Below are 219465 nucleotides of genomic sequence, written 5' to 3'. Positions count from 1 at the left end.
CTATTCCCATTTTACAGAAGAGGAAAATGAGGCACAGAGAAGCAGCTCGCCAAGGTTACATGTCCAGTGATGTGTCTAGGTGTCAAGCGGGCCCTAACACCTTGTATCACACAAGGTCAAAGGAAGTGGAGTTTGGGGGCAGGACAGTCAAATCCAGTGTTCTGTTCATCCTCCAAACCAGAGACAGATCGTGTGGGCTCTGATTTCTGGGACCACAGGGAGCCCGTCTGGCAGGCACTTCTCCATCCAGTCCCACTGCTCTGTGCCTCCTCAGGCTTCTGCTGCCCTTTGAGCCTTTGCTTTCTACCTCCGCCTGCAGGGCAAGTGGCGCCCCTCCATCTCCAGACCCAAATCAGCTGGAGGAGGTTCCTCAGGAAGTTGCCTGGGCTCCTGGCCCCTAGCGGGGAGTGGAAGAGGAGATAAAGTGCAGGAGCTGGCCAAGGTCCGCAGACCAGGAGTCCCATTAAACTTCAAAGCTGTGGGGTAGGAGCCAAGCCCATCATTTGGCCTCACTGACATCCAGCTCACCCTGGTAGGCCTCTGTCTTGCATAGTGACAGGCTGCAGGCCTCTTCCAGCTGCTGCTGCCCGGACTATGCCAGAGCCCACTTTCCACTTTATGTGGTTGCAGCCCCTTTCCACCAAGAGGGAAGAGTGCGCTGGTCCTAGGAGGCCCACCTGACTGGCCGGGGGCCCGAGGACAGCAGCTCTGCAGCCATGGTGAATGTGATCTGACCAGGCCCAGCTCATCCTGCCTTCCAGCCTTTGCTTATATTGTGGCTCCATGAGGACTGCTGCCCTTCTCATTCCATCCAGCGTCCCCATCCTTCAGACCTAGCTCGTGTCAGAGAATGTGAGGATTCATGAAAATGCGTGAAAAGCGCTAGCAGAGTCTGACACATATTAAGCCTTAAAAAAAAAAAAGAGAGAGGTATCATCATCATCATTAACAATGGTAAACCGATATCCACAGCTATCTTTGACTTTATTGTGGATTTGAAGTTGGAAGATCTGGGTTCAAATCCTGACCTTGCCACTTCTTGGTTGAATACTCTTTGGGTAAATTGCTCAATCTCTCTTAACTAGAAAAGACGGATTCTAACACCCACACAGTGAACCCCACAGAGGGAGTATGAAGCTCGGATAAGATAAAGGATGTGAACAATATTTTGTAAATCACAGAACCTGCTACAAATGCTGGCATTTCCTTCCTTACCTCCACTGGCTCACAGGGAGCTCTGGCGCTGGTGAACCTCCTGCCCACACCATGTCTGTCCCTTGGGATGATCTCATCCCTGCTACTGGCCTAGCCTGCGGGTGGCTAAATCCATTTGTCCTTCTAGCCAACAAAAACAAGCGTGGAATTCTTTCAGAAGAAACTTTGGTTTCAAAATTAAGGAGGTAGGGACTTCCCTGGTGGTGCAGTTGTTAAGAATCCGCCTGCCAGTGCAGGGGACACAGGTTCGAGCCCTAGTCCGGGAAGATCCCACATGCCGCAGAGCAACTAAGCCCATGCGCCACAGCTACTGAGCCCACGTGCCTAGAGCCCGTGCTCTGCAACAAGAGAAGCCACCTCAATGAGAAGCCCGCGCACTGCAACGAAGAGTAGCCCCCGCTCCTCACTGCAACTAGAGAAAGCCCGCACACAGCAATGAAGGCCCAACTCAGCCAAAAATAAATAAATAAATAAAAAATTTTTTAAATTAGGAAGGTAAATGAAACCAAGAAAATGCAAAAGAAGAGGAGCAAGTGGACTTGCAAATACTAATGTCTCCTGCTATGAAGTCCAACCTCAGGGGCCAAATTCATTGTGAGCCCTGACCACAGGCCTCAGCCTTGCCTGGTGGATTTGGGGTTGAAAAGCACCAAAGAAAAAGAGAGCCCAGAACAACAGCGAACCACACTACACACACACACACACACACACACACACACACACACACACACACACACACACACACATGGTGGGGCTAAAACACACAGACCTTACAATGTTATGTGTCTGAGCCTCAAGGGAGTCCGGCCACCAAAGGTAGATGTCCTGAGAAGCTAACGAGGTACACTTAAGGCCCCTCACTTGCACGAGCCCTTTCCAAGTGTATGTATTTTTTCAAGGTCATAGATTTTATAATACTTGCTAAAGTAAGATTTTTTAACTGTAGTAGGTTTAGAACACTGTCTCCACCCCAGTTTCTCCTCTGTCACGCCTCCCTTTGTGTCAGTGGGGGGAAGTGGCTGTAGCATTTGGAGGTGTGACTAAGGGAATTTGAGTTGGGGATATATTCAGTTGGGTTTACTGTCATATATTCATTGGTTATGTTGGGAAAACATCCATTTGGGTCATATGTAACATTTATGTCATGTAATATATTTACTGCTAGCCAACCTGGTTAGAAATGGCTTTCTGGAATATTCCCACCGCACATTCTGGGGGTATTCTCACCTGATGCCGTGACAGGTGCAGGGCCAGAGCCTTATCACATCTGGCACCAGAAGTCTGCAGGCGGGAGGAGAGAAACAAGGGTTGAGATGGATGGAGCAGAAGCCAGTCTGTGAGAAATTCTTCCACTCCTCAGATGGTCAAAGCATATTGAGGTTTTCTGTTGCCTGAAGCTTATAAAATTTGGGGAACCTGCTTTAAGAAAAAGAATACAAAATTAGGTATGAATGAGAATATTTACTTAGAATAAGAAAAAGAATCACAAGTTACAAAATTTTAAAAAGCTAGTAAATACCACAAACATCACGAAGTCCAGAAAAATAATCCAGACCAGCATCTGGATGTGCCCCTGCCAGTGCTGTGTGTAGATCTGCCACTTCTCCTCTGATGGGATGTGGGCAGAGGGACAGTAAAGACAACTTCAGCTTACCCATTTAGGGTTCCCAGGAACGGAGAAAGGTGGCAATAATTAAATAGAATTTTATGCCATCTTTTGGCACCCTGTGCAGGCCCCTGGAGGGAGGACACAAACACTCCTGAAGCCAGTGGCTCAGACAGTTTCCTGAATTGAGGGCTGAGAGCTACAGGCCAGAGTCCCACGGCACTGGCCTTTGCCATGTTCAAATGCAGGGAGCAGAGATTTCCTCCAAGTTAGAAGCTACTGTGACTGATTCCTTAGGAACTTGGGAGGACCTGCCTAGGCCAGAGGGTGGCTCTGCAGGAAGACTGGGTCACACAGCTTAGGGGACAACTCCTAATGTTTACTTGGCACTTCCCTGTGTCTTAAATCGTGTCCCTCAAAAGCAGACCCTGCAACGAGGATTTGTGTGAAAGTGAAATTCTTAGGAGTCTTCACAGGAGTGGGGGAGGGAGACTGAGAAGAGAGAGAGGCCAAGCGAGGGTGTGATATCAAGCAAGAGGTCACGGGGTGGGGGAGGGCGGGGAGTGGTTCAGTGTGCAGGGAGCTTGGAAGATGGAGGCGTTAATACGCCTCACTCAGAGCCGTTGTCAGTTAGGTGCTGCCTGGGGCCCGAGGGAAGCAACTTCCCAGGCACTTCCCTGACCTCCATGCAGGCAGCCAAAGCAGGTTCCAGCAGCCTGGGACAGGTGCTGGCAGCGGGGGATGGGGGTGGGGTGGGTCCTGAAGTGATACAGGGACCTGAGGACACGTGGGCAGAGCACCGACAGCATACGCTATGCCCATGCCCTGTCTGCTGCTACTAACCACTTCAGCTTCCTGGTCCTTATCTGTGGTTTGTTATCACTACCAGTTACCATGTATTGATCTCAGTGACTCCTCAAAACAGCCCCATTATCGCCTCCACTTCATGGGTGAAGCAACTGAAGTCAGAGACAGCAGCTGTGACCTGCTCCAGGCCCTTCCTGGCTGCCACCCCAGGTCTTACCACCCCGTTTGCTTCCTTCAGGAGCTAAGGCACCCTGTCTGGTTTGTGCACCACTCCTACACACCGCCTAGTGCAGCATCGGCACGAAATAGGTGCTCAATGCATAAAGGATTCCAGAACAAAGGGCTCAGCCGGGGACCATGTCTCATGAAACAGCACTGTGGTGATGCCCCCTCGGAGCCAGCCCTGTGCCAGGGACTACAGAGTGCCCCTGGGGCCTGGAGCAAATGCCTCAGGGCAAAGGCAGCCCTGAGCAGAGGCTTGGAGAGTGCCAGGCTGATGGGCCCCAGCTGTATTCTGATAGCACCCTCATTCGCATCTGCAGCAGCATTTGTGAAATTGCCCTCTAAACAATTCCAGTCTCCTGGGAACGACAGCAGCCTATTTTGGGATGGTTTTCAGTGTGTCCCTCGAGTTCCCCCGAAAAGTTGTGTCACATTCTCAGCCTGTACATGAGTTTAACGTTAGTGTGTGGGACCATTAGTGGTCTCTGGAACGTGCCACAAGTGGTCCCAAGATCCTGCCTGAGAGCTCAGAGGGCTGTGGACAGCCTCATAAAGGAAAGTAAGGCAACTGGAGGTGGAGCCCATATCAACTGGATAAAGTATTTAGACTGTACACAAGCCAACGAAAAAGCACATTTGCCTTTGGAGGCTGTCTGAGGCCCTGCAGGGGTTGAAAGGGAAGAGCAGTGAGGACTATAAAACACCCCATTCCGTCCTGCTTGCAGTGACCGTGGTGCCCGGCTGTGCTGCCTCTCCCTGCTGCTGGAGTGGGTAGGGTCTGGGCCAGGAGGGAGAGAGAGATGTTACACTGAAGGGAACCTCAAGCTGGGGAGGGGCTGCAGCCGAGCTGCTCTTGCAGGCTCGGGAGCTCCAGGCTGGTTGCCACCTGCCCTCCCCAACTCAGACTAAATATCCAGCCCTGCGGGTAAGTGAGAAATTCTTGGCCTCAGTCTGCCCGGGCCTCCCTGGCTTAAAATCGCTTTCCTTCATGGAACAGGGGCTGCCGTCTGCCCTTGGCCTGTTCTTCCTATTCCTCACTCAGCGGGCTCAAGCTGATTGGCAGACTTATCCGAGCATGGAGGGTAGGGGCACTGCCCTTGGGAAGCAGCCAGGAAGAGTGAGGGAGTGAGATCCAGAGATTGAGCACAGACATGGAGTCAGAGACTGTCTGAGAGCAAGAGACAGGGTAAGACAGGCAGTGACATGAAGACAAAGAGATGGAGTGAGAGAAACAGAGAGAGACTGCGAGACAGAAAGAGAGACAGAAGCAGAGAGAGGCAGAGGAGAGGTGGGGAAACAGACATATCGCAAGGGACTGCCAGAGAAAGAGAAATGCAAATGAAGAAGAGAGAGAAGAGGGGGCAACAGCTGAGCAGACTAACTGGGCCCTGAGCTTGGGCTCCCACATCTGAGCGCAGCCTTGCCCATCAGCCTTCCGCAGGGACAGGAATGAGTTCTCCAAGGTGGGCCTTAGTGGATGGAGCGGGGACTTCCCACATCCCCACATCTGCTTCCCATCTGCATCCCACTCATGGTGGATTTGCATCCCCAGGCTTTTTCTCCAGAGCCACAATCCATTCAAAACAAACCTCGACTTTTCACTTGTAGCTGCAAATCCATGCAGAAATCTGCGGCTCTCTTGAGTTGTAGGGGGGCCCGCAGGGCTCTGGCAGTGCCAGTGCAGAACCAGGGAAGGGGAGGAGAGGCTGGAGGAGTGGAAGAGAGGTACTGGCCCCCTGGCTCTGACCTGGAGAGGACTTGGAGTCCACGCTGAAAGGCTTTTGGGAGGCGCCCAAGACCACCAGACCTCCTGGGCCCCTCCCCAGAGGCTGTACCTGCTGTGCTGGTGACATGGCCAGCTGTCCTTTCCATATCTAGGGGAGAGATACACCAGAGCAGAGCCCTCAGCCATCAAGAAGACTGACCACGTCAAAGCAAGATGCACAAAGTTCTTGATGAATGACACCTATATTAAAAAAAAAAAGTTTTAAAAGCTAATAAATGGGCTCTGTAAAAGAGTCCGGGCCCAAGCCCCAGCATCTGTCTCCTTCATGTCATTCTGTCATGGTAGCTACCTATCCTCTCCTGTCTCCTTTCTCTGCTCCTCCCTTCTCTGGGCGCACCCCCTCTAGGGCTTTTTGATCCTTCTATCATGTCACTCCAGTCCTACTACTGCCTCTCCTCATTAGTCCATTCATTTAGTCATTCACTCACTCATGCCACCATTCATTCAATAATTCACATATTCAACCACTGATTTCTTCATTCAGCGTTCCCTGAGCACTGCCCTAGGCTTACAGTCCAGTTGCTGTGGATTGAATGTTTGTGTCCCCCAAGAATTCATATGTTGGAGCCCTAATCCCCAGTGTGATGGTACTTGGAGGTGGGTTTGAGAGGTAGTTAGGTTTAGAAAAGGTCGCAAAAGTAGAGGTCCCATGATGGAATTAGTGTCCTTATGAGAAAAAGAAGAGACCAGAGCTCACTCACCCTCTCTCTCTGCCGTGTGAGGACACAGCAAGAAGATGGCCATCTGCAAACCAGGAAGAGGGCTCTCACCAGACACTGAATCTGCTGGCTCTTTGATCTTGGACTTCCCAACCTCCAGACTGTGAGAAATCAATTTCCATTGTTTGAGCCAGCCAGTCTGTGGTATTTTGTTATGGCAGCCCGAGCTGACCAAGACACCAGTCAGTCAAAGAGGCAAATCATATACTGAGTGAAAGTTAACAGGAGAGGGGTTAGAGGACAGCACAAGAAAAGTTGTAAGTCAAGGTATGATGATGAAGTAGTTTAGACAGCAAGTTCTCTAGAATTTTGGAGAAGGGAGATGCAAATTTTGTCAAAGGAATTGGAAGTTTGGGTTCCCCTGGTCTCCCTTAGGATATGGCTTCTACCAGGACATGGAGGGGGAGAGCTCCAACATCCTCAAGTCAGCCCTGAAGCTGCCCAGGCCTAGAGTTACAGGACGACCCCAGGGACAAATTAGGTAATGAAGGGGGACCTCCTAAGGTGTGAGTCTCAGTGCGACTCCTGAGGTTGCCCGCGGCGCTCTCCCGCTGACCATCGGGGACTGCGCAGGGCTCCCTCAGTCCTGCTGGAGAGGAGGGGCAGGGCCACAAGAGGCAAGACTGAAGGCTGGGAATTCAGCCAGACTTGCCTCCAAGGAGAGGCTTGGGCAGAAGAGTTTGGGGGGTGGGAGGGTCTAGGTGAGCAGTGGGGAGAGACTCCAGCTCTGGAGGATGGGGGAGGGAAGGCTGATTACTGCCCTGGGGCAGGGCTTTCCTGGGGAGGAAGCAGGGGTGGGTGGGCCAGGGGTGGGAAGCGGGATGGAGTGGAGATGTGGGGGGGGGGGCAGGGGGTGGTGGTTTACACCTGGGGACAAGGCAGGAGATGAAGTGCTCGGATTAGGAGCAGGGACTCAGAACAGCGTCCAGCTTCCTGCTTAGGCATCAGCTTTCTCGGGGATTGAAGTAAGCTCAGGACTTCCTCAGTAGTGAGTAGTAAAAGGGAATGTATTTGCTGTGTACCTGAAGAGTGCAGATTAGGACAGACTTCAGGCCCATTCTCGACATCATCAGGACTTGGTTTCCCTCCACTCTTGGCTCCACCCTATGGCAGTGGCTTATTCTCAGGCCAAGTCCCCTGCCCGCCGGCTCTTTGCTCACAGGTTCTAACCGTTAGGAGCCCCAGTGCAAAAGTCTCTCTGGTGCTGACTGGGTGTGTCCTTGCCTCAACCAATCCCCGTGGCTAAGACAATACAATGCTTTGATTGGTTAAGACCTCCATCCCATGATACCTTGGGGAAAATTACTTTCACCAGAAAAATGTGAATGGTTTTGAAACACAGTTGTCCCCAACCCCTCACTACTGTCTTAAGAAAGTATTGCAATCTCTTGTAGGGTTGGATTATTTTTATTCCAGGAGAATGTAAGCTCCATAAGAACAGACTTTGTCACTTTTGTTCAGTGTCGGAAACCCAGCACAACAGTGCATGCTACAATGCTCAATAAATAACTGCTGAATGAATTCACCGGGCTGAGTTAATTGCTGTAAACGCCAGACTCCTGGCTAGTGATTATTCAATGTTTAGTGTACCATAGACTGTTCTAAGCAGTTTAAACATTTAAACTCATTTAGCTATTACACAATTCAATGGCAAGTACTGTTATTATCACCTGCCTTTTACTGATGGGGAAATAGAGGCACAGGGAAGTTACGCAGCAAGTGGCAGACCTAGACTTCAGACCCAGGCATATGGTTCCAGCACATGTGTTCGTAAGCACTACCTCATCTGCTCGGTAGATGTGGAAAGTCCATGAGTTGGATTTTCAGGGCAGACAAATTTCCCAGACTGTAATTTCTACAGATACTGTTTCTTTTCTCTTCAGGTTAAAAGTTCCTTCAGCTTTCCTTGACCCTCATAGGGCAGTGGAAGTGAATGATTCTGTGGGACTTGGGAACAGTTCCTGTTCCTCCTTCTAGCTGAAAATTGAGTTGGATACAGCTTCCTAGTTGGGGAATCACAGAGGGGCTGAGTTTCTATACATGCACCTTCTTTTTCATTCTGTCATTCAGTCATTCAAAAAGATTTACTGAATCAGATGAGACTGGAACATCTTGTGGTGCTAGAAAATAAGGAAGTGTTTGGAAAAGGATGGGGCATGGCAGAAGGACAAGAAACCAACTTGTGGGAGTTTCCAGTGGGCGGAGCAATGTGAACAACAAAATAAAATAATAGTAAGACTGGATTATAACCCATAGAATAAAATAAGTAGCCATAGCCATGAGTCCCTACTGAAGTTAAAAAAAATATTGAAAAAAAAATGAGGAAGAAGGAACAGCTCTTCTTTATAGAAGAATTCCAATTAATAAATATAGAAGTAATGAGGGAAATACAAAGTCACCATTAGGCAAACACAATAGTAATAATCGTAGGCAAGATTCACCAGTGATGGATGCTAAAATCAGTGGGAAAAAGTTTGAGGAGAATCAGGACATTTGCATAGTTTCAAAAAATCTCCCCCTACCGAGATACTTACAAAGGGAAGGAGAGTAGTGATTTTTACAGTAGAGAAACAGTTGAGAAACCCGGCAGACACAAGCTTAACCAAGTGATCAAGTTTAACATCATCAGTAATAGACATGTCCTCATGTGATGAGGAGGGTCCAGCATCACTTCCGTGGTATTCTTACCCAAAATGAATAACCTCAATATAATCACAAGAAAACATCAGACATACTCAAGCTGAGAGACAGACTTAAAAAATAACTGAGGAGCACTCATCAGAAGAGTTAAGGTTGGGACTTCCCTGGTGGCACAGTGGTTAAGAATCCACCTGACAATGCAGGGAACACGGGTTCAAGCCCTGGTCCGGGAAGATCCCACACACCACGGAGCAGCTAAGCCCATGCGCCACAACTACTGAGCCTGCGCTCTAGAGCCTGCAAGGCACAACTACTGAGCCCGTGTGCCACAACTACTGAAGCCCGCACACCTAGAGCCCATGGTCCGCAATAAGAGAAGCCTATGTGCCACAACTACTGAGCCTGCGCTCTAGAGCCCGCAAGCCACAACTACTGAGCCCACATGCCACAACTACTAAAACCCATGCACCTATAGCCCATGATCCACAACAAGAGAAGCCACTGCAATGAGAAGCCCGCACACTGCAACAAAGAGTAGCCCCCGCTCGCCGCAACTAGAGAAAGCCTGTGTGCAGCAACGAAGACCCAATGCAGCCAAAAATAAATTAATTAAATAAATAAAATAAAAGAGTTAAGGTCATGAAAAACAAGAACAGACTGAAAAACTGTCACAGATTAGAGGAGACCAAAGAGACTCAACAACTAAATGCCACAAAGGGTCCTGGAACAGAAGAAGAACATTAGGGGATAAACCAATGAATTCGAAAAGGGTCTGTGGTTCTGTTAATAGTCTCATAACTCTGTTAGTTTACCCATGTTAACTTGCTCATTGTGCGATGACTACATAAACTGTGACCATTAGGGGAAGCTGGTGAGGGTATGTGTGAACACTGTACTATTTTTGCAATTTTTCTCTAAGTCTAAAATCGTTTCAAAGTAAAAAGTTAAAACATATATTTATCAAGCACCTACTTACTGCCAAGCACCTGGGATACAAAAGCTTACTTGTACAAAGATAACTCTGCGGGGGACAACTCCTGCTTCCAAGTAGCAGTGTTTCTCAAACTTCAATGTGCATTCAAATCCCTGAGGATCTTGTTAATAAACAGATTCTGATCCGATGTGTCTGTGATGAGATTCTACATTTCTAACGAGCTCCCAGGTGATGCTGTTGCCGCTGGTCCATGGGCCACACTTTGAGTGACAATGACTTGAAGTATAATAGGAGAGCAAAACGTGCACACACACGGCCACGATGAAAGCCGGACAGTACCTGTGTGGTGATGGCTGGAGGGCACGTGGGACAGGAGCCACAGGCTTCTCACATGGGTTCCTGTGCAGAGAAGGATCCTCCAGGCTATTCGCTCCTTCTGGCCTCAGCCTGCTTCTCAGAAGTATTGGCCACTTCTTTCCAGGCTGCCTCTGGCTGCAGCCTTTCTGGGCCAGGCCAGGCTGGAGTTAAGTGAGAAGGGACAGGTGCAGAACTACTGACACACTCAGAAATTCCGTCAACACCATGAGAGCCGGGCCTGGGCCTGCGGTTGCACACACGTTCCCAGTTCGTCTGCTGGCCAGCACCAGCGTCCCTTTCCCTGGAGCCGTCCTTCGGATCAGCCCCTAGGCAAGGAAGTGCTGTGGGACATATTGGATTCAATTCCATCCCCGCCCCAGCCCCACCATTTTTATAGCTTAAGTGAAGTTCGAGCTTCTCCCTAAAATTTCTGTGAACTCCTACAGACTTGCAGACGCACAGGTCCTTCTGCATTCATACTTGCTGGGGCAACCCTACCACAGTCATAGCAAAACAAAACAGCTTCCTCAGAGCAAACCGGTGGTCAGTGTGGAGATGACGGAGCAGGGGTGGGTCAATCTGACTCTGGCCAACCCTCTGCCAGGGCCTCCCAAGGGATCTGTTGCCGTCATTTCTCTCCATTCTGATGCTGGACTCTCCAGGCAGACCTCACAGGTTCCGGTTCATGCTCTGAATTCTTTCTTGGACAGCTAAGTTGGTCAAATGACACTACTTCAGAAGGGAAGCAATCCCTTGTGTTCTAAGGATGGGGGACCTCCTGAGGTTGCATTTTTGAGTCCTATGAGACTTCAGGGATCATCTTCCAGCTTAAAACATCTCTCTCTTTTTTTTAAATTGAAGTATAGTTAATTAACAATGTTGTGTTAGTTTCTGGTGTACAGCAAAGTGATTCAGTTATATATATATATATTATATATATATATATTCTTTTTCATATTATTTTCTATTATAGTTTATCACAGGATATTGAATATAGTTCCCTGTGCTATACAGTAGGACCTTGTTGTTTATCTATTTTATATGTAGTAGTGTGTATCTGCTAATCCCAAACTCCTAATTTATCCCCCACCCCTTTCCCCTTTGGTAACCATAAGTTTGTTTTCTAAAACACGTCTCTCTTTTGCTTTACCCATTTGGTCCTTCCTTCAGGATCCTGTAGGGCCCACGGCCTCCAGAAAGCTTCTTTTGACTACCCCAGCACACAACATCTTCCTTCTATCCCCTGTAATGTAATTTTATTGTCAGACGCATCATCAGAGGTGTAGAGTGTAGAGGTTTCTAGGGCAGGTTCTGGACTGAGTTGTCTGAGTTCAGATCTCAGTCCTGACATTTGGGAGTTGTGTGACCTTGTTACTTAATATTTCCAGGCCTCTGTTTCATCATCTGTAAAAGGGAAACAAAAACAATTCCTATCTCATTGAATTGTTATGAAGATTAAAAGACCTATCTCATTGAATTGTTATGAAGATTAAAAGAGGTAATGTATGTAAGCTACTCAGACTAAAACCTGGCATGCAGTAACTGCTCAGTAAGTATTACTCATTAATAGCTATTGGTATCAACTATTCAATCAGTACCTAATTTTATATTGTTTTGTATCAAGGGAATCAGGGGTAACTTGGTGATGTGATCACAAGAAGAGTTCTCTTAATAATAATAATCACTGGACTTCCCTGGAGGCACAGTGGTTAAGAATCCGCCTGCCAGTGCAGGGGACACAGGTTCGAGCCCTGGTCCAGGAAGATCCCACATGCCACGGAGCAACTAAGCCCGTGCGCCACAACTACTGAGCCTGTGCTCTAGAGCCCGCAAGCCACAACTACTGAGCCCACGTACCACAACTACTGAAGCCTGCACGCCTAGAGCCCGTGCTCTGCAACAAGAGGAGCCACCGCAATGAGAAGCCCGAGCACCGCAACGAAGAGTAGCCCCACTCGCTGCAAATAGAGAAAGCCCACGCGCAGCAACAAAGACCCAACACAGCCATAAATAAATAAATAAATTTATTTAAAAAAATAAAAATAAAAATAAAGCTCCACTCACATTATCTCCCAACTTCAGGAACCGTTGGTCCAATGATTAACCAATGAAATACTGTGGAAAACATAATGTGTCATGAGGGTAATTTGAAATAAAGGACAAGTGCAAATACAAAGGTTTTAATGTATTGGCTTGTTTTTGGTTCTGCTTTGTTTTGTTTTGGTCAGCGTAAGTTGGAACAGAGAACTGAAAGGTACAGATTTGCCAAGGTTTTTCCATCCTTCTCCAGGAGGAAAAGTGGTATGATTCTTTCCTGAGGCAGAGCTGCAAATCTATCAGATGGAGCAGAGGGGCCAACCTGAAACCCTTCGGTGTAGAATCTGGGTAGCTTCATCAAATCCCTCCATCAGACCTTAATGAGGCCCAGAAGCCAGAGGCCCGTCAGCTGGGAGAGTTGTGCCTACCATGCACATTCTCTACGATTAGGTGGTTAAAAGCAAAGGCTAGTTTGGCTCCCAGCTCCACTGCTTATAAGCTGTGTGACATGGACAAGTTGCTTAACCTCTCTGAGCATCTGTTTCCTTATTTGTGAAATGAAGCTAATAATATGTGTCTCATCGCGTACCCTTGAGGATAAAACGAAATACCATATATCAAGAGCATAGTGTCTGATACTTGGCATAACCAATAGCTATCCTTACTTTCCTTATCTTAGAACATGAAAACTGCTTTATAAACTCCTCTCTTCCCAGATTCTTGGCTTTTTATATTTTAATTTTGTTCTGTTTTCTTCTAAGTTTTCTAGATAAGCTCCTTTTTGAAAAATTCTGACCATGCCTTGGCTGACCTTTGGGAAAATGAACACTTCTACCCCTAGAACCGTGAGGGCTGCCCTTTGAGCGGTCACCATGGTGACAGCTGGAAACCTGTGGAAACTGAGGCAGGTGGTGATGGGAAACTAAGAAGTGGGCTACTTGGAATGGCGAGGAACATTTCAGATTCTGTTCTCTTCTCTCATGGGGATATGAACCTGTAGTCTTGCCTCCCCAACAGATGATAAACCCCTTGGTTAAAATTCTTAATTACCCTGTGCCTTGGTTTCTCCATCTGTAAAACAGGAATAATAATGATGTCAACTACATAGGGTTGTTATGGGGATTAAATGAGATAATACACATAAGTGCTTAGAGCCTGGCAAATAGAGTGTGCTCAAAAATATTCACTTTTCCTCTTTTACGGCGTGGTGATGCAGAGCATTGCTGGGCATACGGTGAGGTCCCTGAGTCCTGGCTTCCACTCCCAAGAGTCGGTGCTGTCTGCCCTGACTCCCTGCAGTCTGCCCGAGGTTCAGTCCCACCTTGTTGATCCAATTGGGAAATGATGTTGAAAGCAGGTGATGCTGTCTGAGGACTCTGAATTGTTTCTGGACCTTGTGTCAGCAGTGTTAAAGGGAGCCAGGTTACAGCCACACTTAACGAGGAAAACAGAAGCTAAGTGCCTGCCAGAGGGCAACGGAGCGTAGAACACCAGCCCTTCCTCCAGAGGAGACGCCGTCTGCCTGGGCTCTTGGCTGAGGTGTGTTGTGAGGTCTGACTTCCCTCCTTCTGTTTTCTTTTGAAAAGAGAATAACTTTCCCTACCTCAGGCCCTCACCACCCACTCTCCAGCCCAGCCTCTAGCTTGGAAATGGGGTTTAAAACCATGGCTAACTAAATGATAGCTAACTAAGATCGTTCTTTCGTTTCATCATTCAATCCTTTCTACAGTTCTATGAGGTAGGTCTTATTCTTTGTTGTTGTTGTTGTTTAAACTCTGCCTACTGGGGCTTCCCTGGTGGTGCAGTGGTTGAGAGTCTGCCTGCCAGTGCAGGGGACACGGGTTCGAGCCCTGGTCTGGGAAGATCCCACATGCCGTGGAGCAGCTGGGCCCGTGAGCCACAATTACTGAGCCTGCGCGTCTGGAGCCTGTGCTCCGCAACAGGAGAGGCCGTGATAATGAGAGGCCCGCGCACCGCGATGAAGAGTGGCCCCCGCTCGCCACAACTAGAGAAAGCCCTCGCACAGAAACGAGGATACAATACAGCCATAAATAAATAAATAAATAAACCCAAAAGTTAAAAAAAAAAAAAAATCAAACAAACAAACTTGGTTTAAACTCTGCCTACTGGACACCACCTCTTGGATGTCCCATTAGCACGTCATGGTCTAGAAGTATTCATCCCATTTTTACAGAAGGGGAAGTGGAGTCTCAGAGAAGTAAGTTGTGGTCTTCACTGAAGAGCACACAGCTAAAATGGGGAGCAGCTAGGGCTTGAAGTCAGGCCTCTGACCCCTGCTTCCTCGCTCCCCTGTACCTGCCTTCCTCCGGAGGAGGATGGCAGGTGCCCGATGCTCACAGAGCAGGAGGGAAAAGTGGGAAGGAAGGAGGCTGATGTGGCATAGTTCTGCCTCAGGCCAGCCTTGGCTGATGTAACCGCCTTCAGGCCCCAAGGGACTTCCTGCCCTACGGCGCCTCCTGGTCTGGCCTGGGTGTGACTGCTTCTGCCTCCTCCTCCATCTTCACAGCCTTCTCACAGGCCTGACTTGCTTGGGCTTTGGGCCCTTGAAGGGCTGCAGAGGGCTCGGCTGTGCCTTTGCTGCCTGGTCCTGCTGGGGGGCTCTTGGTCCAGCTGCTGTCTCCAGAGTGGTGGCTGCTTTTGGCTTCTGCCCCAGGAGCTGCGAAGGCCAGCAAGGGTCACCAGAGAGGCCAGACTCCGGGGTTAATTAGATGAGGACTGGCTGGATTGGGGCAGGAAAATCCCCACCTCAGCTCAGATCCCTGCCATGCACCCCTTTTCCCATCACCAGATTCTACTTCTACTTCCTTTCAGGCCCCTCCTCCCCGACGCCCTCCCCGAACCCCTCTTGGTGCAGCTCTGCAGCAAGAGCCAGCTGAATGCTTTCCTATCCAGCCTGTCTTCCCTGGTAGATGCCCTTCTAGGCCAGGGCAGTAGCTGTACAGGTCAGGAGGCGCCTCTGTTCCCCAGGGCTTGGGAAAATACCCCACATCTGACCCTGACCCCCGGGTGGAGAGGAATGTTGAGGCCGGAGCTTGAGTGGGATCTGCTGCCCTGGCAGGCGGCCTTTCCCTGCCTCGGGTTGAGTGATGGGGAAGGGCCCAGGGGGTCAGAGACTCTGGCAGCACGAGGGGATAGTTTGAGAGCCCCAGGGGCAGGCAAGGGACAAAATCCCATCCTTGGGGACCATCCCCCATGCCAGACGCTGGACTGGCTCTTGAGGCTCCTTCTTGAAACATTAAGATATGCAGTGTTCTTGGAGCCTGTCCCTAGATCACACCCGGCCAGTCTTCTCTCCAGGGAGGCTGGGATAGGTGCCCAGAGTTAACAGAGAGGACCCTGGGGGTGGATGACCATCAAGTCTCACTCTTCGCATCTGAAAATGGCAAGTAGGGCTGGGTTAGTGGTTTCCAAGCCATGTTCTGATAAGCTGTGTGGTTCCTCTGAGATGCCTCAGAGGCCACAAGTCAAGGGGCTGAGTGTGTGTTGGGGGGTGAGGAGGCAGGGGTGGGCCCCTTTTCAGCCAGAGCAGCTCCCCAGTTTCATTTTCATCCTTGAGCTGGCCCATGAGGCCCTGTGGTCCGGTCCCTGCATCCCTCTGTCTTCATCTGAGCTACCCTGCTCGCCTGGCTTCACCACAGCCATCTGCAGTTTCCTCTGACACAAGGGCTTTCTTGCCTCTGGGATTTCTCTTGTAATATGTCTTGTCTGGACCACCTTTTCTCTACCTCTTTGCTTATTTCCTATGCACCCTTCAGATCTCAACTCAAAAGTCACTTCTTTGGGGATGCCTTCCCCAACGTCTCTCAAGGCTATGTTAGGCCCCTTAGCTGCATACATCTTTTTCATAGCTCTACACCAATTGTAGCTCATTATTGAGTTACAATTATTTGTTCAACGTCTGCCTCTCCCAGCAGACTGTAAACTCACGAGGGCAGGAATCAGGTCTGTGCTGCTGCTGCTGTGCCCCCTAGCGCAGCGCCTGGCACACAGTAGCCACTCAGTAAATATTTGTTGAATGCTAAAATACTGCACAAAGGTTCTTGCTAATCTTCGAAAAAGTTTGGGAAGTGCTGACCTACAGGCTCCTTAGGCCTTGTCCAGTTTTGCATTTACATCTTGAAAACTTGGATGCAGTTACTTTCACCACCAAAATATTTAATGGGCCCCGCCACAATTAAAAACCTTACCTGGCCTTTTCTTAACTTCCAGGGTGCCCAGAAGGGAGTGATGTGGACTGTAACGGGAAGAAAAATAAAGGAATCCCAAGAAACGCAGGGCAAGAGCCCCTCCCCTCACCAGCATTGGAGAAGCAGGTTGGGGTGGGGAGGACAGCCATGCGCAGGACCCAGGATTGAGTCCCAGGGCACACGTGTCCCATATCCATCAAGCTGCCTTGCGGGGGAGGGGTGGGCAGCCCCTCAGGCCACAGTGACCACAGCTCTCAGGCCAGCTGTTTGCTTGCCTTTGAATCAGTGGCTGACCCCATGCTGTCCCCAGCCTGTTCCAAGCAGCTGGGGAGGCTTCCAAGCATGTCTTTTGCAGGCCAGATATGTGTCCACTGGCTGTGAATTCTTGCATGGAGAACAGGTGGGTGGTAATTATTCTAGCAGGAGCCTAGCGTGACTGGAAGCTAAGTAGACAATTCTGTCGAGCTCTGAAGAACAGAAAAACAGCATTCTTTCTCTGAGCTTGCTTTTATAGGGAGAGAGGAAGATGGAATCTAGGGCTGGAGCAAGAGCCTTGGTCCCCATGGCAGATTCTGGAGTGTCCTGCAGTTTCCTATACTCCACCCCATTCATCTCCCTCCTCTGTAAATAGACATGCCATGTGTAGTGAGCATCTGTTGTATGCATATGCCCAGCACTCCTCCTTCCTTAGATAACGGAAACTCAACTTTCCTTTGGGGAACTCTGCCTTGCCAATTCCAGGCATTTCTGGTGGGGCTGTCAGCCATGGGGACCCTCCCACCCATCCACCCCAAAGGGGGGGCACAGGACCCCACGTACGTCCATCAAACTCTCTCCTAGGGAATTTGAATCTGGGATGGAGTCGCTACTGACTACAGAAGGCAGTTAGCTTAGAATCATCCAAAGCCATCCAGCCCATGGGTTCCTGCCACACGGGCTCCCATAGCTGCCCTGGTCTCTGGCTTCCCAGGCCTGGCTGTTGATCACCTCCTTCAGGACCCTGTATCTTTCCAATAAATTCTTTTTCCCCAGTTAAGTTTACTAGAGTCGGCTTCTAGAACTTGCAGTCAAAGCTGATGTGTAGCCCATATTCTTGTACCTCCCTGCTTTTCTAGCCCCTCCCCTTCCTCTCAACCCACCTGCAGACCCGTTTTCACTTTCCACACCCTGAAAAACTTTATGCTGCCAACCATTTTCTCCTATCCAGGTCTGCTCTCAGGAAATGGTCTACACCCATCATTACATTTCAGAGTGAATGAAAACGTTGTCTTGCTCTTCTAAGAGAAGATGGATTTCCAGCCCTGTGTCTAAGTGTTCACTGAGTGCCTTTGTCTCTTGTTTCAAGAATGAGAGGTATTCATGAAGAGGTGGAAGAGATATTTTGGGAACAGAGTGGGCCTTCCCCCAAACACCCTGAAATGGGTCCTGACCACTTCTCGCTGGCACTCATCACTTGCATGCAGTGGGAACTGCCTTCTCCAGTAAATGCTTATATCTGCCCTCCACAAGTATCATGTTAAGTTTTGTCCCCACTGGAGTTACCTGCTTCAAGTGGTAAGATCTTGATTCAATGCAAATGAGCACCTACAGTGTGCAAGACCCTCAACCATTTGTATCCAGGATACAAACGTGCTTAGTTGTTGATGGTAGTCTTGTTGAGCAAACAGACTGCACCCCACCATGTCTCCTACAGGAGCCAAATGTTGTTGGAGAGCTGAGCTAATGGCCCTGGGACCACAAAGGAGGGAGGACGGCAGAGAGGAGGGGCCCACCATCTAATCCACGCGGCTTCTCTCTCTTGGTTTGTGTATAAATTAGGATTCTTCGCTTGCAAGCAACAAAAAGGACTCTGACTAATTTGTACATTAAAAAAAAAAAAAGGAGAAGAATGGGGTTACCAGAAAGATTTTAGGAGCAAACAGAATAGATATAAGAACTGAACAGATAAGTATCAAGAAGGTCAGGAATCTAGGCAGGGACGGGGCTCTGAGGCCCAGAAACTCCTTGGAGTATGTCTGTTTTGGGAGCTGCCATTGGGTATTCCAGTTATAAACCGTGTGTCTCTGGGTCAAATCATGAGAGAGAATCTGATTGGCCAGTTTGGGTCATGTGCCCCCTGGCAGGTATTGTAATTGGCTGCCCCATCAGAATGATCTAGAAAATGGAAGCACAGTTACCATTTAAAGGAAACGGAATGCTGATAGCAGAATAAGAGAGAGGAGGGATGCTGGGCAGATGAAATGACAAAGCTCTCCTTAGTCATAGGCTGGAGGGTGATACCCCTGTCTGCTGGATCCACCTTTAACTTGGGCTGTACCCACGGCAACCACAGGCTGAGCAAAAGGCTGTAACCAATGAAAATCATGTTGTATAGAGCAGACTCAGTTGCAGGTGGATAAACTAGAGACAGGAGGTGACTTGTCCCTGGTCACAGCCTCGGTTCTAACGGGCAGCCAGTGCTGATCGAGGAGCACACAGAAAGTCAGGCTGGACCCACAGGCTTCTGCCTCTGGTAGAAATTTTCCACGCCAGCGATGGAGTAGGGGTGAGGGTCCCTATAGACACCATTGGGAGGGGTCCTAGGACCCTGCACGGGAAAGGTTAATGTGGATGCTCCATAAATATTTGTCCAGCTGCCCTGGTCCCACCCTGGTGCTGGGGGGCAAAGTGGGCTCCCCCCAAACCTGTAGTGCCACGCCCAGGATCCAAACAGACACGCCAGCATCGAGTCCTCAGATCCTGGGCCCCTGCAGGAGTGACTGTGTCTGGGGCTGTGTCCAGACCCTGGCTCTGGTGGGGCTTTCTGAGCTGGCCTTGGGGCTCCCAAAGCGACCCTTCGTCCAGGGTCGCGGGACGGTCCACTGCAGAGAATGCCAGGCTCAGGCCTCTGTCTTGGTCCTGCCCCTCCCTGCTCAGCCTCGCCAGGTCCCTGCAGACCCAGACAAGGCCCGTCCCTCTTGGTGTTTACAGTCTGTGAATGCTTGTGGCCATTTCTGCCGCCCCGGCAGGGCTGGGAGGACTCATCCATCCTGCCTGCCCTTATTAAGTCAGTAGACTGTCAGATTTGCCTCTTTTTGGCTACAGCTGACGACCGCCCTGGGGCCTTTTCCCTCCCCAGCGTTGGCAGGGTGCCTCAGCAGCCCCTTGGCTCTCTCTCCCCCTATGCCACCGACGCTTGGCATCTTTCTAATCCCCTTTCCCCTAGGAGGTCTCATTTCAGCCTTAGTCGATCTGCCCTTACCTCCCAAGTCCCCTCTCTTGGAAGTTCCAGCCTCCAGCTTGAGAATTCAGGGTGTGGAGAGGGAATGGGCCCTGTTCCCACCCATTTGGTCCTCTCCTGTCCAGCTGGCATGGGGAGGCCCTTCCCTTTGCTGGCCTTCGCATGCTGGGCCGTTTCCGCCTGCTTCTAGCTCATTAGCGCAGGTACGCTGGGAGCCAGACCTGTCTCCTGCCCAACACTGAGCTCACAGCCTTGTTCCTTCCTGGGCAGCCCCTCCCTGCTTCCCTGCCCCTGCACCCTGGGCTTCCCACCCATTCTGGAGCACTTGGCACGTGGTGTGCCACCCTCCTCCCCTCCCCCACCCCCGCAGGTCCTCTCTCTCTCTCTCTCTGGTTTTCCCTGGCCTAGCTCTCTTTCCAGCATCTGGAATGGCGAAGCCTTTCTGCTTGGAGATCCTACGGATCTAGCCCAACCTTCCTCAGCCAATATGGAACCAGTGCAAAAGTCCACGGGCAGGTTTTGTTGGGGTGAACTTAAGAGGTCATGACTCCTAGCGCTGGATGGGACCGCCTCAAGCCATCTAGCCCTTTCCCTGTCTTCTGGAAAAAACATTAAAACCATCCTGATTCCTTGGCACTTTGGGGCAGTTCTCCTTGTACCTCAAAATGAACAGACTGCAGGCTCTATGAGGGGGCCTGGCACAAGGAAGATGCCCCACAAATATTTTCTGGACGAATGAATTGTGTCTGTTTTGGTGAACAGGCAACACCATAGCTTGTCAGATCCACTCTAGGGGCTGTTAAGAAGGATCCCTTCCCCTTCGCAATGGAATCAGAGTTCATGCTGGAGCAATGCCAGCAGCTACAGTCATGACCATAAGCAACCGGTGCCATGCAGAAGCTCCACACAGCTTTCCAAGTCCTTGAAAATAAGGCTCTTCCAACTTCTAGATGTTGGTTTTTATTTCTACACCATGGTGGCCATTCCTGGTGGGTAACGAAGACAGGGCATCAAAAAAACAAAGACCCTATTAAGAAATCTGCATTCAATTCTTCTTGAACTCACTCACATGTTGGGTCCCCAGCTCCCTTTTGCCCCTCAGGAGATGTGCAGATACATTTGTGTTTCATCACCTCCTCTTCTTCCTCCCTCAGGAACCCTCCACGTGTTTACCATGAACTTCATCTTGCATCCTCTCCCTCGCATATCTTACCTCTGGGGGTTGTTGGATGAGTGTGAGGGAGAGACACAAAGGCAGCACTGGTCCTCTCATAGCATCTCTCTGGCAGTTCAGCCTATTTCCTCCGGTCCCCCAGGATTACTCAGTTCTCTGCACTGACTTTGGTGAAACCTGCTGTTGTGTGACCACTGACCCCGAGCTAGCTCATGGCTCAAGGGAACTCTCAGTGGCTAAAGGACTCCTAGATCACAGCAGTGGGGTCCCTGGGGGTTCAGGAGGCAGAGCCACTCTGCCTTCCCAAAGATCAGCTCTCAATGTCTGAGATGAGGAGCCCAAGGCCAAGAGTGGAGAGGAGGCCTTGGGCAAAGAGAGGTAATGAAATCTTAGGGAAACCCTGGGCCTTTCATATACTGAGATGCTCCTTAGAAGTCTTCTTCCCGTGTAGAAGTCCTTTCTAAACGCCCATCCAGCCTCTCTCTGAACACTTCAGAGAGCACATCACTCAGCAATGGAATCTGTTCTGTTGTTGGCCAACTCTAAAAGCTGCATTTACTGTAAGTGGAAATCTGTGTTCACATGTTTTTTCTTGTTCCTGACTCTGGATATGGAACAACACTGTGAACCCTACTGTGACAGAGACAAGAAAATTAACCTTCCATTTTATGTGACATCTCAGTAGCTTTGACTACAGTTGGCCATGCTTTCCTTCTTTAAATCTTCTCTTTCCTTGGATTCTGTGCCACTTCCTCCTTCCACTTTGAATAATCCTTTACTGTGTCCCTTGCAGGATTATTCTCTTTCCCCCAACCTCAAAATACTAAACCCTTAACTCTTGAAAAATAACATTATTGACGTATATTTTGTAATCATGTAATGCACCATGTTCAAATTTACAATTCAATTATCTTTTTTAGCAAATTTACCAAGTTGTGCAACCATTACTAGAAATCCAGTTTAGAACATTTTTATCACCCCAATTAGGCTTGTGCTCATTTACTGTTAATACCACTCCCCCCACTCCCACCCCTGTCCCTTGAATCTATTTTCTGTCTCTATAGCCTTGCCCTTTTTGGATATTTCATATAAATGCCATCATACAATATATGGTGTTATGACTGGCTTCTTTCACTGAGCATAATGTGGTTGAAGTTCATCAATGTGGTAGTTGAAGTTCATCCATGTATTGGTAATTCACTCCTTTTTATTGCTGAATAGTATTTCTTTGTATGGATATACCAGATTTTGTCTGTCCATTCACCAGTCTATGGGCATTTAGACAATAGCTAACCTTTGGTTTTTATGAATAATGCTGTTAAGTCTGTATTATTCGTGTGTAAGTCTTTACATAGATATACTCTAACCCTTAACTCTTCTTACTCCTAAGGCAGTCTCTTCCAAATCCACAGTTCTAAAGCCCACACCCACAGCCTTTTTCCTCCTGGGCCCACAGTTAGAATACATTTTCCTTCCTTGTTGTAAGGTATGGCCATGTGACTGAGTTCTAGTCAATGAAATGTGGGCAGAGTAATGTTTGCCTCTTCCAGACATTGCCCTTAGAAAACCTGTGCTATTCTCCGCGTTTTTTTTCTCTCCCTTCATTTATTGGCTGAATGACAAGGAGGAAGAATCCCTACATTGGCACTCCATGATGGAAGGATCCTAGGGCCCTGCATGACCATGTGGATCAGAGCTCAACTTGACGTGAACAAAAATAAACTTACTTTTTTGGGGATTATTTGTTACTGAAGTTAATCTGTTATGACTAATGCAAACACAGAGCAACTCAATCCCTCTCTTACCTGATAATCCTGCAACGGTTGAAGATTGCCAGACTCTCCTCTAACAGGATTTCTCTTCTCCAGTATCTCAACTATTCCTCCTGGGTTATTTTTTATCTTCATTCAGGTCACCTTCTCCTAGACATACTTCAGGGTTGTGATAAGCCGTTTAAGACATGGCAGCAGAATTAAGCACAAAACGGTTATTGTGTTATAACAGCTTGGAGTACACTGTTACCCTCCCTGTACTGAGCCCTGGATTCTACCCAAGATGGCACTAGACCTTTTAGAAGTTTACATTGTTGGTTTATTTCACACCAATGGTTAACTAGGATCTTCCTTTTCAACAGTCTCTGCCCACCCCCACCCCCACCCCCAAAATAAGGTCATTTCACTGAACTGCTATCGAAGCAAGTGTCTCTCATTCTTTAATTATTGCCTTTTTTGGACTAAGACGCAAGACTTTTTCACTTATCTCTATTAAATCTCAATTTATCTGTATCAGTATAAATCTTGCTTCTATCCTCCAGTTTATCATTTATTCCTCCAGTTCTATGTCATGTGATAATTTAATAAAAAATGCTTTTTCTGACTTCATCCAAATTGTGAGAAGTCTTGCACAGGTCCCAGCCCTGCCTCATGTGCTACTATAGATCTCAATGACCTCCATCCATCCTTCAATGTGGGGAATAATTGTTTCCCCACATAATTGCCTTACGGTAGGCTCTGTATTTTTCCCAGCCTATCCACATTAAATATCACTTGAATTTCATTCAACTATCATTCAAAAACCTGACAAAATTTCTCTGATCAGGAACCCCATCCAAAAAAGGAAATGGGGTAGACCCTGGTGTGATTTAATTTTTGCAAACTTGGCTCTGGTAGTCATCACTGTGCCTCTTCCTCACTATCTTTTCCACCTTCTCTGGGCTGAGACTTGCCCTGCCTTCCAGACCCCACTCAGATAGAATCCTCTCTAGGATCTTCCCTGACCAATTGTCCCATATTCCCAGGCTGGAATGCTCTTCCCTTGTATGCACATTGCTCCCTGAGATTATCTCAGTCACAGCACTTACCATGATTGATAGGTGTTGCTGCCTTTCCTACTACACTGGACACTCCTTGAGGACAGGGACTAAGCCTTATTCTTCTTGGCAATGCTGATGCCTGACAAAAAGATGTTCAATAAATGATGGCTGAAATGCACAGGGCACTCCCCGGATTATCTGTTTGACATCAAGCCCATATGGCTTACCTCTCTATGGGGCAAAGCTATGAGGGAGGCTGCAGAGTGGGTGGGCTTAGATACGTATATTATGATACTCAGGCATGATGTAACTTCAGCAACATGAGCTTGTGGGATTATAGAGGGACCTGAGGCCCAGGAAGAGTGAGACTGGGGGACAGGAGCCTGACTTGGGGGCTGAGTCTCCAGGGGTCCAGAGAGAGGGGGGAATTCAGACAATAGAGGTACCTGGGGAAAGGGTTGGCAAAGAAGGGACATAGTTGGGTTGGTGGGTCATGGCATCAGGAGGACAGGGGCCAGGCAAGACTAGCTCTGTTGGCTGTTCCACAATTTCTATAAAAGAGGAGCCATGTTGGGGGACAGACTGGTTGGAGGGGATTGTTTTTAAGCATGGCAGATTCACTGGCTTCATGTTGATTGGTGGATCAACATGGAGATGAGGAGCATGCCACTTCCTCCTCACACAAATGACTCCTTGCAATTGACCAGAGGACATCAGTCTCAGAATTCTAGATAAACAGTCTGTCCCCTCCAGGGCCAGCTGGTGGCTTAGATGTGGGGAACGGGTCCTTCTTTCTGAGAAAAGGAGCTGACTAGAGCTAAGCACGCCATTAATTGACCCCAGCCTACCCCTCCAGCCTCATCTCCTTCCATAACCCCATTCCTATCCAAACTCCAACCACATAAGTTACTTGTCATTCCCCCTAGCAGCCCAGGCTTCATCTTACGTCCCTGCCTTTCCCTATGCAGTGCTTCTCCTTGGCATGTCTCCCCTCCTACATAGTGAACTCTCCCTTAGCCTTCAAGATTCAAGTCAAAGTCAGGGCTCTCTGAGAAATGCTCCCTAGCCAACCCCACTTGCATGGTTAGTGGTTTTTCTTCAGTGAGCCCGCCAGACTGTTAATTCCCATCCCACAGGCAGTGAGGATGTCCTACCCACCCCCAGTGCCTAACACAGTGTTTGGCACATACCAGGTGCTCAAAAAATGTTTGTGGAATGGGTAGGCCTCATGATGCCAGCCAAGCAGGCTAAGCATTAGAAGGTAAGCAGGAGCTCAGAGGCAGCTCAGGCAGCGAAAGGAACTCCAAGCCTCACCAACTAGTACACCTGAGAATGTCAGTACACATCTTGAGACTGAAATTGCAGGTGGCAGAATGCAGCAGCTAAATAGGGTGTGTGGGGCTTCCCTGGTGGCGCAGTGGTTGAGAATCTGCCTGCCAATGCAGGGGACACGGGTTCGAGCCCTGGTCTGCGAAGATCCCACATGCCGCAGAGCAACTAGGCCCGTGAGCCACAATTACTGAGCCTTCGCGTCTGGAGCCTGTGCTCCGCAACCAGAGAGGCCGCAATAATGAGAGGCCCGCGCACCGCGATGAAGAGTGGCCCCACTTGCCGCAACTAGAGAAAGCCCTCGCACAGAAACGAAGACCCAACACAGCCATAAATAAATAAATAAATAAACCCAAAGTTTAAAAAATAAATAAATAAATAGGGTGTGTGTGTCTGTGGTGTGTGTGTGTGTGTGTGTGTGTGTGTGAAAGAGAGAAAGAGAGAGAGAAAGAGGAGAGGGGGCAGAGAGGGAGGCCAGTCCTCTGTGGAGCAATGGCTCAATCAGAAAAGGGGACTGTTTCCCCTCAATCATCATGGACCCTTCTATGTTTCTTCTTCTTGCCATCTGGAAGAAGGGAGATGATGACAGCTTAACTCCAGTACACCCTCCCTGGCTCCCAGCCCCCTCCCTCCCCACCAGCGGCTTTGGCACTTGCACCTACCCTGTCAGAGACGCTCCCAGGCTCTGAGGCCCCACTGCTGACATGCACAGCCACTCTTGGCTTCCCCGGCCCAGACAGCCAAATAGCTCCCAGCTTCTTGAGGGAGTTGAAAGAGAAAGAGTTGAGAGGCCTGGGAGTCAGGAGACCCTGGTTCAAGTGCTGGGGCTGCCAGTAGCCAGTCATGTGACCTTGGACAAACATCTCTCCAGCTTTGGGCCTCAGTTTCCTCAACCGTAAATTGAAGGAATGGGCTGGCTGATCTCTCAGGGAGGTCCTCTTCAGGGTTCACATTCTGTGGATCCTGCAGTCCTTGGATCCACGCCCATCCCTTGTCTGTCTGCTCCTCAAATCAAAATCTCACTGTTGACAGGGAATTTGAGTTCATCCGGTAAAACCCTCTCTTTTATACATGAGGAAACTGAAGTCTGGGGAGGGCCAGGGGCACGACAGGGAGACACTGGGGGCATATGCAGGACCAGAACCAGGGTCTGTGCTCCCTGCTGTGATCTGACCTTGTCCTTGAAGGACTGACTTGTTCCCAAGCTGCCCGGAACAGGTTGATGCAGGGCACAGTGAAGCCTTGGTCTTCTTCAGGCAATCAGCTCAGGGCCACTGCCTTTTGAGCCTGTCAAAGAAGCCCACTACCCCTGGACCAAACTCAGGTCCAGAGACCTGAGCTTCAGCCCTCTCTGTGTTACTGACCAGCTGCGTGACCCCAGGCAAGTCATTATACCTCTTCGGCTTTATTGTTCTATGGTTATATGGACCCCCTTTGACTGTGAGCTCTCAGGAATGAGGACTTACCTGTTGTTTTAATCCCAGGGCATGGCTTTCAAAGTCAAGTGGCTTAGTTCCAATTTTCAAGAGAGGATCTTATTTGTCCAGTAACCAATGACGTATGCATTCAAATCAGACCACAGAAGTCTTAGGTACAGAAGTCTTAGGTCACTGACCAGCCAATGTAAAGGCTGCCCCGGGTCATGTGTTCATCCCTGGTCCGGGTTGGCTGTGGTCCGGGGTGTTGTGTTGGTAAATACAGTTGTATCTAGGCGCTGTGCTTTAAAGGACTACTACAACAATCTCTTGTTGGTGAGGAAACTGGCTCAAAGAGGTTAAGTCACTTTAGCCAAAGACACACAGCTGGTGAATGATCGTGCTGAGTGGCGCTCCAAAGCCCCGTGTATTTCCCACTTCCCCGGCACCTACAGCGGTGGACTAGTCATGCAGGGCAGAGTGAGGTACAGGAGTTCAGCGGAGGGAGCGAGCTTTCTGGACTTGGCGGTGGGGTTCTAGGAAGTCTTCTCGGAAGAAGTGGGAGTTTTGAGATGGGAGTTAAAGGACAGGCAGGCAGGGGTGGGAAGAACATCCCAGGTGAAGGAAATGGTGTGAGCCGAGGAATTTGGGTAAGGGGACACGGGTGGGGAAACTGGGGGGAATTCTGGGTGAGTGGGACTGTGTTATCTGCAAACAGGAGGGGAAGGGTATGAAACCAGCTTGGGTGCGGGGCCAGTAAGAAGTTTGGGCTCGATTTGTGACGTAGTGGGGAGCCATTGAAGATTGTTGAGCAGGTTTTGGCCTCATCAAACCTGTGCAACCAGAAAAAGGTATGATTCGTTGTTTACAAGTCTGTTTCTCCCTCACTGCTGTCTTCGGGCAGAGGTGGGGAGGAGTGGAGTGTTGCTGAGGAGGTGCTGCTGGCACCAGCATCTTCACGCCAGGACCTGAGGAGGAGTGAGAAGGGAGCGTGCGGTGGCCAGGGCTTCAGGGCTGGAGGTGGAGGGCGAAGAGGAGGGGAAGAGCCGGAGATGCCTTTCCTTCCTCCCTTGGCCATCAGCCTCCTCTGGCCTGAGGTCTGGTCTGGTGAGGCAGAGCACAGAGCATGCCTCTGCTGTCTGTGTGAGTTCCTGAGGAGTGAGATCTTTAATTTTTGTCTGCTGAGTCCCGATGGGCGAGGGGCCAGCCTGTGTTACAACCTCCCCGAGGCCCCTGGGCCAAGGCACTCAGACCAGAGTGGACGGAAACAAGGAATGAGTCATGTAGACTGGCTGGGGCCCACTGGCATCTGGCTGCACCTCCTCCTACCCGCCCCCCACCCCACCGAAGCCTGGTGTCTGTGCCCTGTCCTGGGGAGTTTGGGGGTTTGGGCCTGTCCCTAAGGTCTTGGGGTCCTAGAGAGAGGGGATGCAGGGCACCAGGGAAAACCTCACTGAGTATCCCAATTCTCAGTGTATAATTAGGGGAAAATGGACATCAGAAGGTGGTGGCAGAAGGTGTCAACCCTCTTTCTTTGTCTTGATGAAGAGTGAGCTGCTTATGGGCTTATTCTGGGAAAGACCCTACGGCAGCCCCTGTTCTCCGTCCCCCAAACCCCTATCCCTTGGGCTGTGAGGGATGCCGCTGTGTCCCAGCAGGAAGCCAGGTGGGGACAGGCTGGGAGACCCCAGCAACAGCCGAGGAAAATTGCTTCCTTCTCAACTTGTCCTCAAATTCCTGCCCAGCCGTGCCAGAATCCAGGATAGGGCTGCATCGTCCTTCAGCCCACAGGGCTTTCTCCCTGGGCATTTGGAAAGGATAATACAGTGTGTAATCTGTCCCTACCTGAATAACCCCCTCATCGCCAGGAGAGCGCCTGAAATCCCTGTGGTCTTACTGGGGGGAAATTAAAAGAAGGAGGCCTTCCGGGCTGCTCACATCATTTTCCTGCTCAGGTCTTCAGAGACTCTGCTCGGGGAGAAGTTATGCTTCAGCCCCCAGGAGTTCTAGAGGATGCCACTCCAGCCAGAGGCTGAAGGGATTTATGCAGGTAAATAGGAAATGTGGTCTGAACTTTAGCTAAATGCACAGAGCTTTCAGGTCAGCCCACCCTTGTATCAAGGATTGGAAATGAAGGGAAACGGAGTGAAATCAGTTATTTTGAAGAGCTGCCCATTCCACATCATTGCAGGACATCCTGGAGTGAGTGCAGTGTGCACAGCACGGACTTTGGAGCCGGTCAGAACTTTTAGTTGAATCCTGGCTCTACTCCTGGCTGTATGACCTTGAGCAAGAGACTTCACCCCTCTGAGTCTGTGAAGTGGAAATTACGATGCCTACCTCACAGGGCCACGTAGATGCTCTATCTGTGCTCTAAAGAGAAAAGCTGAGGGTTGAGATGAGCCTTACTCAGAAATGGAGAACGACTTGATGTAGGGTAAGCTTATTTCCTTCCTTCCCCTTGGTGAGAGGGAATCAGATTCACTGAAACTCCCCATGATGACTTTTGTCTGCCCTTGACCTAAAATAGACCCCTAGCTGTAAATAGGCCTGAGAAGAGTGGGATGTGCTTGATGGGGGCCAGCTCGTGACAGCGATTTTATGTGTCCATCAGCACAACCCTACACCATACCACAAAAGGCTGTGAATGCTTCTGGATCCCAGAGATCAGCAGCCAGAGGTGCGATTCCAGAGAAATGCTCCTCTGGAAGCTGGCATTTGTATAGTGTCTGGAACCAGAAAAACCAGGAGTGAATCCTAGTGTAACCAAGTACTAGCTTTGTGATTGTGGGTAAGTCATTTTACCTCTCTGAGCTTTCATTTCCTCTTCTGCTACATGATGAAATAATAGTACTTTCTTCAGAAGGTTATTATGAGGATTAAAGGAGAATGACTGTAAAACACTTAGCACAGTGCCTGGTACCTTTTAAAAGCTCCAGAAATATCAGCTGGCAAATGAAGTAGCAGTCACTGAACCCCTCCCATCACAGGGTAGATAGGGCTGGTTATCTATTTGCCCTGAAGGTGGGGTGGCAAGAAAAGCATCATTATCTCTATTTTCAGATGGGAAAATAGAAGCCAAGCATAGCTGAGAGCTGAGCTCACCGAAGACAGAAACATTCACTGCACCCGGAGGGGACAGTACTGGCAGACCAGAGCAGGGTGGCTGTGAGTACTGGGGGGTTGCCAGGCCACAGCGTCTGAGGTGGCGTGGTCTTGGCAGCCCCTGTGGGCCTTGGAGGCCTCGAGCAGGAGGGAGCTGGGGCCTTTTCATACAGCCTCCACCTTCCAGACTGGAGGCTGAGGCTGCACGATGCAGGGTCCCAGCCGCCCAGTCTCTGGACAAGGACGTTTGAGCCCGTGAGCTGCTCCCATCTGGAAGGCTGGGGGCCCAATCAACCTTCCTTCAGCTGTTCCGCCCACTGATTAACCAGGAAATGTGTTATTTGTTCTGAGCAGGGGAACAAGCTCTCCTGGGGAGAGGAATTCAGGACTGGAGATCCAATCACTTCCAAGCAAGAAAAATCCCTGGAATTCTGTCCAGAGTCTGGGTCTCAGCAAAGGGAGCAGAAATGCAGTCCTTGTTTTTGGCCCTTATTTACCAAGTTAGTTCAGGTTCTGGTAGCTCTCTGGCTGCTGGCGTTATTCCAAGACATGGGAAAGCAATGAGGTTGCCTTGAGTGTCTAGCAGACTGCCATCCCCTCTCATGGTGCACGTGTCCCGGCAAACCTTTCCCCACTGGAATCTTTTTAGCAGCCCCTTGGGACTCTCTCTGCAGGGTTTCCGGAGACGATTTCCCTCCCCAGACCCAAGGGGTGGGTTAGTTGGCTTAGCGACATTTTGTGCCTCTTTAGGGGAGAAGCGGGAATCAGAGGTAGGGAAGTGACACGTGGTGAGTCAGGGGCCTTGCTGGAAACGGTTAGCTCCCCTTCTTTTCCTAAGCAGGGAAGGGAGAGGGGGACAGAAGTTCTGATACCTATCCCCTGGGAATTGAGTGGTGGGCTAGCCATCAGGGAAGAGGCTGGGGAATGTGTGGTGGAGAGTCTTAGGTGGGGACAGCTGCAGAGATGGCTGGAAAAGGTACCATTCAATTGTCATGAGGGCTGCCGAGGCTCAAGCCCAGAGTGAAGGCAAGGTGCTGCAGTCTTAAAAGCTTGGGCTCAGGTGGCAGATGACCAAGGTTGGAACACTTCCTCAGCTGCTTATCAGCTGTGTGATTGTGGGCAAGCCAGTAACTATTCCCAGACTCAGTTTCCTCCTCTGTGTACGTGGAAATCACACCTCCTTTCTTTGGTTAAAGGAGCCAATTCACGTAGCATGCTTAGCACAGTGCTTGGATCATAGTAGACTCCATAAATTTTAGCAGCTTCAAAAAGGAAAAACAAACAGAAAACTCCACTGTTTATGGGATTGGAGATTCTGAAGAGCTGCATCAGCAGATCCCAGCGATTACAGGGAAAGGGAGTGACGGGCAGTAAGTGGGAGGCAGGACAGGAGGATGGTGCTGGGATGGGGGAGTAGGAGATGCCAGTCTTCAAAGTAGATTAGCCTGGCTGTGGGCCCCCAGGAGAACAGGGTGGGAATTTCCAAGGACCGCTTGTACTCACCAGGGAGTGGGAGGGGCGCCTAGAGGTGAGGGAAGTGTGTCTGCATGAGGGTTTTGGCTGAGTTGGAGCAGTGAGAGGCTGAATGGGCAGCAGACTTCCAGAAGTGCAGACGGAGGAGACAGAGCAGTAATAATGACTTGGACACGTGGGAGGAAAAAATAGGTCAGGGATGAAGTTGATGCCAAGGTTTCTGGCCTTGGAAGGCTCATGGGGATCTGAGGTGAGCGTTGAGGGATGAAGAGGAGAGATGCTAAAGGAACTGGGGAGGTAGTGGGGTGAGGAAGGGAGCCCGGAACTAAAGAACTGGGTAGATAATGAGGCAGGGAGAGGGAAGTGTGGAGCTGAGGTTTTCCCATAGCTGTGAAGGAGCAGTGTCTCAGGGAGAGAGCTGAGCATTCTGGGAATTGAGATGGCATTCATCCCAAAATGCAAGGTGCAGAATTCAAGGAGATCCTTAGGGCCATCCTTAAAGGCAGCAAGCACATGAACTTGGACCAGTAACTCCCACCAGGAACTCAGTTTTTCTCTCTGAAAATGGGTCTAATGATAGCAGCCCTCCCTACTTGATGGGATTACCCTGTCATTCATTCAGTTAGCCATCCATTGAACACGTATTTCTTTTCTTTCTTTCTTTTTTTTTTTTTTTAATATTTATTTATTTATTGGCTGTGCCAGGTCTTAGTTGTGGCACTCGGGGTCTTTTTTGCTGCATGAGGGATCTTCGTTGCAGCATGCGGGATCTTTTTTTTTTTTTTTTTTTTTTAGTTGCAGTATGTGGAATCTTTTTTTTTTTTTTAGAAATTCACGTTCTTTTATTTATTTATTTATGACTGTGTTGAGTCTTCGTTTCTGTGCGAGGGCTTTCTCTAGTTGCGGCAAGTGGGGACCACTCTTCATCGCGGTGCGCGGGCCTCTCACCATCGCGGCCTCTCTTGTTGCGGAGCACAGGCTCCAGACGCGCAGGCTCAGTAATTGTGGCTCACGGGCCCAGTTGCTCCGTGGCATGTGGGATCTTCCCAGACCAGGGCTCGAACCCGTGTCCCCTGCATTGGCAGGCAGATTCTCAACCACTGCGCCACCAGGGAAGCCCCCAGTATGTGGAATCTTTAGTTGTGGCATGAGAACTCTTAGTTGCAGCATGCAAACTCTTAGTTGCAGCATGTGGGATCTAGTTTCCTGACCAGGAATGGAACCCGGGCCCCCTGCATGTTGAGTGTGGAGTCTTAGCCACTGGACCACCAGGGAAGTCCCTGAACACGTATTTCTTGGCTGTCTATTAGAGGCAAGCACTGTTCTAGGTTTTGGGGAAACAGGGGTTAGCCAGGCAGGCAAGATATCTACTCCTTTAGAGCTAGCATTGTGGCTTGGGAAGTCAGACAATAATATTATAGGTTGTTGAACAGGATTTTTCATGTGGTCTTTGAATTTCTGCTGAAGCTGCAAAGGCTAGAACGATAAGGACTGAATGTTCTCACGTGCCAAAGAGAAGTACTAGGCATCTTACTAAAGGCAGAACCAGTTCAACAACTATTAAGATACATCCCTGGATTCCAGCCTACGAATAAAAAGGGATTGAAGAAAGTCATTGAGTCAGAGAACAGTTGCATTAGTAAGCAGGGCTGAGATTTCCCCTGAGGGTACTCCCCAAGCAAGCCAAGTGAACAGGGCCCTAAGAAAACCAGTCATAGAGACTGGGGGCCTCCAAAGAAGAGGAAACTAGCATGACTCCCCATAATTCTGCCTCCACTGTTGCTAGCTGAGGTGCTAGAAGCTGCAAGCACCCCAGTGCACCAAAGCACAGCAAGAAAGTTCTTGGGAGAACCCAACCTATGTCTTTAGGAATTGGGGATGTACATAAATGAAGAGGCTTGTGTGCATTTTCTGCCTGGAGAATTCTGACTGTGGAGACTGGCTGGAGTGGCCCTTATAGCAAGATGAGATGCAGCCAGCTCGCCACTGGTTTGCTGGCATGGACAGGCAAGTCCCATGGGGAGTAGGGGACACAGGGAAGATGTCCAGAGAGTGCCTTGCTATGGTAGTGCAGGGTGGAGGTCATGCAGAGAGCTTCCCAAGAACCCACAAATGTGCCCATGAAAGAGCCAGAGCTTGGCACCTGTCAGCCCAGGGCACCTGTCACACAGGACCTTACCGTTTTCCCCCAACACCTCTCCCCCAACCCTGATGTGGAGGAGCCACAGCAGAAAAGCAAGGTCAGAAAATCAGACCACACCCCAGTCTCCCTAGTACATGATCTTGAGCCAGGGGACAGGCCTGTGGAGGGAGAGGAGGGGTATTAAATTGGATACGAGATTGATTAAATTGGATGAGGTTTTGATTTGGACAGTACCAGACTTTTTAGTGCCTGGAAATTGGTCTTAATTATAGAAATGAAACTGTTCTTGTGACTAACGGCGATGCGCAAGCCAAGGACTCTGCTTGAGATGCCATTAAGGGTGGAGAAGAGAAATTCACCATAATATGGTTGAAGGCAGTGAGGGGAGAAAAATAGAGCTGTTTCCTGATTGTCCCTCTTCAGGTTCAGCCCATTCAATAAATCAGTTATACAGGTAAACAAACAATTTCAACTACTCTAGAGCAATGAAGGTGAAACAGGGTGATATATTAGAAAGTGATGACTTGGGAGTGGGAAGGCTGCGCTAGGTTGGGGGGTCAGGGATGGCCTCTCCGGGGGGTGATGTTTGAGCTGAGAGGTTAAGTGATGATCGTGTCCTGTAAACATCCTGGAGATGAGTTTCAGGGAGAGGGAAGTGGGCATTAACTTAGCCTGTTCAAGGAGTAGAGAGGAGGCCAATGCAGCTGCAGTGTGGTGAGTGCCCCAGCAAGAGGTGAGATAGAGCAGAGAGGGGGCCAGTCCTGCAGGGCTTTGGAGGCCAAGGTCAGGAGTTGAGGCTGTTTTTCAACAGTAGACTGGGTCTGTCCTTTGTGTGGTGTGGGTCCTTATAAACTGGTGCCTTCCTGCCTGCTGGGTCCCTCTGCCTCTCTAGGAAGCAGCAGGCTGCAGAAATGCAGGGGGCAGGTGGGTTGCTTGGGGGAGGCAGCCATGGTTGCCAGGCCTTTAGACTTTAGGGCAGGGGACCATGGTGTGAGTGACGAGCTGACTGTTGGGGGTACTAAGATGGGTGGCCGTTGGCATTCCAGCACCCCTGCCCTCTCCCTGCCAACACAAGAAGATGTGAGCACACTCACTGCATCAGTCAGAAGCTCATCGAATCCCGAGGGAGTGAGGGGCTGGATGGGAGTCTAGGGAATGGATCTGAGCCGCAGGCTGGAGGACTGGATTTCATTCACTTCTTGGACACACGCTGTCTCCTTGAGTGACCTTATTCCAGATCCTCCATGTTTATTCCCCTGTGGAAGAGAAGGCACCTCTTGTAGGATCCGCCGCCATCAACGCCTCAGGCCTAGGGTCGATCCTGACGCAGCAGGAAGGGGATTAAGATCAAGGAGCTAAGGCGGCTGGCAGCGACAGGTCTCTGCCGGCCGCAGGATAGCCAAGGACGCGGCCTAGTCCACTAGAGGGCGCGCGCCCCCAGGGGACCTTCCAGCGCTCCCGCGTCCCACGGCGGCGGAGGCAGGCGAGCTGCCCCGTGCTGCCCCAGCTCTAGCCGCACCCCCGGCCGACGCCCCCAGTGGCTCGGGCGGAAGCGAAGGGTCCGGGGCCCGGCCTTTGGGTCCTGCCTCTGTCATGCCGTTCTTGGTACCTCTCCTGACCTCCTTCAGACCTTCGAGGCTGCAGCCTTGGTCATCGAACAGGGAGTTTGTCCCTGAGGTTAGGGGCGGGCGATAAACTCTGGACAGGTCAGCAGTTCAGCTTGCCCAGGACAAGAGAAAGGTGCCTTGGGTGCCCCTGTCCCGGCAGGCGTCATCTCGCCTACTAGCCCTCCAGCCGGCCCTGCGTCGCCCCCAGCTCCTCACGGGTTAACACCGCTCGCCGCCCGCTCGCTTCCCAGTGCCAAAGTGGGTGTTGCTGGAATTCCTCTCTCCCTCTCCCGTAATGAGGGGGCTGAGCTGTCCCTCCGAGGAGGGGGCACGGTGTGGATAAAAGAGACGAAAAATCAGGGGGAGGTTTCCAAAAATAAAAGCCTCCGGTCCCCATTCAGGAGGCTACAGTGACGGGGAGAAGGCGCGGAGGTGCGACAGCGGTGCCCACCCAGCTAGAGACGGAGCGCGGCCGCCGGGCTCATTGCGCGCAGCCCCGGGCCGCCCCCGCAGCCTGGCCCTCGCTCCACGGAGAGCCTGGCCCGCAGTCTGATTCGGGGCCCCCTAGACGGGGAGAGGCGGGCCACCGGGAGGGGACCAGAGCGCAGCCAGAGGGCGGCCGGGCGCACAGACTGCGAGCCCCGGGGCAGTTACCCGCCCGCGCCGCTTTCCGGGCGCCCCGGCGCCATGAGGCCCCCAACCACCACCCGCTGCCCCAGGCGTCGGAACCCCTGGAGGAGCTTCTTGCCGCTCACCCTGGCTCTCTTCGTGGGCATGGGTCATGCTCAGAGGGACCCGGTGGGAAGATACGAGCCGGCTGGAAGGGACGCGAGTCGGCTGCGGCGCCCCGGGGGCAACCACCCCGCAGCGGCTACAGCCAAGGTGTACAGTCTGTTCCGGGAGCAGAACGTGCCCGTTCCGGGTTTGCCGCCCGCGGAGCGGACCCAACCTGGCTGGGGGAGCCCCAGCAGGCCCGCCGAGGCAGAGGCCAGGAGGCCGCCCCGCGCGCAGCAGCCGCGGCGAGTCCAGCCACCTGCGCAGACCTGGAGAAGCCGGCCCCTGCGCCAGCAGCAGTCCGCACCCCGGGCCCGGGCACCCCCGGCCCTCCCGCGCCTCGGGAGCGCGCAGCGACCGCGGGCTGCACGAGGGCGGCTAACGGGGTGAGCACTGGAGAGGGAAGCATGGGGGCTGGGGGAGCGAGGGCCGGTCTCCCGTACGCTCGTTCGTAGAGGGATGTGCAGGCTAGAGGAGAGGGCGCCGGGCTCCGCCTTTCATCCCTCTGTCCCCAGTACTGCGGGGAAACAGACCGAAGTCCCGGAGCTGGGGCTCCATCTGACCCACTCGCAAAGAGTTTGGAGGAAAGAGAAACACCACCCACACCCTTTCGTACCAGCTCGCCCAGACCCGACGTTAATCCTTTCGCAAGGCGCCAGTGCATTCGCCCGCCCTCCTCCCTCCCGCCTCCAACCGGTGCCTGCTGACGCCCGTAGCGGTGCGGGGATCTGAAAGGGATCGGGGAGAGGGCAGCGGGGTGGGCGTTCCACGCGCTTGAGGCCCAGGGGAAGCTGAGCGGGCTGAGAGCGCGGGTAGGTGGAGGATGCCGGGAGCGCCAGAGCGCGAGGGCAGATGCATCTCCAGGACGGAGGCTGGCAGCGAAGCCTGCGCGGGGGCACGGGTCTGTGGGTTGCGGCAGAGGTCGGCCTGGGCCCGCGGATGGCTGGACGTGGAAGTGGGCGTGGGGTCGGGGGCACTTTGGGCAGGAAGCCTGCTCGCGATGTGGCTGCGGCCCTGTGGGTCCGTGGGGGAGTGGGTCTGTGTGGGCCCTTGTGCAGCTAGGTGTCAGCGCGACTCGCGCACTTTGCAGGGCTAAGTCTCCCCCCTACCCTGAGACTACCAGCTGCTTGCCGGGGGCTCCCTCGCAGCGTGGGAGAGGCTCCCCAGTAACCCCCAGCCCTGCTGAAGATCGGCACGGCTGCGGGAGGCTCAGTCTTGCCCGAGTATGACAGGTGTCTCCAGAATGGGGGGCACTGGAGGCCCGGGCAGTGCGGGGCTGCGTGGGGACACCATCGGGGAGGCTGGGAAGGAACCTGGCAGCCCTTCTTGGCTTGGGCCCGATTTGCCAGGTGGGTTCAGTCCCCTGGCTCATAGCACGAAGGACACTGCAACCCCTGTTCTACTCCCGAGGATGTTCTTACTGCCTCTCCACTCGCTATTTTCCTAGGCTGCAGCACTCTTCTCCTGTGTTTCTCTGCTTAGAGAGACCTTCTTGACTACTCCTGCCCCACCCTCTCTCTTCCTTCACCCTGCTCTACGTTTCTTCATAGCACTTATTCCCATTGGACATATTATGTTTCTGTTTCTGTGTTTATGGTCTGGTCTCCCAGCCCACGCTAATGTAAGCTCTATGAAAAGAGAGGCTTTGTTTTGTACATTGCTGTGTCACCAGTGCCTAGAACAGTGCTCGTATATAGTTGCTGCTTGTTAAGTATCTGTTGAGTGAGTGAATGAATTCCCCGCGGCCCTTGGAAGGCCCAGCTTACGGCAGACAGAGTAGACCCGAGCACTGCCAAGTCGCTTACACAGAGGATCAGCCGGTGTTAATGGCCTGTGCAAGTGAATACATACTTCTTAAGAGCAAGTGTGCAGGGCCTGGGATAGGGGGTGGGGCCCCGAGACAAAGGCATTGTTCCTGCCAGGAGGGCAACTCAATTACTGCAAATCGAATTGGAGAAATGAACAGATATGCACTGGTGAACATGCTTTCTAGTACCAGAAGCTTCATGTTAAGCATAAAGGAATGGACGTTTGTGGCTGAGGAGCCCGGAGGAGAAGGAGGCCCTGTGAGCAGGAGCCCCTGGGGTTCGAGGGGCGGTGTGTGGGGAAGCAGAGGGGAGGTGGCAGGAGTGGGGTGCCGAGGTGTAGCACTGCCCAAAGACAAGGGCTTTTCACTGTTGTCACTGGCCTAGGGGCAGGACTGCACCCTGGTGTAGGGGAGCCACAGGGCTGAGGCTGGAGGCATAGGTTGAACCAGATCATGGAGGAGCTTATACCGTCAGCATTCGGGTGGGAGTTGGGGGGAGATGGGATAGTGGAGTGGGGGTGGGAGGGTGCACTATTCGCAGTTGTGAAATGAGGTGGTGATGAGCAAAGCAGATTGTCACCATGATAAGGCTGGTAGATGTACACAGGTGTGTAAGGACCTGGGCTGGGTGCCACCCACAAGCACTTGCCATATACAGGTGCACACATCACATCACATGCTGGGTTTGGCTCCTCCCCCAGATTATTTTCTGCAGCTTTGATAAAGGGTGGGTTCCTCTGGCACTCCAGCTAGCCACTCCAAGTCATCTGGGGAGGGGCTGAGTGGCAATCTTGTCCATTGGCTTCCTCTCCCCAAGTCCATTCTAGCTCATGGCTTCTGGCCAGGCTGGCCTCTCTGGCAGTTGCCTTGTGAATTGCTCAGGGCCAAGGACTAAGTGCCACCTGCTGGTAAAGCTTGGAATTGCATCACCACTACTGGGGATTCTTCATTCAACAAACGTTTGGAAGGTCTCCTATATGCCCGGCACTTTGCTGGACCATGGGGATACAGCAGTGGCCAAGACAGCCTCTGTCTCCGTGGAACTTGCAATGTTAGTGGGGTTTTATTGCACACAATGAAGATTTTAAGTGTGCACCAGGCACAGTGCTAGGTGTCTGGGACACAGTGTAACCAGAGCAGAAACAATTCTTGCACTATTGAAATTCACAGTCCACAGGAAACTTTTTAAGCCGTTGTTTCCCAGCATTCAGTGTTTCTTAAGCTTAGCCTCACAGCATACCACCTTCATAATATTTTCCTCTATCTTTTCCTCCTTGTTCTATTATTTTCTTAAATTTATAAACTATTAAAATAACAGGATTTTGTGTTTTATTTATTTTTAAGTATTTTATATTATGAAGTTTTATACAAACCTACAAAAGTATTGGAAATAATACAACTAACAATCCAGCTTTTTCAAACCTTAATATTTGGGCCTATTTTGCTTCTGATTTTTTTAGTCAAAATATCTTCTATAAATTTGTCTCTCTCTCTCCCCAGAGTTAACCACTACCTTGAATTTACCCATGATTCCAATCTATGTTTTTATACCATTACTACAGATGCATGCATCCATAACATACACAATATTGTTTTGCATATTTTAAACTTAGATAAGTGGTACTATGCTGCATTATCCCTCTACAATTTGCTTTCTCCAATCCTCATTAGATGTTTGAAATTTAACTACATTAATATAATCAGCCCAAGTTTATTCTTTTTTTTTTTTTTTTAATATTTATTCATTTATTTATTTTTGTCTGTGTTGGGTCTTCGTTTCTGTGCGAGGGCTTTCTCTAGTTGCGGCAAGCGGGGGCCACTCTTCATCGGGGTGCGTGGGCTTCTCACCATCGCGGCCTCTCTTATTGAGGAGCACAGGCTTCAGACGCGCAGGCTCAGTAGTTATGGCTCACGGGCCCAGTTGCTCCGCGGCATGTGGGATCTTCCCAGACCAGGGCTCGAACCTGTGTCCCCTGCATTGGCAGGCAGATTCTCAACCACTGCGCCACCAGGGAAGCCCAAGTTTATTCATTTTAATTGTTGGTTATTATGCCATTGTCTGAATATACCACAGTTTATTTATCCATCCTTCTGTTTTTGGACACTTAGATGAGTTACATATTTTGGTATTACAAACAGTGCTTGGCATTTTTCTACATAAATCCATTTTCAAGGACACTTTATATCACTATCATAAGCTGAAAATAGTACCACTTGTCATAAAGAGAAAACTGTAGGGAAACTGAAATGAAAACAAAATGTTCTCAAAGTCTAGTCAAATACCATTATCATAGGAAGTTCAGCCCTGTAGTTCTCCCTATTGGAAAGGGCAATTGGCAAGTGCTGGAGAGAGAACCAGGCATGAAGACCCAACCTCCGACAGGGATTTTTTCCCACTGATCTAATCAGACTAGAACGATCACTAAAAAGGGAATCACTAAAAAAAATAAAATAAAATAAAAAAATAAGGGAATCACTTTCTCGCTGTGTGATTCAGCATTGTTGCATGTTGTGATTATGGAAACGTCAAATACGGAACCGTCAAACTCCCTTTCCTACCAGAAGTGTGTTGGGAAACATTGGATTAAGTGAAACAAAGAGGTATTAAAAGTACACCACATGTCAGGCACTATGTTAGACTCTAGGGGCACAAAGAGGAATAAGAAAGAACCCTCAAGGTACTCAAGATGGAGACATACACCAACAGCCTGAGATAATCAGCGCTAAATGGTGTGGCGGCTGGAGAATGGGGAAGGCTGGGTAGATGTCAGGGGAGGTTTTACACAAAGGAGGTGACATTTGATCTGGAAGTCTTGGAGCGTGCCACGGATTTCAGTCGGCAAAGAAGAGAGGGAAGGCAGTCTAGGCAGAGAGAGCAGCTTAAGCAAAGGCATCAAAATGTGCCCACATACAGTGCAGCTGGGGGACAACAAACTTCGTATACTTGGAGGATCATAGTTTTGGTTGTAGGTGGCCATGGAGATAAGGGGGGAAGGGGGGCAATTAGACTCCACAGGCAGGAGGGGTCCGGTTGGCTTTGTAGAGGCCAGTGGAGAGCCTTGAGGCATCTATAACAAAGGACCAGTATGACCAGATTTGTTCCAGGTGGAACAGCAGCTGTCCTAGGCTGTTAGCCAGAGGGGTTGGGCAATGATGCTGGATCCTGGGCTAATGTTTGCTGAGTGGTGTGGCCTGGAAGGCTGGGCTTATATAATCTCTGAGTGGCATCTTCCAGACAGTCAGAGCCACTGAGTCGTTGGCCCCAGCTAGTCAGGCTCATTTGCTCTCTCCAACTAGCCAGAGCCCACGGAGTGGTCATCTCCCATCGGGCACCTCCCTGAGCCTGTACCCAAGACTCCGGCTGGGCTTCTGTAGCCCTCTCGAGTGCCCGCTTAGCCAAGCCCTGCCCCCCTGCTTGGCAGCTTTGATTCTGACCAGTTCTCACCAGGGCCCTGACGGCCTTGAGGGCTCTACCGTGGTCGGGCAGGGCAGGACGAGCTGCTGCCTTCCTACAGTCAGCTCCGTAGCCATTCTGAAGGCATCTAGGGTACCAGCAGGCTCAGTGGGCCTCCTTGAGCTGGGATCCACTGCATGACCTCTCAGCCAGGTGGGCCCCTCAGTCCGTGCTCTCTGGACTCCCACAGACCCTAGTTTTTAGAAAACTCCCAGGGCATGCTGTCTGCTTCCCTCTCAAAGACCTCTCAGGCATCTAAGAGGCCTTGTCACCACCAGAGGGGTAATGACTCACCAATGGGTGGGTAGTCCCCACTCCCGCCAGAGCACACACTCAGAAGCCCTGGCTGTGAGGACCAGCCCCTTCCCCAGAACCCAGTGACTTGGGCCCTGATGGGGAAGAGGCCTTCGGGGAACCAGGAAACCGATGAATGCAGCGGTCCAGAGAGGCTTCTAGGTGGCTGAAATGGCACAACCCTTGGCTGGGAGGACATTCTGGGGCCTCCCTGGGAGGCAGCTCCCCACAGCTTTGGGCCAAAGGGCCAGGAATGGGCCTCAGCTTTTTCAAGCTGAAGGAATTTATTTTGAATGTTTCGTAAGGTTTCAAAAACCACACAAGCTTTGGGGGCCACACAAATGTCAAACAAACTCCTAAGTGGGACCAGATGCCCACCATGCCGGCCACAAAGGTCACAGGAATGGCCCCCGGTCTGTCCTTCACCTCACTCTTGGGCTCCGTACCTCTGCTGCCCCGCTCACCCTGAGTTTCAGCGAGTGCTCAGTAGACAATTTCTGATGGTAATGATGGGGTCTGTGAAGCAGAGCCAGGCCCAGCCTGAGCTGAGGAGTCAGGGCCCCAGAGGTCTTCTCCAAATAGAGCCCTTCTCGGGAAGTCACCTCTGTCCAGGCATTTGGGTCTTTAGACTGACAGTCAGGGTAGGTGAAGGATACTGGTGCTGCAGGGGCCTCGCTCAACACCTGAGGGCAGAGTTTGGGTGAGTTGGGTGAGTGGCCCCGGTGGCAACTGCTGGTCAGTGTCTCCTGTAGGTGTCTCGGTGCCAGCACCAAGGAGTAGCTGGGGGAAGGACTATCTCCCACCAAGTAAGTTCCATCAGCCTGCCCAAGTAAAAAATGTGCTCGCCATGCAGAGCAGCTTACCCCGAGTCCCCAGCCCCATCTTCCTCCCAGCTTGCCACTTCCTCAGCTCCTCTTAAAGAGAAATTCTGGAGCTCCGGCTCCTTCTGTCCCACCCAGCGCTCCGTGGGACCGGGCACCAGCCTGCCAGAGGGCTAAGGCTCCTCCCAGTGTGCATTTGTTGGTAGGTGATGCATATGTATGTCCTTAAGGCTGTTTTGTGTGTGTTTTCCAGCTTCCCTTGGATTATCAGAATTTGTTGGCAAGGGCCATGGTGATAATTTTTTGGTGAGAGACCATGTGGAGTTGGAGCGTGACTTAGAGTTGGGTCAGCTGAGGTTTGACTCTGGCTCTGGCGTTTACTTATTGTTTAGTCTTAGCAAGTGACTGAGCCACTCTGAACTTGCTTTTTGATCATCTTCGTGATCCCTGTGCCAGTGTGTCAGGGGCTATACATCCTATCTCATTTAATCCTCACAACAACATTAAGCAGGTATTATTATCTCCATTGTACAGACGAAAAGAATGAGGCTTCCCAAGCTCATGCAGAGAATGGCAGAGTCAGGATTCAATCTTAGATGTGAAGGATCCCAAAGCACCCGCCCATGGGCCATGCGGCCTCCCTAGAGAAGGGGGACAGTGCCCGGCCTGGCAGAGTTCCCCCAGGCCCTGCCTGTAGAGGGTGGGACCATCAGAAGGGCTCTGTGAATAGTCCCGCTCTGAGCACCCTATGCTGACCCTGTTTTGGTGACCCCGCAGGAGGAATGTCTGCGGGGGACAGTGCTGCCCAGGATGGACAACGGCAAACAGTACCAACCACTGTATCAAACGTGAGTGCCTCCACCGCATCCACCCTCTCCCTCTCTCTTCCTTGAGCTGGGCGGGGCATGGGGACTCCAGAACCTGTGTGGGGAGCACAAGCGTCTTCCCCAATCTGCCTCCTGAGCAGGTAGCCCCTCTCCAGGGGGGAGGCAGTGGAAGAGAGGAGATTGAAAAATGCCTCCAGGGCATTCCCTGGTGGTATGGTGGTTAGGACTGGCGCTTTCACTGCCAAGGGCCTGGGTTCAATCCCTGGTTGGGGAACTAAGATCCCACAAGCTGCATGGCATGGCGAAAAAAAAAAAGGCTCCAACTGAAGATGACTTTTCAAATAAAATCCCCGCTCTTGTTTGTAAAGCTTCCTATATTCCCCACCTGCTTCTCCACTGTGTTGGGGCTCCTCCCCAACTTGCCCTGTGGTGCTCACATACCCCTGTGGTCTGCGGAACACACCTGGCCCCAGAGCCTCTGCATCGCACATTCCTGGGGGGACCACTCCTAGCGCTGTGCTAGGGGAATCCACCTCTGCTCTGGCCCCTGGCCCCTGGCGGGCATCCTACCAGGACGGTCAGATGAGGCTTTGATCCTGCATCTGGAGCAGTCTTCCTTTGGACCACTCCAGAGCCTGGCAGCCTGGCCCAGATGAGAAAAAAGAGGGTAGTCATCTTAGTTATGTGGAGACCAAGCAGTGAGGTAGGAAGAGCCGGGCTCTGTGCCCTAGCCTCCACTGGTGGCGCCCTCGGAGGAGGTGACAGCAACACGAGAGCCAGTAGCTACGCAGCACTCGCTCTGTGCAAGACTCACTTCACACGTCCTGTGGGGCGGGGAGAGCCACTCACCTTTTGGCATGTGAGGAAACTGGGGCACAGACAAGTCACGTGCTCAAGGTCACATGGCCTGGAAATGGCAGGATTTGAACTCAGGTAACCTGACTCTAGGGTCCCTCTTCTTAATCTCCACACTCTGCTGCCAGATATCTTACCTCATCTTTCTGGGCCTCACTTTCTGCATCTGTGAACTGGGGATGGCCGTGTACTACTGTTTCCTTTGTTACTCCTCCTCTACCTCCTATTACTACTACCACCATCACCTCTACCATTACTACTACTACTACTACCTCTACTACCATCACTATGACTACAGCTGCTGCTGCTGCTGCTACCACTACTACCACCATTACTACTACTACCACCATTATTACTACTACTACTACCACCATCACCACTACCCCTACTACTACTACTACCATCACTATTACTACAGCTGCTGCTGCTACTACCACTACTACCACCATTACTACTACTACCACCATTATTACTACTACTACTACCACCATCACCACTACCATTACTACTACTACTACCATCACTACTACTACAGCTGCTGCTGCTGCTACTACCACTACTACCACCATTACTACTACTACCACCATTATTACTACTACTACTACCACCGTCACCACTACCACTACTGCTACTACTACTACTACCTCTACTACCATCACTACTACTACAGCTGCTGCTGCTGCTACTACCACTACTACCACCATTACTACTACCACTACTACCACCATTACTACTACTACCACCATCACCACTACCACTACTACTACTACCTCTACTACCATCATTACGACTACAGCTGCTGCTGCTGCTACTACCACCACTACCACCATTACTACTACTACCACCATTATTACTACTACTACTACCACCATCACCACTACCATTACTACTACTACTACCATTACTACTACTACAGCTGCTGCTGCTGCTACTACCACTACTACCACCATTACTACTACCACTACTACCACCATTACTACTACTACCACCATCACCACTACTACTACTACTACTACCTCTACTACCATCATTACTACTACAGCTGCTGCTGCTGCTACCACTACTACTACCATTACTACTGCTACCACCATTACTACTATAACAACAACTACTACTACTACTAGCTAACAGCCGAGGATTTACTATATGCCCCACACTGTGCTAAGCTCTTCACATACATCATCTTAGTTAAGTCTCCCAATCCTATAACATGAGTATTTACTGATCATCTATCCTACCTATAGTCGAGGAAACTGAGGCTCAGTTTGGTTAGGAAACGTGCCCGAGGAGACAGTACTACTCCGAGTCCTGGAGCTGAGGCCTGGGGTGGGATTTGGGGCTGGAGATGAAGAGGAGGGCCCATAAGTTCTATTGAGCTTAGCAGAGAGTGTTGCTGAGGTTTGAGCTGAAGTTGGGAAGGGTGGCTTCAGAGTGGGTGGGCTTCTCCACAGCTGCCCAAGGGGTCTGGGCATGGGCCTTGCTCTGGCCCTTCAGCCCTGAAGGTTCTCAGTTTCCTAACTTTCTCATGACTTTCCAGCATCATTCTCTGCCAATCTGGAGTTTCAACACTGGAAACTCGAGGTTGGGTGAGTCTGCAGATTGTCAGAGTTGCCGTGCGTGTGCACCCTCGTGCCCTGAGCAGGGGGTGCTGCTCCAGCCGGCTGTCAGTAGCCACTCCACCCCGGGGGCCTCAGCCCCATTGTTTCTCTCCCCGGCCCTCCGCTGCTCCCCTGGTCATACCTGTGACCCTGGCACACAGGCTGGCAGCGCTTCTGGAGGAATTGCCAGTGGGCGTTAGCCTTTCCCACACGAAGTTGGCTTGCCCACTGAAGGTCTGTGTGCTAATTAGCTGGGCCCAGCGCTGTTTGCTTGTTGCTATTTTGCTGCTAATGAGCCTGATGAGAACCACGTGGGCAGTGGGGTGTTGGCCCTGGATGGCTAGGTCCTGAGCTCTGTCAAATATGGGGCTCTTGGTTCCACGCCCTGTCAGCTGGCTCTCCTGCTTCCCCCGTGGTTTGCGTCTCCCTATCCCCTCCCCACAGCTGCCCTCCTGGCTGAAGAAGAGGCTGCCAACGCCGGGGCACGCTCATGACTCTGGCCTAGTGGTTTCCCATATGTGGGGTGCCTCTCCTGGCCTGGCCGCAGGTGGGTAGTGACAGGGAGGGGTGTGTGACATCCCCCCAACTGCCAAGAATAAAGTCTAGTCCCAGAACAGTGTGGGGACTCAATCCATCCCCTGGTCTCTCCCAGATATCTGTGGGTCCAACTCACTGCCCATGCATAGCGAGTGATGGTCTTTGTCCCCTGGACCACTCCCGACTCCCACTTGCCCCTCTCACAGACTCCGAGGTTGCTGTAACATACCAGCCATCTCCTTGGCAGGCCCCTTTTTTCATCCCTGTCCAGTCACTGGACCTTGGGGACCCACTGTGTCTGCAGGTGTCCACCGCTAGAAGCCCAGCTGCTCTCTGCACCCTGGAGGGGTCTGGAGCTGCGCCCCCATCTCCTCCTCTGGTCTTGGTATCTGCCTTTTCTTCTGTGGCTTTGCCAGCTCTGGCACACAATTTATGTGTTTATGTATTTGGGGAGGCAGCTGACTGGGGCCTGCCAGCCCGCTCAGCTGAGGGGAAGCACTGCAGGGTGTGGGGTGCTTGGGTCCTGTTTACAGTTAGGGCTTTTGGAAGACTGTCCAGTCTTCCCAGACTGGCTCGCCCCAATGCACACACAGCCTTTGGGAGGCTTCTGAAGGCTCACACTGGAAGAGGATTTGAAGAATTCTTTGGCTTCTCATTTTATCTCGACTTCGATGCATGGGGACTGGGGCTGTTCTGGGGAGAAGGCTATTGAGGAGGGGGCTAGGTGGATTACCATCTTCCCCTCCACCCCAGCAGTAAGGCTCCAAGTTAAGAGCATGTGCTTTAGATTCTGGTGCCAGATTCAAGGAGTCATGGATTTGAATCCCAGCTCTGTGTTCTCAGGCAAGTGCCTGGCCCTCTTCCAGCCATAGCGCCTCACCTATTAAGTGGCTATGACAATCTTTATAGAGCTGTTTTTGAGAATTAATAATAATAACACACTGTAGCTCTTACTGTGCGTCAGAACTTTATTATTAATTTTTCATCCTCACAACAACCCTGTAAACTAGACTTGATCTTTATCCCCATTTACAGATGAGGTTAACTATTTGTCCAAGTCGTGCAGCTGGCAATCAGTAGAGCCTGGGTGTGAATCCAGGTAGCCCGCTCCAGAGGATAGGGCTTAACACCGTGCTCCTGGGAAACGAGCAAGTGTGTGTAGAGAGCCTGGAACATGGTAAGTTTAGTTGTTATTTTAGCCTAAATCCAGGAGGCTGTGCTACCTGCCTGGGTTTAAATGCCGACTCCATCACTTAGCTACAGGACCCCGGGCAAGATGCTTAAGCTTCCTGTGCCTCAGTTTCTTTTCCTGTGAAATATGACTAATATTAGTCCCTGCCTCAGAGAATTCTAAGGAACAAATGAGATAACTTAGGGCAAGTGTTTAGTTCAAGGCCTGGCATGTTCTGTGTGTTCTGTACATGTCTGGCCTTGATGTTGAGAGCAGGGACTGTCTAACAGCCCACAACATGCAGCACAGTGGCAAGTGTTCATTGGATACAAGGTAAAGGCTCAACAAGAATGTACTGAATAACACAGGGCCTTTCCCAGGCCTGTGCAGAGAAGTCCCCTTCTGCAGCCCCGGATTCATCAGCCCTTTTGGAAAACTCCCCACGGTGCTCAGGAGACCCTGGAATGGCCTAGGCATTTGTGCTTGCCTTTTAGTCCCAAGCCTGTGTGCGCATGGGGCCATTAGAACCACATGCCTTCTGGGCCACATCTCAGCGCTGTGAAGACCCTCATCCCTCCTGATCTGGGCTTCTCCTGGGCTTCCCTGAGGGAGTTCCCCTGGCCCACCCATTCCAGCCCGGTAAATGACCCCATCCCAAAGGGCAAGACTATAGCCAACCAACTTTGGAGCCAGAATCCCTGAGTTCAGAGCCTTGCTCCATCACTTACTAGCATGGTGATCTCAGGCACGTTGCTGGACTGCTCTAAGCCTCAGTTTCTCCATATGTCAAATGAGGATCAGAATAGCACCTGTAGTAGTTATAAGAATCTACAGAGGAGATATATGCAAAGAAATCGACCTCATAATGGGAAGTGCTGAACAAATGTTGAGGAAAAGGGTCAGGGCAGGGGTGGGATTTGCAGGTTCTTTACTGACTGGTTAGGAACTGCCAGGAACCAGAGGCTTGAGTCTACATATGGCTCATCTCTGGATGAACCATCCGATGAAACTCAATAGTTGGTGGGAGTGGTGGAGAGGAAAGTGGAAGGTGTTAAGGGGAATAATCACATGACTTCAGTGGAGACCCAACTAACATGAAGGGTACAGACCTAGCAAGAGACACTGCCCATCTCTCCCCTGACCATGTAGAGGTACCTTAGATCTTCCTGGTAAGCAGGTGTATGCCCCCAAGGCTTTTTGCTTAAAGGAGTATTTAGGAGATGCTTTTATCCAGGGGATCCTGAAGCCAGGGGCTGTATCCTGTTGATACCAGCAGAGTGCCTATTGGATACATGTTTGTTAAAGGACTGAGTGGGTGAATGATTTCACAGGTGACCTGGAGGTTTTCTTCTGCCATCCTCAGCTGCCTCTTCTCACCTCCTTGGTTGGCTTCTCCTCTTCTACCTAACATCTTGATGTTGGGCTGCCTCAGGACTTACCCCAGATCTTCCAAATCCCCCACGCAAAGAGGGGGCCATATGAAGCAAGCACAGCATTAATCAACCCCCCCCCCCACCATTATTGGGTACCAGTAGACACTGTGCCAGACAATTAACACGCAACAATAAGAGTGGCAGTGCTCACTCTGTGCCAGGGACCACGCTAAACCCTTCAACTCCCTTCACCCTGTGAGTGGCCATCACATCACTCTCTGTCCTGGCCCCCTCCTGTGTCCCTGGCTGCTGCTTCTCCTTTACCCAGCTACTAAACAGTGGGTTTCCCAGGACTGAGTTCTGGGTCCTCTTCTTTTCTTTCTCACTGCACTGCTCCTGGAATGATTTAATGCATTCCCAAGGATGTAAACATCGTCTCTGGGCTGATGACACTCAGATTTATATACATCTTCAGCCAGATCTCTCCTCCAACCTCCAGGCTCCTTTCGTCCTGCCGCCTCCTCGACATCTGCTCTTGATGCCTCCCAGCCACCCCCACCCCAACTTGTCCCAAGCGAGCGCATCGTTTCCCTCCCTCTGAGCCAATATCCCTGCCCAGGTCTTACCCATCCTGTTAAAGGCATCTCCATCTGTGTGAATGCTTAAGCCAGACCATTCAGGACACCTCCTCTTGCTCAGGCTTCTATCCAGTCCATCCCTGAGCACTGTTTGCTTTACTTCCTAAATCTCTTGAGAGTCTGTTTGCTTCCGGCCCCCCCCACCCCCTCCCCCCCGCTGGCTGCTTCTCTAGTCCTGGGCACCAGCACGCTCTCCTGGGTGACTGCTGCAGCTGGCTGACTGCTCCCACTGTCCCCCTTGCTCTCCAGTTCTTTCTCTGTAAATTAGATCATAACACATCCCTATTGAAACCTTCCTGTGGTGGTGTGTCCAGCCTCGTCTGTCAGCCCCTCGCTCACCAGATCCAGCCTGGGTTCCTGGAATGTGCTGCCCCCGGGCTGTTGCACATGCTGCCCTCTCTGTTTGCTTTTCCTGTCTCTTTATGTGGCTGCTCCCTGTCTTCATTTCCAGCTCCCCCTAACCACTCTGTCTAGAGCTGCCCCCAGCAGCCTTGTTATTCTGGATCCCAGCCCCTTAATTGTTTCTTCCATCATTCATATCCCAATTTCTCTTCCTCTGCTTGTTTTTTTGCTTGTTTTATGAATTTCTCTAAGTTGGAGGCTCCATGAAGAAAAAGACACTGTCTGTCTTGCTTACCATCCTAAGCAAATAGTAACTGTTGGACGCAGGACCATTTTCTAGACGCTGAGACTCACAGAGGTGAAGGAACTTGCCTGAGGTCGTGGGGTTGGAATTCAAATGCAGGTCTCTTTGACTATAAGGCTGCTCTCTCCTCCACACTTCTGCCCTCGCCTTCATTGAGTTGTAAATGGGAATGGTGTATTCCTTCCCTCTCAACCTTCATGGGTCCTGGGCACGGAGCTGGTGTGGCTGCAGAAGGGCTTGGATGGCTCCATGCCAGCCACAGAACTGTCTTCCATGCCCTGGAGCTGCTCCCCTGGAAAAGACTGGGTCCCCCGGCTTGTCCCTGATGGGGGCTGCTCCAGGACCCCATCTTCTCTCATCTCCCCGGCCTCTCTGGCACTGAGGCCTTTAAATCCCTGCCTCCTCCCAGACAAAGCCCTCAGGGCTGTGATGGGGATGGACAGGTGACTCGTCTGCTCTAGGGCAGGAGCTAGAGGCAAACCCAGGCCTCTGCCCTGGGCCACGAGCCCTGCCCAGTGGTCCCCTCCTCATGCCTGCTGGAGCCGGTGGGAATTGGGGCTGCTCTCTATCCCCAGCCCCTGGCCCCCAGCTGGCCCAGCATCTCGGTGTTTGTTAATGCAATTAGCAGGGCGGTCCATGCTGAGGGGCTGGGGCCAAGGTCTGACTCACAACCCTCCTTCCTCCCCTCCGGCCGCCAAACGGTAGAGGCCCTCTCGGCCTGCCAGACGGCGTCTGCAGAGCGTGCGCAAGGGGCCAAGAACGGCATCTTTCTCTCATTAAAGGCTTTTATGTGAACACAACTGCTATTTTGGAGCAGGGCGCTTGGCTGGCCCCTGAGCCCCAGTGCTGTTTCCAGCCATCCTGAGCTGCGACCCCAGCACAGCTGTGGTGGGAATGGGCCGAATCCTTGAGGACCTGACTTCTCCCACAGCCTGGGGGCTTGGGGCTGAGGTCGGGGCTTGGGGGACACAGCCCCTGGGCAGAGCTTGGGTGTGGAGAGGATGAGTCCTCGGTGGATTCTGAGGGTGTGTGAAGGCCAGTGAGGGATTTCCTGGCCTCGGGGAGCTCTGACATCAGGGTCCCCTTTCTGTGGAAACCAAAGGTCAAGGCTGTGGAGAAACAGCTCAGGGTCACAGGTAGACCCCCAGTTAAGTGAATTCCAAGGGCAAGCTGAGGCCTCCAGGTAGGGTTCTAAGGTGAGGGGGGGCCCGGGGGAGGGCAGCACTGAGGGTGGTAGGTGACCGTCCTGCCTAGAAAGGTCTCTGGGTGTGGAAGGGACAGGGCCCCATCCTGAGGGAGGGATCAGGTACTCAGTGGGGAGGTCCTTAGTGTCCCACTGACACAGAGTTTAGGAAAGACGGAGGTTTAATCTGAGGAGCAGCTGAGCTTCAGGTATGGGGGTGCGGGGCCCAGAGTCTAATCTGGAAGGTAGGTTCATCTCCCAGACAGGAGGGCCTGGTACTGGAGGCCTCGGAGGAGGGCACAGGCTTAAGGGGCCCACCCTAAAGTCGGTGCCTCACCTAATGGAATTGACGGAGGGAGACGGCACCTCTAGATCCCAGGAGAGAGAGCTGATGACAAAAGCCCTACCTGGCTGGGGTGGAAGGAGGTAGAGAGGGGACCGGGCTGTATTTAACACCTGAAGAGCAGCCCTGCCTCTGCACCACAGTGCTTGGGGTGTCTCTCTAACCAGGGCCTGCCTTGTCATTGCCTTTTCCTGGGAAAAACGTCATGGCAGAGAAGTTCAGAAGCCCTCTTGCTTCTGCCACTAGGTGTGTGGTTTTTTTGTTTTTTTGTTTTTTAACTTAGCATTGATGTCCTATACAACTTTCTGTGGAAACTTTCTGTGGAAATGTTCTATGTCTTGCCATCCAACATGGTAGCCACGAGCCGCATGTGGCTCTTGAGCCCTTGAAATGTGTGTGGTGCAACTGAGGAACGGAATTTTAAATTTTATTTAATCAATTTCCATTTCAACAGCCATATATAGCTCATGGCTACAGCATTAGACAGCATTGGACAGCACAGCTTTAGAGAGTACAAAGTACTTCCATGATCTCTGCTGAGACTCACACAACTCTTTGAGGCAGGAATTGTCAGACCCATTTTATGGATGAGACAGCTGAGGCACTGGTTGAGGTGTCTCAGTGAGACGAGACGCGCCCAAGGTCACGCAGCTGGGATGTGGCTGAGAGGGGGTCAAGCCAAATCTTTCTGACTCCCGACCCCATGTTCTTTTTGCTACCAAGTCGCTGGTCACAAGGGCTCTGAGTGGATGGTAGGAGCAGCCTGCATTGTGGGAGCTGTTTCCAGACTCTCCCCCAGGCCTGCCCATTGTGCATTCGGTCTCCTCCCAAAGGCAGAGGTTTTGTTCGGAAAATCTGAGCAAACCTCTGCTTGACTGTTTTGGAGCAGAGTGAAGGTAGAAGGGGCACAGCCAGGAGTGGGGGAGTTGGGGAGAATGATGCCTTCTATTTCTTGTTTCAAAGTAATTTCGGGAGATTTCTTTTTATTCCCCTCTCTTTTGGCATACTGCTACCTCCACAGAGCTGAACTCCCAAAGCTGAAACTTTCCACATGTCCAATCCTCAGTGAGAAAGATAGTGCCAGGGGAGTGTGGAGAAGCCAGGGCTCAGGTGGAGCCCAAATTATGAATGGCTAAAGGCTGGCATTGGCGAGCGGGCACAGGGAGGCTGGGAGCAGCATCACCTTCGGGCTCTGAGGATGCCAGCCCCTGACAGGGAGGGGCTGGGTGTGTCCTCGATGGCTAAACATGGACCTCGTGGCATCACGCTTGCTAACCTGTCACCAATCATCAATCACCGAAGACTCATTAAAGCCATATACCCCATCCTGTGTTGATTTCTCAAGTATAAGGCATGACCTCTGCCCTTGTGGGAAAATGGGAGGAATGAGGCTCCAAGAGCAAAACATGAAGACTGCCCAGCCTGCCATGGTTGGGAATTTTCTCTCTTAAAATTCCCACAGCACTGCATGAAACTGCCTCTCCGGGGTGCCTCGGCATTTCCTTCCTTGCTTTATGCAATACCCCTGCCATGGGGCGATTCTGCGATGGCTGATCCCCTTTCTGATACTTCAGTTTTGAAATCTGTGCTCATTTGACTTAGGAATATTTTGCTGCAGTTTCCTTTAACAAAAGGCACATGACCACTATCGCCCCGCCCCTCCTTCCCAAAGGGTTCTTTTGGATTTCACGCACCAGTAAATATCCCCAAACATCTTAGGTACCAAAGTACAGTAGCCAGCTTTTCCTTTTGCTAAGTGAGGATGTTAGAAAAACAAACTACCATTTGCCATCACCTTTAATTTTAAAAGAACATTTTAACACCAGAAAAGTAATAAAATAATAATCTCAAAATAAAAAACACTTTTTAAGTGGGGAAAAAATAGCATTACAAGAAACACAGAAAACTGTTTTTATTTTTCTTGTTTCATGGCAGACCAGTAAAAACTGTCCTAAGAATGGTGCCTTTCATAGATAGGCACTTGGAGCCACCATTTGGGGCCATTTGCGGGGTGGCTTTTGGGGGAGTGGAGAGAGAGGAGAGGAGTTTATGCTCCAATCCCATAATGCAGATGCTTGGCTCAGAACAAAACGCTTGAACACTGTAGTGAGGAAATCACTTCCTGCTGAGACTTATGAAGACAACACAGAGGAGGATACAAATGAAGTTGGTGAGAGCTGGCTCTGAAAACCCAGCACTTGGAGGCCCTTTCTTAGCAGACCTGGCCTCTGTGCAGTTTCATAAACGATTGGTCCAGAAAGCTTATCTTCCCAAACGGGTTTATTTCTGCCAACAAGTCTGACTGGTTTGGAAGCCTTTTAGAACTTTTATCAACCACAATATTACGTGCATATGTAAATGCCAATTTTATAGTTTCCCCCCAAACACCCACTTTCTGTGAGCTATTCATCATACCAGCCAAAGTCTGCCAACCCTTGTCCTCATTGAGGACCTAACCGCCTGAGGGCAAGGGGCTTCCATGATTCTGAGAACCCCCCCACCTGGCAGAGTTTCCTCCACCCAGGGACCAGCCTTGTTGTCTTTGTACGTCCGGCACCCAGTCTGACCGAGAGAGGGTGCTCACTAAATGTTTGCGGGTGTATTGGCGAATAAGGCAGAACCAGAAGTAAGCGAGTCTCAGGAAGACATGGGCTCGGCTTGCAGGATTTGGGGTCTTGGGTTTCTAGAGAGAGAAAGATCTTACTGTTGAAGTCAAGGATGGGCCATCCTTGGGGCCCAGGAGGGGAAGGACAGAAGCTAAACTGGTTTTGAAGGCTGTCTTAAGGGCAGGGACCACCCACGCAGAGGTAGAAGAGACACGGAGACTGGGAGGGGCTGTGTGACCTTCCCCTTGCCCATGCCAGGCTTTGCTGGCAGAGAGGTGTGGATCTGAGGGGCTGGGAGTGATGTAGCATCTGTGGTCCATATGGGAGACCACTCAGGCCCTCCCTTTCTACTCCCTCCCTAAAATAAACCAGGGCTGACACCTGTCCTGGGCAAACCTGCTTCCCCAGTGTTCGCTGGCCCTGGTTTGGCTACAGGGCTGGCCCCAGCAGACCGTGTCTCTGGTGGTGGTGGTGACAGTGGCCTGGCGGGTGGTCAGATGGGGGCTGACTCCGCTTGGGCAGGTGGAGTGGCAGCCAGGTGATAGGCCAAAATCCTGCCAAGGTGGCAGTTTGTGTTTGGGGAAGTGCTCAGGTTTACAATTCTCTCACACAGTCTGCTTACCTGGAGGCCTGGGGCTGCCAGGAAGGGATGCCCAAGCACTGAGGAAAATGCTCTAGCCTCAGGATCTAGCTCATGGTTGGAATCCTGCAGCGAGACCTATGATTTCCCCACTCTCCCCTGAGTAGACAGGCTGCCCTTGTTTGACACGATGCCCAATCTACTCATCCTTGCTGTCTCTGGTCAGCATCACCACCTCCAGGAAGCCTTCCCTGACTTTCCCTTCTTACCTCAGCCTGGGTTAGAGACTCTGGCCGACACTTATCACATGACCTATGTCCTGGCTTCCATGTGAAATAGGACACTCCTTGAGAGAGGGCTCCTCTTTACCACAAGCCTCACACCTAGTGAGTGCTCGGTTAATGTTCACTGAATGAATGCAGGAGCTGGTAAACATCCTCCCTCAATCTAAGATTGACTGTATGGGCTTTGGAGAGAGATGGGTTTGAGGGTCTGTGGTCTCCACCACCAGAGCCAACCTGGGATGTGCAGCTTCCCAGGCCAAGGGTGCATTCGGAGGCTGACTTGAAGCCAACAGATCCCTTTTGCTTCATCATCAGCTCCAGGCCAAGGTTTAGAGATGGTTCAGCCCTGCTGGGAGGTGGTGGGGTGGAAAGAGCTTGGGCTTTTCCATCAAACAGACCTGGATTGGATCCTCGATCCACCATTGCCTAGCTGGGTGACCTCAGGCACATCTTTTAACCACTCCGAGCTTCAGAGTCATTATTTGTAAAATGAGAATCATAATCACACTTGCTGTATAGGATTGTTTCAAGCTTAAATGAGACAGTGTATGCAGAGCACAGTTCCTCGCATGTTGTAGCACCGAACAGATAGTAGCTGCCATAATAAAAACAATATTGATTGTGTCATTGTTAGGCATATGCTAGGAGTTAAGGAGGCAAAGAGGTGTAAGGAACAGTCGCTGCACTTGAGGGTGCTGACCATATTAGTTAGGGAGTTGAGACACATACATAACAAACCCGTCACACTGACGCTGTGCAAGGTGAGCACTCGTCCTAGTTGTTCAGAGGAGGGAGCAGTTGCTGGAGGTGGGTCATCAGGGATGGCGAGGGGGCCTTGAGGGAACAGTAGGACTTAGGTAAGTGGAGAGGAAAGGGAAACAGCTCCAGGGAGGGGAAGCAGCACACACAAAGGCAGAGAGAAGAGGAAGCCACACCAGCAGGCCAGGTCCCCAGCTGGACAGACAACAAAAAGGGAGCGCTTAAGTATACGTACAGCACAATGTTGGGTGTTCTGCCGGGGGTGCCGGTGTGACGGGTCACTCAGTCCGTGATGGGTTGTCCGACGCTGACAGGCGACCCTCACCCTCTCCCTGTCTCTCCAGCCGTGTGCCAGCCGCCCTGCCAGAACAGGGGCTCCTGCAGCCGGCCCCAGCTCTGCGTGTGCCGCTCCGGCTTCCGCGGAGCCCGCTGTGAAGAGGTCATTCCTGAGGAGGAATTCGACCCCCAGAACTCCAGGCCGGCACCCCGACGCTCAGCCGAGGGGTCTCCCAACCTGCGCAGGAGCAGCGCGGCCAGAGAAAGCACCACAGCCAGGGCGCGGCCACCAGCACCACAGCGGCCGCTGGCCAGGTGAGTGCCCTCCTCAGTGGGGCCTCCGGTCAGGGGGCGCAGCCTCTCTGGAGGGGCTTCTCCCTGCGGCCCGTTTGGTGAAGACCCTGGTGGAGAAGGCCAGAGAGTCCTCCTTTTCCCCCTCCTGCTCTCCTCCCCTTCCCCTGAACCCACCAGAGGGGCGGCGAGCAGGGGAGCAGGTACGGGGGGTTGACACAGGCTCGGGCAGGGTGCACAGTGGAGGTGGGAGGGAAAATCTTTACTCTCCAGACCCCGGCAGAGAGCTGAGGAGGGCACATCCCTGGCACCAGGCTCTCTTGTTTCGAATCCTGGTGTTGCCACTTCCTAGGTGGGTGACCTTGGGCAAGTTACTTATCTCTCTGATTCCTCATCAGTAAGTTGGGGAAAATGGTGATAATCATAATCATGGTATTGTAAGGGTTAAGTTAATTAATATGAGGAAAATGCTTAGAACAGTGCCTGGCACATAGTGAACTCTATAAATGTTTCTCCTCCGCCTCCCCCTTCTCTGCCTGTGGTCCCTGTGATGCAGGAAGGACTCCTCTGCCAGAAAAAGCCCCTTCAGTTCGGTCACCCCCAGTGCTAACCTCTCTCCTCGGAGGGGCAGCTGGAGCATGTAGGGGAAGGGAGAAGATTAAAAAGTGGGAAGGGGTGTGTTCATGGGCAGGATTCCCTGGCCCGCTTGCCAGCCAACCTGGCTAGACATTTCCTAGCTCAGGACAGGAAATCTGAACTTTGTAAACTGGTCCATTTCTGGGGGCTGTGTTTTCCTTTTGGTTTTTCAGGTAGTTTTTCCATTCGCTTCCTACTTAGGAAGTTCTTTCTGAAATGTTTGAACCTTGTCTTGCTGAACTCGGGGGGAAAAAAGGATTTGCCCTCCCAGAGGAAGCTGGGAGAATCAGGGAGAAGAGGCTGACCTCGAGGCCAGGTCCCCAGTGGGGAAAGCTCAGGAGAGAAAGGAAAGGAGCTCAAGGTTGTCCAGCAACTCTGAAGGGGGAGGGGCGATGGGGGCCGGGGCAGACCAGGGTCTTGGTAAGGGGGTTTCCAGGGCCCTGGCCACCCAAACAAGCAGGTGGTTTCCGGGAGCAGCCAGGAGCAGAAAGAACAGAAAGATGAACTTGGGCCAAGGCCTAGGGAGCCCCCAAAGTTAAAACCAGAAGAGCCAAACTCTTTAGCCAAGGCCTTAGGATGCTGGGGCAGAGATGGGGGGGCAGAGCTAAGGGCCAGGTGGACAATGCAGGGGGCAGGGTGAACTGCCTGGAATTGGCTGTGACCAGTTGGGCAGGGCCTGAGCCTTGTTCTCATTGGTCCCGGCTCTGGGTCCAAGGTGGGTGGGCCTGGTGTGAAGGCACTTGGAGGAGCCCCAGAGGTGGCAGCTCCAGGGCCAGCCCCGGGGCAGGGTGGGAGCAGAGTCCTTCCAGCCTGGCTTTCCCCCTGCAAGCTCTTTTTTTGGCTTGTGGGATTCATTCGTTTTATAGTGCATTTATCCCCTGTGTGCGTGCACAAGTGAGTGTTGGGGGTGGTTGCTTGGCAGGTCATTCTGTTCCTTGTACCCTTGAGCCAGAACTCTTTTGACATCCCCTGCCCCATCTTCCCAGCCTATCCCGCTTGTATTTTTCAAGGCCCAGTCCTGCTTCCTCCAAAAAGCACCCCCTCCCTCATATCCGCCAGGCTCTGACCCCCTGCAGCGCACACGTGGCTCACACATCGCTGAGTCTGCAATCAGACAGTGTGGCCCGCGCCCTGGAAGGCAGCGCCTCCGTCTCACACTGGATTTCCCCACAGTGCCTCCTGCAGTCCCAGCTTGCAGGAAGTGCTCAATCTGCATTGCTTTCTGTCGCTCGCTCCCAACGGAAGACTTACCTAACCAAGGGCCCATTTGGCCCCGAACCCTCACCCTGCCCTGGAACCAAGGGCACCACCCTCAGTGGTGCTCCGAGTGCGGGAGGACGGGAGGCTCCGTGCTTCCCCAGTGTCACGCTTTTCACTCTGCCTCGGGACAGTCTGTGCATTTGCTCACTGGACCAGGAGCTCCCTGAGAGCAGGGACTACTGTGTCCTCCTCTTTCATGAACGTGTCCCTGGCACCTAATACCGCACCTGGTACCCTGTAGGTGCTCAGTCAACACAAGTTGAGTGAAGAAATGGACGAGGCTCGATGCTGGTGGGGAGGAGGCTGGGAGGGAAGGAGGACCAGCTCTGTGAGGCTTCAGTCCCCCGGCGAAGGTCTGCTGTGTGCGAGAGGCAGGGGAGGAGGAAGGCCTGGGGTGAGGTCTCCGGCCCACAGCAGGGCTGTCCTTTTTGAGCTTCACAGACTCCCTGGCCAGGGGCTACTGTGATGTTTTTAATGAGCTGCAGCCTCCAGGCCAGCCCAGTCTCTCTCTCTCTCTCTCTCTCCATGTCTCTCTCTCTCTCTCTCTGCCTTGGCGCCTCAATGCCATGAAATCTGGGAAAGTCCAAGCGGCCCACTGTTGGCCCAGCTGTGTTTTGCTTTGGGAGGCCAAATCCCACTTGCCTGGTGGTGTCAGACATTTCCTGTGAACTTGGCCAGCTTTCCCAAGCAGCCGCTGGACTCTCTCCTGATGGCAACTTGGACAGGCCCTTGGTGTCCAGATAAGGGAGTGACATAAATGCAGAGGGCATTCTTGGCGGGGGCGGGGACGGTGCAAAATGTTCAGGGAGGAGAGACATTCATTGCAGGGACTGGTGATGGCCAGAGGCCATCTTCAGGAGAGCACTAGACAGAGGCCAAGAGACTTGTGTCTCAGAAGGAAGACGAGAGGGAGGGGTCAGGAGAGTCTCGGGCAGCAGGCAGCACGCCCTACAGAGAGCCAGACGTGGATTGATGTTGTCCAGCTGCAGCCTGGACTGGCCGCGGGGGCCTGCAGACTCCCTCCGAGCCCGGGGTTCAGACTTCTTCCCCAGGCTGGGCAGACAGCCTACCCCACCTGTGGAGCAAGAGCGAGGCAGCTGGGGAAGGGCCTGGAGAGACTGGAGGAGGAGGTGGTTACGACAGTCGAGGACCAGCAGGCCTTGGAAAACAGTGCTTTACACCCGTGCTTCTCAGACTGAAACAGGCCTGCGAGTCACCTGGGAACGTGTTAACAGGCGGCTTCTGATTTGGCAGGTCTGGGGTGAGCGTCTCTAGCATGGTCTCTGGTGATGCCGATGCTGCTGGCCCGTGGACCACCCCTGGAGGAGTGAGGTTCTGAGCCTGGGCTTCGGATTCAGAGAATCCTGGAGTCCAAGTCTGGATTTACCAGCTGTGTGACATCAGGCAAAACATCCTAACATGTGCAAAATATCCTAACATCTCTGAGTCAATAGTCTCCACCTGGTAGGATTGCAGCGAGGATGAAATGAGACCATTTGAGTAGGACACTTAGTAGGGTGCCTGATATGGGTTAGTGCTCAATACGTGTTAGCCATCAGCAGGCTGGTTCTCTTTGCCATGAGGACTTGTGTGGCAAAAAGCAGACAGAAAACTGGGGTGCCTGTGTGTGTGGGTGTGTGTGTGTGTGTGTGTGTGTGTGTGTGTGTGTGTGTGCAGACCTGCTCTGGGGAGAAGTTAGAGCCCAGGCCCAGTCTCAGGGGTGGTGTGATCCAGCAGTAGCACCAATAGTGGTTTTTGGCTGGCTTGGCTGTTCCACCAAGACCATCTCACCAGCCCTATGGGGGAGGGGGGGAGGGAGGTGTCACAACAATTCTCCGAATGGGAGGGACCTCCACTGGGTTTACTCTAGGACTAAGGAGGACCTAGAGGTGGAGCCCCGGGGACATCCTCAGCGGGCTTGATCAGCGCTTGGACAACAAGGGGCCTGGAGGACAGTGTTGCGGTGGACAAGCGGGGCTGGGAGGGAGATGTCTGGGAAGCTGTGGGCCCCATGATCGTGGCTCTTAGCGGGCTGTTCCCTGAGAAGGCAGCTGGCGTCAGCCTTCTTTTTACTGTCCCCGTCGGTCTCTCCCTCTTCTTCTCGATCTCCTCCTCCCTGCACACCCCACAAATTTAGCTGCTTAAAACAATGCACATGTATTATCCCACAGTTCTATAGGTCAAACGTCTGACACGGGGCTCACCAGGCTAAAGTCAAGGTATCAGCAGGGCTGAGTTCCCGGAGGCTCTAGGGAGAATCTGTTTTCTTGCTCATTCAGGTTGTTTGTTGGCAGAATTCACTTCCTTGCAGTTGTAGGACCGAGGGCCTCACTTCCTTGCTGACTGTCACCTGAGGGCCATCACATCTAGAAGCCACCCACATACCTTGGCTTGTGGCCACCTTCCTCTCTTCAAAGCCAGCAGCAGAAGGTGAACTCTTCATGTTTTAACTCTGCCCTCTGCCTCCCTCTTCGGCTGAATCTCTCACTGACTCTTCTGCCTTCTTCCACTTTTAAGGGCCTATATGATTACATGGGCCCCCTGATAACCCAGGACACTCTCCCCTATTTTAAGGTCAGCTAATTAGCAACTGTAATTCCACCTGCAACCTTGATTTCCTTTTGCCATTTATATACATATTCAAAGGCATAATACCGGGGGACAAAGATCATGGGGGTCAGCCACATCCACACACTGCAGCCCACGCCAGCTGGGACCCTCCATCTGCAGTGTAATAGCTCCTCTTATCAAGGGCTTGCCACAAGGGCGGCCCTATATGGCCCCCAAAACCTTTCTGACATCTCCAACATCAGCTCTCACCACTCGCTCCCCTCATTCACTCTGCTTCTGCCACACTGGACAACTGGTTTTTCCTCAGATATGCTAGAGATGCTCCCACCTCAGGGCCTGCTGTCCCCCCTCCCTGGAGCCCTGTGTTCCTTTCCTAGGGCTGCCATAACGAATGACCACAAACAGAACGGCTTAAAACAACAGAAATGTATTCTCTCACAGTTCAGGAGGGCAGAGCCCAAAATTAAAGTGTTGGTAGGATTGTTCCTTCTGGAAGCTCCGAGGGAGAATCTGTCCTATGCCTCTGCCCTAGCATTTGATGGCTCCCTGAAATCCTTGGTGTCCCTTGGCTTGTAGCTGCATCACCCTAATCTCTGCCTCTGTCGTCACATATCGTGTGTGTGTGTGTGTTGGGGGGGTATTCTTTCTATAAGGACACCAGTCATTGGGTTTAGGGTCCACCCTAATCCAGTATAATCTCCTCTAACCCTAACTAATTACATCTGCAAAGACCCTATGTCCAAATAAGTTCATATTCATAGGTTGGCAGTTAGGACTTCAAGAAACCTTTTGGGGGATCGGGGACCCAATTCAACCTACATTAAACCCTCTTCCCAGATACACACATGGCTTGCTTCCCTCCCCCTCCAGGTCTTCGCTTCTCAGTGGGAACCCCACCTATGCTCACCTGATTTTACACCGCACACCCGCAAACACTCCCTACTCCTATCCAACTATTTTGCTCCATAGCACTAACGTCTTATGAATTTTACTTATGTATTTATTTCTTACCTCAGTAAAACCTCAGGCCCAGGAGGACAGGGCTGTAATCTGTTTTCTTTGTCAATGTATCTCCAGCACCTCGAACACGACGGGCCCAGAGTAGAGTGGAGTCAAGCCGGCTGAGGGCAGCTTGGCCCTCTCCCCGCGGTCTCTCCTTTACTCTCACAAGCCCTGCAGTGGGTTCCCAATGTCCCCACTCTGCTGACAAGGCTCCGAGGTGGGAGTGGCCGGCCCCTCGGGGGGCCTTTGTCAGTAGGGAGAAGGAGGAAGGGCAGGGGCACTAGTGCAGCTCCCGTCGCAGGCCTGGCCTCGGGGGTGGGCGCCGGGCCACTGGGTGCGGGTGGGTGGCATAGGACTCGCCTCCCCAGCAGGACCCAGCATCGTTCAGCCCCACGTCGTCGCCACTCGGGCCCTCGTGGGCTTCCCAACGTGTGACCTTTAACCTGCTGTGGCAGAGGGTGAGGCCGCAGTTTTCCTGCGGGAGTGCGGCCTCCCCTCACCCCCAGGCCTTGCCAGGCCACCTACAGGGGGTGCGGGGACTCTGCCCCGAGGGGTGGTCTCTGCCAGTCTGCACCGGGAGCCACCGCAGGGGGGACCCAGGCATCCTTCCTGACAGAAGGGCAAGCCATTTGCCCAGGAGATGGATGACCTAGAATCAAATGAGGTACCTGGGGAGAGGGCAGCAGGTGCAAGGAGGCGACCCCGGCGTGTGTGCCGGGGAAGCGCTGGGCTTTGGAATCAGGCAGCATTTAAACCCTCCGTGTCCTCACAAACTAGTCGTGCAAGTCGCTTCGCCTCACTGAAACTCAGGTTCTCTGAAGTGGGAAAGCTGATGCTCATCTCAGAGGGTGGTTGCGAGAATTCCCTGAAATAACGCACAGAGAGAGGTTAGTGGGGTGTCTGAAAAATGTGAAATGTCTTCCCGTACCTGCCTACTCCCCCATGCCTATGACAAATCAGTGAGATGCCCCGTTTGCCAGAAGGGATTTTCTTCTCCAACCCACAATCTGGGCTTATAGATGGGGAAACTGAGGCAGGATGAAGGTTGGCAGCTAGATGGTGGGCCTGCCCTGGGAACCCAGGAGATCCTGACTCTGGGCCGGTCTGAAGGCTTGCCGGGGTCCTCTGAGCCTTGCTCCAGCTGCGGCCACCTCCCTCCCACTCCCTTCCTCCGCCCTGGGCTCCAGCATGCTGCCACACGCCTTTGCTCGCGCCTCTGGGCCACGTAACCCCCTGTAGGCCCTCCCTCCTCCTCATTCCAGTCCCTCGGACCCAAGGCTATTCTCCGATACACCTGGCACCTGATGAGAGACCAACTCATGCTAGCAAATCTTGGAAAAGTCCCTTGTCCTCCCTGGGCCTCAGTTTCTATATTTGTAAATCAGAAGCAACAAGTGGATCTTCTCTGAGGTCGAGAGTTAATGGTCTCAGACTCTGGCCTCCAGCCTGGCCATTTTCCATCCCCGATGGTGGAATGTGCTTACTCCCCCTTTACCCACTTCCAAGGTCATTACAAGGACACGTGATGCCTTTCACCAGGGCAGACCTTAGCTCTCCCTGATGGTAAGCCTCAAGTCCCTTGGCAAGGCTGCAGTGGGGTTAATCAGCCTACATCTTTCATCCTGCGTCACCCCCTTCCTCAGGGCCACCAAGTGGTGCCTCTATGTTGGGTTGACTCAACCCTACAATCCTGACTGAGTCAAGCTTTCAGGACCTCCGGGGGTTGAATGCCTTCCTTCATTTTCTTTTCTTTCTTTTTTTAATCTTGTATTTTTCTGATTTGTTTTTATAACTCTGAGCCCCAAGCTTGCCCCCTGGGGTTTTTCTGGAATTCCCCAACCCTCAGGATCTTCACTATACTATTTTGAAAAGATTTAGCATCAGGATATCCAATTTGGTTTCCAAGCTAGGCCACTAACTAGCCTCGTGACCTTGGGCAAGCCACTTAACTTCACTAAGCCTTAATGTCTCTATTTGTAGAAAGGGAAGAATCATTCTTTCCTCTCTGGGAGGTTTCACCCACTAAAACAATGTGGGTGAAAGATTGCTTTGTGAACTGTAATGTGCCTTGCAAATGCTGGTTATTGCTGTTATTTTGCAGTCCTGACAGGGGCCTGGGATACTTACTTATGCCTTCTGTACATGCCTGGGTCACTTTCAGGAGCAGCTCCTCACTGAGGCCTTCCCTGACCACCTTTGTAAGGTTTTAACCTTAGAGTTAGCCTAAGCCACTGACCACAACACTAGGGGATGTGCTTCACATCATAGTCTCTGGGACGGGTACACCGCAGTTGTGCAGTGCACAACCCGTGCCACTGTATGTGGTGACCCTGAATCTGGCTCTTTCCCAGGAGGGAGATGTCTCCTATTTTCCTATCAGTTAATATTATAAACCCCCAACTTGAGGGTGCCCTCATCTGGTTCACTTTTTAATCTCCACAGTGCTTTCTATTTTCCGCTTCCTAACATAACGTATAATTAAATTATTACGTTTATTGTGTATTGTCTGTTTTTCCCCAAGTACAGTGTGAGCTGATTTGTTCACTGACATATCCCTAGCTCCTAGAATAGTACTCAATAAATAATGGTAGGCACTCAATAAATAAATAAACAACTATCTACTGAATGAGCATCCCTGTCACCATGTATCCTCTGTTGCTGCCTGGAGCAAAGAAAGCTGGTCTCAGGTCCCTTCCCTTCTGAGCTGACACTCAGCCCATCCCCTGGCATGTTGTTGATCAGGAAGGGGCTGTCCCAATCCTCCCAACAGGTGGGTACCTGCTTACCCTGTGCCCCTTGGTCTCGGGGGTCTGGAGCCAGGCAGGCGGAGAGCAATGCTTCTCTCCTGAGGGTGACTGGAGCACAGCCAGAGCAGGGCTTAGCAGACCCTTAGGAGTTCCAGGAGTCTGTCAGGGGATGCAACAGCTGTAAAGGGGTCTCCTCCCAGTTTCTTCTATCTCTTGGGCCTTAGAAGAGTCCCATGCCTGCTCTTCCCTGGGGCTGCGGGTTTGGAAGAGGGAGGGCTCAAAGGGGAGTAGTCAGAGGGAGTAGTCAGAGGCTCACTCATGGGCCTCCAGCCAGAACAAATGGAAAGGGTTTTGTTTTCCCAAGTCTGAAGTCACAGAAGCCCTGCTGCTGCTTTCTGAAGACAGTAGAAGAGAACTGTGTCTCAGCTGAGAGCTTCCTTCACCACCATGTCCCCCTCCCTGCTGTTTGCAGAGGGTTCTAGAAACATGGCCACTTTAAGGTTTGTGTAGGGTTCCTTGGCACTTAACCCCTGCCAGCCCCACCCATCCCTGCCCAGCAGAGACTGCTTGGAGTCACGGGGTGGGTCTGAAGCATTCCATTTCCACCGAGGAGGAGAAGGAGGCAGGCTGTGTGTGCTGGACCTTTCGGTCCCCGGACACACACCAGGAGATGTCTGTCACATTCATAGTCTCTATGACAGGTACTCCAAGAATTGTGCAGTGCACAACCTGTGCAGCTGTATGTGGTGACCCTGGACCTGGCTTCTTCGCAAGAGGGAAATGTCTCCCATTTCCCCCGCAAAGCATGTTGCTTCAGGCAGTCCTCTCCAGCTGGGTTTGGCTGCTGAGGCCCCTCCTAGGTTTCTCTGAAAGGGACGTGGACCTCTGGACTTTGTAGAGCATTAACATGCACCTCTCCAAACCACACAAATACCTGAGGCCCTCGGAGCTCAGGGCCACAGCTGGCCTTAGGGTACTTGTGTGTGAAAACAAAAAGACACAGGTTCTGGGTGGATGCAGTCTTGCAATGCTTTTGCTTTTGCTCTAGGCCGAGAGTGCCTGACAAAGGCTGTGAGGAGGGAGGGGCCGGTGTGCCGTCTCTCCAAGCAGCGGAGCCTGCAAGCCTCTTCCTTCCACCATGCTTGGCCCAGGGCAGACACTTCTGGGTCGAAGAAGAGGCCAAGCTCACGCCTCTTCATGCTCAAGGGAGAAGGGGGCCCAGGGCCTTCTAACACCTCTCCACTCCCCACGCAGGGCAAGTGGGCAGATTCCAGGGAAATGGTGTCTGCTTGCTACATACTTCTCTTCTCTTCTTCCCTCTCGTATTGAAGCTTGAAAGTGGACATCTGGCCTGAGGTGGCCCCGAAATCTCTGATGAAGACTGCCTGACTCCCTTTTCTAAGATCATCCCAGAACTGAGGATTCTCAGGACCCTCCCTAGGTTGGGTTCCAGAGAGGGCCTCCCTCCCAGCCCAGGCCTGGCCCCAGCCCTCTACAGATCTCTGAGATGAGAGCTGTTCACCTCCTATTTGCCCAGAGCCGGCAGCCAAGTGATGGAGAAGCCAGGAGTAGCTTCGTCTTCTAATTCTCCTTTCTCATCATCACCACCAACAGGATTTATTGGCTCTAGGCCTCGTGTAGGCGCTCTGCCCTCCTGGTTCACCCCACACCAAAGTCACCAGCTCAGTTACATGAGGCAAGTGGATGTTGCACAAATGCCTCTGGCCAGTTGTGTTGAGTCCAACGAGGGGAGGACAGATGGAGTGGGATGTGGGATGTTCCTGCCGCTGGGAGGGGGCAAGCTCCCAGGTGCGGAGGGCAGAGGGGCTCCCCATTCTCCCCACAGCCCTGATCTTAGCCTCCCCCGGTGGTTACAGTGAGGAATGTTTGGCTTACGATGGGTGGGATGAAGGTTGTGGTCGAGGTGACTTTCTAGTTCACAATAGGGTGGTGGTTCGGTTAGATTGGAGTGTAAGTTTAGTGTGGTGTTAGAACGAGGGTTCAACCTTAGGACTGTGGTTAGGGCGGGGCTAGTGTTACGCTGGAGTAGAATTTAGGACCGTGGGATTTCTGAGTGTGGTATAGTTGTTATTTTAACCTACCATTGATGGAGCTTTATTGAGTCAGCCGGCCCTACTGTGCAAAGCACTTTACAGGCACCACCTCACTTGATACTGGGGACCATACGGCATAGTGGTCATGAGTCAGACCTCAGCTTCATCTGATTCTGATGCTCCCCAGCCGCTTGACGTTGTGTGAATCTCTTCACTTCCATGAGTCAAAGTGGATAAAGCGCTGAGTCACATAGCTAAGGGCTCAATACTTGATAGCTGAGACTCTTTCCTTTCTGTATCAGTCAGGGTTCCAGCAGGAAACAGATGGCACACTCAGTGAGGACAATTTGATAAAGGGTCTATTTGCAAAGGTGTGGACAGGGTCAAAGGAAACAACAAGGGAAGCAGAGTATAGCGAAGCCCTTAGCCCTGCAGGTCTAAGAGACAAGGGGTCAGCGGTTACTGGAACCCAGAGTAGCTCCAGCCACAAGAGAGGACCACAACAGGGCTGTGACCTCTGGCAGAGGAATAGAGCCACCACTACCCACAGTGGCCCATCAGGAGGGAACTGGAGGATCAATACCTCCACTCCGTCTGCTGCCCTCTGCCCTCTTGCTGGGGTCCCCTGTGGGCTGAACAGGACTGGAAGACAGAGGGCGAAGGAGCCTCCTAAGGCCCAGAATGGGGCAGAGAAAGGTCCACAGAGGCAAGTGGAAGATCTCCAGCACCTTAACCAATCCTCACAAGGATCCTATGAGGAGGATACTCCACCAGGAGGAAACTGACAGGAAGGGCCATTCTAGCCCAGCTCCACTCAAAACTCTGGAACCTGTGCTTGTAGCCATTTTGCTAAGTAGCCCCGAGAGCATGTGAGCTCAGGCCAGTGCAGAGCAGCAAGCTTGGCGTGGGAGCTGCTGAGGACTGGGTCAGGCAACGCATCTTGTGTCTTTTCAGGAAACTCCAGAAAGCTGGCGAGAGCCTGGAGGAGTTGTTGGGGCATTAAAACGTTAATGTATACAGTTTCCAGCATCCGACAAAAAAAAGTAGTAACAATGAACATTTTGAGCTTGTGGCTGTACTGACCTAAGTCCTCTAGGATTTTTGTTTGAAAGGAAAGGTTAGGGAGAGATGAAGCCAGAAGGTAACGGAAAGACAGTCAATGCTCTTTTTCAGATGCCCCAGGGGGATGCCCATCCCATCCGGTTGCTTTGTACGGAACTGTGACTGCTCAGTGAATGTAGCCCTCTGGGGTGGGGTGTGTGTGTGTGTGTGTGTGGGAGAGAGAGAGAGAGAGAGAGAGAGAGAGAGAGGGTGGAAAGCTGTGCAGAGAGAACATGCCTCAAAAATCATAATGGAGATTTTTCAGGCCCTGTGAATTCTCCTTTTGAGCTCAAGGTTTTCAAATATGTATCAGGTTTCACCCCTTGTCTGGGATGCAGAGGAAGTGTCTGATTTATGGGTCCGGTAGTTTTTCCAGTTATGCAATCTGTAAATCTGCCATCAGTTAATTAATTTGCCACTGTCAGAAAAGGCACTGTAAGCTTCCCAGGTGAAAATCACTTTACCAAAGTAAAGTGCTATTATGATAATATTAATAAAAAAGGGACTGTGAAATGTATACTTGTTTCCACTTGTGGAATTAACTGAATCAATGTCTCAGCATTCCTCCTCCAATCACTGGCATGCACACATGTGCACACACACACCCCACCTCTGGAGAGGGGCTAAGGAGGAAGATTTAAGCCTTGCAGTGTAATCTCCCAGAAAAGGATTAGAAAGGGAAAATGGGTGAAATGCAAAGTTATCTGATGACTGAGGTTGTAAGATTGGCGGCTTAGGACCCAGAGGGGTGTGTCTGCGCGTCTATTTGTCTGTCTGTCTGCAGATGACATAGTGAAGATTGCTAAATGATTTCCAATAACAAGATATGAAAACACATAGTTCCTTTGTTAGCCACATAGCTGTGGTTTTGTGTCCGTGATTCAATGTGGAAGTGAGTAGCTGCGACAGGCATTTTGTGGGGGTTTTTTTCCTTCTTTTTTCTCCTAAAAAAATATTTATGAAAGGTCTAAAATTCAAGGAAGTCCACTGCTTTTTGAAAAGAAAAGAAATCCCCATTCCTTGCAAAATGAAGATCGCAAATCAAAACCTCTGGAGATACCATATTTCTGCTTCCAGCCAGTCGCCCACGCTCAGTTTCCTTCCGGAGCCTGGGATCCTCACTGCTACCTACGGTGTCCACCCCAGGGTGCACCCAGCCAGCGGGGGGGGGGGGGGGTGGCGGGAGGGGTTGCATCAGAGGCCTCTGGAGGGAATCTGGTACTCCAAGGGGCGGGGGTATCCTCTTGAGACCCCAGCCAAGCCACACCCTTGAGGAACAAACTGATTCCACATTTCTTTCTTTTTTTTGGAGGTTCTTGGGTCAAGGTCAGAGCCCATACAGCAGGCAATAGTGTGTGAGGGAGCAACTATGGCATAATTGATGTCTTATTGTTAGATAAGTCTGGGTTTGAATCTCAGCTCTGCCATTTAATAGTTATGCTGCCCAGAGCAAGTGATTTAACCTCACGAGCCTCAGTTTTCTCATCTGTAAGATGGGGATGCCCGCCACTAATAGAATTGTCGGGAGGATTTACTAACATATGTAAATGCATATACACACCTTTTAGGTGTCCTATGAATGGCACCAACTCTTATTTGTCCCTAGACTCTGGGGTTACTTGAGCCCTTTGTTTATAGCAACAGCGGTAACTGGAAACTCTGAGAGTTTCCCCAGACCACTTGAAGGTGTTTCTGGCTCTGGTGAGGTTTCCTATCTTAACCAAGGGTGAGCAGCATGTTGGGGAATGTCATCCACCAGAGGTACAGAGCTCAGGCCTTGAGACCCCATCCCAGCACCTCCCTGCCCGGTGGTGATAGTGGGCAAGTAAACAGCTTCTCTGTGCCTCAGTTTTCTCTTCTGTAAAATGGGGAATGATAGTTTTTATAGCATAGGTTTGCACTAATCAAGTAAAGCATAAAAAAATCACACTCTCAAGCGTAAAGAGCCTAGTAAAAATTTTTAAATGAAGTGCCTGTAGCAGGTATATGGCACATAATTGGTTGGTAGGTTTAGGATGAACGAAGCCTTCTCAGATTGGGCCCCCAGGTCTTTTAGAAATCTCCTTTTGTTTATGGTCCTGGGGAAGAGTTCCAGGCCCTGGAAGAGCAGGCTGGCTGAAGGCTGCCAAGACTTTGACCAGCCCCTGAGAAGTATATCCTTGACCCAGGCACCAGCTGCCTTTGTCTACAATGGGCCTGTCCGGGTCGGGTAAACTCATCTGAAGTCACAGGCCTGTGTTTGCCATCCTATAAGGCAGGCCAGCTAAGGTGTGTGTGTGTGTGTGTGTGTGTGTGTGTGTGTGTGTGTGCATGGGCACGCCCGCCCGCCAGGGGTTGGGGGAACATGCATGGAAGGAAGATGGGTCCCAAAGACCACAGGCTGGGAACTCGGGGTTCAAGAGGTGGGCGTCTCATGGCCCATTTGGTGGCGGTGAGACGTACCAAGTTCTTCATGGCTTTGGGAAGTGGTCCAAACTCAATCCCCTCAGCCTAAAGTTCTCTCCTCTGATCTGTAGCACTTTCCAGGTGCCCACACGCCCTGACTCGTGTTTTCTTTCCCTTCACCTCTTCACCTCTCCAACCACTTCCTTTTTTCACCTGCTTCTTTGTAACTCATGCAGCAGCAGCTTGTGGCGAGAGTGAGGGTGCAGTGCTGGGAGGAGTGTGATAGACCTGGTTCGAATCCTGGGTTTTGCCATTCGTGAGACATGTGAGCTAGGGCCAGAGACTTACTGTCTCTGCACCGCAAGTGCCTCACAGGTGCTGTGGGGATAGTGAGAGCCGCCTTGCAGGGCACTGGGGACCTTTCTAAAGTGATGTTTGTTCTGTGCCTGAGTTTCCGTAAACAGAGCAGTTACTTGAACCAGTGGGTGTGTGTGGAGTACTGTGGCTCCACAGACTTCACTGCCTCACCTCTGCCTCACCCTGGGGACCACAGATGCCCCGAGAAAACGTCTGGGGGGCAGGGGTGGGGGAGGAGAGCACTCTTGGCCAGGCAGCCGGGCGGTCAGGGTGGGTGGGAGCTCCAGGGAGGAGTTGTCCATGCTCGCCTTCCTAAGAGACCAATTTTAACCTTGTTCCTTCCTGGTAAAAACACCTTCCTTCAAGGCTTCCCTTTTATACATGAGACCCAAAGGATAAGGCTCTAAAGCTCAGACCCAAAGCATAGCTCTCAAGCCACGATATAGTGTAGGGGTTTAGAGTACAGGCTCGGGAACGAGATGCAGATGCAGGCCTCCTGTGTTGGATTCCCAGCTCTGTTAGTCATTGGCTCTGTGACCATAAGCAAGTTACCTAGCAACTCTGTGCCTCACCTGTAAAATGAGTATAATCATAATACCTACTTCCTCATATAATGATGATTAAATTAGTTTATATACATAAAGTGCTTAGAACAGTACCCGGCAAACAAATGTAGCTATTTGCTGTTATTTATTGTCATCCTTGGCCCCTCCTTTTTTCCCTTTAACCAGATACACCTCCTTACCCCCTGAACACCATCACCAGCACGTTCTTGGATTTGTCCCTTTGCACTCATGGTTCTCTCGGACATGGGAGGACTCTGTCCTCCCCATGCCTTCCTCCAGCTAACATCACACAACTTCTAGAAAGTCTTCCCCAGGCATCCAGACCCAGGGCTACACCTGCGTAGGGAGGCCTGGAGCATCTTGACCAGGCAGCTCACCTGACTACCTGCTGCTTTTCCACTCTTGGACTGTAGGAAACACTCACGTGCAGGGTCTTCTCCCAGGACTACTGTGCATGGGAGGGGGGGGGTGTGTTGCACCCTACACAAAGGTCAGGAGATGAATGGGGCTAAACTCTAGCCTACGTTCCGCTTGCCCAGCCCTGGCACCATGCTACATCAGCCTGAAGGAAGCAGGGCAGCCTCTGTAAACTGGCTGCCCAGGGCCCCTTTTCTAATCCACACAAAGGAACCAGGTGTGCTAGCCCTCCCCTGCTTCCTGCCTCCCTGCCTGGACTGTAAGCCCTCGGTGGGCCAGAGGCTTTTCCCTCCGTGCCCATGTGGGACCACGCACCATCTAGGTGCTCACAAGTGGACCTTGGAAGTGGTTAGATGATGAATTCATGACATCCAGGTTCCCCCACAAGCTGACAAGTCTTCCTGGGGGAACTTGGGGCCAAAGGCTTCAGACTGCTCATTGGCCCTGGATGGCTGTGGAGTGGGACCTGGCCTGGGCTGGGGAGACGGCTCCAGTGAGGCCAGAGCGCTGGGAGCCACAGAGTTCAATGTTCGACGTGATGACTATCTGGGGGGCGGCAGCTGTCTGCCCAGCGCTGTGATGACTCCGTGAAGGATATAAAGAGGGTAAGATCCAGTCCCCTCCTTTCCCCTCTGGGGGTCTGTATCCCTGGCCATCCTGCAGCCCTTTGGGTGGTCTTGCTGGGCCCAGAAGGAGTCAGAGGAGCTCCTGGAGGGGCCCTTTCTTTGTCTCCTTCCTGGCTGGAGGGAGAGGGCGATTGCTCGGTGGTTTGACACTTGGACAAAATGACACTTACGTAGAAAATGAGGGGCATTTCCTGGGGCCCTGGGCAGCCCTTCAGGGCACCTTCTCCTCCCCTCTCTGCCCCCTGAGTTGCCCTAGGTGTGATCCCAGTGCCTAGACAGCCCACTCCAGCTTCCCGCCCAGCACCCTGGCCCATCCAGGAGAGAAAAAAGGCAATGCAGAGTCTCAAGGAGCAAGGGCTTGGCGGCCCGTGAGGCAGGCCGCTCAGTGGAAAAGCGTTCGCAGTTGACCAAGGCATGAGGGCTCTGGAGGGTGGAGAAGCATGACGAGGCTCAGAGGGGTCTCTGGACACTTGGGACACTGAGGCAGCACCTACGTAATGCTGCTCTAGAGGTGGGGGCCAGGCCTCAGGCCCGGGCTCGGCGTCCCACAGACAATGCCCCGGACGTGCAGAGCTCCACCAGCCTCCGCCTCTTATCTGCCTGCAAGGAAGCGGGGTGCTGTGTTCTGTCCCCAGCTGCTGGGCGAGCAGAGCAGGGTGCGGTTCTGGGCAGGCGAGGCTCCCGGGTTCTGCCCCCTCCCCACCCCTCAGCCTGGCAGGGGCGTCCCCTGGGGTCTGTAAGCCCGAGCTCCGGACCTCTCAGACCTGGGTGTGGCCACAGAAAAAAGCTAAAGGCACAGACCTCAGAGCAGGGGGATATGACTCACAGGTGGCCGGCGGGGGCAGTTTTGGGGGGACCTCAGGCAGACCGGGGAGGCCGAGGGGGTCGGGCAAGTGGGCACAGCAGGACCGGCAGCAGGAGAGGTCTTGAGACACGTAGGGGAGGCCAGCTCTCCGCCCTTCCGGGAGGGCAGCAGGGTATGAGGGTCCCAGTGTTGGGGATGACGCAACTGTGTGCCAGGCAGCGGGAAGGGGCTGGGTCCCCCAGGACCGCCCCACTGAGCATGCCACCCCACTTGTCTCTCAGATGTCACGGGCCCAGAGCCCCGCCCTGAGCAGGAATGTCTGCTGCTTCCTTTCTGGCACGGGGTGGGGGGGTGGGGGGTTAGAGGCGGGGACCCAGCTCCTCGATCCCAAGGACAAGGTGCTCAGGCCTCTCCAGAGACCACCATGTCTCCAGGCAACCCTGGCTTTTTCGACATCCTTCCTCAGGCCATGCTGAAACCTGCTCCCCTGTGACCTGGTCCTGGGTCCATGTCTTCTGGAAATCCAGTCTCTTTCCTGCCACATCCTCAGGACAGCAAGGTTTAAAAGGGTGCTGATTCCCCTGGGCCAGGACAGTCAGGGAACCCACGTGCCTGGGGGCAAAGAATGCACTGAGGGTAGCCAGGGGAAACTTTTGACCACATAGCCAAGATAGACTTTCCGGGTTCAAATCCAGACTCCTCCATTTTCTATGCTGTGCTGTCCAACGCAGTAGCCATCAGCCACAAAGGGACTATTTAAATTTAATTTAATGTAAAACTCAGTCACACCAGCTGCATTTCCAAGTGCTTCCAAGCCACAGTGGCTAGCAGGTAGCATATTGGATGGGACAGACTATAGAGCGTTTCCATCGTCACAGGAAGTTCTATTGGACAGTGCGATTCTAGATGAATGACCTTGGGCAAGTCCTTAACCTCTCTGTGCCTCAGTTTTATTTTCTGAAAAAATGGGGTTAATAACAGTACCTAGCCCCTAAGGTGGCTGCGAAGATTAGATAACATATGCAAATAGAACAATTAATATACAGCACAGAGTTAGTGCTCAATAAATGTTCATTTTTACTGTCTAGGACAAGAGGGGCAGAGTTCAAGTCGTCCCCTCCTTACGGTGACACCTGGGAACCCACCAACCTGGCACCTCTGATACCCAGAGGCCGGGGAGTGATGGCTGCTGTCTTAGCCCAGCCTGGGCCACACCTGCTCAGGCCCCCAAACTATGCATCACCTAGAATCAGCAGGCTCCTCGCTTTGTGCCAAGGCCATGGTGTCCCCTCCTCTTCGCCCACCAAAGCTGGGTGCCCCCTTGTTCCCTGCCGGGGCAGGACAGGTTTGCAGCGGGGGCTGGAGCGTGATGTCTGGAAACACTACCTTGGGTCCCTGGGGATTAGGCACAAGGGCCACCTGACCGTGGTCTGGGCGTGAGGCCTGCCTGGCCAGCGAGGAGGAGAGAGGGAGCAGAGCTCTGCGAAGGCTTCCCCCTGCCTCTCCAGGACCCAGATTCTCAGGGGAGACTGAGCCACTTGGGAGGCGCCAAGGTGTGTTCACCTGTAATGAGCTGGGCCTGCAGTCACGGGAAGGCCAGGAGCAGGGATGGAGTTCAAGGAACGCCCTCCTGTCTTGGTGCTCTCTCCCTGTCCCCTCCTACCTCTCTGACATCTCCACAGCCTCTTCCTTGGTCTGCCCCTCAAGCGTTGTTGCTCCCCAGACCCCCTCCTCTGCCCTTATTTATTCTCTCTTTACTCCTGTATTTCTCAAAGTGTTTCGGTGTCAGAGCATCTGGCAGTCATAAGGAATACCATGAACTATCAATGTAATTAATTCCATGATTAGAGCTGGGAACAGTTTTACTAGCAGAAACTATGATGATCGTCTGTGTGTGCAAAATAAAAACCCGCTATAGGCACACGCACGTAGCCGTGTAGAGAGCAAGCTGTCAAGTGAAGTGTGATGGGCTGTTGCCACGTTTTCCCGTCAGTATTCCTTTTTGGCTTGCCATTTGCTTTATCGCACGCTAGCAGGCAAGCGGCACCAAAGGTTGGAGACAAATTTATGGGAGCAAAGCCTAACACGGAGACCAGTCTGTTCGTTAACACATTTCCCTCTTTGAAACTGGCAAGTGTCCAGAGCAGAGTCCAGCAGTGGAACTCTGAGTCGTGGTTTGTTATGAATACTCTCCCCGAGTAATATCATCCCTGCAGCCCCACCTCCCCACCAGGACTCCCTTGACTGTGTCTGCAGTCCCAGCCTCTCTCCTCAGTGCTACCTCCTGGGTATTTCTATCTGGAGATCCATCCTGAGGCACCAGCACTCACTATGTCCCAAACTGAGTCACTTCTTGGATCACTCCTTGAGATCTTGGCTCTTGGAATGCCCTCCACCCATTTGTCTAAGCCACAGCTGGGAACTCTCTATGTATTAAATATCCCTTGAATCCCTATCCTCTTCTTGGTCCCATCCTTGGTCCCTGCTAGCCTAGAGCACAGCCAAAGCCTTCCAGCTGGCCTCCAGCCCTCCCCTCTCTGGTCTATCCACCACCAGGTAATCTTTCATCAAAGTAATAAACATTTGAAAAGGCCCATCCCATCATGTCCTAGACCTGCTTGAAGACCACCAGCATCTCAAGGCTAATGTATGGCTCTCCTCGTACCTCCACACATGTGCTGAGATGCTGGTTCCTTTGCTCAGTCTCCACTGGAGCAGAGAGGGTAAGAGAGTCTTTGCCACCCTTGGACCTGAATGCCTGGCACGTGGCAGGCATTCAGTAAGTGCTTCTTGAATGCGTGAAAGAGGGTGGGCTGCTCCAAAATCTCTAGGGACTCCCTTTTACCCATTCAGTACAGCCCAGATGCCTCCCTGATATTTCAAGTCCTCCACGATATGGACCAGAACCTATTCTTCTTTAATGCCTCACAGCCTCAGTGAAATGGCGATAGAGAAATGACAAACGGTGGGGTGGCTTGAGGATGAACTTACTTGGTTTGGTAACCTGGCTTCTGCACTTAGGAGTTCTGTGACCTTCAGCAAGGTATAGAACCTCCCTACCCTCTGTTTTCTTGACTGTAAAATGGGGGATAATGTATATCTAACTCTTAGGGTTATGGAGAGGCTTTCATGAGATAATGCATGTGACATGCGTTGTTGGCATGCAGCCTGGCACAGTACAAGCATTCATTGAATTGTAGCACCAGTTTCTTCCCCATCCATCCACTTCCTACTCCCCCCCCCCAACACACACACACACACACACACACACACACAGGAAACCACTTATTAATTCTCAGGGTATCCTTCCAAGGTTGCTTTATGAATATGCAAATAAATTCATGCTTATTTTCTCTATTTTTACACAAAAGTTTACATGCCCCACATCAGGAGTCAGCAAACTTCTTCCATAAAAAGCCAGATAGTAAATATTTTAGGCTTTGTACAACATATGGTGTCTGCAGCTACTCAGCTCTGCCACTGTAGAGCAAAAGCAGTTTTAGACAATGAGTGTGACTGTGTTCCAGTTAAACTGTATTCATGGAAACAAATTTGAATTTCATATTGCTTTCTCATGTCATGAAATATTATTCTTCGTTTGATTTTTTCCAACCATTAAAAAATATAAAAAACCATTGTTAGGTCACAGTCTGTACAAAAACAGTCGGTGGGCCAGATTTGGGCTGTTTTTTCACTTTTCTATATATCTTGGAGAGCTTTTCCTGTGGATGTAAACAGAGCTGAATCTTTCTGTTTTGAGGGCATAGGACTCCATCCCGTGGATGTCTCTTAGTTTGTTTAACCAGTCCCCTACTAAGGGACACTTACATTGTTTCTATTCTTTTTTTTTTTTTTCTTTTTTAAGACTTGAATTTGCCATATGCTGGCAATTATTTACATAGCATTTACATTGTATTAGATGTTGTAAGTAATCTAGAGATGATTTTTAAAGTGTACAGGAGGATGTGCATAGTTTATTTATTTACTTATTTATTTATTTTTTGGCTGTGTTGGGTCTTCGTTTCTGTGCGAGGGCTTTCTCTAGTTGTGGCGAGCGGGGGGGCCCCTCTTCATCGCGATGCGCGGGCCTCTCACTGTCGCGGCTTCTCTTGTTGCGGAGCACAAGCTCCAGACGCGCAGGCTCAGTAGTTGTGGCTCACGGGCCCAGTTGCTCCGCGGCATGTGGGATCTTCCCAGACCAGGGCTCGAACCCGTGTCCCCTGCATTGGCAGGCAGATTCTCAACCACTGCGCCACCTGGGAAGCCCTGTTTCTATTCTTTACAAAATATTTTGCTATTACAAGACAGTGCTACTATGAATAATCTTGTTCATCCATCATTGTGGACGTTTACAAGTGTCTTAGGTCAGATTCCCCTAGAGGTGGAGCTGGGACGTGAATTCAGGTGTGTGTGTGATTTACTGGGGGAGGGCTAAGCGCGGGAGGGAAGCAGAATGGAAAGGCAGAAAGAGCCAAACAAGGATTGGTCCCGGGAAAATCAAGCCAAAGCCTAACAGAGGGCGGAGCTTGGACAGTTGTCCCACCTTGAAGCAGGGAGGCGGGGCTTTTAAACTTCCGGTTCAGGCAGTCATTGGCTTCGTGGTCATGATGGTGGGAGGAGCTTGTCAGGTGGTTGCCTTCCGGCCAGAGCACAGCTCAGGAGAAGACAGTGTGGGGTGCACTGGCCGCAAAGGAGACTGGGCAGGGCGGCAGCAGCGCCTACCACAGCAGGTGTATCTGCAGCACAGCCTCGGAGGTGGACCTGCAGGGGCAAAGCATTGATGCATTGCGGTGTGGATAGACATTGCCAAATTGCTCTCCATATGGGCTGTGTCGACTTACATTCCTACCAGCAACATCTGAGAGTGTCTGTTTCTGCACAATCTCACCAAATTAGTCTATTATTAAACTTTTGGATTTTTTGCTAATCTGATGGACTGAAAAATGCTATCTCAAAGTAGTTTTCATTTGCACATCCCTTCGAATGAGAAAAGTTGAGCCTATTTTCATGTGTTTAAGAAACATTTGGGGCGGTGGGAGCACCTCAGCTCGCCACCTGGGGACCCGCGCCGCGCTCCCCGACCCCGCCCGCCCGGCGCCCATCCCCCGCGCCCTCTGCTCGACGGGGTTATAATTGCCTCTCACCCCCCGAGGGGTTATTTTGGGGGTGGTTGGAGGTGGCAGCGGAGGCGAGGAAGGGAATTTCCTTGTGTCTCCTTTCCCGGGAGGGGGGAGCGGCATCGGAGGCCATGGTTTCCAGGGTCCCTACCTATGGGAGGAGTACTTCCTTCTTTCCATTGACATCAAGCTTGGCCATGGGACTTGACCAAAGTCAATGGAAGATGAGAAGTGATATAGGTCATGTCTAAGAAGAAGCTTTGGAAGCCAATGCATGAATTTACTTTTGCTCATTTTCCTCTGCCACAAGAAAAACAGGTGCCAGATAAAGGCTTTTTCTTTTGCCAGGATTCCAGAATGAAGAAGATACCTGTAACCAACCCAAAGTCAACGTAACAAAAATGAGAAATATATTTTTGTTCTAGTAAAACAGTAGTTCTCAAAGTGCTATCTGTTGAGCCCAAGACCCTTTAAGGGTTAAAACTATTTTAATAATAATACTAAGTTCCTTTTTCATTGTGTTGACAATTGCACTATGGTTCATAAGGGATGGTGGGGAAAACTGCTGGTGCCTTAGGAAAAATCAGTGCAATTCCTTCAAACTGTGCTCTTTGTCACCATATATTTATAGTAAACAACAAAAATTATACTTGAGAATGTACTTGATGAAGCAATGAAACATTAATTTTTTAAAATTTTGATCTTGAAAAAAAAAGGAAACATTTGGGTTTTTTTTTTTCTGTAAACTGTTCATATTCCTTTGCTGACTTTTCTTCTAGGGCTATTGGTCTGTCTTTTCTGTTTCTAGGTGCTCTTTAAATATTATGGAGATTGGTTCTTTATCGTGATATGAATTGCACTTATTTTTACCATTTTGTCTTTTGTCTTTTTACTTTGTTTAAAGTGGTTTTGGCCAAGCAGAGGTTTTTGATCATAGGGTTGGTTGTTTGGACAAGTAAATGATATGTTATGTAAAACACCTAGAATGATATCCACTACTTGGTAGGCACCGAATGGATGTTATTTTCCTTCCCTCCCTTCCCCTCCTTTCTATGCTTTATCCAACTGTGCTCATTATCCTTCCTTAAATATGGCCCATGCTTCCCACCTTCACGCGTTATCTTATGTTACTTTTCTTATCTGGAATGTCTTCCTCCTCATTTTGGACTGTGAAATTCCTCCCCATCTCTTAAGCCCCAGCTCAAATGTCATGGTGCTGCTTACATCTGAACTCCTGTACCTCTGTTAGCCATCAGAGTCCGCCTTGGATCCTAGTAATATACACACATTGATCATGCTTTTCCTGAGCCTCAATTTCCTTATCTATAAATTGGAGTTGCTGGGGAAAATAGAGGTTTATTTTTATTACAAAATAATGCATGTTTACTGTAAAACTGTAAAAAAAAAAATCTTTTACTGAAAAAAATCTAAAAATATGGAAACATAAAGTTTAAAACAGTAGTTACACATACATAGGCATTTTCATCCCCAAGGGGCAGCCACTGTTTACAGATCCTTCCAGACCTTTCCTATGCTTATATACATACCTGTAGGGGGAGAGAGAGAGGTTTTTCTTCAAACAAAAACCTGGAAGTATTACTGCCCATATTATTCTGCAACTTACTTTTTTCATTCAATAAAATAACATGAATAAGATGATGCATTTGAAGTACATGCTTCAGTGCACTATCCATGGGAGCTGTAACTATTCTATGCACCTTGCAGTGATGTTTTTAAACTTTCTTTTGGCAGCAGAACACTTAGCAAACAAAATAGTATGTGGAAGCCCGGTTATCAATTAGATAGAGTGGAGCCACCAGGCTAAGGTGGAAGTGGGTGGGATGGAGGGCACGGAGCCCCTCACCCACTCATCTCCCCATCACTGTTTGAGAACATTAGTGAGTTGGGCAGAATATGGGGGCACCATGTTCAGCTGAGTGGCATTATCATGGGTATGCACTGTCCAGGGAGTTTCCACTCAGGTCTGAAGATCACAGCCAGCTGGGATGCAAGGTTTTCTTCCCAAATTGGTTGAAAGAGCCGGAGAGTCCTCAGGCCAGAGCACATCTTGGTGGATCATACCCAGTGGCTCTTCCTTGGCTCCATGCTGGTCTGTGATGGAGTTTTCATTGGTCCATGAAGAAATGAAAAAAATAAAGTCAATGAGGTGAGATTTCCACGAAGTTAAGCTTATTCAAATATTTCTTATTAGCATTGAAATGTCTTTTCTTTGATAAAGTTATGGTGGTAATAATTGGCAGTTGTGCGTTTGTGTGTGTGTTTTAATGTCTTACCTAAATAAAAAGTTGGCAACTTTATGTTGGTCCCCTACATTTGTTTCAAAATTTTACTGATCCATGAAATCCTGAAGTCTAGAGAGATGGATGTTGCAGTCCATTGTGGCAGCTCTGCCAAGACCTCCTTGGAACAATCCCAGAGAGATAATCTTGGGCTAGGCGAGTCTGAGAACCGCTATCCTTTAATGAAATTGAAGCAGTTCTTCCAAGGCTGAGAGTGGACAGAGCCCTGCTCTGGGCACTTTAGTCAAAGAAAGTCACCTTCCCAGTGAAGCTCTCACTTGCCTCTGTTGCTACCACTCTCTAGGAGCCAGAGCTGAGCTGAGGGCCTGAAGCCCTTCACACATGGGGTGGGGGGGCCTCCCTCCCTGTCCACCTCCAAGGACTGGTCTGGGGTTTATGAAGGGAGATAGCTGACTCTTTAGAGGGGTGTTTTCAGTGTAAGACATAGGACCTATCAAAGAACCAAGGCTTCCTTCTTTACTTGGCTCTGAGCGTCTCAGAAGGTAGGACTTTTTGATTTCTATTGTTTAATCCGAAATCCCCATCACAGCAGTAGATGACAATGGATTGAGCTCAGAAGGCTGTGGTTGTTAAAAACGTATTGACACCAGATTAGTTACTTGGCCTTTTATATGTAAGGATGCTTGGGCAGTATAACAAGATATTTGGGGTGTCTTGTATTCCTCTTAGATGAAGAAGAATTTTTAGTGGCTTGGGGAGAGGTATTTTGTCTGAACTACAGCTAGCACTTTCTTTTCTTTGTTCATGTGATTTTAAAGTTCTGGCATAGTTTTCAACTTGTGACCACTTATTTGTATTTTCAAAATAATCACATGGTGTCACTGTTCCTCTTGGTCCTCACCATAGCCCGGTGAGGTGGGTGTCACTATTCCTGTTTTACTGATTAGGAATCTGAGTTTCAGGGGATCTCAGTGACTGGTCAAGTAGGAGGCAGAACTGACATCTGCCTGTCCTCTCTTCGCTGTACAGACAGGTCCTTTCTACAACTAGGGAAGACATTTTTTTTCTTCTCTGCAAAGTTAAACCTTTGACCCTTAAGGGATTTGAACTCAGGAATCTTGGGGCCATTAGCTTTGAGTTCCAATTAGAGAAACAAGTGATGGCAACAGTAACAACAGTGACAGCAAACCACCAAGAAAGAACCCTTTGAGTTTCCACCTTGACCAGATTGGAGAGCTCTTTGTCAGCATCAAGTTCAGAAATGTCCCAGATGGTCTGGGCAGAACCTGAACTACTCCCTTTAGCTCCCTGGGGGCTCTGTGATGCTGACACTAAGCTGAGCCATGGCACCAGCTTGGTGCCACCAGGAGGAGACTTCCACCGACCCACCAGCTCACTTACCTCTCACTCTTTGGCGAACTCTTGGAAGCCATTGGAAGGATTGTGTTTTCTGCTGCAGCTGGTTGTGCTGACCTTCTCTTCAGAGTTAGGAGCAGGTGCCTGAGGGTGGGGCCCCCAAATCTGGTCCATTACAGCTCCCAGAGCTTCTGGGGTGGCTAACGGGCCCTCTCTCTCACTCCAGCCCTCAAACTTGGGGAGCAGGCTGGGGCATGTTTGGGGCTGTCAGGGTGAGTATTTGCTGCTGGTCGCGCTGGAAGAAGAGCAACGGTGAAGCTCACGGGAGCCAAGTCCCAGGCCAACAGGGCTGGGGAAGGGCTGGAAGGTGCCCAACTCTGACACCTGTGCTGGTCTGGCTCCTGCCAGGAAAGGATGAGAGGGAGATTGCTCATGGCCTGGACACCCGGGGCCAACAGAACAGGAGTAGGGATGATGGAGGGAGAGGGTCCCAGGACCCACTTGGGCAAAGAATCCAGTGGAGAGGCTAGGGGTGGGACCTACTGGAGGAAAGAGCGCCACCCCAGGCCTGAGCAGAGGCTTCTAGGCTGAGTTTCTGTCATGGTCTGGGCTGCTCTGTTGGGTGGCACAGGAGTCAAGCTCTGCTGGGTTGGAGTCCTGGGGCCTGATTTACCTGTTGTGTAACCTTGGGCAAGTAATTACTCTCTCAGCTTCAATGTCTACAATGTGCTCACACCCACCACAGTCCAGACACTGTCAGGTATACAGTGGTTCATATACATTTTGACAGTGACAGAGTGTTTACAACAAGGCTGCCTTGTAGAATGACCTGCCTTATAATAAACATATAAAGAACCGTTCAAGTTTATGAGCAAACAACTCAAATAGTTAAGATATCAAAGGACATGAGCAGAAAATTTTCACAAGTGGTAAATAGATGTATGAAAAAAATTCAACCTCAGAAATGATTTAAAAAGGTAGCTAAAGCAACATTGAAGTATCATTTATGATGATGATGATGATTATTATGAAAAATTAATAATACACTGTGCTGGCGAGGCTGCACTCCGAGTGGTGCATTTATACAGCCTTTCGGAGAGCAGTCCTCCAGTGTATACCTAGAGCCATAAATGTAACCTCTGATATGGTCATTCTAGTCCACAGAATTAATCCTAAAATAATAAGCCTTTTCAAAATGTTTCTTATAAATATTTTTCAAATATACAGAATAAAAACAGTTTAATGAATCCCCCTATACTAAAGGAATATTTTAACTGAAGAAAAAAAGCCATATGAGTCAGGATGTCCACAGTTAAAAATTAAAAAAACAATCTAAGTATGTAACAGGAGAATGTCTGAATAAATTGTGATTCATCTTCAGATAGACTACCTTGTAGCAATTAAGATGATCAATATGAAAATTGTGGAACTGTATAAAGTACGATCTAATGTTAAGTGAAAAATCAGAATTTAAATGGTATCTGCAAGTGATGACAATAGTGTAAGAACTTGAGCAAAGGTTGAAAGGAAATATGCCAAAGTATTTGCCATGTTGGGGTGGGAGGATGATGAATTGATTTTTTTCTCCTTGAATATTGTTGTTATATTATTTTTACAATAACATTAATCAGAGGGATATTCAGGGCTCCGTCCCTGAATCAATCTGTTAACGTGTATTTGCTGGGCACCTGTTCCACAAGCAATTTGTATGAAAGGTTGTATTAAGAAGTGGCAAGAAGCAGGCACAGGACTCAGTTTTAGGGCAAGGGCTGGTCCATAAGAGTCTCAAACTCTTCAAATGTCAGAGCTACATGGGACCAATCTAACACCTTTATTTTGCAGTCGAGGGCCCTGAGGCCCAGGGAGGCTCAGTGACTTGCCCAGAATACCCAGCCAAAGCCTGGCAATTCTACATAGGGGTAGGCACTCCCACCGAACTAGCCAGCTGGCCTTAGCCCTCTTCCCCTGTCTCAGGGCACCTCCATTTTCCTGGAGTTGGCAAGAAGGTAGCCAAACAGAGAACACTCTTCTAGCGCAGAGGCGGGGGTGGACGTCCTGAACAGGAAGGGCACAGAGACACTGTTCCCGGGATGCAAACCCCACGCCCCGGTTGTCTCCACAGGACCCTGAGTGGTCTCAGCCAGACACACGCCACCCAGCAGCACGTGGGGCTGTCCCAGACTGTCCGACTTTATCTGGCCACTGCGGCCAATGGCCAGCTGACCTCCAATGCCCTGCCCATGGGGCCAGGCCCTGAGCGGAAGCATGGTGCCCAGCAGGCAGCATATCTGGACCACCCGTCATCCTCCTGGGGTAAGGACACCCTGCCTCCAGGTCCTCAAAGAGCAGGACATCTAAATCTTGGACCTCCTTCTCCCCACCTTTGCTTCCCCCTTCACCCTCTCAGAAGGGCTGAGTTGTCACCCTGTCTCTTATCTTTTCAGCCAATGTACAAAACAGTTGTCAAGCATCTGCTTTGCGTCGGGCTCCAGGGGTCCTAAACCAGCTGTTGGAGACTTTGCCCCTTTGAGGCACCTAGACCTTGATTGCTCCATTTCTGCCCCATCTGTCACCTGTCCTGCCTTTGCTTCCTTCATATCCAGTTGTGAACCTCACCCTCCCTGGCGCTGGTCCTTCCACCTCATCCTTCCTGCAAACCCCTTGTTACCTATAGCGGGGCCTCTGCTTCCCAGAGGAGAGAGCTGAGCATTCCTGAGGATTCAAGCCTCTGCACATTCCTGCTCGTTGCCCAGCAATCCTTCCCGGCGAGCCTGGACACTTTCTCTCATTCCTCAGAGCAGCTACTCCAAGCTGCCCCCACCTTCCCCAGCCCCATCCCATGGCCATGCTTTCCACTCCCCAGAGTCCTCACCTTCCTGCCCATTTTAAAGTGTGCACATCAGTGATGTTTAGCATATCCACAATTTTGTGCAACCGCTATCTAATTACAGGACATTGCCATCACTGCAAGAAGAAGCCCCACACCCATTAAGCAGTCACTCCCTTCCCCGCTCCCACCCTCGCCTCGGCCCCTGGTCCCACTAATCTACTCCCTGTCCTTATAGATTTGCGTATCCTGGACATTTCATATAAATGGGATCATGCAATACGTGGCCTTTTGTGTCTGGCTCTTTCACTTAGTGTAATGTTTTTGAGGTTTATCCATGTCGTGGATAGCAGGCAGCAGTGTCCCTTTTATAGCTGATGACCTTTCTTGCCATCTTGAAAAGGAAGTGCCCCTCTTCTTGTCTAAGGCACATCCCACTGTTTCTTGACTCTTCTGGAACCCTAGGCTGTCACTTGCCCTCCCCCTCCCCCGGTTCTCCTCCCCCTTCAACCTGTCCCCCACTCAGCCCTTTCCCTAGAGCATATACAGTTACTTACAACTCTCCCATTCACACACACACACACACACACACACACACACACACACATACACGCATGGCTATTTCTCCACTTCCCTCTGCCTTCCTTTCTATCTCTCCTCCCTTCACAGTCAAGTCTCCATAGACCTTTTATACTTCCCTTCTCAACCCCTCCGCCTCCTGGCTTCCCCGCTGGGCCCCCTATACAGAATGAATACCCCTCCTTTGTGTTTCCACTGCCACCACTTGTGTTAAATGAAGCGACCTCAGCTCACGCTGCTTCAATGACCTCCCAACCAGTCACCCTGTCTCTCCATCCACCTGCATACCCCAGCTCAGATGGCATTACCCTCCCCCCACTTCCTCTTTGATCTCTCACTGAAAATTTTCAATGATTTCCCACCGCCAACTGAATAAAGTGCTCTATCCTTGTTCTGGCCATTAGGGCCTCCAAAACCCGACTCTAATCATTCTTTCAGGTGTTCTCTTGGAAAACTCTCTTCTCTGGCAAGTCTGAGCTACATTCTGTTCTCTGCCCTTTGGTGCAAAGCCCAGCTGCAGCCCTTGCTAGCTGTGTGACTTGAGATGCAACCCATCCTTCTCTGAGCCTCAGTTTCCTTAACTGTCAGATGGAAATATTTGGTCAGATATAAGAACATTGCCAATATTCAACCATTTTAACCTACAAAAATGGCAATTTCTAGTGGTTCAACCTAAAATAATACTCAAGAGGGTTGAGAGTTATTGTGCATAAAGCATGATCTCAGGTACTGGCCTGTTGGCATCTCTCAGTAGATGTTGGGCTGTGAGCTATTACTCGGCCCCCACTATGGAACCTTGCATCCAGGAGGTACTTAGCAAATGCCCTTGGGATGGATTCAACCCAGTCCCGTGGGCCTTTCTAACCAGCCCCTGGAGGTCACAGCTGTGCCTCTCAGCCTTGCCCCCTGGACCCAAGCCCTCTCTCTGCAGGGCTGAATCTCACGGAGAAAATCAAGAAGATCAAGATCGTCTTCACTCCCACCATCTGCAAGCAGACCTGTGCCCATGGGCGCTGTGCCAGCAGCTGCGAGCGTGGCGACACCACCACCCTGTACAGCCAGAGCGGCCACGGGCATGACCCCAAGTCTGGTTTCCGAATCTGTGAGTCCATTCCCCGCTCACATGGTTCCTGGCTGGCCCTGGAGCTGGGTGCAGGGGTGGCCAGAAGGACAGGCCTGCCTTGGGCTGGAGCCCAGCTCTTCTGCAGGAAGGAGGCCGGGTGCTCTCATACCGTGGCTCCTGTGAGTTGTCTCCAATCACACAATGCTGAGTCCTCACCCAGCTCTGTCACATGTGACTCTGAGCAAGTCACACAACCTCTCTGAATCCAAGTTTCCTCCACAGAAAAGTGAAGGCGTTAACAGTGCCACTCCCCGCCAGCCCCCCACTCCCGTCCCATCCCTCAGGTTACTGCAGGGTGGAGGAAAGGCAAGGCCTGTTATTATCCATCCTCCTTCATCCTCCCAGGCCTCCTGGAAAGTCCCTGCATTTCAGGGGGTGCCCGGTTCCCAAAGCCATCCAGATTTGGGGGTCTTGTTCCCCCTGCTTCCCTGTTGTCACCCAGCGGCCACATAGTAGGTGCTGCTGTGTTCTTCCACCACGTCACCTTGAGGTCAATGTTGTAGATTTCTGCCAGATCCCCTGCCTGAATGGAGGCCGCTGCATTGGTAGGGACGAATGCTGGTGCCCCACCAACTCCACTGGGAAGTTCTGCCACCTGCCCTCCCCCAATCTGGACAGGGAGCCTCCAGAGAAGGGGGTCCACCACAGGGCCTCGCCACCGGGCCCCTTGAAGCAGTCCACCTTCACGCTGCCTCTCTCCAACCAGCTGGGTGAGTGTGGGGCTGGGAGGCGACCTGGGTAACCGCGTAGGGTGGGTGCTGGCATCTTGGTGGAGGGGATGGGAAGCTGCCTCCAGCCCTTCCTTCTCCTCTACCCTTAGCGCTCAGTTTCATTCCCTAAGTTTTTCTCTGCCCTTTTTTTTTTTTTTTTTTTTTTTTGCTCTTATCCCCTACTGGGTGCGATGGGGGAGACAAAAGAGTATAAGGGTAGGGTCCTGATTTCAAGGAACCTATGGTTCTGAACAATAGAGGGAGGATGGATGAGAAAGAATGGCATCATAAAACATTTCCTTTCCTCTGCCTTCCATTATTAGGTGGCAAATAAAGGGTACAAAAAATACAGAATTTTGTAGGAGATCAGGGGATGGAAAGCCCCAAGCCTGGGGAGTTCAGGGAAGGCTGCATGGGGGAGGTGGACTTCACTTAGGCCTTAAACAATGGGTAGGCTTTGGTTAAGCAGAGGGGAGTGGAGGGCTTCCTGGGCAGAGGGAGTGGTGTGAACAAAGGCATGTAGTGGGGACCATGCAGGGTCTGTTGGGCTGGAGCTCGAAGGTTGTGCAGGATCATGGGGGGAGGTGGAATCAGGAAGGTAGTTTGGAAGTTGGTAATGAAGGTTTTTCAAGAAAAGGTGTGGAGGGGAGGAGTCTGTGCTTGGTCCTGTCCTCCCTGGGCTATTGTTCTGGGTTTTGAGTAGAGAGTGAAGAAATGGAGACGAGTTTTGGGGAGACACAGCCAGTGGCTCGCCTGGCCCAGGGCTGCTGCCACTCCTCAGAGGGTAGGGCCCTGTTTCCCCACCTCTGACCCCAGCCCCTGTGCCCAGCCTCTGCGAACCCCTCCTTGGTGAAGGTGCACATCCACCACCCGCCTGAGGCCTCCGTGCAGGTCCACCAGGTGGCTCGGGTACGGGGCGAGGTCGAGGAGGCCCCAGAGGAGAACAGCGTGGAGACCAGACCCTCGCCCTGGCTCCCCGCCAGCCCCGGCCATGGCCACTGGGACAGCAACAGCATCCCGGCTCGGTCTGGAGAGGTTCCTCGGCCACCACCCCTAGTGGTGCCCAGGCCTCCGGCACTGCTGGGCCGGTGCTACCTGAGTGCTATGAACGGACAGGTGAGAAAGCAGCTCCTGCCCCAGCCCCGGGGTCTTCTGGGACCACGACTGCTCCCTGCGGTGCCCCTCCTCCTTCCCGCTCTCCTCCTTGTTCTGAGGGAATGTGAATCTACAGGGCCTCCCATTCCCCACATGGGAAAACTCAGGGCATAAAATTGCCTGAGTGTAGAGGGGTTGAGCCTCCTACTTGGTCGACACTGGGTACCTGTCAGTGCCAGGCACACAGAAGAGGACCCAAGAGAGGCCCCCTCTGGAGGGGAACAATCGTCCTTGTGTCCCAGCAAATCCTGGGCTCTCCTGGAGCTGAGTGTAGGACTCCCGGTGCGTGGGTAGTGGGGCTATTAGATCTGGTGAGAAGGAGTTTGGTCTCCAGTTAAGGGTGGAGTCACAGAGATGTGAAATTAGCAAATGCAGGTTAAACCCCAAAGCCTTGGCGGTGCAAAGATAAGACACTCCATCCCCCCTACCTCCGGTGGCATCCTCAGTCAGTGATGGGAAATCATGTGTGCTTTTCTGAGTCCAGGCACCTAAGGATAGGGGCTAAGCCAGACCCAGGATGGTTTTTCCTAGGATTGCAGTTTGGCGTTTCCGGAAACCCCTCCTGGGAACTGGGGGAGGTAGGGAGTAGCCAAGGGATAGGGACCTCTCAGCTGTGGTGTCGCTGGGCATGGACCCTGCTCACGGGAGGTGGCCTTGGCATTCCCTGGAGTTTGATGGAGGAAAGCCCAACCTCTGTGGGCTGGGAACATGGATGGGGGCAGTTTGCAGACTTCACAGAGAAGATCTTATCTGGATGTGTCCCTGCCACGCCCCTCCCAAGTTTAGGGTCTGGCAGAGTGGACTTTGGGTTTCACTGCTTCCTTCCGGGACAACTCCTCCCCTCTCCTCCCCTCCCTTGGGTGGGGGCATTCTCTGCAGGATGTGAGTGGTGAGCTCATGTCTCAGGCTTTCCTGCGACATCTCTGTGCACAGCAGGGGAGGGAAGCAGGTGAGGAGTGGCCATGGCCTTTTTTCCAGTGTGCCAACCCCCTGCTGGAGCTGACTGCCCAAGAGGACTGCTGTGGCAGTGTGGGAGCCTTCTGGGGAGTGACCTCCTGTGCCCCGTGTCCACCCAGACCAGGTGAGTGCTGGGTGCCAGGGTCCAGGGTTGTCAGCAAAGCTCTCCCAAGGCCTGGCCTCTGCTGCAGGCACCACCCCCTGCGTTTCCCACCAGGGCCTCAGAGGCCAGGCAGGTAGAACAGGCTGGTAAACTAGGAAAACTTTCCAAATCTGCCTTGAGTGTGCTTTTGGCTGGTGGCGGAGGCTCCTGACGGCTCAGACCCATTGCCAGGTGCAGCGTGGCCTGCCTGCTCGGTCTGATGGCCTGGAATGGGTTACTCTCTTTTGCCAGTTGTTCTTGCTCAGATTTTAGGAATTACATCCCATGCTGGGCCCTCTTCTACTCCTCAACCCCCTTCCACATACCTCCTGCCCAGGTACCAGGGGCCCAGAGGTCTTGATTTAGTGACTCTGTGTTTCCCTCATTCTCTCCCTGGAGGGACCCCTAGGCCTCCTCCTCACCTCCTGTTTCCTGCCTTTCAGCCTTTGAATCAGTGTTGGGCATCTGTCCCAGAATGTCCTTGGCCTTGGGGTATGGGAAACTCAGCTCCCAGCCCTCTTTTTTGTGGTGGGAAAACCTAACATATTCATTCATTCATTCAGCAAATACTCACCAGGTGCCTCGCCTATACTGAGCACTGAGAATTCAGGAGTGAGCAAAATGCCACTCTCAAAGGCATTGATCTTAAAGTTGGGAGGCAGGTGGCAAGGTACCTATGCCTGAGTGTGGCTCCTGCCTGCTCAGCCTGTCTTCCTCTTGCAGGTCTCACTCCTGGGCTTGGGTCTGGGCCTGGCATGTGTTTCTTTTGCCTGTCAAAAGTCAACTTGGTGAGTCAGCTTTGTGGGGGGCCTGGCCCAGAGCCCGAAGTGGGGAGTGGCAGGGCTGTTCCTAACTTCAGACTCAGCTGTGGAACAGTGACCATATTCTCCAAACTAAAAATAAATGTGGACAGTTTCTCAGTGTGATAGAATTTTTTGGTGAAGCACCAAAGGGTAGTATTAAGCTTTCAGGCTTGAGCATCCAATACATGGCAGGTACCAGTCCCAGCTCTGCCTGCTGACCTCTCTCTGCCCCATCTCCCATCTGTGAGATGGAGACAGTAATAGTGCCAGCCTCGTAAGGCAGCTGTGGAGAGTAAATGAGATGGCACCTGTACTTAGCATTAGGTCAGTAAGTGGTAGCTGTTATAATTACTGTTAGAAGTATCCCTCCAAGAAGGGAAGAGAGACTGGACCCACTGCCCCATTGGGAGGAGTGTGTGGAGCTGCTCAGCATCTCCCCCTGCAGGCCAAAGGTGTTTTCACCACTTTTCTTCCTCCTGGTCAGACCCACCCTTGAGACTTCCATATCCCACACTCCACTCAGCCAACAAGTATTTTCATCGATGAAGTACCCATTTGAAGTACCCATAGTGTGTAGGCCTTAACAGTGGAGAACAAGGTAGAAACAGTGCCTCCCCTCTCCAAGCTTACAGGCTGGTGGTGGAGGGGGGCGCAGACAGCAGAACTGGGACCACCTTTGTGCAAATTAGAGAAAGGTGCCCCTTCCACGTGTTCAAAATAGTCTTTATAATTAGACAAATCCAGGATGCCAATGATTCTGTTAGATGTGGTGCTTTTGTGCAGTGCACAACCTGCACATCTGTACACTGAGGGGTAGGAGATCCTTCCCCAAACTGGTGGATCAGGGAAAGCTTCTTGTAGAGGTGACATCCAGGATGAGGTCTGAAGAATTATTAGAGTAGGGCTTCCCTGGTGGCGCAGTGGTTAAGAATCCATCTGCCAATGCAGGGGACATGGGTTCAAGCCCCGGTCCGGGAAGATCCCACATGCCGTGGAGCAACTAAGCCCATGCACCACAACTACTGAGCCTGCGCTCTAGAGCCCACGAGGCACAACTACTGAGCCCGTGCGCCTAGAGCCCGTGTTCCACAACAACGGAAGCCACTGCAATGAGAAGGCCCTGCTCACTACAGCTAAAGAAAGCCCGCGGGGCTACAAAGACCCAATGCAGCCAAAAATTAAATAAATAAATAATTTATTTTAAAAAAATAGAATTATTAGAGTGGGCCAAAGAGATGGGAAAGAGCTTAACAACCCAAGGAAATTGCACAGGCAGGTGAGATGGAGAGAGTGAGAACATTTCCTGGAGCACAGCACACCCAAGGCTGAGCACCCATCCCCCCACCCCTTCCCTGTCCCCTCCTAGCACCACCCCTCACTGTGTGCAGCATACCTCAGCAAGCTGGGCACCAGGGTGCAGACCCTGGAATGTTAGGCATTCCCCACACTGAGCAAGAAATTACAAAGGGCAATGTAAACATTTAAAATGCATTAAAGTGCAGCTGGGCATTGTAGAGAGAAGGGGCAAGATGCTGGGGAAACTTGTTTGTGTTGACAGGTGCCAGACACCTAGCTACAGGCCCAAGCCTGGGGCCGGGGTGGGGAATGTTTCTTTAAGTAGGCAAGACAGGCAAGCTACTGCGCCAGACTCTGGAAAAAAAGGCGAGCTGCTGGGGTAGGTTTGGGAATGGTTAGCAAGACAGGCGTACTCCTGAGTTCTGGAACATTCTCAGCCCTGGTGGTTCTGCCCCTCTGAACCTCTATTTCTCTTCTGATAAAATAAGGCTGTGCCCCTCAGGGAAGGGCTTTGTCATCCCCAACAAGGTGGTCTAGTAGGATCAGGGTGTGAGGGGAGTAATGAAGCCAGCAGCGGTGTGTGTGTGGGGGGGGAACCACGTGACTTCATGGCTTCCGCTAAATCACCTTTGGCTTCTGAGGCTGTACAGGACTTGAAGAAGGTCCCTGCAGAGTGCTGCTGTTTCTGACATGGGAAAGGACTGCCTTGAAGTCTCAGTTACATGGCACAGACAAATCCCTTTTCTTCCAGAAAAATTCCTCAGTGCCTTCTTTCTCAGGGAAATGGCTCAGAGAGTCAATCTAGGCCAGCCTCTGGTCCCCCCACCTTTCTCCCTTCACTCTGAGTGACAGATGCAGCTGACCTGCCAGGACCTGGCCTGAGCCACATCATCCTGACCCCTGGGGAGTTATCAAAAGTCGCAGCTCAGAGCTTCTGCAGGGTCTGGAGAGCACACAGCTCTCCAAAGCCACTTTGACTGAGGCCACATTTTTGAGTTTTCATCCGAGAAAGACAGACATCTGGGTTGACTGGAAAGTTGGCCGCTGCCCCATCTGGCTTGGCACTGGCTGTGTCAACCCCAAGGCCCCTTTGCTGGGGCAGGCCGGGCTGGCACACGGCGCGCGGCCCGCAGTGGTGGGTCGCGGCTGTTTGCCACGAGACCATCTCTCCTACTGCCCGGCGTAGGATGAGTTCACCGCAGAATCCAGGCCCCTCCCTGTGTCTCCAGGGAGAGCTGATTCTCTTGCTCTTCCCCTTCAAGGAATTCTGCATCTTTCTCTCTTAAAAACAATAATAGCTGCCAGGTACCGAAGTTTTACGCTATGCCGTGCTTTGCACCTACATGATTTCATTTCATTGTCACAACCAGCAGCAAGCTAAGGATCTTTATCCCCATTTGACGGAGGAGAAAAATGTAGCTCAGAGAGGGCTGAGGAACTCGTCCAAGGTCACACAGGTAGGACAGGGGAACTAGGATTCAAACCACAGTGTGTCTGATTCTTAGGGGACCAGGATCTCCCTAATCATTCTGAGGAGGGGGGCATTGGGCAACCTGAAGACAATACAAATCAGGATGCTAGACAAGGATTTTACAGTCAAGAGGGTGCATCCCAGGACTGTATTCCACGTATACATGAAGGACAACATCCTGCCAGAAGATTGGATTGAACAGACAGGCAGGGCAGCAACCTGCAGTACAGGCCTGTATTAACAGAGATGTGTTGAAAGAAACATCCAGGGGTTGGGGGGAAGTGGGTAGGCTTGTTCCGTGTGGTTTCAGGGGGTGGGCAAAAGCCGATGTGTGGATGTTTCTAGTAGGCAGAACTCAACTGGAAACTGAGCAGTAGGGACAACTTATTAAAAACTGCAGCTGCCCAGCAATATAATGGGATGTTTCCAGAAGTACTGAACTCCCCGCCACGACGAGCATGCCTACCAAGATCAGGTGTGTGGAAGGCGTGGGGGAAGGAAATTGATTTTTGAGGGAATGTAGGTTTATATATACATCTGAAAATTTATTTGAAACTCTCAATAGGAGGAAAGCCTTGGTTTGGCTGGGTTTTGCCATGGCCCTTGCCCACAAGGAGTGCTCCAGGTGTAAGTCTGTGATGCCAGCCCCCGGGGAGAGTGGGCATGTGAAGGTGATGTCTGAGGAGGCTGGAGCAGAGAACCCTAGGGCGAGTCACGGCAGCCTCGCTCTCATCACGTCCTCATTAGCGGCCCTTTATTCAGAGGATGTAATACGCGCCAAGCACCACGTTAAGTTCATTCTCATTTCGTTGCATCCTAACAACATCTCTAGGTGGGTGTTACTATCTTCGTTTTACAGATGAGGAAATTGGGCCTGAAACTCCAGGTCTATGTGACCCCAGAGCCCTGCTTCTAATCGCTCTGTAATCCCCTTCCTCTGCTTCTTGGCTTAGGCATTCGCTGAGCTAGAGGACCCCGGCTGGGGGAACAGCTGTGCCGGGGTGGAGCTCCTGTTCTCTGTAACTCTGGGTCAGACGCCCAGTCTCCTGCCCTAAAGAAATGAGATTTTCAGGATTCCAGTTGTTGGGCTGATAAAAGCCATGATTCTTTGGCTCGGGGTTGTTCTGAGAGCTTCCAAGGGACTCGAAGCCTCCTGGGAATTGTGCCTCAGCTCAAGTTAGCACCCTCCCTACCCTAGCAGGGGTGTCACTGACACGTGGCATCTCTGGCCTGGAGAGCCCTGGGGAGGGATAAGGTTGCGGTGGCTGGAGTGGCACCTGTCTGAGCCAGGGGTCTGACCAGACCCATCTCCACCTCACTGTTCATGGTGACCAAGACACCCACTTTGGCTCCAGAGCCTCCCAAGGAAGCAGTCAGAACCTGTCTTTGGGTGGCATTTCCACAATCATTGGGGGATCCATTAGGACTTCACCAAGGAGGAAAATCTGGAATAATGGACATTATTATAATTACCAATATGTGATAAGCATCATGCTCAGAGTTTTGCATGCCTGGTTAGTGTTCACAATAACCCTCTGAGAAAGGAAAAGGCATCCCCATTTTGCTGATAAGAAAACCAAGGCTCAGAGAGTAACTTGCCCAAGTCTCTCCAGCCAGTGAGGGGCAGCAGGCCAGCTTGCTTTCCTTGAAACTGTGTTTCTGGAAGGAAGGAAGGAAGGAAGGAAGGGAGGGAGGGAGGGAGGGAGAAAGGAAGGAAGGGAGGGAGGGAGGGAGGAAGGAAGAGAGGGAGGGAGGCCTGAGGAACATCTACAGGGACTGTGCCAGGCATTATGCTAGTTTCAGTCTGACATTGGTTGTTTCAGTAAAGTTAATCCTCACAACAACCCACGAACTGAGTTTCTGTCCCCACTTCTACAGGTGAAAAATTTAAGACTGAAGGAGGTTAAGAAATGTGCCCAGGTCACACAGCTAGTCAGAGTGGAGCCAGGAATTAGATGTGAGTCTGGCTACCCCAGCACCCACACTTTTTCCACTGCTCCCAGGGAGTCAAAGTTTCTTTCCAGCTTACCCACCTGAAGTTTGCAGATCAAGGGTTCAGCTCCAGCCTGCTCACGTGCCCCTGGGCATCAAACTTAGCCTCGTCCAGTGTGTGTGTGTGTGTGTGTGTGTGTGTGTGTGTTATCTGTTCTCTGGGCAGAAGGGTGTGTGGCAAGGGACCCTCCACATCTCCCTGCTGCAGCCATCTGTCATCACAGATTGAGATCAGCGTGACTTGTAAACAGCCCTGTGGCCAGACATATGTCTCCACCGTCTCCTCCCCAAGCTCTGTCTCGGAGTCAGGGCCAAAACTGTCTCCAGCAATCAGTTTGCTCTTGTTGAGGCCTCCTTGGGAATTCCAGCAGCCAAGGGTGAGAATCAGCAGGGTGGGGGCAGGCTGCAGCCAGGGGACCCTCTGCTTCCTTCCCCATCTGTGAGCAACCAAGGTGCAGCAGTGAGTGGACAGGGCCGGGGGCCGGGGCCAGAAGACCTGAGCTCCAGGCCTGCATGGCCCAGGTTTCCTGACCAGGAAAGTCATGCATGTCTGCCCTACGTGCTTCACGGGCATTTGGTGACGTTCGGACTCCTTGGAGTTGAGGTTGAGTCCAGCTGACCCCTCAGGAGCTGCTTTGGCTCCTCAGGTCAAAGTCCAAGCTGCAAGACCACTTCCCAAGAGCCTCTTTGAAGCATCCACAGGAATCCCAGATCAGCCACTCTCTTTTTCCAGATCCACAAGTCCTCTGCTCTCTGACCCTTGATTTATCCTTGATCTGGCTGAGGGGCCATGGGAGGAGTACAGGTTCTTCACTATTTCCTTTACCGATTCTACATGATGCTTTGGTTGTACACATTACGGAGCATTTGCCCAGCATCTGATTACTTCTTCTGACCTCCTTCTGGGTGTCCCTGCCTTTTTTTCCCCACTCACTCTCCTGATCCCTTGTTTTAAAAAAGGGAGAGGAGGAGTTCCCAGGAAGGGTGATATGCTTCCTGCTGGGCAGGCATCTCCCTGTGGCCTCTGGACCCTAAGATTCTTGGCCTAGACAACTCCTAAGGCTCGTCATGAATTCGTTCATTCATTTATTTATTTGTAGGCAGTAGAGAGGAATAGTTCAGAATTTATCCTCTGGAAGCAGACGCATAATCCCAGCTCAATCCACCAGCTGGGTGACCTTGGGCATGTTTCCTAACCTCTCTGTACCTCAGTTTGCTCATCTGTAAAATGGGGATAATATTAGTAAGTATCTCCAAGGCCTGTTATGAGGATTAAATAAGTTACTACCTGTAAAGCCTTTATAATAGGACCTAGCCCATAGTATGAGCTATTTTAGTGTCTGCTATTATTACTCATTCCCTTTTGATTGCCTATACTATTCCGTGTGCTGTGCTTGACTCCAGAGACATAGCAATGACAAAGAAGGCAAGGTCCCTGTCCTCACAGAGCTTATGCGCTAGCAGGGGAGATGGACAAGCAAACAGGCAGCCACAGCACAGTCCATTAAGCACTACAGCAAGGGAAGGCCTACGTGTGGTGGGAGCACTTGAGAGGTGCGCCTGGTGATACCCGCCCTCCCCCATCACTGCCGAAATCTCACCCAGAGCCGTGGGTGGGTGCTGAGTTCTCACCCCAAGCCAAGGTTTCTCCCTTCCATGTGGTCATCTCAACTTCGACTTTCTTTCCCCCAAAGAGATATAAGCAGATTTTTCTGGATTGGCTGCTGCACTTGGTCTTACAGAAGCTGGGACCCAGCCCCCTATAGGCGGCCTCTGTGAGGTTTGAGGAAGGGCGCTGAGGGCCCTGGTTCGGGGCGGGTGGGGTGCGGGGTGCTGGCAAAAATGGGCATCTCACCAGGGACGCTGGCTTTGACACTTCTTTCTCTCTAGAAGCCTGCCCTCACCAAGGGCTGTCCAGCCGACAATTTCTCTTCAGGCCAGTGAGAAGGCAGAGTCCTCTCAGGAGGAAATCACTTTCTAGAAAAAGCACATGTTTCCAGACTAACGGATGAGCCCCGCTCTTCTCAGTTCACACATTGCTCAGCTCGGGGTACCCTGCAGGTGCCACAGCTGGTTCCCAGCCTTACTCTGAACCCAGCTCTCTGCCACCCCTCTCCTGCTCCGTAAAGAAGCAAGGTCCTTCTGCCTACCTCCTCCCTCCTGGCACCACCTTGCTGCCCTGGCCTCCTGGCTCCCCCCTCCCTTCCTCTCTGGGTGCAGGAGGGATGTGCCCTTCGCAGCCAGAAGCTTGGTTGCAACCCCGACTCGGCCCCCTCTGAGCTTCACCTTCCTTCCTAACCTGTTAAATGGGGATAATGACCCCTGCTTGCAGGGTTATTATGAGAAACAGACAGGACAATATGCACCAAAGCCCTCACGCCTCCGAAGGCCTGTCCAGATGTCCCCTTGTCTCAGTTCTCCCGGCCCCTGGCATCAGCCTCAAGATATTCCTTCCCACCTTCTGCTCCTGCATCTAATCAGCTTGCTTTCTGAGTTTCTCCAAACAACTTCCCCTCTTTCTTTCTTCCTCCCTGTCTTCAGTTCATGCCACCAGGCCCCGGGCCAGGCGCTCACATTTCCCGGCCTCACCCCATCCTACTTCTCAATGTCAGCATTTTCAGAATACTCACTTATCGCCACACAGCGGCCTTTTAGGCTGAAGCCTAGTCCCCATGTGGAAGAACATGCAAACCCTGGGGAAGACCAGGGTCTCCCGTGGCAAAAAAAAAAAAATTACAACTTCAATTTACAGTTCTTTAATCTTAAAAAAAAAATTAAGCTTTACTAATTTATGTCTTCACTTGATCTCTATGTCAGACTGTTGCAAGTGTCCTCAGGGAAGTGTGGGGCTTCCAGGGAAACACGGCACCTCCTCATGTTTGTCTTTGGTATCACAACATGTAATGCACGACGATGCTCTGTTTGTGGGGTTTTTCAGTTAGGTTGTCTAGTTTTAACTAAAGCAGCCCTCACCAAGTGGAGAAATGACTCTAAAAAATTCTTGCTGAGAAACAGGATTTAAAATAATAAGAGGGGCTTCCCTGGTGGCTCAGTGGTTAAGAGTCCGCCTGCCAATGCAGGGGACACGGGTTCGAGCCCTGGTCCGCGAAGATCCCACATGCCGCAGAGCAACTAGGCCCATGAGCCACGACTACTGAGCCTGCACGTCTGGAGCTTGTGCTCCGCAACGAGAGGCCACAACAGTGAGAGGCCCGCGCACCGCGATGAAGAGTGGCCCCCACTTGCCGCAACTGGAGAAAGCCCTCGCACAGAAACGAAGACCCAACACAGCCAAAAATAAATAAATAAATAATTAATTAATTTTTAAAAAAAAAGAAGTCTATATAAAATACAGCTTATATCTACTATCGTTAATACCAGACCTTGCCTTCAGTGTATAATGTGCCCAGAGATAACAGCTAATGATAGAGTAAAAGCTATCTTGATTAGAAAAACATTTTAAGAACTTCCCTGGCAGTCCAGTGGCTAAGACTCCGCTTCCAATGCAGGGGGCCCAGGTTCGATCCCTGGTCAGGGAACTGGATCCCGCATGAATGCCACAACTAAAGATCCTGCATGCCACAACGAATATCTCGCACGTGGCAACGAAGATCCCATGTGCCCCAACTAAGACCCGATGCAGCCAAATAAATAAACAAATAGGGCTTCCCTGGTGGCGCAGTGGTTGAGGGTCTGCCTGCTAATGCGGGGGACACGGGTTCGGGCCCTGGTCTGGGAAGATCCCACATGCCACGGAGTGGCTGGGCCCGTGAGCCACAACTACTGAGCCTGCGCGTCTGGAGCCTGTGCCCCGCAACGGGAGGGGCCGCGATAGTGAAAGGCCCGCGCACCGCGATGAAGAGCGGTCCCCGCACCGCGATGAAGAGCGGTCCCCGCACCGCGATGAAGAGTGGCCCCCGCTTGCCGCAACTGGAGAAGGCCCTCGCATGAACCGAAGACCCAACACAGCCAAAAATAAATAAATAAATAAAGTAGCTATAGAACGCAGCTTTCTTTAAAAAAAAAAAAAAAAAAAAAAAAAAAAAAAAAAAAAAACAAATAAATGTTCAAAAAAAAAAGAATCAAAAAAAATAAAACATTTTAAAACACTGAGACACTCACATTTTGCTGTATAACTGGATGAAGGTATAGGTATTATTAACATGTCTCTTGGTATTTGCAAGAATCTATTTCAGCAATAAAATATATGAAGAACTATCTATTGCGTAAACCACTAAAGCTTGAACCTATATAGAAGATAGAAGACCTATATTCTCAACAGTAAATGACTTCTTGAATAAAAATAAGGTTTACCCAATAACTCTATAAGTACAGCAGCTGATGTTAGGACCAGCAAGGCAATGGAGCTGGGGAATGCTAAATGGAAAGACCCTTCCCGTACCCTTCATAGGCAAGGTATTGCCACAAAGAAGTCAAAGCTGGGAGAAGACAAGCTGTCACAGGAAGTCATCATGCGGTTAACTTTATAAAACAAGACCTTTAAAGTATAAAGGTATCTTTACGGAGCTTCATATTGGAATAGTGTCTGTGGAAATGCCTGTGCCCCTTGAGAATTACTGGCTATGTCTTGGCAAAGGAATCATCAAACTGAAAGAGCAGTTCTTCTTCATTTTTTTTAAACAAAAAGATGGGTGTTCCACATTTGCTGCCTTTTTCTGTGATCACAGGTAGCTGTCAATAGTATACTACCTGCTAGCGCTTTTCAAGAAAAAAAATCTTCAAAAAAAAAACACCTTCAAAGCACTTCTTTGGAGGTTGACATACGAGTCTGTCCCTCCAAGGTAGTGGAGATGTTTTCCCTGTTTTTACTGAATGTCATTTGTTTTTGTTTCCTTGTTTGTTTTTGTTTTTAAGCACACTTTCTCTCTCTCTCTCTCTTTAAAGTAAGAGGAATGGTGTGAAATCAAGATAGGACATGTACCAGCACCAAAATACTGACAGTTATTGCCTTATTGGCCCATCTGGACTCAGACCACTGCCCAGTTTTGTTATAAACTTTAAGCAGGGCTGCTTTTCAAGGAAGTTGTGGTGGGACAGAGCCTTTTGAAAATGAATGTTTGGAATAAATTCCATCATCCTGTGATTTGCTGCTATAAATCCTCTCCACTTGCCTACTTGAAAAACTCAAGAACTGGGATTTTCTAACTCTTTTTGAATTTGTAAAAACAACTAACTGACCTCAGGGAACGTGAAAATCTACTAACCAAACTTGAACAACAGCATCCCATGGTTGCTGAATGTGAGTGAATGGATATCATGGATTTATAAGTGCGATCGACAGTGAGCTTCTTCTAGGATCGGGGGAATTTGTCAGCTAGGGTGGCATTCAGACCAAGTATCAGAATAAACTGAACTTAGAACCAGACTGTGAATTGTCATATTCAGATGTTTAAAAACTAACAAAACAACTAGAGTTGTGTAAGATGCAGCCACTGGGAGAAAGTGGGTGATGGATGCACAGGACCTCACTGTACTATTTTTTGCAATTTTCTGCAAATCCATAATTACTTCAAAAACAAAAAGTAAAAACAAACAAAAAAACAAACAAATTTGTTCAATCACATGTTATATTGTATAACATTGATATCATATAATATATACTGTATCTAATAACTATATGACTATATATTATTATAACTATATATACAAGATATATAGTCACCAGGTATCATTTTTAGTAATAGCAAGGTGGGCTGAGAGTAGCCTGGTGAGAGCCAGGGAAGGGATTTCGGCTAAGGAGGTGCAGCTATCCAGGTCAACGGCTTGGGGGGATGGGGCCTCACAGCTGCAGAGTGGGCTGGACCTCCAGACTGCACCCCACTTCCCAGCATGGGTGACAGAGGAGCCCAAGGGCCCTCCAGTGAAACCTGTCTGTATCCTCACTCCTTAGCCTCGCCAGTGATTGAAAATGGCCAGCTGGAGTGTCCCCAGGGGTACAAGAGACTGAACCTCACTCACTGCCAAGGTAAGAATGACCAGGAACAGGGCTGGACTTGGGGAGCAGAAATAATAGAGGCTTGATGATGCGGGGAGACACCCCCATCCCTTCTATCTATCACCCCCATGATAGAAGGAGCAGCTGCCACTGTCTGAGTGGTCTCCATTGGGCACCTCTAAGCACCAGCTTGGGGGAGCTATGGGGGCTGCTGCTTCCAGGGGCCCAAGGAAGTCAGAGGATAGTGATAGAGCAAGCTGAGAAAGGGCCTGGGAGCCAAGCCCTCCCCTCCTCCCCATCTCTACCCACCCCCACCCAGATGTGGGTGTGTGCTTCTGTAGGGCTGTGTTGTGCTGTATCTCAAGGTGCCCCACGGTCCCCGCATATCCACTCACCTCCTGGGCTGTTCTCCCTGGAATGGGAAGACTTTTGACTCCAGGGTGGGAGATCAAGTCAGCCTGAGTTGGTGGGGACCACTATGGACTCTTCCCAGCAAAGCACCTCAGCTGCTCAGGCCTCCTTCCCGCAGCCGGGAGTGGGGAGGGCACAGGTGGAGGGGATGGAGGGGGAGTGGGGGAGGGGGACCATAAAGCACAGTCCTTGGCCTTGCTGGCCTGGCTGGTAGGCTCTGTAAGGCCAGCTGAGGCCCAGGTGCTCTGCAGTAGAGGCCCCCAGAGGGGCAAGGCCCAGGGGCACCTGGGGACAGAAGAGTAGGAAGGGGGGGCTCAGCCATGGCTCTGAGCAGGGATCCCTTGCTGGCTGTGGACCTGGCAATAGGTGAGATATGAGCTGGGCCTTCCAACCAGTGGGAGGCTGCTGGGGTTGAGGCAGCTGCCCCTTTGGAGAGCTTTGGGAACTGGACAAATCGCTGTCTGTACAGTTCGCTTTGGTTGAAGCTAGGTTAGAGACAGGGGATTCACTCAGATGGTCTCCTAGGTCCCCTCCCCCTGGAGGCTTCAGGAGAGAGGGGTCTGGGGTGGCTGAGCTATCTGCCTGTGGGGATTTCTGGCCCATGGATAAGAACAGGTGTTTGGACCAGGCAAAAGGGCAGGCCTCTGACCCAGCCCAGCCCAGGCTTAGCCTCCCTCCAGGACAATGAGGCAAGGACCTCACGGACAGTGGCGTGGAGAGAAGTTGGTATTTTTGCCCTTAGAGAGCGCAATGGGGCTGCTCGTATCTAAACTGTTCTCAGTGGCCTCTCTGCCTGGCAGGTTTCCCAGTGTGCAGTGTTAAAATTATTCCCAGGATCTCGAATGTGCTCTCTGTCCTCCCTCCACCAAGCCCACAGGATTCAGGATGCCAAGGCGCCCTCCCCAGGAGGCCCTGCCCCTGAAACCTCCCCCTTCCCATGTCTGTAGCTGTGGTCTCCCTGTCTGGGATGGGACCCGCTCATCTCTGCACGTGCAGGCACCATCCCTCCTCTCTCCATCCTTCTCTCCTACTTCCACAGGCTAATTTTGGGGTATTGCTATGAGCTGCATACACTGTGCTAGGTGTTAGTTCACAGTGATGGATAAGACACAGCCGCTGCCCCAGGTGAAGACAGATGCCTTAACAATTACACACTATGAGAGAAGTGCTCTCGAGAGAAAGAGGCACTGGGTGCTATGGGATCCTACGGTGGGATCCCTTCCCAGACTGGAGGATCAGGGAAGGTTTCAGGTGATACCTGACCTAGACTTAAAAAATGAATAGAGTTGGCCAGCTAAAAGGGGATGCGGGCATTCCAGGCCGAGGGACCAGTATGAGCAAAGGAGCAGTTTGGGCTGGCTGGAGTACAGCCAGTGCACCCACAGGAGACAACAAGGGCATCCCAGGGTCTCATCAGAGCCACCGGCCCACCCGCAGTCTTTTGGAAAATGGTGGAGGGCATTGGATACCACGTGAGGGTTTAGAAGCTCCCTCTAGGAGGTGATGGGGAGCCCAGAAGCTTCTCAAGTAGACAGGAAGCAAGTCAGATTTGTGTTTAGACATCACTCTGGCCATAGACTGGAGGCAAACAGATCAGTTCCCCTTTCCAGCTCTCCCTCCCAATAGAACATCCTGCTAAGCAGTAGTTCCCCTTGGTGCCCAAGCTGAGTCATCCTTCAGGCCCTTTATTCCTGTACTCAGTGCCAATTTCCCCAAAGCCTGTGAATCAGCAGGCGGCTCTGATGACAGTGGGCTGCCATGTGTCATCTCCTGGCACTGGATGTGGGTGGCCATCACAAATCTTCCATGCTCGCCATCATCAGCAAAGGTGCCATCGCTAAGAGGGCCCCTGACTTCTTGGAGCTCAGAGTGTGAGCATTGTGATTTCCCCTGCCCTCTTAAAACTCTGCGCCACCTCCCAGCCCCTGCCTCCATCCTCCCGCCTCCTCTTCCTTGCCGGGGTCCCTCCATCCTGCAGCTTCTCACTGTGGACATGGTCCCTGGATCTTGGGTCCCGCAGAGATGCTTCAGGGTCTCTCAAGGAAGACTGAATAGGAGGGATTGGGCAGCCTGTTCTCCACCCTCCAACTCAAACTCTCCCCTCATCTACTCCCCCTGTTACTTCCCAGGATGCCGCTTACTAGTTGAGTGACTTTGGGCAAGTTACTCCTGGAGCCTCAGTTTCCTCACTTATAAAATGAGGCCGTGTGGACCTACTTGATAAAACTGTGAGAATTAAATAAGGTATCATAGGCAAACCACATGGCATACTACCTGACACGAGGCACTCAATAAACATTAGCTCTTAATATTATGACCATTATTACCAGTTCCTGGACCCAGCAATTTGCAATTTTTATCTCATTTTATCCCGCTAACAGGACTACATCATCGTTACTATTATTATCCCCACTTTACAAATGAGAAACTGAGGCCCAGAGAGAGGGATCACACTTAGTAAACGGCAGCTCTCTTATTGCTGTCCTTCTATTTGGAGAATCATAGGAGAACTCTGCCCCGACCCCTCCCCTCCATCAGGCCTGGGTCGGGGGGCGCTTGGTCATCTCCGCCAACCCTGCAGATATCAACGAGTGCCTGACCCTGGGCCTGTGCGAGGACTCGGAGTGCGTGAACACCAGGGGCAGCTACCTGTGCACCTGCAGACCCGGCCTCCTGCTGGATCCGTCCAGGAGTCGCTGTGTGTGTGAGTGCAGGCGGGACCCAGGGTGGGGACGCTGAGAGGCGAGATGGAACCCTCGAGGTCCATGGGCCAGACTGAGAGCAGAAATGCCCCTAGACCCTATCGCAGGGTCCAGGGGCTGCTCCTCCACCTGGAACTGGGCCCCAAGTACCAAACCTGATCCCCAGTCCTGCTGGGACGGAGACAGTCACTGCTTCTCTGTTTTCTGTAGGCATTTCTTTGAGGGCTTTGCAGTTTGGGATTTTCTACCTCCTCTGTTTTTTCTCTCATCATTACTGTCCCATCTGTTGCCTCATCTGCTTTGGGAGGATGTGTGTTGCCCCTGCTGAGCTGTGGCTGCCTCTTCCAGTGCCTGTGCTTAGCAGCCTGGTCCTTTCACTGCAGACTTTTCTCAAGGAGCCTGCCCATAGCAGGAGCGGCACTGCTGCCGGCCCCGGGGCCTTTCCGTAATCCTGCGGTCCCCGTGTGTCCATGAGCGCGTACGTGTCACTAGTCGTAGCAACATCGTGTCCATGTGTGTGCATGCGTGAATACCCAGACAGCTGTTTCCAGTGGCCTCTGTGGTTTCCAGCTGGGAGAGGCCCAGGCTGGCAGTGCCCCCCTCCACCCGCCACTCCCCATGGCAGAGCTGACGGCACAGCCAGAGCAGGGAGGCCTGACCAGTACTGAATAAAACCAGTCCCGACTGGCCTCTGCAAAGTAACCACCCAGGTCAGGTGGGCCGCCCAAGGCTCAGCAGAGTTCCCTGTGGCCGGCCAAGCCCTCAGTCTGTGAACCGCCAGGTACTGGGTCTGGGGAGGCCACGAGATGAACTGACTCCAGCACCACCCAGAGGGAGCACCCATGTGAGGGAAAGACTGGACCCAGCATCCCAGGGCAAGGAGATAGTAAGAGCCTTAGATAGTAAGAGCCTTAAAGGGACAGCAGAGAACGAGGGAACCCAGAATGGGGAGAACCCAGCTGGCCACTCTCAGGAAGAGTTCATGATGACTTATTTATTAGTTCTGGAAAGAGACCCTTCCTGCAGGGAGGCAGAGATGGCCCTTGGTGTTGTTATTTTCTAAACCCAGCGTGGCTCACACTCACTGCAGCCCACGGGATTTTGATTCATGGATCCAGCCAGCCAGCCATCAATCTAGAGAGCATTTACTGAGTATCTACATGCACCAGACATTGCCCAGGGTGCCTGGGCTGCAAAGACGACCAAGACAGGGCCTGGTCCTCAAAGCTCCCCATCAGGCCTGTGCTTCTCGCCTCGTCTCGTCTCCTCAGGGAGGCTGTGGCCCTCAGAGCACACCGCTCCTCCCTCGTGCTCCCCAGGATGGGCTTTTGTAAACACGTATAGACTCAGAATCTGGAGACAAGCAGACACATCCGCATTTCCTGCTCTCAGCTTCCCCACATGAGGATGAGAGTCAAACAGATAACATGAGGAGGTGCTAAAAGCATTCCTGCAGCTACTCTTCCTAATGTTCTGTGAGCATTTTCAGGGCCCCAACTTCTACATTGAGATGCAGGCCAAGCCAATCTGAACGCACGTGGCCGGCCACTCCTCCACCCACTGCCTTTCCCCTCCCGCTGGCCACCTGCCCATCCCCACCTGCCGTGTCTGTTGCAGCGGACAAGGCCGTCTCCATGCAGCAGGGGCTGTGCTACCGGTTGCTGGGGCCCGGCACCTGCACCCTGCCTTTGGCCCAGCGGATCACCAAGCAGATATGCTGCTGCAGCCGAGTGGGCAAAGCCTGGGGCAGCAAGTGTGAGAAGTGCCCCCTGCCTGGCACAGGTAACCCTCCGTCCGCATCTCAGCCTCAGCCACCGAAGGCCTTCCTCCAAGCCAGTGGCCAGTTTCCCCTACCTGACCTAACGTCAGGCCAGAAGACTCTTAATTTTCCTTCCTGTTCAACTCCTTAACCCAACCTGGGGCCCCTCCCTCCTTGCTGCCACAATTGCCCTGTCCCTCAAAAGGCAGGAAAAAGGAGGGCCCTGGGTTCCTGCGGGAACAGCGTCCCTCAGCTTGTGCTCTGACTGTTGAACTTGCAGAGGCCTTCAGGGAGATCTGCCCTGCCGGCCACGGCTACACCTACTCAAGCTCAGACATCCGTCTGTCCATGAGGAAAGCCGAGGAAGAGGAACTGACCAGGCCCTCGAGGGAGCAGGGGCGGAAGGGCAATGGGACCCTGCCCAGGCCAGCAGAGAGGCAACCACTCCGGGAGGCCACCGGCACCTGGCTGGAGGCCGGGACCATCCCTGACAAAGGTATCTGGGTTGGGGAAGATGCCTGAGAGATTCCCCCTCCCCTCGGGTTACAGCACCTCAAAGAGCCACTGGACCCATGGCATTCCATCTCTGGGGCTCCAGAGTTCAGAGTAGCAGCACAGCCCTGGGAACCTGCTCTCATGGCCTGGCCTGATGACATGGCCTCACCTCCTCTTTCTCCCATATAGGATCAAGAGGTACCCATGTCCCAGGGAGCTGCTGGTGGGGGTGGGAGAGGTCCACCGCATCCTCCACTCCAGCTGACCAGGCCTTTCCATCCCTTGCCCCCGGCCATGCAGCTTCTGGGGCTGGTGCTTGCTGCCAAGCCTGAAGAGTCGGCAGGTGGATCCTGGGGAATCTGGGGGCTTTAGATCCCCTCCCGTGGCCTTAGAGTCAGAGCACTGGCTCCAGCTCAATTGCCTTGGGCCCAGGAGGCGTGGGGCTGGAAAGAGACTGGGCTCGAGGCACCACTGGCAGGTACCAGAAGGCAAGCCCGGGTTACTGGTAGCACAGAGTGCAGGAGGCCAAGGACGTATTAGGACCAGGAGAACTAAGTGATGGCCAAAGTGCTCCAGGAATTGGGAACAGACAGACGCGGAAGTCAGGCAGAGCCCCAGTCATCATGGTAACCAAACAGACAGACACGGAAGTCAGGCAGAGCCCCAGTCATCACGGTAACCAGACACAGGCCAGGCCAGGAGCAACTCCTCCCCTTCCTAGAACTGTTGCCCTGGCTTGTAGCCTGGGGCAGGGGCGGAGTGACCCGATGTGGTTGGGACGGAGGAGGTGGCAGTGCAAGGAGGGTTACAGCGAGGATGGGGTGGCAGTCCACCCGTGGGGTGGACTGGCCCGGAGCGGGTGGGACTCCTGTCACCGGGGTCATCAAAGGAACCCCAGAGGTTTCCTCTCACCAACTGACCGCTTTGTAGGCCTTCCAGACCTGGGATTCTGGGATCTGGGCTGGCCAGTGCCAGAAGGGTGGCAGGGGCAGAGGCAGGTAAGAAGAGTCTGAGCTCTCTCTACCACTGAGCCTGCTGGGGACAAGGTCAGGAGGTCACGGACTGAACCAGCCCTGGCCGTGGGTGGGAGGGAGAAGGCAGCCAGACTCTCCTCCCTGAGCTCACGCTCTCACCTTTCCTTCCCAGGTGACTCTCAGGCTGGCCAGGTAAGTGAGTCCTCCCACCAGCAAGTCGGGCAAGGGTGGCAGAGAGCAGGACCCAGTAGCACTGAGGCCACAGGGCAGCGTCCCGTGAGGGAGGGAGGGGAGAAAGATGGAGTGTACGTAGGATTTTACTTGCAGAGAAGCCGCGGTGGGAGAGTTGATCCAAAGACCCAGTTTTACCCTAAAGGAAGTAATAACAACAGCTCCTGTTTTTCCAGCAGCTGCTGTGCAAGTACTCTCATTCGGGAAGGTCTGGGGCCCCCTTCAGAAAGGAAGTAGGAACGTGTCCTGTTAGTCCTGGCTGTCACTCAGGCTTTCACCACAGCAGATGAGGTCTAGAACTGGTTCCAGATTAATTCTGGATTCAGCACTTTCTGAGCCTGACTTGCTTAAGGTCTCAGGTCTCCTCTGTGAGTGGCTCGTGGGGAAGTAGAAGCAGAGCTGTGAATAGCCTCAAACCACTTCATTGAGAAAGGGGGATCCCACCCCGTCTCCTGAGCCCAGGATTTCCCTGTAAAGAACTGAGTGTCCTCCTAGAAAAACATTCCAGAAGAGTGAAGCTGCTTCTTCCCTCATCAGTCTGCCAATCCCTACCCTATCCCTTGCCCCTCCAACCTGCATCCCTGACTCTCCCCAAATATTGTTTCCCCAGGGAGCTTCTTCTCTCCCTGGAGAGGCATGCATTGTCCTCCCAGACCAAAGTTCTTGCGTGTCCTCACAGCCCCAGCCATGCTCCTGGCCCTCTGCCATCCCCTGCCCATTTTTCTTTCCCCTGCTCCCCACAGCTCATCTACCTCTGTCCGTGGGCTATGGTGAGGGACGCCAGGTGTGGCCTGGGGTCCCAGCTTCACCACACTGGCCCTGTGACCCTCGGTGGACTGGTTAACCTCTAAAGCTTCTGTTGCTCTGTCTGAGATGTGGAGATCATAGCACTGATATGATATTTGTTGCTGTAACACTGAACTGGCACATTATGTACATCGGCTCATTTGATCATCACAGCCTTCTACTGGAGGATAGTTGAGAAGATTCATTAAGACAGTAGACATAAAGTGCCTAGCAGAATGCCAGGGTGTAGTAAGAACTCATCAACACCTGGAATGAATGAAAGACTGAACGAGGGAGTTAGTTGGACGGGGAACCTGGAGGCAGGGGTGAGTGTGGAGGAAGGAAGCACATCATGGAGGTGACAGGGAAGCCACCAGTGACCTCCTCCCGTTTCTGTGCAGGTCACAACCAGTGTTACCCAGCTATCTGCCTGGGTCCCAGGTGAGTGCCTCCTCCTAGTGGTGCCCAGCAAACAAAGGGAGGGAAGGAGAGACCTTAATCTAGGAGTGGAGATAGTACACGGGAGCTGGTGCACAGGCTCAAATCAGATGAGGCTGTGGATGATGTGACGTGTGAACACTTTTCCTGGGAGCTCTGTATACCGAAGGTGTTATAGGTCAGTGAAAGGCACCGCGATGCCTTACAAATACCTCCCCAGCCACAGCACTCTTTCTGCCCTTCATGGTGCCACTCAGCAAATAAACAAGACCAAAGAGGAAGGGCTGGCTGAAGCAGGGGCAGGTCAGGTACCCAGAGCCCTGCCCCCAGCCTGTCTTCCCTCAGGAAATGGTTAGAGCTCCACAGAGCCCAGCTTGCCGGTCCCTGGGGCTGGGGACAGGGCACTGTTCAGAAGTCAGCTTCAGCTTCCTCTACTATGACGTGGACACTAATGCCTGCCTCTTAAGGCAGATGAGACACTGGTGGTCGAGGCAGAGCTCTGTAAACTGTAAAGAACTCTGCAGACAGAAGGAGAGTGCTGAAGTAGGAGTCAGGAGACCCGGGCTTCGGCTCCATTCCCAACAAGCCAGCGGCCTTGGACAAGTGGCCATTCCCACGAGCCTCCACCTCCTTCCCTGCGGAGTGGAGCGGGGAGACCAGATGTGCTCTGAGCCCCGTCAGGGCTCTCAGATTCTCTGACTCTGTTTGGGGCCAGGTTAAGTTTCAGGAGACTAAGAGGCAGGGGGGATGACCCGCCCTAGGCCCCACCCCTGGTTCTCGGAGCCAGATGGACCAGAGGGCAGGGAGGAGGGAAGGGCAGTGCACCTCTGGAGGGGATGTTGTCCAGGGGGTGGGAAAGTGGGCAGCCAAGGGGCTGAGGCCCACTCGCTCCCCCCACCCCTCTCCCCTCCGCAGGAGATGCCATAGGAACAACGCCGCCACTGCCTGGACAGGGGAGCCCAGAGGCCCGGGAAGAAGAGCAAGTGACCGCCCCCACCGATGTGCTGGTGACCCCGGCCCCGTCAGGTACCTGCAGCAGCCCCATGAGGTGTGGGCGGCCAGAGCCAACTCCAGGGCTCTCCCACCAGATGTACAGTGTCCAGTGAACTCCCGCCGGGGTCAGTGGCCCCGGCCGCATTCCGCAGAGAGCACAGGGTGCCCCTAGTGATCGGGGGAGTCCCGTCTGGAGCACCGGTCAAGCCAGGCAGGAGAAAGAGAAGGGGTGCCTTCCAGAAGAATCCACGGGGCCTTCTCAAGGAAGGCGAGCACGTGGGACCTCCGGGAGCCTGGCTCTTCCAGGCTGTTGACCCTGAGTCAGCTGAGTACCCCGGCGGTGGGCAGCCTCCTGCCCACAGGGAGGGCCAACTTTAGGGAAGGAAAATGGTTCTATTTCTCAAAGTTGTTTAGCTGCCCTGGAGCCTGCGTTCCCCAGGCTCTGGCCACGGCAGTGGTTGGGGGGTGGTATGGGGGAGATCCCTGGCACATCCACCTTGCTCTGGAACGCGCCCTCCTCAAAAGCTCGTTGTCTGGGGACTTGGTCCAAGAGAAGCAGGGCCGGTGTTGCTGCAGCTGTTCCCTGCTCACGTGTGTGCTCACGTGTGTGTGCTCGTGTGTGTGCCCCCACGAGTGTCCTCATCAGGGCCTTGCTGCTTGTAACCTCATAGACTGAGGTCACCTTGGGGTGAGGGGTATTTCCAGATCCCCTCCAGTAGAGGGAGAGACCCTGCAGGTTGGTGGAACAGTCCAGAGAGTGTGGGAGGGGCTGGGAGCTTGGCCTTCCTAGGCCTGAACCAGGGCGTCCCTGCTGCCTTCTCCCAGGACCCCTCTTCTCTGGGCTCAGTGCGCTGCTCCAAGGAGTGCCCTCGGACCCCCCTCTGCTCGGCAGGCAAGATGAGCTGGGTTAAGGGGCTCAGCTGGGGATTCAGAGATGTGGGGACAGAATCCCTCCCACTATCTATAGACTTTCTCCTGATCCCCCTTCCCCCTTGCCATCCCCCAACCTCACCCCTCTGGGAGGACATTTAGAACCTGGCTGGAGGTCCTCCTGAGCCCCCAGGCTGACACAAACTTGGAGCCAGGCCAGGGGCAGGGTAGCCCGACAAACAGGCCGGTGTGCACATTCAATTCAGTCCAATTTAGCAAACGCTGTGAAGCCCCGCTGTGCACCACTACAGGCCACATCCTGACCCATTTCCTTGGGTCTCTGGGGTTCCCTCAGTGCTGTGGGGCAGGGCTGGGAGCCTGGGTGTGTGGGCTTCCGGCTGAGACCTGGAGCGAAAGCATGACTCATTCATTCAGTCATTTGTTCATTCAGCATGTTTTAAGTGCCAGGTACTTTTCTGGTATTACGGACGCAGTTGAAAAGAGCAATAATCTCTTGCTCTCTATGCAGCCTCAGCCCTGAGTCCTGGCGAGTCTCCAAACTGTTTCTGAATTCAGTTTCCATCTCCCATTTTTACCCATTACCACCACCCAAGGCAGTCCTTGTTTAATTCATTTCAACAGGTTTCTAGGGGCCCTCTGTGCCTCCCCTCCCACCCCAGTCCATCTGCCATCTTGCTGCCTTTCTGAACAAGATGACATGCAAGATGCGTGGTCTTTCTGAGACAGTTCTGATCACACCCCACCTCCCATGACCCCCTTGCTTACAAGCCTGTCTCAACGTGGCACTCAAGGCCCTGCTCAGTTAGCCCGCGCCCACCTCTCCCCTCTTCCCCTGGCAGTTGTCCCAAGACCCCCCTCACCAGATCTGTCTGTCTGCCTAGGAAAAACTGGTCAGGAGTTGCCAGGGAAGGGAAGCACTCGCTGTGGATGAGAGCTGTCCCCGTATTCAGGGTGAGGTCAGGCTGGAGGCCTCAGCAGGGGAGCCCCTTTGCTGGGACACGGGACACTGTTCCAGGTTACTGGAACCCCCGGGGTCTCGGTCAGAGGGATGCAGTGCTGCAAGCTCCATCCTGGTAGGGCTCAGGGCCCTGGGAGGAGGTGCCGTGGGTTCTTACACAGGCCATGCTATACGTGGATGTGGGAGGGCCCAGCTAAGGCTGGGGTGAGGCTTCTGTGGTCCTCTGAGGCCCGTGTGCCCTGCCCCCACCCCACTCCACTGCCTTCACCCATCCGCACCCCACCATAACCTCCCCTTTGCTCCGTCATCCACAGGCATTGACAGATGTGCTGCTGGAGCCACCAACATCTGTGGCCCGGGAACCTGTGTGAACCTCCCTGATGGATACAGATGCATCTGCAGCCCCGGCTACCGGCTGCACCCCAGCCAGGCCTACTGCGCAGGTATCCACGTGGGCAGCCTGGGCTCACTCAGTGGCTGGGGTGGGTGGAGGCAGGGCTGGAGGACAGTCCAGAGTCCAGGCAGCCGAAAGTCCGAGCAGTGCTGTGTGGTGGATGGACTGAGGAGAGCAATCCCTATGGACAAAGCTAACCTTAACCTTGGGGAGGTCGGTCTCTGGGAGCACCATCTGATGAGTCCCCAGGGCTTCAGGAGAATGGGAAGCCACCCCAGGGTCCCCTGACTGGTACTTGGAGCCTTCAGCTCTGAGATCAGCCCACCCCTCAAACTGGCCATCTTGCTGTCTGCATAGCAGACTGAAGCCACGGCCATCCCTGGGGGAGAGGTTCGGAGGCACAACACATAAATCATCCAGTGTGGGCCTAATCCACTCCCCCAATATTTTTATACAAGGGAGACACATCCACTGTGCCTTGAAGGAGAAAGGAAGTTATCACCGGGCCACTGGGGGAGGGGGGACACGGGGCAGGGAGGAGGTGCGAGGCCACTGCCCCAGGCCCTTGGTTCTTGAATGGGCCCAATGAACCGACTTCATGGCCCTCAGCCTTAGAGATTTTTCAACTCCCCAGCCTCCTCTGCTCCCTCATCCCCTCCTTGCCCCACAGCACCATTCCCTGGCCAGTCCTTAGCATGGCAGGTTGCTGGCAGGTGCCCGAAGGAAGGCCTCCCTGACTGTCCTTCTCACCTCCCTCCGCTCAGATGACGATGAGTGTCTGAGGGACCCCTGCAAGGGAAGGGGGCGCTGTGTCAACCACGTGGGCTCCTACTCCTGCTTCTGCTACCCTGGCTACACGCTGGCCACCTCGGGGGCCACACAGGAATGCCAAGGTAAGGTGAGCCACCTTTGCCCCTGGGAGGGGCACAGGACCCCACAGGTAGTGTTGGGGTGGAAGAGGATCCAGGCATTCACAGCACCCAATGACAGAGCTGCAGAGTGTGGGGAGTACGGGGGCCGCAGGAACCAAGACCAGGGCTCTAACCTGGACCTGGGAGGAAGCAGACCCTGCACTGAGGCTGAGGTCGCTGAGACCAGATGGAGGGGTAGGAACCTGAAAGGCAGCAAAATGCACCAACGCTCCAAGGAACTGTGACTGGAGCCAAGAGTGTGAGGGGACTGGGGACATGGCTGGAGATGAAGACGAAAAACCAGGTCCCCAAATCCTGGGTGACAAGGGGCTTCTTTCCTATTGGATAAAGAGGGTGACGCGTGAGGACACCAACTGGGACTCCGGGCAGCCTTGGGAGCAGGCTTGCCTTTGCTGGGAAATGCCTGCAAGGCTTTAAGCTTCCCTGGGAAGCTCTGCATGGAGCTGCTGGACAAAGATGCTTCCAACAAAGGCCCTTTAATATGCGGCATTTATACCGCATACGAAACACTCCACATACTTTTTTATGAACTACAGAGAATAGGGTGCAGCGCTTTCCGAGCAGTGCCGTAAGATTCATAACCCAGTTGGAATCCTTCACCTAGAGAATGACACTGCTGTTCTTGGGGCTCACGTTGCTGGTTCTGGCCTGGGCGCTGTGTGAGCTCTAGGGTTACTGCAATGAGTAAGGTGTGAATGGTGGCACTGTGGGATGAGGAAGCACTGGTTCTGTATGGAGGAATGTGGGAAGGTTTCCCAAAGGGGTGTTTGAGCGGGGACAGAATAATAACAGCTACCATTTAATGAGCACTTCTCATACGGCAGCACCGTCCTAAGCCCTTTATTTATGAAGCTCATCATCCCAACCCCATGCAACACAAATCCCTATCCCCATTTTACAGTTTAGCAAACTGAGGCTCAGAGAGGTGAATTGAACCACCCAGAGACCTCACACCTAGAGCCGTGGCAGAGCTGGAAACAGAATCAAAGTCACCCTGGCCCCAAAACATGGTTTGCTTCCAACACCTTCCCTTACACACACGGTGAAGGAAAGGAGGGAGCAGAGGGTACTTCAGGGAAAGTGAACCATTTCTGCAGAGGGCAGAGCAATGAACAAGCCTGGAGTGCTCTGGGAATAATGATAAATCCAGTGTGATGGGAGCGCGGGGTATGCAGAGGAAGTGTCAGGAGCCGACGCCAGTTTGCGAAGTGTCTTGAGTGCCAGGCTGAAGTGTTTGGTTGCTGTCCCGCAGACAGTGGCAGCCAACAGAGGTTTGTAAGCAGAGGTGGCGATGCGGTCAGCCAGCTTTCAGGGAGATGACTCAGGCAGCAGTGCTCAGAACAGTCTGGAGTTATCAACGGCAGAGGCTGGGAGCAAGGGGCTTCTCTGGGCTTCACAGCCTTGGCAAGTGTTGTGGGCCAGAGGCACTGGTCCCTGCAGGACCAGCCCGCGATGCTGGCCTGAGACAAGCAGTGGCTGCTGCAGGGAAGGGTGTCGCCAGGACTGGCCCAGACAAAGGGTCCTGCCTCGTGCCAGCCTGGGTGTCCGGATGTCTCTGCCAACCCGACAGCTGGGGAAGGAGGCAGGAAGGTCAAGGTCAGCTGTCAGAGCTTCTCCCAGTGGGGTCTGGCTGCGGTGTGATGAGGCCTCATCCAGGATAACATGCACTTTCTAAATTTTGCTGCTCTGGTAAAACAATATCTCCTTATTTTAAATATTTACTTTATTCTTATTTATAAATTATTTCATTAATTTATATAATTAATTAATAGAAGGCATTACAATTTCTAGAATTGAAATTAATATAAATATAAATAATTGATTAAGATAAATTATTTGAATATTAAATATTTAAAATAACATTTACTTTACTAGTACCTATGAGCCTTTGGGTTTCCTTATCTAGAAATATCTCGTTCTTATTGTTTGCTCTCTTTTCCAGTGGTCTTTGCTACTTTTTCTTGTGGCTCTTTACGAGTTCCTTATAGATTCCAGATACTTGCCTGGGTTTAGATATGACAACTCTTCCACCTTGTCCTCTGTCCATTGACCTTATCCACATGTCCTTTTTTTAACAGAAATCATTAATTCTGATGTATTGAAATTCACCTTTTTGCCGTATTTTTTATGCTTTGGGAGCTTTATTTAACAAGTCCTTCCCCACTCTTAATTCACAAAGATATTCTCCTACACCTTCTTTCATTCAAGTTACAGTTTTGCCTTTCATGACATGTTTTAATCCATCTGGAGTCCATCCTTGCATGGGTGTTAAGATTGGGTCTTTTCCATTTCCATTTTTCTCCATAGAACAAGTCAGTTTTCCCAGGCTTATTTATCAGGCAGTCATCCTGGCCCTACCAGTTTGTGGGTCCTTTATCAGGTTCTCTTTAGCTTCCCAAAGGGAGGACCAGTTATTTCAGAATTGCCTGGAGAGTTATTAAACTGCAGGTTCCTGGGCCCGCCCAGTACTGCTGCATCAGAATCTCTGGACGCGGGCCTGGGAGTGTACATTTTATACCATCTGCCAGTGACTCCACTGTGCACTAAAGTGTCATGAAGTATTGCTCACGTCTATAAACAAATGCTTATTATTCCATTCATGTAGTAAGTACTTTTGGGGGTTCTGGGCTAGGTACTAAGGACACTAGGATAATAAGGCACATTCTCAGCAGTCAGGGAGAAAAAAAAGCAGTTACTATTCAATATAAGGGCTGATTCCTAAGGGAACCCTGGGAAGGGCCATATGGGTTGGAGGGGCGAGGGCAGCCTCACTGGGAGATGAGAAGGAAACAGCCAAGCTGGTGGGTGGGAAGCCACTCCAGGCAAGGGAACAGCACATGCAGAAGCTCCTTAGGCTAAACTCCTTAGGCTTATCCTATTGGCCTCAAAAATATCGAGCAGCTGTATTGCCTGTGTACCTCCTCATTACTATAGTAATCATGTGATTACTATATGTGCTCTTATTTGGGATAAACATGATGAGAACCTCTCCACTCAACTCCATTCATGCAATCACAGATAACTATGCCAGAAATCAACAGCAGAAGAAATACCAAGAAGAGGCCATCTCAGCATTAAGAGATATTCCTATTAGTGAAGTAAACCAAGTGTTTTTTCTTGCGGCCAAAGAACTTTACACCAAAAACTGAATTGTATGTGGACTAATACCAAACATTTATAAGTTTTTGATATTAAAATTTTGACCATAAAAGAAAAAGAAGGAGGCATGTGGGAAGCAGCAACCAAGGTGAGAGAACCAGGCGGGGGCTAGGTCACAAAAGATCTCACATGCCAGGCTGAGGAGCTTGGATTTTATAGAGTAGGTTTAATGCTAGAATAAAAATAATAATAGCTAACATTTCTTCAGTGCTCACCTTGTGTCAGGCAGGCACTGTGCTAAGCCCTTTACGTGGATTATCTCATTTCATCTGCACAAAGCCTCTGTGAAGTGTTTGAACCATTGCTACGGGTGGGGGCAAGGGTGAGTCCTCCATTAATTTGACTGTGGGGGGCAGGGAATGGGGAGTGGCCAGAGTGACCTAGAGTTGATAAATTGAACCCACCCTTTTTTTTTTTAATTTATCTTTATTATATTTACTTTATTTTTGGCTGCGTTGGGTCTTCGTTGCTGTGCGCGGGCTTTCTCTAGTTGCGGTGAACGGGGGGGCTACTCTTCGTTGCGGTGTGCGGGCTTCTCATTGCAGTGGCTTCTCTTGTTGCGGAGCACGGGCTCTAGGCATGCGGGCTTCAGTAGTTGTGGCATGCAGGCTCAGTAGTTGTGGCACACGGGCTTAGTTGTTCTGCGGCATGTGGGATCTTCCCGGAACAGGGATTGAACCCGTGTCCACTGCATTGGCAGGCGGATTCTTAACCACTGCACCACCAGGGAAGCCCTGAACCCATCCTTGGAATGGGAGTAGGGCTCTGCTGGCCATCAAACCAAGCAGAGGCATTTGTGTGAACAAAGGCTTGGTGGCTGGACCAGTGGGGATCAGCATACACAGCAAGGCTGGGGTGAGGCCTTGTGAGGCAGGCTGAGCAGCAGGGAACCCAGCAGGGGAGGGGCATGACCAGGCTTGGGTTTTCAAGCCATCACAGGGCACCATTATGCTTTGGGACAATGGCAGAAACCAAATGGACAAATCCATAGCTGCCTAAGATGCTGTCTCTCACTGGCTGCTTAATCCCTAAACTTATTATTTTTTGGCTGGGGGGGGGGGGGCATGCCACATGGCTTGTGGAATCTTAGCTCCCCTGACCAGGGATCGAACCAGGGCCCCGGCAGTGAAAGCGCCATCCTGGTCCTAACCACTGGACTGCCAGGGAATTCCAATCCCTAACCTTTAGGAAGGACCCTAGGAACTCTAGGAGCAGACTTCTGGGGGATTTATTGGGGTCAAGAGGGGGACTTTGTTGGCTTCCTCAGATAGTGCCATAGGCACAGCCACCTGACCTCAAGACCAGCCCTTGCACTGGGGTAAGGAGACAGCTGGGAGAGTCCCCGTGGGCCCCCAAAGTAGCCATCCCCTCCAGGAGAAAAGAACTCAGGAGTTTGCAGGGGCCTGAGCTAGGTCAGTCTCAGACCCTGCCCTTCATGGCTGCAGCAAGGATGCCTTCCCTGCCTGGGCCTCAGCATGGGTGTCCTTGGCCTTGGCCTCTGAACGGATGTCCCAGGACCCCCTGCAGGGCTGGCCCCAACTCAGGACTTTTCTGTGTGTTCACAGACATAGACGAGTGTGAGCAGCCCGAGGTGTGCAGCGGGGGGCAGTGCACCAACACGGAAGGTTCCTACCACTGCGAGTGTGACCAGGGCTACGTGATGGTCAGGAAGGGACATTGCCAAGGTAAGGAATGGGGTGCCGCTCCACCCTCTCCTGGTCCCTCCCTGTGCACTGCCCACCACCAGCTCCCCTTCCAGCTTATCCCCGACTGGGCCCCTTGATGCCGAGCCCCCTCCTGTGCACAGAGAGACCTATCTGTGGATTCTGGATCCCTTCTGTCCCCTCAGTGGGATTTTGGCATCCTGTCTGTCCCGGCAGCACGGAGCACAGTAACTTTATGTACATGAGATCCCGGGAGCACTCCTCCATGCACCTCTGCCCCTCACCTTGAGTCATGCGGCAGAGGGAAGGTTGATCTATCTGGGAGGTGCCTGGGGCCTTGGGCTTGGCCTACTTGCTAAAGCTTTAAGGCTGTGAGTTCCTCAGAGCTGGACCATATCCTTAGATGACCATGCATGGACACCTGACAAATGTCCATGTGTTGGACACCCCAACAAATGCTAGTGGAATAAATGAACAAACGAGCCTTCATCCTGGCCCCCTTTCCCAGGCCCTGCCATAAGTTGGCTGTGTCATTGCCAACTGATGTCCTCACAGACTGGCTTGATGGTGGCAGACTGCCACCATCATGTCAGCTCCTGGTAGCCCTGCCACTTGCACCCCCCTGCCAGGCTGGGGGTCTCAGATGCTTGCAAGAGGCCTGGGTCATGTGCTCCCAAGACTGGCTGAGACAGGAAGGGGTGAGGGGGAATCCAGGCTCTCTCTGGAAAGAAGTCCTGCCCTGGATCCAAGGTTAGGCCCAGATGCCTCCCTGCCTCCAGGTTTCCCTGGGCCAGGATTCAGAGGGTCCTAGAGGTGAGAGATGAGCTTGTGTGTCTGGTGAAGGGAACCCACCCCCTTCCCAATGCCACTACCACAGAAGCAGAGTCCAGAGCCCTGGCAGGTCTTGGCAAAGGGGAGAGGTCACTAGGGGTGTAGGACAGACAATGCTCTGTCTGCATCCCTGGCGTGTTACTTTCCCCTCTCAATGCCTCCCCCTTTAAACTCAGGCCCACTTATGATAAAGCCTGAACCCACTTCCCTTATCCTCACTAACTTACTGGGGACAGACAGCCTGGCATGTTCCAGGAGAAGGGAGAGTGAAGGGAGTTAGCATTTGATGTGTGCCTGCTATGTGCCAGGTGCTGTGCTAGGGATCTGATAGACTGCCTCATTTAAGCATCGAACATTATTAATTTGGCATTAGACTTTGTTAAAAAGTAAAGCAAAACTAAAGGAAATGAACTAAGAAAAATACCAGGACATTAGAAATATCAAATTTATACTAACCAGTCCATGTAAGAGCACAGGCTCTGGCGGAGACAGGCCTGGGTTTGGCTCTTGTCTCAATGTCTGAAAATGGAAACCATAATGCCCATCTTAGGGGCTCTTGTGAGGACTGAATAACCTGCCACATACAAAGCGCACATGCAGCCCCTCAGCAAGTAAGGGGCGGCACTACTGTCTGAGGACCCATTCTCTCTCACGTCTAATCTCCCCACAACACCCGAGTCCGTGCCCCTGGATTGTCCCCTTCCCTTCCGGAGGAAAGGTTCCAGACACACACCTCGGCTGGGAGGTCAGGCTGAGTTCCTGGCCCAGGGCAGACACTCTGAGTCTGCTGAGAGAAAAACGGACGTAGCCTGCACACTTCTCCAGGTTTCCACCTATAACCACAGACCCGGCCCATCACCCCGAGAGCCCAGTGAATTTCCTCTCCTTCTTTCTTCTTCTTCCAACTAAGAAACCACTCTCTCCACTTAAACTCAAAGTCTCTGGTGAAAGGCCCGAGTGGTCTGGACAGCAGCCCATCCAAAGTCTCGATGGCATTTCCATCGTACCAGGACTCTGGGCTCCCATGGAAAGGGGTTAGATTCCCCTGCAGACTGCCAGGGCTCTGCTGTCCCCACCCACGTCCAAGGTCACCTGAGCGTCTGGCCCCTGAGTGAGCACCCTCCCCACCCTGTGCTCTCACAGGAACAGAGGCAGCACCTTCACATTTCCTCACGCAGAGGCTGCAGTGCTGCTTAGAGAAGCTCCAGGATCCTCCCAGTGTACAGACAGCAGGCTGGCAAGCTGGTCCCTGGGGTGACTGTCTCCTTGGGTCTTCTGGGATCTCTTCAGCAGCCTCATACCAAGAGGATGTGAAGGTTTAGTTAGTCACATGGTCTCATTCTTTGGTCAGCAAACACTTGTTGAGTGCCAGCTGGGTCCCAGCCATGGGCTAGGAACATAGCAATAAAAAGACAGATAGCTCCTGCCCCCGAGGACCAGGGTAAAAGCTACCAAAACATACCATAAGCTTAGATTAAAATTCAAACCCTAGACTAGGCAGAAAAATCTGGCTCCAGGCACCAAGAGGTTGGTGGAACAGCCTCAAGATATCTGGTGACATCAGAGCCTGTGCCTTTAACATGGAACCCACTTCATCCAGAATCTTTATCTGGCTCCTTTAATCGGCTAGGCTAGTGTCTCCATTATATCCAACCCCACTTAGAAGAGGCCTGCCCTGGCTCAGGTAGAGACTGTGGGCTGCTTTGACCCTCTGCCCTCCCTCTGTCACCTGCTGACAGACCTCTCACACATGATCATCGCTGGCTGGGGCTCTGGTCTGAGGAAGGTGTGGCAGGTGTGCCAGTGGTGGTGTGCCAGGATAGGCCAGGTTATACTACATTAACAACCAACCTCAACCTTAGTGATTTAGGACACCACAAACTTGATATCTGACCAAGGCCACATGTCCATCATGAGGAAACATCCTGCCCCACGTTTCCTCACCCTAGAACCTGGCTTAAGGAATAGCCAGCATCTTGAACATGGCCAGTGTTCATGGAGGAAAGAAAGAACACTCTGCAGGTTTGCACACAAATAAATGTTTGGGCCCATGAATTACACACGTTATAGCTATTGGCCAGCACTAGTCCCCTGGCCCCGTCCAACCACAAGGGACCAGGAGGCACAAGCCCACCATGGCCCAGAAGTGAAGAGCTGGAATTCTTAGTGAACAGCATTCATCCTGCAAGTCTCCTCATGCCCAGTGTGAAGCAGTTCGGGCACCACCTCCACAGATGTGCCCAGAACATTTGGGGCAGGGCAGACCTCAGGGCCCTTTGCTCCTGGTAAATCTAATCTCCTTCCTATCCTGCCTGATCCCTGCAGGAGAGGTCCAAAGACTCCATTTTTCCTCAGTGTGGTCTTAGAGGAGGATCCTTGCCTCATTCTCTTTCTCTTCATCCCAGAGTCTCGCATCCCTGAAGCAGGAATTGTGGATAATTCCCAATGGCTTTGCCCATTTTCTTTCGGTACCTCAGCCAAGACCAGCAGGCCATGGTGCTGGCCAAAGTTGGTGGCCCTAGGACCTTCATTTCCTCCACCTCTGTCTCATTCTCTCCATCTCTGTCTTTACAGAAGCCCTTAGAATAGTTTAGCCTGGTGTCACCACAGCCCAACTAGGGGCTCTTGGCTGCCCTCTTTCCAGAGGTGAGCCTTATCTCAGTGTCCCCAAGATTGCCCGGGAGTTCTGGGTATCTCCTTACACGCACCACCTGAAAAACCACCTGCGCTGTGTATGTCTTCCTCATGTGGACCCTCAGGGTGAAGTTTTGACCTTGAGAGGTACCTGGCTCCCTGGGACAGAGGGCTTTGATGTACCCGGTCTTCTGTAGACCAAACAACCTCAGAGGAGATTCATATTCACCCTCCACTTCCGGGCCCATGTCCTGTTCTATAATGACAGCCGCTGGCTTGAGTCCCTTTGCAGAAAGCCTGTGTTCTGACCCTTGGCCCTGCCTCCTGCCTTTCTTTCCTCCATGGGTGCTGAGTAGGTCTTCCTCCTGGGCAGTAGGGCCTCTGAATCTACATGAACTGGTGGCCTTCCTGCAGGAGAATGACAATTATCCACATAGGGAGGGTAAATCTGGCACTCGGTCAATCTGTCTGTCATGAAGAGTGACTGAGAGCCTCGACACTGGGCCGGAGGAGCAGAATGTCCTCCTGCAGTCCTGACCCCGAGTTCAATCCCTGTGTTACAACCTCCCTAACTCAGCCCAGGTCGCCTGGGCGCCTTGGATGGTGGACTCCCCAGTATGCAAGCTTCACACTGGGAAGAGCCCTGCATGCAGTTCCTGGGAGAAAGCTCACCCGCCCGCTGCTTGTCACTGTCCCAGGACTGGCTGCTCTCTCTCTCCATGGATCACCCCTTCCCCTACTTGTCCGGTTGGTGCTCAGACTCATCCTTTCTGGCTGACTTTCCTGGATGTCACCAGAGTGGGTGCTGGAGCTCTATGTGGTTCTCAGCTAGAAGAAAAGTCTCCTTTCCAGCCGAGAAGCCTTGCCAGCCTCCACCCTTCACTCTGCATCAGCCTCAGGGCTGGTCTTGGCCACATCTAAGATTGTGGGGTCATCCTCAGTCCTCATTTCCTGGTGCAGGGAAGCCCATTTGGCCTTCATTGCCCAGCTAGGATCTATTCTGGGGCCTCTGGGATCTGCCAAGCACGTCCAAACACGTCATTGTCACCCCTTGTAAAGGAGCAAGGGAGATAGGAGGGCCCTTCCCAAGAGTCCAGCTCATGAAGTCAAGCTCTCTCACCCTCCCCTAGCTAGTGGAAGGGCAGCGTCCTTCACCAGGGAGTCTCCCTTCCTAAAGGTCTTCCATCTCTCTTTTGTCCAGGACAGTGGATGGGAGGTGGGGTTGGGAACACAGGACAGCACTCACTTTTTCCTAGTTTCCATCAGTATGGAAACTGACATCCCTCCTTCTCCCCAGCCAAGGGCAGGGTCAAGGATTTGCTTCTTCACAGCCCACCCATGTGCTGTGGTTTGCAGAGATAACCAAGGTGGGGGGGGCTGTTATTTTGCAGATATCAACGAATGCCATCACCCTGGCACCTGCCCTGACGGGAGATGCATCAACTCCCCCGGCTCCTACACTTGCCTGCCCTGCGAGGAGGGCTACAAGGGCCAGAGTGGGAGCTGTGTAGGTGAGGGCTGCTTGCCAAGGCACTGAGGAGGCTGTTTGGCCTTGGGACCCCTGGATGAGCCCACAACAGGAAGGGGAAGGGGTGGGCAGAGGGAAGTGGCTTGGAGGCTATTGTCCTCCATGACCTGGCTGGGTTCCCAGATGACGCTGGGGATGAGATGGGTGTGCTTCAGTTACTGGTGCTCTGCCCTCTGAATCAGCCGGGGCGGGGCGGCGGGGGTGGGTGCCATCAGCTCCTTGGCCATATCCGTCCAGGAGCTACAGCCCAAGGTCCCAGCGGCTTCTGTGGCTGGATCCTGCTAGGTAGAGTGAGGTACCAAGCGTCTTTGGAAGAGGCTGACACCGGTGGTGTGTTTCCTAGGGAGGGGTGGTCTTCTGCTCTTCTGCATCTCAATGTCTCAGTGTCTAACAGCAATGCCTACCTGAACACCGGGTGCCCTTCTCCCTCCAGGAGGAAGGGCGCTACATGTCATCTGTAGGAGGAATGCTCTTTCCCCTCAGCTCCCACAGGAAGAAGGACCCAGGGTTCAGCATGCCAGGAGGGACTGGTTGTGAATAGACGCTTTGAGGCTCTGGAGAGGGCAGACATTTCCCAGGCCCTTGAGACTGCCACTCAGCCACCCAGGCATAACGTGCCCTCTCTCTGCGTTGCCCACTCACCTATTGAACCTGGTGGGTGGGCTGGGAACATGAGATAATGCCAGTCTGGTTGGCGGGTAGGAGACCAGAGAGGTTCAGACTCACTATAAGGGGAGTCAGGGGTCTTAGACACTTGACCCCAGGTGTCCTCAGATGGGCCAAACCAGTCCCAGGGCTGGGCGACCTGGCCCCCTTTTCTAGGAATTTGCAGGATGTTCTGTGTCACTAGATAGAGCTGAAGTGAGCTCAGGGGGGCAGTGAGCTCAGGGGAGAAGGGTACCCTGTCTAAGTAGGTGGGGCCAGGAGCAGGAAGGACCTCGTGTCCTTCCCAGGGTGCCTATGGCCCCTCTGAATGCTGATTCCCTGGCCTCGTAATTGAGATGCTCTCAGCCTGATGATGGAGGCTGCGTGAGGGAGATGAGGCCAGCCCGCCATCCTGGACTTCTCTCCCGCAGATGTGAATGAGTGTCTGACCCCTGGGGTCTGCACCCATGGAACGTGCATCAACCTGGAGGGCTCCTTTAAATGCTCTTGTGAGCCGGGCTACGAGGTCACCTCAGACGAGAAGGGCTGCCAAGGTACAAAGAAGATCTGAAGCACGCTTTGTCCACCTCGAGTCAGACTACAGCTCCTTCCCTCTGGCCCCGCATCCCTGAGCATGCTGACCCAACATGTGGCTGCGAGACCCGTCCTTTCCCCCACCCTGCCCCACTCCCGCCCCACTGGTCTCTGGCTAGCCTGGCGTGTCTGTCCTGCAGAGCCCCACACAGAGCTCAATGGCCTGTTTCAGATGTTGACGAGTGTGCCAGCCGGGCCTCGTGCCCCGCGGGCCTCTGCCTCAACACGGAGGGCTCCTTCACCTGCTCGGCCTGCGAGAGTGGGTACTGGGTGAACGAGGACGGCACCGCCTGCGAAGGTAACCCGGGGGAGGGGGGTTGGCAGAGAGGGACCGAGAACACAGGCCCTCTTACCTCTCAAAGAACACTCCATTTGTCCCCCAGCTTGGGGCTGATGCTGAGGGTCTCCAGGCTAGGCTAGAGGACCCTGTGAATGGACTTGGCCCCAGTGACAGCTTCTATTTCCTCCTCCATGAGGACAGGAGGAAAAGAGAGTCACTGAGGCAAGAGGGAAGCTGATGGCAGAGCTGCCCCGGGAGCATCCTGGGGAGAGGGTACTGGGGTTGCCCTACAGAAGGCCCACAGCCAGGGCCTCCCCTTCCCCAGGGACCCCCAGAAAGTCCTACAAGCTCAGAGAGGGAACCAGAGGCGTGGGGTGGTTCCTGCCTCACCAGGTGGAGGGAGGCCTCCTAGGCCCCCGGGTGACTGGCTGGCTGTCTGCCCCAGACCTAGACGAGTGTGCCCTTCTGGGAGTCTGCCCCTCGGGAGTCTGCACCAACACTGCCGGCTCCTTCTCCTGCAGGGGCTGCGAGCGGGGCGCCCTGGGCCGCACCTGTGAAGTGAGAGGCCCCCCCCTGGGGGAGAAGAGCGCAGACGGGGAGCGGGAGACTAACCCATCACCCTTAGAGAAGGGCGCTCACCTCAGATGGTGGGCCAGCTGGGGACACCTATTCTTGCCCCTCGCCCAACAGTAGTCGGAAAGGCGACTGCAGATCTGGGTCTAGGGGACCACTGAGCCACTGGATCACAAGCTTCAGCGCGTGTCAGAATCGCTGGGGGAGTTTGTTCAACAGGCAGCTTCCCGGGGCCTTGCCCCAGACCTACTAAATCCACCTCTGTTGGGGGCCCTTGGGATCTGTCATCTAACAGGGTCCTCAAGGGTTCCTTGTAAGGGTGGGTGCTGGGACCATATTCTGAAAAACCTTAGCCTGTACCAGGCAATCTGTAGGCCAATTTAAATAATCTAGTTTCTGTTACCTTCTCAGGTTCTCTGTATCTGCTTCCTCGGCTTATTTCTCATTTGCCTTCCCACTGTTTCTCAGTGAAATCTCAGCCATGATGAGGGCAGTGGGGTTCGGCCACCCTAGGCCAGGGTTGCTGGGAGAGGCCAAGTGTCCCCAAGGTGGGCACTGTGTGAGCTGCCAGAGGCAGGGGGAGCTGGGACAGAAGGAGGGAGCTGCAGTCGTCCTGCTCCCCAAAGGCTCCCTCGCCAGCTTCTCCCAGCTGTGCTGCTTTACAAGGGAACGATACCCCTATGGGTCCAGTCTCCTCAGGCAGGTGCCAGGTCCTCTGGAGACCTGCCCGTTGGCTCCTGCCCTTGGGAGGTGCTGCCATTGGCTGCCTCCCTCCCTGTGTGACCCTGCAGATGTGGATGAGTGTGAAGACCCCCAGAGCAGCTGCCTGGGAGGCGAGTGCAAGAACACGGCTGGCTCCTACGAGTGCCTCTGTCCCCCGGGGTTCCAGCTGGCCAATGGCACCGTGTGTGAGGGTGAGTGGCTCCGGTCTCCCCACCGGGGACAGGAATGGGGGCAGAGTGTGCGGGGAGGCGGGAGCAACCCCGGGACACAGCACAGCCCATCTTCTCCCTGCAGACGTGGACGAGTGCGTGGGAGAGGAGTACTGCGCACCGCGCGGCGAGTGTCTCAACAGCCACGGGTCCTTTTTCTGTCTCTGCGCCCCCGGCTTTGCCAGCGCAGAGGGGGGCGCCAGCTGCCAGGGTGAGGAGCCAGCAGCAGGGGGCACTAGAGGCTATCTAGAATACTGAAATAAAATGCTCACGGTCCCACCCAGGACGGGAAGATAGGAGGCTGAGTGATGAGATGGGAGCCAGGTGTCAGGAGGGACTCAGTCTTCCTCCAGGGCCTCTCCATGGTGTCTATGGCAGGTGCCCTCACCCCCTCTCCCCTTGACACAGCCCCAGTTCCAGGGCTCTGCCCCCCAGTCGGGCCTCTGGCTTCCAGCTCTGGACTCTCCCTCGGACCTTCCAGCACTTTCCTACTTTGAGCCACTCCCTGGCCCTCCTATGGGCTCCTCAGGGCCCAGAGGAAGCTGCACAGGGCCCTGGGGACCCACGGCTGGTCCTGCTGACGGATGTCTCTATTCTAGATGTGGACGAGTGTGCAGTCACTGACCGGTGTCTCGGGGGGCAATGTGTCAACACTGAGGGCTCCTTCAACTGTCTGTGCAAGACTGGCTTCCAGCCCTCCCCAGAGAGCGGGGAGTGTGTGGGTAAGGTCTCTGGGGGGAGCGAACGGGGCTCCTCCCCACGTCTGTCCCCTCCACTCTGCCTGCTCCTCAGCTCCCTGGGACCTGGAACCCCAGCTTCCGGGAAGCAGAGAACTTTCCACAGGTTAATCATCCAATGAATTTATTGAGCCTCTGCTGACTCAGGGACTGTCTCAGGATGTCCTTGTGCTAGCAGAGCACACAATCTAGTTTTTAAAGCCAAACTGGTGCAATAGATATTTATTAAACACCACCTGGGTTCAGTGTCTTCTGCTGGAACAAATAGACAGTTATGGACAATCTTGAAATTGACCAAGGGAGACAGATATGAGGACGACTCTCCATAATACACTTTGGGGAAGGTTTTCTATAAAGAGAAGTAGAAAGTGCTCTGCTGTAGAGAGCAGGGTGTGGGGAACAGGAGTGTCACAGAGGCTGAGAGCTCAGCGCTCTCCTAGATAGCAGAGCGCTCACCTCCTAGACGCTCCGCCCTGCGGGTCAGGGGAAATGATCCTGAACTTGATGTTTGGGGGTTGACATGAGCACAGTAGTTTGGAACAGATCAAGGACCCCAGAGGTTGTGGGGCATGACCTTTTAATGCCAGAGAGGTGGAGCCAGAGTAGTGACCCGGCCACTTCTGTCCCCTCTCATGACTCTGGGGACAGACACTGATGAGTGTGAGGACTTCGGAGACTCGGCGTGTGGGGCCTGGAGGTGTGAGAACAGCCCCGGCTCCTACCGCTGTGTCCCGGGCTGCCAGCCCGGCTACCACGTGGCCCCGACTGGAGACTGCGCTGGTGAGTCGGGAGGGGGTGTCCAGGGTGAGAAGCCTGAGGACACCTATTTTTAACGTATCCAGCTAGAAACTATTTTTTGCAGCTGTTTGAAGTTTGTGTATTTTCCAAACAGCAGTGCTTACACAAAAATTGAAGAGGAATATCAGTGTTAGAGTTTTCCTTTCCTGTATTCAGAAGTTAGCTTTCAGAAATCTTGGTGTTAATAGACCAAATAAATAAGAATTCCCAGCGAATAGAGAGCACACCCTACACTGTAGCCTCCACTGTCCCACAGACATAGACGAGTGTGCCAACGACACCATGTGTGGGAGCCACGGCTTCTGCGACAACACCGATGGCTCCTTCCGCTGCCTCTGTGACCAGGGCTTCGAGACCTCGCCCTCCGGCTGGGACTGCGTTGGTGAGAAGCCTGTGGGCTAGCCAGCTCTGAGCCAGGGAGGGGAAGGCCCCTGGGCCCTTGATCCCATCTCCACAGATCTTGGCTGCCCTGCATAAAGGGGCCCTACGGCCCTCCTCCTGAAATGATCAGGGTCTAACACGGCTCCATAAGGGGTCCTCATAGAGTGGCAAGGGAGGGAGATTTCAGCTCCACCCTAGAGGGGCACCTTGGCCAGGTTGGTCAAGGAAGCGAGGCCACCTTCAACCAGCAGGGGAAGCAAGCACACTAGTGAAGTCACCACCCTTCCGCAGAGACCCTAAGGTCTCAAGAGGCACATTTGGGGACCGTGCAGAGGGAGGAACCCTTCCTCTTTGTCCATTTACGGACTCTTTTCTGCCACCCTTATCCTTCTTCCTCTTCCTTCCCATGCCCTCTGCTCATCTGTTCCTCCTTCCTGCTAACTCATAGCCACTTCCACTCTTGCCCCAAGGCCTAGCCTGTTTCTTTGGGGAGGATGAGACAAGGATCTGCCCGCTGGGCCTGAGGCCGGGGCGGGGGCCTGGGCTGCCTCTCCTCCGCCCACGAGCCCGTCCTCCTGCCTGGCAGATGTGAATGAGTGCGAGCTCATGCTGGCGGTGTGCGGGGCGGCACTCTGCGAGAACGTGGAGGGCTCCTTCCTGTGCCTCTGCGCCAGCGACCTGGAGGAGTACGACGCTCAGGAGGGGCGCTGCCGACCGCGGGTGGCTGGAGGTGAGCCCCGGACCCCACCCCGTCGTTGCGCACCACCACTCCATGGCTCACAGAGCGCTTCCACTGCTCCAGCTCTTGAGAGGGACCTGGGCCGGGCCGGACTGCAGCGCAGGGATGGAGCGCCGAGGGGTGGGGAGTCTGAGAGTGGGGTGCCGAGTCTGCTCCAGGCCAGGGAACTTCCAGGAGGCTGCAGGGTTGTGATGACCCTACAGGAGGCTCAAGAAGCTATAGTGCCAACTTAGGGGGGCCCCAGGGATCTCAGATTGAGCCTTGGAGGGACCCTCAATCCAACCCCGAGGAGCTCTTGGCCGAGGGAGAGTCTGAAGCTGAGCTAAGCTCGACTCTCCCCGTCCCACTCCACCGAGAGCTGCTGCTGGGTTCAGCCTCTCAGCCCCGGCTGGACTAGGGCTCAGCTGGACTTCTCTGACTTGGGAAAAGCAAGCAGGACTCAGGACAAGGAAGGGTGGGAGGGGCAGGGGTACAGTGTGAAGCAGAGGAATGGGCAGAGAGGGCTGCCCATACGGTATGCCAGGGACTGGGGGTGCCCCACTGCAGTGGAGGGAGGCAGGATGGTACGCTGGAAGGAGCGGGGGTTTGGCACCAGAGGAACGGGGGTCAACTCTCTGCTAAGCCACTAGGCGGCTGTGTCAAGTCACCTAGCTTCTCAAAGCCTCAGCTGCCTCTTCTGCGACAGAGGGCTGAGGGTAAGCTCTCCGAAGGGTGTGAAGAGCATCAGGCGAGACGATGGAAGCATTTCACACACTGTAAAGCGCTATATAAATGGTTAGCTTTTAAAATAAATTCAAAGGCTAGGGTGCCCCAGGGGGCCATGAACAGACAATAATAAGGGGCTTCTATCGCGAATAGGCCAGAGGATCCCTGAGGCCCCGCCAGGGGAACAGCCCCCAGGCCCCATCCGCATGGGATGCTACTCTGGGCAAAAGGGCCAGCCGCCCTGCTCCAGCCTTCTGGGCCGGAACACCACGCAGGCCGAGTGCTGCTGCACCCAGGGCACCGGCTGGGGAGATGCCTGTGAGCTGTGCCCAGCCGAGGACTCAGGTAAGGCCCCCAAGGGTCCCAAATCCTCTCAGGGGCAGCTCTGCAGGGTGACACTGAAAGAAGGGGGGAGAGGAAGGGGGGGTGGCAGAACCCTTCTCCCTCTGAGCTTGGATGCCTCCCTGCACAGTTGAATTCAGCGAGATCTGCCCTAGTGGGAAAGGCTACATCCCTGTGGAAGGAGCCTGGATGTTTGGACAGACCACGTACACAGGTAACCTCCCTACAGACCCTCCTTCCCGAACGCCACTCACCTGACTAGGCCCGGCCTGGTCCTCCAGGAAGCCCCCAGGGAAGCTCTGCATGCAGTCCCTGCCTCTCAGGGCGCTTCCAACGTTCCTGTCCCAGGGCTACAGATATTTAGCTGGAAGTTCTGACCTGAGCTCCTCCTGGAGTGTCTATACAACCCCACTTCGGTTTCTCTGCTCACTCGAGGCTGAACCCTCCAAGGAACAAACTATGATGCCTTGACTAACCCAGTCACAGGGCACAGGGACACAGGCCGGAGGCAGCTGCTGGTCTCCCTGGCGCCACTTACGAAGCCCGAAACTTTGGGGAACTCACACTCAGAAAGGGTGGTTCAGGTGTGGGCTCACACCTGAAACTGCAAAAGGAAATAACAGAAACGGAAGTAGTTCCCCTTGAATGCTTGCTACGTGCCGAGCACCGTTTTAAGCACCTTACGTGTATTAACCTTTTAATCCTCATAATAACTCTAAGAGGTTAAGTAGTGGTATCCATATTTTCTAGGTAGGAAACTGAGGCAAGGAGAACTTAAGCAATTTGCCCAAAGTCACCCACCTGGCAAGTGGCAAGGCCGGAATTCGACCCCAGCCAGTTCGGCTTTGGAACCCCTAGTCCTAAGAACTGCCCCATCCTGCTTCTCGCCTTCCCCTCGCCTCAGCTCTGCCCTCCCACAGATGCCGACGAGTGTGTGATGTTTGGGCCCGGTCTCTGCCAGAACGGCCGGTGCCTCAACACGGTGCCTGGCTACATCTGCCTGTGCGATCCTGGCTACCACTACGATGCTGCCCGCAGGAAGTGTGAGGGTGAGACACCTGCCACCCCTCCCCCCCCCGGGCCCAGAGCTGAACGCTCACCCACCCCTGCCAGCCAGCCCAACTCTTGCTGGGAGTTCCACTTCCCGGGGAAGACACCCGCCACAGCGGGCAGGTCTGAGGTGAGGGAACCTACTGGAAAGGCATCCCTGGGAAGGGGGTGAGGAGGGGACGCAGTTACAAGAAAACCCCCTTCCCTGAAGGTGGCCTGTGGGCAGGCCACGTTGGCACTGCCCCTGACCTTCCTCCCATCTCCCTGCCTCCCAGATCACGACGAGTGCCAGGACATGGCCTGTGAGAATGGCGGGTGTATGAACACAGAAGGCTCTTTCCACTGCTTCTGCAGCCCGCCCCTCACCCTGGACCTCAGCCAGCAGCGTTGCGTGAACAGCACCAGCGGTGCGGGTCAGTGTGGGGGGGGGGGGCCATGGGGCGGTGGGGCAGCAGGGGGAGCGGACCTGGGCTGGGGGATCTCACATGCCTCCGTGCCCTGTGCCACCAGAGGACCTGCCTGACCATGACATCCACACGGACATCTGCTGGAAAAAAGTCACCAATTACGTGTGCAGCCATCCCCTGCACGGGCGCCACACCACCTACACTGAGTGCTGCTGCCAGGACGGCGAGGCCTGGAGCCAGCAGTGTGCTCTGTGCCCCCCCAGGAGCTCTGGTGAGAAGGGCGGCCTGTGCCTGAAGAAGGGAAGCGGGGACACCTGCAGAGCTGGGCGGGGCCCCAGGGTAGGGGATGTCCTCACCTTGGAAGGGTGGATTTAGAACGGAGTAGGGCAAGTCAAGGCCCTGTCTTCCGTCCCTGTTGTTTGGGGACAGAGCGGGGCAGGGAGTGGCGGGGGAGAGGACGGCAGTCCCAGCACGCTCCCTCTCTCCGTGGGGTGGTGAGCGTGAGCTGGGGAAACAGCACTCCAGGCTTCAGCTACCAGGAGCCAGGCCCAGCTTCCTCTCTCCCTCCTCCCTGACAGAGGTCTACGCTCAGCTGTGCAACGTGGCCCGCATTGAAGCGGAGCGGGAGGCCGGGGTCCACTTCCGGCCCGGCTATGAGTATGGCCCAGGGCCCGAGGACCTGCACTACAGCCTCTATGGCCCAGACGGGGTCCCCTTCTACAACTACCTGGGCCCCGAGGACACCATCCCCGAGCCGCTCTTCCCCAACATAGCCAGCCGCCCAGGGGACCGCACACCGGTCCTCGAGCCTCCCCTGCAGCCCTCAGAACTCCAGCCCCACTACGTGGCCAGCCATCCAGGTCTGTGTTGCCGCAAAAATGGGGAAGAGGTGGGCTCTGAAGCTGTTTCACTTCCATCTCCTCCATGTGCTCATCACTGTCAGCAGGGTGAGGACAGGGAAGGGAAAAGACCACCAAGGCCCCTCATGGGTCACTCAAGGGAAAACTCCAAACGCCCGGGTCACACACTAACACCTCCCTCTGACGGACTAGCACAGGGGACACACAGAGGTACAGGGCATCATCCTAACCTCAAAAGCTGCCTGTGGGAGTTGAAGAGGGGGACAGCAGCATGTCCCGCCACGCCGCTTACAGTACGCAGGATACCCTGCTCTACAGGTTCACACTCGTGACCTGAAATGGGAATCAAGGATTTCTAATCACTTTAAAGGTCCACTGTGGTGACCCAGTTTGTAAGTGGCAATGACCCCAGCACTCAGGACTTGGATTCTAATGAGGAAGTCGGGCCTGGCATCTGTGCAGTGGACGCAGTACCTGCCATGGGGACAGCCACTGCATCAGACTGATCAAAACTGCACTGAGATTAGGGACAGGGTCTTTTCCAGGGGAGGGGGGGTTGCTTAGAGAAAGAAGAGGGTTAGGCAGATCTTGGAGGAGTTTTGCTTTGTGGTGAGTGAGGGTAATTCCCTTTTGCTACCAATCGTATCCGCCCCAAAAAAACTATGTAAAGATTTTAACAAAATACCCTGCCGCCAACCACAACAAAATCAAAACTGTACAGGGACACCCAAGCGCTCAGGAACCCTGGCGTTGTGAAAGCAGTGAGTCCCAACCTCCCCAGAGCCCTCATTTAAAGTAAGCATGTCTCCCCATCTAAAAGGACACGTACTTATTTTTAAGAGTATTGCTTTTTGTCTCAGCATCTTTCTGTGAGAGTGTTATGATCCTCCCCACCCCGACCCCAGGAGTTCATTAGAGGAAACCCTCTGAACGGAGGGCGAGGGCCCCAGGGTGGAGTACAAGGCCTTAGACCCCTTCTCTCTCTGACTCCCTCCTACCAGAGCACCAGGCCGGCTTTGAAGGGCTTCAGGCAGAGGAGTGCGGCATCCTGAACGGCTGTGACAATGGCCGCTGCGTGCGCGTGCAGGAGGGCTACACCTGTGACTGCTTCGAGGGCTTCCAGCTGGACATGGCCAACATGGCCTGTGTGGGTAGGTTTGGAATCACAGAGGCAACGCCCAGGGAGCAGGACGGCCCTGCTGGCTCCATGTGGAAAAGTCAGACTGGCCCACTGCTCACTGAGGGTACAGGACTGAGCCTAGCTGGGAGATCCACTGCTGCCCCCTAGCAGGCCTGCGGGGATCCAGGCCGAGCGGTGAGAGCTCCAAAGGTCTACGCTGTGTTTAGAAAGCCCTTTCCATGGAGGTTCCCAGATAGAAGAAAGGCAGGGACAAGATAGCATGGTCACAGTATGGGCTCACTATCACCGGCTTTGTGTCCGTGAGTTGCTTCCTTTTGGGCAGTGACTTTATCCTCCGGCCGCCACATCTAGGATTCCACTGCAGGGCAGGGGTCAGGGCTTAGTGGCCAGAGGGACAGAGGCAGCAGGCCGGAGGCATGTGGGCTCCCTACAGCTCTCTCTTCCCTCTCCTCCTCTTAGATGTGAATGAATGTGATGACTTGAACGGGCCTGCAGCACTCTGTGTCCATGGTCACTGCGAGAACACGGAGGGCTCCTACCGCTGCCACTGCCCCCCAGGTTATGTTGCCGAGGCAGGCCCCCCACGCTGCACCGCCAAGGAGTAGCAGCGAGGGGTCAGTGCAGGCAGTTACCTGGAAATGGGCCCTGGCCACAGGCGGGGCCTTGAGGAAGCTTTCCTAGTTGGGGAGACGACATGAAGACACCGGGCAGCTGGCCCTGCAGCCAGCTCCCAGCCAGCCTCACCTGCTTTTCATCTGCCCCAGCTTCGGCTCTGGCTGTGAGCTTCTGTCACCAACTCCACACCGCCATGCCCTTGCTTGGCTCAAACACCACCAAATGCTTTAATGCTTCAACCACTGGCCGTGAGGCCCAGTCTGCCATCTGTCCTGGCCTTGCTATGGTATGCTTACCAAAGGATGGCCCTGAACCAGCCCCTCAAGCTGTGCAAACATGCAAGGTCCTTCGGCCTCACACTGCACACACCCTTTTCCAGCCATGATCCACGTATCATCCTGATGATTCCACACCTGGATCAGAGGCTATTATCTGCCCTGGGATGGTCCTTCAGAATCTATCAAGCCAAAAAGGATTGGGGGGAGTTTGGGGAGTGACTCCAATGCCTCCTCCCAAGAACCATCACCACCACTCAGCCAATCTGGTCTGGGCCAGTTGTGCCACATCTCCACCCTGTTGCCAGTTCTGTGGCCCCGGGGAAGGGCAGAAGATCCCCTCATCTCAGAGAAGCAAGACTGATACTATATTGCTAGTAAGAGACACAGATGAAGGGGAGCAAGGAGCCTGAGAAAGCAGCAAAAAGGCAATGTAAAAAAATATGGGGAGTTGATAAAAAAAAGGGGGAGCCAGGGCTTTATACAAGTCTAAAGAAAATATTCAGTAGCTTCAGGTAAATAAACATTCAGAATCTACCCAGCAATAGCTCCTGTACACCACAGCAGGGGCTGCCACAAAGCAGGGTGCCCACCTCCAAAGACCTCTGTTAAATACATACTGCTTCTTACAGGAAGCAAATCTCTCCTGGGCTCTCCTTTTGTGGACACCAGTTTGATGTGCTAAAAATAAAGAGGTCTATTTTCTAGTTTATGAAATACAGCGTAATCTTGTTTAGGGGAAGCGAGATTTCCTATGTTGTTTCTTCTCTCTACTCAGAGGCCTCTGTCCTCTTGCCCTTCATAAAACGGCTGGCTGGCATCCCACTGAGTTTACAAGTAGAGACTCACTCCAACCTTGGCTAGCTGGGAGTTTAAAACCACGGTGGAATAAAGAAATGTACATCTGGGCTCTTCTGTTTTTGTTTTTATTTCATATTAAACCAAATTTATAAACCAAATTTCTTGGCTGAGTCTAAATGTTAGAGATGAGGCTGTGCTACCCCCTCGCCAGCTCTGCCGACAGCCTATGATTGGGTTCCAATATCCAATAGGAAAAGGTTCTTTCCTCTTCCAAGACAAAGAAAGCTCTGACTTTGCATTTCTCTGATGAATGGCAATGTAAATGAACAAGGCTCTGTGCGCCTGAAGACACGGAGATGAATGCTCTTTTCTTAATCTGTCCTGTCCTACCTGCTGCTCTGTCAGCCATCACAAAATAACTTATTGAATGCTTGCTATGTGCCAGGCCTGTGTTGAATGCTGTACACAAATTTCATTTAATCATCCAACAATCCTACTTACTATTTTTACTCCCAATTTACAGATGAGGAACTTGGACTTACAAAGCTTAAATAATTTGTTCTAGGTCACTATACTAGTTGAGAATGTTCTCAGCAGACAAAAATATATAGTTCTTAAACATATGAAAATATTCTGACCTTCATTCATAATAAAAAGAAATACAAGTTAAAACTACACTGAGACACTTTTTTAAACTGTCAGATTGGCAAAGATTTAAGTTTGTTAAAACTCCTAGTTGGCAAGCACCTGGGGAAAGAGGTACTCACGTACATAGCTGACAAGAGTATATATTGACAAAACTTCTGAAGAGGATAATACGGCAATGTCTTTCAAAATTATAAAAGCACTTACTCTTCAAATCAGTAGTTCCACTTCTCGGAATTTAACCTTCAGATATATTCTCACCAAATGTAAACTGACATATGTAAGAGGTTATTTATTATAGCATTATTTGTAATAGCAAAAGGTTAAAAGCAATTAATTGCTATGGAGCCCTAATAAGAAAAAAAAAAGTGTCTCTAAATGCCTGGGTAAGATTTCCAAAATAGATTAAGGGAAAAAGGAAGGTTATACAACAAAGGGAAGCCTACGCTGCTATTGCTATTTGTCTAAAACAGAGGGGGAAAAGAATTGGATATCTGCTAACCTCATCCTTGCCACTCCACCTCACACGCCATATTTCAGAGAACTCACCATTCCTCAATATAGCCTTCGGACACTGCACTTTCTTAAATGCTGTCCCCACTGCTCCTCCTCTCACCCCTCACCTTCCTGTTCGCCCTTCCCAAGATATTTCATGCATTACACATACTTCCTTGTATTAGAAACACAAATGGCACACTGTGCATGCTGTTCTGCACTTTTTTTACTTAATACATACTTGCACATAAATGGCTGTCTCATTCTATTTTATAACTGTATACTTCTCCATTGAACGGATAAATCATAATTTATTTAATCAGTCCCCTATTAATGGATATTTCCATTGTTTCCTATCTTTTGCTATTAAAAATAATGGTGTAATGAACATTCTTGTGCATATGTTATTTCACATTATATCTACGGAATTGTACCTGTGGGCTAAATTCTTAGAAACAAGGGTAGTTGATGGGGAGGGCAACAGAGTGGATGGGCACAGGATTGGGAGACTTTTCACTGTATTCCCTTTTGTGTCTTTTTGAATTTTGTACCATATGTCTTACCTATTCAAAAATAAAATATTTTTAAATACAGCTGCTGGACATAGACTGCTTAAATGCTCCCTCTCTTTATATACTTATCTGACTATATTTTACAATTAAAGCCAGATGCTAATTATTTCAAAACTTCTTAAAGCAAACTTCCTTTAAACAGCCCTGCGGCATTTCTGTGGAGAAATGGCAAACAAGGATTTTAAAAGAGCAATCATAGACATCAATGCAAGATATCTAGAAAAGTAGAGGAGTTTCCTGCTTTTGAGACAAACATGCAAGGCCATGATAATGTTGCAAGGGACAGTGTTAGGCTCTGCCCACTGCAGGGTGTCAGTTCAGGGCCAGAGTTCATGGGAGGGCTACCCCATGACAGTCAGTGCTGCCCACTTCTCTGTATAGGATGCTCCTGCCAAATGTTGACCCTCCGCTCATGCTTTATGACAAAAGACCAAAAGAATGGGGCGCAATTCTCAGAAGAAAAGTTAGAGAAAGAAGAGTATCTTCTTGGACACCTACCTTAGTAGTCCTTCCTAATCTCTTACTTCTGAATCCCTTGTAACTGGTCAACATTCCCAAAGAAACTAAGGGTGGGTGGGACACCTATAGTTTATATACCACTGGTCACTATCAATCATGTAACTGAAGAGTATGATTCCGCAACAAGGAAAGATCTGGATGTTGACCAAGAAGCCCCCTCTTTTTGAGCCGACAACATAAAGATTCACACATAAAGCAGAGGGAGGGCTCCTGTGCCTTCAGTTCGTACACAATTATGTTTGGCTATGGCAATGGTGGGGCATGTTGCCCCAGGCAGTCACTAGCTTATGAAGTTAAATAAAACCAATTCTGCAATAAATAGCGTCTTGATAACCTCCCCTCAAAGTAATAGGGAGGCAAAAAAAATCTTCCAGCTGATACTGGAAGAGTATAACATTTTCCTAAATGAACTGCACAGTGAGGAAAATTTGTGAAAACGTCTGCTGGCTTTTACGGCCTGCCAGGAAGAGGGCATCTGGTCAGAAGAGCCTGCAGAAGATCTTAAACCTATTTTACCACCACTTACTATTATTCCAAGCCAACTGCCCTGTCCCCTTGATGCTATCAACTCCCCCTGCCCTGTGTTCTTAAAATTTCTACATTGCCCTCCTCCAATGGGGACCTCTTGTCACCACCTCAGGTTTCCCTATGAAGCTTTTCCAGTGTGATAAGGTGATTCCTCCCTAACCCACCCTTTGGAAACACAAAATTCCAATTCTTCCGTTAATAGGAGGTATTTACACATGGTCAATCAAAGAGACCCTGTTCCTGCCTAACTGACCACTGGAATTTAATTTTTTATTGAACAACTAAAGCTATTATGCCTGTGCTAAGACCACCATATAAATAACCCACAAAAATATCATGGAAGAAGAGGTTTAACACCTAAAATTAACAAAATCTCCTTCTAAGGAGGATGAAATGACTTAGTCTGAGCTGAAAATCTTATTAGGCCCAGGTATTGGCAGCAACTTTCAATGGCTTAGCAGAGTTACACACAGACACTTCCACAGTATGCTGCTTTCTGCCCCCTTCCATGCATATCTGCTAAAAAAAAAAACTGCTTAGGTTTCTGAGTGTCCCCTTCTTTCATCTTTGTACACGCTGCACACACGATAGGTTTGTCTTCTCTAAGTCCTAGGTTTTCCCATATTGAAAATGTAAGTATGAAGTTTCTGTCTCAGATATTTTGTCTCTAAATTCTGTATTTCTATTTTTCTAATGGTAAATTCTTTATTGAATGACCTTAATTCCAATCCAGTCTATAAAAGTTTCAGTCCAGTCCAGAAATACAAGATTTGCTGACATGAGCTTTTAGGCTCTCGAGGAAAAGATGGGTTTAACCAATAATCCTGACAGAATCAACTTGGTTGTGGTTTCCCCAGCATTAGCATTCATTAATCATTTGTCATGGTGGTGGTGGTGTTTTTATCTTGTTTTAGTTGTCTGTCCATGCAGTTCTGGCTGCCCCAGCTCCGTCACACACAAACCACGATTATTTCTAGCTCTTTAGCCTATTTAAGTGCTATACCAAACAAGTATTTTAAAATTCATTGGAATTTGTGGCTAAAAAGCTCTTCTTTCAGTGACTCTAAAGTTAAGATTACCAAGTTTAACAAATAAATATACAGGATACCCAGTTAAATTTGAATCTCAGATAAACAACAAATAATTTCTAGTATTTAGACACACTTATACTAAAAATTATTTGCTATTTATCTGAAATTCATATTTAAATGGGCATCCTGCATTTTATCTGGTAGTCCAAACTAAAAAAAAAAAAAAAAAAAAAAAAAAAAATCCCCAAGTATCTATTATCTATGCCAAGAAAGGGACCAATTCCTGCTATGCAATGAGACCAGAAACATTTTACACGACAAGGTAAGCGAAGCAACATATTCTAAAAAGAGTCAGTCACTAAATGATCAAAGAAGCTTAAAATGTCTGTGTGAATATGGAGTATGGAGGCTATTTGTCAAACAATTCAAGTATCAGTGAGGTTTAGGTCCAAGTTTTCTGGGTGATGGGCGATTGGTTTTGTGAATCTAGCAGATTCATGAATATGAGAGGAAAATGTATCTGCTGTAACAAATGGGTAGCAGAGAATGGGCTGCAGAGAAAATAAGGGTAAGTCAACTAGCACATTCAGGAAGGATGAGGTGAAAAAGATAACATTTCATTTGCCTTTTTCATCCTCTCTGGCCTAGTAACCAGTGTTCAACCTACCCAATCTGTGACCCTGATCCACAACACAAGTAATTAAGGACTTTCTTTAAAATGAAGCTTTTGTACATAGCTATACACATATGTACAAGTAGCTCTGAAGGCCAGAGAATTCCAAATTCTGGAACCTTGGAGGCTCTACAGATGATACTGGTTTCAACAAGTTACTAAATCTTAGGTAATATGCTAAGTCTTAGCATCTACAGGCTTGGCCTTACAACTGTGTGGGAGAAATTAACTCAAGAGTAAAAGCTTCACATTCTGAAAATAAATAGTGGTGAAACACAGCATTCCTGGATTGAGGGAAATCAAACTGTGAGAGGGACATGATTGGAAGGAAACCTCTAGAATTCTTCTAATCCCAGGTTCCTCAAATCCGTAGCGATGATAGTAATCTCTGGGTCACCTGTCATCACATCAAAGTTTGACAGAGAAGGATGACCCACAGGAGCAGCCTTGCTGTGCTTGAGGATTGTTCAACACTTGAAATGAGCTTCGGATCAGTTCTTGGCTGAAGTCCACATGGGCCCCTTTCACGAAGGCCAAGCTATCAGAGTCAACCACCACTCTTGCCCCACCCTGTTCAAATACCCTGAAAAGATGGGAGGAAGGCATTAATGAATATCATACACACCAAAAACATAACACCCTCTGAGCCCAGAGATGCACATCCTCTGTTTTCTGAAATACTAGAGGAAGCTTCCCTTATTACCCCTAACAGGTGCTGATCTTCTTTGAGGCAAAAAGATTCAACGGAATGAATACTAGGAAATGTTTAGTGATTTAAGCCTGGAATCTTTCTAGTCCAGCCTGACCCTCTACCAACTACCCTATGCACCTAGACGGGCCAGTTTTCCTCCTATGACTTAGTTATTTTGAATCAAGACAACAAATCTTCACTGTATCCCCACTGTGTGAGAAGGGTGATGTTAAATTATCCTTAGCAAACGTTTTAAATGTGGAATAAAAGTGCACCTTAAACTGGAGACACTTTTATCCCTCCTGCACATTCTCTGGGAACCCACCCCTTTCTCCTTGCCTGTCGTCGGGGTTGATAACTGTATCCAGTGAAAATTTGTATTGGAATCCGGAGCATCCACCTCCCTCCACCTCCAGCCTGAGGAATTCTGACCCTTCGGTGATTTCCAGAAGCCTCTGAAATGCAGGAAGGGGGGTCAAGAATGCCAGGCGTGGCGAGAGAGAAAGGTGGGCCACGGGGAGATCCCCCCACTCCCGGCCCTCGCCCGCCACCGCTGCCCCGCGTCCGGCCTCTTACCTGGACGCAGCTGTCGGTGAGGTGGATCTGCCCTTCGCCAGCTTCGGGGCTGGAGGACGACAGTTCCCGAAGCGCCCGAGGTCCGCGGGAGGCCGCGAGGAGCCTGCTGCGCAAGGGGGGAGGGTGAGCCTGGGAGCAGAGAGGCAGCTGGCGCCCTCCAGCTGGACAGCCTCAAGCCAAACCTCAAGTCCCTCCAGCTGGACAGCCTCACGCCAAACCTTCACCTCCCCCGCGAGCCTTAGCTTCCCTTTAGTCCTGGAGGCACAGAACCAAACACCCTTCCCAGGTGCTTTTCTAGGCTTGGTACCTGCCCCCTTACCAGGGAGTGACTGCTCTCAGAGCCGCAGCGGTTAGACACAACCCTCTGACGGCCGCCATTTTCTTCCACAAGCACCGCCCCTCGGATTGTCCCAATCCCCTTCTGCTTCTGGGCCTCGGGAGGCGGGATCCACAGAGACCCCGCCTCTGAGCACACCTATTGGGTGGTGCAGGAGGAGGGGGGATTTGATTGGCTAGAAATGCTCCCATTGCGGAAGCGGGGACGCACCCACAAAGCGCGGACGGAGCATTGGAGAGAGGGGCCGGGCCGGAGGGAGATGGAAGCCGGCTGGCCCGGCAGCAGAGCGGACCGGATGGGCGGAGTTTGCGAATGTCTGGGACACCGTGTCTGGCTCCCTGGAGCCGGGGGCGGGGCGCGGGCAGGCCTCGGACCCGGTTGCTGGTGACCGGTCGCCTGACGGGGCTCCTCCCCCGGCCCGCCCCTGAAGGTTTATCTTGTGACCGCGGAGTCTGGTTCTTCTTTCCTTGAGCTTGCGGTCTTAGCTGCGATGCGTTTCTTGTGCGCCGCGTTCCTGTTCCTGGCACTCAGCGCCTCCGCCCTGGCCGAGCCGGTGCATTTCAAGGACTGCGGTGAGCCCCGGGGCCAGCCTGAGGTTCCCTCACCCTCTGCGGGAGCCCCCGACAGAACCCGGTGCTAAGATCTCCGAGCTAGGTTGGGTGGGTCCCGCGGGTGGCCAGGCTCAGCCTCGGACCCCTCGTGGAGTGGGCTGGAGTGGGTTGGGGTAGGGGACAGGTTGCTGGCCTGGATGAAACCCGACCACTCACAACTTTTCTCCTTCCTTGGAACTTGTGTTTGGGATCCCAGCACATTCCTGGAGGTGGGCCTTTTGCTGAAGTTTCCTAAAGATTGTAGGGCAAACAACCGAAGGTCCATGTGCAGCGTTGGGCGTAAGGGGTGAGGCGCAAAACTGCTTTTTATTTATGCCTTGTGTCTTGGATGTCCTCTGCCTCTCCACTCCTTTTGCTTTTTTAAATTTCCCTTTTGCTGACAAGTCGAAAGTCAGTTCTCCTTTTCATGAGTTATTCCGTTAGGGCGTCCTTTGGGCTATGGAATTTTGTGATTCTTACCAGTTTTCCCCTCCTATTTATAGAACTCATGTTTCGGGTCACAACTTGTGATGCATAACCCTCTCATGCAACTGTGGTTGGAATCTTTGTTGAGAAACACAACAGGGGGTAGAAACTGTGAGTTCCTTCAGTCAAGTCTATCAAATTGTTTGAGCAGAACTTTTCTGAAGTGGAGGGGTGTAGTAATAAATGCAAGAGGCATGAAACGGATTTTATAAAATTTATGAGCTGGAAGGAAACTTAGAGTTCCTATAGTCAATCATTGAATTCCAGAGATGTTAGGTTACTTACCCAGTCACATAGCAGAATGGCAACCAGAATAAATTTGCTCCTTCGTATCCAGTGCCCAGATAATAGTAACTGCTTAATAAATATTTGTTGGAAAAGTAAATGAGGGAAGAAATACTCTTTCCACTATATCTCCAAAATTCATGTTGAGGCAAAAGCAAAGTTGGGGGCTAGGAGACAGGTGTGATTAAGGAATAAAAATTGCTGGCCTATTTATACTTAACAAATGCTGTTCCACTGAACTAGGAGACTGGCATTTGAAAGATCCTATTATCACCTCAAATTACTGCCTTTCCCTCCATTAAACGTAGTGGCCAACATTTGGATGAAGACACTGTTAACTTTATTGTCACTCAACTCTCACAATCTATTTTACAGATGAGGAAACAGGCACATAAAGGTACTTGCTCAAGTTCTTACAGCAGTAAGGAACCAGGTTCCTAGTAAGCAGTATGAAACTAGTGGGTGTTTGTGAGTCACTTTAACAATGTTTCAACAGTAACATTAACACTAAAAAGGGGGGGGGGACTCGCCTGTTCGTCCAGTGGTTAAGGCTCCACGCTTACACTGCAGGGGGCACAGGTTTGATCCCTGGTCAGGAAACTAAGATCCTGCAAGCCGCGCGGCACGGCCAAAAAAATTAAAAATTAAAAAAAGAAAAACAACTAAAGAAACTAAATCCTGACATTGTTCTGCTCATGTGAAAAAAGCAGCTGTTAGACCTATGGCAAAAACCTCTTAAGGGAAGGAGAGTTTCAGTTACAGACTTTCAATTTACTTTTGAATTGGGAAATACAGTGTAAAAACTTCAGTGCCCACATCAAAAGGTTTTTTGAGTCCCACTCTATGCCCCCTTTCCCCGAAGTGGTATTTCCTCAAGTGAGAAATGGGGCCAAGCGAACTAGTTTTGCAATTTTTGCAGGTTAGGACTGAGAAGTTTGCTCTATTGACATTGGAAATCCAGGAACGTCTTGTCAGCAAAAATAAAACTGGATGAAGGAGCTACAAGTACTGCCCTCTACTCAGTTCCTACTAGATCATGTGACCCAGCCTTGAAAGAAACTAGAAGTTGAAAGCTTCAGCATAAGCACTGATTTTCAATAAGCTGTTGACTAAAATTCCGGATATTTTTTTTCCTGGCCATAGACGATAGGACAGAGTGGAAGAGAGTGCTTAAAGAAGAGAATCTTGTACTTATTGTTTGAGAACTTTGCCATGATGGAGAAGCAAGTTGGGGATAGGGAACTGCAAAGTATGATTTACAGACCTAGCTGGAGCAGTGTTAGTCAATACGACACAACTCTTCCACCCAAGAGCAGGCAGATAATGTGCTCTCAACCTGCCATTTCCTTTCTGTCTTCATGCGTTCTACTTCTGAGACAGAGTCCATATTGTCTAGATCCATAATTTCTACCCACAAAGTAAATTTGAGGTGAGAGGCTCACCTTTTGTATGAAAGGGAAACTTGCTAACCCACCCAGGAGCAGCTACTCTAGATTGAATTCATGGACTAAATCCCAATATGATAGTAATAATGAATACCTATATAGCATTACTATGTTCCAAGCACTTATTTCAGAGCTATATGTGTATTAGCTCACCTACCCTATGAGGTAGGTACCATTATTAGCCCCCAGAGAGGCTAAGTATCTTGCCTTAAGGTTCCATAGTAAGTAATGGAGCCAGTGAGATTTCAAAGCCAGTTGTCGGATCCCAGAGTCTAGCTGTCAGCAGTGGTATATGAGTGGCGGAGCTTAAGCTTACCCTGTTGTTTACTTGCATTCTCTGCCATTCAGCTGTCTGGTTTCAGGGGCCTGGATGAACTAAGGAGATTCTTAAAGATTTGTACTTAACCTTTTTTGGTCAAGGTATTTTTGTCCTTGTTTAGACTGAAAAAAAAACACACACCCTGCCTCAAAGACACTTATTCTGAAGAACACAGGTTCCAGAGTAGAGTGTACGACAGGTGCATGCTTAAAATTGTTCTCATCGGTAGGAGTATACAAAGCTCAGAGACCACTGATTTGGCGAGCTACCAGGACAGGATTGAAAGATGGTAGGGAAGGGCAGTTAGGGAGCAGCCAGTCTCAAGATTCCAAATAGAAACAGTAGCCGTGCAACCTGAGCCATCGCTTATGCCCTGTGTGCTGCTTTAAAATCCTGTGACAGGATGGAAGGAAGGGTGGGGATGACTTTCCCTGGAATAGCCCTCCCAGGATATAGAGCAGGGGAGCTGACTAGGTATACACAATAATTTCTTTAATTCCCTTTCACCTGTCAAATGTGAACAGTTTCCCGGGGACCACGGATGGTCGGAGAAAGAACTCATCCCCATTGGGAAGGCAGAGCACCTTCCCGTTAGGTAAGAGACAGCCTAGGTGGTTTGTTTTCCCACCCATTTCAATAAATTTTTCTTCTTTTGCAGGTTCTGGCGTCGGAGTTATAAAGGAAGTGAATGTGAACCCATGCTCCACCCAGCCCTGCCAACTGCACAAAGGACAGTCTTACAGTGTCAATGTCACGTTCACCAGTAGTGAGTAAAAGTGGCTCTTACCTTCAAATTCATCTTAAAGCGTAACATCAATCTCAAATATTGGAATAAGTGTGGGAATATGAGGGAGGGGAATTGCAGTCAGGAATTCTGTGACCTCCCTCTCAATGGGCAAAGCTTGGATTCACTATGCTCTTACACTATGCTCCCTTCTCATACTGGGTTCCTGTATGCCTGTTTCTCGGAATCCATAGTTGCCAGACTCCCTTCGAGCAAACAGGGGGATTTCCATGTTTTCACAGGTCAAAGAAGACAGCTTGGCTTCTCTGTGCCCTATTTTGGTCCGTATTGCACAGTGGATTTCATGGGAATGTCAACTCTGCTTAGCTACTGACTGCAGAGTGTTAGTACAGAACCCAACCCTGTAGACTCTGGAACGCCTCCAAAGTGTTATTTCAAGCAATATATCTTCCGGCTGTTAAGTCTATATTCTGCCTGAAAATATAGGAACAATTAATATTTAGCCTCTGTAAGGTTTGGGGAGCTCACTGGTGACCCAAGAAACAATCAAGAAGCTTTCTTCTTCAACTTGAAAACATGTTATTGGAACTTGTTTCTTTCTGGTACCACATTCATTTCCTTCAGATTCCCAGGAATCTAGACAATGTGAAAATCTCTGTTTCTAGAAAGAGCATCTACCTTGAATCTTTCCCTCATTTTCTATCCTATGGAACTAGACTAGACAGACTAATTAGGAACTTTGAGATTTCTATCATCTCTTCTTTGTAAGCCTAAAGACAGCTCTAAGTCCTAGAGTTGTTATCTCTCCTGGACAATACCCTGTCCCCTCTATTGTTCCAAACCAAAAAAGTACCTTCTAAACAAAAGTAATTCCCAACCCAGACAGAAAGAAAGAAGCAGAGCCAATGCTCTGGATCTCCAGAAGAATCTAATAGCGCATAACTCCAATTGCCCTAATTTTAGTATATTTATTCCTCCTGCCCAACTTGCAGTATTGGAGGGTAGAGGTTAGCAAGAAATGTTCCTCTTTCTTTCACCCAGTTTCTAAAGGGTTACCGCTTTCACTACTGTTACAGCCCGTGGCATTTCTATGGAGACTCCTCTTCCCTCTTTCCACATTGTCTTCCATTTTATTCTTTTTTTTTTTTTTTAAAGAAATTCACGTTCTTTTTTATTTATTTATTTATTTATTTATGACTGTGTTGAGTCTTCGTTTCTGTGCGAGGGCTTTCTCTAGTTGCAGCAAGTGGGGACCACTCTTCATCGCGGTGCGCGGGCCTCTCACCATCGTGGCCTCTCTTGTTGCGGAGCACAGGCTCCAGACGCGCAGGCTCAGTAATTGTGGCTCACGGGCCCAGTTGCTCCGTGGCATGTGGGATCTTCCCAGACCAGGGCTCGAACCCGTGTCCCCTGCATTGGCAGGCAGATTCTCAACCACTGCGCCACCAGCGAAGCCCCCATTTTATTCTTAATTTCTATCGGAATCCTTTGGACAGGGTATTTGAGAATTCAGAGACCAGTCTCCCCAAACCCTTTAAGATACGCAATACACTGACAGAATCTGATGTAAATAGTAAACAAAGTTTACCACCAAAAATCAGTTAGCTTGTTCGATAAAGTTATTTATCCATCCAGGTGGCTCTGATTCTCCTGCGAAACTATGAAGGCAGTGAAGAGCAAGGTGGGGTCAGCAGCAAAGAAAACAGCCCCCGCTGACTGCTTTTTTTTTTTTTTTTTTGTATAATTCAGTCATTTTTCAAATTTCAGAGTGAATGCTTGCTGTATAGCATTCATGGAGGTACTAAGTATAACTCCAAATAGAAATAGACCCTAGGAATTAAGAGGTACAGGATTTGGTTTGCTATCACAGCAATGCCGTTGCTTGAGAATATGTCTGAATTTTTTATTTAGAGTTTGGAAATAGGCTGTTTCCTTCACCATCTTATTCTCTTTTTTTTTCCTCTTAGGCACTCAGTCTCAAAGTAGCAAAGCCGTGGTGCATGGCATTGTGATGGGCGTCGCAATTCCCTTTCCTATTCCTGAGCCTGATGGTTGTAAGAGTGGAATCAGCTGCCCCATTGAAAAAGACAAGACCTATAGCTACCTGAATAAACTACCCGTGAAGAGTGAATACCCCTCTGTAAGTGACATTGTAGTTGAGGACACCGAAGGTCCTGTGACTAGATTGGAAATCTGAGGAGAGGGGGCAGGAAGAAAAGATTAGAATAGGAATCCTTCATCTCTATGAGGAAGAGTCGGACACCTGGGAGAAAGGAGTGTAGGAATCTTGAGCTGGGGCCGAGAGTTTTCACTGTGTCCCTTTGTTCTTTGTCTCTTGCTTAATGGTCATCCTGGGCCTAACGATGCCTTTTTTATATACAGTATTTCACTGGATTCTTGTGACCACCTACGTAGAGGTGATACTATTCCCATTTTACAGATGAAGAGATGTTAGCCTCCAATGCTATGCAGTATGAACAGAGTCCATTCTGCCAAGAATTACAGCCTAGATTGAGACCCAGGTCTCATGATTCCAAAACCTGTGCAGTGTTACAAGATTTTAGCTAGGTACCAAATAGTTCAAGATTTCAAGTAGCCAGAGCATTGTCATCAGGAAAACCTGGTTTCTCCATTAATCTCTTAACAAGAAAGCAGTAATTTGTTAGGTCCGTAGCAGAGCGGTGGCTTTTTCCTCTGCTTTCTCTCCTCTGCCACCACCACCACCCCCAACCTTCACCTCTGACTCGCCCTGCTGTACCTACTTCTTTTTCTACCAAACACATGTGAGATAGAGCCTGCTGGAATGAGCCTGTGTTAACAATATGAATCTTGATAAGAATGGAGGAAGTAAAGGGATTACTTTTTTTCCATGAAGAAAAAGAGCTGTATTTCTTAAAAGGAGATCAAGTAGAACCAGGAGCAATCTGGCCATTTATTTCCTAGAAACAGCAAGTAATTAAAAGACATTCTAAAAAGACTCAAATATAGGGAGTCAGTGCTTAAGAGGTATCAGAGACCCTAAAGGTCGGGAAAAGATTTGTAGATTAATTTGCAGAGCAGTCATGTAATCGTGGGCATATCTGAGCCTCAGTAACTCAGAGTGTCTAGTTAGGGCCTGATACCGAGTAGGCACTTAATATATGGTAGCTATTGTTAAGTGACATTTCATTTGTTTTTTGTTTGTTGGTGGTTGTTTTTGTTGGTTTTGCCATGCCACGCAGCTTAAGTGACATTTCATTTGAAAACCAGCTTAAACTATGTTAATGTGTGCACTAAGTGAAACAGTAGTTAATGTGTACTAGTCTTGAAAAACTTATCAAACAAGTTTCAAGAAGCTGGGTATCACTGTCACTCAAATGTTGCATTCTGAAGAAACATTTTGAGTACAAAAGAGAGGTTGTAACTAAAAGCAAGTAAGCTTAAGAAAGGACTGGCAAAAAAAAAAAAGAAAGGACTGGCAAAGTGCCAGTGATTTATTAAGAATTAGAAGAGACAGCTCATAGTATGAGTGTAACAAGTCAAGGCAGAGATCTCTGAGGGGGTACATTGTTGGAAAAAAAAAACAGTTTAAGGGCATTAATCAAAACTGTATTGCCACAAAGGTCATTGTCCCTGAAAGTATTCACACAACCCTAAACTTCTTTGAACATCCTTTGTGCTTTGACATTTCCTTTTCCAGCTAACAAGTAAGTTTCCTGAGACCTAGGAATCTAACTTTTTACTCTTCATACTTCATAGGTAAAGTTGAAAAAAGCTGGATCAGGTTGTCAAGATGCATGTGAAATTGTTTAAATGTAAAATTATTTTTCATGGATGGCTTCATTTTTTTTTTTAATTAATTAATTCATTCATTTTTTTTATTTTGGCTGCATTGGGTCTTTGTTGCTGCGCGCGGGCTTTCTCTAGTTGCAGCGAGCAGGGGCTACTCTCCGTTGTGGTGCGTGGGCCTCTCATCGCAGTGGCTTCTCTTGTTGTGAAGCATGGGCTTTAGGCACACGGGGTTCAGTAGTTGTGACACACAGGCTTAGTTGCTCCACGGCATGTGGGATCTTCCCCGACCAGGGCTCAAACCTGTGTCCCCCGCGTTGGGAGGCGGATTCTTAACCACTGCGCCACCAGGGAAGTCCTGGCTTCATTTATGTACCATTGATCTCAGAGGGAAAAGAACGCTTTAGAAAATGTATTTGAGAAGCTAACTAGACTAGGATGTGGCACTGCTAACACCAAGTCCTAGGTGTAACTTGGTTTGCCCTTCTAAGCTTAAGGACACGGGCTGTGCCCACATCCCAAGCAGCCTTCATGATGGCATGACTTAAGAAAAGGATGAGGACTTAGGCAGTTTGTTACAATTTACATTTAGGATTCATAGTTAAACCCATTCTGGATTGAGGTGAGGTTCTAGTTTCATTTTTCCCAATTCTTTTTCTCTTTCTCCAGATAAAACTGGTGGTGGAGTGGGAACTTAAGGATGACAACGACCAACGTCTCTTCTGCTGGCAAATCCCAGTACAGATTGAAAGCTAGAGCTATTTGATGCCAATATGTCTGTCTGGGGGTGAGAGAGCACGGGTGGAGGGAGAGGAGGAGAAATAAAGTCTAAACTAAATCAGTACCATAAGATGAAAGGAATTTCTAGACTGCCGTTCTAGCTTCTCAACCTCCAAAAGCATCTAAGACCGTATTTCCTGAGAGCTCAGAACTGTCGCCCCTGTATTATCCTTTGTAAAAGGGTTGAAGGAAAGAGGAGAAAGTGAGACTGTAGGGATTGATTTAATTGTCTTCGGGGGGGGGGGGTTTGTTTGTTTGTTTTGGTTTGGTTTGGTTTTTGCTTTTGGAATAAGGAGGGTCTAACCAGACATGATCCAAATGAGGCTGCTTGGGGGATATTGGATAACTTGCCCTAGGGTTACCAGCCCTTGCAGCAAAGCATGGGTTCCAAACCACATCCATCTAGGTGGGATATTACATCTGCAGGTTCCTCATCTCCACGTGCCTCGCTGAGTTCAGTGCATCTGGCCAATGAGCTTCCTCACCTCCAGCTCCGCTGCTTCACCGGCCATGACTTGCTCTGCAGTGGTGTCCAGCGCGGTAGTGGAGGGGAGGTATTCTACGACAGAAATTCTCTGCAGTTAGCTCATGTCTCCTTTACTATCTTAGGTGGTTTTCATTAAATGCATCACTTGATTAGCAGATGTTTGATTTTTTTTTTTTTTTAACAACACTAACTTGTGGCTTCTTTACGCACCTGGGAATGTCCCTTTGAATAAATAAAAACTCGTCAATCTTTTCTTCTGCATTTGGGCTGTGGACACCTGCTTCTTTCACAGAGTATGTTCCCCCAGATCCATGGGAGGTGGACACCCGGTCCCATGGTCCCAGAGTGCAGTACTGTAAAGACATGACTTTCAGAAACTGCCGTTTCTCCCCTTCACACAGTTAGGCCTCACCTCTCTGCCTTACACAAAATGACCTTGTTTGCTTCACTTTGCACAGTCTTATGCCACCAAGTGTGCTTGAAAGAAACAGTGAAAGCAAACATCACCTAGTTGAATAACAACATCTGCAAGGTCAGGGCAACTGAATTTGGGGTTGAGGCGGGGAGTAGGAAGTTACAAGTTGGCATAAGCATGGCAATCTTTGGGAACCTCCTGCCTTGAAGAAAGCTTAGAAGCTTTAAAGATGAAATGTGAAGTTGCAGGAAGTAATGGCTAGATTATTTAAATCTTGGGGTGTCCTACTCTTGAAGTACAAGTATAATCATGGGGCATATATTTTGCTGTTTTGAATCAATGTACTATCAGTCAGGTTTTAGCTGTCACAGAGATTACAGCCCTATTCACGAAGGAGTTGGGTAATGTGGAAGGTCATCTCTTTTAGGCTGGGGTGCTTATGCAGCAAATAAGTCATTTGGTCCAGTTCTTTTCATCCTACTGATTTCACTAGATTTCTTGGATTTCTTTGGCTTGTGAGTTTCCCAGGAAAACCACCAGGGGACAGCAATAGATTGGGAATAATGTTATCAACGGCCAAGATTCCCTAGTTAATTCCTGGAGCCACTCAACCACTGTACTCTAGCTAAGATGTTTTGTGTATCCTATCACATTGTGTCTAGAGGGACAGCCCACTCTGTCTCCGCATGCTGAACCCTGGGTATATCAAACTTATATGGATTCCAAAGGTGGTTAACTGCTGTGGTTTCTGGCTTCAGACTGCCGGTAGTTGGATCCTGCCGATAGTTGGATCCTACTTCAATCAGTAGGATAACCAGTATGATCTTTAAATCCCTTAACTTTTCTGTGTGTCAGTTTCCTTATCTGTTAACTAGAGATAATAACAGTAGAGCTGTGAGGATTAAATGAAGCGATGCATGTAAAGCATTTAGAATGACCCCTGGCACGTAGTACACAATCAGTAAATGTTAGCTACATTCCAAGAGACAGACATTGTCCCTCATCTAGGTATAGCAGGAAAATCAGAAGGTTCAATCTGATGTGTGATGATACGTCACCTCAAAAATGAGGCAATCCTCTATGCACGGGAACTTTCTCATGTGCCTGGAAAACCTCAGTTCTCATATGCATCCGCTCTCTCCCTAATCCCAGAAGACTCTCATGTCATTGAGCTCCTTTGAGGCTAACAGCTGCCTGCCCTGCATTTTGTACTTCTGCCCTCAGATGTTGAAGGAAGACAGAAAAAAAGCAGTTCCACTAGTGTATACCCTTCCGTTAGAGCACAAGGGTCATGCAACAGCTTAGAACTGTTTACCAGCCATTGTGAGGCTCCGTGGAGCCTGCAGCAGTGAGCTGGGTAGGGCTCCCATGGGGGGATTAGTTTGAAAGGTCGTCTTCTGTACAGAGGGTTTGCGGGCAGCCCCCTCAAAAAGGTCATGCTCTTTCCTGTGACGCTCTCACGCTTTTGTAGTCTGCTGAGCAAGCCATGGAGGCTTAGACAGCTTCTCTCTTGCGTGAGTTCCAGAGTAGAGAAACCCCAGACTCCAGTGGTTAAAAAAACATGATGCAGACCCCTGTTTACAGAATAAAGGGAATCCAATACCCAGTATCCCCAGTTTGGGAGTGTTAGATGGGAGGTCTGGCATTTAGTCAAATCTTTAGGCTAATGAAAAGCAATGAGCATGGAGTAATTTCTAATCCCCTATGTTTGGTTTGAAATTTTAGTTGACTTTTTAAAAGCAACAGATTGATCTTAATTATGCTTTGCGAAGGTTGATAAAACAGTCTGTTCTCTAAGAACACCCACGGACGTAGGAAAGTGGCTTGACATAGGTGGGGTCCAGGCTAAGGGAAGGTGATCTGGGATTAGCCATTTACATCAGACAATCCAAAAAGCAAATATTGCTTAAATGACTGGGTTGGTGTGAGGACAGGGTCATGGTGCATAGGAAGAGCATTGACACAGAGGAAAGGGTTATGTGTGAAAAATGTCGCCAAGGTGATAGTTACCTTGAATAAGTTTTTTCCCAGGGGCCCTTGGGAAAGAGACAGATCAGGAAATAGAACTTGGGGGATTTAAAGGCCTGAGATACTCAGTTGAGGAGGGTGAGGGTGTGTGTGTGTGTGTTGGGAATGGGAGAGGCAGTCTTGTGTGACCTGCGGTAGAAAGTGGCACAGGATCTCCACAGATGTTGCCTAAAAAAGTCTTTAGAAGAGTTGAGTCATTTTGGGTTGTTGTGTTTTCTTCTATGAAGAGAATCCCCTGGCCTATCCCTCAGATTCTAAACTGAATCCTATTCAGTTACAGCTGTCAGTTGACTAGCAACTAAATGGTCTGGGTGTTGGTTGCCATGGAAACAGCTAAAAGGCCCATCGCTATGGGAACCTACCATGCTCTCCAAACCAGGGATTTGGTTTCTAAAAAGGAGTGGAGGGGAGGGTGGTGGATGAGGCCCAGGAGATGGGCTGCAGAGGTGGCTTGAGGGTCCTTGGAGAAGGTGGCAAAGTGGTGAGCGCACATGGCTAGCTCCTTAGTGACTGGGGTGGAAGAGGAGCAGTGGCGTCTCCCACTTGCTGCAGGCATTCCCTGCCTGTTCTCGGCTCCTTGCCCCGTGACGCCAGAGAGTGCAGATGTTTGCTGTCCCAAATTGGGGAAAGGCATGAGACCCTGGGGCAGACCTAGCCCATCAGCGCTGCTCCCCTCATCTGCTGGGGCTCTGAGAGGAAAAGTCTTGGCTCCTCTCTGCCTGGCAGGCTGTTCTCCACACGTTGTGTGTCCCAGATAAGCAGCCAGCAGAGAAAGGATGAGCTTAGCTCTGCCTGTCGGTGGGTTAAGCCGATAAGGATCCTGGCAGACAAAATGGATGACTGCTGGCCTTGAACATGGCAGAGATGCTGGGGGTTCCACGTGAGGAAGCAGAAGGGCTTCTGTTCTCAGCGTTAGAGAAATGCATTACTCTGCTCTCCCCTACCCACCCACAGGCCTCTACCACAAAAAAAGGGGTACTGCAGGTGGAGCAAAATATTAAAGATGGGGTTTTGCAGAGGTTCTCAATGGATGTGCACAACAGTTATGAGATTCTTTTCTGGGTTTTGCAATCAAGGGAAATAGCTTACATCAGTGTTTAGTGGTAAGCTGACCTTTTACTGAAACAAAGACAAAACATCCTAGTGGCTCTGCCATGAATTACTGTCAATGTGTCATATAAAAATGGAAGGAATTGGGCTAGATAATCTCTAATGTCTCTGTCAGAACTAACAGCTTATGATTCATCAAGACACTGAAGGGAAGCTCAAGCACCACGGGCAAGCGGATGCAGACTAGTCACACCTGTGAGAACAAGGACAATTCCCGGAGTCCAGAGGGGCTTAGGACAGAGACTAAGGCCAAGATATTTGATTTAGAGGCCATCTCAGATAGGTTTGTCCCTGGGGACTTTCACCCAATTCTCCAGAATTCTGAGATGGGTGGTCTTGATCTGCTCTCCTCATCTCGCCTTCTCCTGCCTGCAGGTGCTGGTCTTGGCCCCTCCTGGGGAGCTTTAGAGTCTAGGAGCCGGGCACCAGAGAGAGATGCCAACTGCAATCTGAACCACTCCACAGGACCATTGAGCATTTCCCCAGGCTCGTAGGGGAGGTTTTCACTTTTGGAACACAGTAGTTGTTTAGATTTCTACACTGTTTAAATTTTTAAATACATACTGGGTTTCTATCCCAGCTCCAACTCTTTCCCCAGCTGATTGACTTTGGATGAGTTATTTAACTTACCCTTAAGGCTTCAATTTCCTCAGCTGTAAAACAGGAGGATAAGAGGGTCCACCTGGGGGTGGTTCTAATGATGACCCGAGGTGGTGTATGCAAAGCATTCAGCTCAATGCCTGACTCTAATAAGTACCTGATTTTTATTATCCTTCTAGATAAGAAAAGAAGCTTGCATCCATGGAAACTGCTCAGTGGCCTAGAATCGCAGGCATTTGCCATGAATTTGTCTTCTAGACTTCATTTCAGGTGCCATTCAAGACCAGTGGCCTCCTGATGGCCTCCCTGTGGTTTGCCTTCATTAAGGCAGATTCTAATCCTCTCTTTATGACACTTAACCACATTCTTTTTCATGTGTAATTTGTAATTATTGTGTCAGCTTACCTTCCTACTAGACTGTAAACATCTTGAGAATAGAGACTGCCCTTTCCTCTCTAAGTAAATGCCTAAAACTCAGCACTCAGCAATTATTTAGGAATTTTTTTTCTTTTGTTTTTTCTGTTTTTTTTTTTTTTGCCACTCCACAGGTCTTTCGGGATCTTAGTGCCCCGATCTGGGGTTGAACCCAGATCAGCGCTGTGAAAGCGCCAAGTCCTAACCACTGGACCACCAGGGAATTCCCATTTAGCAAATTTTTTTAATGTGGAAAAAAATGTCATGATTCTTTAAGTTTTGAATCTGACCATTTAACCCTACAGTAGCCTTGGTCTCCAAAGGGCTGGGAAGAGTAACAGTGGATTTGGTTTCATTCTCAGAAAGAAGGGCATGGTAGCGCCCTATCCTGGGTGGGTAGCTCTAGAGCAGGACTCAGGCTCCCATCTTGTAGAAGTCAGTTGTCATCTGTGTCCGGGGCTCATTGACAACACTAGCTTGTCTCCAGCCTGCAGGTTCCCTGGCCTTGGGCTCAGGAGGAAATGTCTCCCCCTCCCTTCCTGGCAGCTGTCTGTCTTCAGTTCTGTTCTCCCAGCCTCCAGGCTGCTCTTGGCTGCTCCTGTCTGGGTCACAATGCCAGCTCTGTAGCTGCATGTTGTATCAGGTTGCTTCTGAGAGTTCGAGAGAAAGTGGATCTGGCTTATGCAACTCTATCCCCTCTCTGGTACGCTGAATCTCTGCAGCCTTTCGGCTTCCCTCCAGAGCTTGCCGGTGCTCGGCTCAGCAGGAACAAGGCCCATAGAGCTATCCAGAGCATCTCCAAGAGTGTGGCTGCTGAGAACCATCTCCTTTCAAGGTGGGTAAAGGAAAGCGCTGGGGTAGGGAGTAAGGCAGCGGAATGGATGTAAGAGAAAAGACTCTAGGCTGGACCGATTTGCCGTAGGATCTTTGGACGAATCATTTAACCTCTTTTAGTTAAATACGTTACAGAGGTGTTGTATGGACAAAAGGAAACGGTGGATGTGCACACATAGCTTGGAAATACAAAGGCTACTCATACTCAGAGTATTGATATCATAGGCTAGTGGAGAGGACTGGCAATTCATCCTGTAGATTTTCCTGCTTAGTTGCTGATGACTTGATGAGCTGGACATACCCACAGAAAAACCCACAAGAAAAACAAGGTCCTGGATTTGATCACTGTAAGAGCAAGTTTAAGATTTCCCCACAAAACGGATGTCTAAGGCAGCTGACTCTTCTGAAATGTTTGCTGTTAGTCCTAAGGGTGTATGCAGCTAAGGCAACTGCTCATTTCCATCATCCTCATTCCCTTGCAGAATTTATGTGGGCAGGACTCTGTGCATTACTTCCACCAACGCTTACTGAGCACCTACTGTGTGCCAGACACTCTGCTGGGCCCTAGGGATGAAAAAAATGAGTAGGGCAAGGTCCCTGCCTTCAAGGAGCTCAGAGTCTAGTGGTAGAGGCAAGTGGCAACCCATCACGGTGATACAATGGGACAATGCTGTGACAGTCACATGTACAGAAGGCCATGGCATCCAGAGGGAAGAGCACTGAGGGCGATTTGGCCTGGAAGAGGCAGAACCAGGTCAGTCTTCTGCTGGGAGCATGGCTGCAAATGGAGATGTCTAATATGGTACTAGATCTTTATTCGTCCATCATTTATCCTTCCTTCCGTCATTCAACAAACATGTCCCTGCTCTTTGTCTTCTGAGGTTTTCTGGAATATTTATTGTAGTGAATTTACCTTCTCCTGAACTTCTCGTCTTGGTTAATTTGTTTTCACTTTAAGTTCCTCCTCCTCTGTTTACTCTGGAACTAAGTAAGCATACTTGGTTATGTCCTATGTACCTAGTACACATATGTGTATCTCCAGCTAAAGTTATCAATTTGGATTTTAGACTTCTGGCCCCCATCTGACCCACTTCTCCTTTCTCTGTCTATGCTCCAGCCACACTGGTCTCCTTTCAGTTCCTCAAGTTGGCTCTGCTCCCCTCCCCCAGCCACGGGACACTTACACATGCTGTTCCCTCTGCCTGGAATGCTCCCCCTCACTTAGTTAACATTCATTTAGTTAACTCTTAGTCATCCTCCACATTTCTGCTGAAATACCTCTTCCTCCTGGAAGCCTGCCCTGGCCACCTCCCCCAGATCAGAGCAAGTCCGTACTTTGCTCTACATTCTCATAGCACCCTAGTTCCTCCCTTCCAGGCACTGTTCAAAGTTACACGCTGGTAGGATTATTTGATTAATGTCATTTCTCTCAATAACTTTTAACCATCATCAGGAGAGAAAACATTTCTATTTTGCTCATCACTATATGTACAGTGTCTAGCACAGCTCAGTCTGAGGAGCAGGTGGCCAATAAATATTTTTTGAAAGAATTAATTAATGGAATGATTAATGACTTTTTTTGCCACTATTTGCCTTGGGCCTAAATGGCTGTGTGTCCAAAACCAAAAACAATCCCAAACATAAAATCAAGGACCAGAACTGAACAGGGAACCTCCTCTAAGAGAGGCACAAAAAGAAGGTAAACCAGGGGCGAGATGTCCCAGAACTAGGGGGCTCCTGGCTTGTAGGAGTGGAGGGCCAAGGTAGGAAAAATGGAAAGTCTGGAGCCCCCTGGCAAGGTCAGACCTAGGAGGTGGGTTGGGAAGGAGGGAGAATCAATAGGTAGGTATTGAGCTATTACCCTGATTTTCTCACAGGGTACTGGTGTTCCTTGGGTGTAAGATAATGTGCTGGGGTACAAAAAACAGGATAAGTGTCCCATTCTCCTACTGCTTCAGTTATAACTAGACTTTGAGGAGTGTGGGATTGAGGGGGAGGAAGATCATTTTATATTAAAACCAGTACTGATATAAAGTGGAGTATAAATTTCATATGATGATAAAAACACAAGATTTCAAAGACATTGATGCTATGACTTCAGTGGTAGATCAGTGAAAGAGTCTGAAAAGCATTAATACCTCAAAGTACTATATTCCAAAGGATTCCGTATGGTTGAAGTTTTATAAAGCAAATATTAGATATACATGAAGAATACGCTCTTTCGAGGCAAGATTTTTCTTGTTCATTTTTGTAGCGCTCACCCCTCCCTCGAAGACCTAACACAACAGTAGTTGTGCATGAAGTGTTGAATGGAATCCACAGCAAACCACTCACTGTTAGTCTGGTCAGTAAATTGTTCACTGGATTTTATTATCAAGGTTGCTCTGCCTACCCACTCCTCCAGAGAGAGTTGGGGTCACTTCTGTGTCTCTCTGGACAGGAGCTAAATAAAGAGGCTCCATGGGGTGTTGTGTCCAAACTATTCCAGGACGGAATTGTGCGGGAGACAATGGAGAGGAAGCAAGAGTGAGATGCAAGCAGAAAAGTTTGAAGAGGATTCAACTTCCTGCCATTGCCTATAAGGAAATTATTCTCTAGTTTCTCTGCATGTTTCCTTGGTTTTCTGTGTTTACCTTGACTCCAGGAGGAACTGTGAGCTTTTTGAAGTCAGGGCTGTGTCTGTTTTTCACACAAAGCACCTGAAAACCATGCACAATAAATACTTGTCCACAGTCTGGCCCAGGGAATCCCCAGGATCAGAGTCGATAGAATCTTGGCAAAGATAACCATCCAGATTGCAAAGCCACGAAGAGCAGAGTTCTCAGAGGTAGGTGGTAGGAAGCAGGAAGTTGGTAGAGTAGGTGTGTGAGGAAGGCTGGTGGGTCCTTACGAGTGAGCTGAGCCTTGGCGAGCAGCAGTGGGGATGAGAGTGGTGATTACTGGGATTGATTCTCAGCAGGCGCTGAGATGAAGGAGACAATGTTCTCAGACTTAAATCATTGCTTTTAACTCCCCCAGCGTAATCTCTAATGGTCCCTGGCTGGTGCCACTCAGAGCATCCACCCCCAGACACCCCACTCTGCCTACCTGAGCAAATTCTTCCCAGCTTCTCAGCAACTCTGTATCTCAAATCCACGGTTGCCACCTCCCTTTCCAATGCAACGCATCCCTGTCCCTATTCATTCAGCGTTTAGGGAAGTGGAGGGAGTTTGCAGCTCGCAGTCTGGATACTGTTTCCAGAGTGTATCAAATCAACTACCCCCAGAAGCAGCTCTCTGATGAAGGGACCAGACCCTCCCGTAAAATGTAGCAAGCTGAAGGTCTTGGATGGTGAATGCACGGGAGGTGCCCGCAGCCAGTGACGTGGTTTGAAAGCAGGGCGCCAGGCTGCACCCTTGTCAGGAGAGGGTTGGAAATAAGCCAAACAGAACAGAATGGAAAAACAAGAATCATCTGCAGTTCTTAAAAAAAATAAAAATAAAAACGGGAAGCTAGAGTCAAGGACACGAGACTTGTTGCCAGAGAAGTCGGGGATGAGGGCAAGAGATGCGCGACACTTTTCTCCTCTCCTTCCTGACTGCATTTTCTCCTTTTCGCATAACCTCCCCTATAAATCACCTGTAAATTGTAACCGCGCAAGCTGCACCCACTTGAAATTGCAATCTGGCAGCCCGAAGATTGGCATTCAGGGACTGTCTTTGTCACGAAAAGCAGAATTTTTGTTTATTTTGGTAAATTAATTGCTGGCAGAGAGAGCTTTTCATTTTCCAACCCAAACGATACAAAAGAAGACTGCAGGGTTGGAAAGCACCTAAAGGGTATTCTGGGTTAAATCGCCAGCCTGAGCAGCAAACACAGACTGTCCTTGGCATCTCTGGATATAAAACCACAAAATAGGCCAGGACTGTGTGCTGAGCCCGACGTGTGCACATAAGCAGCCCCTGAGCCTTTACCCTTTAGCAATGTGCAGGCAACCAAAACAAACCAGCCTGCCATCCTGGGGATGGGTGACAATGTCTGTGCCTCATCTACAATTCCTGCCACAGGTGATGAGTGCTTCAGGTGGCATTGGAGGAGGACAGCCTGTGGCCATGTCTTAGGGAAAAGGGCTGGGACTTCCCTGGTGGTCCAGTGGTTAAGACTTCGCCTTCCAACGCAGGGAGTGCAGATTCGATCCCTGGTCAGGGAGCTAAGATCCCACATGCCTCAAGGCCAAAAAACCAAAACATAAAACAGAAGTAATATTGTAACAAATTCAATAAAGACTTTATTTATTTATTTATTAAAAGTTATTTATTTTTGGCTGTGTTGGGTCTTCATTGCTGTGCGCGGGCTTTCTCTAGTTGCAGCGAGCTGGGACTACTCTTCGATGTGGCGTGAGGGCTTCTCATTGCGGTAGCTTCTCGTTGCGGAGCCGGGCTCTAGGTGCGCAGGCTTCAGTAGTTGTGGCACGCAGGCTCAGTAGTTGTGGCTCACGGGCTCTAGAGCACAAGCTCAGTAGCTGTGGTGCACGGGCTTAGTTGCTCCGTGACATGTGGGATCTTCCCAGACCAGCGATCGAACCCGTGTCCCCTGCATTGGCAGGCAGATTCTTAACCACTGCACCACCAGGGAAGTCCCAATAAAGACTTTAAAAATGGTCCACATCAACAACAACAACAAAAATCTTAAAAAAAAAAAGGAAAAGGCTCTGGAAGTCTCATTGTCATAAAGGTCACTGTGGCCTCTGCATGCAATGCTATCCTGCCATCTTCCCCAACATCAGACCTGGCCTGGTCATCTTCCTACATAATGAGTCTTACCAGTTGGTCAGCTGTCTGTACCAATCCCACCATGGGGAACAAGTGGGTGTGGTGACTTTGGGAAAGATGACTGCCACAGGACTTACCAGAACCCACAGACACATACCTCACAGGTACACACACTACAGAGATGCCAATCCTGTTCTATTCTAGAAAGTATTCAAGTGACGGAAAGGCAAGATTTCAGTGAGATTATTTGGGAAAGGTTTCCTGGACGGGAGGAGATGTTTGACCACTTATTCAAGGGGTATTTTCTTCTTGATTTAGCAGAAAGAAAGGGGAGGGCCTTTCAGATGGTGGTTGAGGAGATGGCTTGGAGGCAGGAGGAAGTAGGAAGCTGAGTGTCTGCAGGGGGCCATGTCAGGTGGTGTTTGGCAGGGTGGGGTTGGGTCAGTAAGAAGTGAGTGGCCCAGGTGACTCGCTTGATGAGTAACTCGGGCTCAGTGTGGGTTGCACACTGAACACACAGCAGGTTTCCAAGCAGGGGGAGGGGATAATGAGGCCAGCCGAGTGTGTGGGATGAACTGGAATTGGGAGGTTGGAGCAAGGGGTCCAAACAGGAACTTTGCCTTATTGGGAGCTCAGCATCAGAGGCTGGACAAAGGTAAGGGCTGGAGAAAGAAAGGGGATGGCAGGAGAATGCCTTTGAGGAGGAAGGCGGAAGGAAGTTCAAAGGAGAAAGAGAAGTAGGCCCTGGGCTTCACTGGAGCAAGTTTATAAGAGCAGGAGGAAGAAGAGCCTGGAAGAAACAGAGTCCTGCCAGCTAGACCCCAGCCCTCTGGCCATTGAGTAATACCTGTAAAGCAGTTTCAATATGTAGTAAGAAAGACTTTCACATCTATAATCTGTTTTGATCAGAATACCTCTGTGATATAGGCAGGGTCAGAGGTCATCTCCCTATAACAAGGGAAGAAATGGAGGCACATATGATTAAAATAACTTGCCCGAGGTCCCGGTCACACCTCGTTCCTTTCGCAAGGCAGACCAAGAGGAAGGGCGAGGAGTTCCCTGGGCCAGGCTTCCCTTTCCCCGCAGGCCCTCCTGCCTTGCCGGTAACCTTGTTCCCTGGGCTCCACGGGGTCAGCACCCAAGCTGGCATCCTGGTCCCAGCACACCAGGCTGCTGGATCCCCCTCTTGGGACCTCAAGGGTCTGTCGAGCCTTCCCACCTCAGGACAGTCGGGGGTGGCTGGATCCTGGCTTCAAGTCCCTCTTCTGGCTCTCTCTTCGGAACTCTTGCTGCCTCAAGTCTCCTTGCTTCTCCTCGAGGTCTAGCTGTGGGTTTGGATCAACCCCTGGTCAGCCCCTTCCAATCCACCCTCCTACTGCCCTGCAAGGGTCTCTCCTTGGCCCTTCCTCATCCTTTCTTGGGCACTTCACTTTTTTTACTGCTCAGATAAGGGGTTTTCATATCAGTCCTGAAGAGAAACAGTGGAGGGGCTATACTTGCCACCTGCTCCAAGAGGCAATTTCATTCTGGCTCCTCAAGTCTGCATGTGTTTGGGGAACTGAGCTGCCCTTTGTCTAAAAGAATTCTTGGACTTCCCTGGTGGCGCAGTGGTTAAGAATCCGCCTGCCAGTGCAGGGGACACAGGTTTGAGCCCTGGACCGGGAAGATCCCACATGCTGCGGAGCAACTAAGCCTGTGCGCCACAACGACTGAGCCTGCACTCTAGAGCCTGCGAGCCACAACTACTGAAGCCCGTGTGCCTAGAGCCCGTGCTCCGCAACAAGAGAAGCCACTGCAATGAGAAGCCTGTGCACTGCAACCAGGAGTAGCCCCCGCTCGCCGCAACTAGAGAAAGCCCGCGCACAGCAACGAAGACCCAATGCAGCCAAAAATAAATAAATTTATGTTAAAAAAAAAAAAATACCAGTCTCTGCTTCCCAAACCAAAACATCCACTATTGTGGGTAGTTTAAGTAATTATTTAAAAAATAAATAAATAAAAATAAAAGAATTCTTTCCAGGAAGCTCAATATTCAGAATTGATAAAAGTGACTCAATCCCGATGGAAGAGGTAGGAGAGCGTTGTAGTCCATCATTTCCCTTCCTTCCAACTCAAGTGCCCAGCAGCAGCACCTTGTTTATGGAGGTGGGGTGGGGGATTAGAGGCGGAGGTGGATGTAGTGGCAGTGGTCCACGGAGGTGGTCTGAAAACTGCTTATCTAGTCCCCTTTTACAAATGAAGAAACTGAGGCCAGGAGGGGAAGTCACTCGCCCAAGACCACACGGAGTTCCTTCCGGGTCCGTGACTTGGTCTGTGGACCAGTTGGCCCTGCTCTCATCCTCTCCTCTGGGGCCCTCTGCTCCATCCGTGCTTGGCTGCATCCACCCATCCATTCAACCAGTATTAGGGGAGCTCCGTGCCTACCACCGCGCCAGCCACAGATGCAGCAATGAACACCACACAGGCCCTGCTCCTTGCAATCGTGCCACCTCAGCAAACCAGGTAGCTGCAAATTTTTCCCACCCCGGCACAAGCCCCCAGCATGCCTGTCACTCAGGCTCCCAGCAGCCAGAGCTAAAAATAAAATTGAGGGCAGCGTTTTAAGTCAGCAGCGGCAGACCTGGCTGGCCCGGTGGGGAAGGGGAGCTAGGCCGAGCTAGGAGACCTCCTCTGAGCAGGCGGCTGCATTTCTGGTAGTGGCCCATTCCCACGAGACTGGTAACAACCACTGCTGGTCTTCCTCCCCCTGTGGACACAGCCCTGGGCGGGGCCGGCAGAGCCTCCGTCTGACACCTCACTCCAGATGCCAGCCTTCGCTGGACCTCAGATATATTCTCCTGGCTTTCTTTCTTTCGTATCCACTGTTTTCCTGACCCTGGGCTTTGATTATTCGCAAAGCCAGTGAAGACCCCACTTCTACAGATCTGCTCTGCCCTCATGCTGATGTTCGCAGGTTATGGTATGGCCAGGGGAAACTGGGAGGTGAGGCCCAGGGCTGGGGAGGTCAGGAGTTCTGCCTGGAGCCCTCAGGGCTTACCTCCTGGGGGATTCTGCCGGCTGGCAGGACCTGGATGTCATCTCCAGAACTCTCTGGAGGATGAGGTCACCATCAGACCCCACCCATCTGGATTTCCTCTCCCCACCTTGGGGCCACCTACTTCTCTTTGCTGCTCCCTAGTAATGGGCCAGCTGATGCTGGCAAGCAGGAAAGTGAATAATGTGGGGGAGGAGAAAACCCTGGGTTTGTTCCCACTCCAGGCCACAGCTCTCCACTCTGCAGGCAAGGTGGGCTGCAGGCAGCTGAACAGTCCTGGGAAGAAAAGCAGGAAGAGAGAAAGGACCAGCCACCTGGAGCAGCTCACGCCTCCCCAGAAATGCAGGAGACAAGTGGAAGCTGCTTCCCCTTGTACCTGGGCCTGACTGGGGGGGTCACCTCAGCACCTCAGCATCAAATGAAGTGACAGAGACAAGATGCCGCCTGCCATCCTCCAGATGGCTGGTGTGCTGGTGTCGGCCATTCTTTCTAAATCAAAGGGTTTGGTGAGAACCCCCAAGGAGGAGCAGGCTGGAGAGCTGTGGGGGCGGGCGTCTCCGTCCGACATTCACCCCCTTCCCGCACAGTGGCAGAATGGGGACTCCCATTCCAAGAACCTGCTTTCCAGGGACAGAAATAGTATGGAAGGGTGGGGTGCGGGGGCTGGAGCTGCCACAGACTGCTTCTCCATGGGCATTCTGGGTAAGAATATTAATGAGGCTATTAATAACTTCTTACCTCTGTATAAGTCTTAAAGACCTTTCTCTAGATGTTTTCACCACCTCCACACCCATTATCTCATTTGATTTGCAAGGCAACTCTGTGAATCTGTGGGGTCATCATCCTCCATTTCAAAGATGAGGAAACTGAGGCATGGGAAAGGGATTGTCATGTGCTAACCAGGTCATTCTGCTAATAAGTGGCTGAGCAGGTACCAGAACCCAGATTTTCTTGGGTCATTTCTTCAGCTGTCCCATTGGAATGGGCTTCTGAAAAGCCAGGGCTTTCTGCTAGGCCGTACTGAAGTTACCTCTGGGGATGATGTGATACAAAGTCCTCCAAGGCCTTTGTTCCCTAGGTCAATTAGTTAAGACTGATTTACTCAGCACTTTGCATGGTCCACATGCTGTGCCAGATCCCAGAGACAGCCGTCAACAACACATGTTTCTTGCCATCAAGGAGCTCACGGCTTGATGAGTATAGAGACAAACCCTTAGACCATCTCAGTGCCACAGTGTCCATTTGAGGACCAAGGGAGCACAGGGCATTGTGAGAGCACAGAGGTGAAGCCAGTCTGGTGGTATCAGAGGGGGCTTCCTGGAGGAGGTGATACACCAACCAGCTCCTTAGCCAAGGTTATTCTCTCTGGTTGTGCTCCTCGTCTCAATACCAATTCATGCTTGTCTTCACACCACTCCTCCCTACCTATAACCCCAGGCTCTGGCCAGTTTCAGGACTGATGCAGCCAAGCAGCAGCGGTTAGACTGCCCTGACCCTGCAGACCAGAATGAACCCATTTTGCAGCCCAGTGGCTTCTCCCGTTGCGGAGCACAGGCTCTAGGTGCACGGGCTCCATAGTTGTGGCTCGTGGGCTGTACAGCACAGGCTCAGCAGTTGCGGCACATGGGCCTGGTTGCTCCGCGGCATGTGGGATCCACCCAGACCAGGGCTCGAACTCGTGTCCCCTGCATTGGCAGGCGGATTCTCAACCACTGCTTCACGAGGGAAGTCTCTTTTTTTTTTTTTTTAATTATTTAATTTATTTATTTTTGGCTGCGTTGGGTCTTCGTTGCTGAGCACAGTCTTTCTCACACTCCACTGCTGGAAATGGACAAGAGATTGTGTTCTGAGTTCAGTGCCACCCTGGACTTCCCCTCATGCGGCCATGGAAGATGTGGTGAGTTACCTAACCCACCTGCCCACCCTTAGCTCAGTCTACCCAGGAATCATCTCAAATGTGCAAAAACCTAACCTACTTTTAAGAATTTGCTGATCAGACTCCACTTTGCTCTAGCTAATTCCTGGCATTTAACGCTTCTCTATTTTAACCTGGATCTGTCATTACTAAAACTTTACCTTTCCCTATTTGGTTTTTGGAAGAGACAGGGCAATTGGTCATATTTCTCAAAGCAAGGGGACTCTGTAGACTTGAAAACAATAATCAAACCACCCCGCAGGCTTCTCCATCTGAGGTTGATGAATTTTGGTTACTCCCTGCATTAATTTGTGCCGTTATCCTTACTTCCTTCAGGCCTCTTCCCTCCTCCTTTAGTTGAGGAATTCAGGACTGGACAAAGAGTAGCCCAGAGGTGCTGATCTGAACTGATGACAATGGGAGGAGGGCCGGAGCCAGGAGACATTCTGCAGGGGTGCAGGGAGTGCCAGGAGATCAGGTTAGCAGAGGCCAGATGATGTTCACAGAAGGGAACCCTGAGGTCAGAACCCTGAGGTGCAGCAACCCTAAGAGATAGAGAGATGGGAGGAAAGAAGCTTGTGACCGAAACCAAGGAGGGGCCGAAAGGTGAAGGAAATCCAGGAGCCTGTGATATCACAGGAACCAAGGAAGGAAGTGTTTGTGAAGGAGGGACTCAACATGATGGAATGCTGCGGAGAGGCCACCTGAGATAAGGACTGAGAAGTAGCATTTGGATTTCAAAATAAGGAAGTCACTGGGGACTCAGTGAGAGCAGTCTGAGTGAAGAGCAAAATCTGGAGACACCCAAGGTGAACACCTCTTTGAACAGGTCTGGCTACAAAGTGGGGTGTGGTAGCCAGCCTCCGAGATGGCCCCTGATGATCCCCACCTCCTGGGGTTCTCACCTCCCACATCATATCAGGGTTCTTCTGTGTGACCAAAGAAATATAACGAAGTGAGGACATTTCAAAAGGGTCAAACAATAATCAGTATCAAGGCTGCAAAGAACAAAGAGCTTTATTTGGGGTCTTAAGAATTGCAATTCAGGAGATAACCGATTCAGGTAAAACCAGAAGCATGTTCCAGGGAAGAGAAAGAGTCAGAGGCTCATAGAAAGGCAAAAGCCATGAGGCTGTACTCTGATACAAGAAAAGAATTATTTGTCCTTAAGGAATAGGCTCTCAAGAGTGGTTTTACGGTAAGGGTCCGATAAGTAGACAGATTGTCACGAGTTATTTTAAGGTAAGAGTCCGATAAGTATCTTGAGTTTCTGGCAGATGTCCTGGATGTCTTTGTTAAGACAATAAGTGGTCAAAAGCTCAGATTCCTTCCAAGCTGAGATGTGTATGAGTCACACTTCCTCACTGGCCTCCCGGCTCCATTTTAGAGAGCTCTGTGAGCAATACCAACTCCATTTTGATTTTCCTTTTACAAAAGATATTACAACTTCCATTTTAGCCACTTTCTCTCGGATCACTCACTCTAGGGGAAGATGGCTGCCACGTCATGAGGCCAACGTGATGAGAAACAGAGGCCACTGGCCAACAGCCGTATGTGAGCCATACTGGGAGCAGGTCCTCCAGCCTTGGTCTAACCTTCACATAATTGCTGTCCCATCTTGACTGTAGCCTCAGGAGACACGCAAGCCATCTTGCTTAGCTGAATCGAGGTTCTGGACCCTCAGAAACTGAATGAGGTAATGTTTATTGTTTTGTGTTGGTTGTTTTAAGCTTCGAAATATTGGGATGAAACTGTTACACGAGCAATAATGAACACAGGGGTATTGAGATAAGAAGGTGGGTTTAACCTAGAAGGGTGGGATGGGGAGGGTGGGAGGGAGGGAGATGCAAGAGGGAAGAGATATGGGAACATATGTATATGTATAACTGATTCACTTTGTTATAAAGCAGAAACTAACACACCATTGTAAAGCAATTATACTTCAATAAAGATGTTTAAAAAAAAAAAAAAGAAGGTGGGTTTAAGGGAGAGGATCGTTTTGTTTTGTTTTGTTTTGTTTTTAAACAGTGAATCTCAAACATGTTTAAATGCTAATGAGAAGAAGCCGGTAGAGAGGAAGAAACACAAGATGGGAGTAGTGCACGGAAAACCAAAGTTGTCCCCAGAAGAGGAAGAGCGATGTCTTCCTTGAATGAGGTGGCCTCAGGACAGCACCAAGGAAGAGTGGAGTGCAAAGCAGGCGGCGGGAACCCACTGGGGCCGGTTTTCACCGAAGAGGGCTGGGTTTAATGGTTTGTTGAGCTAGAGTCACCATCCCACCTCCTGAGCCCAGGGGCTGAGAAGGGCAGCTTCCACCTGAGACGGCCCAAAGGGAAACCGCGCTCTGAGGGGAGAGCCACAGCGCACCAGTCCATGGTGGGGCAGGAAAGGGAGAACCCAGAAGCCCAAAGAAAATTTTGGAGGAGAGAGGGCCTTGGAAGGTGAAAAAGGGAAGCTCAGAAGGACTCGGGGGTGAGTGTAAGGAAGAGCCTGGCTGGCAGAAGGGGCTGCATCCTTGGGCTCGACGCCTTTAACTGGCTGCAGGTTTTTTTTTTTTTAATTTTTTAATTTATTTATTTATTATTTTTGGCTGTGTTGGGTCTTCGTTTCTGTGCAAGGGCTTTCTCTATTTGCGGCAAGTGGGGGCCACTCTTCATCGCGCTGCGCGGGCCTCTCACTGTCGCGGCCTCTCTTGTTGCGGAGCACAGGCTCCAGACGCGCAGGCTCAGTAGGTGTGGCGCACGGGTCTAGTTGCTCCGCGGCATGTGGGATCTTCCCAGACCAGGGCTCGAACCCGTGTCCCCTGCATTGGCAGGCAGATTCTCAACCACTGCACCACCAGGGAAGGCCCTGGCTGCAGTTTTTAAAGGAATCTGCCCAGGCAGTGAGTTATTGGGGTTGGGAGAACTGGAGCCTCTCTGAAGGGGTCAGCAGCAGCCCTGATTACTCTTCATGGTTCTGAGGGAGCCCTGGTCTGCGTGTGCCGGCTGGTGCCATGACTCAGCCTGTGTGGGAATGAGCTGTGGCCCTTGGTGGCTGGGGGTAAAGAGGTAGCCAAGGCCTGGATAATTACACTGGCTGCCTGGAAGGGACTGCAGGTTCAGACACAAGATCCTGGACCAGAGTCCGGTCCCATGGCCTGAGGATGTGGGGTACCAGGTATATGTGGGTGGTGATCTGATTGGCCCAAGGTTAGCAGAGAATAAGAACAAGTCCTTGCTAGACTCTTGGGCTCCGAGCCCCACGTTCAGAATCTTGGTCACGTGACACACCATGCCTTCTCTTAGGCAGCCCCATTTCCTGCTGGTTTCTAGTCCCACCATGCCCTTTCGCTCTGGAGACAGCACCGCTTGTGCCACCTCAGCCACCTGGGCACTCTGCCACTCTCAGAGCTCCACCCCGCCTGTTCCAAATAGCTCCTCTGCCTGGCACATCACTGCATCTTTGTAGATGCTGCCCATGCCCAGGCACACTCACACATTGCCCCCCACCTTCCATCAGATGAGATGGAACAGGTATACTTCCCAGCCCACTGCAGGGGGATGGAGGGCAGGGAGGACAGGAGGGCACTGGGGGAAGTGGAGAAAACAGGCAGAATTCCCCAGACTCCGTTTTCTGGGTCTTGGCCTCCTTATCTATGGGGTGGGGCCGATCATATTTGCTTACTTACTACAGAGCAGCCACGTGAAGCTCAATGAGATGATGTATGTATGAAATTTTGTAACCGAACTGGTCAAAAGTACCCATTGAATTATTTTCTGGGTACAAAGGAGAGCCATGTAGATGCCAATAGTGGCTTTCTGCTTTTCTATAATAACAGGCATTTGCACAGCACTTTCTAGTTTACAAAGCACTTTCACAAACATGCTTAAATGCAATCCTATTCGAAAGTACCTAGCATGGAGCCTGACATAGAGAATTTACTCAATAAATGATAGCTGTGATTTTCTCACTCAGTCATCACGGCTCTGTTTTATAAATGAGAGAACTGAGGCTTAGAGAGGTTAAGGAACCTACCCAAAGTTCTCTCAGAATTAGTTCCCAAACTAGAGTCCCCTGATTCCAAATCTTGGGCCCTTTAAATGGCATCGTGTGCCTCTGTGGGAGACGGTAGCCTTCTTTCCTCGAAGATCCTAAACTTTGGAGAGGAGAGAGAGTCACCTGGAAGGGGACATGAGTGCACTGCTTTGGACATCTTTTCTGCCCCCCTCTGCAGGACAGCCCTGAAAAGCAACCCATAGCAAACCCAAATCCAGGAACAAGTGGAGGAAAAAGGAGTAGGAGGAGGGGAGAGAGAGAAAATAAACAACCAAGCTGAAGACAGCCAGCGAAAGTAACTGTGACCAGCGAGGCAGATGGCTGATGGATAGCAGTGTCTCTGGAGGAGGAGAAGCAGGGCCCAGAGGATGGAGGGAGCATGCCAGAGGCTCAGGGAGGGGCTGGGAGAGCAGCTCTTGGTGAATCAGGCGTGCAAGGGGCTGTGTGTTCCTTCTCAGCATGGGCTATTGATGGCTATTGACCCGGAGCATGGGAGAAGTGTGGCTGCAGGAAGAACTCTGCTCAGGGCTGACTGGGGGGAGTAGGGAAACGGGGCCATGGGCAAGGGTGGGAAGGGAGGCCCCAGGAGAGAGGAGAGGGAGGACCGATGTGAAAGAGGGAGGGGTGGAGAAGGTGGGTGGGGATGACTCCTTCCTTGCGGAGCAACAGAGGGCATTGACCCAACACCCAGCTTGGTGGCCTGAAGTCAGCGGGGGGTTTTCGGGCAACTAGAAATCACCAGCAACTCTGCCCTGCCCTCCCCATGCCACATCTCTCCCTTGGACACCCTGGCCCCACTCACACGCCCACGCTGGTCCTAGATGCTTAGCATGCATCGGACAACATGCAGATGATTACGACAAAATTAGCCAATTTCCCAAACCTATTAAATATGCCTCCTGATAGCATCTCTCTCAGGGCCATTTTCAAAAGCATGAAATGCCTGGGGAGGCTTCACAATGACTGGTTCTGGGCTGTCCTCTTCTCCCCCTCGGCCTGATTCCATGAACTGAGTGATCTCTCTTGGTGGCTTTTGCAGGGGCGCTGCCCCAGCTGCTGGAATCCTCACAGGCACTCTCAGTGCCTCCCTGGGAAGTCTAATTGCATGCATCCAGCCCCGACTGATGGCCACTGCAGTGTGCCAGGCTGCTGGACTGTGGGTGCCAGCTCCGACTTTGCAGGATTGACCGTGTGACCCTCCCCCAAGCTCCAGTGACCCTTCTTTTAAGATGGAAACAAAATAAATATATAACTGACTGGGAAAAGGAAATGCAATCAAGAAAATCATAGGGTTGAAAAAGATCTTTAAAATTACCTACTCTTATCTCCCTCACTTTATATGTAAAAGAAGAAAAAACCAAGGCCCAGAGAGGGAATGTGACTGCCCAGTGTCACACAGCTCGTTAGCCGTAAAGCCAGGGCAGGAAGCCAAACCCCCAGCTCCAGGGTTTCTGCTCTCCCCATGGCTCAGTCTGGTGAAGAGCACTGGGTCGGCTATGGAATAACCATCAGACTCCTAGAAAGTGCTGGAACTAGAGTCCAAAGACCTGGGTCCAAACCCTGACCTTGTCCCTTAAGAGCTATATAACCTTTGGCAAGTTATTTAACCTTGTTTGCCTCAGTATCCTCATCTATATAATGGGGAAAACAGTACCTTTTATTTGGAGTTTGCCCATAAAACTCCATATAAAATGGAGAAGAAGGCATTTGCCTGGCGTGTAACAGGTACTAATCATTTTTCCCCACACCCCTCTCCTGCCCTCCTTTCTCCCCTGTTCCATGAGAAATTCTACCTTTTATTTAATTATAAATTCCTCGAGGGAAAGGACTGCTTTATTCATCTTTTGTAATCCTGGCACCTGGCACATAGTAGGGCCTCAAGAGAAGATTCTGCAATACTGGGAAAACACCGCAAAGCAGTCCTTTGTCTGTCTCGGCAGCTCTTGCTGCAGTTTTCTCAGCAGGAATTTTCTCAGGCAGCACAGAGAGGGAAGAGAAAAGGGTATGAGGCAGACACACTCCCTGCTTGCACCCTGAAGTCAACGACACGGCCGCAATGGACATCTGGGAGGCATTCCCTGCAGACGTGGGGTTTAGGGCAGCCAGGGCATCTGCTGAAGGGAGGCGCACCCCTCTCCTGGAGAAAGGCACCACAGAGGGACTCAAATCAGCCACGGATGCAGGAGAGAGAACAGCAGGGGTGGGGAGGGAGGTAGCCAAGAAGGGGGCTCAGAACTTCTGGTAAAGAAGAACTGAAAAAGGAAAGGGGGTTGGAAGTCTGAGGGGAGGAGAGGCTGAAGAGAGAACAGGAAGTCTCAGAGGTCATGTCAGATTGGGGAAGAGAGAGGGATACTAGCATTTTCTGCTTCGGCGGGGCAGCAGCTCCGGATGGGATGGCATTGAGCGGGGTCAGGTGTGCCAGACTCCAGGGCAGCACAGGGACAGAGAAAGTGTTCCCGGCCAGGCCAGCCTCCTCCCTGGTTCTCCCCTTCTAAGCAGATCACAAAAAATAATAAGAATGGACAGCCCCCCAGTAGGGACGGAGGGGAGTAAAACGTGAGGTGAAAAATGGGAAGTGAAATGCAGCAGTTGAGTGACCCCTGTGCTGTCGAGACCAGCCGCTCTCAGCCCAGCTGCACATTAGAATCACCTGGGAGCACTTTCAAACAGTACTGATGCTCAAGCTCGTCCACCACAGTGGTTTGGGGTAGACCTCAGATACTGGAACTTCTAAAAAACTCCCCAGAGTATTCTAATGTGCAGCCAGAGTCGAGAGAGGATGTGGGGGACAGATGGGTCCTTTGTGTCTCTCGGTCCCTGGTGTGGCCTTCCACAGAGACCACGAGTGGGTGGAGTGTCACCATGGACAGCTCCAGGATCCCTGATAGGCACGCAGAGGAGATTCACAGCTAAACTGGGAATCCAGTGGCTCTGCCCCTCACCTGCTGTGTCCTTAGGCAAGAGACTTTGTTGCTCAGGCTTCATCTACTTAAAAAGAGGGTGGACCGTTGTGGGGGGGAGTGATTCCCAATGGCCTTGGACAAGTCTTGGGCTATAATGCTAAGAACGACCTACCTTGTGGGGACTGCATTCCTTTCCTTTCTTGTCCCCACCCCTCCAAGGTGATAGGTGAGTCCCAGAGAGGTGGGGAGGCTTGCCCATGCTGCTTCCTGCATTTCCATTCCCCACGTCACAAAGGGAGGGTTCTTCATCTGGCCCCACTTGGCCCACCACCTCTCACTCCCCTCCTCCCCACCCACTTATTTCCTTCTCACCTTGCTTTAAGAAGAAGAGTGGAAGAAATGAGTGATACGTGGGTGTATCCGTCAGGGTCCTCCAGAGAAACAGAACAGGAGGATACATATATGTTAAGAGATTTATTTCAAGGAATCGGCTTATGCGGTGGTGGAAACTGACAAGTCTGAAATCTGTAGGGAAGGTCCACAGTCTGGAAAATCTCAGGCAGGAGGTGATGCTGCAGTGTTGAGACAGAATTTCTTCCTCCTCAGGGAAACCTCAGTTTTGCTTTTAAGGCCTTCCTACTGATTAGATGAGTCTTACCCACATTATCAAAGATAATCTTCTTAAAGTCAGCTGGTTGTAGATGTTGATCACAAATACAAAATACCTTCACAGAAACAGGTTAGTAGTGTTTGATTGAGTAACTAGATACTATAGCCTAGACATGACACATAAAACCAACCATCACAATGGTTAAATTTTTTTCCTTTGAATAGATATGTATTTATTTTCATGTGTATCAGGAAAATTCCAACTGCTTATGAAAACCTATTCACAGCTATTATTGCCTAGAACGAGGCTAAGTTTAAAAAGTGAGTCAATTTAAAGAAAAATATTAAGTTAACAATAGTAGGTGGTACTTGACAAAAATCTTGACGGTGATACCGCATGACCAAAATTGGGAAAACAATGATGATGTTTTAATTATGTTAAGAAAACAGGTTTTGGAGTCAGACAAATCTGAATTTGGACCAATTCTGCCATTCTGTAACTGTGTGAACTTGGATAAGTTACTTATTTTATTTTATTAACTTATTTGTCATTTCCTTCTTTGTGTTTTTTATTCAGTTCTCTTTCTAACTTCTTTTTAAATGAGTTTTATTGAGATATAACTAACATACAATAAAATGCATATATTTCAAGTGTACCGTGTGATATTTTTTGATATATATATCCATGAAACAATCACCATATGCAAAATAGCGAACATACCCATCACTACTAAAAGTCTCCTCCTATTCCTTTGTAAACCTTTCTTTCTGTTTTTCCCCACCCTTCCCTCTCCACCCAGGCAACAACTGATCTGCTTCCTGTCACTATAGTTTTCGTTATCTAGAGTTTTACATAAATGGAGTAATACAGTGTATAGTCTTTTTTCATCTGGTTCTTTCACTCAGCGTAATTATTTTGAAATTCATCCATGTGTATCTATGCTTAATTCCATCTTATTTCTGGGTAGTTCTCCATTGCATGGATATATCACATTTCACTCATCCATTCATTAGTTGATAGATTTTAGGTCGTTTCTGGTCCGGGGCTATTACAAATAAAGTTGCTTTGAACATTAATGTACAAGTCTTTGTGTGGGCTTATGCTTTTTTTTTCTCATGGGTAAATACCTAGAGTAGAATGGCTAGTGATTTCTACAAAAAAAAATAAGGGCAGGGATTTTCATTGGAAAGCCAATGACTCTACAGATAGATTTGCAGACAATTGGCATCTAAACAGTCTTCTGATCCATGAACTAGGAATAACGTTCGGTTTTTTTACGTCCTCTTTAATTTCCCTAAGTAACATTTTGTAGTTTCCAGTGTACAGGTCTTGCACACTTTTAGTCAGATTTACCCTTAAGAACTTCATTTTTTTGGTGCTATTATAATTGGTACAGGTTTTTAAAATTTCGGTTTCTAATTTTCATTGATGGTAATAAAAATACTATTGCTTTTTGTATCTTCTATCTTATAATCTTGCTAAGACCACTTGAATGTACATTTTTGTAGATTCCATCAGATTTTTTACCAGTCATCTTCTCGGTAAATAAAGATAGTTTTACTTCTTCTTTTCCAATATAAATAAATGTCTCTTATATCTTTTTTCTTGCTATATTTCACTGGCTAGAAGCTTATACAATGTTGAATAGAAGTGGTGAGAGCAGACATTTTCCTCTTACCCTGATCTTTGGGGAAAAATGTTCTGTCTTTGATTAAGAGTGATGTTGCCATAGATTTTCCATGGATGCTTTTTTTTTTTTTTCCTAGTTGAGGGAGTTCCCCTCTATTCCTACGTAGTTTGCTGAGAGTTTTTATCAGAAATGGGTGTTGGATTTTGTTAAATATTTTTTCTGCATCTATTAAGAACATCTTATGGTTTTTCTTTTTTAGATTATTAATATGATGGATTGCATTGGTTGATTTTTGAAAGTTAAACCAATTTTGTATTCCTGGATAAACTCTACTTGGTCCATGATGTATTATCCTGTTTATATATTGTTGGATTTGATTTGCTAAAACTTTATTTAGAATTTTTTGGTATGTTATTGGCCTTTTCTTTTTTTTTTAGGTTTATTTATTTATTTATTTATTTTTGTCTGCCTTGGGCCTTCATTGCTGCCCACGGGCTTTCTCTAGTTGTGGTGAGCGAGGGCTACTCTTCGTTGTGGTGCGCGGGCTCCTCATTGCGGTGGCTTCTCTTGTTGCAGAGCACCAGCTCTAGGCACGCAGGCTTCAGTAGTTGCAGCTCGTGGGCTCAGTAGTTGTGGCTCACGGGCTTAGTTGCTCCGGGGCATGTGGGACCTTCCCAGACCAGGGCTTGAACCCGTGTCCCCTGCATTGGCAGGCAGATTCTTAACCACTGCACCACCAGGGAAGCCCTTGGGGTTTTTGTTTGTTTGTTTGTTTTGGGTTTTTTTGTCTAATCTGACAATCTCTGACTTTTAATTGGAGTGTTTAGATCATTTATATTTAATGATTATTGATATGATTAGGTTTGACCTATTATCTTAGTATTTATTTTCCATTTGTCCCATCTCTTCTATGTTTCCAGAAGATCTCCAGAAACTCTTTTCTGTCTTTTTATGGATTAATTGATTATTTTTATGATTCTGTTTTGTCTCTTTGTTAGCTATAAGTATTTGTTTTGTTACTTTAGTGCTTGCTCTAAGATTTATACTTTACATTTTTTTTTTTTTGCCTGTATTTATAGCTACTTTATTTATTTATTTATTATTTATTTTTGGTTGTGTTGGGTCTTCGGTTCGTGCGAGGGCTTTCTCCAGTTGCGGCAAGCGGGGGCCACTCCTCATCGCGGTGCGGGGACTGCTCTTCATCGCGGTGCGCGGGCCTTTCACTATCGCGGCCCCTCCCATTGCGGGGCACAGGCTCCAGACGCTCAGGCTCAGTAGTTGTGGCTCACAGGCCCAGCCACTCCGTGGCATGTGGGATCTTCCCAGACCAGGGCTCGAACCCGTGTCCCCTGCATTAGCAGGCAGATTCTCAACCACTGCGCCACCAGGGAAGCCCCTATACTTTACATTTTAAACTTATCATAGTCTACCTCCAAGTGATATTATACCACTTTACATAGAGTATAAGAACCTTACGATATATAGTATACATAAGTATACTTGTATTTTCCAACTCCTGGCCTTTATACTATTATTGTCATGTATTTTACTTATACATATGTTATAAATCACACAATATATATTTTTTTCTTTTTTTAAATTTTTTTTTATTTATTTATTTATTTATTTATGGCTGTGTTGGGTCTTCGTTTCTGTGTGAGGGCTTTCTCTAGTTGTGGCAAGTGGGGGCCACTCTTCGTCGCGGTGCACGGGCTTCTCACTATCGCGGCCTCTCTTGTTGCGGAGCCCAGGCTCCAGATGCGCAGGCTCAGTGATTGTGGCTCATGGGCCCAGCTGCTCCACGGCATGTGGGATCTTCCCAGACCAGGGCTCTAACACATGTCCCCTGCATTGGCAGGCAGATTCTCAACCACTGCGCCACCAGGGAAGCCCCAACACAATATATTTTTATTATGGTTTCATTCTCCACTTTTGGATGAAATCTTCTATATTTTACCATTAGACCAAGCTGGTTATTTGTATTTCTCAAATTTCCTATATTCTCCTGACCTTTTTGTCTGCTTAATTTATTAAATAATTATTGAAAGAAGTGTTAAAATCTCCCACTATGATAGTGGATTTGTCTAGTTTTTCCTTGCAATTTTGCAACTCTTCTTTTTTTGAGGATATGTTATTAAGAACATATAAGTTTGGAATTTTTGCTGTTGTTTGACTGGTAAACTTTTAATTATTATGATTAACCCTCTATGATTATACTTTTTCCTTTTTGCCTTAAATTTCATTTTGACTGTTATTAATATAGCTACAGCAGAGTTTTTTAAGTGAGTGTTTTCCTAGTATATAATTTTCCATTTGTTTTTGTATTGTGTTTTGGATGTGTCTCTTTTAAATAGCGTATAGCTGGATTTTGTTTTTTAATCTAGTATGAATCTTTTACAGTAGAATTTAACCCATGTATATTTATTTTAATTACAATAAACAATATTTAGATTTCTTCCTACATTGTATTTTGTACATTCCATTTGTTTTATCCTTTCATAGTTCTCCCTGCACCCCTTCTTGATTTTTTTTCACATTAATTGAATTTTTTTCACTCTATCTGCTTCTGATACTAGTTTAGAAGATATTATTCTTTTGGAGATTATCTTAGAAAAAGTCTACATGCTTAAATTATTGAAATCTAATGTAAATTAGTATTTTTACCCTCTTCTCAAACATTACAAGAATCTTGGAACACCTAGGCTCTGTCTTCTGAGCACTGGGAGTCTATAAAATCTCAAGCCTAAGTTTACTAAGGTTGAAAAGACATCCTCAGGGATTCCTTCTTTCGTTCTGAGATTCTTGCTTCCTTTCTTAATGCCAATCATTGATGCATTAAAAATATTTTATCCAGATAATTTAGTTGTTTTTAATGGAAGGGTTGTTTAATGTATCTAGACTTTCATGCTTCCAGAAATAGAAGTCTGCCTAATCTCTCTGAGCCTTACATTTAATGGGGATAATAATAATAATTACCTTATAGGGTTGTTTTGAGGAATAAATTAAAATATACTAAAGCAGTTAATACAGTATTCAAAAAATAGTTTGTCAAATTTATATGTATATAACATATATGTGTGTGTATATATGTATATATATATATATTTTTTTTTTTTTTTTTTTTAAACATTGGAAGCCTCTTGTTCTCTGGACTAGCTCATTTTTGTGCAAACCTTAGAATAAATATCCTTCTGCCATCTTTGATTAATTAGAGAATATCCTGACATTGTTAGGTAAAATTGTTATTATTTGCAACTACTAATCTGAATGAATCAGAATTTGAAGGTTCTTTTATAGTTGAAACAAAATAAAGGAACAAATTGGTTTCTGAAGCCAATAGAACTCCTAATTTTCTTTCTTTTTTTTTTTTTAACATCATCAGAACAGCCTCATTTTTCTCATTTATTGATCTTATAATAAATAAATATTGAACTTATAAAATAAGTTCCTTCTAATAGATATCATTTTATCTGTTTGATTTATTAGAGTCTCATATAAACAACTGATAAATTATATAGGGTCCTCAGTGCTACAGGAGTTGATACCAGTGAGTTGAAGTAGCTGATCAAAGTTTCATGGATTTTGACTGAATTACACTGAAGGAGAGATGCTCTGGAGGTTTGGATGTCCAGAGGGAAATCTTCTCTCCCCATGCCTCACCCTTAACCGCAGTTGTTGATTCTGCTTGCCCTCCCTGACCCTGGGACCATGTGATTCCTGAAAAAAGCAGCTTTAATCTCTTCCTATCCCAGCTGTCCTCCAGGTTCCCTTTCAAGAGAGCTGAGTCCACTTTGTAGTTCTAGAATATAAGTTTCACTAATGACACGTGGAAGCACTAAAGTCAGGGTCCTTGGGTCTTTCAAACAACTCATATCTTTTTCTCTAAGACAAACACCCTCAGTCCCCAGTTTACTCTGGGTGAAGCACTGTCCTAAGTATTTTATACCCATCATATAATTTACACCTTCCAAGAATCTCAGGCTACGGTCCAATTTCTCTCCTCCCCTTCACAGTTGTAAAACACTGTTCTATACTCACTGTGATCATTTCCTCACTTCCCACTCTCTCCTCAACCCTGGCATCCACTCCGTCACTCCATATCTACCACTCTGGCTAAGGTCACCAATGATTTCTGTGCTGTTAAATGCAATGAGCATCCTTCAGTCCTATTTTACTTGACCTTTCATCATCTTTCCACATGGCTGAGCAATGCTTTCATGAATCAGTCTTGCCTTCACTTCTGTGACCCACGATTTTTAAGCTTGGTTTCACCTCCCCTACACCCTTGTCACCTTTTCAGGCTCATTCTTCTTATCCAAAAATAAATGTTGGGTTTCCTTGAGGTTGAGACCCAGGCCCTCTCCTCTCTTTACATTATACTTGATTCCTGGGGCATCTCATTCACATGCACAGTTTCAATGTCTCTGGTCTCTGCTAATATTCACCAAATTGTATTTCCAGTTCAGATCGAGCTGCCTGCTGGACAACTAAACTTGAATGTCTCAAGGGCACCACAAGCCAACAGGTCCAAAATCACTCAGGCTCCTTCCCCAACACCTGCTACTCCCCTGGGAGTACCTCTCCTACAGATTGGCAACGTTAGCCATCCAAACCAGAAACCTGAGCATCATCCGTGACAAATTCCTCTCCCTCGCTACTCCCCTCCTACTCCATCCCACCTAATCTATTACCAAGTCCTGTTTATTTTTATTTCCTAAATAGTTGTCTGATCTGTTTACTTCGCTCTAACTCCCTTTATTCCCACCCCTTTGTAAACTACCATCTTATTTCATCTGGACTACAGTAGTGGCCTCCTAGCAGGTGTGCCTAAACTAATTTTACCACCTTCCTCCAAACCTATTCTTATTAAGAGATCTCTTCTAAAGGAAAATCTGATAATAGCAGCTCCCTGATTAAACCCTCAATGGCCTCCCACTGATTTTAAGATAAAAACAAAACATTGTGAAACCCTTCTTATCTCTTCACCCTCACCTAGTTTCCTTTTATTCTCTTCCCTCCAGCCTCACTGGTCTTCTTCCTTATCTGCCACCACAGGACTTTTGCACATCCTGTTTCCCTTCTTATCCAGTTAGCTATCCTCATTCTTAAGTGCTCAATGCAAGTATAACCTTCCCAGGAAAACCTTACTGAAAATTTCTTATCACATCAGATCCCCTTTTTATAGGTTCTTATAACTGCTGCTATTCTCAGTTGCACTTTTCACAGTTACAATTTTATATTCGTTAGTATGATTACCTAGTCATTGTCTGTGTTCCATCTGGTATTTCTCATAATTATATCCCAGTGCCTAACACAGTGCCTGGCTCACAGTGAGAGTGCAACAAATATTTGTAGGATGAAAGATCAAAAAGATAGGTAATATATTTAAGATAGGTGCTATTATTAACCCCATGTTACATAATGAAGAAATTGAGGCTCAGACAGGTTAAGTACATTACTAAGCTAAGAAGTAACTGAGGCAAAATTTGAGCCTGTCTTTCTGATTCCAGAGCCTGCAATGCTTAAGCAGCACTCTGCTTTCCCAAGTGGACCAAACACCAGACTAACAGAACACCAGTCTGGACAAAACTGGACTAACCAGCAGCTTTTTAAGGACACCAGTTCTCTATAGCCACATCTGCATCAAAAGCAGAATCCTGCAAATCAGAACAGAATCCTAGAATCCTGGAGTTGGATGGGATTTAGAAATCCTCTGTTGAGAAGACACAATCTGTAGAAAGCCACACAGCAAAGTGGTGGCAGATTTAGGGTTAGAACTTCTAACTCCAAACTCGGTGCTCTATACCCTGAATTCTATATATCCACCCTGCCTCTTTTTCCAGGGCAGGAGCTTAGTGTCCAAGGTCCAAAGTTCAATCTGCCAAGAGCAATGGCCTCCCAACTTTTTTGACTGTAGTCAATTTGTGATGGGGGAGGGGGAGCAAAAGGCAACAGATCCCTGGATCCACTTATTCTCACTTTCCAAGATAAAAGAACTCAGTGCCGGGCTTCCCTGGTGGCGCAGCGGTTAAGAATCTGCCTGCCAATGCAGGGGACACGGGTTCGAGCCCTGGTCCGGGAAGATCCCACATGCCGCGGAGCAACTAGGCCCGTGAGCCACAATTACTGAGCCTGCGCGTCTGGAGCCTGTGCTCCGCAACAAGAGAGGCCACGATAGTGAGAGGCCTGCGCACCGCGATGAAGAGTGGCCCCCGCTCGCCACAGCTGGAGAAAGCCCTCGCACAGAAACGAAGACCCAACGCAGCCAAAAATAAAATAAATAAATAAATAAATAAATTTATAAAAAAAGAAAAAAAAGAACTCAGTGCCATCAATTAGGGGCTATCCTACAAGCAAATTTAGGGAGATCCTTATACATCTGCTGTAGCAGTAGGAGTGTGGCTGCTTCAGATTTGAACTACATTACTTGGTCTGCCCCAGACAACTGTACTAAACTGCTAAACCCATTAACGGCATTATCTGTTCTAGTGTATACAACTCCGTGAGGGAGGTACCATGATTAAGCCTACTTTAAAGATAAAGAAACTGAAGTTTAGAGAGATTGAGTAATTTATCCAAAATTACAAAGATTTTGAGGGACAGAGTGGGAACTTAAATCCAAATGTTCTAGGTCTAGGCTCTTAACCACCATACTAAGCTCCTTCAAAAACAAATAGCCATGGGGACTTCCCTGGTGGTCCAGTGATTAAGACTCCACACTCCCAATGCGGGGGGGGGGCCTGGGTTCCATCTCTGGTCAAGGAACTAGATCCCGCATGCCACAACTAAAAAGATCCCACGTGCCACAACTAAAAAGATCCTGCATGCCACAAGGAGGATCTTGCACGTGGCAACAAAGATCCCATGTGCTGCAAGACCTGGCGCAGCCAAATAAATAAATATTGAAAAAAAAAAAAAAAAACAGCCATGCGTATATGTCTTAAAGTCTAGTAATTGGAACTTCATTTCTTTCACTACTGTTTGCCTAGTATCATTTCATTCTAAAAACTAGTTTAATATAAACAAACATGAGGTGTCCAGATATGGAAAGATATATTAAATGCAAATATGTTCAGATATGGAAAGATATATTAAAGGCAAAAAAAAAAAACACCCAGCCATGGTAGACTATGTCTGATCTCCTATCTGCACTAAAAAGTATATATATACTTCTGGAAGGATACACAGTAAACTATTAATCTATTAGGAGTGAGCCTGGGGAGGCCATAAGGAAGCAACCTTTTACTATTTACTTTATGAGCAATTATTATTTGTATAATTTTTAAACTTGAAACATGTACTGTAAATGTAAATAAACATCTTTTCACAGTATATTTAACTAAAAAGCCACCAGAAACTAAACTGATTCAAAACTAGCAGTAATGTAATCCCCCTTTTCACATTCAAACCAACACCCATGACAATGAAGGCAAAGAGCGGTAAAGCAATGCAAGCACTGGAATCTGATCAGAGTTCAAATCCCTGATTCCACCATTTACTTGCTTATGATTTCAGATAGGTTATCTAACCTCTATGAACCTCAGTTTCCTCATCTGTGAAATGGGCACAATCCTGCCTCACGGGATAGTGGTAAGGATAAGAGAGATAATGAATGTTAAACACTTAGTACAGAGCTTGACAGGTAGTCAGCAGTCAATAGGACTGGTAGCCATTGTTATGCATTGATGACAAAGCATTCTTCCCCCATCAAAGGAATTCCAGCTATGCTCATGCTTGTGTGATAGGAGATGAGAGGTTGCCCAGAGTCCAGGGGCAGTCAGGCTTGCGTGTAGAAAAACGGACTACTGGGCTTCTATTTTTCAATCTGTGTGCTTCCAGGATCTCCAGCTATACTTTAAGAATTATTAACTATTTGTCCTCAGGAGAAAATTATGCTTGTGAATCTTTGTGGGTGGGGAGGTTTGAGGACTATACTTTAAGCTACTTTTCTTTGGTTTAGTTTCATTCCTCATCCATCCCCTGCCTCCAACCCCCAATCAGGACATTTACAAGCTGAAGAAATTTGATCAACCACAGGAATTTTTGCAGGTCAGTTTGACCCAAGGTGGAATCCAAGGATGGGACCACATCCCTTAACCAAAATTCTGAAATTCAAAACACTCTAAGATCAAAAGCTTTTTCATAAGTCTAAGGCAAACAAACTCATTTGCAGGAAGACCCTGAACTGCCATGAGGCTATTTAACATCTTTATTGATCACACTTGGGATGAGTAGTCATACGTTTTTCTGAGGAAATATGGATGTGCTTGATTAAGTGGTGCTGCCCTGGACCTCACTAAGGATTTTACATAATAGGCAGTAGATGTACCGTATTACCTTGTTAAAATCTGAAAAATTCTAAATTCTGAAAAACATCTGGCTCCAAGGGTTTCAGATAATTTATTGTAGGCCTGTCTTTCCAGACAGGCTCTCAAGTCTGCCTTGTCCACAGCCCAACTGATTCCTATCATTCATCAGCTGGGTCATCTGTGAGGGCAGACAAACCTGGCTAAGACTCAGAGGCCTCAAGGCCCCACTGGGAACTCAGCACCATGGACAGTAACACACCCCATTGTTGCTGCCAAACAAATTTGCTAACATCTTGGACTTGATTTTCCTACATGTAGAAAGAGAGTGACGCAGTGCAGCATGCCAGAGAAATGCAACCATTGTTTTCTAACAGTAAAACACAAGGTATAGGGACGGGGGTGGGGGACAGCTGATGTGGTCTGGGCAGAGGAAATAAATGTGTTTCTTATCTTTCTCCTCCAGCTGGTTCCAAGCTCTTCTCCTCTGACATTAACAGCCTGGCAGGTACTCTGAATGTTTGTTTCCATTAAGTTTCCTTGCTTTTCTAATCTACAAATAATTCTGGCTAGTTTTCTTTCCTGAGTGTTCTGTGTTGCTTAGCCACTGGATTTTCCCAGCCTCATCTACCCAGCAACCAGGTAACTAGGTGGAGACCTTGTTAGACATGGAAAGGAAGTTCCTAGTGGACTCCTGCCAGCCCTGGCCACTCTAATAAAAGGGAGGTGAAGTAAACCACAGGTTCCCAATGTTGTCCATGCTCAGATTATCATTAGGTCCCTGAGGAGGAAAAGAGGGGCAACAGTGAGGTGGTTTCCATCACTACCAAGTGCAGTCACATCCAGCCTCAAAGGAAACAATGCCTCAACTGGCAAGTATAAAGTGACAGTAAGTTAGAGCTGCAAGGGTCCTTAGAGAGTCTATGCTGGAGGCGGTAGAAGCAGAATGGTTGCTTTTGTCTAGTCAACAAATATCTATTAATTGTCTAGTTATGTCAGGCACAGCCTAGTTACCAGGGATGAAAAATACAGCCCCATCTTTCTCCCCGAAATCAGAGTCAGGTGGGAGAGAGAGACAAGTAATATTTAGAAGTACAGAGTGCTGAGTGCTATAGTAGGGAACATGGAGGGACTTAACAGGAAGCCAGTGGAAGGGAATCCAACCCAGGCTGAGGAGTCTGGGAAAAGATGCCTGAGGAGGAAACACCTGAGCTGAGATTTTAGGGATGTGCAGGAGAGGATTTCAAGAAAATAGAATAGCACAAGCAAGGGAGGGGCACTGTTCAAGAAGTCAGACTCGTCACCTCTTTGTATTTGTATGTATTTGACCTTATTCCACAGCTAAAATCATCTTGTCTCTGATGACCAAAGCCATGTCTTGTATCTCCATGTATCCCCAGAACCTGTTCCATTCCCTGTATACAATAAGTGCTCCATCAGTGGTTATCAGTGATAATGGCTTTAAGGCCACACACATCAGAACTGTGCCAGGCAGATGATGTCACAGTAGAAATCAGAATGTGACAGTAGAAATTTGGACATGCTCACTCTCTGCCTCTAACCCTTGATAAGCTGCCCCAAGCAGGAACTTTGACCTGAAGTCTCCAGCAAACTGCAGACATTGAAATTGCTCCCGACTTCCCATGGCTGAAAGTTCCTCAGGAAAGTGTGTGACCCCATACTCTCATTCTCAAGAAGATTTCATTTTGAGCCCCAGCACCTTATTAATCAGCCCATTAACACTGAGAGAATTCCATGGCCTCCCTGAGCTGCTGCTTTTCTACCCACAAATATCAAGCTTGTTCCTGGGTTACCTGTCTTAGGGGCATATTATGAGGGAAAAAGAAGGGTAGTTAGATTCACGGCGAGCCCTTTGAAAACATAAAACATCACTCACTCAGGTTATAAACGATGTTCTACCCATAAGAAATCAGAAAGCCCAAACTCCCCTGCTGCCAACCAGCTGTTGGTCTTAGCTAATTCTTTTTCTCTCTCTGGACCTCATTTCCTTCCCTGTGGTAGATTCTATAGATGACCCTTGCAGATCTCACATTGTTCCATGATTTTTTTTTTTTTTTTAGTGCCTATAAACTAAAAGCCTTAGGCAGCCTTTGCAAACTCTGTTCTGGGACAGCTGGGTGTTAATCCTGTGTTCATGTCATAACTCCTGTCTGTTGGTACCAAAGTTCCCAGCATTGGCTGGATGAATTGGCAGCAGGCATAAGTCTAGTTGTCCCTGGCAAACTGCAGTGGCTACAGTCCAGAAAGGTCTTTTTTTGCTGGAGACTCGAGGACTGGGGAGTGGCCAGGCAGCTGGGAGAGAGATTCAAGTTGCAAGCCCAAGGAAAGGCTTCCCCTAGATGTAAGCAACATTTAACTGCAGAAAATGGTTTCTGTAACATTGGGGCAATCCACTGCAGCTTAACAGGAACCTTGGCATTGAAAAGAATTAAGTCTCTTACAGGTTGCTGCGTTCTCTCTCTCTCTCAATCTCTGTCGTCCTCTTTTCTGCCCACTCTTTATCTTGCCTCATCACTGATTCACTTTCTTCCATCGCAGCTCCCTGACCCATCTTGGGGCTCCAGCTCTCCTTCCTCATTTCCCCCTTCTTCCCCAAGATGTCTCCTCTGCCCCCTCCTTCTCTCCTAACCTTATGTTTCCCAACCTCTGCATCCTCCCTGCTGCTTTCTTCTTTGCCTTCCTTTTTTCTGTGAGAATCACTAGGGCTTCAGTCCACCCAGCTGTAAGGAGAACATAACCCTTTAGAAAGGTGACCTCATTTACTATAATTCTCCCACCGCACAGGCCAGGGGGAGAGGTCACCCCCGCCTCCAGCCCCTCCATTATCCTTGCTGGAAGTGATGAAATTGAGAGAGGAGATGAGTCTTCAAAGGGCACCCAACATACAATACAGTAAATACCTGTTTTTATTTAAGTTTTAAAATAATTTTAAGGTAAAGCATGTACATTACAGAGAATTTAGAAAATACAGAAAAGAAAAAAGAGGAACATTTAAATGAACCATGGTTGCCTCCATCCAGAGACAACCCTTAATAGCACTTTGCTTTAATTCCTCCTAGGATGTTTTTCTAGTCTTTTTTGCATACTTGTGGTTATACTGTATGTACAATTTTGTAACCTACTTTTTTCCACTTCATATTATAACATAAGCATTTCCCTATTGGTATTGTAAACTCTTTAAAAACATTATTTAAATTTGCTTACCCTGTGCCCTGTTTTTGGGACATTTATATGTGTTCCAAATTTTCTATAACAATAATCAATACTGTGATAGCCATTTTTTAATTTTGTTTTTGGTTTGTTTGTTTGGTTTTGTTTTTGTTTTTTTGACCACACTGCACAGCATGTGGGATCTTAGTTCCCGGACAAGGGCTTAAACCCGTGCCCCCTGCATTGGAAGCACAGAGTCTTAACCACTGGATGGCCAGAGAAGTCCCTTTTTTTGTGTGTGTGTGATAGCCAGTTTCAGCTATCAGTTTAGCCAGTTTTATGTGCAAAGTTCATACAGTCAGTGTGGTGTAGAGTTGAAGAGTGAGGCCTTGGAGCCTGGCTGCCAAGCTTGGAATCTGGGCTCCACCCTTACAAGTCATATAACCTTGGGTAAATTATGCGTCTCAGTTTTCACTTCTGTATAAGAGGGATGATAAAAGTAACTTTTTCATGGGGTTGTTGTTAGAGTTAAATAAGATGACTCGGGACTTCCCTGGTGGCGCAGTGGTTAAGAATCCACCTGCCAACGCAGGGAACACGGGTTCAATCCCTGGTCTGGGAACATACATGCCGCGGAGCAACTAAGCCCATGGGCCACAACTATTAAGCCTGCGCTCTAGAGCCCGCGAGCTACAACTACTGAAGCCCGCTCCCCTAGAGCCTGTGCTCCGCAACAAGAGAAGCCACCGCAATGAGAAGCCCGCGCACCACAACGAAGAGTATCCCCTGTTCTCTGCAACTAGAGAAAGCCCATGTGCAGCAACGAAGACCCAACGCAGCCAAAAAACTAAATAAATAAAAAATAAATAAATAAATAAGATGACTCATCTAAAGCAGTTAGAACAGTGCCTGGCATGAGTAGTTATAAATGTTACCTATTAGTGTTGCTTTATGGTAGATTCCCAGTAGTGGATTTAATTTGGTCCTTGATACATAGCGCCTAATTGCTTTCCAAAAAAGAACACACCCATATTGACAAACCTATCATGATTTGAACTCGGGCCTGCCTGATGCCAAGGATCCTGTTCTTTCTACTTGCCACGCCCCTCCAGTATCCCCTCAGGGAAGGGCTAGGAATCCCTGTATTAATTATTCTCTTAATGCAAAGGAAATGGATTACTGTTAAGACTAAGTGAAACATTCAGCACAATGCCTGGCACCTATTAAATTATTTGAGAATGAATACAACTTATATTGTATAGTGTATTCTTACTTCATAGATTTAAAAGATGATTCATTAAGATAATACTCAAGCTCTTAGCCCAGTTCCTGGCACAAAGGCAGACACTCAAAAAAGTCAGTCATCTATCTATCCATCCATCCATCTGTCCATCTCCCTGTTGTCTATTGTACTTCTCTCTCCTTAGTTCTCCAGTGCCCAACCTGGCAAGGTGTGCCTTCACTATCCTCGTTGTTAAACATTCTCATTGACACAGCAGAACCCTGTTGTTGTGGTGTAGTCAGGGTCCAAAGTTTGTACTGGAATAGTAGGTTTGGGAGCCAGAGGGAAAGGATTGAATACCAGGATTAGATGAGAGATGGGACATAGGCTGCAGTGGAACCAAATATGTGCTCACTAAGAGGCAGGGCTTATGTGGGTGCCCCGAATGCTGCTGGGACCACGGGGGACCAGGAATCAAGACACTGACAACAGCAAGTAGCTTGGTCTCTGAGGACTTAATCCCTGTCCCTTTCTCTCTCACACACACACACACACACACACACACACACACATCTCTTCCAAGACAAGCGAAGAGAAGAGCTCTTGGGAGTGGGTGTTCTGGAAGAGGGAAACAGCAGCCTGAGTGTTTCATTCTGGAATTTGTCACTTTCCTCTCAGCTGGCACACCCTGCTCGCCCCCAGGGTTGCGTTGCCACTGCTCCCTCCTCCTCCGCCCCCATTCCCTCTTGGGTCCCCTTAGCCCAGCTGAGTCAGGCCAGGATCTTCAAAAAGAACGTCAGAAAAATCAAAGAATAACAAAAGGGAAATAAACTCCCAAAAAGCACATGAAAATCCTTAGCCTTTGAGTTTGGCAAGTACAGGTTCCTGACCCAGCAGAGAACGTGGGACCTTGTGGCATCCCAATTCCACCTGAGAGAGAATGTACATCCAGAGAGGCTCTTCTTACATTTTGAGGTTGTTTCTACTTGTTTTTTTTCCTGCTCCCTCATTAAATGTCCCAATCCCTCGGACCATGATGGAGATGAATAGGGTTGCTGGGGAAGAGAGTGGAAACGACTCAGCTTTGGCATCAGAGAGACTTGGCTTCAAACCTTGCCTGTTGTTTGCTGAATGTATGAATCTGGCACATTAACTTAACCTCCATGAGCCTTGATTTAAATTATTCTGAGGATTAAAAGATAAAAGCATTTAACACAGAGTAGGGACCCAGAATGGATCTCTCTTGCTCACCCTGAGCTGAAGGATGTAACAAGTACTCAGCTTCTCTAAGAACATTTTCTTAGCATCAGTAGCTCTTTCACCATTCAGCTCCCTGCCTCCCCAGACCCTGATCTGGCGAGGAGTGAAAGGTCATTTCTCTCATCAGCACATTAGACACACAGACACATGTAGCAGGGAGGCATAAGAAAGTGTCTTCCTACACACAGAGGAAGAAAAGTCTTTCCCTTCCCAGCTTAGAAATTCACCCCTGGGGCAGGCACACAGTAACACACACACACACACACAGATGGGAGTAGTACCAGGTCCTGGATGTAGCTCTTCAGAAGATTCCTTGAGGGCAGGACCTGGCAAGAGTTCGGGGCCCACTCTACATTGTCTCAGTTCAGGGTGAAGGCATAAAAGTCCTCCTCCTGGAGACCCCACCTGGCTGACTATAGCTTCCAGGGCAGGGGAAAGGCAGGATAATGCATCAGTTTTGTCAAAAGCCAGTAGAGCAGAGAAGGTGCTGAACACCTTAACTTTATGACAGGCTTTGGCCAGTGGACAAAACCTACTCTAAAGCCACACCTACATGCTTTGAAATGCTTTTCATCCCAATATCATGGAAAATAATTCAATTTTAACTTATTTCTGTTGCCTCATATTTACCATTCATTTATTTCTTCTCTACAAACCTGTTATTTCTAGATCTTTTGTATAACATAATGATAGACCATAAAATTGGTTTATCTCCTCAGAAAGAAAAAAAGTTCCCTCTCGGTGGAATTAGAATGGCACAAGGCCCCACGTTCTGGGCTAGGTCAGGAACCTGTATTTGCCAAACTCAAAGGCTAAGGATTTTCATGTGCTTTTGGGGGGTTTATTTCCCTTTTGTTTTTCCTTAATTTTTCTGATGTTCCTTTTGAAGATCCCGGCTTAACTCAGCTGAGCTAAGGGGACCCAAGAGGGAACGTAGGGGGAAGGAGCAGTGACAATGCAACTTTCCTTTGGCCTACTATTGAACTCTGACATCTTTTTCCAAGTTGGAAGTTGCTTAACTTCTCTGGGACTCATTTTTCCCAACTGTAACCTGGGAATGATACACATTTATGAGGAACATATGAGATAATGGCTGAGCAGATTTCTGAGCTTCAGAGACTGTAGCGTGCAAGGCAAATATCAAGCATTCTTATTCTTCCACTCATTCTCATTTTCATTATTGCGTCAGGTGAATAACCCAGTCAGCCTGCTTGCTGCTGCTGCTAATTCCCACGCCCACCCCCCCCAGACCCTCACACATATACGCTCACACATCCCTGCTCCGGAAAAGTGTGGAAGTGTCAACACTGCAGGTTCCTCTGCCAGTGAGCCAATGCTCACATGCCCCCAAGGCAGCCTGCAGATGCCAGACTTGATGTTGATGGAGTTCTGAGCTGTGCAGTCCGCAGTTGCTGTGTTCCTCCACCTTATGCTCTGGTTCTGCCTCTCAAAGTTGCAGTAACTCACCCATTCTCCTTCCCAGACTTGAGTGAGCCTGTGCCTGGCGGGAGAGCAGGGAGTTCCGCAGGAGTGGCGCTGAGAACTCTCCTCATCTTATTTCTCTGGCATGAATGGGTGTGTTGCTAAAAAAAAAAAAATTGGCTTTGCAATTCAGTTTTGCAGTCTCCTATGGAGAGAAGTGGGCAGCTGTGGTAATGAAATCCAGAGCCCCCAAAGAAGTTTAAGGAAGAGACTACAGACCCTGTTGGTGGTGAGGGAGGGGGAGGAAGGTCTGCCTCTAACAAAGGGTCTGATTCAGAAGCAATGAAGATCTCCAGTATTCTCTCTTGAGTTCAGAGTTATGCTTATACCCAGAAATGAACCCATCCTTGGAGCCATGTCCATGGGAACAGGATTTGGCTGATGAGCAGCCCAAAGGCCTACTTGACCCTGCACTCTGCCAGCTTGTCTCCCTATCACCACCCCACCCCAACCCAGGGTTTGTGGGTCTCAGCCATGTAGCCTTGAATGTGAGCTTGACTTGGACTGAGCTCACTGGGATGGGGGTGGAGTTTGCCTTCTTCCTTATGGGGAGCATCTCTTCCAATACACAGCCTATTGATGTAGCGAACAAAGCAGATCTCCCCACACTTACATTCCTTAGGGAACGCTGTGAGCAAATCAACCCCTTGTAGAAAGAGCTAAGAGTTTGTGCGTGACAGAGCTTATGAAGGAAAAGTCCCCAGGTGGAAAGAGATTAGCAACCAGAGCTAATTCCAACAGAAATGGAGCCCATCATGCTTTTCTGTTTGGGGAATGTCAGAGAGGTGAACAGGACACGAAGGCATCTCTCCCAAGGTTTTCACCCAGTGCCTACTCTACCCCTTATCTGTGGATCTTGCTCTGGTCCCAGCTAAGTTACCTGCTGCTTCCTCCAGGAAGGCTTCCAGGGTTGCTCTGCCTCACTCACCTCTCCTGTTCCAAGCCTGAACCTTTCCCTTTTCCACTAGGACAATCAAGATAAGATGGGATTTGGGGGGCGGGGGTTAAGAAAATTTCCTAGGAACTAAAAAAAGAATAAAATTGAAACAGACAGTATAAAAGCCTAGAAACTGAGGGATTTATGGCACTCAGTAGCATTACCCAGGGTAAGCAGAGTTTGCTTGTTTCCCTCCCAGGGCCCTCTTGTAGGTAGCATCAGCTTCCCAGAAGCAGGAGGCCTCAGCATTATCCTTGATGCCCTACTCCCTTCCCCACAACCAATCTCTCCACTGTATTCTCCCCCAGAAGTGTCTCAACCCCATCCCCTGCTCCCCATCCTGCTGACTCTGCCTTATTCATGTTCTCACCATTTCTTTCCTGGACTCTGCTATAGCTTCCTCATCAGTCCTCCAGCCTCATCTCTTCACTCCAGCCTTTCTACACCGAACTTCCTCCTCTCCTGGCCTGCCTGAGGAATGTCTCATGCTTTAATAAAACTCAGCTCAAATGTCACCTCCTCCAGGAAGCCTCCTGGGACTTCCCCAGATAGAGCTAATCATTTCCTTCTCTGTGTACTTTTCACTTACCTCATGATAGTATTTATCTTGATGTGTTGGAATTGCTGGTTAACATGTCTAGCTACCCCACCACCCTTCATGGCAGCTCCTCCAGGGACACAGACTTTGGCTTTTACTTTGTATTTTCAGAGTCTAGCAGGGGAGCTGACTTTCATTACATAGCAGAAAATGCTCAATGGAGAAAGGAAGGGAGAAAGAAAGGAAGGGAATGGTGAATGGAATGGAAACTTCGCACAGCTGTAGATGCTTCAGTTCCTGAGCTGCCTCCTATATCTTGTGAAGGATAAAAGGTAATTTCCTTAAAACAAACTCATACTGGTGCATTGGCCCACCATTCTCTGTCACAAGTTTCACATGGTGCTGATGGCCCTTACACTTGCTTCAAAGCTGCTGAAGAGGCTTATAGTCCTAAAGAAGAAACGGCCCAGGGAGATTAGGCAACTGCCTAAGTTCTCACAGCCAATTTGTGACAAAGAGCAGACTAGAACTCAGGGCTCTTGGTGGGCCAGAGACCAGGGCCCTTGACACAACACCAGTGGCCTCACTTCAGTTTTCCCTCCAGGCGACAGCATATAATTGTCAACATTAGTATTTAGAATTTATAGGCAGCTTTTGCTTCACTGGCTTTTTTATTATCCTTTTGATTAGTAATTCGGTATGCAGCCCAGATGTGGAGCAAAACCAGGTTAGGGAGGGGAAAAGCAGAGGGAGGCTAAGGCCAAGTAGGGGACCATGATCCCCTGTGAAAGGGAGGACAGAGGGGAGTAAAGGTGCAAGAGGGCACATAGACTCAAGGGACAGTGTCTTGTGCGGGGGTGGGGGATGTCTGTACAGATGCTATATGGGCCTCAGGTTGAGTGGTCCAAGAGCCTTTCTTGGGGTTTCTACTCTGATGGGGCAGGGACAAGAAAAGCAAGAATATCTTCAACACCCAGCAGGTTAAACACCAATATCAACTCTGAGACAGACCACAAGGCTTAGGGAGTTCTCTGCCCAGCCCTGAAGAGAAGGAGACCCAAGCTCCATGACGGGGTCTCTTGGCTCTTATAGTGCATGCTAGGAGCTAAATGGAACTGGTCCAGATACTCCGTGTCGTGTGGGAGTGAGGGTGTCCCAGAGACCACCATTCAGTGTGCTATGGTATCTTTGGATGGGGGAGGGAGGACTCCCACTGCCAGAGCCTGGTTCTCAGGGCCTCCTTCCATCCCCAGTCCCAGCTTCAGCTTGCTCCGGGGTTTACTTTGCAGGCCCATATTTACCTTCAGAAAATGAGACTCCTCTCCTTTCCCAACCTCCTGGTACTATGGTGAGACTCAACCTTGTAAAAAAAAATAGCCTCATCCACTCCTAACACTCAAGATGAGGATACCTCCGTACTTTAAAAATGGAAACTGATGGTGGGGGAGTGGGGGGCGGTGATAAAGAGCAACACAGTCAGAGAGACAAAGCAGCTGGAAACTCTGGCTGATATCTGAGGGTATCAGGTACCACTCTGGGAGAACTGAGGGGAACACTCACCCACTGAGGGCCTATTTGGGGCCAATGTGTCACACATGCCATCTCACTTTGTCCTCATATGACCCCTATGAGGTGATTCAGCTCCTCAATTTGGTAAGGAGAAACTCAAGGCCTTGATAAGTTAAGTAACTTATTCAAAGTTATATAGTTAATAAGAGAGACACTAGGACCAAATCTTAGGCCCACAGTCTTTAAAGCCTGTGCACTTCCCAGCACAGCACTGTTACCTCTAAATCGAGAGATTTAATCTCTATGAGCCTGGCGTCTTCATGTGTAAAATAGAAAAAGAAAAAAAAAAATGTATATATATACATACAGCCTCATAGAGTTGTTAAGAAAATTAAATGTAAGATAATAGTGGTTAAAAACATTAAAACCCGGAGTAGTGTCTGGTACATAGTAGGTGCTCAATAAGTGGTTTTTGTTTGCTTGTTTTTCTTTTTAGGGCAGATCAATGTTAAAACTCCGGGCTTGGGTGCCTAGGGGCTCCAAAATGGGAGTACCGCCCATCGCTTCTGGGGGAATGCGGGAGTAGGGTGAGGAAAAGGGCCGGGAAAGGGGGCTCGGCTCCAGGAACCAGAGACGCCAGTTCCAGCTGCGCGCCCATCGCTCCGCTGCCTCCTCTGGGCTCCCCCGACTTCCCGCCCCGCCCCGCCCCGCCCCGCCCCAGAGCGGGTCCGGAGTGCCTGGTGGGCTGATTCCGGAGCGTAGAAGGGAGCACGGAGCACGGAGGCGAGAGAGAGGCGGCGGCGGCGGAGGGAGGCGGGGAGGCGGGGGACCCTGCTCGCTGCTCTCCCTAGTCGGCGCGGAGCCGCCTCGGGCCGGGCTGAGGGCTGCGCGGCGGCGGCGGGGCCGAGTCAGGATGAGGGGCTCCCGGGACCACGCCGGGCTGGGCGGGCTGCGGCGGCGGCGGCGGCGGGTGGCGGGAGGAAGCTGTCCGCGGTGCTGAAGAGGCGGCGGCGGCGGCGGCGGAGGCGGCAGGGACCCGGGGCCGGGAGCAGAGGCGCCCTTCTGGGAGCTTCACCGAAGCCGCGAGGCGGGGGCGCCGTCGCTCACCGGCTCATGCCGGGCCCCCCAAGCCCCGCGGAGGAGGTGGGACTGCCCTCTGCGGGGACAGGTAAGGAGCCGTCTGGGGGCGCAGCGGGAGCGCACAGCTAGGCGCCTAGGGGATATTGAGCTGGGGAGGGCAGTGGGACCCCTCTCAGCGATGGGGGCTCTGACTTCCTGCTGGCGGCCTGAGATAGCGCCAAGTCCATCCTTACCCTTCCCCCTACAGGCTGGAGAAGCTGGGAGGGTCCTGAGGGACTGGGGCCCAGCCAGGCACCTGGGTACCCTGACCCTACACCACCAGGCCTTGACCCCGACCTCGGGCAGCTCTGAGACACCCTGCTCACAAGGAACTGATGAGAGTCTCTTGGACTCCGGGTACCCCAGTGTCCACCAGGGCTCTGCGACACTAGGGAAATCTGAGCCAGCTTCACTAAGCTCCCGTCTCCTCCTCCAAGCCTGTTCATAAGGGTGACTGGGGTGGCTCTGGTCCCTCCTGCCTCAACATTTCTTTGCCCTCAAATGGCCCTTGGGCCAAGGGATGGGCCAGGCCCATTTCTCCAGAGAAGGAGGGAGGTACCAGAAGATACCTCAGTTTTTTTCCTGGGGCCCTCTGGACTCTCATGGAAGGAGGCTGGTTTTGCAACACGCTGCTTGGTGCATGAGGGCAGAGCTGGGGAACCTGAGTCCCATTTTCTATTATGTGACTGAATACTGGTGACCCTCGACAGAGCCTCCATTTGGAGTCCTCCCTCTGTCTGGCAAGAGCATGCTGAATGAGCTCATTCAGGCCTGCAAAGTGCTTCCAGTTCTTCAGGACAGAGTTCTCTGAGTGGCAGAATGTAGTGATCAAGATAAAACTGCGTAGAGGAAGTCTGGCCTATCGCTGTGGCTGACCACTGCTTTATCCCCATCCTCTCGACCCAGCACAACTTCTCCACTGTCAGTCGTAGAAAGAGCACTAAACGAGGAGTTCCTAGCTGGGCGCTGGCATTTACTGGCTTTAGGGCAGTTACCTGAGCTCTCTGAACCTCAAGTTTCCTCATACCTAAGCGGCGATAAGGTAGCTGCTCTGTTCACCTCAGGGAACTGCCTTAGGAGTCAATGAAACAATGCCCATGATTGAAGGCTTGTCAGCTGTGTGCCACCATACAAGTGTGAGCTGCTGTCACTGTCCCCATCCACCAGTCAGGCCTGCTGACGGAGACCTGATCATTGCCACCCTTACCCCATTTTCTCCCAGCCCGGCCATGGCTTTCTTTGTCCTTGGCCTTCCTGGGGCACCAGAGTAAGTGAAGCTCAACTTATAAATCTTGAGGAGCCCAAAGGGTTCCCTCCCCTTCTCCTCTTCCATCATCACCTATAGAAGACAATATAAGGTGAGAGTCTGACTCACAGTTTTGTTTTGTTTTGTTTTGTTTTTTCCCAAGAATCACAGATCTAGCGAAACAGCTCCTTGAAGGCAAGGATTGTGTTGTTTTCATCTCTTTGCTTTCCTCCACACCTCCCCTCCCCCATAGCACCTGGAAGATAGTAAGGACTCAGTAATTGGGTGTAAAATAAGAGAATGAAGTTTTAAAATATCTCAGAATAAAAGCATTTGACTGGAAGTCAACAGCCCTGTGTTCTGGTCCCAGATCTGCCACTGACTGTCTCAGGCAGCTCCCTTCCCCTCTGTGGGCTTCAGTTTTCTCATCTGTAAAAGAAGAGGGTTGAGCTAGATGAATTTTAAGATTCTAAGCCTTGATGTTCTGTGGGGCTCTCTGAGGGCCAAGCCCACAGATCCCTCAGTTCTCCTTGAACACAGAATACCAGCTTTATTAACCTGGTTTGGGGAGTAAGTTATGCCCGCTCAGTAAAGAATTAGATTTTATTAATGGAGTAGAAGGGAACAAAGGAACCAGAAAAGGCCATGTATGGTTTTGGTGTTTTCTTCAGATTTCCCTCTCTTCCTTATTTCCCTGAGAAAGTCATGAGGGTGTACAGAGTTGCTGAGCTGGGAGGGTCCCTGCCTCCAAGCCAAGAGGCCAGGAAAGCACTCCCCCCAGAACATCACTGTGAGTAGCCAAGGGCCAGGGACCCAGTCCTAGGCCATTTCCTCCCAGGGATGCTTCCTGGTAGGGATCCCCCTTCTAAGAAGACTAGAGAAGGGCACAGTCAGGAAAGATCCATCCCTGGGGAGAGTTTTTAAATTTAAAAACAAAATGATCTTCTCTGACAATAATTTTCCTCAACTGCGGCAGGCCCAGTGATGCTCAGAAAAACCTTAGCTAATTGGCACTTGGGTAGAGCTGAGCAAGCCATGCCAGTGACCTCCCCGACTTACCCTGCAAACGCCCAGCCAGGGTGGGGGAATCAGCCCCTCCCCCATGTCAGCACTTTCTGGCTCCCAGCTGTTGGTGCAGCGCTGGCGAGAATCAGCTCTCAGCTCTCCGGAGTTAATGGACAGTCACTAACCCTCCTAACAAAGTGACGGCAACGGTGGCAGCAGAAGGCATAGAAAGGGGCTTTATTTTCTGCGAGACTGGTCTGTCGGGGTGCTGGCCTGCTGCGGGGACTAGAACAGTGCAGCACCCCTCCTTCTGCAGCTGTCTGGATAGACTTCCCACCCCCAGAGCTGTCAGGGTGCAGGGCACCTCTGGTCACCCAGGCAGACACATCTGGCTCCTCTCCCAGCCAGGGAAAACTACCCACTGGCTACTTCTTATCTTCCCCTCCAGCCCCCTCCCTACTGAGGCTCCCATTCTGACCCTCTTCACAAGGCCTCAAAGGGAAGAAGAGAGTCACCCCTGGCACGTGACTGGTTGATCTCAGTTATCTGGAGCTGGGGGTGGAGGGGGGGATGGGTGGCAGGGAGATCTGAGGAAGAGGAAGAAATCAGTGTGACATGGTCATTCAGAAATGGTGTGTGTGTGTGTATGTGTGTGTGAAGAAAGAGATTGAAACTGAAATACTCACATGCAGGCCCCTTTCCCTGGTAGCACATACAAAGTGACAGAGGCAGAGAATATCTGGAGAAATCTGTACATTATTAATTACCTTCAGGTTCAAAAGGCCAATTCATCTGTGCATCCTCAAGGGACTTCCAGCCCTAAAGTACACCATTCCAGGGAGAAAAAAGCAGAAGGAACAGACTTCAATTTGGGAAGAAGAAACATCCCAGATCTCTAAACCTTTGGCACTTTACAACCTCCTTCCCTTCTTAGGAGCTCGGTGGACAGCCTGCCTGGAGCAGGGCCCCCTCTGCTACAAGCCAGGGGACACTAAGGACTGATCTCATTCCTGCTCCTTGTATCCAGGTCCTCTCTTCTCTTGCCTCCTCCTTTATTCTCTCTCCCTCCTCCCTGCAGCTCCTCTACCACCCTGCCCCCTCCCAACCTCACCCCCCTGCCCCAAGCAAACCAAGCAGGGAGTGAGGGCCCGATGCTAGATGTGTTATCTTCCACCATTAGATGCACTATTTGATTCTAAGTGGTTGAGAATGAGCTGCTTCAGTGGGGAGACAGGTTGTTTCAGCAAGAATAAAGATTTGATTTCCACCTGAAAATGGACTAATTTGAGTAGTGCTGTCACCATCCCAATTCTCCCAGCAATTTTCACCTCTGTCAGCCACAAACCCACCCCACAGGCAAGCGGATTTTGCTCTGAAGGAGAAGCCAGTCCAGCCTATAGGAGCCCAGGGTGGCAGTGGATAAAAAAGAGGGTGGACTGATGTTCCTGGGAAAAGAGCAACTGAGAAGCTTCCCATTGGAGCTGAGAAGTGTTCCAGCTGTTTCTCTCTCTTTCCTGGGTTTCCCCCTCAGCCCTCTTCTCCTCACTCTTCATAGGTCCTTCAATCATTCTCAAATCTCTCTCCAGCCCTGACCATCACCCAGGGCTTCAACACTATACATCAATTGCCAGGTGGAGTTTCTACTCTTATATCACAAAGGCACTTTAAAACCAAACTCAAACACGTATTCTCATTCTGCTCTTTCGTTTGCATGTGTGTGTGTGTGTGTGTGTGTGTTTCATTTTTCCAGCTTGGTACTTGATGACCCGTTTCAATCTAAATATTCTTTTTTTTTTTTTTTTTCAGCTCAGGAAACACGTTCTGCTTTTACTTCTTTATTTACTATTTTTCTCCTCCAGTGTCTCTGTTCTGTCTTTCTGACAATCCTGTTAGATGGATGTTCGATCTCCTGGGACTCTCCTCCATGTCTCTTAACTTGCATATCTTCCATCTTTTTGTCTTTTTGCTCTATGTCTTGGGAAATTTCATTAACTTTTTCTTTTACATGAAAAAGTTAGTCTTTAACTGTGACCATTCTATTATCCAGCTTCTCCATTGAATTTTTGAAAATTTAGACAATTATTTTCAATTTCAAAAATACTCTTTTGTTCTTTGACTGCTCCTTTTTCATAGCAGCCTGTTCTTCTCTTATGGATGCAACGTCCTCTTACATCTCTCTAAGGACATGAATTGAAAAAAATTTTTAATATCTTTTCTATAACTTGAATGATTTGGGAACCTTATTGGGTCAATTTTCTATTTGTTTATTTAATCTTTCTCTTTTATTTTCATGTAGCTGTTTTTCATAATCCTCTGAAGTTGGGTAAGTTTGTTTCCCTAACAGGCCTCTCCTTTGAACAGGAATTGTTCTTACTTCTGGTGTTTGGGACTGTGAGTGTCTCTATACTGATTTCTTCACCAGGGAATCTTATCTGTTCTTTATCTCCTAGAAATTCCTCTGTGTTTCTGATCCACTGATATCATTCTTTTCTGTTTTCCAGTTTTATTGTGGTTTTATTCTTTTGAAAATATATGTCCTGTCATTTTAATGGAAACTTAAGAGGGAGAAGAGGTGGTCATTTGTGCTCAGGCTGCCTTCTTGAACCAACAGCTTCCCCCTAGATTTTTTGCCTAAGTTGGTGGCATCACCTTCTACTTAGTCAAAAAAAAACCCCAGAACCTGGAAGTCATTCTTGCTCCTACCTCTCCCTCACTTATAGTTAGTCTCAAAGTCCTATTCATTTAGCCTCCTAACTACTCCTCAGGTATAACTCTTCATCTCCATCCATTTTGCTATAGATCAGGTTCAGATCCTCATCCTCTCCTGCCCGCATTTTTACAATATTCTCTTAACAGAACTTCTATTTTCACACTCTTCAAATCCTTTCTGCTGCCACCCAGAGTGCTCTGCCTAAAACATGGGTATGACCATATCACTTCCTTGCTACAACCATCATTGGCTCCCCACTGCCCAAAGGAAAAAGCTTCTCTGCAAGGAATAGGAAGCCTTCCCACCTCTCTTGCTTGATTCCATCAATACCAAGCCACCTGGTTTCCCCTCTATAACACCACCCCATGCCTCTGTGCTGTTTCCTCTGCTGGAAATGCTCTTCTCTCATTGTCTTACCTAATGACTCATTTTTTTCTTCAAGACTCAGTTCACATGTCACCTGCTGTGAAAGCCTTTTCCTAGTTCCCACCATCACCTCCACTTCCATCTCAGGACAGGAGTCCCACATCAGGGCACACATAACACTCCATGGACGGCTAGCACAACTTACTCCATGGCATTGAAACTTTGTATTTGCTAGTGTGTATTCTCCACTCCTCCTCAAAACAGGTACCACTTCTGGTTTGTTTTTGCATTCCAAGAACTGGTCTGAATTGCTTAAGAAATGTTTGTTGTGCAGAGCTAAATGTGCCCCAGCCAGATGTGCTCCACCCATCCCAGTCCTGGAAAGTACTTTCTTAAGGAGGAGATTCAGCACACCTAGCTCACTCATTCACTAATTCATTCACTCATTCATGAAATCAACTGTTTATGGAATGCCTACTATGTGCCAGGCAAGGGGCTGCAAGTATGAGGGAGCAGACACAGTCCCCACCCTCTCGAAGCTCACGAGCTCTGGTGAGGGAGAAAGACACTAATCAATGAATCACACGTATATAGAGACCGTGATAAGCTCTTGGAGAGGAAGAGCTGGAGCCTGGAGAGCAGATAACCAGGCAACCTAAATCCAGGCTGAGGATGGACGGGTGACCTCCCTAAGGAGGTGACTTTTGAGCTGAGAGCTGAAGTATTCTGATGTGCATGGAGACAGTGCTTCTGAGCAGTGCAGCTGTGAGGTAAAGGAGAGGGAGAGGACAGGAGCTGAAGCGGGGAAGTGGCACTGAGGACAGATGTTCCAGTTATCTGTTCCTGCCTAACTACCCCAAAATTTAGTGGCTAAAACAATGGACATTTTATTATATCTCACAATGTTTAGGGTCAGAAATTCATGCAGGTTTGAGCTATGTGATTATTCCACTCCATGTGGCATGGACAGAGGTCACCCTGTGGTATTCAGAGGACAGATGGACTGGTTTGAAAAGTCCAAGATGGCTTCACTCATGTCTGGCATCTTGGGGATGACCAGAAGGCTGGGCTCAGCAGGCTCCACCGACCAGAGCATTACACACATAGCCCCTCCAGCATGACGGCCTCAGAGTAATCCACAGCAGCTCAGGGTCCCAAGAGTGAGTAGTCTAGCAAACAAGGTGAAGGCTTCATGGCCTTTTATAACCTGGCCTCTGAAGTCTCATAGCGTCACTTTTGCTGTGCTCTGTGGTGGAAGCAGTCACAAGCCCACTCAGATTAGACAGGAGGGACATAGACCCCTGCCTCTCGATGGGAGGAAAGGATTGGCAGTTGAGTTTTACAGTTATCACTTTTTTAAGCCAGGCGAATAACAATATGTTTAAGTGCCATTAGGAAGGATCAGGAGTTTGGAGCCTTTGAAGACAGAGGAGAGAGAAAGGATAATCCATTGCGTTAGCTTCCTGAGCAGGCAGCTGAAGCAAAGAGAGCTGAATTCCCCATTTTCCCTCAACTCTGCTGCCTTCCAACCTAACCCCAACCCCTGACTCTTGCTCTCTTTACTGTGAGATGCAACAAGCTGCAACCATGACTCCAAAGCTGGCTTGGGGGCTCTCTTGCTTACAGGCCAGAAATCATCAAATCCAGCCCTAAGCCATCTACAAACAGCCACCAAAGTCACAGCACTTCACAGTTTACAGAACAGTTTACATATTATCTGCCTGGAAGATGGTCTAGCACCTATTCTTAAAGACAGCACCTCTTCCCTGGATTGTAATCATTTCTATTTAATCTTCTGCCCTGCTAGGAAGTTCTGGCTTTTATCTTACAGCTTAGAAGCAATCTCTCCTGTTGCACTGAGAGATAGTGGTCAGAGGTTGAGCTCCCTCACAATAGCTCTGTATTTATTTGAATCCGGACCTTAAGGTTATCTAGGCAGCCATCTCTGGGCTGCTAAATCACCGCAAATCTCTTAATCTTTTCTTAAAGCTCCCATTTCCCATTCCCTTCACTAAGGCGCTGGTTTTAACCCATTCAAGACCAAGTCTTCACTATGCTCACACCCACACCATTTATCACAACCCTCTACACACGGGTAGGCTCTGAAAGGTGTAGTAAATGAAAGGCCAGGATTTGGACTCAGTTAAACCTAGGTTCAAATCCAGGGTCTGTCACTGTTTAATCTTGGGCAAGTTACTTAACTTTTCTGAGCCTCAGTTTCCTCATCTGAAAAATGAGAAATAATAATAGCCAATTTCATGAATTGTACAGTTTTGAGATAAAGTGTGTGAAACACGGGGCTCGTGTGAGGATGCAGTAAATAGTAGCTGTTATAATTTTACAGGCTTCTGATGAGGACTGACCCCATCTTCCTGGTCCCACATCACACTGTCCCTGTGGTCTCTCTCTTTTATTTATTTATTTATTTATTTATGGTTGTGTTGGTTCTTTGTTGCTGCACGCAGGCTTTCTCTAGTTGTGGTGAGTGGGGGCTACTCTTCGTTGTAGTGCACTGGCTTCTCATTGAGGTGGCTTCTCTTGTTGCAGAGCACGGGCTCTAGGCGCGCGGGCTTCAGTAATTGTGGCTCGCGGGCTCTAGAGCACAGGCTCAGTAGGTGTGGCGCACTGGCTTAGTTGCTCCGCGGCATGTGGGATCTTCCCGGACCAGGGCTCGAACCCGTGTCCCCTGCACTGGCAGGCGGATTCTTAACCACTGCGCCTGTGGTCTCTTTTTAACAGTATTCATGGTGCCTCTTCCCAGACATTTCAGAGCCCACCAGGCAGTGCATGCAAAAAACTTCCTCTAAGCCCGATGCCCACAGCTAATCCTGAACTTGATGCTGTTCAGGCCAGCATGAGCTCTGATCAGACAAACCTGGGTCAAATGGGGCTCTGTCACTCTCCAGCTGTGTGTTCTCAGAAAACCTATTTAACCTCTCTGAGTTGCATCCTCCCCACCCATGTGAAAGAGGATGGATTCAATGAGATAACTGCATTTGAAGCACTTGGCATGGTGTTCAAACAAAGCAAGCACTCAATAGATGGCAGCTGACATGTAAGGACACCAGAGCACAGTCGCTCTTGAGTCAGACTTCCAGGGTCCATGCCCAACTTACCACTCACCAGCTGTGTGCCTGTGGGCACTTATAACTTTCTTATGCCTCAATGTCTTTATCTTTAAAATGGAGATAATGATTCATAGAGTTACTGTAAGGATTAAATGAGATAATACATCAAATTTGGAACAGTGCCTGGAACACAGTAAGAATTTAGTAAGTGTTGAGGTGTTATTATTTCATCCTTTAAATCTGAATTTTTTTGTATTTCTATATTTAGGGTACATTGATTATTAGTAGGATGTAGTTGGATTGTGTTGTTTTAAAAATTTAGTCTTTGTATTTTTAAAAAAATCAGCTTTGAGGTATAATATACATACAATAATAGTCACTAATTTCAGGTGTACAATTCAGTGAGTTTTGTGAAATACCTGCAGTCATGTAACCACTACCATGTTTCTCTCTTCTGTGGAATCTTGGCACCTTGACCCCTCAAGTTCTTGCTCCCTTGGTGATTCTTCAATGCCTTCATATTTTCCCCTAGCTTTTCTAGCTATCATTGGCTAGTTCGGTGTAACACAAGTTAGTCTGCAACTGCTGGAAAGGAAGCCCTCTGTCCTATTGTTATTCTCCCACTAGAATTATAGTGTCAAAATGAGTGTTTAGAACAGTTCAGTTCCTGGCACATTGCAAAAAGCTCAATAAGTAAGTTCTTCTTCTTCTTCTCCCAGTAGAATCCCAGGGTCATGTTGAGCTGAGCTGTTAAAAATCAACCCCTTCCACTCCTTCTACCCTTTCCATACATTTTATAGATAAACAAACTAATGTCACACTGTATGACTGGACTCCAGTGCAATCAGACTCCCGTGGGAGGCTGTATTTGGACTCCGGTGGATTCCTGGATGGTTTCCTGTCCCTAGTCTGGGAGGTGTCATTGTGCTCTCCTTTCCCAAATCAGGGCATGGAAAACCTTAGGGCCCAGTTCACTTCTCAGCTCAAAAGGAAACAAGCCAGGGACTGTGGCTTCACAGACGCACCTTTCTCCCTCTCCTCTTGCGGGGCCCAGACCTCCAGCCATGACCACACGTTTGGAGCAATCTTCTTACATTCAGAATCCCAGACATCTCATGTTTTCCTCTGGAGCTAAGTGCACACGTGCGCGTGCGCATGTGCACACACACACACACACACACACACACACACACGAACATGTTCACCAGCAAGTGTGCATGTACCCAGTACCATACACAGTTTGGAAGGACACGCAGTCCAGGTGAGACCAGGCAGCAGAGGTGGAGATGAAAATTGCTCTGCATTGAATGCTGGTCCCTTATTCCAGGGAACAGAGAGAGAGAGGCAGCCCTAAGCAACAGGCCAAAGGTCAGGCCAGGCCAAGGGCAGAGAAGGCTGGACCTGGAGCCCAGCCACCACCTCCTGCTGGCCAGGACTCGGTGCTGGGTCCCCAGGGTCAGCTCGGTGAACTCCTGTGTGGCCCTAGCAGATTATGGAAAGAACATGACCTGTTAGAGAACCATGACCCTTGGCTTGACTGTGAGCAGGTACTGCAGCCCCTGACTTGGTTGGAGGTGTGGGTGTGAGTATGCACTTGCGTGAGTGCATGTATGTGCATGTGTGTGTGACGTGCCTCTCTGTGCATACTTGGGGGAGCGGGGGGCAGGTTTTGATGCTGTGCTCAGCCTCCAAACTCAGAAGGAATGCCCCAGCCTGGGGAGGGTTTGGTTTTTTTTTTTTTAATTTTTATTTTTTTATTCATTTATTTTTGGCTGTGTTGGGTCTTCATTTCTGTGCGAGGGCCTTGTCTAGTTGTGGCGAGCGGGGGCCACTCCTCATCGCGGTGCGCGGGCCTCTCACCATCGCGGCCTCTCCCGTTGCAGAGCACAGGCTCCAGACGCGCAGGCTCAGCAGTTGTGGCTCACGGGCCCAGTTGCTCCGCGGCATGTGGGATCCTCCCAGACCAGGGCTCGAACCCGTGTCCCCCGCATCAGCAGGGAGACTCCCAACCACTGCGCCACCAGGGAAGCCCCCTGGGGAGGTTATAAACTGATTTTAGATAATTTGGCTCAGAAGAAATCCATTAATTTTTGCCTGGTTTAAAAGTAGTGCATGCTCATCGTAAAAAAGTGAATGTGGAAAACAGAAAAAACATGGTGTCAAAAAAAAAAAAAATATGAAAAGCACCTGTGCTCCCACCCCTGGAGATAATCACTGTTGACATTTTGGCAGAGTTGAGATTACGTGCACATACGGTGTTCTTTGCTCCCCTCTTGCTGAATCTGCAGAGAGCATTTTCTCATGTTATTCCTCTTTGCAAACCTGTTTGAAGGCCTTGTACTGTTGTGTTGTTGCACCATAATTTACTTAACTTGTCCCCAAATGTTGGACGTTCGGGTGGCTTCCAGTTTGTCCCTACTGTGGAAAACCCGGGGTGAATGCACACTTCGTGTCTGTGCATGAAGTGCTGAGAAGTTCTGCTGAAGGTGCCATCAGGGTATGTGTGTGTTGGGGGGTTGGAGAGCAGTGATCCAGGCGAGGCTGTGTGGCTTAGGTTTCCGAGGCTCAGCTGGGTGTACTTTGACCAAGAGAGGGTGGCTGGTGGGAGCAGGGGGGTGAGCTGGGACACAGCCACTCCTGCCTGCCCTGGACAAGCGCCCTGCAAATGCCCCTATGGTCTTCAGAGCTCCAGGGCCTGATTCTTGGACATAAGTATCCCTCCTTTGCTTCTGGGGGATTAGAACTTGGCCTCTTGGTGAGGCAGAGCACAAAGCAGGGGTGAATTTGGTGCATTAATCTGTTCCGAGGGCCCTAGGGCTGGTCTCCCCAGCCCTACTCCCTCAGAAAGGCCCCTGCATACCTCTGCCCACCTGGATGGAAGCGCAGAGGGTGGGCGAGGTGAGCAGGGGCAGGGGCCAGGTGGAGGGGCAGGGCCGGGACGGGGGCAGCCCAGGGGGAGCGGGAAGCTGGGCAATAACTCCTTGGCTCCACGGCCCATTTGGCAAATAGACGTGTTGCCTTTCCTTTGCCTCCCTCAACCTGCTGGAGGGGCCGTAGTGGGGAAGGTGACAACTGCACTCACTGGGGGCTGAATGTGCTCATCTCTTCCTGACTATTGAAGAAGGTAGGGAGTGGGGGGATTTCACTTCTGAGGGGCTCCTTGAAGCTATGGGATCACAGTATATTAGTGCCACCATCACATCAATGGCTGTTTAATCCAACCCCTCTTGTTACAGATGGAGAAACTGACAGTAACTGTGCCAGGTCAAAAAGCTAATGGGGGTGGAGCAGGAATGGAAACTCAGCGTACCTAACTGAGTACATGTGCCTGTGGTCACATGTCCTTTAGCTCCACATCTGTGGGTCACATCTGCTGGTGGGGGGAGGCTGTGACAGGGGCTCCAAAGCTGCCCTTGGGGGTTAGAGAGACTAGCCCTGCTGGGAATCTGCCCCAAGGAGCCCAGGTGTGAGCGTGGCCCTGTGAGGCCTCTGCCTTGGGTGCCCAGCTCCCCACCAGCAGGAAGGAGCCCTTCCACGTCACTACAGTCCAAGGGCTCTCTCCCTGCATGTTTGCCCTCTGGAGAGGAAGGAGAGAGAAGTAGTGAGGCCCCTGCATTTGTGAGCAGCCCCGAAAGCAGTGACCTAAGCTCCCCCCCTTCCCCAGTCTCTGTATGTGGAGAAAGTTCTGCCACAGCTGGTTAACGCACCCACAGGGCCTCCAGGCACATAGCAGTCCAGTGTCTCCAGCACCATTCGTGCCCTCCCTGGGTGAAGAGCTGGGCACCTGGACCACATGCTCTTCTTCGCGCCCTTCCGGGATTCTTTGTTAGACATTCTTGGAACCCCAGCTCCAAGGCCACACCTCTCGGGGGCTCAGAGCCTCTGAGCCAGGGGCAGTCTCTCCTTGATCCTTTGCCCCAAGGCAGGCAACAGCCCACCCTCTGCCCTCATAGCAACCCAGCCAGGAGAGCCTGGCCCCCTAAGGACACTCCCTCGCTGCCCTCCCCCAATCTTGCCTGGCCCTCTTCCTCCCCTCGCTCTGTCCCATTCCCTGGGCATTATTACTGGGGCCATGCTCTGTCTTTAGGGTTCCCCAAGAACCAGCTTTCTAGAATTCAGCCACTTCTCTTGGGGCAGAAGAAATGTCCTTTGCAAGGCTTTGGCTGTGAATTCTTGGTGGGGAATAGGACTGGGGAAGATAAACTCAGCCCGGAGGGCAAAAATATCTCACCCTTTACCATTAGCAGAGCACCAGCTAGAAGGCCAAAAAAGGCCCTGGCCAGGGATGGGGGTGAAGACAAGTTCTAAAGCCCAGAAATGAGCATAGCAGCCCCTCCCACTTATAATCTACAACATACTTGCATCTCGGCCAGCTCTGGATCCTCAAAACAACCTCGTGTGGTGGGCAGGGATTATCATCTGCACTGTACAGGTGAGGAAACCAGAAGGGCATGAAAGTTACCCAAAGTGTCAGGGCCAGGACTGAGTCTCCAACCTCCAGGTTATAAATCCAGGGCAAGACATGACCCTGGCCCCCACCAGCTTCATGATGTGCCTGGGAGGGAGACAGCAAGCCTCCTGAGGCCACCTGGCGTGCCCCTCCTCTCTCTCCAGACCCCACTTCTACCTGCCACACCCCAGAGTGTGTATGGATTTGCTGTAGACACACCCAAAAGTTGCCTTTTTCTCCTTCAGCCAGTCCTGAGCACCCACTATGCGCCCTTCCCAAATGCACAGTAGGTGCTCAGGGCTGGCTGAAAGACGAAGAGGCAGCCCCTGAGGGTGTCTACATTTCCAGCTGGGATGTGCAAGTCCAGACCTTAGCACCCAGGAAGCCCTGCCCCAGATCCCACAATTTGCCTTATAAGGGAGGTTAGCCTAAGGTGCATCCCCCTAAGACCATACCTGGGGAGAAGCATCCTTCCTCAGGAAGAACTGACCTCTGTGAGCACATGGTATGTAGCGAGCTCTGAGCTAACGGTGGTCCCACCCAACCCTAGAACAAATCCTCTGTCAACCCAACATCCCACCTGCCACCAAGTCCTGTCAGTATCTCCCAAGGCCGGCCCCCTTTTCTCCATCTCCTCACCGTTGAGTCCCAGTTGTCCTCAACTTACCTGAAGCCATGGCAAAGCCTCCTATTGGTGTCACAGTCAGTCCAAGCCACCCCCCACACACAGCCCCCAGGAAGGCTTCAGGACCCAAATCTCATCCTATCACCCCTGCCAAGACCCCTGAAGGCCCCTTAGACCTAAACGGGGTTGCACGGTCTGGGCCTGCACTCCATCTCACACCTTTCTCTTTACCCTGAGCCACACCAGCCTTCTCTCAGCTCCCTTGCCTACCATCCTTTATTTGGCCTCTGCGTGAAACGTGTCCCCCCTCCCCTCACCTTGTCAGCTCATCTTCTTCCTTCAGATCTCAGTTCAAAAGCCTCCCCTGCGCCTCTGTGTCAGTTCTATCCATCGTACATTCTCACACCCTCTGCTGTACTTCTCCTTCAGGGCAGGCGTTTTCTCCACCAGTTGTAAGCTCTGGAAGACAAAGTGTGCATCTTTCTTCCTCTCCCCGCTTCCCGCCCTTCTCACCATCGCATCCCCAGCATCTGTCCAGTGCCTGGCCATCGCTGATGCTCAATAGCTATGTGCTGAATGGATAAATGAATGAACCAACTCTATGAGGTAAGTACTGCTGCTATCCCCAATCTGCAGACAAAGAAACGGAGATTCTGAGGAGTTGAGTGGCCAACTCAAGGTCCTGCGGCTGGCCGGTGGTACAGGAAGGGTCTAGAGCAAGTCAGACTGCAGAGTCTGTGCTCTTCACCACTTCTGGTCCTGCATCTAGAATGCCGGCCTCAGTGTCTGTCTTGCTCTCCCAGCAGGCTTTCTGAGGACTGCTCAGCTGGCCACCAAGTCCTGGGGCTCTGGGACTCTCCTCCCCAGAGCTGCCCCCAGAACCATGGAGAGTCTGAGTGAGCTACAGAACCCACTGCTGCCTCGGAACCCCGCACACCTCCATGGCCCCTATCCCTACCCCGAGGCTTCTCCCGCCTGGCCGTGCCGGGAGAAGATCTACTCCTACCTCCTGGGTGGTGCTGGCCCTGCTCACGCCCACCAGCTCCTGGACCCAGGATCCCTGCAGCTGGCCGTGGAGACCTGGTACAGGCCCAACTGCCGCCTGGGGAGGGACAAGGTCAAGGAGCCCAGGGCAGGCAGCTGCGAAACCAGCTTCACAGAGAGCAGGGAGCCCCCCGCTGGGCCTACGGAGCAGTCCACAGAACCTGGCCAAGCGGAAGAGGATGTCACCATCCAGACTGTGTCCTACGGGGTTCAAGAGGAGCTCCAAGGCCAAGAGGACGACCAGGAGGAGGAGGAGGAGGAGGTGAGTATGTGTGTTCAAAATGCAGGTTCTTGGGTTCACCTCCAGGTGTTGAGATTCTGTAGGCCTGGCTTGGGGGCCAGGAATCTGTATGTTACCAAAGAAAAGGCACTTCTGACACAGGTGCTATCTACACTTTGAGAAACACTAGCTTGGGCTATTTTTTAAGATTAACTGCATTAGGGTATCTTTTTAATTGAAGTATAGTTGATTTACAATATTATGTAAGTAGGTGTACAACATAGCAATTCACAATTTTTAAGGGTTATGAATATTTAATTTTTTAATAGCATTTTTTGTTCTTGTTTTTTTCTAGCTCAATCGAGAGATAATTGGTATATAACATTGTTTAAGTTTAAGGTGTATAATGCCATGATTTGATTCATGTACGTATTGCAAAATGTTTACCACAATAAGGTTAGTTAACACATCCTTCATCTCACATAATTACCATTTTGCTGTTGTTGTTATAGTGAGAACATTTAAGATCTACTTTCTTAGAACTTTCAATTGTATGATACGTTATTGTTAACTACAGTCACCACGCTGTATTAGATCCCCAGAACTTATTCCTCTTATAACTGGAAGTTTGTACTCTTTAACCAACATCTCCTCATTTCCCCCACTCCCCAGCCCCTGGCAACCACCAATCTACTCACTGTTTCTATGAGTTCAACTTTTTTAGATCCTACATATAAGTGAGATCATATGGTATATGTCTTTCTTTATCTGACTTATTTCACTTAGCATAATGCATCAAGATTCATGTTGTCCCAAATGGCAGGATTTCCTTCTTTTTATGGCTGAATAATATTCCATTGTACATATAGATATAGATAGATAGATAGATAGATAGATAGATAACATTGTCTTTATCCATTCATCCATCCATCTATGGACTTTTAGACTTTGAGGAAAGTTCACCTTGTTCTTGTTTTCTTAATTATATAAGTAATTTAAAGTCAATATAGAAAACCATTCAAAGATAACTATTATTTTAGTGGATGATCTTCCAGTCTTTTTTACTTATGTGTTTTTTTCCTACCCTGCTCCCCAAAAGAGATCTTGCTATATACACAGTTCTATAACAGAAACTTTCCTCTCTAAGGAACATATTTCAGTTTTGCTCCACATAATCTAATATTTTCTACAAGGTGATTTTTAAGGGTTACATGGTATCCCATTGTAGGTTCTTCCATCATTTATTAACCCAATTTCCTGGTCATTGGGTGTTGAGATTGTTTCTAATCTTTCACAATTACTATCCTATGATGAACATTCCGGTACGTGTATATCTGTATTCTTTCCTAGTGATAAATTCCTAAGGGTGGAATCACTGGGCCATTCACTGTCAAAGCTTTTGGTAGAGAGTACCGAGCCCAACCCACACTCCCACTAACAACAATTGGTCTGCCCGTTGCCCCACATCACTGCCAATGGGTGATCCTAGGCCAGGTCACAAGAGCCCACTCATGTTTTGCAGAGTGATGCAACCTCGACAGAGAGTGAAAGTGAAGACAACTTCCTTACGCTGCCTCCCAGGGACCACCTGGGTCTCACTATCTTCTCCATGCTCTGCTGCTTCTGGCCACTGGGCATAGCTGCCTTCTACTTCTCCCAGGGGGTAAGAGCCCATGGGGCCCAGGGCTTCTGCTCTAGCCACCTCGCTCCTCTGGGGGGCCTGGGGTCAGGGCCTGGCGGGCTGGGGCTGTTTTGCTGGGCGTGGGGATGCTCCCTTTCATCAGCGCCTCTCTCTCCCTAGACCAGCAAGGCCATCTCCAAGGGGGACTTCCGCCTGGCCAGCACCACCTCCCGCCGGGCCCTATTCCTGGCCACACTCTCCATCGCCATCGGGGCTGGTCTCTATGTGGCCGTGGTGGTAGCCCTGGCAGCTTACATGTCCCAGAATGGCCACAGCTAGTGGCCAAGAAGTCCTGGCGTCCCGACTCCCCTGCTCCACCTGAGGAGGCAGGGGGGCTTGGGGTAGCAGACTCTATGGGGAGTCCTGGCCCCTGAAGACAACTCATGAGGGTGGCTTATCGGGAGGAGGCCTCCCAGGCTGCAGCCTGAGGGGTGCAACCTTCACTTCTTCCTGCCTGTTGCAACCAGCCTAAAGCAGGGCTGGAAGCATCACTCTCCAGCCCAGGCTATGTTGGGAAGCAGGAGAGGGTAGGGCTGCCCACCTGGCCATCCAGGCAGGGCCTCCCTCTAGCTGGGAGCTCTCCCCATTCTGCTTATTTCCTAAAGGGTCTCCTGCCCTGCAAGCACCCCACTACCCGACTCTGTTAACCTCTCCACAGAGAAAGAACAGATTACAGGGAGGGAAAGGAATGCCTGGGGAGAAGAGGAGCTGAGCCAGTCCTTGCAGCCCACAGGAATCTCCACCTGGGACACCCTGACCTTCCCCAACTCCACTCTCTGGCTCATGATGCCCAGACCTCAGCCAGCCAAGAGGGAAATACATAGAGACATAGGGACCCCTTGGTCTTTCTGGTTCTGGAGGGTGCTTACCTCTCCTGTGGACTTGTAAGACAGTGTAGATTCTAGGTAGAGAAGGGACATCTCGGGTGTATAAACTCTGTACTGAGGGCAGGTTCTTGGAGCATCTCTGTGCAGGAACGAAAGGCAGATGAGATGACACAAAGCCTGGAGGGCCTCGGAATAGTGTTGCCCCTGTTCCCCCAACATCCTTTCCTAGGCTCCTCCCGGGAGGCTCTGAGCTGGCACCATCCCAAGTAGACGGAGAGAGAGTGCCATCAGCCCAGCAGCCACTGAGCGCAGGACCCTAGATCCAGCCCTGTAGGAACATAGCGAGGAGACCCTGAGTAGTGAGTGAGATGAGGGGAGGGACACAGGCCTGGCATGGCAGCTGAGCAGCCCAGGAAGGCTTCCTAGAGGAGGTGAGCAAGGTCTAGATGGATGAGGAGAATGTATCTAAGGGATACTAAGGGATGACCCTTAGTATTCATGGGCAGGGATGTGGCAGGAGCCTCCCAAGGAGGGTTCAAAGCTGTTTGGATTATGCCTAGAACATCCAGGCTGGAGCCAAACTGCGGGCTCCACCAACTCAAGGAAGAGGAAGGTCAGGCCTGTGTCTCAAAGGCCAGTAATGTTTTCCCACCTCTGAATGCTGGACCCCTGGTCAGCCTTGGAGCTTCTTCACTGGCACCCTGGCTCAGAGCTGCTCTTAACACCCTCAACCTCTAGGAATCCTCCAGAATTCTAGAGACATCCAGACAGGCAGGAGGAGCACATTGTGAGGGCAGGCCTTTCAGAGTTCAATCTATGGACCTCACTGTGCACAATCTGCAGACCTGGTCATTCCCGTCCCCCATCCAGAGCTCGGGGCTATGAATCCACCAACTTGTCCCACCATCCTCCCTAATCCCAGGCGTTACGCAGCCCTCCATTCCCTGCATCCCCTGAAGTCTCACAGGCCCAGGATCAGCAGTTTTAATGTCCCATTATTGTATATAATTATCCTTGTAATAAACATTTCTGTAACACCTGGTGCCCTCTGGGCCTCTTACTGTCCTCGCCTGCCTCCACCTTTGCCTGCGTCCATTTCTTCCCCAAGACTGACCTCCATCCCCAAGTCTACTGCTCCTGGCCCCTAGCAGCATGTTCTTGAGAGGACATGCCCACACCCAGGCCTTAGGAGAAGGGGGAGGCACTCTGGCTTGGAGGACTTCTCTGCTCAGGGTAGCCTGGGTGCAGGGTGATGGCGTGCATTTGACTCTGCGAGATAAGACGAGGTCCATGCTGAAGAAAAATCCCTTCTAGACTCGAAGGCCTTGGAGATCAGGCGGAAGGGATGCGAGCCAGGGTGACTGAGGCTCCACTGAGCTGCCTGGAGCTATCAAAGGTGGACACAAGGTACGGGGTCACCAAGGAGCCTCATTCCCCCGATGCCCTCTCTAGAGTCCCTCATACCTCCCTAGTGGGGGCTGCTCACGGGTGGTATGGGGAGGAAACCATCTCTGTCTGCCTCAGACCACAGCCTCAGCACCAAATGCTCTCGGTCCCAGGCCCCCAGGAACCTGCCTGCACTGGCAGAGAGACCAGCCTGTCCTCTAGGTCACTGCATGGAGGGTGCTGGCATACTTGCACCCACATGCGCCTACTTGCAAGACACAGCTATGGACACACACACACATGTTGCACAGGCTGGGTACCCCTGAGACAGAGATTAGCGCACGATGTACATTAGGAGACGCTCTTGGGATAACATTTGAGGAAGGGAGCAGAGGCCGATCTGAACGGCGGGGAGGCCAGGCTGCGATGCTGGCCCAAATGACTGTCTGGGCCAACCCAAGGTGGGGTCTGGATCCAGGATGCCCTTCAGAGTTGACCCAAGGTAGGACGAAGGGCCAGGCCTTTATATCTGCTTATCAATCAGTCATCGGATGTGGGCCACCCAGAAAAGGGCTGTGACTCAGGTGAGGCGGATCCCTTCAGCTGGAGCTGCTCCCGAAGCGGGGTTTGCCCTGAAGGCTGATTGCTGACAGCACCTGCAGCAGCTGGAGGTCTAAGCCCATCATTCCTGCGGGGCCCCGAGCAGCACATCACCGCATCCACCGCGCCCACCAAGCAGCAGCAGACCCGGTGCTGCCACCGAGACCCCCTCGGCATTTACCTCCCCACAGCGAAGTCTGCTTCCTGGGAACTCTGTGATCCTGGGCCCACAGGCAGGATAAGCCGAAAGTGACTTCAACCACTGACAGATGGAAGCCGGTGGACCAATAACCCCAGATTTCCCGGCATCTGGAAGGGAGGACACTAGTCATATTCTACACGCTCTCAGGGTTCCCCAGCAGGACTGAGCTTCAGTTGCCTGCGGTGGCAATTTGCTTAAAAGCATGTCCCTCACTGGCTGCCTTCCTGCCCCCATCTTCTTCCTCACTCCCCTGCCGCGCTTCCTGGGATCAGCTCCCAATAAACTACCTACGATCGAATCCTTGTCTCAGAGGGCCCCAGGGGAACCCAAACCAAAACACAGACATGCACGCACACACGCACATATACACACAGCGTGTGCGTGCTCACACACACAGGCGCGGGCATGCAGCCACGCACCCCTTCGTGCACGCGCGCACACGGGCACAGCCCACACAGGCACAAATGCTTCGTGCCCACGCTCACGTGTGCCCACACGTACAGCACGCGCACATGCCAGGGGTGAAGCAGGAGACGTGGTGGCTGAGGAGCCCCTCCCGGCCCCGTCTGGTCTGCAGTGTCCCTGTCCCCGGTCCCGCTGGGCCCCGGCCTGGGCAGCAGGCAGCACGGACTCCAGTCCAGGCCGTGCTCGGGCTGGGCATGCTGCCTCACAGCCCTGACAGCTCCCACCTCCTTCCCAGCCCTGCAGAACACTGCTCCAGGCCTGGAGACAAAGGAGAAGCCGCCGAATGATTTCCTATGTTCAGCCCTGGTCCTGCTCCCCACCGTCCTCACCCCATCCCCTTCCCTCAGCTGCAAATTCAGGCTCTGCAAAAGAAAATGGAATCAGAAACATAGCCCCTAGGGACTTCGCTCCCAGCCCCCTTGGAAGGGCCCATTCTGTGGAGCCTGGGCTCATCCTGATCAGCCCCTGCCACGCTGGCAGGGCCCCCTCCCCTGTCACGCCGAGCCTCTGGGCATGCCTGGGGCACTTTAGGCCTCCTGCTTCCCAGCTCTGCCTGTGTCTCACAGCCTGAGGCTCCTGGGAAGCAGGGGGCTTGCAGTTACCCCACTTCCGGCTGGTTCCTCAGGCTGGCAGAGAAGCTGGGGGCGGGGAGGGTCCCCTGGGTATAGGTGCCCATGACGAGCTGCAGTGCCAGCACATCTGTGCAAATATTACCAATTATTTTCCTCACTATAAACACCCAGCAGGAAGGCAGGGAAGCAAACAACTCAAATTGTTTAAAATAGAAACCGAAATTGCTGCCCAGGGAAGTCAGGGCAGCAGGCAGAGAAGGGGCCGTGTACCAGGAATCTGGGGTCTCCCCCACCAACTGCCCTTAAAGTGCACCTGCTCCCCCTACCCCAACCCTGCAACCCCACCTCAACTTTCTCCTCCAAAGGCCAGGCAGAATGAGATTGGAAAGGTCATCACCTGGGGGATGGGGGATAGGAGGATGGGGGCCCAATGGGCCCTGTGCAGGGGAGGGAGGATGGCTGAGAGGGGCAGACACAAAGGAAAAAGGAGCCAGTGGTTCAGGGCAGCTGGGCTAAAATGCTGTGTGGAAAGGAGCTGGGGGGAGGAAGCCTCCCTTCACTGTACCCAAGGGCAGGGGAAGGAGGGGGACCCTCAGGTGGCAGGCCAGGGGCCTTGGGACTCTGGGCCAAGTGAGAACAGTGACCTGCCACCCACTCTGAATGAAAGGAATTTTTTTGATAGTGGAAATGGCTAGAAACCAGCTCCCCGAGGGGCCCAGCAGCCTTCCCTTTCCCTCCCTCCCTCCCCACAAACAGGGTTGATAGACAGCAGGTCGCTGACACAGTCACACGGGTTGTCAAAATGCTGAAACATTTCCTCACCAGTTGATAAACAGGCCCTGTCCCAAGCCCCCCAAATATTTCCCTTTCCTGCCTTCCTGGTCCCTCCCCCAGGACCCCCAGACGCCCCCAGGAACTAAAGGGTTAACGGTGGGCACAGCAGCCCCCCTCCCCCAAGTGACTCTTAAATATCTCAGATGTCACCCCTGCCCGCAAAGACATCATCTGTGTGCCACGGCCTCTCTCCTCTCCTAAGGATGTTCCCGGGGAGTGGGCTCTAGGCAAACCCACCACTCCTCAGTCTGCCCTTGCATCCCTGCTTCTTCCAAGAGACAGTCCCAGCACATTTCCTGGGTCTAGCCAGGCCTGAACCCCACCCGGAGGAGAGGAAGCGGGTGTGCTGAGGCAGGGGCCCGTGGCCAAGTTGTCAAGGGTATGAATCCTGAATGCTGCAGCGGGAAGGAAACCTGGAGGTGATCTAATCACAGTGCCTGATGCTACAGAAGAGACAACCAAGGCCCAGAGAGGGAAGTGAGTGGCCCAATGTCACACAGCGATTTATGAGCCAAACCCGGGCCTCGCCTCCCAGGCCCTGGAGTTGCTGAGCTAGGCTGGTGATATCGCTGCCTGCTGTGGAAACGCTGAAAACCCAGGGAAGACTGTTGCCTCTGCTGTGAATATTAACAGACTACTTCCCTGAGCCTTCCTCCTGGGCTGTTTCCTGCTTCGAAGGCTGTCCCAGGCAGCCCCTCCCTGGGGCTGGTACCTCAGCCCTTCTGTTTTGGTGGTGTGGCAGGGTGGGGTGGGAAGTTGAGAGCTTTGCTTAGCCTAGCTGCTCCAAGCTCTCAGCAGTCCCCGCCACCACCATGGGCGCTCTCACATCCTCTCGGCAACGGGGGCGGGAGGCACTGCTCTGGAACGTGGGGGACCCACAGAGACACTCAGATGTTCTGAACGAAAATAAAAGGTGCTCGTGTAGCCCATCTGCATTTCCAAATACTTCCCACCTACATCCCTTGAACTGCTCTCACCTCCCTCCCTCTAAAGGGCCGGGCAGACTTCAAAGCCACTTGTAGCTCCACGAGGAAATGACAGAGAAAGGAATTCCCAGAGGGCCGGGTGCCCCCAGAGGCGGCCAGGAGGGGGACAGAGGGGACAGCAGGCATGTTGGCAGCAGAGGGCAGGGCTAGCGGTGAGGCGGCAGGGGCAGGCCAAGCTGACAGAGCACCTCTGGTGCACAAAAGACCGCCACTCGGGCTCCCTCTGCACTGAGGCAAGTGTTCCTGTCCCCATTTTACAGACTGGGAGAACGAGGCCAGCAAGGCTCTCTTTCCTCCTGGTGCCACAGCTCAGTGAATGGTACCATCGTGGTGTCTGAGCAGCTGACATGGCTCCACCCTCACCCCCCACCCTCATCCCATCTGAGCCCAGCTCCTGGTCATTTTCCCCTCCTTCATCCCCTCCAGCCCTGTCCTAACACTTCTGCTCAGAGCTGGCTGAGAGACGCAGCCTAACACAGTGGCTGAAAGCACAGAGTCTGGAACCAGGCTGCTCTGCTCTGTGCAACCTTGGGTGTTTTCCTGTGTGGAAAAGGGGCACCATGATGGTGACTACTGCAAAGGGTTGGTGCGACTATTACATACATTAACACTTGTATGGCTTCTCCAACAGCATTAGGTGTCTAGTAAGTGCTATGTGGAATTTTTTTTTTTTTGCCGCACCGCGCCGCTTGTGGGATCTTAGTTCCCCGACCAGGGATTGAACCGGGGCCCTCAGCAGTGAAAGTGCAGAGTCTTAACTGCTGGACTGCCAGGGAATTCCCTGGAGAATGTTTTTAACTATCTCCAAGGGACCACCACCCTAAATGGCTTCCCTGCCAGAAGCTCCTCACCTTCCTCCACCCCGACACCTCCCACCGCCAGAGAGACTAAAGCCAGATCCTGGTGTACGGAGACCCTGCTGACTTCTCCAGGCAGACATCTGCTGATAACAAGCTAAAGGCACGAGCCTGTTTCTCGTGTCCCCCTGCCAAGAATTCCCCTGTCTGCCCTACTGCCTGACCTTTCCCTCCAAGCTGATAGAAATCTTCCAAGACACAGTTCTAGAAAATCCCATCTCTAGCACTTTCTGACAACTCTTCCCCACCGCCCCACCCAAAACCAAGTGGAACAAACCACCTTCCTTCATGAGCCGTCGCCACACCTGTTCACACTGATATCTCTGCCACATCTACAGCCCTTTGCTCCTCCGAGGGTGGGACCCGTGTCTGTCTCGGCCTCACTAGGTCTGGTGTGGGGCCTGCTCTCTGTAGACGTTCAACACGGGCTGTCTGGGCACATCGCTGGGAAAGAAGTGACTTGCCACACAGCTGGAGAAGGTCGGGGTTAGGATTCTTTCGTCTGTGATTTCTCTCTCAGAGGGGAGAATCACCCACTTCTTCGGGGAGATGAGAGCTGGGAGGAGAGTCTCTAGGTGAGAGGGGCTTTACAATTCCAAGGAGAACAAAACAGACCAGGGACAGCAGGGTGGACCCTTGCGGTGCCCAGCCTGGTAGTATCTGAATAGGAAGGGGCAGAGCACAGAACTCTTAGGTGCCTCCTCCTACTTTTCATCTGGGTTGCCATAAAGACCCACCTTTCCCGTGCAGCAAGGTCTGTGCTCTGTAGGAGGATACAAACAAGGGGGCAAAGAAGCCAGGGCAGCTGCTCTCTCCTTGTCCTCTCTGATCTCTGCAAGACTCTGGGCTGAAGACAGAGAAGAGGTTCTTTCTCAGTTTCCTCTACTCGCAACTCAGCCCCTTGGTCACCCACATCCTCCATAGGAGCCCACAAGTCTGAGTGACACTGGCCTGTCCATAGCCTCCTCTGAAGGCCAAGGCCAGAAGCGGGAGCCCTGCCTCACCCGACTTCATCACCTTCCCACGCTTCACCAAATCCTGTGACTCCGCCTCCCCCCAATCTCCCTGATCCCATCTCCTTCTCCCTCCTCCGTTGCCAAGTCCTAGTGCCAGCCCCCATCAGCTCGCACTCGGGCTCCTGCAAAAGCCTCCGAAATGACCTGTCACTGGCTACAACATGGATGACCTTGAGGACATTATGCTAAGTGAAATAAGCCAGTCACAAAAAGACAAGTACTGCATGATTCCACTTCTGTGAGGTATGTAGAAGAGTCAAATTCACAGAAACAGAAAGTAGAGTGGTGGTTCCCAGGGGCTGTGGGGAAGGGGAAATGGGGAGTTATTTAATGGGACAGAGTTTCAGTTTTGTAAGATGAAAATGTTCTGGAGATCAGTTGCACTATGTTGTGAATATACTTAATGCTACTGAACTGTACACTTAAAAATGGATAAAATGGTAAATTTTATATTGTTTTTTACCATAATTTTTTAAAAGACTGGGGGAAAGTAATAATTATTATTATAAAGAAATATTCTAATACTATTATAAATCTGTTCAGTCTCTTTTCAAAGATGATTTTAATGAAAACATAAAACCCTCCTAAATGGCCTCCCCTTTGCTGAAGTGCACTTTTCTAAAGGCAAATCTGGTCGAGTCAGCCCTTCATACTTGCAGGGTCTTTGCTATTTCCTCTGACTGAAATATTTTTCCTTCCCTTCTTGGACTAATTAACTCCTATTCACGCTTCAAATCTTGGTTCTAAAGTCACTTCCTCCAGGAAACCCTCCCTCACCCGCCTGGCTGGATCTATTCCCATCATTGTGCATTCTCTGAGCCCCATGTTCCCATTTTCAAAGCCCAGATCCCCATTGCAACTGTACATTTATTTCTGAATATTGGATTAATGTCTGTCTCCCTCCATTGTAACCCCAATGCCCAGATAGATGACAACTTAAGCAAACAAAAACAAATTCACTGTCACGCAAGTCAAAACCACAATGAAATATCACCTCACACCTGTCAGAATGGCTATCATCAAAAGGCCACAAATAACAAATATTGGCAAGGATGTGGAGAAAAGGGAACCCTAGTACACAGTTGGTGGGAATATAAATTGGTGCAGCCACTATGGAAAACAGTATGGAGGTTCCTTAAAAGTCTAAAAATAGAAATACTATATGATGCAGCAATTCTACTCCTGGGTATTTATCCGAAGAAAATGAAAACACTAATTGCAAAAGATACATGCACCCCAATGTTCATAGCAGCATTATTTACAATAGCCAAGATGTGGAAATAACCTATGTGTCTATCAACAGATGAATGAATAAAGAAGATGTGGTACATATATGCAATGGAATATTACTCAGACATAAAAAAGAATGAAATTTTTGCCATTTGCAACAACATCGATGGACCTGGAGGGTATTATGTTTAGTGAAATAAGTCAGACAGAGAAAGACAAACACTGTATGTTATCACTTATATGTAGAGTCTAAAAAATAAAACAAATGAATATAATAAAACAAATGAATGAATATAACAAAACAGAAACAGACTTACAGATATAAAAAACAAACTAGTGGTTACCAGTGGGGAGAGGTAAGGGGGATAGGGTAGGGGATTAAGAGTTACAAACTACTATGTATAAAATAAATAAGCTACAAGGATATATTGTACAGCACAGGGAATATAGCCAATATTGTATAATAACTTTAAATGAAGCATAATCTATTAAAATATTGGATCACTGTGTTGTACACCTGAAACTAATATAATATTGTAAACCAACTATACTTCAATTTAAAAAATTCACTGTCAAATACGTAAAATCAATTACATAAGCTGAAACAAAATAAGAAGATATTGAGTACTTACTCTGCGCCAAGCCTATACTAAGCACTTTACAAATATTAATCAGTGAAACCTTGCAACATCCCTAGAAGGCTGATTCTATTAGTATTTTATCCCTATTTTAGGGATAAAGAAACTGAGGTCCAGAGAGGTAAAATAACCTGCCCTTGGTCACACAGCTAGTAGGATAGTAGCTGGAATTTGAACCCAGGCCATCTGGCTCCACTGTCCACATGCCAGGGCCATTACCCCACCTTGCCCAAGCCTGATGCCACCAGAATCACAGATATATATATATATCTGCACCCCCCCTAACTTCTCCCATTGATTCTTTCCTCTTCCCTTCCCTAAATGATACTGAGCAGGGGTTAGGGTCATGGAGAGAGGACCACATGTTTTACCCCCAACGTATTTTAAGGAATATTTGTTCACTGTAACCCAAGAAGCCCAGCAAACCTGCCCAGCACCTGTCGAGTCCCCTGGTGGATGGTGAAGACCAAGAACAGCCTCTAGGTCTCTTCTGAGAGGCCAAAGAGAAGCAAGGACAGAGTCATAGGCATCCACAGCCCATCTAGCTGTGATCCAGAACGGATCCCTAGAGGAGGAGCAGGAATCTTGGGAAACAAGACCACCAGGACCTGGGGAGGGGGGTCGTGCAAAGGTGGGTGTGGTGGCTGGTATCCAGCCAGAGACACAGGAAGCATGACTCTTTGACAGGAAGGCAGGTCCTTGCTTCCATATCCTTCCCCCAAATGCTGACCCAGTGCCCAGGGAACAGGTCAGCTGTCACCCTGCCCATGGAAGTGACCCATATGT

General features: G+C 50.3%; 4 protein-coding genes across 8 annotated transcripts; 3 read left to right on the top strand and 1 right to left on the bottom strand.

The window, feature by feature from the left end:
• The first annotated feature begins 35159 nt into the window (after nt 1-35159).
• Nucleotides 35160-135586, top strand: LTBP2 (latent transforming growth factor beta binding protein 2). 4 transcript variants are annotated; one of them, XM_059914659.1, is made up of 37 exons: nt 35160-35969; nt 42737-42807; nt 55704-55950; nt 83310-83500; nt 85525-85695; nt 86220-86426; nt 87256-87542; nt 88560-88662; nt 100154-100228; nt 103191-103313; nt 104929-105093; nt 105351-105566; nt 106712-106731; nt 107958-107997; nt 108910-109020; nt 111151-111279; nt 111995-112123; nt 116887-117006; nt 121842-121961; nt 123055-123177; nt 123390-123515; nt 123943-124055; nt 124366; nt 124862-124984; nt 125088-125213; nt 125602-125724; nt 126388-126519; nt 126794-126919; nt 127505-127648; nt 128516-128707; nt 128835-128918; nt 129625-129753; nt 130030-130167; nt 130265-130432; nt 130740-131021; nt 132023-132172; nt 132622-135586. In XM_059914659.1, exons 1-37 carry the CDS (start codon nt 35497-35499, stop codon nt 132765-132767), a joined length of 5424 nt encoding a protein of 1807 aa, XP_059770642.1. In that variant the 5' UTR covers nt 35160-35496; the 3' UTR covers nt 132768-135586. The 4 variants fall into 4 exon arrangements, with proteins under 4 accessions (XP_059770642.1, XP_059770638.1, XP_059770640.1 ...); XM_059914655.1 differs by lacking the exons at nt 123943-124055; nt 124366 and having other exon boundaries at nt 130740-131108; XM_059914657.1 differs by lacking the exons at nt 123943-124055; nt 124366 and having other exon boundaries at nt 35162-35969.
• ISCA2 (iron-sulfur cluster assembly 2) lies at nt 133963-139975 on the bottom strand. 2 transcript variants are annotated; one of them, XM_059914661.1, is made up of 4 exons: nt 139903-139975; nt 139584-139686; nt 139347-139462; nt 133963-138899 (listed from the first exon to the last, which is right to left on the bottom strand). In XM_059914661.1, the coding sequence occupies exons 1-4, from the start codon at nt 139959-139961 to the stop codon at nt 138725-138727; spliced, it is 453 nt and encodes a 150-aa protein (XP_059770644.1). In that variant the 5' UTR covers nt 139962-139975; the 3' UTR covers nt 133963-138724. The 2 variants fall into 2 exon arrangements, with proteins under 2 accessions (XP_059770644.1, XP_059770643.1); XM_059914660.1 differs by having other exon boundaries at nt 139584-139689; nt 139903-139963.
• Nucleotides 139976-140261: 286 nt separating this feature from the next.
• On the top strand, nt 140262-148977 carry NPC2 (NPC intracellular cholesterol transporter 2). Its single transcript, XM_059915782.1, has 4 exons — nt 140262-140492; nt 143704-143811; nt 145758-145930; nt 148228-148977. Exons 1-4 carry the CDS (start codon nt 140411-140413, stop codon nt 148312-148314), a joined length of 450 nt encoding a protein of 149 aa, XP_059771765.1. The 5' UTR covers nt 140262-140410; the 3' UTR covers nt 148315-148977.
• A 58027-nt stretch (nt 148978-207004) lies between these two features.
• Nucleotides 207005-209345, top strand: SYNDIG1L (synapse differentiation inducing 1 like). The gene is made up of 3 exons (XM_059915781.1): nt 207005-207427; nt 208908-209048; nt 209187-209345. The coding sequence occupies exons 1-3, from the start codon at nt 207005-207007 to the stop codon at nt 209343-209345; spliced, it is 723 nt and encodes a 240-aa protein (XP_059771764.1).
• Nucleotides 209346-219465: the final 10120 nt, after the last annotated feature.

The sequence above is a fragment of the Balaenoptera ricei genome, chromosome 2 (assembly GCF_028023285.1).
Source record: "Balaenoptera ricei isolate mBalRic1 chromosome 2, mBalRic1.hap2, whole genome shotgun sequence".
Lineage (NCBI taxonomy): Eukaryota > Metazoa > Chordata > Mammalia > Artiodactyla > Balaenopteridae > Balaenoptera > Balaenoptera ricei.
The sequence above is the reverse complement of the archived record's forward strand: the minus strand, read 5'-3'. Positions and strand labels throughout refer to the sequence as shown.

Excerpts from the sequence above, each read along its gene's own strand:
- LTBP2 (XM_059914659.1), top strand. The coding sequence starts at position 35,497 with ATGAGGCCCCCAACCACCACCCGCTGCCCCAGGCGTCGGAACCCCTGG. Across the intron at positions 35,970-42,736 it reads GCACGAGGGCGGCTAACGGG|GAGGAATGTCTGCGGGGGAC; the intron begins GTGAGCACTGGA and ends GTGACCCCGCAG. Across the intron at positions 125,214-125,601 it reads GGGGGGCGCCAGCTGCCAGG|ATGTGGACGAGTGTGCAGTC; the intron begins GTGAGGAGCCAG and ends TCTCTATTCTAG.
- ISCA2 (XM_059914660.1), bottom strand. The coding sequence starts at position 139,961 with ATGGCGGCCGTCAGAGGGTTGTGTCTAACCGCTGCGGCTCTGAGAGCA. Across the intron at positions 139,690-139,902 it reads CTGAGAGCAGTCACTCCCTG|CAGGCTCCTCGCGGCCTCCC; the intron begins GTAAGGGGGCAG and ends CCCCTTGCGCAG. Across the intron at positions 138,900-139,346 it reads GTTATCAACCCCGACGACAG|GGTATTTGAACAGGGTGGGG; the intron begins GCAAGGAGAAAG and ends CCATCTTTTCAG.
- NPC2 (XM_059915782.1), top strand. The coding sequence starts at position 140,411 with ATGCGTTTCTTGTGCGCCGCGTTCCTGTTCCTGGCACTCAGCGCCTCC. Across the intron at positions 143,812-145,757 it reads CAATGTCACGTTCACCAGTA|GCACTCAGTCTCAAAGTAGC; the intron begins GTGAGTAAAAGT and ends TTTTCCTCTTAG. Across the intron at positions 145,931-148,227 it reads TGAAGAGTGAATACCCCTCT|ATAAAACTGGTGGTGGAGTG; the intron begins GTAAGTGACATT and ends CTCTTTCTCCAG.
- SYNDIG1L (XM_059915781.1), top strand. The coding sequence starts at position 207,005 with ATGGAGAGTCTGAGTGAGCTACAGAACCCACTGCTGCCTCGGAACCCC. Across the intron at positions 207,428-208,907 it reads AGGAGGAGGAGGAGGAGGAG|AGTGATGCAACCTCGACAGA; the intron begins GTGAGTATGTGT and ends CATGTTTTGCAG. Across the intron at positions 209,049-209,186 it reads CCTTCTACTTCTCCCAGGGG|ACCAGCAAGGCCATCTCCAA; the intron begins GTAAGAGCCCAT and ends CTCTCTCCCTAG.